The sequence below is a fragment of the Pogona vitticeps genome, chromosome 4 (assembly GCF_051106095.1).
Source record: "Pogona vitticeps strain Pit_001003342236 chromosome 4, PviZW2.1, whole genome shotgun sequence".
NCBI classification, from domain to species: Eukaryota; Metazoa; Chordata; class Lepidosauria; order Squamata; family Agamidae; genus Pogona; species Pogona vitticeps.
In genome coordinates, this window is record NC_135786.1 from 7,758,281 (window position 1) to 8,046,638 (window position 288,358).

Sequence of the window (288,358 nt, forward strand, 5' to 3'; positions counted from 1 at the left end):
TCCCTGCCACGGGACCGAGTGGAACACCTTGGAAAATTGCTCGACTCCTCCTGGACACCTGTGGGCTCAACAGTTTGAAAGATCCTACAACTGGGGAGCCCCGTGTTTGCTGCCAGGTGTCCCCCCCCCCCGGTGATCCAGGTGGGAGCAAGGCAGCAGAGCCAGTGCAGGGAAAAAAAATGACTTTACTCGGGGTGGTTTTAACTCCCTAGCAGTTCGAAAGCATGCAAAATGCAAAAATGCAAGTAGATAAACAGGTACAACCTCGGTGGGAAGGTAAACGGCGTTCCGTGTCTAGTCACGCTGGCCACGTGACCACGGAGGATTGTCTGCGGACAAAATACTAGCTGTATGGGTTGGAAACGGAGAGGAGCACTGCTACCTAGAGTCGGACATGACTAAACAAATTGTCAAGGGGAACCTTTACCTTTTATCTTTACTGTTAGTTGCAGAAGTTGCTAGAGAGAGAGACAACACAGGCAGCGGAAAGCATTAAGCAGAAAAACGGGTACATTGAGTTCTGCAGACAAGGGAGCCGTCTCTGGCCAAACTATTCTGGAGTTCCTTTTTTAAAAAATAAGGATAAAAGAACGCTGGTCAGATTTAATCACGACACAAGGTGTCCTTCACTATACACTTTTAAAATTTGCATCCAGGTATGTCAGAGTGGACATCACCCTGAAGAAACCTCCTCCTCCTTTCTGAACCGTCTCGTGTCTTCCTGCAAAAGTATGCTCTCCAAGTGACTGGAAGCTTCTGAACATGGAGAGTGCCTTCTGGCAAAGGGGAAAATAAATGTAAAATGGCATGGTAACTAGCACTCTTGAGTGGGTGATATTAAATGTTAACAGATTAGGGTAGAATTATTTACAGTCCCACCTTTCACTAACTCCTGGCTAGGAAATTCGTGTCTTCCACATCGGCAGCTTAGCCTCTAAGCATCCAAGATCTAACACATGAATGGAATGGATGCTCTTGATCATGGAAGCCTACTACCCAATTAAAGCTGAAACCTTCACGTCAGCTGTAGGTGAATCCTTGCCAAAGGAAACCCTTTGAGATCAAATGCTATGAAGCAATGCAATGTTTATAAAGTCTCTAAACGAGAGATGGGGGGGGGGACTAAGACTCCAGGGGAAAATCTGGCCCTCTGAAGATCCCAGTCCAGGCCTTTTGAGTGGTCCAGATAGTCATGCCCTATCTCACAATACCAGCTTTTGTTGGGTGTGGGTGTGTGTTCCTCATTCCAAATGGTTGAAATGCTTCTTTGAGGCCTAACTATTGGCAGTCATTGCCTTAAGCTAAAATATGCTGATATTTTTTTGGTCCCAACTGTTGCCCTTGGAACAGCCTGCCACTAGAAGGCACTCTCCTCCTTATGAAATTCAATGTTGAGCTCCTTCCGGAGGTTGAAACAGATTGATCCACCCTTGTCCTACAGGAGAGAAGCTATGCCAGGCCTTTGGGATCTTCCCCTCTTGCATGCTCTAGTTTATTGTGAGATGAAAGGCAGAAGGAAGAGCCATTAACGTTGTTAGGTAGCCAGTTGTTGCTTTGCGCAGCAATGCCCTGCCTAAAGGGACGGATGCCCGCTGATTCAAGGTGCCAGACACCGCTTTAACAGCAGGAGCAAATGAGGCTACGGCTTGTCTTCAGCCCCTTCTTGGCACAAAGCAGATTGGGCTTTCCTCATTCACGTATACACTGTTATATCTCTTATTTTTAAATCTCTTTTTACATACATTTTCACTTAGACTCATAGAATCATGAAGTTGGAAGGGGCCTCTAAAGCCATCAAATCCAACCCCCTGCTCAGTCCTGCGTCCTGTCTTCCATGTTCTTCTGCCAACATATTCTTCTCCTCCCTGCACTTCTTTTCCCATTATTTTCACCTTGAATAATCAGCTGAATCAATCTATAATTCTTGTTTTTCATTACATGAGCGAGCTATCCTCGCCCTCTGCGTTTTATCCGGTTCAGCCATCTTTATTCCTTCGCTTTTCCATTGCTTCACTGATTATTGCCTGGGTCCAAGAAATTCTTAACACAGAATCATAGAATAGTGATGTTGGGAGGGGGGCCTCTAAGGCCATCTAGTCCAACCCCCTGCTCAGTGCAGGAATCCCAAGTCAAAGCACATCTGACAGAGGGCAATCCAGTTTCCTCTTGATGGCCTCCAGTGCTGGAGTGCTCACCATCTCCCGAAGTCATTGGTTCCATTGTCATACTGCTCTAACAATTAAGAGGTTTTTCCTGATATACAACTGAAATCTGGCTTCCTTTAACTTGAGCCCTTTGTTTCATGTCCTGCACTCTGGGATGAGTGAGAACAGATCCTCCTCCTCTGTATGACAGCCTTTCAAATATTCGAAAAGTGCTATCCTATCACTCCTCGGTCTTGTTTTCTTCACCTTTCCCTCAAAGGGCTTGGTTTCCACCCCCTGATCATCCTTGTTGCTCTCCTCTGAACTTCTTCCAACTTGTTAGCATCCTTCCTGAAACGTGGTGTCCAGAACGTGACACAGGACTCAAGGTGAGGCCTAACCAGTGGTGGGATTCAAATAAATTAACAACCGGTTCTATGTCCTAATGATAAATAAATAAATAAATAAATAAATAAATAAATAAATAAATAAATAAATAAATAAATAAATAAATAAATAAATAAATGCATGCATGCATGCATGCAGAGGACAGTGGGATCTGATGAGGGCTTCTTCCATAGTGGTCTCCCTACTGCTTATTATCACAACTACCTCTCACATGATTAAGACATCTGGATAACTGTACTGTATCTCTTTGGGCATACCACTGCTGTTACCCTCACCATGGGCTTGTGCCAAAAACGCACACACAAACACACACACACCTCACAGTGAGTGCTTATGACCAAGTTTGACAGAGAACTGACACATCTTTCCTTTACCTCCAATTTCGCCCTATAGCTCACCAGTAAAAATTGCTTCCCTCCCCTTTCCTGCTCCTGAAATGACTGATAGCTCAGTTTGTTGTTAACTGGAGGCCACCTTTGCACACCTGCAGAAGTTGTTGCTGACAAATCCATTAAAGCTGTTAATCAAATTTCTATTCCAAAGAACTCGACCTCTCCATTTCCCCCCATATCAAAAATCAAGGAACTGTCATACCCTAGTGACGAACCCTGTCACATCTGCTCTGTGGATCTCTGTACTTCTACTGCAACACACAAAGGAATTTGACCAGAAATTTAAAACTTCAGAAGATTCCTGGTGAAAAGAATGTGAACAACTGCTCTTCCAGGTGTAGGGATTTACCTTACAAAATATCTACAGGGCCCTTTGGCATTACTGAGCATGCGCGCGCGCGCACACACACACACACAAAATAACTCTTTTTGAAAACCAGAATTAGAATTCTAGCCGCTTTGGGAAGAAGAAGGAGGTGGACTTTGCAACTTACAGACTTTGCGGCAAAAATTGAGACCAGGGGCAACAGACGTTGCTCACCCCTGCTGTACATAGATATTATATTTAAATTATTCAAGAGAATTATGTTTCTCATAAGTTTCCTTAAACTGCTGTTGTGCTACACAAAACTTTAATTTGCTAAAACCCAGTCTGTGTCTAAAATATAGAAAATTAGACACATTTTTCTCCCCATTTCTGCACACATGGGAAAATAGTAAAACCGCATAAGAACCTAAGAGGAGCCCTGCTGGATTAGGCCAAGGGCCCATCTCAGTCCAGCATCCTGGATCTCTCAGTGGCCCCATCAGATGCCTCTGGGAGCAAAGAGACAACTAGACGCCTGTCTCCTGATCCCCCTTCCCTGCATCTGGAATTTGAAGGGACCTTCCTTTTAAGCCTGGAGACTTCAGCAACCACTGCCTCAGGGTCAAGCCTGTAGTTATGCAGAGTGTGACAACTACCTCATGTCATGAAATGGCAGGAAATTATTAGTAACTTAGGGTTACTTGTTGTATTTTTACTGACAGGATTGGGGAGAGGTGCTTGCAGGATTTTCTGCTTCACACTACTTCACAAATTGTCTTTGGGTGGCCCTGAATGATTTCACATACCTTCATCAGTACATTATTATCTACTACAGCACTATCTAGTTATGGAAATATACAGATTGAACAAGGAACAAGACAGGGATGTAAAAACATGTTGACTCAGCAGTAGGCTGCCAGACACTTCCTCCCCCGCCCCCCACCCCCCAATTCACCAACAATGTGGTTGTCGAAGTTCCTCTGGCTTTTGTTCTCTTAACTGCAGTTTAACATTATCAATGACTTGTTTCCATAAATGTTTACTGGAAGCTACCTCTAGACTGATCCTATTTCATGCCCCAAAGCTACCACATTTGTAACGAAATTGTAGGCTGGTAGTATTAATGATGACAGTGAAGTAGAATTCTCTCCAGAGAAATTTTTCAAGAGAAATCAAATTTTTCACAGAGACAAAATAGGACATGCTTATATACTTGCAAATAATAACAACCTGCCTTTCACAACAACCCTTAACATTAAGTAATGCAATTCAGAGAGGGACAGACTGGGACTCCAGAGTCCTGCATTCGAATTCCCATTCAGGCATGGAAACTCATTGAGGGCGTGGAACTGGTAAAATGTAAAGCCACTCCTTAGATATCTCAAATATCTTTAAATATCTCACTTGCCTTGAAAGGCCCATTAGGGTCATCTTGAATGGCACATAACACACATGTAAAGCAAAGATGAACTTGAGAATAACTCTCAAATTTTCTGACCCCTTCTGAAGAAAAAGTTCTTACCACAAAGCAACAGTAACAAAGCTTTTACTGTAGCACAAGCAAGAGAGGGCTGCCACCCTGGGATTTGGAACTGGTCTCTGAACAACGTCACAATCATTTAATCCCTCCCCATTCCAGGTTCTGCAGAAAAGCTGGAGGCAACAGGAAAAGAGGAAAACCAAATGTGAGATGGATTGACACCATCAGAGAAACCACAGGGTTGAGTTTGCAGCAGCTGTGCAGGGCTGTTGAGGACAGCACAAAGGGGCAATGTTGATAGCATGTAACAACAACAGAAGCTTAAAACAGCTTGCTGACACAAAGAGGACTGTCCCAATTAACAAAATTACGATCATCTTTGCAGACACCCTTGGCCTGATCAGATCGTATGGCAGATACTCTGGACTGCCAAAAAAGATGAGTAAGTGGGTTCTCGATCCAATTAAGCCTAAATTATCTCCAGAGGCAAAAAGAAAAAAAAAACACAAACAAACAAACCTGAGGCTGTCCTACTTCGGGCACATCATGAGAAGGCAGGCATAGATTGAAAAAGACCATAATATTTGGAAAGGTGGAAGGCAGTAGGAAAAGAGGAAGGCTAAATGCAAGATAGACCTACTCCCTAAGGAAACCACAAGCTTGAGTTTGCAACAGATGGGCAGGGCTGTTGAGGCCAGGCTATGTTGGAGATTGCTCATTCCTGGGGTCACCCTAAGTAGAAACCACAGGCTTTGTATGGATTCCCTGCATCTAACTGCCAATTCCAAAAAAGTTGAAAGGTTATTCCCTTAATTGGTTGTTGTGAGTTTTTCGGGCTCTTTGGCCATGTTCTGAAGGTTGCTCTTCCCGAAAAACCCACAACAACCATCAGATCCCGGCCATGAAAGCCTTTGCAAATAAATGCCCTTACCAGCTTTTAAATATTTTAATCATCATCATAATAAAATATAATACCATCCCCTCCTCCTGACCAAGCCTGGTTCCCCATTAGTTTTTCCATAGATCCTAAATACTAGATTTCTGCATACCAATGAAAAAAGTGGCATGTTATGCCCTCCCTCCCTGAAAATCTAAACATAGTGGCCTATATCATAAATGTTCATTTTCCCTTGAAAGGACATCACTGGAGGGAGGCAAATTAACTTCATGTTAAAAAACATTAACTCATGGTGGCAAAATTTGGTTATGTTTCTTGGGGCACCTGATGAACACAATTAAACTTAAGCATGTGTTAATCACAAATACAGGAATAGTCTGGCATATTAGGACTCTGGAGACCAGGGTTCAAATCCTCACTCAGCCATGGAAATTCACTAGGAGTGGAAATTGTAAAATCACTCTTTAAAAACATATACTTTCTTTGAAAACCTAGTTGCTGTAAGTTAATTTTGCATAACTAATTAATCACCAACAGGCTTCTGACCTTTTTTCTCCAAAGTTCAGGTATTTATTTATTTCAAAAAATAGAAGTATCAAATTTTCTAAACTCAAACACAATAACAATTACATAAATGCTAAAAGGTCCTAAAGGGAATCCTGTTGAAATAATTTTCAAAATATATTTTACATGATAAAATATCATTTCATTTTCCTCCTTCCATTTCTCAAGACTGCATGGCAAACAGCTAAGGCAGGGAAATATTTAATAAAAAGCGGCTTTTTGCTCAGACATAGTCTGCTTTATGTATTATACTTACCTACTTACTTGAATAATCTTAAAAATGAAAGCTTGTGAAAGCCAGTTTGAACAGTTCTCTGAAGATGCTGGTCACAGAGACAAATGCAGCATGCATGCTTGAATTAACATGCTCTGTGTGCCCTTTCCTCCTCTTCCTCTCAGTCCCTCCAGCCCCCACCCCCACCCGCAGCCTGAAGGTCTGGATAGATCAGATTACCCTTTGATATGTTGATCTGCTCTGCTTTAACACTGGCCTGGTGGTAAATCTTACTAGTGTTAAAAAGCTGATAGCTGTCTTCCTGTTTTTGAGTGAGCGATCAATGTGTGCCATTTGTCTCCACAAATTGTCAGAGCAACAGCCTTAGTTACGTTTAACTTGGGAAAAACCACATAGCCCCCCTCCCCCCCGCTCCTCGCTGGTCACCTGGCCTTTAGGAAACGGTTCAGCGAACTATTATCAGATTTAGGAAACGGTTCCATGGAACCGGTGCGAACCTGCTGAATCCCACCTCTGCGGCCTAACTAGTGCCGAATAGAGGGGAACTAGCACCCTGCAGGATTTTGGTAACTATACTTCTGTTAATGCATCCTGAAATAGCATTAGCCTTTTTTGTAGCCGCATCACACTGTTCGCTCATATTTAGCTTGTGATCTACGACAATTCCAAGATCCTTCTCACTCGTAATATTGCTGAGCCAGGTATTGTAACTGTGTGTTTGGTTTCTTTTTCCTAGGTGCAGCACTTGGCACTTATCCCTGTTGAATTTCATTCAGTTGTTTTCAGTCCAGTGCTCAAGCATGGTGCATCACCTCTGATGATGTGTCAGGGGCCGTCCAATGCAGGATGGTGTTTCTATTTAAAGCAGGGCTGCCTCATTGTTTTAAAAGAGGGCATTGTTCTGCTGCTTAGCATCTTCTCCTTGCCACCATTATTGCCACTGCTTCCCAAACCCAGCAGTAAAAGCAGCTCTGTGGCAGTGCTAGAGGAGATCAAAGTGGCTTCCCATATCCCTGCACTCTGGGATCGTAGTAGGCGGAGTGTCTTTTCACCTCCCAGTTGCTAAAGTGAATGATAGGAATAGGCATCCTTCAGTCTCGAGAGACGATGGTCACGTGCTCTGGATGGAGGTCTTGGAACAGCGTCTAGTGTGGCTGAGAAGGCCAATTCGAGAGTGACCATCCCTTCCACACTGAAGAAAAATACAATCTGTCCCCTGTCCTGCTCCCTAATTTTGCTGATTTCGGGACTGCCTCTTCGCCTCGGCCTGCTGGACAAGGGTCTCTTCAAATTGGGAGAGGCCATGATGCACCGCCTGCCTCCAGGCTGTGGTCTCCCTCTGGGGCGATTTCCCTGCACTTATTCTCCATACAAGAGATCTTTTGGAATCTGACCATCAGCCATTTTCACGACATGCCCAAGCCAACGTAGATGTCGCTGTTTCAGTAATGTATACATGATAAAAATTCCAGCTCGTTCCTGGGTGACTCTATTTGGAACTTTGTCCTGCCAGGTGATCCCACAAATGCATCGGAGACAATGCCTATGGAAGGTGTTCAGCTTTGTGGGGTTGGGTGTGTGTGTTTGTGGCAAGGCTGAGCTCTGCCACATAGATCCTAATGTGTTGTATGAACCTCGTGGTCAGTGCATATATGCCAGCCTTTTCCGACCTTCTGCTACCTCAGTTTGTTAGATTACAAATCCCAGAATCTCTCAGAGAACACACTTTATAATAATCTTCTTAGAACTGTAGAGCTAGAAGGGACCCTGTGGGTCATCCAATCCAGCCCCTGTCAAAGGGGCACAATGAGGAATTGCCCTCTCAACCTCTGGCTCCTCAGCTCCGGAACCTTCTTTTGTCCAACACATCTACAAGTCACCAACTTGGAGACGACAGACATCCATGGTAAAACAAGCTTCAGAACTGCCTTGTTTGGGAGGAGAGAGGGCTAACTGCCTCATCATTAGCGATGGGCACAAACTTCAGTTTGCAGATTTATGCTGGTTCATGTGCAGGACTCCACAGGTGCTGGGTCTCCCACTCAGCAGCCAGCGTGTGCGCTTCTCCTCCTCCATCTCTTTGTCTGTTCAACCCATCCCTGGCAGGAGCACGGGGCTTCCCTTCCCTGCATCCTTGGCTGATCACCCACTCAGACGAGGAGGTGGGACAGGCAAACCCATGCGCTCCTGCTGCAGACCAGTTGGACAGCCGAAGAGGAGGAGGAGGAGGAGGAGGAGGAGCGGAGCATGCACTGGCTGGCGAGTGAGCCTTTGGCCAGGGGAGTGGGGGAAAAGAACCGTCACGAACCTCTGAACTGAGGTTCGTGCCCATCTCGACTCCTAACCCAGTGGTTGCCATACTTTTTTGGACCTGCGGCTCCCCTGGGCAGTGGCAGCAGAGCAGGAGGAGCGGCGAGAGGTGTGGGGCAGCTGTAGAGGTGAAGGAGCCAGAGCTGGGGCTTGAAGACCACCACCACCACCACCACTGCTGGCTTGGTGAAAATACAAAGGACAGTTTCCGCGTTGCTCCTGGCTGGCTTGGTGGCATCCCATGGAGTCGTGGGGAGCGGTTAGAGTGCACACACTGGGAACCCCTGTTACAAGCCTTCAGGGGTGGCACAGACATCACTTTCTGCAGATGCCACGGCTAAACATGGCTGGAAATCGGGCAGCTCCCTGGTGGGGAAGGGTCATACCAGGGCTTCCCCTCGGATCATAGAGTCCCCGGGAGAATGGAGAGCAGAGTATCTCCCATGAGGTTCCATCATGCTTTTAAGGAGTCCTTGGTACGGCTTTCTGTCATGGCCACCGTTTCAGTGACGTGGCTTGTGGTAGCTTATTTGGTGGCTGATGTGGTCTAAGAGTGCATGCAAAGAGGTTGAAGGTGTCCAGCATGCCCCATTTTGCCCATCCTTGCCGTCAGTGACATAAAATACCTGGGGAGAGGGTGGGAGAGAAAAAAGAAAATCTCACTAGAATGAAAAAAAAATGCAAAAATTTTGTAGGCATTGCATGAAATGTAAAAATTAAAATCTAATTTCTGGTTTTCATCGCCCAAGTTCCGGCAACTTCTACCTGATGGCCAGAAGCACAACAGCTATGTCCCATTGTTTTTATTTTTTATTTTTCATTCTAATTGTGGAGCAGCCCTCTTGGTTTCCTCCCCAGGACAGGCCTTGATCAAGCCTACAACAAGTGTCATCCAGAAACACAGCTTTGTTCCTCTTTTGAAATAACCAACAAAGCCGTGCAGGTAGTTACAGAGCAATTAACCTTGGATTTGCTGCACAAACCTGCAGTTTTTACTCTCCTGGGGGACTGTTATTTGCATGGGGTTATTTGCTCTGTGCTGTTTTAAGTTCCAATGTCAATGGGACTTTCTAAACTGCTAACACCGACTTTTCCACTGTACCAAATGCCCCCAATTATCAGGGATAAATAAGAGCTTGGTGATTGAGTAAGCCCTTTCCAAGGGTTGGAAAACTTTCTCTTTTTTTTACTACGAATCTCAGAATCTTCTAATCAGGCTGGCCATTAGCTGTGCTGGAACCTCTGGCCACACTGGCCCAAGGATTCTGGGAGTTGTATTCCAAATATAACTCTCCTAAATATTAACACTTACTAGCCTGTGTAGCCTTGGGCAAGCTGCACAGTCCCAGAGCACCCCAAAGGAAGTGACCGGTAAAACACTTTGGAGTACCCGCTATCTACTCCCCTTCCCATACCTTTAAAAGGTCACCTTTAGTCACAAGTAGCTTGATGGCATATACTTACTGTCAATAGATGATGTGTGCACAATCTCAGGTTTGCTTGTTAAAGGAGAGGAACTCACCACCGTTGTGATATAATAGACTGAGAGATTTCAGTTACCCTTCATGTGGAAGTCTCTCCTCCTATTAGGTTTCTTCCGAAAGACTAGGAACTGTGAAGGACCTAGGTGTTTTTTTTTTATTTTAAAAAAAGCCCATTTCCAGCTGCACAAAGGCCCTGCAGAATGACCCTTCGCCACCCCCCCCCCCCCAAAGCCAAACACAAAATTTCAGACAGAATAATGTGCTATAGGGTCTGCGACGCTGCAGTTAATGGGGTCTGGAGCTTTTCAATACCGCTAGAAGTGGACTGGGTCCAAAAGAAGGTGTTTTAAGAAGGTTTGGGCAAGGTGATTTCAATATGGAACCCAATCACTTTGTAACTAGAGATGGGCATGAATCTCTGGTTTGGCAGGTCGTTCTGGTTCGTTTTCTGGCCAAACAGGTGCTTGTTGGTTCCCAGCCCTTCCCTAGAGTGGGTATCCACTCAGAGGTAGTACCCTGACACTGCCTCTGAATGGACACCCACCAGAGGAAAAGGGGCTGGGACACACCAAACGTGGGTTTGGCCAAAAAGCAAGCTGGAATGAGCTGTTGAACTGGCTTTTCATGCCTGTCTCTGTGCAGTAGTCAACTACGATTGTCCATAGTTCCCAAACTTGGGTCCCTAGATGTCCTTGCACTACAACCCCCAGAAATCCTGGCTAGCATAGCTTGTGGTGTAAGCTTCTGGGAGTTTTGGCCCAAAAACTTCTGGAGACCCAAGGTTGGATCTCTACAGGCCTGGTAACTTCAGAAATATGTAGAGATGGGAACACCTGGGTCTCCCTGGGTGTCGATGGACTTCATGTCCTATTATCTCCATCCAGTGGTCAAGAATGATGTTCCAAAAAAAGTCTGATGGGCCACACATGCTCACCTTTGAGAGTTTCACCCCAGCCACTTCTGAAGCCTGACCTTGTATTAGAGTCTATATGTGTTTACTGATAAACGACCAGCAGACTGGGACAATTGGCTATATCCCAAGAAGACTAAAAAGGTCAACACTGACAGATGTCCATGGAAAGGCCAAGTGTGACCTGAAAACATTGGCAGTATTGCCCAACCAAGAGGAACCAACCAACCAACTGCTTGGGTGGATGGAATTACACTGGTGTCTGGGATCATAAACCAGCCTCCCTCAGCAGAGTACAGATTTGCAGGAGAGTATAGATTTGAAGGCACCCAGTTCCAGTCCTACAAATGTTCCCACTTCCACATCCATCTGTGCTTCTTTAGTTGGCAACAGGAAAGCCAGACCAGGGATCCTCTGCTGGCTGACTCCTTAAATTGTACCCTCACCCATTGAAATTTGCCAACAGTGGCTTACAATAAATTCCTAACCAACCATTGGCTAAAGCTTTACGACTCCGCCTTAGGGCAATGCCTAATTTGGCAAAAATAATCACACTAATAAATGATGCAAGCTTCCAGTATCCCAAAGCCTTGCATACATTTTGGAGGTACTGTTGTCCTCAAAAAGATATTACCGGTACCCAATATGACATTTGGGTTTTGGACTTTTACGGTCAACAAAGATGCCTCAACATGTTTTCTAAAACCTTTAACAGATTAATCAGAGCTGGTGGGGGAGGGAAATGAAATCCTTTAGGGATGCCTATGGGTCTCAAACTCTACCCTTCTTCTGCCCATCATATACAGCTGGCTGGAAGAACCTGAGACTTATACTCAAAAAAGGCAACCAGTTGAATGGAGTGGATATATTATACAAGTATCCAGATCACAAGCAAAAGATGGACTGGATGACCCCCGGAGTTCCCATCAACAATTCTACAATTCTGTGACTCTGCTGTGGACTCCCTCATTGAGTCTTGCTTGCCCCAAGTGCTTTTCTCCCTTCAGTTGTGAGAGCAGTGCCTGAGTCCCTCTTTCCTGCTCAACCTCCCCATCTAGTGATGCTTGTTCAATAATTTAAGATCCGTCTTACTGATCCCCCCCGCTCCCCATTGCCTGACTCAGCAAAAGGAACTCTGGATCTTCTTTTAAAAATTCAAAAGGCCCGTGGAAAGTGGGAGCTCTTTGCTGCCCGTGCTGAGCGGAGGCAATTTGATCCACCTACCGCCCTTCCATGGGTGAAGGCAGGTTGCATTGGCCCATGGACCAAATCCACCCTCACCAAACGGAGTGATTTTGAGAAGGAGCAGCTGCCTTGTGCCCAATGGCCAAGGAGGCTCTTCTGGACATACCTTCATCCAAATGGTTCCAACATCAATGAGTAAGGAGAATACCGGTAAGACAAAAACAAAAGAAGATCCTGGTGTTGTTAACAGCAAGGTGAAACACCATTTATTTACCTTTTGCTTCCATGTGGTATAGAATAATTTAAGCGAAAGAAGAGTAGGAGGAGGAGGAATAAGAAAAACAAAATCTCATGACGTGCCCCGTAGCTACTCTCCAAAGACGCATCCAAAAATGTAGGCACTTGCCTTAATCCCAAAGGAGTTCTAGCAGTTTCCACTTCCACAGGGAGTGGGTCTTTTGTAAAGCTAAGGGCTCTTAAATGCACATTCAAGATCAAATTGCCCCAAAATTGTTAGTATTATGACCTAGCACTGTTGCTGGAAAAAGATGGGTTCCCTCCCCCAATTACTGTACTATTAAGATTGCAGCTAACTTCAGAAACAAAATGGAAACTTGAAATAAGAGGCAGGCGATGTCACCATCTTTTTGAATCAATATGCCCCCAAATAGGATGATAGCCTCACTTTAGTTATTTTTGCTTCTAGTGAGAATTCACTTGATTTGATCTTGTCGTTGTCTAGTCGTTTAGTCGTTTCCGACTCTTCGTTACCCCATGGACCAGAGCATGCCAGGCCCTCATATCTTCCACTGCCTCCCGTAGTTGTGTCAAATTCATCTTGGTTGCTTCGATGACACTGTCCAACCATTTCATCCTCTGTCGTCCCCTTCTCGTCTTGCCTTCACACTTTCCCAACATCAAGGTCTTTTACAAGGAGTCTTCTCTTCTCATGAGATGGCCAAAGTATTGGAGCCTCAGCTTCAGGATCTGTCCTTCCAGTGAACACTCTGTTTGATTTCCTTTAGAATTGATAGGTTTGTTCTCCTTGCAGTCCAGGGGACTCTCAAGAGCCTCCTCCAGCACCACAATTCAAAGGCATCAATTCTTCAGCAGTCTGCTTTCTTTATCGTCCAGCTCTCACTTCCATACATCACGACAGGAAAAACCATAGCTTTGACTATTCGGACTTTTATTGGCAAGATGATGTCTCTGCTTTTTAAGATGCTGTCGAGGTTTGTCATCGCTTTCCTCCCAAGAAGCAGGCGTCTTTTAATTTAGTGGCTGCTGTCTCCATCTGCAGTGATCATAGAGCCCAAGAAAGTAAAATCTGTCACTGCCTCCATATCTTCCCCTTCTATTTGCCAGGAGGTGATGGGGCCAGTGGCCATGATCTTAGTTTTTTTGATGTTGAGTTTCAGACCGTTTTTTGCACTCTCCTCTTTCACCCTCATTACAAGGTTCTTTAATTCCTCCTCACTTTCTGCCATCAGAGTGGTATCATCTGCATATCGGAGGTTGTTGATATTTCTTCCGGCAATCTTAATTCCGGCTTGGGATTCCTCCAGTCCAGCCTTCCGCATGATGTATTCTATATATAAGTTAAAGAAGCAGAGAGACAATATACAGCCTTCTTGTACTCCTTTCCCTATTTTGAACCAATCAGTTGTTCCATATCCAGTTCTAACTGTTGCTTCCTGTCCCACATATAGGTTTCTCAGGAGATAGACAAGGTGGTCAGGCACTCCCATTTCTTTAAGGACTTGCCATAGTTTGCTGTGGTCCACACAGTCAAAGGCTTTTGCATAGTCAATATAATAAGACAAAGGAGGAGAGGGCAGATTATAGGGTCGCTTACAACTTATGGGTCTCAAACACCAGCACTGGCACTATAAACAATATCTATTTGCTGTGGAAATAGATGCATATTTTGCTGCATGCCCTCTGATGACCTCATTAGAATGCCCCAACAACACAAACAGGTACAGAACTGTGAAAGGTGTGTATATGTGTAAAAGAAAGTTGATAAAAATCAGCGTGCAACCTCCCCGAGGTTCTGAAAGCTGTGATGGAACTGGGGCAGGTGGTGGCGCAAAACCATCCAGGAAACCCCAGTTAGTGAGTCATGAGGGCCGATCCATGCTGACTGCTGACCAGGTTTTGATCCAATGGATTCAAAGTTGAAAAAATGTTATGTTTCACATCCCACCTTGGGTTCAGTATGTGCTTTGGCTAAGTGCCTAGGCATCATCCTCTTTGTTTCAACCCAGTGTGCAGTGGCACATTGTCTTGGCGCTTGCATAAAGAGGATTTATAGAATCATAGAATAATTAAGTTGGAAGGGGTCTATAAGATCATCAGATCCAATCTCCTTGGTCAATGCAGGGATCCAAATCAAAGTCTATCTGACAGGCGGCTGTACCATGTTCTCTTGAGTGACTCCGATGTTGCAGTGCTCACCACCTCCTGAGGTGATTGCTCCCATTGTCATACTGCTCTAACAGTTAAGAAGTTTTCCCCAATATTCCGCCGAAACCTGGCTTCCTGTAGCTTGAGCCCATTATTATGTGTCCTGCACTCTGAGATGATCGAGAACAGATCCTGTCCCTCCTTCTGTATCTTTGAAGTATTTGAAAATTACTATCTAACCCAGCGAATCTTAGAGAAAGCATCCTTAAAATGTTTCATAGATGTAATTTTACCCCTGTAAGATTGGCGAAAATGTCAGAAGGTAACAGTAATGTTTTTTGGAAGGGTAAAAAATAAATCCAGGGACTTACTATCATATGTGGTGGTCATGTGAAAAAGAAAAAAAAATGGATACAAGCATGGGAGATGGCAAAAGAAATTGTTCAACAAAAAATAAATTTTTAACCTGGAATGCTATTCTTGAATATAATGCCAGAAATTATTGACAAGAAAATAAAATATAGTCTACTATATATATTCACAGCAGCTAGGTTACACTACCAACATGGATTTGACCCAAATCCGTGTGGCAGTGGAAGACAGGAGGGCCTGGCATGCTCTGGTCCATGGGGTCATGAAGAGTCGGACACGATTTAACAACTAAACAACAAGAACAACAGGTTACTCTGAGCCCAAAAATGGAAGAATGAAAAGACACCAACGATGGATGAGCTCTTAAAGAAGCTACTGGACATTGCAGAACTAGACATGCTCTCAGAGACACTACGGGATCAACCAAGAGACGTTGTAAAGGAAAACTGGAAACTGATACATAATTGGGCCCAGAAAAAGACAGGAGCTTAGAGGGGAAAATTAGTCTATAGCGAACTCAGTGCTCACCAGAATCCTCTTGAAAACATTTGAGGTCCAGACGATGGTGAAATCTCTGATCCATAGGGGAAGAAAGGATGTTTAGTTGGTAGTTTTCCTTTTTGTCTGTTTGTTAGATTGTTAATGTTTGTAAGCTTGTCGTCAACAACAACAACAACAACAACAACAACAACAACAACAACAACAATAATAATAAAGAAAATTACTATCATAGTAATTAACCTTCTTTTCTCAAGGTTAAACATGCTCGGTCCTTTCTGTCTTTCTTCTTTCAGATTGGACAGCCATCTGTCAGATCTGCTTTGATTTGGATTCCTGCATTCATCGGGGGGGGGGGGGGCTAGACTCAATGGCCTTACAGGCCCCTTCCAGCTCAAGGATGCTATGATTCCATCCAATTCTATCCAGTCCCCCTAATTTGTCTGTAATATAACTGATGTTACATTTGTATTTTTAGTATTTTCAGTACGATGGTGGGTTTCTAGCTAGAAAACCCTGGGGAGGGTCATAATAGGTCAAGATCAGCTACACACAATTATTGTTCATTATTGCATGGGTGGGATGGGTGAGGTTGCTTTGCGCCTTGTTCCAGAAATTTTTCAGATTCTTTTTTTTCCCAGCCTTCAAAGGTTATGCTGAGCTTTCCAGAAATCTAGAAGCTACTGGGGAGCCAAAGCAGCAGGACTCCCAGTCTAGAAGACAGGTGCCCATCAAAAGGTCAACTGAGAAGCTTGTAAGTCAAGAGTGACTAAGGGAGCTAAATTTATATCTGTCTGGGAAAAGGAAGACTCAGGGGCAACGTGGCCACAATCTAAAAATACCTTCAAAGTAATGGTGTAAATGAAGGGAGAGAACTGTTCTCGGTCCCGGAGGAAGGAAGGGTGAAAAAGAAAGGCTGAGAGATAAAGAAGGGGATGTTTACACTGGAGAATTGTGAAAAGCAAGAAGAACATGACTGGAATATGACCAGAGATTTTTCCTTAAAAAATATATATATATATATAAGGACAGCTGATTCATCTTACAGAAAAGCAGAGTGGATATTCAAGGGCTATTCAATAAACAGCAATCTTGAAATGAGCTAAAGGAGTTTCAGATTGACATCTTCTTTTCTTAAATGAACCTGAAATATGACCCAGGAAATTATATCTCATTTCCGGAACAACACTCAGAGCCCAGGAATGATTATGTAGAAAGATGGGCGAGCAATGCTCAAACTCCTCTTGGATCAGCTTGGACACTGGCCGGGTTCTTCCCGGAAATATTGGAAGCATGCAGGCAATTTATCTGTGGTCCTCGAAGTATTTGAAATCTCTCACCAATCTCTCCCATCCTGCCCTGTGTCCTCAAAGGCTCATTTCTGATCACCTCACCTCGATGCGTTGTCTTTTCAGTTCTCTTTGATGGATGATGTTGGAGTTTTTGCAACCTCGCATGCTGTTTTTAGTAGGTTTGGCTGGGATCAACCTTTCTGGGCTGGACTAACTATCAATCTATCCAATCGTTCTTTCCCTGCCTCTGAATTCAAAGGCAGCCCTGCTCCTCTGCTCAGTGTTTTCCCCCCTCTGTGGTCTATTAGAAGTCTGTTGTTAAAAGCAGTCGCGTTTGTCAGTTTGCTATCTGATCTGTTCAACTGTAGGTAATGATAGCTTTTCATTTTTTTCTCCTACTAATGTCTCAGATTGAGACCGTAAGTGCCAGCTGATGAAAGAAAGGAATGGATTACTCTGGAGAACTGCAAGCTATTCCACTCTGTGGATCCCAGTGTTTATACTGCACAGCTAGAGACATTTAACCAGTATTCAAAACTCTGCAACAGAGGATGACTGGCAGCAGAACAGTATACAGTGAAATTTGGGTGGTTTTGCCAGCACTATTCCAATAGCTCATGATTTTTCTCACCATCCAGAGGTTTCTCCTAGCCCATCCTCCTGTAATTTAAGCCTCTAATCCATTTCATGTGGGTGTATAAATAAGTCTTTGTAGCTCCAGATCACATATGTAGGTGATAACTGGTTTTTATTGGGATTTCAATAAACTGGGAAGTACATTCTATTTATTCCATTTGCCTCAAGAAACATGACACACACAACCCCTTTAGCTCTGCACCTTCTCCCACATGCCATCTTAAGACGTCGTGACTTTGGGAATGAAATGACTTGGCATAAAGGTTGACATGTCGTTTCATGAGCGGCATGCCCCCTTCTTGTCTGGTTTTGTGACTCCCCTCAGTTCTCACTACTGCCTGATTTGTGATCATGCTCCTTAACTTTGTCACCTTGACAGCAACACACACACACCCTTCCAATTCAACTTTAAAACAAGGTTGCAGGGGGCGTGCACCTTGTTTAAAGTGAAACTCCACCCTTTTGGCACCCGTATGGAAACTAAGTATAGGGTTGGTTAAGGATGTGGCCAGTGGAACTCCTCCACCCTGGCATGGTCCACTCGTGATCTTTGCCTGTTCTGGGCTAATTATGGGATAGAAACCACTTTGGCTGTCTTAGTGGATGATTTCAAGGAATGTGTAAGACATGAAACAATAGATTCAAATTGCAAGGAGGGAGATTTCACCTAAATGTTAGGAAGACCTTCTTGACCGTAAGAGCTTTTGGACAATGGAATGGGCTGCCTTGGGAGTTGACAGCCTCTCTTTCTCTCTCTCTCTCTCTCTCTCTCTCTAAGTTTTTAATCTGAGGTTGGAGGGCCACCAGTAGGGCATGTGCTGGGTGTAGATTTCCCTCTTCCGTGAGAGGCAAGACATGATGATCCTTGAGAACCCCTTCCAGCTCCATAATTCGAATTTTTATTGGGCTCAAGTCATTAAAACCAAGGGGGGGGGAACCTAAGGCAGACAAAGAGACAACAAGAAGAAAAAAATACCCCACAGAAGTAGAAAAAGACTTGAAAAAGAAAAAAAAGGGGGGGTCATGAGAAGAAGAATGGTAATGACCGTTTCATGATGAATAAAAGAATGTAAGAAAAAGAAGAGATTTACTTGAAACGTTTGTTGCCCACTCTATATTGCAAGACCTCATGCTAGGTTAGGTAAACACAAAGGTTCCCCTTGACATTTAGTCCAGTCGTGTCTGACTCTAAGGGGCGGTGCTCATCCCCGTCTCCAAGCCGTAGAGCCAGCGTTTTGTCCGAAGACAATCTTCCGTGGTCACTTGGCCAGTGCGACTTAGACCCAGAACGCCGTGACCTTCCCACCGAGGTGGTCCCTATTTATCTATTCCCATTTTTACATGTTTTCGAACAGCTAGGTGGGCAGGAGCTGGGACAAGCAATGGGAGCTCACTCCGTCATGTGGATTCGATCTTATGACGGCTGATCTTCCGAACTTGCAGCACAGAGGCTTCTGCGGTTCAGTCAGCAGCGCCACCCACGTCCCTAACCTTTGCTAGGTTACAAAGCTGTAAAAAAACAATTTTCAGACGTAAGATATTTAAAACAATTTAGAAGCAAATTAAAAATGGAAACCTTTGAACATGAAAAGCGTGAAAGCCATTACACAAAACCTGCGCAGGCGTACGATCCTCAATCTAGCCATAGTAATACTGTAGTCCCAGAATGGGGGAAATATCAGCGCATAAATTTGATTAAAAATAACGCAATATCCAGATAGTGTGTCCCTGTGACGTCTCTATGCTGCACGTTCAAACACTGAAAGAATTACAGGGTTCTTAGTCTGTTGATCGATGGAAGTTGGACATTTGTCCTTCCCATGTTCTAGTATCAAATTGCTGGCCCACCATAAGGTTGAAGATAATCCATTTCCTTTGACCCACTGGCTAATTTTCAGAAGTAGATAGTTTAATGAACTATATGCATTTACAAAATTCAGTGATTGCTCCAGTACGAAGTTAATACACATAATAATGCTGCCCACAGGAAAACGTTAATGGATGTTTTATGAGCCGAGGTGCGTCCCTGTTGGCTTCTCTATCTCTCCCAGTCATTTTCCTCTGGATTTATTTACCTCAAGTTGCATCCTACTTTTCTCTCACCGACGGAACTCGACTTACAACAATGGTAGAGAAATATAATTCTAACACAAAATGAAGAAAAGGATCGGCAATATAAAACACAAACCGCACGAACGGATGAAAATAGAGCATCCAGCCAGTTGAATAATCCTTCTGTGGCAAGCAGAGTTCGTTGTCAAAGACCAGGCTGAGGAAAAGATTGTTCCTTGCTGATGAAAAGGAGACAAGAGGGAGTCAGCAGAACTTTTCTTGATAAGAAGCTCCAGAGCCTGGGAAAGGCCAACGAGAAAGCCCTCTCTTGCACCCGAACTGAGCCGATCTCCAATGATGGTGGGGGAGAAAATAAGGGCCTCTCCTGAAGAGACCTGGTCAGAAATATCGTCTGGGGTCATACAACAGCCTGGACAAAGTCGAAGAATCATGGGTGTCGATGCGTCCCTCCACCCCATCCTGATTTTGTTCATTCTTATCATAGCATCGCACAATTTAAAATTATGGACATATATACAATATAGGTAAGATCAAAAATAAATTAAATTAAAATGTTAAGATAACCAGAACATTTTTTGACCAGAAGGGGGCTCCTTCACTAACATTATTTCGACCGTCTGCTAGATCTTCTTTTGTACATGTGGTGGGGCATAAATTGCATGCATGGATTGAATTTCAACACAGTGACAGAAAACTGGTCCTGTATCAAAGCAGACCTATTTTACTGGATTATTCTCTGATATTCCTATTTCACTTCAAACACTATTAAATGACTTCCTGATGGTTCAGCTAGACGTCTTGTCCTGGTGGGAGACACTCTTCAGCATTCATCCATTTGACAAGGTGTTTTTATTTTTTAGCCTAGCCACTTGGGGTTTAATATTTGGAGCTTGAGACGTGTACCAAAATCTTTTCCTTGATTTTAGCTGCCATCTAGGGGGTTGGTGTCTATGAAGTGGAGGGGCCTGGGGCTGGATGAACTTATTTCATTCATTATCTGCTAGCATCTCTTGATGTACTTCTGGAGGGGCAACGCCAGCCAAATAATGGACTTTTTCAATGAGTGTAGGTTTCAGGAAACTAGTAATAATCCTGCATGATTCATTAAGAGCAACATCCACATAGACAAGAGACCAGCACATGCTATGTGCACAGATAATACTAATAAATCTCTCTGAAAATTTCCCCTCCATTACCCAGGAAAAAAAAATCCTGTAGATAGGCAGTCTAGCCTATGTGCTTCCTACATAAAATTCCTTCTTAGGGGCCTGTCTACTTTAGCATTTGGAGGCAGTGTTTTATGGTGGCTCTTGTCTTTTTTTGGAGGGGTGGGTTCAAAAGATGGCGCTCATGAAGTCTTCTTCAATGCTGATTTTGTTGCCTTGCGTTATCTCTCAAAGTTGCATCGTATCCTTCATGCTGTTCAAGGTCATTTGGAGTTTTGGGGGGGTCACAAAAGCAACCAGTTACACCGATGATGCTCAACTCTATCCCTGTTTTCCACTGAAATCTAAGAGAGCTGTTCTGGTTCCCATTTAGTAGCTGGTGGCAGTGATGGAACAGATGAAGGCAAACAAAAGGAAGATTAATCAAGATATGAGGATGGTGCTCCCATCCTGATGAAATGGAGGTGATGGAATCAACCTGTTCTGGTTCAAGGCTCCTCTTGAAGATGCAGGTTCAGAGTTGGGTTGTACCTCTGGGCTGTTAATGTGGTTGTTATGCGCCATCTGGTCACTTCTGACATACAGCAAGCCTATGAATTAGTGACCTCCAAAATATCCGGTCATTCATAGCTCTGCTCAGGACTTGCAAACTCAAGACTGTGGTCCTTGAGTGAATAAATCCATCTCCTGTTGAGTCTTCCTCTTCTCTGGCTTCTTCCCACTTTTCCCAATAGTACTGTCTTCTCCAGCGAGTTTTGTCTTCTTATAGTATGTCCAAGTTATGACAACCTCATTCCAGCGATTTAGCTTCTAATGAAAATTTAAGCTTGCTTTGATCTAGAACTTGCTTGTTTGACTTTTTGATCCATAGAGACGTAAGTCAGAAGCAACCTTATGGCACATCACATCAAAAGCTGCAACGATTCACACATCTACCTGAACTCTACCTGAATTCACACATCTATTATTCTACCTTCAATTCTACCTTCAGTTTTCAGCTCCTCTGCTCCTGCTATATATTACGAGGTCTTCCCTGCTTTCCAGATGGATGGCAATATGTTTTGGCTGGTTTCGAACCCTCTCCCCTCTGGGTTCATCCAGACCAGCAGGATCTTCAAAAATGTTTCATTAGCATGAAAACACAGTTCCCACCAGGGTTAAGACCCAGGTACTCAGAGATGTATTGCTTTTTTTCCAATGACAGCCAAGAAACACCGACCTCAAAGCAAGTGGAAAAATGGAAGATGCCAAGAAGCTGCCAACCATAGTTTTAATTGATTTTTTTTCCAGCCACCAATCATGGAAATAAAATCAATTATCTTTAGACCTTGATATCTGGTGGAACATCTCTCCCATAAAATAGCTACCTGTCCAAAATGGGTAGATGTTAAGAGTTCTAACACACAAGGAGGCCATAAAGGTCCACATGAGGAACAGATCTTTCTTAGTCATGGCCCCGTCCGTCCCTTTGGAATAAGCTTCCTACAGAGGTTTGCCAAGCAAGCATCATCTCAATCTGTTTTCAGGAAGCTAATTCTATAAAGGAGTCTGGCATCAATTGTCAGTATTGTCCTGAGATGTTCCAATGGGTTTCAATATGTTGATTTTTACTCAAAGGTAGTTTTTAACTCATGACCAGGTTTACTGTATTTTAGGGTATTTTTGTATTCATTCAAAAATATTTTTAAGATTTGATTGTATATTATATTAAAAGTTAACCCTTTTAAGGATGTTTGGGATGTATTTATAAATCATATCCTTGTGAAAAGGACAGGCCAAAGGCAAGATTAATTTTTTTTTGAGAGAGAAATGGGGTATGCTAATTAGAAAGAAAGAAAGAGCAAAAAGAAAAAATGGGGAAAGGGGGGAGGGAAAGAAAAAATGTAATCAATAAGTTAATATCCCAGTGGGGGTGGGAAGCACTGGATGATAGTTTGACATGATGGTTTGATTTTCCTTTTCTTTTTAAATTGGATTTAATGTATGTTATTGTGTTAAATGTATGTTGCTTTATTATTTAAACACTGAAAAAAAGATTTTACAGTATATTGTGAACTGCTGAGAGAGTGGCATCAGTAATACAGTATGGTGGTATGGAAACAAACGAATTGATGGAGAAGAACACATTCCACCGTCATAGAACACCTGTCAGTAGGACCATCCAACAAACCCTCAAATGGCCCGCCAGCTTTGGAGACCTCTGGATGTCTTCATTCAGGAAGAGCTTGCTCAAATGAAGTCTTACTTTGGGATTTTGATTTAAGGAGCGTTCCCCCCCCCCCCGCCAGTTCCACCTCATCCCCAGGGAGCGTCTTTGGCTAAGCAGGCATTTGAACCCAGATCCCCGAATTCCTAGTCCTTCCCTCTACCTCTCCCTCCGCCCCCCCTTTTCAGCCACTGGAAACCGTGGTTGTCCCTTGGCTGGCAGCCCCAGCTCCCCCCGACCCCCAGCCCCGGTGCCATCGGTGCCCAAAGCCCTTAGGGGCGGCTGCCTGCGGCGGCGGGGCAGCATGGAGGGGCGCGCGCGCAAGGGGTGGGGTGGGGGGGAATAGATGGAGGGGTCGTGACGCCCCCTCTCCCCCGGGAGGGGATCCTGGAGGGGAGGGGAGGGAGCTTTCCCTCCCTCTCCGCGGAGACTCGGGAATTGTCTTGTGCCTTCCTCCGCCCGCAATTGCCCGCAGAGCTGGAGAACGAGCCGGCGAGGGAAGAGTTAAGCAGCGAGGGAGGGGAGGGAGGGAGGGGAGGGAGAGGGGAGGTGGCTGGCGGGGGGGGGGGGGGAGAGGTTGACCGGGCGGAGCTGCGCCAAAAGCAGGCGGGGAGGAGCAGAGAGGGGGGGGACCAGCCCGGACGGATTGCAGCAGCAGCAGGAGCTGCTGCGCGCTTCCTTTGCGCCTCCCGCCCCCGATCCTTTGCCGAAGGCTGGGGGAGCGTTGGTCGCCGCCGCCACTCCGGGCCCCGATCCTCCCTCCCTCCCTCCTTCCCTCCCCCTCCGGCCAGCCGTGCCCGCTGCTCCTCCTCCACCCCCGGCCCCGGGCAAGCGGGTCCCCCCATCCCCATCCCCATCCCCGCCGGCGCTCGCTGCCCGGCCGCTGGAGGCGCGCCGGGGCCCCGCCGATGAGCGCTCCGCGGTGCGGCCCCCGCCGCCGCCGCCGCCGCCGCCGCCCGGCCGCGCCAGAAGAGCAGGGGGAGGAGGAGGATCGGGGCCCCGCCGGGGCTGAGGCCGGCGCCGGCGATTCAGGATGGTGCAGAAGTCGCGCAACGGCGGCGTCTACCCGGGCGGCTCCGGCGAGAAGAAGCTCAAGGTGGGCTTCGTGGGGCTGGACGCCGGCCCGCCGGACTCGACCCGCGACGGCGCCCTCCTCATCGCCGGCTCGGAAAGCGGCGGCGGCGGCGGTGGCGGGGGCAAGCGGGGCTCGATCCTCAGCAAGCCCCGCTCGGCCGTCTCCGGCAAGCCGCCCAAGCGCAACGCCTTCTACCGCAAGCTCCAGAATTTCCTCTACAACGTGCTCGAGCGGCCCCGGGGCTGGGCGTTCATCTACCACGCTTACGTGTGAGTAACGGGCGGGCGAGGGTGGTGGTGGTGGTGGTGGTGGTGGTGGGGACACACGTTCCGGGGCGATCCGGCTCCCTCCCTTCCTCCTGGGGAGCCCGGCCGCCCAGCCCCGGCTTGACACCGGTCCGGAGCGCCTGGCTGCGCGCCTCGTTCCTTTCGTGGATCCCGTGGCGCGCCCAGGGCCAAACCGGCTTGCTTCCCCGTGGATCCCCCCACGATCCTGCCACCATCCAGCCTGGCGAACTCTTCCTGCGCCGCGCCTTCCTCCCCCCTCGATCGGTCTCCATCGCTCGCTCCAGTCCCACCTTCTCCTGCCGAAGCGCCCCTGCCCTCCCGGCGCTGCCTTCAGGCTCCCCATCGCCATCGCTCCCGGACCCTGCCTTCCTCCGCCCGCCCAGATGCCCTCTCTTTGTGCCTGGGGAGCGGCCTCGATGGGTGACCATCCCTTTCTCTTTTGCATCCCTTCCAGTTGGTCAGTCGCTTGTCACAGGGCCTCCCTGCTTCCCCTTCTCATGCCACCATATTTCTCTTCTCTCTCTCTCTTTCTTGAAATAATGCCCGGAAGGACAGCTCCACAGCCGTCCTTTCTGCCAGCCACCAATTTTTGTTGTTGACTTGACACCTCCTCCTCCTCTCATTTTGCACCCCGCCGATTCCTTCCCGGATGCTGCTTTGCTGGACTCCTTCTTTCCCAAACAAGATCAGATCTTTTTTTTTGTCTGGGTTGCTAGCGCCAGACCCCCCTGGCTTGCAGGAAAAAAAAAGCGATATCTGTGTTGATTAGTCATGGATCTATAGCGGGTCGGAAACCAGAAAGGTGATAGGCAAGTGCCAGGCAGATGGCAGGGTGGGGACAGAGAGAATGACTCACTTCCTCATTAACATAAATTAAAACAAACCCCTGAGAGTCATCCATTGAAAGTGATAAATTACATATTTGAAATGATAACAACAGCAGGAAATTTTTATTTCGTGCAGCGCATCAATCACCCATGGAACTCACAGCCTCAGTATCTTAGGAAGACAGAGCACCAATAGGGCTAAATCTCTACAGGGTATTTAAATGCCAGCTGGAGTCAGTGCAAAGCAGCCCTTTTCATGGTCGGTAGTCCAGACTACCCTTAGCGAGGAAGGTGCTCCATGGATCCGAGTGGAATCTGTTTGTTTTTCAGAGAAACTGGGCTGTAGCTTCTCATTGTGGCTATGAGACATGGCGGGGCACAGCCCAGGTTCCCCGTTCAAGAATCATGGCAGGAATGGGTGACACAAGGCTGCACCGTTTTGGAAATCTCTCAGAAGGCATCTTTGGACTGGAAAAAAAATGACCCCAGCCGGTCATTGGTCTTATCTAGGATGGCAGTTCCTGCTTCTTCCAATGGCATGGCTTCCTTCTCTCTGTCCCGGCAAAATGGCAGCTACTACCAGCTGTCAGTCTTCCTCCACCTAGGAGGGTTTTCATTGCAAACATATGGAAGAATAAGATGAGAGGCAACCTGGGCCAGGCAGAAATTCGCCAGTAACTTCTCACTGCTCTCAAATAGCCCAGAACTCTCTCTGACCTCCATTGCACGTGGCACCTCTCCTTTGGTCAACATTAGACCCAATTCACAGAGGAGGAAAACCGAGAATCTAAGGTGCATTCCACTGGGTTTAGATCATCTCATGGAACTGCAGTCCAGAACACTTGCAGATGTTTGCCTGGTTTCCTTCTACCTGATCTGAATTTTTTTTAACATCTTCTCCTGCTTAGATTGGGGCAAAACCATGCATATTCTCTGTTCCAAATGGACTCAGGCTCTATTGGTGGGCTAGTATTGCAACCTCTTTTTTTCCCCCCACTGCTTCTGTGGCCTTGCTAGGTATCACCATGGCAATACGGCAAAGGGAATCAGCATAGAAACCCTTCCGGAACTAAAAGCTTGCTCATCTCTTCCACCTCTTCTCTCTGAGACTGTCTTTTGGCTGACAAACACCTCGCCTCTGTTTTTATTTGAGAGCTGGAAGCGGGAGCTACATCCCCAGAGCTAGATTTCTTACCCTGGGGGTCCCTCCCCACTCCCTACCCCCACCCTGCCAGTGCCCTCCTCGCACTGCAGATGCTGGCTGCTCCAGAGATCCGATCGCTCTCGAAAGAAACCTCAGGCCCGAGTCGGAGGGTTTTGCATCAAGAGCGGAGAAGGGAGAGCGACAGAAACAAAAGGCAGATGTTGACATTTCTGAGGCTTTCTTGAACAAAGAATGGTCGCGTTGCGCTGCTCATTTGAAACAAGCGGGTCTATGCACCTGTGTTTGGTGATATTATAAATAGACAGTGAGATGCATATAAACATGCAATGTTAATTTATAATAGGATACAGTTATTGCAGTAAAACAATCTGAATCAGGAGTACGCTGTGCTTACGTCATACCTGAGAGGTTTTCTCCTTATCTTACTCATGCAATGCACTCATTCTATCCCAATTCTGTTTGCATGTAAACAGTATTTTTGCTTTGTCAGATCATGTCATTGTGTATTTGTTTGTTTGTTTGTGTGTGTGTGTGTGTGGGGAATGAAACAAGGAGACTGTGTACCCCAAAGTATGCACACGAGTATCAGAACAGTCCTGCAGAGGCCTTCCTCTGGGTCCTACCACCCTCACAGGGGCACTCTGTGGGGACATGAGAGAGGGCCTTCTCTGTCGTGACTCCCAGACTCTGGAACTCCCTCCCACTGGAGGCCAGCCTGGCCCCATCTTTGCAGTCTTTCCACAAACAGACAAAGACCTTTCTCTTCAGACAGGCTTTCCCTTAATGACTGGCAGCCTGAAAGGGCGTTTTTTTAAAATGGATTGTTGTACTCTGTTGTTTTTACATCTGTTTTTAGTACTGATTTTATTGACTGTTTTAAATATAATACTTGTTTAATCCTTTTTTAATATTTGTGTACTCAGCGTTCTTTTAAGTATTATCTTTTAATTGTTGTAAGCCACCTTGGTTTTTTTTAAGGAAAAAGGCAGGGGAAAATGTTTTGATCAATCAATCAATCAGTCAGTCAGTCAGTCAATCAATCAATCAATCAATCAATCAATCAGTCAGTCAGTCAGTCAGTCAGTCAGTCAGTCAACCAACCAACCAACCAACCAACCAACCAACCAACCAACCAACCAACCAACCAAATAAATAAATAAATAAATAAATAAACAAATAAATAAATAAATAAATAAATAAATAAATAAATGCTTATTCAGACATAAACCCTTCAGTCTACATCAGCTTCCCCCTGCATACTTTTGAGCTTCTAACAGCTCCATCAAACAGTTTTTGCAGGTTGCAGTCAAAACCTGGAGGTCACACAAGGAATGTGTTTCCTGGATGCAAAGCTAAAGCTAAAGCGTTCTTTCTCTGCTTTTCCAAATAGGATTAAAAAATCTGCTGACTCAGGTCTCCTATATTTTTACGTAGAGTTTCATGTCTTCTGTTTGGAGCGGCATCAGAAACTGTGCTGGGACGTTGCATTTCAGAACTCTGCCATTTTGCAAAGTGGAGCATTCTGAAAAGACGTTTTATTAAGTAATCCCAAAGAGGTCATTATTCTGAAAGGAACCAGGATTTGGCAAAAGCTGAATCCAGCTGTGTATTTGTTTCTAATGGAATAAACAGAATTGCTTACAGTGGCTTTGAGTATTTGCCCCTTGAAATGTCTTTTATTAAGGGACAGAGTTGTAAGCGCTTGTCTGCTTTCCTAAACTCCCTTGGTTTTAGGAGATGCAACTTCGTGCTTCACACATTTGTGAGGGTAGGCGGTGTAGAGGAGATACAATTGAGAAGAGTCTTCGTTTTTATACATTTGCATTTTGCAAAAAGCAAAATACAACATTGTGGTCTGTGCCTCCTATCAGTGTATAGGAAATGTTTCCGTGGAGTATTTGAACATGGTTTGTAATGCTGTGTGGTCAGAACTTAGAAAACTAGGGGATTATCGGAGCTGTGGTCCAAAAAAATAAAATTTCCAGGAGAGTCTTACCTTTTTGTTATCTGTAAATGGACTCCAGCATGTTATTTTTTTTAAGGGGCATCATGCGCTCCATCCCCTTTGTACTGGCTTCAAAAGAAATCTCTTGCTAGATAGAGCATCATAGAATTGTACTTATTATTTATTTAAAATATTTTTACCTCAGTTTTCTCCTTAAGAAGGATCCAAGGAGGCTTACAGACAATATTTACAAGCTAAAAGCTCACAGACAATATTTACAAGCTAAAAGCAGTAAGTTTACAAATACTAAAAAGTTTCAAACAAGTACCACATTAGAAGTAGATAAACAAAGCAACACACCAAAACACACTCAAAGCAGTAAGGCACCATCATCCATTTAAAAACTCCCTTCAGGCAGCCAGTCATTAAGGGAAATCTTGCTTGAAGAGAAAGGTCTTTGCCTGCTTGTGGAAGGACAGCAAAGACGGGGCAAGGCTGGCCTCCTGTGGGAGGGAGTTCCAAAGTCTGGGAGCAGCCACAGAGAAGGCCCTCTTCTGTGTCCCCACCAAACGCCCCTGTGAGGGTGGTGGGACTAAGAAAAAGGCCTCTTTTTGTGATCTTAAAACTTGAGTGGGCTAATAAAGGGAGACTCAGTCGTTGAGACAGTTTGGACGCAAGCCATTTAGGGCTTTATAGATTTTGGAGACGAAGTGCCCCAAGTTAAACACTCACCGTCAGCATCGTCAGTTGCATGTTGAGTTTCACAATTCAGTGTGCAACTTATGACATCTGTGATGTTTTGTTAACTTAGGGCAATTTACTTCCAACAATTAGGCCATTTGCGCTACGCTGGGTGAGAGGATTTGGGCCAAAAGCTATTGTGTTGGAACCCTAGCTGGTCAGACAATTACAGTGTGAAAAGCAACTAAAATTAAAAAGAGAAAAAGGCTCACACAGCTTCTCAAAAGTATTCAGAAGTGGTTCTGATGCAGGACTATACCACATTAGTCTGTCAGAAGCTTCCTCCTCCCTTGAATCCTACACAAACCCCATGAAGTCGTTCAACTGGTCTAATGGTCAACCAGTAAATTTCATGGCTCTGACCTAGGTTTCCTGAATCCTATTCTAATGCTCTGACCACTACACCACACTGTCAGCCAAACAAACAGTCTGTTTTTCCATGACATTCCCATCTGGAGTGTGTGCGTGGCCTGCCGTGATATACGACTGCATTGTCGAATAAAGTAAGATTTGTTTCATTTTTAAAGTTGAAACGATGATTAATTATTGCACTTTATGGAACACGTAATATGTTGACTGCCAAAGTAGAAAATTAAACCTTTCTTAACAATTGCAGATTTCTGAGTGCCATCCTTGTGTGTGTGGGGTTTTCTTAATATGATTCTGGCTTCATAATTTTATTATTTATTTAAAATATTTCTGCCCCGCCTTTCTCCTTAAAAAGGACCCAAAGCAGCTTACAACAATAAAAACTAATATTTAAAGTTGAAAATAATGAGTATTACAATGGTAGTTAACATCATTAAAAAGCAATATTTAAAACTATGTTGTAGGCATCCTTCAGTCTTGAGAGACAATGGTAATGTGCTCTTAATAGTTGGTAGCTTTTGTTATGTGGAAGCTTTTGGGGATCCCCAGCATGGGAGGAAGTCTTTCATTTCCAAAAATTGCTGTCATTGATAAAATCGTTGGTGGAGATTTTTGGTGATGAAAGACTTCCTCCTCCTGTCCCACAGCTCCTAACAGCTTTCCCAGCATGGGAGGTAGTATTCCACAGGGGGCTTCTGATTTTTGAGAACCAGAAATGTTTTATTTCTGAAAAGTTGCTGTAGGTGATGACACCATCATCCTTACAGGTGCAAACAGGATTTCAGGTAAGACTTCTTGAAAGGTTCAAGTTCAAATGATTTTATGCCAGTTCAGAATGTGGCCCCTTAATTGTGCTGATTTGCAAATTGTGCTGATTAGCAAATTTTCTGGGCTAAATCATATGTAAATTTCCTTTGGTTCAGGGGCCTTTTCATTGGGACTAACCATTGCTGTCTGACTGTAATCAAGCAGGGCTTGTTTATAATGTATTAAAATTGTGGCTCAGTAATTCCAAGTCAGATGTAACCTTCATAAAGCATTTGTAGAACAAATAATTAATGGATGTCAAAATTAAGTGCTCTCTCTCTCTCTCTCTCTCTCTCTCTCTGTGTGTGTGTGTGTGTGTGTGTGTCTGTGTGTGTATGTATGTGTATGTGTGTATGTACATGTGTGTATGACAAAAGTCAACCCCAGCAGAGAAGAGGGCAAAGTGTGGACTTTGCTGATTCTATCTTTGAGTCAAGGAGATGAGTTTTCTTGACATATTTGACAGAACTTGGACATCGATATATAATTAGCAGTCAGCTAACTGCCTTCTCTAGGATTATAGCGGGATGTGAGTAAAAGCTAAGAGATCCATATTAGCAAGCTAATTTATTCCACCGATGAAGCAGGATTTAGGCTGTCAGTATTATGTATAAAACACAGTCGTGCAGTTAAGTGTCAAGGTGGTAATTGCACTGAATCCATTCCCTTTGTGGTAGCACTTTCTTGCTTTGAATTCTGATGCTTTTCATGAAGATCTACCTGTTTTATCTACAAAATTATAGGCCCTCCTGCGTCTGAGGCAGTGGAATTGATCCACAAAAGCTCACATTAAAATATGGCCACAATGTTTATGTCTTCTTTATTTTTTTCATTTTTCATTTTTCTTTTTTGCCTGATAAAATTGTAAACCACGTTGATTTTGGTGGAAAAAAAAGAAAAGTAGGATCTGGATGAAAAAAAATGGTACATGTGTATGTCACTCTGAATTCTTGTCTAGGTAGCATCAACCACGTAGCCTGTTCAGGAAGCAGCATGTAGATAATGTGACATCAGCACATTGGCCAAATGTGATTGACCGCACTGTCACTTTTTGATGTCATCATCTTTACTACATTATACTTGATCGGCTTTTGGAAGGACAAAGATGCCTTAAAGGGGCCAGGTGTTGTCTGAAATAATGTCTCTTAGACATCAAGGGAGGGCTGCAGGGGAGAAGTCTGGAAAAAGCTGTACGTATCTTGGAGTTGAGAGACTGAGAAGTATCTTGGAGGCCGGTGAACATGATTTTCACTCTCAGAACTAGAATGGGTGATTGTTTGATACCAGCTTTGAAAAAAATAATAATGAGATCCATGAGTTCCCAAAGTCAATCCATAGTAGCATCCTTCAGTCTCAAGAGACTATGGTTGTTGTTGTTTAGTCGTTAAGTCATGTCCGACTCTTCGTGACTCCATGGACCAGAACACAGCAGGTCCACATACTGTGAAGCCTGCCTTGGAGGATTTTGAGCATAATCTTGCTAGCGTGGGAAGTGAGTGCAATTGTCCAGTAGTTGGAGCATTCTTTGGCACTGCCCTTCTTTGGGATTGGGATGTAGACTGATCTTTTCCAGTCCTCTGACCACTGCTGAGTTTTCAAAACTTGCTGGCATATTGAGTGTAACACCTTAACAGTGTCATCTTTTAAGATTTTAAATAGTTCAACTGGAATGGCATCACCTCCACTGGCCACATGTTGTTTGCCGTGCTTTCTAAGGCCCACTTGACTTCACTCTCCAGGATGTCTGGCTCAAGATCAGCAACCACACTATCTAGGTTGTCTGAGACATCCAGATCTTTCTGGTATAATTCCTCTGTGTATTCTTGCCACCTCTTCTTGATTTCTTCTGCTTCTGTGAGGTCCCTACCATTTTTGTCCTTTATCATGTCCATATTTGCACAAAATGTCCCTTTAATGTCTCCAATTTTCTTGAACAGATCTCTGATTTTTCCAGAGTTGCAAGTCTTCATAGAATTGGTTAATTTCATCCTCTTCAGCGTTGGTGGTTGGTGCATAAAATTGGATTACTGTTGAAAGGTCTGCGTTAGATTTGTATTGAAATCATTCTATCATTTTTGAGATTGTATCCCAGGACAGTTTTTCCCACTCTTTTGTTGATGATGAGGGGTACTCCATTTCTTCTACGGGATTCTTGCCCACAGTAGTAGATATGATAATTGTCTAAACTGAATTTGCCCATTCCTGTCCATTTTAGTTCACTGATGCCCAGGATGTCAGTGTTTCTTCTTGCCATCTCCTGTTTGACCACATCCAGCTTACCAAGGTTCATAGATCTTACATTCCAGGTTCCTATGCAGTATTTTTCTTTCCAACATCAGACTTTCCTTTCACTTCCAGGCATGTCCGCAGCTGAGCGTCCTTTCCACTTTGGCCCAACAACTGCATTAGCTCTGGAGCTTCTTGTCCTTGTCTTCCTACTCTTCCTCAGTAGCATGTTGGATGCCTTCTGACCTGAGGGGGCTCATCTTCCAGAGTCATATCTTTTAGCCTTTTGTTTCTGTTCATGGGGTTTTCTTGGCAAAGATACTGGAGTGGCTTGCCCGTTCCTGCTTCAGGTGGATTGCGTTTAGTCAGAACTCTCCACTATGAACTGTCTGTCTTGGGTGTCCCTGCACGGCATAGCCCATAGCTTCTCTGAACTACTCAAGCCCCTTCACCACAACAAGGCAGCAATCCGTGAAGGGGAGAGACTATGGTAACGTGCTCTGAATAGAGGTCTTGGAACAGCGTCTAGTGTGGCTGAGAAGGCCAATTTGAGAGTGACCATCCCTTCCACACTGAAGACAAATACAATCTGTCCCCTGTCCAGCTTCCTGATTTTGCTGGTTTTGGGACTGCCTCTTTGCCTCAGCCTGCTGGACAAGGGTCTCTTCAAGTTGGGATAGGCCGTGATGCACCGCCTGCCTCCAGGCTGAACACTCAGACGTCAAGGTTTTCCATCTGTTGTGGTCTATTCCTAAGGCCTTCAGATCCTGCTTGCAGATATCCTTGTAGCCGATCCATGCCAGTTGTGCACAGCTGAAAAATTCTCCAGATCTAGTTTTGCTGTGGTGATGGGTGGAGAGGGAAGGCGGAGAAGAAAGTTTTGCTGAGACCACTATTTTGCTAGATTTAGTTTTTAGTTCCCTTGTTGCAAACACAGTTATGGAACAAAGCTATGTGACAAGTGGAGTTTTATAATGTTCATCATTTTGGGGGGTTTGAGAAGGTGCCAAGAATTCATTAGCATCTTCTCCTTCAATCTTATGGGAACAGACTGGAGTCTTTAAGGTGTCCAAGACTCTTGATTTCCCTTACAGAATGGTACTTTATTCATTATTTATTTATTTAAAATATTTCTACCCTGCTTTTCTCCTTAGAAAGCACGCAAAACTGCTGAAATCATTAAAAGATAATATTTAAAGCTCAAAACAACTATACAAGTATTATTAAAAAGGAACAAACAAATATCACTCTAAAAATCGTAAACAAATGCAATATTAAAAACACATTCCAATCAGTTTGAACAACAGTTCATTTAAGAATCCCACCCAGGCAGCTAGTCACTGAGAGAAAGCTTGCCTGAAGAGAAAGGTCTTTGCCTGCTTGTTGAAGAACAGCAAAGATGGGGCCCACCTGGCCTCCTGTGGGAGGGAGTTCCAGAGTCTGGGAGCAGTGACAGAGAAGACCAGCATATTTGCAGTGCAATTCAGTGCATGCCCATTAAGAAGCCAGTCTCGCTGGGTTCAGTGGGGCTTAGCCAGCTGCCTTGGGTCCCCCGATGGAGCAAAAGGTGGGGTTGAAGTGGAATGAAATGATAACATACTCTCAAGTAAGGAGCTGTAGGATCGCGGTACAATAGTGGCACTGCCTGCCGATCCTGTCTGCTTGCCTTTTAAATATCTTGATATTGATTGTACATACTCGGAGACCTGCAGCCAAAGCTCTGGCTTCCTTTTCTGAATCAATATCTGCAGTTCTTTTGTCAGCACTTGGCAACTGTGCTGTTGGAAGAGTAGGCCGTCACTTGCACTCCTAAGGTCTTGTCGGGGATGAGTAGAAGTTACATTTTCAACTATGTTATTGTTTTTATCTGCCATCAAGTTGCCTCTGATCTGTGGTGAATGCGTGACCGCCAGAATGGCCTGTCCTTAAGAGCTCTGCTGTGCTCTTGTTAACTCAGTGCTGTGGTTTCTTTAGGAAATCGGTCCATCTCATGTATGGTCTTCCTCTTTTCCTGTTACCTTCAACTTTTACCAGCCTTATTGTTTTTCCCCCCCAATAATCCTGCCTTCTCAGGAGGTGTCCAAAGTACAACAGCCTTTGTTAAGTCATTTATTTTTGCAGAGAAAGTTCAGGCTTGTTTGGTTCTAAGACCTCTTGTTTTCATTTACTCTAGGACCGCCTTGTTTGTCTTTCCGGCAGTCCAAAGCATCTGCAAAGCTGTCCTGCCGCATATTTGGCATGAATTCCCAGAGTCTCCCAGCGAGCGTTTTGGAAATAGTTTTCCAAAAAACCTGCATGGGTCCCGTGTGAGGTCTATTCTTAACTGTTCCTCATCTCTATACCTTTTCTTTCCTTTGACTTGTCATCCGCCCTTTCTCCTGGATTCATTCCCTCTTGCTTCCTGCAGCCTATGGGGTTTCTCCAACTTATATGGCAGAAACCGAGGCTTGTAGAGCGGACTTAGGTGAGTGGGGATACGAAAGACTGGACAGTTTGCCATTTCTAAAGTCCTGTGTAGAGGCAGAGGTGTGTGGGACTCTTTCCTATTGTTTTTTTTGGCCCTCTGACCAAGAGGCTTCAGTTCCAAGAGAAATTAAGTATGCCGTCATGTGGCCTGATCTTTGGTCCTCTTGTGAGGAATCAATAAATGCAAAGCCCATTCTGAAGCTACCACCAATGGAAAATTTCTCCAAACATTCTGAGGTCTTTGATAGATGATGCACTAATCCACTGGAGGAGTTTTGAATTATGCAGTGTCAAGTAATGTAGTTTCTTGTAACTAGTTGCTTTTGGTTAACAAGTAATGTTAACTAAGTTAAAAAGTTACTTTTTACATATAAAATCACATAGTTACTTTTTTGCATTGTTTGTTTTCAACTTTAATTTTTAAAGCATTTTGACCAGATTTGTGTCAGTGTTAATGCCATTTTCTTATCAGTCCTAAGTGGCAAGGCAAGTATTCTTAGGTTTGGCTTTTGTGTTTTAATAAATATTTCCAAGATGCAGTATCAGAATTGGGTACTAGAGGGAACCAGAGAGCATTTCTCTGAATTTTTCTGGCTTCTTGGCAAGGTCAGTGCAACATATTATCAATGCACTATTTTTTTAAAATGTAATTTTTAATGTAAGTACCCAGCTTGCTGGGGATGTGCGTGTAATGTGTAGCCTGCATAATTAAATGGTAAGGTGCCCAGAAACTACTTTAAGCTCTATGAGGTGGTATATAAGCAGCATATTTTGCTTTTTTTCCTCTTTAATGTCTATTTTTGATTTAGTTGGGTTGGCTTCTGCCCTGTATTCACCTCTGTTGGATGGCTATAAGATCATTAGGGTTACTGTGTGAATAAATTGTCAGGGATGAATGCTGATTAAATTCTGCTGACTCAAGCTTGCTTACAAAAATGGGAAATTGAGGCCAGAATCCAATTGCCAAATTACATTTGTGCAAGTGAAACAACAGTTGCATTCTGGCCTATATTCTTCTCTTTTATTTCATTTTAGTTTTTATAAGCTGCCCTATAGCTGTCTTCTCCGTTGTTGTTATTATGTACTGTCAAATCGAAACAGATTTATAGTGACTCCGACATGGCTTTGAAAGTAGGTATGATATTTAAGGAGTGCTTTTACAAGTTCTACTCTCCTAGTGAGTTTCCATGGCTAGGTGGCGAATGAAACCCTAATCTCTAGTCTTTATCCATTATTTTATCCGCTACCACACTGGGTACATGTTTGTAGGGGATGAGTTATATTTGTAACTCTCTCCCTATCTGCTGTAATGGGTCTTGTTGTTGGATTTAGGGATATTCTTCAAAACAATGGGTTTTAAGTGTACTGCATTTAGCAAACTGCTACAATCTTATATAATTATTCTGTACATAAAAACCATCAGTATGAGTGAAGAATTTGGGATGTTGGTGAGTTCTGAAGTTATTTTTAAAATCTAATTTTGACATTAATTTACTAGATTAACAGCAATATGTCTTTTCATATTCACTGTAAATATTCCTGAGTCTACATAATATGGTCAAGGCAGAAGGCTGGAAAGTTTAACCCCAAATCTCATCTCTGCCTCTTCAATTAAAATTCAAGATATTGGTAGAGTTCAGAATGATGGCTAATTGGTTGTGTGTATGGGGTGGTCTTGAGCCATCCTGGCATGAGACACGCATTACTTTTTTGCTTTGACACAGAAAGTGGAAGCAAAACCTGGCGCAGTTTAAGTGGTTTTAAAGTTCGTATTTTATAATTTTCTGTTAGAGCAACAAGAGGTGCAGTCAGTTTCTGATCTGATCTGGATCTGTATAATGGAATTATACCGGTGAAGATGATGCCAGAGATAAGTCACTAGTCCTGATTAAGCTGATTTTGTTTTAAAACCAACCTTTCTGTCAGTACTGGCATTTTTGAAAGGAAAGGTTGTGGGTTCAAGGGTGTTTTACTTTTAGAAGAAAATATTGTCATTCGTCTCAGCTTCTGAAGAAAATAACCAAACAGTGCTTTTGTCAGCAAGGTGATTATGTTGATGATGGGGTTCAAGCTACCTCAAGTACCATATCTATGCACCTGCCTGGTTGTTAATTTCATCTGGGAAGGTCTTTCTCTTGGTCCCACCACCCTCCCAGGTGTGTCTGATGGGGATACAGGAGAGGGCCTTCTCAGTGGCTGCTCCCAGACTGTGGAACTACCTCCCACAAATACATTTCCGTTCAGACTTTTTTTTAGTGATTGGCATTTTTAAAAGGAGTGTTGTGCCTTGTTGCTTTGAATCTGGTTTTGGTGTTGATTTTGTTTACCATTTTAGTGAGGTATTTGATTGTTTTTAATATTTGTATACTTACTGTCTAGCTTTTAAATATTGTCTTTTAATGATGTAAGCCATCTTGGGTCCTTTTAAAAAAGAAAGGTGGGATTGATTGGTTGGTTGGGGAATTGATAAAGTCATCCATCCATCCATCCATCCATCCATCCATCCATCCATCCATCCATCCATCCATCCATCCATCCATCCATCCATCCATCCATCCATCCATCCATCCATCCATCCATCCATCAGTTTCCAGAGCTAACAAAATAGGGTTTGGGACAGACCTTGGAGAAGTCATTTTGGGGGACTTAAATCTGATTGGTAGTCCCGGGTAGTCTAGGCCTATAAAAATCAATGGGATTTATAAAAATCTTCATTTATTATTCAGCAGTTGATTCAGTGATCCAACTCTAGGGTGGGATTACCAGCTGGGTTTAGGCATTTCTGGACGGAAATGATAAAAGAGGGACATGGTGGCACTGCAGGTTAAACTGCAGAAGCCTCTGTGCTGCAAGGTCAGAAGACCAGCCATCATAAGATCGAATCCACGTGTCGGAGGGAGCTCCCGTTGCTTGTCCCAGCTACTGCCAACCTAGCATTTCAAAAGCATGTAAAAATACGAATAGATAAATAGATACCACCTCGGTGGGAAGGTAATGGCATTCTGCATCTAGTCACACTGGCCACATGACCATGGAAACTGTCTTTGGACAAACACTGGCTCTATGGCTTGGAGACGGGGATGAGCACCGCGCCCTAGAGTCAGACATGACTGGACTAAATGTCAAGGGGAACCTTTACCTTTACCTTAGGCCTTGAAGCATTTATCCCATGACTCCAGCCCTGTTGCCCTCATGGCCAGCGGCCATGCAGGTTGAAGAGTTGGGGTAGATACGGTTAAAAAAAGTAACTTTTCCAAGCTCCGATTTGGGATGGCAGAATGAGGTGAAGTAGTGGATAATCTGTTACTTTTAGAGCTTTGCCAATTTATGTCAAGAAGTGCAGGAGAACATGTTCTGTGGAAAACACCATGAGAGATCTGGGTCTTTCAGATTCCGAATTGAAACCAGCGTGAAGGAAACCAGTTCTGTTTCAGAGAAATGAAAGGGCTTTGCATCCAGCAGATGCAAGGCCACCTCCAACCTGTCCTGAGATGTCTCTGGAAGAGGCCATATTTATACTTAAAATATTTGGAGCAATAAAACACTGGGTTGTTCCAGACAGATGGCATCTAACGCTATCACAGTCCAATGCCATTGGGCAGCTATTCTGCTTTCTTTCCTGAACATATTTTTTGTGGGAAGAGAGAAGGCAGAAAAAACTGGTCCCACTGTAACCATTTCTGTGAAAAAGCCTCTTTCAGAAACACCCATCCACACAGCAGGAGTTTAACCATATAAAGCATTACCATATAAAGTTAATTAAAAGGAGCCTAAAATAGAATATGAAAAACGCAGTGGTTGAAAAATTGTCTAGCGCACTCTGTGTGTTTGGTAAAAGCAGCCTGAAATGTGTAGCTCCTTCTAGGCCCTGTCTGAAAGAACGGAAAGCAAGGCCAGGGTTTTTGACTCGGGTTAATCCTTTTATACATACAGGTTGGCTTTTAAATAGGAGGAAAGATGCGGAGTCTAGCAGTCAGTCTGTATTACTGAGATTCTCTTCACTGATAGACAGTGGATCTGTTGGGTTTGAGATAGGAATTGTTCTGAGTCCCACCAGGAAATTCCAAGAATTGAATCTGAGACCTCTTGAGGGATTGTGAACCTCACAGAAGCCATCCAGACTGCAGACCTCTATAGTCAAAAATGGTTCAGAACCCTGGATAGCTCCCGTGAGGATAACTGTGCTGCTGTTTGGCATAAAATCCAAAATGGAATCACCACTCGTGATCTGGCAAGGTGTTCTGAAGAACATGATAGTTTGTACATTATGTAGCAATGTCCTGGTTGGTCCTAAGATTGCCCCATGGTAAATATAGAAGTCCTCCCACATGGGCTGCTATTTCTGCTTCCTCTATCCCACACAGGAAATGATGCTGTAAATGGGCCACTATTTCTGGGGACTGAAAGCTTTGGTTTATTGGCCACCTAATTTTTTTTTACTTGTTATTGGCTTTGTGTTAGTGTGTTGTCTTTTAGCATTGTGACTTTGCCAGTAACTGAGAAGTGCCAAAAATCTCAACAAAACAGAGCTTAGCCAGCTCATTTTAGTGTTTGTACTGCAACTGTAGTAAACCAATCACTGTAGAAAACAACACCAGGGGGAAGAAAAGATTCTGCTAACAACTGTCAGGCCCTATGAGGCTTAATCTTTCTCTCCCCCAATCCCTTTGTGGTCAGTTGTGTCCATAAATATGGCAGCATATAAGGGACATGAAGCAATCATGAGTTCCTTGAAGAAACCTTTCCTCCCTCCCCACTGGAATTATTCCTGTGAGTCTGGTAGGACATGAAAAACAAAGGTGAAACAAACTAGACAGGGTTGATTGCTATGCAGTTAAAGCAGGTGTCAGCAACTGTCAGCCTTAAGATGTTATTTTGGCCCATAACACCGAGCAGCCCTAGCCAGCAGTGCAGTGGTGAGGGATTATGAGGACTGCAGTCCACAAAGCTACTCTTGCCTGTGCCTCAAAGTATCACCTGGTCTGACCCTTAACAGCTTGTTTCTGCAGCTTAACAAGCTAAAAGATAAAACTGGAACTCCCTCTTATGTCCTTAACAAGTCAATGCCTGGGGTTCAACCACTGTATTCTAGAGCAGTGGTCCCCAACCTTGGGCCTCCAGATGTTCTTGGACTTCCAGAAATCCTGGCCAGCAGAGGTGGTGGTGAAGGCTTCTGGAAGCTGTAGTCCAAGAACATCTGGAGGCCCAAGGCTGGGGACCACTGTTCTAGAGATTTCTTTGAAACCTTTCGGATGGCTCTATCTGTGAAGATTCTCCATCATCCAGGCGAGGTTATCTGGAAGTTGAGTCATGGCGAGTGGACTTCAATCTTATTAGGTTGAAACGCTTCGCTACTCATCCATGTAGCTTCTTTGGGATGCATCTTCAATGAGAAGGTGAAATAGCAGTAATCCCCTGGGGGGGGGGAGGTTTTGCTAGTTTTTATGTCTCTTTTTCTTAGGGTGTTCTCTCTGCTTGAATGCTCATAGCAAACTCTGTAAAGTTGAGTAGACCCACATGGCGCCGGAGTCAGTAGTGACTATGCAGCCCTTGATCTCTAAGGGCATCACAACCAGTTTGGGGCGGGCGAATGGCAGTCGCCCTTCTGAGAAGCCCATCACTGAACTCTTGGGAGTCTCATAACTAATTAGGTCTTTTCTTTCAGCAGAAGGACACCAGAGAGGGGTCCATCCTGGTCCCCCATGGGGGGGGGAATTCCACCTTTTCTTCTTCTCAAATGTTATAAGGTTATGACAGTCCACAACGAGGAGAACGTCTTTGTTCATAAAAATACTGGCTGGTATTGGCGAAAGGCAGTTTATTCATGTTTCATCTGTGGGTGAATGACTCATTCTCAGCTTTGTAATCCGGTTGAGCTTAGGGCCAAGCAGCATAAACTCCTAAACACATGGATCAATGTTGTATGTATCTCATTTTTAGAAAAACTGGAGGAGGTAGAACAATGTGATAGAATCATGAAGTTGGAAGGGGCATATAAGGCCATCGAGTCCAGCCCCTCAGTGCAGGAATACAAATTAAAGGATATCTGCCAGGTGGTTGTCTAAATTTCTCCTGAATGCCTCCAGTGCTGGAACTTTCGCCACCTCTCGAGGTAATTGATTCCATTGCCATACTGCTTTAACAGTTAGGAAGTTTTTCCTGACATTCAACTGAAATCTGGCTTCCTGTAACTTGAGTCCATGGTGGCGTGTCCTGTAGGAATGTGGCTACAAAATGAGATCATATTCCTGATCTGATGCTGTGCCCACAAAAAATAAAATAAAATGCCATACTCAGGTTGTTGTCTGGAACAGGAGAGCCAGCGTAGTGTCATGGGTATTGGAGACACTCAAATTCAGATCTTCTCCAGTCTGGGAAAGTCATTGGTTGACTGTAGGCCAGTCAACAGCTCTCAGCTTCACCTGTTGATAAGGATGTTGTAAGGATAACATGCAGGGTGACGCATGTCTGCGTTCTTGAGTTTTGAAGCAAGGCAGGATATAAGTTCAATAAAAAGTGCATGGGCGGTGAGTAGATAGATGAACACACTCTCATTTTAAATAAGCGTTGTAAGAGCATGTCTAATTCCTGGAAATAGATTTGTCTGCTTTTTGCTGTCCTTCTGCATTGCTCAATTTAATATTTTGCCCATCCGGGGGGTGGGGGGAATCAATTCTAATTGTATCTCTCTGCCTGGATCCTTCCCCACATCTTCCTTCCGAGAGGTGTTTGGAGAGCACCCTGCTGATGATGCATTTTAGTAAAGCTGGCGAGCAACTTTGAGACGAGTTAGATTGTTCTGCCTTGCTCTGAGCATGTACTTCTCAGCAAAATGTCAGGTCTTATAAGATTTCCCTTCTTCTCTGGTGATGGTTGTCTCTCTGAGAACATCCGAAGGGCCCATCTCCTGCAAATGACACTAGCAACACTTTCAGTGGACACCTGCAGCCCTATGTGGCTAATGACTACATGCCCTTCAACATGTCCTATCATGAACTTAAAAGCGTTGTTGCCTTTTCATGCTTTCTTAATCCATATTTTCCATTTCTAAGGACTTTAGCTGAACTGGTTTTATGTGTCTTGAGAAACACTTGTGACTTTCTGAGAGTTTTTAAGGGCTTGTCTATATTGCTGGGCTGGCGTGGGCTTAATAGGGTCACTAGGATATCTCATATGTCATTTGGTGCAATCCTCAAATGCAAATGGCATGCAGATTTCAAGTGACCCTTCTTGGCCTATTGTCTATTTGCTAGTATCACAAGATGACTCAAGAAGAGAGCCACTTCAGGATACTGGCAAATTAAACACTTCCTTAGTTCATGGAGGGACTGCAATTTTTTAAAAAAGTGTACAGTATTAGGTATGTGTATTATGGGTTAGATATAGGAGTCATGGGCAAAACCAGTTCTCAATTATTTGCCTTCATCCCAAATTTTATAACATCTTTACCCGATGAAGAATCTGAGGAACTCTAAAACTAATTTTAATGTGTAGCTCTTGAGAGACCCAATAAAGGTATGGCTTGACCTCCAACGGTATTACCAAATTGGGCTATCAATAAATGAGTGATCTTCATGGCTACTAAGCTTATTTTGTTCTTTTTGTTTAGCCGTTAAGTCGTGTCCGACTCTTCATGTCCCATGGACCAGAGCATCCCAGGCCCTCCTGTCTTCCACTGCCTCCCAGAGTTTGGTCAAATTCATGTTGGTCGCTTCGCAGATACTGTCCAGCCATCTCATCCTCTGTCGTCCCCTTCTCTTGCCTTCACACTTTCCCAACATTAGGGTCTTATCCAGGGAGTCTTCTCTTCTCATGCGATGGCCAAAGTATTGGAGCCTCAGCTCCGGGATCCGTCCTTCCAGGGAGCACTCAGGGTTGATTTCCTTCAAATTAAATAGGTTTGTTGTCCTTGCAGTCCAGGGGACTCTCAAGACCCTCTTCCAGCACCACAATTCAAAAGCATCAATTCTTTGGTGGTCAGTTTTCTTTATGGTCCAGCTCTCACTTCCATACATCACTACTGGAAAAAACCATAGCTTTGATATAGTATACATAGTACATATACCTAATACACTACCTGCAGCCTAAAGCACCTACCTAATACACTTTTACCTTAAAGGTACAGTTGAGAGCCTACTTGTAGCCAAATCAGACAGCCTATGGGTAAGAGGTTTAAGAGAAAATCAAAGAAAAATCCCCTTTGTTAATCCATCCTGTCTCTTTCCGCTTCTGGGATGAAGTTTTGTCTTTTTTAAAAAATATATATGGATGCAGCATATTTTTGCTACCCTAGGGGCAGCAAAGGAAGTGTTTAATTTGCCAATATCCTGAAGTGGCTCTTTCATTAAGCCATTTCATGATATTGGTACATCAAGAGAGGCTTTTGGTTTGTTCTCAATGATAATACACACTGGAAACAAACCAGAAGAGAGCAATCCTACATGTACCAACAACTTAGAGGCCCTTGACAGGTCCAGAAAGTGCAGGCAGGATTGCTCTGGGGCTGGGCTAGTTCATTCCCGCTAAGATGTTGTCTGGTGGCCGTCTTTAGGAGCAAACCAGCCCATCCTTGCAGTGGCCAAAACTATGGTTTAAACGCCTGTGTAGTCAGCCTCTTGGTCTCCTCTTTGAGCCCTGAACCATCTCTGGAGACACTGTGCAGGGTATGATTATTCCTAGAGCTTAGAAAAGTTGCCATTTTGGTTTACAACCTTAGTAAAAATATTTTTTTTTTGGAGTACATTCCTAGAACCCCTTGCTAGCATGGGATTTTACCAAACCCTGATGTTTCCTTTCCTAACGGATTTTAAGTGGCAAGAAGAAAGATATGGAGAGCCCTGAGAGTTTACAACTGGAAGACAGCGTCCTCATGAAGCTGTACAAAATCCTGTGAATAGCACAGGATGCTTACAGAGTAAAAGCCTTACCTGGAAGCAGCACTTGCTGATGCTGGCCTTACAGAGAAATGGGTCTGAGCCAACAGAGCAAGAGCAATCTTAGGTTTTTGCTATGTGCTTTCTGTGTTTGTCGGCTGATGGTCGGATTCCAAAAGATCTCTTGTATGGAGAATTGGTGCAGGGAGATCACCCCAGAGGGAGACCACAGCTGCAATACAAGGAGATCTGCAAGCGGGATCTGAAGGCCTTAGGATTGGACCTCCACAGATGGGAAACCCTAACATCTGAGCATTCAACCTGGAGGCAGGCTATGCAGCATGGCCTCTCCCAATTTGCAGAGACCCTTGTCCAGCAGGCTGAGGCGAAGTGGCAGTCACAAAAGCAGCAAAATCAGGGAGCTGGACAGGGGACAGATTGCATTTGTCTTCAGTGTGGAAGGGACGGTCACTCTCGAATTGGCCTTCTCAGCCACACTAGACACTGATCCAAGTCCTCCATATAGAGCAAAAGCAAAAAAGCAAAGCGTGCTGCTGATATACCGCCCCATAGTGCTTCAAACACTCTCTGGGCGGTTTACAAGTTAATTATGCAGGCTAAACATTGCCCCCCCCCGGCAAGCTGGGTACTCATTTTACCGACCTCGGAAGGATAGAAGGCTGAGTCAACCTTGAGCCGGCTACCTGGGATTGAACCCCAGGTCATGAGCACAGTTTTGTCTGCAGTACAGCGGTTTAGCCACTGCGCCAGGAGACTGAAGGATGCCTAATCTAAAATCTGTGTTTGTGTGACTTGGTCTGCCAGGAACGTGTGGAAGAGTCCTGTATTGTGAGCGTATGTGCAGAGGTTTCCAGATTGGTGGTGAGGACATGAACTGCAAGCCCATTTCTCAAAAACCTTGCCAAATATTGTACCAGTCGTGCAGCAAGCAGTTTGGCATTTGCTTGTATTAAGTCCCCTCTAGAAGCTGCTCTTGACAAATTCCTGTTTCTCAGGACAGAACTTGTGTGTCCTTATTTGTGGTGTTGCCTTAAAATAGGAGACATCTTTGCTCCCACTTGCTTTGCTCTACAAGTTGCGTTAGCTCACTTCCATTTGTCACTGGGAGGTTAATATGGGCTTAATTTGCAGCGGGATGTGGATCTTTGAAGGAATTACATGTCTGGAGGAAAACATTGTAATAGCAAGGAAGAAGTATTCCCTCAACATGTGATTTGGTTTTGGTTTTCCCAGAAGGAGAAAGCTGCTTCTGGTTTCTCTTTTAGCAGAATAGTTCATACTTAAATGACAAGGATATTGCATGCCTTGCTGTTTCTAATCTTACATTTATCTATTGAGGTTATTCACCTGCCGGTTATGGGGAGAGAAGCTGTGGAATATTAGCTGGCAAAATACAGCAGGAAAGAGAGGAGCAGCTGACCGCTATTGGTTTTTGATACTCTTTTGTTTGAAATGTGATGCTAGAGGAGAGCTTTGCTGATACTGTACTCCGGACTGCCGGAAAGACAAACAAGTGGATCCTAGATGCAATCAAGCCTGAACTATCTCTGGAGGCAAAATGAGGCTGTCCTACTTTGGCATATCACAAAAAGGCAGGGTTTGCTGGAAAAGATAGTAACGCTGGGAAAGCTGGAAGGCAGCAGGAAAAGAGGAAGACCCAATACGAGATGGACTGAGTCCCTAAAGGAACCACAGGCTTGAGTTTGCAAGAGCTGAGCAGGGCAGCAGAGGACAGGACGTTTTGGGGAGTGCTCATTCATGGGGTCACCATAAATCAGAGGAGACTTGATAGCATATAACAACAGTTTTATGGATAATATAAATACCGCAATTTGATTTTATGGATTGCTTTGCATTGTATGCTTGATGATTTTTGTACGCTGCTTTGTGAAATCTTCCAATGTAAGTGGCTTGTAAACATCTGTAAATAAATAATAGCTTCCTCTTTCTCAGGGTAGCAAGCAGCCGGGAAGACATTCAAGCCTCCCCATTCTTCTCTGCCTGTACCGTATCTGCAGCAGCTTCCAGTTTTCTTGTACTGTACAAGCAGAGCTGGGCCGTGGGCCAAGGGAGCAATGTAATGAGTAGCTGAGTGCTTAATGTCCATACCTTATGTCTAAGAGTTGCCAGTTTAAAGGAAAACGTGGCCCGCAGTCACTGCAGCTAGCTCAGCAGGCTGGCAGCCTGGAAGGAAGGAAGAACGTGTGGCATGGTTCTCTGTGACAGCACCTTGCGTTTTCATGCAGAGTGCAATCTGTTTCTCTACGGTGTGTGTACTCTCTACAAAGCAGGTCAGCTTAATGCTGCAGACGAATGCCCATGGTTTATGTGAAAAAGCGTACATGGACCTCGTGTACTTGCCAGTTATTTGGTTCCCAAAATAGTTAGTCATAAGTTAGTCATAGAAGCCTTGTGGTGCAATTGTTAAACTGCAGTGCTGCAGCGAAGACTCTAGTTCATGATCTAAGCCCAACCCTGGGCTCCGGTCTACGGCTTGAGGTTGGCTCGGCCTCCCATCCTCTTTTGGACATTGGGTAAAACTGGAGTGGTGGTGAAACATATGTGTGTGTGTGTGTGTGTGTGTGTGTGTGTGTGTGTGTGTGTGTGTGTCATTAAGCTAGATGTAAAAGGACGTTTACTACTGTAGTTCCCAACCTTGGGTCCCCAGACATTTTTGGACTGCAACTCCCAAAATTCTTCACCACTAGCTGTGTTGGCTGGCAAGGATTTCTGGGAGCTGCCATCCAAGAACATATGATGCCCAAGGTTGAGAGCCAGTCATCTGCTGTATTCAAAAGTCACACAGTGAAACAGCAAGTGATACCTTGGAAGAAAGTGCTTATTCTCATATGCATTTACAGAGACTGGAAAAGTTACTCGTTTGGCCTACAGCTCCCAGAATATCCCAGACTGAACACTTTTTTGTAGACCATAATATAATATTTGTCATCTATTTATATTGTTTAATTTCTCATCACTCAGAACGCCTTTAGATACGTGATGATTTCATTGCCAAGAGACTAATTTGGCACATCAGTTTCTGATTTTTTTAAAAAAAAGAAACGTATTTTGGCAGAAAGAGAAATTTTGTCTCTTAAATCAAGAGCAATATGATATGCGAAAGACCAATTTTTCATTTGGTCTTGTGAGTTCTTATGTGGAAATAACAGGAATGGAGATTCAAGTTGTGAGACTTGTTGTCAAGTTGGACTTAAGTTTATTTATTTATTTATTTATTTATTTTATTTATATCCCGCCTATCTAGTCGCGAGGACTACTCTAGGCGGTTTACAACAACGTTAAAATACAATAAAAATAAACAACCAATACAAAAACAGGTAAAAGAGAAAAAAGACAATAAAGAGATAAGAAAATCAAAAAATAGTTTTATGAGAAGGCCTGCCGAAACATCCAGGTCTTTAATAGATTCTTGAAAGTGCCCAGCGAGGGAGCTCCGCGAATGTCAGGAGGTAAGTTATTCCACAGGCGAGGAGCCACCGCCGAGAAGGCCCTATTTCTTGTTTTCTCTTTCCGGGCCTCCCTCGGGGTTAGGCTCCTCAGCCTCACCTCCTGGCTCGCCCGTGTGACCCGGGTAGAACTTGGTGGGAGTAGGCGTTCCGCCAAGTATCGAGGCCCTAAACCGTTTAGGGCTTTATACGTAAGCATTAGCACTTTGAAGTCGATGCGGAACCTGATGGGCAGCCAATGCAATGCGGCCAGAGTGGGCGAAATATGTTGGAATTTTTTCACTCCACTAAGTAATCTGGCCGCCGCATTCTGCACCACCTGTAATTTCCGCAGCAGCCTCAAAGGAAGCCCCACGTAGAGCGCATTACAGTGGTCTAATCTTGAGATTACGAGCGCATGTACTAAGGTGGTGAGCGCCCCCACTTCCAGGTAGGGCCGCAGCTGGGCTATCCGCCTAAGGTGAAAAAAGGCGGTGCGGACCACCCATGCCACCTGTGACTCCATGGAGAGCACCGGGTCCAGATGGATCCCCAAGCTGCGTACCCCATCCCTAGCAGGGAGAGTCACCCCCCCAAAAGAGAGGGAGTTACCCAAATCCCCGACTGTGGGGGGGCCCACCCTCAGCACTTCCGTCTTGTCCGGGTTCAGCCTGAGCCCGTTCTCCTGCATCCATTCCAGTATAGTCCCCAGGCAGCGCTGGAGGCACAGGACAGCTTCTCCTGCGGTTGGCAAAAAGGAGATGTAGAGCTGCGTGTCGTCCGCATACTGGTGGCACGAAGCTCCACACCCCCTGATGACCCCACCCAGCGGCCTCATATAGATGTTAAATAGCATTGGGGAGATAATCGACCCCTGTGGAACCCCACAATTGAGGCTCCACGGGGCCGAGACCCTCTCCCCAAGCTGGACTCTCTGGGGGCGGTCCTCCAAGAAGGAACGGAGCCAGGACAATGCCAGGCCACCTATTCCCAACTCGGAGAGCCTCCCCAGGAGGATACCGTGGTCAATGGTATCAAAGGCCGCTGAGATGTCGAGGAGGACCAACAGGGACACTTTACCCCTGTCGGCCTCCCTCAGTAGGTCATCACACAGGGCGACCAAAGCCGTTTCTGTGCCGTGGCGCGGCCTGAAGCCCGACTGGAATGGATCCAGGGCATCTGTTTCTTCCAAGAGCGCCTGAAGCTGATCGGCCACCACCCTCTCGACTACCTTGCTAAGGAAGGAAACATTGGCGACGGGCCTGTAGTTGCCAATTTCGTCCGCCGCCAAACTAGGTTTCTTCCTAATGGGCCTAATGAGTGTGTCCTTCAGGGCAGATGGAAATCTGCCCTCAAGGAGAGACCCATTTATAATAGCCGTGGCCCACTCCGTTGTTAACGGCCTGGCCGCTTTGATTAGCCAGGCCGGGCAAGGGTCCAAAGAGGAGGTGGTGGCACGACAGCGATCAAGCGCCCTGGAGACAGTATCAGACGTAACAGGCTGAAAGGTGTCCAAAATCACCGGGCAAGACGGAGCGCTGGACATCTCAGCTCGACTCACTGTACTCAAAAAAGGAGAGAGGTCCCGGCGGATGGCCTCCACTTTTGATTTAAAAAATGCTGCAAATTGGTCCGGCGAAAAACTAGGGGGAGGCCCATCACCCGGACCAACTCCGGAAAGGTCGCGTACTATACGGAATAACTCCGCCTGCTGGTTGGACGCCTCGCTTATCCGGTTAGCGAGGTATGATCTACTAGCAGCCTTTACCTTAGCAAGATAAAGGTTAGTAGCGACCCTGACAGCTATCCTATTAAAATCCGTCGGGGCCCCTCTCCACCTGCGCTCTAGCCGTCTCCTGACCCGCTTCCTCGCCCGGAGGTCCCGGTTAAACCAGGGTGCCGGGCGGTCTCTGCGCCGGAGAGGGCGTTTAGGTGCGATCATGTCAGCAGCCCTAGTCGCGGCAGCAAACCAGCCATCCACCAGAGCCTCGACAGGAGCGCCAGCCAGGTCAGCCGTAACACCTCTCATGGCATCCTGGAATCCAACAGGATCCAGTAGCCTTCGAGGGCGGACCATAACAATAGATCCCTGCTCCCTGCAGGGGGGGAGAGCCATTTTAATGGTACACTTTATTAGGTGGTGATCCGACCATGACAAGGGTACCGACTCAAGGTCAGTCACCATCGGACCACTCTCGCTCCCATTGGTAGAAAAAACCAGGTCGAGTGTATGACCCCCCACGTGAGTGGGACCGTTGACATGTTGGGACATGTTCAAGAAGGCCATGGTCTCCAAGAACTCAAGAGCTGGACCAGATGTCTCCGCCCCCGCGCGCACGTTGAAATCCCCCAGCACCAATAGGTTCGGGGAACCCAACAGTGTCGCGGAGACGAAGTCCACCAGCTCCGGTAGGGAGGTGGCTGGGTCGCGGGGAGCACGGTAGCCCAGCAAGATCCCAATACCGTCCCTGGCCCCGACAGACACGTGGAGGGCCTCAAGACCCGGCTTTATCACCGAGGAGCGCCTAGTGACCTCCAAGCTGGACTTATGGACAATGGCTACTCCCCCCCCCGACCCTCCAGTCTGCCCTGGTGTTGGACAGCATAACCGGGCGGACAGATGAGAGCTAGAGGGGGACCCCCCTCTCCGCCGATCCAAGTTTCGGTTATGCAAGCCAGGTCTGTATCCTCCTCCAGAATAAGGTCTTGAATTACCTGGGCCTTATTGGACACAGACCTGGCATTCAACAACACCAGGCGTAGAGTGGAAGGTAGGCTGGTCTGGCTACCTCGATACTGGAGGCTGGTCTCCGTCTCAGAACAAGGAACAGCCTTTAAACATCTGTCCCTAGTTCTTCTAACACGAGCAGGGACGGAGCCAACGCCATATTTCCCCCTACCCGTAATCACAGAAATATTCTGGGGCCCCTCGCTGGGACGGCAGGCCTTCCAAACCATATCAAAAAAAAAAAAAAAAAAAAAAAAAAAAAAAAAGGACAGGTAAGTGCAAACAATCAAGTTAACCCAAAATAAATTACATATACAATTATAAAATATACAAAAGTAATCTAACAGAAAACAAAAAAAATTAACAATTTAAAAAAAAAAACAAAAAACACAATATGACTACAAAATTCCCCCAAAGGTTATCCCCCACATATAGCCGAGGGTTGTTTTTCTCTGACAGTTGATTTTGACCCTTTAGATAGAACTGGAGTCAATGGCGTTTCGTTAACACGGCCGGAGTCCCAGATCACAATAACGGGCTCAGAGGTCTCAGTATGGACACAGGGCAGGGTCACAAGCGCTAGTAAGCAAGCTGGAAAAAGCTTGGACCCTGCCATTTCCCCCCTTAAGGATCCAATTGGGGGGAGATCAAGTGGCAGCAAGCAGGCTGAGGCAGAGAAGCAGGCGAGGGAAGAAGGAGCTGGGGGGGGAATCTCCAACATGGCGCCGGCGTTCCCACGCTCCGGTGACCTCCCAGCTCCCGCTGATGCTGCAGGATCCTGGACCCTCTCAGCTACCCCCAAGTCCAGCAGTCCGTCCAGGCGCGTCCCCAAGGTCCCCAGTCTGCAAGAGATGCCCCGTTCCTCCGCCAACTCCACCAGGCAAGGCACTTAAGTTGGACTTAAGTTGCACCAGTGACTTGGCTTACAGTAGACTCGCCTTTTTAAAAGAAATTTTTCAATGAGTTATACTCAACTAATGATTTGGAACTTATCCACTCCTCTTTTTCCTGGGAAAAAATCCTTGGCTTTAATAGGGACCTTGGGACTTGGGATCAGACCCAAAGATATACCAACATCCCTGGGAAATACGAATCAAGCATTTGTCCACTAGCTGAATGGATCTTCTGTCTTTGTCTACAGTCTTTGGGTTTGCTCTGAAGTTGTACTCACTTATTAGAATTTGCTTGCAGAATTATTATTTTACATACGTTCTGATTTGCTTCTCAAGGAGATTCCATTACTGTATTGGTACGCTTTTTGATATATTGTTTTGGGAATGACAAGAAAATGCGCATGTACAAAGTAGTCATAGGTGTATAATAATGATACATATTATCTCAGTGCCAAAGTAGAGAGAAACCATGTGCTCTTATTTGTTCGAAAAGCAAGGAAATGGTGCCCAAATGGATCTTTGATGTTTTCCAAGCTTTGGCTGATTCTTCTGTATTATGGTTGCTGCTGGTCCTGGGTACCAGCTTTTTTCCACTACTGGTAGAAATTAAATTTTAGTACTTATTTGTGCAGCTATGAAGACAAAATAATTTTGTCTTCTGAAAATACAGGTGCATCGCTTGGGGTTCGCGCCTGGATTTGCCTTTGAGCCTGGATGCCCAGGTTTCAGTGATGTCAGGGAGTGCCTTTGCAAAATTAAAAATTGTGTACCAGCTGTGCCTCTTCCTGAAGTCTGATCTGGCCTTCGAAAACAAATGCCTTAGTTACATCCTGGTTGGATTACTGTAACACACTCAGTGTGGGACTGCCTTTGAAAGGTGTCTGGAAACTTTAGCAGATCCAAAACACGGCAGCCAGATTGCTAACTGGGACTGGTCACAGGGCTCATATAACCCTCCCTCTTACAACAGCTCCACCGGCTGCCAGTCCATTTCCAGGCACAATTCAAAGTGCTGGTTCTAACCTATAAAACCCCAAATGACTTGGGTACAAAGTATTTCAAGGACCGCATCTATGGGACTGCTTTAGTGTTAAGATCATGAGAAGAAGCCTTTCTCTCAGTCCCACCACCTTCACAGGTGTGTTTGGTGGGGTACATGGGAGAGGGCCTTCTCTGTGGCTGCTCCCAGACTCTGGAACTCCCTCCCACTGGAGGCCCGCCAGGCCCCGTCTTTGCTGTCCTTCCACAAGCAGGCAAAGACCTCTCTCTTCAGCCAAGCTTTCCCTCAGTGACTGGCTACCTGGGTGGGATTTCAGAATGGATTGTTGTGCCTTACTGCTTTGAATGTGTTTTTGTTGTTCCTTTGGTTTACCCCTTTTTTGTGTGGTATTTGTTTGACCCTTTTAAAGATTTGTATACTTTTTAGCTTTAAATATTGCTTCTTAATGATGTACACTGCATTGGGTTCCTTTAAGGAGAAAGGAGGGTGAAAATATTCTAAATAAATAAAAAAACAAACAAATACATTTATTTGAGCAGTGACTCCACAGAGATCTCAGGCAGCAGTAGCTCATTTTTCCTCAAGGGTTGCATTCTCTTAGGACGGGAAGGCATGGAGTAAATCCTTAGACCATGGAGTGAATCCAGTCAGACGCCATGGAGTAAATCCTTAGGCCATGGAGTGAATCCAGCCCTCTTGGCATCCCAGTCTGTCCACCTTGGGGTTCCTAGATCACCAGACCCATATCCCCATGATACCTCCACTGCTGAGTTGTTTTCCATCTTCTGTATGGACTCCCCTTCCTATAAATGGCTAAAGTGCTTCTCCTTCGGCTTAATGACCACCGATTTAAGCAAAGACACACTGGTGTTTTGGTCCCACAGCTTGACCCTTGGCCTTATTGCCCTGTCGCCACTTGGTCCTTAGTTTGATCATCGGAAGCTAGACCGAGGGTCACGTGTGACACCAAGGAGACCACCATTACTCCGAGGGTTGTGGAGGAGGCTGGCTTTTTCAACAGTGAACGTTTATCGTTGAACTGACTTCACAGGCAATTAGGCATTTGGTTCTGTGCCTGCAGGGAAGTCATCCCATTATGTCTTAAGACGGTATTGCTATTATGCTGTCAGGTTGGTACAGCAAGAGCCTCTAGGAATCGGCTGCACATTTGCTAGAGAACCGGGTTACTGCATATGGCCTTGTGGATGGAGATTAAGATACACATTGAGCTGTTTGAATGGGTTCACGTCCACCCTTAAGGAGTCAAAGATAGTGGTTGCTCGTCTGGAAAAGGAAGATTATTTTGTATTAATTCAGGCCTGTTCTATTGTGCTTCTGCTGCGTACCTCCCAGTCAAGCTGAAATTCACTTGAGAGTTAAATGGGGAGATTTTAATATTGAGAGGCTGTCAAAATCCTGCAAGGCAGAGTGCTTGAGTGTGTTCTGGAGTGGGTGGGTGCCAAATATATAGCACTCTAGCCTTGGTGAGTAGGTATGCTTGGGAAAGCCAATGGGTTACACTAGGGAACACCTCCCTCAATCTCAAGGCACATTTCCCTTCCATCCTTCTCATTACTTGTATTTACTGTTTGAGGCCCTCCTTGGCACAGCACCACAAAAGAAAACTTCTTGGTCAAACCCTGATGTTAAACTCAGGGTTTGACCAAGACATAAACTCATTTTTGTGTTTCTGGACAAAGTACCAAGGTGGGCACGCTTTCTGACTGGATGTAAGCAAACACACACACAGGAGAGTTAATGATTGGCAAGGGAATCCCTGACTCATGGGCAACTGGGAGCTTCTTAAACAGCCCTGTAGCTGATCCAGAAATGCACATATATATCGGTGCTCAGACTTGTTTGATCACTTTTCTCCAAAAGGTGGTGCACATTTCTAGTTCACACTAAAAGCTGGAGCAGATTCACTGCCCCTGGGGAACTGGAGTCACCTATTATTTTGAGATAATGAACCATAGGGGGGAGAATCAGGGTCCTTGAACTTGACCAAACACAGTGAAAACCTAGCCAACAGGTTCAGCGGGTGGGTAGGTTCCCTGGTCAGCGTCTTCTACACTTGGAGGACGTTTGTTGTAATTGTTTAAATTATAGAATCATAGAATCATGAAGTTGGGAGGGGCCTATGAGGCCACTGAGTCCAACCCCCTGCAGGGATACAGATCAAAGGATATCTGCCAGGTGGTTGTCTGAATTTCTCTAGAATGCCTCCAATGTTAAAGATGACTTATAAAAAGTCATATTTAGCATTGCTCCTGAATGTAGAAGCCGTCATAGGTAATTTTATGTGAATGAGTGTTTTCCTTTGCCCTCATTTTCAGTGATGTGTAAATGATTACCATACTAGGGATACAGGTACACACTAATGCTTCATACAAATTGAACAACTACCTGTCAGATCTGCTATTGCTGTATTTGGATTCCTGCCTTGAGCAAGGGGTTGGACTTGATGGCCTTAGAGGCCCCTTCCAGCTCCATCATTCTATGAAACCTCCTGATCTTCTCTCTGTTACTTTGATCCGCTTATTTTTCCAAAATCTATAGCTTTTGTTGTTTTACCTTCTTGTGCGGATTATATAAACTGTAGTTGTTGGTTTTTTTAAATGATGTTTTATTACAGGAAATCAGCTTTGATGCTGTTTTGTGGTGAAAATCAAAGAGAGAGGATTTTAGGTCAGTTAGCAAAAGGACCCATCTTTGCGAGAGATCCTTTTAACATACGATAGAAAAATATGGAATTGTCAGTCTGAATTATGGGAGAATGACTCTGTTTGTTAGTTCTCAAACTCAAACAGCACTTAACAACAGCACTGCGTGCTTTGATAGATCCCCACAGTGATTCTACCCTCCTTGGTGCTCTTTCTATCCCCTTCTCATTTTCCATCGTATTTATCTTATTTTCTATCTTATTGATTTATTTTCCTTCTCTTTTTCTGACTTGTCTTGCTCTCCACTCAACCCAGTGCATTGTTCAGCCTATACTAACTCTGCTGCAGTATAATTTTTTTCATCCCTGCCCTATGCTACTTTTTCTCCCCTTCCTATTGGTTATCCCTGCCTTTTCTTCCTTCTTGCTAGTCTTTCTCTCCCTCCACTCTGGTTCTTGTTCAGCCTCTTCTGGCTCTGCATGGGTTTGAAACCCCTTAGCCGTTCCATAGTTTTCCCCTTCCACTGTGTCCCTTCTCTGCTCCCCCCAACTCACTTTCTCTTCCTGCTCTTCCACTGCTCATAGGAATGTTCTGTTTCTCTATGCTGCCCTGTTGCTCTGCACGTGAAACTTTGGAAGAGTTTGAGGGCCTGGGAGAAGAAAGCGATGCATGAAGCTGCCTAGAGGCCCTGGAGAAATGAGTCTTCTAGCTATGTGTCTGCTTAAGGAAGATCTGGTGCATAGTGGCTCATGGCAGTATTACAGGCTGCAAACTGGTTTTATTTCACTAAAATTAATCAATGCATTTAACGGCAGAACAACCTTGAAAGGCACACCTCTGAGACCCTCCAAGGTCTTTGAGCAATGGTCTTTGAGCAATGCATGAATAAGCACACACATATCCACCTGCTGCTTATTATATATAAAACCCTCTTACTGCATTTTGGTTCTTATAGGGCAGCCTTATTTTACATCTTTGGTCTGCGAGAGCCAAGCAGCTGGTCAGTGTTTCTTAAACAAACAAACAAACAAACAAACAAACAAACAAACAAACAAACAAACAAACAAACAAACAAACAAACAAAACATTATTTCCAAATTTACCATATTTGTAGGCTTCTCCACCAAAGGTTATGAGTCAGCAAACCATGGCTGAAGATGCACTCAATTAAGCTTGGTGCCAGTTCAATTATTTCTCGTACTCTGGCTGTCCTCACACCAAATTAAATAGAGTTTAATTGAAGCTGTGTTTTCCCTGTATTTGCCCTTTCTTGGGGAAGAGGGATTAAATTAACTCAGGGCTGAGGAAACAAGCCTTCTGATTAGCACTCGAGAAATGGAATTTCTGGCTCATGGGAATGTGGAAGGGCATCGTGGTCCCTGTGGGAAATCACGCAGCAGCCAAAGATAGCTGTGTGAGCTTGAATGTGCTGCAGAGTGAAGGGTAGATGTGGTTTTTCAAAGCAAAGCTTTGCGGCTGCTTTACGAAAGATCATCCTGTACGTCAGTGGTCCCCAACATTGATGGACTGGTTTAGCCTGCGGGTATGTGTGGGGTGATCCGTGCATGGGTGGGCGGGGCACCTGTGCGTGTATGCATGCATGGGCGGGGCATCAGTGTGTGGGGGCGGGGCATCCATGTGTGCATGTGGGGGGCATGCATACATCTGTGCATGCGTGAACAGGGCACGTGACTGTGTGTGTCCAAGCGTGTATGGGGGGTTGTACATGCATACATGTGTGTGGGGTGTGCATGCGGGGGGGGGGGAGATCTGTCTCCATGGCCCAGGCCTGCCAAGACCACGGCTTGGTATTGGACCACGGACTGGGGGTTGGGGACCCCGGCTTTACATTGACTCTCCGTCTCTTGTACCTAATCTCAAGGGTTCTGACTTCCTTCCATCTTTTGTGGATGTTCTGCCTTCCTAAAGACCCACCCACTAAATCCCCACCCATCCATGATGGGGAAGTTATTTTTTTTATAGTTTGCGTTCCTGGCTGTGAAAGCATTCTGTGCTGCTGCTGGTGGTGGTGGTGAGAATCGTGTTATCCGTAGTTTGAGATAACAGGATTCTCCCACCCACAATCCCATACAGTAGGATTCCCACTTCATTAATGGGGAATATAAGCCAGGCGGGGAGAATCTTTCTGTTATCTCTGATCACAGACTGGTGATAACAGTGATATTTCTGCCAGTCCTGCTTCTAGTCTCTATTAGGAATTTGAGTATGACAGAGCAAAGAGGGACGTGGTGGCGCTGTGGGCTAAACCGCAGAAGCCTCTGTGCTGCAGAGTCAGAAGACCAAGCAGTCGTAAGATCGAATCCACGCGACGGAGTGAGCGCCCATCACTTGTCCCAGCTCCCGCCAACCTAGCGGTTCGAAAGCATGCAAATGCAAGGAGATCAATAGGGACCACTTCAGTGGGAAGGTAACAGCGTTCCGTGTCTAAGTCGCACTGGCCATGTGACCACGGAAGATTGTCTTCAGACAAAACACTGGCTCTATGGCTTGGAAACGGGGATGAGCACCGCCCCCTAGAGTCGAACACGACTGGACAAAAAAATTGTCAAGGGGAACCTTTACCTTTATGACAGAGCAAGGAAATTTAATGGAAAATAGCAAGGACATTTGGTGCTGGGTCTGGCCTAGCTGAACATTTGGTCAGAATCTTAACCTCCTGCCTGGTCTCTTTGCTTGAATTAAAAGAGAGCCGCAGACCTGTAGCTGGAAAAGCAAAGTCTCCTTGACAACCGGGGCTATGCGAAACATTGCAGATGGGAATCAGTGATCTTAATTAGGCTGTAGGAGTATCTGATGGCATCGTCTCAGACACTGAATTTTCTGAGAGATTCGCTTTACGGATAGGCAAATAAGCAACTGCTGCGTCCTTGCTTGATTCCATGTGGTAGGGACAGAGGTTAATTTTTTTTTAAAAAAATGTTTTAATTAGTGGGAGTTTGGTGTCTCTTTCAGGGACGATCAGGATGCAAATGAGATCTGTTCGTTTTATTTTATTTTGGGACAATCTCCACCTCTGGGTGCTTTGCAACAGGCCATTTATACTGTGTACCAATTAGCAGTGTCCAGCTATTGGCTGGTACGCCTTTACCTGGAACATTGTGCTTCCATCTGCTCAGGTAGTCGTTGCATTGGCGCAGATGGCAGCTCTTGCATGCTATAGCCCATTATGTGGTGGCCAATCATTTTGGTGGTTCGCCTTTCTGAGCTAGACTGATCACATAATGAGAGTCTCACAACTTGCTCTCGGGGCTGTTCTTGAGAGCTGAGCAGCATGGTAGAACCTCTTCAAGCTTGTATTCAACAGCTACGTCAACTCTAGCCCACAAAGTTATCAGTGCATTTCCATGTACAATTTCCACCCACAGTTCTGGTCCATGATCAGTTGAGTTTATTAATGCAAATCTATTCTTTATGTGAACTTTAAATTCATCAGGAATGTTAAGTTATATTTCAGTACCAGAACCTGCCTTTGACTGCCTCCTGTTTTAATACTGAGTGATTCCTTTTCCGAATATTCTTTCTTTTGCTAAATGACCTAAAAACAAGTAAACAAAACAACGCTAATGGAATGGTGCCGTTATTTTGTTAAAGGCTAATAAAATGCGAGAAGCAGCAGCAGCTTTAGGAGCAGAAGGGAGAGAAAAATCTCAGCCATTAAAAGAATCGAAAACCACAATTAGCCACATTTGCTCATCAGGCAGTTCATTTAATTTGCCGAGTTGAAGGCAAAATGAAATACTTTCCCCCCCGCCTCTAATGCACTACAGTTTCAGTAGCTGCCTCTGTGTAATTGTATTTGCTCTCAATTTGTTTAGCCTGTGAGTAAAATAAGCTTGCTCATTGGAAGGACAGATCCTGAAGCTGAGGCTCCAATACTTTGGCCATCTCATGAAAAGAGAAGACTCCCTGGAAAAGACCCTGATGTTGGGAAAGTGTGAGGGCAAGAGGAGAAGGGAACGACAGAGGATGAGATGGTTGGACAGGGTCATCCACATGAATTTGACCAAACTCTGGGAGGCAGTATAAGACAGGAGGGCCTGGCGTGCTCTGGTCCATTGGGTCACGAAGAGTCGGACAATGACTTAACGACTAAACAACAACAACAACAACAAAATAAGCTTAGTAGCCATGAAGATCACTCACTTATTGATAGCCCACTTTGGTAACTCCCCAACAGAAATTGGATTCTGCTTTAGAAATAGGCTTCATAGATTAAGTGACAAGTTATGTTAGCACCAGAAAATAGCCCCATGGTTCATTCATAGGAATACAGTTGGAGGTCAGGCCATACCTTTACTGGGTCTCTCAACAGCCCCACATTAAAATTAGCTTTGGAGTTCTTCAGATTCTTCATCGGGTAAAGATGTTATAAAATTTGGGACGAAGGCAAATAATTCAGGATTGGTTTTGCCCATGACTCCTTCAACGAGAAGGGAAAATGGAGTTTAAATTCTACATGAGGCATGGAGACTTCTGGAGAACTTGGAAATATTATTTGTAACATGTTCAGTAATCCAACAGAAACATCGCCCAACCTTGAACTGTGTTATAAACTGTCATGTCTTCTCAAGGATCTGGAAGAATCAAAGAGAGTGAAGAAAAGTAGCGCAGCTACATGAGGAATGAACAATGATGGGCCAAACCTTTGATTTTTCTCTCTGGAAAGCTTCGGTGGGCAAATATTTGGTCAGAATGTCTGCCAGATGTCTACATGTCAGCTCCTTGGGCATCCATGTTGACATCCAGACTACTACTACACACTGGTTGCAAGACTATGAAGGCTGTAGTAGAAAGAAGTAGACTACTGTAGGTCCTTGCTATGAAATTGATCAGAATCTAGAATGTTAAGGGTGGTTTTGGTAACTTTCTCCAAAGAAAGTAGATTGTTGTGATAAATGTTATATGTTACAAGCAGTTCATCTCTGGAATGGATGAAGAAATCTAAATTCAATTTCGTTTACAAAAACAAAACAAAACAAAAACAACAAACAAGATGACGATGTGCCAAAAGTGATTTGTAAACTATTAAAACAGTTTAAATGTCACTGGGTATGGAAACTCTTAAAAATTATTAGGATTTGTGTTTACTTAAATTGTTCTGTGTCTCTGCTCTTCATCAGCTCGTCAGCTGAGCCCTAAAAGGGGAACATGGCTTTTCACTAGAATTCTACAGATAGTGAAAACTGGAATTTATTTAATGAGTGGAATGTTTAATGACAGCTTTAAGCAAGGACTCAGCTGGCAGTGGTGATTAATTTCTGCCTTGTTGCTGAAAGAAATAAAACACTGGTGTTTTTTTAAAAAAAAACTGTATAGAAATTCAAGCAGCAAGAAATTCAAGAATCAAGGAGCTCTAAATGTAGTAAAAATTAATATACAATAAACCAAACACATGTAAATATGTCTCTGTGCCACTACATGAGATGTGTAAACACAAACATATTACTAAAAACTGGTAAGAATTCTTTAAATTTGGATATTGGGGGCGGAATGAAAAACAAATCTTGTTCTTTGTCCTTTTTATTTATTTCTGTTTTATTTTACCTTATATTTTACCTTGCACAGACTAACACGGCTACCTCTTCTAAAGCTACTACTTGAATTCGAATGAAGCCACTGTTGCTAGTAGTTGACACAATGGCAAGCAACAAACTCAAGGGTGTGTGTGTGGGGGAAGCCCTCTGTTTCTGTTAACTGAACAAATTTTGTGATTTTAGGCATTTCTACTGTACTGTAGCACCCCCATATTTGCTGGGGATTGGTTCCAAGCTCCCTGTGGATACTGAAAACCATGGATAATAGCAGACAGTATATAAAGGATGGTAAAAGGGGGGGGGGGGAGAAGGAAAAATAATTTTACATGCATTACCAGAAACGGAGACCGTGCTATGCATTCTTCACTAACTGGCTCCCTCTAGTGGCTGGTTCTGTTAATACATGTGAAAATAGTTTTTTCCCGGATTTTTTCTTTTTATATTTTTAATATTTTCAGACCGTGGATAAGTGAAACCATGAATACTAAGCCCGTGGATATGGGAGTCCTTCTGTAATTTTCTGTGATTTTGATACTTGTTTAGCAAAAGCATTAGAACAAGAGGAGATGGCCTGTATATGGGCCACCATAATCACTGCAGCTGTCAAAGGTTTCTGACTAAAACTTGGGAGTCTTTATTTATTGAACCCCCTCCCTCCAAATGCTAAAGCAAGATTTCTATAGGCTGTCTACAATGACTTGTACCAGCTTTTACTAGTGAGTTACAAGAATTTTGCATCTTATCAGGCGTACATCTGTTCTGCTGCTTCTGGAGCTACTGTTGTGGCCCCTTTAAAAAGAGACCCAGGGCCTTGTGGTTAGGTGGAAGAGGTGGTTTCAACAGACATAGTTTTCATGCTGAATTTCCCCCTTCAACAAACTATTAAAAGTCCAGGGGCTCCACACCTTAATAAGTGCTCTTTCCTTTTAAGATACAGTTCCCAGAATACTCCAGCCAGCCAGTTGCTGTTTCAGTAATGTATACATGCTAAAAAAAAATCCAGCTCGTTCTAGGACTACTCTATTTGGAACTTTGTCCTGTCAGGTGATACGAAAAACAAGACATTTTCATTAAAAGGGTATTAAAGCAAAACAATGTTAGAAACATCAACAGTGTAAACATTTAAAACGAATTTAAAATCCCTGATTCAGAACTCTGACAAAAACATGCTGCATCTCCTTCTAGAAAGCACAACACTGCAAGGTTATTTAGAGTTTAGAAGCCAACTCAAATCAAGGAAGGTTTTCGCCTGCTGGCAGACACAAGAACTACGACCCTTGACAGTGGTAGTTTCCCATCATGATTTACTCCATTTGACTTGGGCCAGTGTGCCTGATTTGTAGGATTATGGCCACTAAACCAGACCGTTGATCCCTCTCCAGCTGAATGTGCTCAAGTCTGATCCGTGTCAGTTCTCCAGAATTTCCAGGCAGCAGGTTTTCCTAGCTATGCCGACTAAGCATGCCAGTTCTGCTTCCCTTCCAAAATCTGACGAGATCAGGTGATGTTCAGGTTGGTTCCCCCCCCCCCCCCCTTCTGAGTTCTTGATGTGAGCTTCGCCATACGGCTGCTTCTGCCCAGACTGTCGGCCTCCCCCACAAACACTCCTGGAATTGTGCTGGAGATGCAGTCTTTCATCACAGGCAACATCAAAGCCTGGCGGGTGCAGCTGAAACCTAAGGCTGTCACTTCCTGCAGGCTTCTACTCCTCAGCCTCTGTAGGCTGGTACAGTTGGTGTGATGTTTATAAACAGGGCAGTCATTTCTATTTTTTTTAAAGTGCACACATTTCAGCAGCTAGAATATTAAAGATGATCACAAAGGTTCAGAGTGCTTAGATTTTTACTATTTGAAAAATGGCATCTGAGATTTACTTTAAGTTACAGTGATGCCTTGCAAGAGGAAAATAATTCATTCTGCAAGTCATTTCGTATTGCAAACATTTCATCTTGCAAAGTGCAGTTTCCCATAGGAATGCATTGAAATTTAATTAATGCATTCCAATTCGTCTTGCGAAGCATGGCCGTAGAAAAAAAATTATCTTGCGAGTCACCAAAAATTGCAAAACGCTTTCTTTTGCGAGTTATTCCTTGCGCGAGGCATTCGTCTCGCGAGGCATTACTGTATAAAGAATTCCATTACAAACTGTCCTATGGCTAGTTCATGGTGCTGGAAGCAACACTGAAGCCAACGGAATGACATCAATCTATTCCAGCTTCAGGGCTTCTCTTAAATGACTGGCTCTTTTCCGGGTTTTCCCTCCTCCCGGTGGCCAGCACACCTCCAGGACATTTCTGCTTCCATCTTTCTAACACTGGATTACAAAGGTTACAAACATTACTGTGGGACCTCAGAAGAGCCTGAGAGAAGATCTCCCCATCTGTCGTCAAACCGTAGAGAAAGGTTCTCTGACACCTCTGATAAAAAGGCTTCTTGGACAATGCATCACAGACTGGTCTGCAGTGAGCAGTTATGGAAGCAAGAAGTACAGTTTTGCAAACCTAGGGTGGATAAACCACTGCACCACATTTTTAGCTTCTATTTCAAAAATAAATGCAACGATTTGTTTTAATAAAAATGTATAGTTTTTAAATTAAGTATCCCCCAGGTTGGCAGCCCTACATGGGTCCATTATTTGTCTCCCCACCTGGTCATGGCACCGCGTATAAATACGACAGTCATATGGTTTCGCTCAAATGTCTGAAGAAGTGGACTTGATCCACAAAAGCTAACAGTGACCTGTTAAAACAATATTAAAATATGATATAGAGAAAATAAATTAAAATATAGCCATCAGTCTTTAAGGTGCTGTGATGTTTCTGTCTCTTGCAACTTTTTGTGTGTGTTCTGCTGATCCCACAGAGAAACTTCTTTGGAAGGACTCTTAAAAATGTTTAAGTATCTCACCCTGAAGTGTTCAGCAGTTGCTATGAACATGCAGTCCTAAGGCTGATTTTTGCAAAGAGGCAGGAACTTCTTGGGTGTGCTCAGCCATGAGCCATTTACAGTATATCACAGAAATGAGTACACCCCCCTCACATTCCATAAATATTTAAGTATATCTTTTCATGTGACAACGCTGAAGAAATGGCACTGTGCTACAAGGTAAAGCAGTGAGTATACAGCTTGTATAAATGTGTTGCCCCCTCGAAATCATGCAACACGCAGCCATTAATGTCTAAACCGCTGGCAACAAAAGTGAGTACACCCCTAAGTGACAATGCCCAAATTGGGCCCAAGTAGCCATTTTCCTTCCCTGGAGCCATGAGACCCGCTCAGTGTCACAAGTTGTGGCTGTATAGTTCTGCACAATGCAAGGCAGACATCAGGTTGTCTGCTGGATACCCACAAAATGCTTCCACTCTCTGAAGCTTTCATGAGGACAAACGATTTTAACTCAGTCATTGCTTATTCAGACCTGCCTATAAATGTCCAAAATATTGTTAAACGATGCTTGTAGCAGAAATGAACATTTGTGCTTGTGTTATAACTGCCTTCTTTCAACCAAAGATTTTTGCTGTATTCCACGAGTTATCAGCAGTCCGGCTGCTTTCAGTGTGACAGGAACCCTTTCCCTTTGGCAGAATGGTTACAGGGTGAGATGGTGGCATGTCTTGAGGACAACCCGCCTTGGGCCTTCCTTGTCTTTACTTATTCTGGTGTTTCTGTTGCATGGAACCATTGAATCTGATTTTCCCCCTTTACATTTCTTCTTAAGATTTCCCGTTTACTTCAAGTCAACTTGCCTCATTTTGCTGCCCTCCAGATGTGTTTGACTATAACTGAAATCATTGCACAGTCAATGTTTTATACGGACTGACAAAAATTATATGTGGCACATACTATCTAAAAAAAAAGGCACTGCCCTTTCTTCATACACAACTGAGAATCCCTCTTCTAACAAGCGCTGGCTACAACCTAGACATGCGCTACTTTAAAAAAGGTAAAAAAAACACATTGCATTACATCTAAGCAAAATCTCTGTTTATATTCCTTATGCCCTATCTTTTTTCTCTTTCCTTTAGGACGGATCACTGAAATCTAATCCTTTATGTACACAGTTGTTATAGTGGACCCTGTGTGGTGGGCGTAGTGGATAATGTGACAGACTAGGTCTCAGGAGACCTGGGTTTGAATCCCCACTCAGCCATGGAAACATATAGGAGTAGGTGCTGGCATCGGGGGAAAACACTCCTTAAATATCCCACTTCCCTGGATAATTCTATCAGGGTTGCTATAAGTCAGTTTTGACTTGATGACACAGATCATGCACAATATAGGGTTGTCCTTTGATTAAAGTACATTACAGTAATTGATCCTATTGCTTCTAATTGATGAAACACTTCAGTCTGCATTAACTCAATAATAAGCCTGTGCCAAGTCAATTCTGACCTCAGGTTTTTCCAGATAGAGAATACTCAGAAGGGGTTTCCCATTCCCTTCTTCTAGGGGTGCCCTGGGACTGTGTGGTTCCCCCAAGGCTACACAGGCTGGCTCTATTTGTAGGAGGCACAGTGGGGAATTGAACACCCAAACTCTGGCTCTTCAGCCAGATACCTAAACCATGGAGCTATCCAGGCGGCCTGCATAAACTGACTTTTTCCAAAATGGTAGTCTTCAAGAAAAGGGCATCTTGTCTTATGTGTGGATGGTGTGTTTGTATGTTGTAGCTGTCGTTGTCAAAAAAAGAGAGGGCATTCCATTTTGTGTGAAAGGGAAGGGGGAAAGCTTCCTCTAAGATTGGACTGCCATTTTAGATCTTTAAGGATAATATTGAAAGTCATGAACAAAAAGAAGTTCATCTGGAGTTCATAGGAGTGATTGCTGAGGGACCCCCTTCCTTGGGGAAGGACTGTTAAAACCACACATGGAAAATAACTGGTGCGAGGCATGGCTGTCTTGCTGGATGATCAATTTCTTTTAGACACAAGAATTAAACAATATAACAAGGGGTAAATGTGGCCTGTTTACAGAAGGTATTAGGCTGCCTCTTCACACATCCCCGCTTCAAAAGAAAGACAGAAATTGTTAGGTGTTTGAATTTATAAAAGCTTTCCTGACTGGTTGGTCACTTGGGGAATTTTTTTACTCACCGCAGGTGAGCGGCAGATTGTTAAGCCTGCTTTGGCTTGTAAGGCAGACAGATCAGTACCACTGCCCCCCCCCCCAAGTGCAGCCAAATGTAATTAGCCCATGGATCTTATCTGTCTTCTGATAGGTAACATATTGCCAGTGTGAAGCCTGGAAGCCTACGTTGGCGCTGCTTGAGAAGATTATACTCCTTGTTTTCATGGTTGTAAATGGAATTGGCTTCTCCCATAAATCTGCCTTTTAGGTATACTATAATACATCAGGTCTACTTACAATCTATTAACATAGGCCAGAGTACCTTATGCTAACAAAATGTGGAGTGTTTACATACATCTCTGGATTCACTACATTCATTAATTTGATCCTTGGCACACCTTGCTTGTCTGTTTTATTTTCTGGGCTATTTATCTGTTCTTCTCCCCTTTCCTGCCCTATCAAGAAGCATTTGTTTGGCTTCTGCCAGACATTTTGTTTTGAGTCTCTCAGTTTCTTTCCTCTCCTTCTTCGTTCAGGAGATATTTCACCACATTTATACAATTGAAGGCACACCATTGTCAGCTTATGTGCCGGTTCTCATTTTTACAATCACCCCTCATTGTGAGAACAATAAGTTAAATATTATTAGAGGCTTTTCACAAGTTGTGGCGCTGAACGAAATCTACTGTGTGTCAGTCCACAGTGAGATGTTTGTGTGTCTTTTTTTTTTTTTAAATTGAGAGCAGGTCTATGAATCTTTGGACCAATTCACATACGGTCAGGTTTTCTCCCCCGTGCAATTTTGTGTTGTTGCTTAGTGCCATGAAATCACTTCCAGCTTATCCTTGTGTGCCCTCAAGTCAGTTAGGCAGAGAATACACAGAAGTGGTTCACCCTTCCCTTCTTCTCTAGGCATCGTGGGATTGTGCAGCTGGCCCAAGGCTGCCCAGGCTGGCTCTTCTGGGAGGCACTGCGGGGGATTTGAACTCCCAGCCTCTGGCTCTGCAGCCAGATGCCAAACCCATTGAGCTACCCAGCCAGTCACTTCTATCTTAGGGGACAGTCTTTAGTCTTTTGTTTTGCATTTTTTCCCAAAAAGATATTACTATAGGGTCACTCCCAATTTAGAGGGGAGGCATAAACCCTTCAGGGGACGTGGTGGCACTGTGAGTTAAACTGCAGAAGCCTTTGTGCTGCAAGGTCAGAGGACCTGCAGTCGTAAGATCGAATCCACATGTCGGAGTGAGCCCCCGTCACTTGTTCCAGCTCCCGCTAACCTAGCGGTTCGAAAGCATGCAAAATGTGAGTAGATAAATAGGGACCACCTTGGTGGGAAGGTCACGGCATTCCGTCTCTAGTCATGCTGGCCACGTGACCACAGAAGATTGTCTTCAGACAAAATGCTAGCTCTATGGGTTGGAAATGGAGATGAGCATCGCCCCTAGAGTAGGACGTAAAGTCCAGTTGTGTCCAGCTCTAGGGGGTGGTGCCCATCCTGTTTTTCAAGCCGTAGAGCTAGCACTTGTCCGTTGCCACATGGCCAGCGTGACTAGGGAGCACTGTTTTACCTTCCCACCGATGCATGCTTTCGAACTGCTAGGTTGGCGAGGAGCTGGGACAAAGCGGGAGCTCACTCTGTTGCATGGATTCGATCTTATGACTGCTGGTCTTCTGACCCTGCAGCACAGGTTTCTGCGGTTTAGCCCACAGCGCCACCATGTCCCTTCCTAGAGTAGGACACAACTGGACAAATTGTCAATGGGAATCTTTACCTTTACCATAAACCCTTCTCCATAGCAAGACCCTTTCCCCTTGCTTTAGAGGGGGATGACTGCTCCTGGAGGTTTCCAGCATGGAAATGGCTTTCCATTTTCATCTGGCAGGGTCAACGAAGGACCCAAACCCTGCACAGCCTCCGTCAACCCATCCTTTTTCTGCTTATTTGTTTCCCGGCATGTGTGTCCCGTCTTTTCATTTGCATCCTCCTCACCTCTTTTAATGGGATGTGGTGGCGCTGCGGGCTAAATCGCAGAAGCCTGTGCTGCAGGGTCAGAAGACCAAGCAGTCGTAAGATCGAATCCACGCGACGGAGTGAGCTCCCGTCGCTTGTGCCAGCTCCCGCCAACCTAGCGGTTTGAAAGCATGCAAATGCAAGTAGATAAATAGGGACCACTTTGGTGGGAAGGTAACAGCGTTCCGTGTCTAAGTCGCACTGGCCATGTGACCACGGAAGATTGTCTTCGGACAAAAAAACGCTGGCTCCATGGCTTGGAAACGGGGATGAGCACCGCCCCCTAGAGTTGAACACGACTGGACAAAAATTGTCAAGGGGAACCTTTACCTTTACCTTTTACACCTCTTTTATCCCTGTTACATTCCTTCTTTTGTTGTTGGGGGCTTTCTGGGTCAGACAAGATTCGGTGACCCAAATTTCTATCTTTTCTTACCAGTACATGTAGCCTTGCTTCCGACATCTCCACAGGTTCTTGAGAAAAGCCTGTGTAAACAGAAGAAAGTCCAGAGGTAAACTGTCTAGCTTTACAGATAAAGAGCAGAATCTAGCAATTCTTATTTAAATACTTCGACGTGTTAGCTTTCAAGCCTAAGAACAGTGACATGGCTTTATTTCGCTTTCAATACACTCCTTTTACTAATATTTAGGTTTCAAGTGGTAATGCTGGAGAAGACTGCTTTTCCCCCAAGGCAAGGAAGTGTGTTACGGCTGAGCATAGAAAGCTGAGCAGTGATCGTGTCTAAGAAATTTCCTAGATGAGAAACATACCTGCGAATATTGTGAGAGGTTTTCAGACCCGAATCCTATTGGTGTTCATGTCAGGTTTGCATAATTTGCCACGGCTAATTGATGAGGGGCAGAGATGCATATTGGGTTTGGTGCCTGACTGGGAGACTTTGTCAGTTAGTTGCGATTTGCTATGCACCCAATTCTGGAATTGAGCGGAAAGTTATGCAAACATGTATAGGATTCAGGTCTCTGATACAGCATTTTATGGAGCATATGTATCGCTGGGGCCAAGACTTGTTGCATTAGTGGCCTAAAAGGCAATAAAGTTCAGCTATATACTAAAAAAAAAAGAGAGTAACTTTTCCAATCTCTGAAAGCTTCCCACCATCTGTCCACCCTAGTGTCTCTCAGAAGCCTTGAACGAAATTTAAAGGGTGGATTCAAGCCACTCAGGTGCTTCTGGCACATTGTAGACCTTGCCCATTGGGCTTTATGGGACGGCTGTGGCAGGGAAGGAGCTGAGCAGATGTGAGACAAGTCTTTTAAACCAGTTTGTTTTCAAAGATGAAAAGGAAGGGTGAGGTGTTGGCTTACGCCAGGATGAAAAAGGCTGGATGGGTGTTGGTTGTCCTGTCACTCTGGCGGTTTGGAATACAATGGTGTCAAGTTTTGAGACTCCGCAAAAACTTCGAGCTACTTTCTCTCTCTCTCTCTCTCTCTCTCTCTCTCTCTGTAAACCTCCCAGTATTTTAAGTTTGGTTTTTTTTTCAAGTTGGGGTTGTGCGCACCAATGAAGTCCTTCAAGGTTCTGCAAATTGATGATGCCTTGTTTCCTTTTAAGGAGAAAGGTGGGGTAAAAATATTTTAAATAATTTGAAAGAATGTTTATCCCCCTTAGACATCTGGAAATTGTTCACTATTGTTTTTGGTAGACAAACACATGAAGAATGAAATGGCCACGCTAGACGCTGTTCCAAGACCTCTATTCAGAGCATGTTACCATAGTCTCTCGAGACTGAAGGGTGCCTACATAGTAGGGGAAGAAGTTTAACAAATGTACAGTGGTACCTCGACTTACGAATGCCTCTACTTGCGAACGATTTGAGTTACGAATGGCTCAGTTTGCAAAATGTTGCTTTGACCTGCGAACGGAGCCTTGATTTATGAATGAAAAAAAAAAACCACCTTTCCTGCCCTTTTTTAGGATCTAAGTTCATTTAAGGTCAAAAGAAGAAAAACATTTAAAAATTTTCTCCCCCTAGTGGTAGAGTACGGATTAACTGGCTTTGCATTAGTTCATATGGGAACTAATGCCTCTACCTAAGAACAGCGCCTCGACATACGAACTAAAAACAGCCTGAACGGATTAAACAGTTTTCAATGCATTCCTATGGGAAATCTTGCCTCGACTTATGAATGTTTCGACTTACAAACCCGTCCCAGTACGGATTAAGTTCATAAGTTGAGGTACCACTGTATTTGTGCCATTTATGAAATCCAAGATAGAAGACATTGAGAAGATGTGTCAGGGTTTGGGTCTCTGCTTCTGAAAATATTCCGTTAATGTTTTCCGTGTTTGTCTTTCTGGATGGCACGGTGGTTTTGGCCAACTGTTCAAAGCGTATTGTAATTAAAATAGCCAACTTTGTGTTTCTTTAACTTGCCAGATCTTTGTAGAAGTTAAAATTTTGTTGTAGACAATGTCAAGGTGTAATTAGTGCACAAAACCACGAACAAACACAGAGTCTTCTTAATATTCAGAATTCAATTTGCAGTAATATATGGCGAGTCAGCGGGATAGATGATTTAATGCTTTTTTGCAAACTGTGAGGTATTTAGTTCATTTCAGATCAGTTGGCATGCTTTCTTGGACTCTTACTGCCATCCTTAGTAAATTAATCTATCTTGGCTCTTGTCTGACCTGCCATTCTTCACTGTCTGGTGATTTTTGACCTGAATGCTCGGTCATTATGAGAAAAGTGTGAGGTAGGAGTTTCTGTCACAGGATCAAAAATAAAAACAATCAACCCCTCTCCCTCCCCCCCCAACTGGAGACTTCATGGCATCAGAAGGCAAATGTCCTCAATATATATAAATTCCAAAGTGTTTTTAAAATGCTGGATAGAGGATTCTGGGAATTGTAGTGCCAAAAAAACAAAACAAAAACGAAACTTCTTCCATCTCTGATCTTTCCAACCTCTTCCCCTTTTGGTGCAGCTTCAGAAGGCTTAAATGGGTAATGCTGAATCTAATCTATCACATGGTTGAAATTCAGATCTACCTGGACACCTTACTTGAACCCTTCTCATTCATATTTCAGTGAATATGTGATGTTTCTGGAGAGAAGACTAAATGGTTGTGGAGAGACTAGGAAGAGGTTTTACTTTCCTTGAAATTTCACACTGTGCCTAAAAATTAGAAGCTGTAGTTTGAGCAGGAAAGGATGGGAGGCGTGTATTTTTAGGTAGCCATCTATTCTGTTTTGTAGAACACTGTCCTCTGTGTGTTAAGACCAACTCCATCTTTTCTTCTGTTTTGTTCGTTTTCCTCTGCCCCATGTTTGTCGGAAATAAAGTTGATGGGCAGTAAAATACAGTATTTATATTTGGGTAATGCTTTTATTCACATGTACTCATGCAGACTTAATAGAATGATATCCTAGCTAATATATATATGTTGGAAAAACAAATGGCTTGACATTGTGTGACTCTTTAACAGCAGCTGAGCTGGAAATGACTGCCATCTTCTGTTTCCATTCTTGGTTGGTGTTTCTGAGAAAGTGTTCCCTTTCCGTACATCTACCCATGAGACACTAGGTTCCACTTGGCCTTTGAATGAAGGATGATGGCTGGGTGCGTTAGGGGCTGAAGGAAACCAGATTACCTGTGCAGGAGGGGAAAACCCCCAGAGATTTGAAAGAAGCAAGGATAGTACAGCTGATAGAAAGACAAAGTGGGGCTAAAACTGAACATAAAATAAAGCTGAAGCTTTTTCTTGAAAGCCCTCCTATGCCTTTAAGTGGACCATGACTGGCAGGAATGTAGCTTTTCAAAACGTGTGTGCTCTTCCTCAGGTATTACTTGGAGTGAGGCTATGCACCTTGTGAAACAAACTAAACCGTTATTTGGCCTTTTGCAGCTTCATGTCTTAGACTTGCCTTGGTCTCCTCTGTGTGTGTGTGTGTTTTAAAGCCAAAAGATTGGGAACATTATCAGTTATTGATCCACAGCAATGATGACATCCCACAAGGTGCCTGATTAATATTCCCTTTTTCTTCTTTTTCTGTTTTGTCTTTTGCTTGTGCCATCTAGTTTTCTACTAGTTTTCTCCTGCTTGGTGCTGTCGGTCTTTTCAACCATCGACGAGTATGAAGAGAGTTCTGAAGGTGCCCTCTACATTCTGGTAAGCGAGGTGCAAAGTAACGTTGAAGTTGGGATAGGGCTTCGTTTTTTATTTTAGTGTATGTCTCTGTGTGTAGTATTTTGCTAATATCCCCCCTTAGGTCTTAGAATCTTAGCACTGTAGAGCTGGAAGGGATTCTATAAATCACCAAGTCTAACCCCTGTCAAAGAGACACAGTGGGGAACTGAACTCTCAACTTCTGGCTCCATGGCCTGACATCTAAACGACTGACTCAATGGATAGACTCCCTTTGACTCTTTCAGTAGCAGGCTTTTTCGCTCTCTCTCTCTCTTTTAGATTGTTGTAAGGAGAAGCCATCTATCCCTTACACTTGGTTTTTTAGACAATAGCTGTGATCATCATAGAATCATCATAGGGTTGGAAGGACCTTGGAGGTCTTCTTGTCCAACCCTCTGTCCAAGGCAGGAGACCTCATACCATCCCGGACAGATGGCTGTCCAATCTTTTCTTGAAAACCTCCAGCAGTGGGGCACCCACGACATCGGGAGGCAAGCTGTTCCATTGCTTAATGGTTCTCACTGTCAGGATATTCCTTGTTACTTCCAGTTTGGATCTCCTTCTAACTGGTTTCCACCCATTGGTTTTTGTCCTACCCTCAGGTGCAATGGAGAATAAATCAATGCCCTTTTCCCTGTGGCTACCCTTCAGATATTGGAAGACTCCTATCCTGTCTCCCCTCAGTCTTCTTTTCATTAAGCTAAACATACCTATTTTTTTAAAAAGCTAAACATACCTAGTTCATCATCATCTTAGAACTGCAAAGCCAAAAGGGACCTTATGGATCATAAAGTCCAGGAAGACTAGGAGGCACAGTGGGGAATTGAACTCCCAACCACTGGCTCTACAGCCAGAGACCAAAACCACTGAGCTGTCATTGTAAGCATCTTTCTATTCTAGTTGGGTCCAAATGGAGGTTCCAAATAGTCACTCATTTTTAATTTGTTTTTAAGTAAACCAGATCAATCCGATTTTGGCTTTGGGACATTATCTCTGAGGGTAAATTAAGTTAGTTCAGTGTGGCTGGGAGGGGCAGTGTCCTCTCTCTGAACTGGCTTAGCTTACCTTCAGTGAGGGCGCTGTAGTGACAAATCCGAGTAAGGGTATGATAAAGTCATTGTTAACAGGAAGAATAGTGTTTGTTTTTTTTTAATGTAGCTAATCGGGGCTGCAAAGAATAGGAAACTAACATAAAAGTGTAGGGGGCCATTATGGGTCATCTATGAAAAGATGATCCATCATTCACAGAAAATGTTCATCAAAGAGAATTAGGGGTGGACTCTAGTGTAGTATGTGAGAAGCAAGGAAAACTTGCCACATGCAGAAAACCTTTTAAGTGAAAATGTACATTTACCATATCCTTCCTGATATTTTGAAACCATCTCATTAATAGTTTGGAAACATCAGAAATGGATGTCAGAGGATTAAGATCTTCCAGTTATGTATGTGTTGGCTTTTCTCAGTGCCTAAACGGCTCTTGTTTTCCTCATGGGTCAGGGCAGCAAAAATGGTACAATTGCTAGTTTTGGTGTTATGTAAAAAGAAGTCTCCCAAGAAAACCTGGCTGTTCATGGTGACAGTTCTGGCCATACTGTCCTCAAAAACAAGTAAAGAAAAACATAGTTCTTTTCTTCTGCAATTAGCATCTTGCTGCTTGTTTGATCTGGTGCAGAACGGACTACTTTCACAGCTTTTGACAGCTTGACTGTCCTTCCCACTGACTGCTTGGCTTCTGGTTAGAAGCTGAAAGATAGCCAGGAGAACTCTTGCTGACACAGACACTTTAGATTTCTCCTGGAATGCTTCGCATCTCCTGATTTTTCCCCTTCTAGGAGATAAATTGATTAGTGGAATCTTCAGTAGGGTGTAGCGGATTGAGTGGCAGACTAGCGGATTCACTATCTTATCAAATATAGATTCCATTAGAACGCTGGAGAACAGACTTTGAATCCCCACTTGGCCATGGAAAGTCACCGGGGGAATGGAACTGGTAAAACCACTAACCTTGCAAACCCCGTTAGGGTGCTAGATGTCACTTCTGATGTGATGGAATATAACTAAAAATCTTCAGTAGAGGGATCATGGTGCTCTGCAGAAAAAGCTAGATGCTACTGACAAACTCACTTGTCTGGCCACAGAGGGAAGCTCAGGAGTAAAACTCCATGATGGCCATCCTCAAATATCTGAAAGGCTATCAGTCACGCAGAAGATAGAATAAGCCTGTTTTCTTCCACCCCAGAGGTAGGACCAAAAGCAGTGGATTCAAATTCCAAGAAAGGAGATTCCAGCTAAACATTAGCAAGAGGCTCCTGATGGTAACAGCCATTCAGTGATGGAATTGATTACACCGAGAGGGGGGAATGATTCTCTTTGGTTGGAGGTCTTTAAACAAAAGTTTAAAGTGTGGCTGGTCTTTAAACAGAAGTTTAAAGACCTCCATCTCTGAAGGGTGCTTTAGATATGGACTTCCTGTGCTAGGAGCAGATTGGCCCAACTCTAGAATTCTGTGATTCTGAGATGGCTGTGGTAGGCTTTAGGAATGTAATTATTGTGTGCCGAGAAGTCAATCCAGACTTATGGCAAGCCTTTCCAGGGTTTTCCAGAATACACAGAAATGGTTTGCCAGTTCCTTTTTCTGGGGGCACCCTGGGACTGGGCAGCTTGCCCAAAGCCACAAAGGCTGGCTCTACAGTGGTGCCTCGCTAAACGATGTTAATCCATTCCGTCAAAATCGCTATCTTGTGAAAACATCGTAATGCGTTCCAATGGGGAAAAATTGTCGTCATCCAGCGAAAATCGCCCATAGGGAAACCGTTTTACGAAGTGTGGATCAGCTGTCAAAATCACTGTCTTGCGAAAAATGGTCCCGAAAACTCCTGTTTTGTGAAGTGCGGATCAGCTGTCAAAATCGTAGTCTAGCGAAAAATGCCCCCCCCACTCTTGCGAATCACGGACCGAAACATCATCCAGCAAAATTCGCCCATAGGGAAAACTGTTTTGTGAGGTGCTATAGGGATCGCAAAAACTTATCGTCTAGCAAATAAACTGTTTAGTGAGGCAATCGTCTAGCGAGGTACCACTGTACTTGTAGGAAGCACAGTAGGGAATTGAACTGCCAACTTTTGACTGCAGCCAGATACCTAACTCACTGAGCTATCCAGTCCCCTTTAAAAATGTAGTGCTATTGAATACCGGAGGACCACCCATTCATTATTTTGGTAAGCTCCTAGATTTTTAGAGATCTTGGTAGGATCATGGCTCTCTGAGTACCTACAGTAAAGGCACACTTTGGTTTCTGACTTTTCTTCCATAAGAAACAAATGCTAATAGTTCTCAGAATGTCTTCTGCCACCTTCATAGCCAGCTCTAGTCCCTCTTATCTTTTAGTGCCCCCCCACTTGCTTCCACTGCATTTCACCTTGCACAGACTTTTCAAAACTCAGATGCATAATTCATAAGGTACAATGACCATTGAACTATATAAGTGGCAAACCTTAGGGATAATCCATTGAAAAGGTTCCCTTCTGGATTTTGTAAAACAAAGAGAAAGAGAGGTAGTTACATGTTGGGAGGGGACAGTTCTGAATTTTAATGTACAGAGGTGTTCTTGCTGGGATCATTCCAGAGGTGTATGTTGGTCTTTGAAATGGAGCACTGAAAAATACAAAGTTAAATGATTCAGAAGGACCGACCCTCTTGTTTTGCTGTATCGGATTTATTGTCCTGTCTCCTTTGCAGGAAATAGTCACCATCGTGGTCTTTGGCGTGGAGTATTTTGTTAGAATCTGGGCTGCCGGCTGCTGCTGCCGATACCGGGGTTGGAGAGGACGGTTAAAATTTGCCCGCAAACCTTTTTGCGTCATCGGTAAGAATTGCCCTATGATTCTGGCTGCAAAGCACCTTAACCTCTCTCTGCTTTAAGGGGATCATTTAAACTAGAGTCGAGGAGCCAGCATGCGGGTTGCACCCCCTTCTCACTCCCCCAGACCTTGGTGGGCCACTCTTGACCCTGTTCCAAAACCCAAAGTGTTTGGAAGTCCGATTTTTGGTCCCAGAAAATGCTGTTTGAATCCTATAGCAAGTCCACTCTCTTCTGAATAATCTTTAATGGTCTGATGTACTACTGATGTCTTCTGGAGATGTAATTTAGCCTTTCTTAGCCACAGTTATGGGGGGCAGGGGAAGCTTGGTGGATCTCCAGAAGGACCGTTCCAGATACATATGGACTGAAACCACATCACTTGCATAAAGTTGACCCTTATAAGCATTACAATTAAATATGCTAGCCCAGTGGTCATCTTTTGCTTCTCTCCGAATCGGTTTATGTATCATGTGTAGCCAAGTGATAAATAAGTCCGTGTTTTCCCAAAAATAAGATAGGGTCTTATATTGATGTTTGCTCCAAAAATGCATTAGGGCTTATTTTCAGGGGATGTTTTATTTTTTTCAGGTACAACAGTCTATATTTATTCAAATACAGTCATGCAATCTTCTTCTGGTTGCTGCACAATAGTGGAGGGCGGGATTTCACTTGCTTATATTATGGGCATCCTGAAAAATTATACTAGGGCTTTTTTATTTTTAGGTTAGGTCTTATTTTCAGGGAAACAGGGTAGTTATGTTTGTGTCTGAGTTCCAGATTTTCTCCCCAGTTCTAGAAGTCAGTTCTAGATTCCTGAGCATGTGGGGATTAAGAAAAGCTTCCTAGTTCAAGCATTCAGTTTGCAGATTGGTTTGAAGTCTTGGAGTTCTCCCTGTAGAAATTAAAATCTGAACAAAGCTGAATTGCATCTATTAGTCCTGTCTGGTAAGGTGGGTACCATTACCGGGCCCAGCTTAAGCTAGGTTGCTAGAAGGATAGTTCCAAATGGAGCCATTTGATTTTAAAAAATGAAGCGGTTGCCTGCGTGTATGTCAGGGCTAAAGGTGAACCCCACCTATGGAGAGGCAGAAAACGGATGCTTGAACTATCACTTTGCAGCGGTGTCTTATAATTTCAAAACCTTTGGCAAACTGCTTCATTTGGCTCAGCTATGGAATATTTTGAGAACCACGGTGGATGTTTTAGATGGTGCAATGCGTAACCGTCTTTGGCTTTCCAGATATCTTGGTTCACAGCTTGTCTAAGCCACACCCAACATGAAGGATGGGCTGGGAGTTGAATGAATGAATGAATGAATGAATGAATGAATGAATGAATGAATGAATGAATGAATGAATGAATACTGTAAAACAGGGAATGTTTGGAGTTGTAGTGTAAAATGTCTGGAGGGCCAGAGGTTATTCCTGCTGTAGTGCAAAAAAAGCAAAGCATAATGCTTATGTACAACCCCCATAGTGCTTAAAGCACTCTCTGGGCAGTCTACAACTTAATAATGAAGGCTACACGTTGCCCCCCCCCGACAAGCAACTAGGTACTTAATTTACTGACCATGGAAGAATGGAAGGTTGAGTGAACCTTGAGCCGGGATTGAACCCGGGCTGTGAGGAGAGTTTTGGCTGCAGGACTGCAGTTTAACCACTGTAACGTGACACTCCTGGTGATTCATTTGCCCTGGACTTCCTCTGGGCAGAATGAGAAAAGGGATACAGTGGTGCCCCGCATAGTGACGATAATCCGTGCAGCAAAAATCGTCGCTATATGGATTCGTTGCTATGCGAAATAAAAAAGCCCATAGGAATGCATTGAAACCCCTTCAATGTGTTCCTATGGGCTTAAAACTTACCTTTTAATCAAAAATCCTCCATACAGTGGCCATTTGAGCTGCCCGGTAAGCGAGGAATCCGTCCCTGTTTTAGCCGGCAGCGAAACAGCTTACCGATCATCGCAAAGCGATTTCCCCCCATAGGAAACATCGTTATGCGATCACAAAAGCAATCACAAAAACATTGTCGTTATGCGGATTCATTGTTAAACGGAGCACCCGTTATGCGAGGCACCACTGTATTTCTTTTGCCCGAAAATTGCAGGTGCAAGTAAAAAAATTTGGAAATGTCTCTCACATAACACAAATGTAAGAGTGGGTGATAATTAAACAAATTGCAAGCTGTGGTGGACAAAATTCCGCTTCTTCAGGAGAAGCATAACTCCTCTGTGGATAGTGCAGAAAAATTGTAAACAAAAGTTGAAAAATTAACAGCACATGTCCACGAGAGTCGATGCAGGTCCTGCTGTCCCGAGCAGCTTTGTAGTCTTGTTGGAATCATCATCCTCTGCTCTTTAGACCATAAGAACTTATATCCCCTTCCCTCCCGTCATCATCTAATCTATTTCTTGACATCTTGAATTATATTAATATTGTTGTTTTATTTTTACTGTTATTACTTTATGGATCGTTGTTAGCCACCTAGAGTAGACTGTGGTCTAGATGGCAGGGTATAAACAAACAAACAAAAAACAAACAATCACCTCTCACAGACATATGCCATTAATTTCTGGACTTTTGTCTTCCATTTTTCTGCACAGTCCATGGAGGAGATGTGCTAAGCCCAAAGAAGTGGAATTTTTGTCCACCCAAGCTTGCAAACTGTTTAGTTTATAGTGGTCCAATAAAAGGTATCACCACTCTTAGATGTATGTAATCTTGGGGATCTCATGAGAAGAAAAATCTCCCTGGAAAAGACCCTGATGTTGGGAAAGGGTGAAGGCAAGAGGAGAAGGGGACGACAGAGGACGAGGTGGCTGGACAGGGTCATCGAAGCGACCAATATGAATTCGACCCAACTCCGGGAGGCAGCGGAAGGCAGGAGGGCCTGGCGTGCTCTGGTCCATGGGGTCACGAAGAGTCGGGCATGACTTAACGACTAAACAACAAATCTTGGGGACCCCACAGCGTTTTCTTTGTTCTCGCATACCGTATCATAATAATTTGGAAACATGAGAGATGCAGGATGGAGTGAGCATTTAGCAGACCGCAAGGGGAGGTCGAGGGTGGGTGGGTATACAGAAGTAACTATGTTAAAACCATATATTTTTTCCATGTTTACAGACATCATGGTGTTAATAGCCTCCATTGCCGTGTTGGCGGCCGGTTCCCAGGGAAATGTCTTTGCCACCTCAGCACTCAGGAGTTTACGGTTTCTACAGATCTTGCGGATGATACGAATGGACCGCCGGGGAGGCACTTGGAAGCTTCTGGGGTCTGTGGTGTATGCCCATAGCAAGGTGAGCATTCAGGACCTGTGCCGTCAGCTCCTGAGGGCTTCTATGTTGCTAAGCGAATCAGTATTTGCAAAATTCGGCTGGCAAGGACTCCCTTGTTGGAGATCTTTGGAGGGGCTGTGTGTTGGGAAGGGTAAAGTGCAAAATCGCTTAGAGGGGGAAAATATGCAGCTACATGAATATGAGGAGATCCTGGGGAAAAAAAGAATTCTGTATTGTGAAATGGCTCTCTTCAGCCATTAATGGCTTCTTTTCAATTTATTTATTCATTTCATAGAATCATAGAATTATGGAGTTGGAGGGGGCCCATAAGGCTATTGAGTCTAACCCCCTTCTCAATGCAGGACTCCAAATCAAAGCAGGCTTGATTGTTGTCTGTCGGGATCTGCAGATGAAGCCTTGTTGTAGGGATCTGCAGATGAAGCCTTTCCCCCCTCTTGACCAGCAAGGAGAAAGAAAGAGGCGAGCACTCGAGTGTGTGTTTCAGGGCGGGATCCAGATGAACAAAACAGCATGCTGTGTAGCATGCTGTTCAGTGGGAAATCCTCCCTATCCGTTGCCGCACCCCCCTTTTATTGTTCTCTACTACCTTTGCACTAGTTAACCAGTGACCATTCTAAACACAGGCAGGTAATATCCTGAATACACAAGTATGGTAAACAGAGAGGCCGGTAAACAGAGGCACGTAAATCCTAAATACACAAGTAGCGTAAACATTCCTGAATACAGAGCAGGGTAAACATAGACAGATAACACCTTAACTACACAAGTAAGTTAATACAATTTACCCAAAGACAGGTAATTATCCTAGATACCAAAGCAGGTTAATGAATCATCCTTTAGGAAAGCTAGCACACTGTATATGTGATTTGCGCGCTTAGCACAATGTCTGCTATTGCCACAGATATATACATTGTAAAAGCATACAATTTCCCCACAGTTGTCCAAATTTTTCTTGAGTACCTCCAGCGCTGGAGTGCTCACCAGCTCTCTTGGGAATTGGTTCCATTGTCGTACTGCTCTAACAGTTACAAAGTTTTTCCTGATATTCAACTAAAATCTGGCTTCCTGTAACTTGAGCCTGTTGTTGCGTGTCTGGGAATGATCAAGGACACATCCTGCTCCTCTGGATGACATCCTTTCAAGTATTTGAAAAGTGCTATCCCATCTCCTCTCAGTCTTCTTTTCAATTATTTTTGCTCCTGAAAAGGGACCCAAGGTGGTTGACATCATTAAAAACACAACACTGAGAAACAAAAACAGTAACATATTCCAACAATCAAAGAAGAATTAATAGCATCTAAGAGTGTGACCAGATGATCAGGGAGGATCGTGTCTGATCACGCCAGAAAGGCTCGCTTCACTTCGAGCCATCTCGCTTAAAGCCAGCTTTCTGTCTGTGGAGAAATGGCTCCAGCCTGCCCCCAGAAGAGAGTACAGTGGTGCCTCGCTAGACAGTTACCCCGTGTGACAGTTTTTTCGCCAGACATTGACTTTTTGCGATCGCTATAGCGATTCACAAAACAGTGATTCCTATGGGGGAATTTCGCTGGACAATGTTTGGTCCCTGCTTCGCAAACCAATTTTTGCTAGACGACGATTTGCTTTTCGCTAGACAATGATTTCGCTAGACAGTGATTTCAGTGGAATGGATTATCATCGTCTAGTGAGGCACTACTGTAACCCTGTTGCTGGACTATGGATCAGGGGCTGGCAATCTCATACACGTCACGTGATTTTTTGGAAACACCTCGCCCCTGCCCATACCACCAGCAAACTGTTTTCCTGAGTCACTGCACCCTCATTCTCCACTAACCCCCCCCACTTGTTCTGTGGTCATTCACTCCCAAATTGTAAGCCAGTGTACTATAGTTGTGGAGCACACACTGTCCTCATTGAGCTGCCAGTTCCTCTTAGCTGTGGAGGGCAGAATATTCTTTAGATGCTTGTAACCATTCCTGAAACTTCTCTTGTGTTCAGATCAACATTCCGTACTCATTCTGTCTCTGCTTTAAAATCTGTGGCGATCTGACAGGTGAACATACTGAAGGGTTCCGTTCTACTCTCTTCCTTTCTAATTTTATTACAGGAGCTTATCACTGCCTGGTACATCGGTTTCCTATGTCTCATTTTAGCCTCTTTTCTGGTGTACTTGGCGGAGAAGGGAGAAAACACAGAATTTGACACCTACGCTGATGCGCTGTGGTGGGGCTTGGTGAGTATTCATTGGGTATCTGTTTCTTGCCCTCATAGTAAATTGATAATGGCTAGTAAAAATTAGGGACATGGTGGCAGTACGGGTTAAACTGCAGGAGCCTCTGTGCTGCAAGGTCGGAAGACCAGCCGTCGTAAGATCGAATCCACACGATGGAGGGAGCTCCGCTTGTCCCAGCTCCTGCCAACCTAGCTGTTCAAAAGCATGTAAAAATGTGAATAGATAAATAGGTACCACCTCAGTGGGAAGGTCATGGCGTTCCGTGTTTAGTCATGCTAGCCACGTGACCACGGAAACTGTCTTCAGACAAACGCTGGCTCTATGGCTTGGAGACGGGGATGAGCACAGTGCCCTAGAGTCGGACACGACTGGACTAAATGCCAAGGGGAACCTTTACTTAGTAGAAATTAGGGATTGAAAGAATACTCCCCCAATTAAAAGATAACATGGCCTCAGAAATCCTTAGATTCAGAATCTAATCAAGAAAATGTTGCAGAGTTTTGAATTTTGTCTAAAAACCTCTGGCTGCTCAGTAGAGGTGCAGAGAGTTACAGAGCAGAATTAGTTACAGGTCTCCCCAAAGGAGATCACCTCCTTATTTTCTCAACTGGCACTTACAATCTTGGTAACTCTGAGACACTGCTAAGTGAAAGAATAAAAAGGTTTCATTTACTCACAGTTGAATAGATAAAAACCAACATACTGTACAAAAATGACTGCCTATTACAACAGGCTTTAACAAACACACAGCATGCTTCTAGCAGACGCTTGCAGGTTACATTCTAATAGCACTAACTGCATACCTGTGTATTAACTGCTAGCAGGCTGAAAAGGGAGAGGAAAAGACACTGCAGCAGAGAGGCGTGGCTCTCTTTAAAATCAGTGACAGGGAAGGAATGATTGGTTACTGCTGGGCTGATTGACAGTCATCCCAGCCTAGAAAGATCCCTCCCAGCCAAACCTACTGAAGGCAGCATGCGAGGTAATAAAGCAGCATTTGTTTTTTAATTACACCTATTTTTTCTAGCAGGCAATTTGCAAAGAATTTCAAAACACAAATATTTAAATAGTCAAGAATATAATACATAGCAGTGCTGAACAATAAGAAAATATATTAATCCTTCCAAAGTACTAAGCAAAATCTCTCTGCAAACATTAAAAAGCATTTTGAAAGATTAAGAAAAAGACCTTCCTGCCGTTCTTGCTTTTTGTTTGCAAGAATTTATTTATTAAAAGCCTCCCCGGAAAGCAGGGACATGGGTGGCACTGCGGGTTAAACCGCAAAAGCCTCTGTGCTGCAAGGTCAGAAGACCAGCCGTCGTAAGATCAAATCCACGTGACGGAGTGAGCCCCCGTCGCTCGTCCCAGCTTCCACCAACCTAGCAGTTTGAAAGCATGCAAATGTAAGTAGATAAATAGGTACCACCTCGGTGGGAAGGTCACGGCATTCCGTGTCTAGTCACGCTGGCCACGTGACCATGGAAACTGTCTTCGGACAAACGCTGGCTCTATGGCTTGGAAACGGAGATGAGCACCACCCCCTAGAGTCGGACACCACTGGAGTAAATGTCAAGGGGAACCTTTACCTTTACCTGCTCGGAAAGGAAGGCCGTTGTGGGGGGGGGGGAATGTTTTAACTGGAACATTGTATTTTGTGGCCATGCCAGTTTTATCTCGTGCCAGACCTTGCGCTGCAGATGCGGGACCACAAAAGCGCAAGATGTGACCTTTGCTCTTTTTTTAAAATTTGCTTCAGTCGCTGGCTCGAACATGGTTTTGCCGCTTAATTATTTATAATGCCACTTCTTAATGCGTTCCTTAAAGTGCAATGAGTGCGCTTTGTAAAATTAATGAAGTCTTGGTCGAAGCGGCGCCCGGACACGAGGAAATCTTTGTATACAAGAGACGACTCTTTTGTTTAGCTCTTGTCTTTCATTGTGTGGATGATGGGATTAGAAGAGTGACAATTACTGGGCTTCTCCAACCAATTTAGTTATCCCTTTCTACTTTTTCTTCTTTTGATCCTCCTCCCCCAATCCTTCAGACAAGCAATTTTAGCTTTTACTGCAATGTAGGGAGGAAATCATAAATGGAATGACAAGTCAGATCCCGGCAGCTCCTCTGTTTGGAAGGGAAAATTAACTGGTGGGTCTGTGATGTTGACAGAATTAGGGTAGAGGGTGGGGAAACTAATCTGTCCTCAAAAGATTTCAAAGTTCAGTGAATTGCAGGGGGGAAATTTCTTAGAATCACAGAATCATGGAGTTGGAAGGGACCTATGAGAACCATCGAGTCCAATCTCCTGCTCAAGGCAGGACTCCAAATCAAAGCAGATCTGACAGATAGTTGTCTAAATTTCTCTTGAACACCTCCAGTTGTGGAGCACTTGCCGCTAGAGATGGGCATGAACTGCAAAATGTGTTGACTCGGTGCTCTTCGTGTTTTGCCACGAATCACTGTGAATCCCTTAAAATACGAACTGGTTTGCAGTTTGTTTTCCTGGTTCACGGCTGGGGAGGGGGACCTACCTGCTCCTGCCCTCTTCCCACTGCCCCTGTTGCCTCCCTCCCTGGTCTTCCTGCCACTGCCACCTCCATCCTAAGAGGCGGCAAGCCGCCTGTTTCCTTGCATGGGACCTGGGGCCGCTGCTTTTGCACACGACCTGCCCCCTAGCTGAAAAAAAAATTGGCCCTTCATTTCATTTTGGCAAAATGGGCTCCCTGTACTGGGTCACAAACTGAACCATGAACCAGCCCAGTTTCCCCCCCCCCCCCCGTCTGTAATTTGGTTCATTTTCGTTCCATTGTTGTACTGCTCTAACGGTCAGAAAGTTTTTCCCGATATTCAACCAAAAGCTGGCCTCCTTTAACTTGAGCCCATTGTTACGTGTCTTGCACTCTGGGATGATTAAGAACATATCCTGCCCCCTCCTCTGTACAACAGTCTTTCAAGTATTTGAAAAGTGCCACCATATCACTCCTCCATCTTCTTTTCAAAAGGCTAAAATGTGCCCGGTTCTTTCAGTCTTTCCTCCTAGGGCTTGATTTCCTGTCCCCTGTTGCCCTCTTATGAACTTGTTAGCGTGTGTGTGTGTGTGTGTGTGTTTAGTCGTTTAGTCGTGTCCGACTCTTCGTGACCCCATGGACCAGAGCACGCCAGGCCCTCCTGTCTTCTACTGCCTCCCGGAGTTGTGTCAGGTTCATGTTGGTTGCTTCGCAGACACTGTCCAGCCATCTCATCCTCGGTCGTCCCCTTCTCCTCTTGCCATCACACCTTCCTAACATCAAGGTTTTTTCCAAGGACCCTTTTCTTCTCATGAGATGGCCAAAGTACTGGAGCCTCAGCTTCAGTATCTGTCCTTCCAGTGAGCACTCAGGGTTGATTTCCTTTAGAACTGATAGGTTTGTTCTCCTTGCAGTCCAGGGGATTCTCAAGAGCCTCCTCCAGCACCACAATTCAAAGGCATCAATTCTTCGGCGGTCAGCTTTCTTTATGGTCCAGCTCTCACTTCCATACATCACGACAGGAAAAACCATAGCTTTGACTATTCGGACTTTTGTTGGCAAGGTGATGTCTCTGCTTTTCAAGATGCTGTCAAGATTTGTCATCGCTTTCCTCCCAAGAAGAAGGCGTCTTTTAATTTCAGGGCTACTGTCTCCATCTGCAGTGATCATGGAGCCCAGGAAGATAAAATTTGACACTGCCTCCATATCTTCCCCTTCTATTTCCCAGGAGGTGATGGGACCAGTGGCCGTGATCTTAGTTTTTTTGATGTTGAGTTTCAGACCGTTTTTTGCACTCTCCTCTTTCACTCTCATTACAAGGTTCTTTAATTCCTCCTCACTTTCTGCCATCAGAGTGGTATCATCTGCATATCGGAGGTTGTTGATATTTCTTCCGGCAATCTTAATTCCAGCTTGGGTTTCTTCCAAGAAACTGCTTCCAAGAAGCTGCTTGTTAGCAGCTTGTCTGAATCCTTTTGAAAGTTTGGTGCCCAGAACTGGACATGGTTCTTGGCACCTAACCAGTACTGAATGGAGGGAGGCTAGTTTGCAGAGCTGGATAAAAAGCAAAATGATTTCTTTCACTTATAGGGTCACTATTTAAAAATGGTCACTTTTCAATTGCCCTCAATTTTTAGGAAAGGTTTATATCACCTGTACTGTATTGAGCATCATGAAAACTGCTTGTACCTTAACAAAGTTTAAAATAGGAAAAAAATGTCATAAAATTTGTGGGGAGAGATTACTATTTCCTGTTTTCAAGGAAACAATGTCCACCATCCAGGAATTACTAATTATATGTATGTATTGTATAGAAGTACAAGCTGGATTCCGAAGGGGCAGAGGAACTCGAGACCAAATTGCTAACATGCTCTGGATTATGGAGAAAGCCAGAGAGTTCCAGAAAAATATTTACTTCTGCTTCATTGACTACGAAAAAGCCTTTTTTAACCTATATGCAGAATACATCATGCGGAAGGCTGGACTGGAGCAATCCCAAACCGGAATTAAGATTGCTGGAAGAAATATCAACAACCTCCGATATGCAGATGATACCACTCTGATGGCAGAAAGTGAAGAGGCATTAAAGAACCTTGTAATGAGGGTGAAAGAGGAGAGTGCAAAAAACAGTCTGAAGCTCAACATCAAGAAAACTAAGGTCATGGCCGCTGGTCCCATCACCTCCTGGGAATTGAAGGGGAAGATATGGAGGCAGTGACAGATTTTACTTTCTTGGGCTCCATGATCACTGCAGATGGAAACAGCAGCCATGAAATTAAAAGACGCCTGCTTCTTGGGAGGAAAGTGATGGCAAACCTTGACAGCATCTTAAAAAGCAGAGACATCACCTTGCCAACAAAAGTCCGAATAGTCAAAGCTATGGTTTTTCCAGTAGCTATGTATGGAAGTGAGAGCTGGACCATAAAGATAGCTGACCGCTGAAGAATTGATGCCTTTGATTTGTGGTGCTGGAGGAGGCTCTTGAGAGTCGCTTGGACTGCAAGGAGAACAAACCTATCCATTCTGAAGGAAATCAACCCTGAGTGCTCACTGGAAGGACAGATCCTGAAGCTGAGGCTCCAGTACTTTGGCCATCTCATGAGAAGAGAAGACTCCCTGAAAAAGACCTTAATGCTGGGAAAGTGTGAAGGCAAGAGGAGAGAAGGGGACAACAGAGGATGAGATGGCTGGACAGGGTCATCGAAGCGACCAACATGAATTTGACCCAACTGCGGGAGGCAGTGGAAGACAGGAGGGCCTGGCGTGCTCTGGTCCATGGGGTCACAAAGAGTCGGACACAACTAAACGACTAGACGACGATTGTATAGAAGAAATAGAAAACATCACATCTTTTTAATTACATCTCCTCAGATGCCCTGCTGACCATGCTAGCTGGGGCGTCCTGGAAGTCGTAGGCTAAAATTTAACGTCACATATCCCATTTCTGCTATATTCTGTACAGCATTCATTTGTGCCATTCATATGTTCCATGGAGGGACAAGAGATGCTACTACATTTGAAGGCTAGGAAAATGTGCCTGTGTTGAAAGAAGAAGCGTTTGCCTTGGGTGGATGCTTGGACCCTGTAAGATAGCTGAGTAAGCATGGCATCTTTCAAAAAGTGGTTGCCCCCCAAAACAGAGTATTTTGTAGCAAAGCAAGCTTGGAAAAGGAGGAGATCTGGCTTGCAAATTACCATGCAAAGGACCTAAGATCCTTAGTCAAATATGTCTTTTGTGTGTTTACATATATATATTTTTTGCCCATGAATACGATCTGCTTTGTAATCCATGGCTATGGAACTGTACATACAAAAGAAACCCTTTTTATATTTCAGTGACACTTGTGTTTTTCCTTTCAGCATGTTTTCACAATTGTACCTTTTCCCCCATTTGAATGACCACTCCTTCTAGAACTGGATTTCTCTGAATGAGTGTTTTCACCTTTATATTGGCTTTCTTAGCCCTTTCTTCAAGGGTTCTGGATCAGACACATGGTAGAGGTTCTTCTAGGCTTTTGTTATTTCAAATTGTAAGTGTGTGTGTGTGTGTGTGTGTGTGTGTGTGTGTGTGTGTGTGTGTGTGTGTGTGTGTGTGTGTGTGTGTGTGTGTGTGTGTGTGTGTGTGTGTGTGTGAGAGAGAGAGAGAGAGAGAGAGAGAGAGAGAGAGGAGAGAGAGAGAGAGAGAGAGAGAGAGAAACATCTTTGAATGGCACTACATTAAAAAGTCTACAGTGCATCCAAAATGATTGTCTACTGAAAAAGAAGTCTTAACATGCAGTTTTTGGATTGCACTGTGGCCATTATCTACTATGTTCCTTTTTAATAAGCAGTGATAAATACATGCAATATGGCGCCTTTTACCCAATTCAAGGCATCTTGCAGAAGCTGAGGCCTGTGTTTTCAAAATTTGATTCTGAGTTTTTGTTTTCTGGTTCATTATGATTTTCCCACCTATAACATGCTTAACGTTAGAAGGTATAGAACAAGACAAGTAAAATATTTAATATGATTTTCCCCCCTCTCTCTTTTTAATGATAAAGATTTAAAGTTTGGTGGTTTCGGACAGATCCTCACAGAACACATTCAGAAGTGAAGTTCCATATTTACGCGTATGTTGTTTAAATGCCTCCGGCATTGAGCCAACATGATCCTAATAGGTAATTCATGATGTAAATTTGTTTTTTCCCCCTCAGATTACTTTGACCACCATCGGCTATGGGGACAAGTGTCCGAAGACATGGAATGGACGCCTTCTTGCGGCAACATTCACCTTGATCGGTGTTTCCTTTTTCGCTCTCCCCGCTGTAAGTGGGTATTTTTCAATCCTAAGTTTTATTTGAAATAAACCAAAGAGGAGCAAGAGAAACAAATCATTTTTGGAGTACTGTTTTGGTTTCCTTCCCCCCCCCCCCATGTTGAAACTGACTGAAATGGCTACCTTTCTGAAAATGTGTGTCCAAGATCAGTGGTTCACAACGTGTGTGCCACAGTGCCCTGTTTTTACATCTAAACACCAACACAATGGCTGGAATCCTGTTCCTTACCATACTGAGTCCCACTAAATAGGCCCACCGAATCTGTGGGGATTTGGTGGGTCAACTGCTCCATAAATTCCATAGATTCAAATGCACCTATTCTCATTGCAACTTATTTCACTAAAGTAAGTTGCCGCAAGAGTAGGCCCACTGGAATTAACGAACCTACTAAATGTGCACTGACGCATTGGGTCTATTCTACTATGATTTACTATGCTAAGCAACAGCCAATGATTGTTAAATTTTTATGTTTTTAGTATGAGGGGTGGCATTTACTTGGTGCCCCTAAAGTACTGCTTTGGAAGGGGAAGATTTTGGCCGTTTTTAGCATGTATTTGTTAAAAAACTTCCAAAGCAACACATTGGTGATGCATTAGTGGCCTGTCATTTTCTTAACAATGAGTAATGAGCCTTGCTAATGAATCACCAAGCATTACATTGAAGTAAGTTAATTAAATTAAAAAGTAATGAGTAACAATTACCTAAAATGCATGGTGCACATTATTCCCAACTGTGGGTGTTCTTTCTTTGGTCGTAGAAGAAGAGAGAGAGAGAGAGAGAGAGAGAGAGAACCCTGATCAGGCAAGTTTGGGGGACAATTAAATGGTCCTTCAAACAATCCTGGCTGTGTTTTTGCACCTGCGTTAATTATGGTGCCTGAGAAGAATAATGTTCGTATATCACAGTACGTCCCACATGTGGTTTAATAGACCTGAAGTGCGTTAAGAAATGATGAACAAATGTTTAAAAAAGCCGTGTGGCCTTGGTACCGAATTCAAAGGCAAGGAAGGGGTGTGTGTGAAACCTCTATTAGACCACTAATAAATAATTTAAAAATTGAGGAGTTTGGGACAATTTCAATCAACATCGCCAGATGTGGAAGTGAAAATTAACATTTCTGGATTTACTTTACAGCCCTCGTTTTGAAACGGGCAGCTAGCCATGATTTTTGGAACTCTTGAATTTTCACTGCACTGTCTGTAGAGAAGTGTTGACCAATGAGGCTCCATGTGGCCCAAAAGCTAGCATTTGCTTGGGATTTTTTAGCTGTTTTATAGTGAGATCAGCCTCTCCTGGCCTTTGGATTCAGAAATAATTGTTCTTTTGAATTGTCCATAGTTAGGGCCAGATGGAATGGTTCATCTAAAGTCTGACTTGGATTTGCTCACTGGCCTACCTCCCGGTGCCAGACAATAGGCTGGGCCATCCGTGTGCGTGATCTTAGAAGTGTGCCGACGTATGTATATAGGGCAAGATTTGGGGATTTTATGATGAAAAATAAACCCCATCTAGGGAAGTCAATCTCCTCTTGGATGCTGAAGGTGTCCTTTCGTGTTGGCTGTGTGTACACGGCCAGGTAGGGTCTCAGAAATATTGTCTGAAATGTCCGTGGTCCCGCATGGCACACCTCTGTGTTAATTACTTCCACCTTCAGCTCAGTGGGTTGTCATGAATTTGGAGCTCAGGTCACTTTTCTAGAGGATGTGCTTGCAGAATTAAATTGAGATAAATCCGTGGTTGCTGTTGTGTGCTATCAAGTTGCCTCCAACTCATGGTGACCCTATGAAGGAGCCATCTCCAGAATGTTGTGTCCTCAACTGCCCTGGTCAGGTCTTGCAAACTCAAGCCTGTGGCTTCCTTTAGAGAACCAGTCCATCCCATTATGGCCTTCCTCTTTTCCTGCTGCCTTCCACCTTTCTCTGTAGGATTGTCTTTTCCAAAGAATCTTGCCTTCTCAGGATGTGTCCAAAGTCAAACAGCCTCCTTTTTGTTGATTTTGCCTCCATAGATAGTTCAGGCTTGATTTGCTCTAGGACCCGCTTGTTCATCTTTCTGGCAGTCCTGGGTATCTGCAAATAAATCTTAATGCTCCTGGTTAAGCTGCAGGCTTTTCATCAGTTTTCACTTGCCTTCTAAACATTTGGAGGAATGTAGCACTTTGTCTTCTCTTTATCATTCCAAAAAGGAAGCTGCTTCTTTTTCATCTGGATTAAGTGACAGGAAACCGAGACAGAGTGTCAATGCATGGGATTAAATGGAAATAATGTCACTTTTTGTTCCAGGGTATTCTAGGTTCTGGGTTTGCCCTGAAGGTTCAAGAGCAGCACCGTCAAAAGCATTTTGAGAAGAGGAGGAACCCTGCAGCTGGTCTGATTCAGGTGAGCAAGCAGGACCCATGGATGCTCGGTGCTGCGGGATCTGCAGTAGAAAGGGATCAGCCCGAATCAAGTGGTGAAGGAGCATTGATTCATGCAACCGAATCGCTGAGTGGGCTTCCACAGAACAGTGGAACACGTCTGCTGTCAAAAGCTTGGTGCCTTGTGCTGAGGATGAGGAACCGGGCCGTCCTCCAGATGTTGCTGGACTGCTCAGCATCAGCAGTGGTGAGGAATGATGGGGCTTGCAGTGCAACACTATTTTGAGGGTCATGTAGTGCTCGTCCCTGTTGCGCATGAAGCCAAATGTCTGGGAAGTGCTTCTTGATAGTGATGTTCTGCTGTTTGCATGTGTTCAAACGTCTTGGAAAATTTGTGTGTTCATAAATTTTCTTTCAGAACCTTCTTGAACTTCCCTGTTGGTTCTTAAAAACAAAGTCTTATTTTCATGCTGCTTTTTACGTTCCTTCCCATTTCCCCTTGTGTTTTAAGTGCCACAGCTGAGAAACATTTCTGGTTGGGACCACACTTCTCCAAATCTCTGGCCATGATGCCTTTGGCATTGTCTGTGTTGCAGTACATGGAACTTAATTTATATAGGCGCTGCTCAGAACCACCACTAAGACAGCTCCCAGGGTTCCAGTAGTCTCCCAACAAAAATTATTCAGGTACAGTGGTGCCTCGCTAAACAATGTTAATTCGTTCTGTGAAAATCGCTGTCTTGTGAAAACATCGTTTTGTGAAACGCAGTTCCCCATTGGAATGCATAGACATATACAGTATTTAATGCATTCCAATGGGGAAAAATTGTCATCTAGCGAAAAGCGTCCAAAGGAAACCATCGTTTTCTGAAGTGCGGTTCCCCATTGGAATGCACTGAAATCTATTCAATGCGTTCCAATGGGGAAAATCGTCGTCTAGCGAAAATCGTCCATAGGAAACCATTTTGCGAAGCGCAACAGCGATTGCAAAAACTCATCGTCTAGCAGATTAATCATCCCGCGAGGCAATCGTCTAGCGAGGCACCACTGTATTGGTTTTCATCCAACTTGGTATGTATCTAAAAGATCCCAGGGCTTTGATTTCCTGGCTGACAGATAACTTGACTTTTTCTCACTTCCTTCCTGCGTTCCTTTCTGGCTTCTGGTTCTCGGGATTTTAGAACAGGGACGTGGAAGAGAATGTCATTGCCATTTAGCTATATGGAATCTTCATGATCTGAGGAGGTTTGCCACTGAACATGAGCTGGTGCAGGGTTTGTTCTGTGTGGGCCAGATGGCTATCTTCCTATTCTGGATTTCCTGGATGGACGTGGTTTGCTCTTGTTGAAAAGAGGTCGCTGGGCCTGGTAGACCTTTGCACAGACCTGGTTGGGTGCTCCTCTCCTTTTGGGTGGTTCAGTTATGGTGGTAGATCTTTGCTTGCTTTGCTCTTGCAGGGAAAGCAACCAACCAAAGCAACTGAAATATATATATATATTTCATTCTTCCTTTTTGGTGAAAACTTAGTGGAAGAATTTTGTGTGTGCAAAAAACTGCATTGGTTGTACAGAAACTTGTGTTTTGTGCAGAAAATGTTCGGGTGGAAAAAAAACCCCAGCATGTTTTTCTCTCCCCTGCAGGTATGGGAGACAAAAATCTCACATCAGTTGCTAATTTTGATGCAGTCTGTCATGAGGTGCTGGGACACCTTTTTCTATCAAGGATGAGAAAATACGTATTTCTTATGCCCTGAATTACAGAGGTGCTAGGGTTTGCAAGGCAGAAGTTTTGGGATGTCCAGATTTGCTGGAATCCTGTTACTTGCCATCTCCAGATATGGGGAAGATTTCTCTTTTGGACGACATCTGCCCAAAAGCCTCAGCCAGCAAACACCTCTTTGGCAACCCCCTTCACACTTTCTTCCCCTCTCTGAACATAGCGGTGACCCTCACGATTCTGTGACTGTCACTTCACTGCTTTTTCACGGTCAGCTTTCACAGCGTTCGCTTATTTTCTTCTTGCAAGGGGTAAGAAAACATTTCAGAATTTCCTCACTGCTGGGTGAGATTGACGAACATTTTGGTGCACTTTCGTTTGTGCTGTATTTTGTATACAACCTGCCCCGAACACAAACTTTAAAAGCAGAAGATGAAAGATTTTGTATGCTCATGCTGTTGTTGATGAAAAAGGGCTGGTCTGTTTGCTCCCATGAAGGAGTCAAAGTCTGAGGGGACAGTTTTTTCCCCCAAATGGATGTCTTAGTGAGCCAAGACATTGCTTTTAACTGAAGATGAGAAGAAAAATGCAAGTATTTTTTACTTCCCAGATACTTCTGCATCTGTGTGTGTGCATGAGCATGTGCGCACATGTGTGCATGCACATGAGGGAGAGAGCAAGCGAGTGAGTGAGACAGCTTACTAAAAACATTGACACAAGAGGTGGGCAGGACTCTGGTCATCATGCCACAGGTGCCCCGTGGATCCCTCCCTTCCCCCCCCCGGCCGGCCAGCCCACTCATCAGGTGTCACATGTTGCCAGCATTCTCCTCTTTTTGGTGGTGCTCCAGTCTGGCCAGGAGCTCAGCTTGCCCTTCCCTGCCCCCTCCGGCAGCTGACCACTCATTGGCTGCACGGGGAGAAACCCTATCTGTCCTCCTTGTCAGAGTGGTCAGCTGCCGAAGGAGGCAGAGAAGGGCAGGCGTGCAATCCAAGATGAGTGGATCATGTTCATCTCTCATCTACACATATAAACAGGTGTAAACCAATACAGGTAAACATGGCTTCCTAACTTTGGGGATTCTCTTTGAGAATGTGGTTCCGGAACCTGCCATGATGAGTGCCTTCCCTTCAAAATGGATGCCTACACCAATGCTTATTCTATGCACTATCCTGGATGGGCTTGGTCTTCAGGCTTCCTCCGGGCCAGCCTTGCTACAACTTCTGGTCGGGTATTGCTTGTGGGTATTGCTTGGCAGACTTTGTAGCAAAACAAGGTCCCAGGGATGGCTTTCTGGGGGTGTGAGTGTGTGCTGGCACCAGTGTAATGGAGCAAAGGCTTCTAGGGTAGAAGTCTCTAAATTTACTGAATACTAGAGACTATAACATAATTTGCCAGGCTTCCCCATTCCCTCTGAGCTTAGCTGTAGTCCTCACCATGACTGGGAGAAAAATATTGTTGCAAAATAGTTGAGGTTAGGGGAGGTTTGGAATGGAACAAGCAAAAGCTTTTAATTTTTCCAAACACTTCTTTTGATGAAGGGATGGGGTTTCTCTGATAAGCAGCTGTACTTCCAAATTTACTGATCCACCACCCGTCATCCGGGAGGGTTTGCATTAGAGTTTTGCAAAATGTCCGCATTTTCAAAGGCAAAAGATCAGTGGAAATCTGCACATAAGGCACTGCCTTAGTTTTCAGGAGGTATCTTATCTCCATGAAGTGGATACATACATTTCCTAATAGCATGTCAGGTCAAATCCAAATAAAAACAAAACAATACCAAAAAAAGGGGGAGAGAGAAAAATATTTCTTCATAGCGTCGGAACATCAAGTGTTATGAAAGGCTTAGTAAAAAAGACAAATATAGTGCTGATTTCCTGTATCTGTGTCTCCGTCTTCCTCCTGAGGTTAAAAATAGTGCTCGGTGGTGGTTCCCCCACCTCTCTGTTTGGCAGAGTTATGCTTCAGGGACCCAGCAGAGGCAAGGAGAGACGCACCTTCTGGGAGGATCAATTCCCACTGGACACCAAGCCAGAATCCAGAGTGCCATTTGTTTTCCTGGGAGGGAGCGCATGCCAGCAAATAATTCCTCCTGATGAGCTATCTGACTGTGTTTAGAACTCCAGGATTTACAAAGTTTAAAAAAAATGGGCTTGGACGGTGGAGATCCAAATTCTATTTATACTCTGCATCAACAAATACCCAAATACTGTGCCAGGAAATGACTGTATTTGCAATCTATAGTGCAGGATTATGGTTGCTGTTTCTCAAAGAGGAGGATGATACAAATGGGGTTCTCTTGTTTGAACCCCACATCAACTGTGTTAGATTAGGACAAGCTGTAATATATAGAAGGGTAGTTTCAGGGTCTCCCAAGAACTGACTGCCGGGATACAGCACTATTGTGTGCCTCTCTTACAAGAATTCTTAATTAAAATAAACATATGTTCAGTCTGAGTCTTTTATCTACAGCATAGCATCCTAGTACTAGCTGGTTGGACAGCTCACGGAGCTGGGTCTCTGGCTGCAGAACGAGAGGCTTTGGTGCCTTGTACCAAAAGATCCAGCGCAGGCGATCACAGAACAAAGGAAGGCTAATTGCCTTAGAGAAAGAACAAAGGAGTCGACAACGGATATCCGAGCCAGCGGAGCCTACAAGCAACGCCCTGAGAGCTCTTTTATTTACTTAGCATGATTACATAGTTGTCGTTTAGTCGTGCCCGACTCTTCATGACCCTATGGACCATTGCACGCCAGGCCCTCACTATGTCCTGTCCGTCTTGGATGTCCCTGCACGGCATAGCCCATAGCTTCTCTGAGTTACTCAAGCCCCTTCACCACGACAAGGCAGCAATCCATGAAGGGGGATTACATAGTAGGTTGTTAGAATTCAGATAGGATACTAGTTACCTAATTGTAACCAGGACTGGCTGAAATAGCTCCATGATCTTATGCTCTATCTCTAAACAAAAGGGCAGAATAGGGGCTGACCACCGAAGAATTGATTCTTTTGAATTGTGGAGCTGAAGGAGACTCTTGAGAGTCCCCTGGACTGCAAGGAGAACAAACCTATCCATTTTGAAGGAAATCAACCCTGAGTGCTCATTGGAGGGACAGATCCTGAAGCTGAGGCTCTAATACTCTGGCCATCTCATGAGAAGAAAAGACTCCCTGGAAAAGACCCTGATGTTAGGAAAGTGTGAGGGCAAGACAAGAAGGGGACGACAGAGGATGAGATGGTTGGACAGCGTCATCGAAGCGACCAACATGAATTTGACCCAACTCCGGGAGGCAGTGGAAGACAGGAGGGCTTGGCATGCTCTGGTCCACGGGGTCACGAAGAGTTGGACACGACTTAACGACTAAACAACAACCGCCTGCTGGCAGCGGCCGCTTCCTGCCAGGAACGTATGCACACCACTGGAACAGAACACAGCTACAACCTTTAAGCAAGAGTTTCTCCAGACTACCTGGTTCCAGAGCACCCCACAAGGAGGGAATGGTAAAGGATGTCTGATCAATCTATATCTGGAGACTCTGGAAAAGGTAACCATGAATTGGAGCCAATGTCATGGCACATATTATGTGAGTACTGTTAGAATAAGGGAATCAGAGGGATGAAGTTTGAAGAGCAATGTTTAGGCAAGAAGAACCGCATTCAGGAGTAGCAATGGAGTGAAGGAAAGATGACATGGCAGAAATTCCTGGGTACTGGAGAATGGGCACATTTAAAAATCTGTTCTGCTGAAACAGGGATATAAAGGATCACCGGAATGTGAAACTCTGGAGCAAGTTATGATCCTCTACACAGTGGTTCCCAACTTGGAGTAACTCAGGTGTTCTTAGATTGCAACTCCCAGAAATTCTGGCCAGGACAGCGAGTGGTGAAGGATTCTGGGTGTTTTGATGCAAGAACTTGTGGGGACCCAAGGTTGGGGACCCGGCTCTATAGGGAGGAAGAAAACTCTGCCAACTTGTGTTCGGTAGGGATGGAAAAAGAACAAGCAGAGTAGCTCATTACATCTAAAGGGCCAACCTATTGACAACCGGAACCCTCCTATGTCCACCTTGGCTTTTGTAGCTTGAAGTGGCAACAGAGTTTGGAGTTTTTTGGGGGTGGGGTGGGGGCAGGAACAGATGGATAAATCTGTATCCTTTTAAAATCTTCACGTCACATTTTTTGTGCTAATCTTGGCATTGAGGGGAGGGGAGGGGAAAACAAAAGATTACTGCATAAATCAGCCAGGAAATGTGTGTCACGTTCAATAGCAAGGCCCTTGAGAGCGTGGGAGAGAAGAATCTGGAACTACGTTGAGTATCTCAAGCCAAGCTCAATGCGACATTGAGCGCAAGAGAAGCTGGAAGGGTATCTACCTTGATCAGAGCAGTGGAGAGAGAGAGAGAGAGAGAGAGAGAGAGAGAGAGAGAGAGAGAATGAGAATGAGAATGAGAATGAGCTGATGGGGAAAATGTTGCTTAATCATTTACTTTCCTTTCCAAGCATCTTTGCTGCAGAGGAAATGCTACTTTTTAGGCAGAGAAAAAGCTTGGGGAGGGCAATCTCCTGTGGATAAGTAGCCCCCCCCCAAAAGGATTAAGTACCCGAACCTTTGTCTGCTACTTTTCCTGTTGTTTTGTGGCTGTGTTTAAGTAGAACAACAATGACAATGACAAAGAGTCAACTCTCTTCAAAAAGTAAAGATGGATAATACCTTTATTGGGACACCATAATATGTATCATGGAAAAGGGTGGAGTAAATAGTGTGTGTGTGTTTGTGTTTTATTTTCAACTGTTCATTTTAGCTCCTTGGACTTAAAAGTGCACACACACTGGTTTGTGTGCACTTTACTGGAGAAACCCTGCTTGCAAATTCTCAAGAATTTTGCAAATTCCATCCTACGAGCACTTTTCTTGCAGTGAGCCTTGGGAGATACGAAAATAATTCTTTCTTTCATAACGGTCTGAGGCAATGAATTTTTTTTTTCTTTCTCTACTTGGCTAAACCCATGTCTTCTTGTTCCTTTTCCTTGTAATGTCTCCCATAACGCAACACGTGACGGAGCGTCATTGCTCTGCACATCCCCCACACCGTGCCTCATGTCAGTGTTGAGACATTCCTTAATAAAATGGCATCACATCATGCATCATGTTGTGGTAGAATGGAACCAACAGCCTGCAAAAAAAGGTCTGTCTCTTCAGGTTTTTTGGAGTTGCTCCTGTAAAAGAATGCGGGAAGGTGGCTTATACTGGATCTTAAGTACTGGTCTGTTTGGCTCAGAATTTCTTGTACTGATTGGTACTCAGGCCTTTCCAGATGTTACGTGGAGATCACTGAGGACCCAACCTGGGACCTTCTGTAGGTTTTGTGTCCACCTGATTTTGTGTAGAAAATCTGCATATGTAGACAGCCCTTGGCAGCTTGTGGACTGGGGCAGTTTCTCACTCCAGAATGCTGGATGAAGGCCACCCATCCTTGGTTTGCAAGCCCCCTTGTCAGAAGATCAAAAGAAATCTCTTCCTTTGGGCTTCTCCATCTCGTCCAAACGTATCTGGAATTAGGAAAACTGAAGCTGAAGGGCTATTGATCACTCCATCCCTTTTGCCAGTTACATTAAAGATAACTAACACCTTGGCTCCTGCAGGAGAATTGTAGAATGATAGAATAATGGAGTTGGAAGGGGCCTATAAGGCCATTGAGTCCAACCCTTTTCTCAATGCAGGACTCCAAATCAAAGCAGATCTGACAGATGGTTGTCCAATTTTCTCTCGAATGCCTCCAGCGTTGGAAGCCCTCACCACCTCCTGAGGTCGTTGGTTCCACTGTCGTACTGCTCTAACAGTTAGGAAGTTTTTCCTGATGTTCAGTCTAAATCTGGCTACCTGTCGCTTGACCCCATGGTTGAGAATGGATCCTGCTCCTCCGCTATATGACTACCTTTCAATAAATAAATGAACACATTCTCTTCAACTGACTCTTGAATCCTTGACTGTATGTACCTGAGAATTCAGTCATGAGGATTCCCCTTTCCCCAGTCACTAGAGCTTGTTAAATTTCCTTTTTTTTTCTCAAAAATTTCATAGCCACCTCTCATTTCTCCCCTTACAGGCTGCATGGAGATTTTACGCCACTAACCTCACCCGCACTGATTTACATTCCACCTGGAATTACTATGAGCGAACGGTCACCGTTCCCATGTACAGGTACGGGCTCCCTTGTATCCTCTCATTTCCTTTCTGTGGATACAACCGCACCATCCGACATGCTTATTTTTTTTTTTATTACGTCAAAGAATGCATTCTGCTTTCATCCTGTTGAGAAGCTCTCTGGGAACTTCTGTTATTCCATTGTTTATTTATTTATTGACTAAGTTTAATTTTCTTTTCTATTGAGATTTGCTTCCTCATTGTTTTCACGTCCATTGTATTAATTTGTTTTCTTTTCTTGTACGTGTTTTTTTTCTCCCTATGTATGTATGTCTGGTGTTGTTCCTCATCCTTTCCCCCCCTGAACCTGTTATCGGTGGTATTGTATTATCACAGTTTCCTGAGGATTTCCTGAAGACTTCCTACTTCCCCTGAAAAGTAGGTAAACAACAAACATACCCCTTTCTCCACAGTTGTCTATAATATGTCGTATTTTTTTTGGACTTCTTTTTTGTTAGTGTGCTTGGGATTTTGTGGTGCACCTAATTTCTGGTATATATTGACGATGCCCAAGAGCAATCTGGGGTAGTCTTTTAGTTCATTGGAGGTGAGCATGCCTTGTTTTTGCCTCCCCTCTTTATGTGAGGAATAAAGTTCTCGTAGCTCATTCATCTGGAGCTCTTGATTGCTCTGGCTCTGAAGGAGAGTCCGTGTTGCTTCTGATGCCTGATCAGGGATACCGGGAATCCTCTTTGCTAACCAGGAAGGGGTTGCAGAAGGTATTCTCGAAGGTTGCAGAAGGGCTTCTAGCAAATGTCACCTTGGCTTTTTGATTTCATTGAGTGACGAATCCACCCGATGACAGTTTCGGTCTCCAAAATACAATTTGGCCTTCAAATCCAACCTTTCGGGTAGTAACTAAAGTCAGACCTTAACATTCAAAATAGAAATTCCATAGTATGGCACTGGGAATGCTACCAGCAGCTAGATCTCACCAGACACTTGGTGGATAAAGCTCATGAGCCATGCTTAAGAGACAGCAAGGCAGATCTTTGGCTTTCGTCTTGCAAGAGAAGGAAAACAAAAAGCTAGAGATCCCCAAGCAGAGCCTGGGAAGTTCTTTTTTGAGGCTGTGACTCCCAGAATCCGTCACCTGCCCTTGCTACATGCCCAAGGTAGTGGTGGGATTTTGGGAGAGTGTGGTTCAAAAATTTATTTTTTCCAGGGTGCCTGCTTCAACGGTTGAATTCAAATTCTACCGGTGATAGACTTCCCAACCAGATAGCAAAGCACAACTTGGGAGATGGGTTCAACACAACGCGGACAACTAGGGGAATGCAGAAATGTGTATCACTGAGATTATTGGGAGTATGCATTGGCAGATTATGCATGTGTTACCTGTTATTTTTCCATTGGGCCCTTGAAATACCTAGTCTGTATAGGGCATTGGGCATATCACTACTCTAGCCCTCACTACTCTAGTCCATGTGCTCATAATCTCGAGATTAGACCATTGTAATGCACTCTACGTGGGGCTGCCCTTGAGGCTGTTGTGGAAACTTCAGATGGTCCAGAATGCAGCAGCCAGGCTTCTTAGTGGGGTGAGAAAATATCAGCACATATCCCCAACTCTGGCTGCACTGCACTGGTTACCTATTCGTTTCCACATCAACTTCAAAGTATTAATGATTACATATAAAGCCCTAAACGGTTTGGGACCTCAATATTTGGCAGATAGCCTCCTCCCGCCCAGATCTACCTGAATCACCTGACGTAGCCAGCAGGGACGGCTGAGGGGCCTGACGCTGAGAGAGGCCTGGAAGGAGAAAACTAGAAACCGGGCCTTCTCGGCAGTCGCCCCTTGGCTGTGGAACACATTCCCTACTGAAATCCGGCTGGCACCCTCGCTGGGTGTTTTCAAAAGCCAGTTAAAAACTTGGTTATTTAAACAGGCCTACCCCCCCCCCAGTCAATTAAGTGATTTTCTTTTTCTTTATCTTTTTTTTTCTTTTGTGTATCATCATCTTGGAAATCTGTTGCTTAGAACTAATAGTATAACTGCATTTTATGTTATTTTAACCTGTTTTAACTGATGTAAGCCGCCCCGAGTAGACGTTGTCTAGAGGGGCGGGGTAAAAATCAAATCAAATCAATCAGTCAATCAATCAGTCAATCAATCAGTCAATCAATCAATCAATCAATCAATCAATCAATCAATCAATCAATCAATCAATCAATCAATCAATCAATCAATCAATCAATCGCTGGAACACACGGGACCTTGATCCAGACTGTTTGGACTGGTCATATGATAAACTCTGTTGCAGACTCTGTTTCCTCAATAATATTCGGTTCTTTAGAAAATGCTGGTATGATTTAGCAGTGCCAGCATCAACCCTGGGCTTTTGGAGCATTCCACCTCCGTCAACACTGGCAGGTCCAACTTTTTATTTTTAACAGTGAACGTTGGACCTGATGGTATTCAACCTCTGGGTGAACAAGTTTGCCTCCGTGAGAGCAGGGGGGGAAATGGATGGGGAATCCAGGACCAACCCTGCTATTGGGCAGAATGAAATAGCTGCTTATGACATTTGAGTATCATAAAAGGGCAGTATTTACTTGGTTATTATTTGTTTTTGTTTCGCTTTCTTCTGTTTTGTTTTTTTACAAGGGATACTTATTTGATTTCCTACTTCAGGTGCCAAAATAACACACCTGACTTCAGGTAGTGCCCACTTTGACTGAGTGAAAGGGGGGCATTGCAGGACTAAAAAAGATTTTGAAAATTAAAAAAAAAATCCTGCAGGGGCTTTGGGAGATTTTTGACAGCTCTGTTCTTACATGCACAACATCTGTGGATAGTTTTGTTTCTTAAATTAAGACGTTGCACGAGTGTTTCCTGCAAAGCTTTGTCCGTTTCTTTCTTGATAGGTATCCTGTCTCCATGAAAGGAGACATAGGCCCTGCTTACACGTAGAGAATAGGGATGTTTGTCAATGTCCTCTGGTGACAATGAGATTCTCCATTTTTATCTTAAGTGGCATAATTAACACTCTTTCATACCCTAGAGCAAAAAAAAAAAATTTACGATGCATTGTCCGATATCTCCTACTCATTTATTCTTGACTGGCTGAATGCCAGTCAGAGAAGCAGGAGAATAAATCTGATTTTGTGAGGTTGAGTGGTGACTCTGTTGCTGATGGCCAGAGTGAGAGACGTCTGCTAGAAATCAAAACCAAGCTTGACTCAGCCTTAATTCCTGGCGTGGTCTATCCAGGCAGACAATCTGAACGTATTTTTGGTCATGGGGATTGGGGCCCTGGCTCAACTGTGCTGAAATACATACAGTACTGCCACAGACAGTGACCGTTGCTTTTATCAGTAATCTTGAGATTACTTTGTTCCACAGCTTGGAAGAGTTATGTTTTATTTATTTATTTATTTATTTATTTATTTATTTATTTATTTATTTATTTATTTATTTATTTATTTATTTATTTATTTATTTAAGGATAGGAGCTAGAATTTTCCAATCGCCGTGGCCAGTGGCTCTGTTGGCTGGGCAGTTTTAAGGCCAAAAGAAGTAACTTTTTTTCCCAGCTCTAGTGTTAGCTAATGGGTATGCCATGGGCTCTGCAGCATTCTAAAAGGGCTGATAGTTTGGAAGAGTTAGGGGAGATTATAGGAGAGAAGCAGTTGGTGAACAAGATAAGAAGTGTAGCTTCAAAGGTGGGTTGACTGGGCAGACATGAAGTCTGATGGGCACCAACTCATGGCAGTGTTATCCAACCTGCTCCCCTAATGTGTTTGACTACATTCACCTAATTTCCCAGTTACCTATGCTGTGCATTATGCACTTCATAGTCCCAGCACACCTGGAAAGCTAATCTATAATCTAGGAAGGCCTACAGACCGCAAGTGCTCATCCCCATCTTTTCACCATCTCTGAATTCATCATGGTTGTGATGGTGACAAACACTTTTAACACTCCGGCGAGGTGTGCAGGCACCTCATTATCTGATTTTGCAGAAGACGTCTCTTCCCTGAGGCTTCCAGGAGCATGAATCTACATTTAAAATGTGCTGTGCTGGGCCTAAATGGCCGTGTTCGTAGCTACACTTCTTTAAACTCCGAAGAAATTGTGATAATTGATGTGGAGGATTCAGTGGAAGTGTTAAATCATAGATCTAAAGTCCCCTGCCGATTCTGTTGAAGCAGGCTCACATTGCCTTTATATATAAGTGGGTGATACTAGGCAGAAATCTGGTTGACTAACCAGATGGTGTCTTAAAATCTGTTGCCCAGATTGAAGACTGAGTGTCCAGAGTTACTGTGAGCAAGGTCATCAACGTTGTGAGAGATGCAATGCCAGTCTTCCAGGTGGAGGTGAGGATGAAATGAGGGCGAATCCTTAGTTATTGTTATGAACATCTGAGGTACTTTCCCAGCCCGCTAGTGGTAGATCTGTCTCTGATTGAGAACTGGTGCCCTCCACTACTTCTTTTGTACGCCTGTTGGAAGAAACACATCTGGTCCGTTGGACCTGTGGTGCAGAAATGCAAGCCAGGAGCAACGGCAAGGGAAAAACAAAATAAAACAGACCTCTCTCAGTCTAGACCTTTTATACATGGTTTATTCATTAGGCTGTGTATATTTATATTCCCCCTTCCTTCTCCTGCACGCAAGGTGGCCTGCATTGTTCTCTCCCTTCTTGCTTTCTCCTTGTGTGTTGATTAGAGGGAACAGCCTTTTACGAATCCGTGCCGAAGCGAACCTTTGGCATCGCGGACCATCTAATCTCATTCTTCATTTTTTTTTGGCCGCTCCCTTAAGATGGGATGGTTTCCGCAGGGAGCGATGCAGCATTTGTGCCTCGCATGATGATACTGGCAGCTGGGTCCTTGGCCGGCGAAACACGTTTGCTCAGAGAGCGTGGAAGGAAATCCCGGGGAACCCCACCGTCATGCCTGGGGAGGGGAGTCTCCCAGAAGCAAGACTCCCATCCAGAAATCTCCCCAGCAGCAGGCTGTGTAATTTTCCTATAGGCAGATTACGCAATATGGCAATCCTGAGCTGAGGGAGGAGTGAGAGAAGGGGAGGGTATTTCCCTGCATGCTAAATCTGGCAGGCCATGACAGTTTCCACGTCCCTGGTTTTCACAACGCACAGTGTGTTCCCGGGGCCAGCGATGTGCAATGTGCAGGGTATTTTTAATTCTCAGTATGCTCGTGGGAAATGCTGCAAGATGCTTTATGGAAACAACATGAATCAACTGGCCGTGGCCATAGCTTGATCCAGTTTACACCAAGGGTATAATCAGTGCTAGATAGCTCAGTGGTTTAGGTCTTGGGCCACAGAGCCAGAGGTTGGGAGTTCTATCCCCCCTCCCTGCCGGACCTCCTTGACAGGGGCTGGACTTTGCGATCCGCAGGGTCCCTTCCAGCTCTGTAGTTCTGAGATTATTTCCTCAGAGGTTGTGCTAATCTCTGAGCTAGTATTCTAGGACGCTAGTTCTCAATGTTTGATATAATGGCCATAATCCAAGGGTGTCCTTCTGTTGGATCCCCCTTTTTGTACCAGGATCAAGATCTTCTCTCCAGCTTCCAGGCCCTGTATCCCATAATAAACTGCTAGGGAGGACAGGGAAGACTGTCTGAAACAAGGTCTTGATACCGTGCGGGGCTGCAACAAGAGTGGGAAGGGGAAGGAGGTCTCTGTTCTTCCGGTGTTGGATGCCTAGTGTATATACACTGTTGGATTATGGCCTTCGTATCTCATCTCTCACGCTGTGAAGAAGCCTATCATGATGGTAACAAAGGTCCTTTTTCCGAGAAAGACATTTAGAGGTCACTACTCAGCTGGTTGGGGACGTGGTGGCACTGTGGGTTAAACTGCAGAAGCCTCTGTGTGCTGCAAGGTCAGAAGACCAACCATCGTAAGATCGAATCCACACGATGGAATGAGCTCCCGTCGCTTGTCCCAGCTCCTGCCAACCTAGCAGTTCGAAAGCATGTAAAAATGTGAGTAGATAAATAGGGACCACCTCGGTGGGAAAGTAACAGCGTTTCATGTCTAGTTGTGCTGGCCACGTGATCACGGAAACTGTCTTCGGACAAAACATTGGCTCTGTGGCTTGGAAACGGGGATGAGCACTCCCTCCTAGAGTCAGAACCTTTAAGGGGAACCTTTACCTTTTACCTAAACAGCTGGTTTAGTTGAATGCTTTAGGAATCTGGCTGCTGAGCCAGAAGCCGGGAGTTTGATTCCCTACTGTGTCTCCTATGAGTAGAGCCAGCCTGGGTGGCCTTGGGCAAGCTGCACAGTCTTGGGGCATCCCCAGAAGAAGGGAATGGTGAACCATTCCTGAATATTCCCTACCTGGAAAACCCTGAAAAAAGAATTTCCATAAGTCAGAATTGACTTGCTGTTAGATGTTGTTGATGATTACCGTATTTTTCGCTCCATAAGACGCACCTCTCCATAAGACGCAACACATTTTTAGGAGAAGAAAACAGGAAAAAAATAATCTGGGAATTTTGGCCTGCTGGGCCAGCGGGGATGAGGGTGGGGGAAGCCTCCAAAGGGTCCGAGAGTGCCTTCCAGGACCCTTCATTTAAGATGACAGCATCAGAGCTGAACAAGAATATACTATCAAAGGGCATTAAATTAAATACAGTATATCCTCCTACAACTTCAACCAGAATTTCAGACCAACTGTTATTTAGTACAGCTCTCAAGTGGAGCAGAATAACAAATCACACAATTTGCTTTACCTTCTTTGAATGCCAAATGGAGACAGGTGATAAAGAAAGCACTCATGCACAAGCTATGAAGTTTCCCCCAGAAATTAATTCTATCCCCCAGATTCCTATCAGAAAAATTCCCCAAAATGGCACACAAATATGCCTCTGCTGGAGAGACTACTGGAGCTGTCCCAGCAAATACACTTATTACCAATATAGTACCAGACTCCTAAAGAAACAGAATTCTCTGGTGTGGTGGGAGAGGGCGGCTGGGGGCAGAGGGAGAAAGCACAACTGGTATTTATGTGTTGGCTTTTTTTTCCCCTCTACAATTCTGTGTGCAGGAAACCAGGATGTTGCTGAAGACATTATTAGTAATATACAAGTGCTTTTGCGGTCACTGGAGAGAAAAAAAAAGAATGTTGATAGATAAAAGGGAAGTAAAGGAATGCTAAACTCAGACTACAGTACTAGAAATTTCATCAAGATGATGTATTCCCATCATGAATATATCCAAATATAGCTGGAGGTGGAAAATGCAAGTTTATACTATGAACAAAGCACCAAGTATAGCATGAACAAAAGCAGCCTATTTGGATTTAAACCTATTTAGAAAATGAGACTGTATCAACTCAAATCCAAACACTTCACCAGAAGTGATATACAGACCATATTCTCCAATACCTATTGTCATGACAAACATACAGATTTACACTTCACTTTTACTTTGACACTGACATTTTCCTTTAAAAGCAAGATGTTACCATTTATCAGTAAAAAGCACTAACTACAATATTTCACACTCTCTAATAATCCATTCTACCATGTTTAGATGTATATTTTCTACATATTTCAAAAACCTCATTGGAAGATAGATTTTTCAGTCAGCTATACAGAAAAATCTATCTCACCCCTGGGGTACCCTGAGATACCAGAGAAGCCATACAAGCTTCTCTGCATAATGGCAATCCCCATGCCATACCCAACTGGTCTCTTTAACTTCTTCCTTGCCATTTTCACTCCCAATTTACCCTTCCACTTTCTTTTCTGCTGGACTCGCTAGGAATGAAGGGAAATGCTGAGCTTCAATTTTGCCTAGACTCACACACCTTGTGGTAACAAAGCTCTGCCTCTTAATTCTGTTTCTACAAAAACTAGTTGCAATCACCCAGAAAGTTCTTTGCACAGGCTCAGAGGGAACAGATTGACCAAGCTTTGGAGGTCCCTAACTTAAACTGACATCTCAGCTTTCCCTTTTTAAAAAGGCTACAGCTGACTTCCCTTAAAAACTCACATCTCTTTAAAAAGCTTTCACACCTTAACTCTGCCACTCAGTCTCATTGTTTCCCATGGCTCTTCCAGATGTGGTCACTTTCAATGGGCCAGGCATTAGTCTTCGTACCAACAGACTCATCACTAAAGATGCACTTTATTTTGACTCAGAGGAGAGCAGCAGACATGCCATCAGCCACAAAGTCCCCCAAGAGCCACACTAAAAGTGAAGGGATTGGAGCTGGGGGGTGGGGGAGAGAAGAGGGAAAGAGTGGAAGGATTTGGAAACTGAGAATGAACCCACTTCTCGTTTGTACTGTCAATGCAAACTCTTCTCCGGAGTACGAAGGAAGTCTTAAGGACGCCAACAACTAAGTTTAGAGGCTAATTCCCAATTACCAATTGTGAGTGGTTGCAACCGGCAGCCCCGAGGGGGGTGGAGGAGGGTTTAAAGGCACAGCGCTCTGCAATTGTTGCAGGGCTTCCACTCAACTTGCCCCAGCAGGCGCGACAAAGAGGCAAACGAGCTCCCTTCTCCTCTAGTTTTTGTCCTAGCAGCACGAGCCTTGCCAGCCCTTCCGGTAAGGCAGTGCTGGGCTCTCCCTGCTTGCCCATCTCCCTCTCCACACACTCGAGACCATCCAGCCAAAAAGCTGCCTCCCAGGAATTCCGCCTCACACCCCCTTCCCTCCAGCCCACCCCTTTTCTCCCGCCAACGTGCCCAGGCAAAACACGGACTCCTGCAACGTGGGGAGGTGCAGACCGGCCACCGCTGCTGCTGTTGAGGGAGCAGCCGAACAAGTGCGGTGTGTCTGCGCAGCAGGCGAAACTCCCGAGACCCAGCAGTGCAAACGGGTCTCTGAGTCTCTGCTAGCAAAGAGAATAGCTGCCGCCGTCTGCCGAGACCCAGCAGTGCGAGCGAGTCTCTGCTAGCAGAGAGGATAGTCGCCACCGGCTCTGCCAAGACCCAGCAATTCGAGTGAGTCTCTGAGTCTCTGCTAGCAGAGAGGATAGTCCCCGCCATCTTCAGAGACCCAGCAGTGCGAGCAAGTCTCTGCTAGCAGAGAGGATAGCCGCCGCCACCAACAACCCCTCCCTCCATTTTACCTTTTCCCGGTCATGGAATCCAACCAAACCAAAAGCCTAAAAAGCTGGCGATTTCACCCCCGCTGGCCCCGTTGGGGGTTGGGGGAGCCTCCCAAGAGTTCTGGAAGGCAGATTCGGACCCTTGGGAGGCTCCCCCCCACGGGGCCAGTGGGGGTGAAATCGCTGCCTTTGCTCCATAAGACGCAGAGACTTTCCCAGGCACGTTTTGGGAGATTAAAAGTGCGTCTTATGGTGCAAAAAATACGGTAATTTGTAGGGTCACCCTACGTCAATAGCCTGGATTGTCAGCTGCCTAGAGAGAGCTGTTATAGCGTGGCATATAAGCAGCACATTTTTCAATTTTCTTTTAGTGTCTTGAGGGCCCACAGCAAGGGGAACACAGAAATTGTGGTACGATCGTTGGGTGTAAAAAAAAAAATCCATTTTGTGAGTACAGTGGTGCCTCGCTTAACGAGTGCACCGTAGAACGACGAATCCGCATAGCGAGGATGTTCTAGCGATCGCAAATGCGATCGCATACCGATGGCCCCTATGGCCGAAAATCGCTTTGCGAAGATCGGTAAGCGTTTCGCTTACCGATCTTCGCAAAACGAAACCACGGATCAGCTGTTCAGTGGCTCCAAAATGGGCGCTGGAAGCCCCGAAATGGCCGCGCACAGCGTTTTCGCGCCCTCCCCTGCTAGGGCGCAAAAATGGCTGCCGGCTATAGGAAAACTTCGCTGAACGGTGAGTTTTGGAGCCTATTGGAACGCATTAAACTAAGTTTAATGCGTTCCAATGGCTTTCCCCGTCCCGTTCAGCGATGTTTTCACATAGCGAGGGTTAATCTGGAACAGATTAACCTCGCTATGCGAGGCACCACTGTAGTTGCAAATGGTAATAATATTTTGTGGTGAGTGTAAAATGGAGAGGGGTGGGGGGAATAAATCAGTGAAGAGTGCGGTCTAAACTAGTCCTGATAGCGAAGGACCAATTGTCCCTGGGACCTCGGAAACTGAGCTGAAACCAAGACCCTTCCAGACTGGGAATTTTGGAAATTAAGTCTGTCTCCTCTTGGCATAACTTTGCTCTGGTCTAATGTATATGTAGTTGATCTAGAGGTCATTTGGATTTGGCCTAATTTGCCTCTCTTGCCCTGCTCCTTCTTCACCCCTTTTAAGGCTGTCCTGCTGGCTGATTTGAGTTATGCCAGGAGACCCTTGTTCGGGTAGATTTCTGAGATCAGCCAACACAAGGAAGGGGTTTCCTGGCAGAAGGACCGTCCTACCAACCTAAGAGGCTTCTATTCATTCCAGACCCAGTTTAACCAGTCCATCTTTGTCCAGGACTGCACCATGAGCCAGGATTGGGCCGTGGACTTCATACCCCCCATCCCCCTTCAAAAAACTTTCAGGAAATCAGAAGTGGATTCCTTATCATTTCTATTTTCATTGGGGGAGGGGGGAGTCCCTGAAACAGATCCTGGGCATCTTGGTTTCCAGACCCTGAGATTCAAGCTACTTCTGATTTGAGCCGTTGTCCACTCCTCGGAAGAAAATCTGGATCCAAATTTGATAAATGAATAACAATTACTTCTGTTACTGGTACTGGATAAATCAGCGTGTTGTATGCAAGACCGTTAATATAAGTGTTTATGCTGACGTTCTTTCCCACTTCATCCTTTTTTCGTCTGCAAGAAAAAAATTTTAGCATTCTTTCTGATAACCATCTCTGCCTGTGGATCGTTTTCATAATACATTTCAGGGAACTGACGTTGCATCTCATTTAGAGGCCCTGCAGGATGAATTCAGCTGTAATCTCTCACATCTGATTTCGAACATGGACATTGCAGATCTGCTGATGCAGACACTTACCCCGTGTTGTCCTTCTGCCCAGTTCCACCTGATTTGATTTTTACGGGGTGGAGGGAATGCTAAATGTGCAAATTATTGAGGGTGGTATCAAAAAGGAATTTTTTTTTTAATCTGAATGGGCTGGAAATCTTATGGGCCATCCCTAGGATTTGAATGCAGACAAACAAAACCAAAAACCAGTATGGGAACTCAGGGTGGGAACCCTTCCTTCCTTCCTTCCTTCCTTCCTTCCTTCCTTCCTTCCTTCCTTCCTTCCTTCCTTCCTTCCTTCCTTCCTTCCTTCCTTCCTTCCTTCCTTCCTTCCTTCCTTCCTTCCTTCCTTCCTTCCTTCCTTCCTTGTTTTCTCCCTGTCCTTCCTTCCTTCCATTGATCCTATCTGGCCCAATTGTTGGGAGCAAGAGGTTGGGAGTTTGATTCCCTCACTGTGCCTCCTTGACAAGGACTGGACTCGATGATCAACAGGGGCCCTTCTAGCTCTGCAGTTCTATTATTGTTGTTGTTATTATTGGTGGCACATAATGACATTTTGCTGAAATACTCGCAGAACATGGGGATGCAGTTTTAATATTTCTCTATTAAAAACCAGTTTCTTGCTCATTGAAAATGACCATAGCAGATTTGAGTCTGACCCTTGTCCTGACATTCTAATTATCTTTTATGCAACGTTATTTATTTATTTATTTGGGTGTAGGGTAAAACATTTGATTGCATGAGCTTCTGCTTGCAATTGGAGGTGGTCCAATCCATATACAAATCCAGGTCCTATGTGGGTATATTAAGACACAGCAGAGCCAGAGTTCAGTCTCCCACTGTGCCTCCTGGGAGGAAAGCCAGCCTGTGTGGCCTTTGGCAAGCATCATGGCCCCAGGGCGGCCCCAGAAGAAGAAGGGGCTGGTAAACCACTTCTGAGTATTGTCTACTTGGAAAACCCTGAAAAGGTGCACCCCTAAGTCAGAATTGACTTGACAACATATGGTTATTTACGTATCCCAACATGTCAAGAGAGGGGACGTGGTGGCGCTGTGGGCTAAACCGCAGAAACCTCTGTGCTGCAGGGTCAGAAGACCAGCAGTCATAAGATCAAATCCACACAATGGGGTGAGCTCCCGTCGCTTGTCCCAGCTCCCGCCAACCTAGCGGTTCGAAAGCATGCAAATGCAAGTAGATAAATAGGGACCACCTCGGTGGGAAGGTAACAGCGTTCCGTGTCTAAGTCGCACTGGCCATGTGACCACGGAAGATTGTCTTCAGACAAACGCTGGCTGTATGGCTTGGAAACGGGGATGAGCACCGCCCCCTAGAGTCGAACACAACTGGACAAAAATTGTCAAGGGGAACCTTTACCTTTACCTAACATGTCAAGAATAAGGTACAGTGGTGCCTCGCTTAACAATTACCTCATTAAACGACGAATCTGTTTGATGAATAGTTTTTTGCAATCGCAAAACGATGTTCTAATGGGGAAAACCGCTTTACGATGATCGGTCCCCTGCTTCAGGAACCGATTTTCCGCTTTACCACAATCAAAACAGCTGATCGTCGGATTTCCAAAATGGCTGCCCGCTGTGCAAAATGGCTCCCTGCTGTTTTTAGGACAGATTTTTCGCTATACAGGGAGCAGAAAATGGCCGCTCTATGGAGGATCTTCGCTGGACAAGCAGGTATTTCACACATTGGAATGCATTGAACGGTTTTCAGTGCATTTCAATTGGCTTTTTTATTTCGCTTGATGACAATTTCGCTCTACAGTGATTTCGCTGGAACGGATTAACGTCGTCAAGCGAGGCACCACTGTACTTTATTCCATGTGATGCTTTTGTTGATCATGATTAATATCACCTAAACCTTGTGGTACATGATGAGCTCCACAGTCTAGCATGACAGTATGCATAATAAAACCTGTTGTGATGAAACATTGATGCAAAGTAGTTCGGTTGTTTTATATATGTGCATGTCAAATGATGTCTTAACAGAAAATAGGTCAGATCATCCCAGTGAGAGTCAAGAGTGGAGAACAGAAGGATTTGAATGTTGAAAGCAGTGTTTGTTTGACTGAAATCTTATTGAGGATATGTGAAGTTGAGAGGTATTGGTTTAAATTCATTACTGCTGCTCTTGCTTTGAGTCATGTTTGCGATATGCAGTAATTTTTTTTGTTCCCAGCAAATTAATTAAAGTTTGTCTCCTAGATTGTAAGTATATTCAGTTCTATAATTTTGGGTGTATGATTTGCAATTAGGTTTGGTCCCTTCTTACTGATTCTGGTTGAAGCCTTTATTGCTTGTAGGACTACAGCATTCATGCTACCCTGTTCTGTCATCAACCTTCAGACCATTCACACATTTAAGCTACGTACAAATGTGTGAAAACCCCTTTTTTGGTAGTAGGGGGAAATGCATGTGTTTTCTTGCATGTCCAGAGAATAACTATAAAGTTTTCTATAGTTCCAGATAGATGGATAACTTCTGGAAGACAGTCAGAGACGGCACGTACTTTACTGCCTGTTTCCAGAGTGGTCAGTGGGCTCTCTTTCTTTCTTTCTTTCTTTCTTTCTTTCTTTCTTTCTTTCTTTCTTTCTTTCTTTCTTTCTTTCTTTCTTTCTTTCTTTCTTTCTTTCTTTCTTTCTTTCTTTCTTTCTTTCTTTCTTTCTTTCTTTCTTTCTTTCTTTCTTTCTTTCTTTCTTTCTTTCTTGTTTTGATTTATATACTGCAAATTTAGATATTATATATTTGTTGTTTTGATCTATAGAGAGAGAGTGCGAGGAGCACTTCATCCCCCAGTGAGATGAGTAGTCATTTTACTGACCTTGGAAGGATGGAAGGCTGAGTCAACCTTGAGCCAGTGAGGTGAACCTGTCAGGATCTAACTCAGATTGCAAGCAGAAGCTTGACTGCAGTCTTGCAGCTTAACCACTGTGCCAGGGGGCTTGCTGTCTTATTTCCATCATAAGAGAAGAGTCTATACTAGATAATCTGATAGTATTACTCTGATCCTAAATGACTGTAAAATGGGGAGCTTCTGCCCTGTCTCGGTCTGTTGAGGGGAGGGAAAGTAACTTGAAGGTCTAAGCCTTCTCCTACACAGAGCTTGTTCATCAGTCTTACTTCTCTTGAAGGCAGTTGCTACAGCAGGAAAATATATATGTATATTTCGATTGTCCTGCCATTGGTCATTCCTCTCTTAATACATGTGTGGGCTAGGAATCCATAAGAGGAAATGACAGTTTTTTTCTCTGCACTGTGGTCCCTTGGATTTCCTCCTCGAAGTCAGCAGAGTGAAATCAATGCAAAGGTTATAAACACAATAGTATAAATACAGTGGTGCCCCGCTTGACGCTTACCTCGTTAGACGAGGAAATCGCTTAACGATGAAGTTTTTGCGCTCGCTTTTGCGATCGCAAAACGATGTATGAATGGTTTTTTTTCGCTTTGCGATGATCGGTTCCCTGCTTCGGGAACCAATTCTTCGCATTATGATGATCAAAACAGCTGATCATCTGGTTTCAAAATGGCAGCTGGGTGTACAAAATGGCTCCCCTCTGTGTTTATGAAGGCTTTTTTGCAAGATGGAGCTGAAAATGGCCACCCTATGGAGGATCTTCGCTGGACGGTGAGTTATTTAGCCCATTGGAACACATTGAATGGGTTTTCAATGCATTTCAATTGGATTTTTTATTTTGCTTGACGAGGATATTGCTTAACAGAGCTTTTGCTGGAACGGATTATCCTCGTCAAGTGAGGCACCACTGTACAAGCGAACTGGGTTTCACCGTTACTTTCTTGGGGTGATGGTGGTGGCAACCTAAGAAGGTCTTTGTAGGTAAGACTATGCCTCTAAGTTACTCTAACTGGTATTCTCGAAGGCTTTCACGGCCGGGATCCAATGGTTGTTGTGGGTTTTTCAGGCTGTCTGGCCGTGTTCTTGAGGTTTTTCTTCCTAGCATTTCCCTAACTGGGTCGTTTTTTGGTTGTTCTCGGTGTCTGAAGTGATGTTAGCAGCGCTGGTGGGGAGATTCTAGAAATTCTTATGTAAAAAATATTTTTTTCTGAGCTCTAGTCAACATGCTGATTTTTTCATTGTGACCTTAGGCAGGCAGCGGCTAGAACCAGCCCCCCCCCCAATATACCCTCAAACCTGGAAGCAGAATCTGGGCAGAATCTGGGCATCACATTGGTGGGCATCTGCCATGATGCAGGCCGTCCTGTCTACTCCTTAGGAACTCACTGATATTCACTTCCGCGTCTGCACTGCCCACCAGTGTGAGTTATTTAACACAGTTCCACTCTTGATCACCCTATATATATGCCTTTGGGGTAATCAGTGTGGAATAGGCAAAAAAAAATTCCTGCACACCTTTTATTCAAGGTGTGAATCAGGTGAGATGAGTCCAAAATTCTTATCTGGCCCTGAGGCGACAACCTATATTTACATTGGACCCATAGGGTGGGCAGGTGGGCTATTCGTTGGAAAAGAGAGGGCTGGTTGCTGGTGGGGGTGTGTGACTACCTTATAATGGCTCCTAGCTTTTCCCTCAGCCAGGAAACTCATAGATGTGCCCCCTTGCCCATCTCTCTCCGGAAGGGACGGGCAAAGTGCCCCTAACGCTGTGATGATGTGCCTTGCTGGGCCCTGCTGGAACTCTGCTGTGCAGACATCCCACCGTAACTAATATGTGGCTGAATGAATGTGTACCATTCCATTAAAGGATTGTCCTTATTTCTAGCCATTCACAAAATTGGTCTAGGATTATCAATGCACACATGGTCAGCTGTGGTGTAATAGTAAATTGGGAAGTAGTGGTATTCAGTGTGATAATTCCTCATTGGCACGACTGTCTTGCCACGAGTGGGGTCTAAATGCACTAGAACAGGTTCCTTCTGAAACACCCCTGTCCCCAAATAGTGGAAGAAGATGAAGCAAATTTGCTTGTCAGTTTGTCAAATTTGCTTGTCAAATTCGGTCAATGGACTAATGGATTTCCACTGATTGGCAAGCAGTCTTTTGAGGTGATCCGATGGAGGTTGGCTGTCCATTTTTGCCTAGCCATGTTGTGCTCTCAAGCTGTTCACAGTTATTTTCTTCCAGGGGTTTTCGCATCTCGATCTGAAACTCCCCTTGGCTCTTCTGTATTCGGAGCAAGTAATTTGCTTGATGTTCTTAACCATAGGCTGATTCATAAAAATAAGAATCGATTATCCAAGAGATCAGGTTTTAGAGGAGAACACGGAAGTTAGTTCTTACTGATTTATTTATTTACTTAAAATACGTGCACCTTTTTGTACCAACATTACCGAAATATAGATATTGTCTTTGTGCTAAATCCAGGCCTTGGAGGCCAACTTTCTGCTGAACCTTTTTCAGCATTTAAGTGTTCAATGTAATACAGTTAGCACATATGCTAATATTGTTCGTTTTTCTTTCTTTCTTTCCCACCTTCTTTTAATTTGGTTCTGTTTCTTTTTCCCTTTCTAATTCCTGCTCCCTACTTTTTTTTTCTTACCCCATCTTTTCCTTTTTCTCTCTCCCTCTTTTCTTTTTTGAAAACACTTGAAACTAAAAGCTCGCAAACGCAAACGTATGGTGCGTCCAGGTATGAAGTGCATGTGAACTGACTTTTCGGTGTGTTGTGGTGCTCTTCGGTTGTTGTTGTCCCCCCCACCCCTTTTCTTTTTCCCCTTACGGAATGACACATGCTAAGTTTTATTTTTTTTTTCTGAGGTGGGAGAAACGCAAGAGAAAAGCCTTCTGCAAAAATACAGTAACAAAGCCACATAGCCAGACACCCAAATATCGCTATACACTTCGTTCATTTGCATATACAAAAAAGGGTGATGATTGAGTTAAGAAGAGTCCTTTTAAATTAAGAAGAAAACTTGTGAATATCCAAAGTTGAATTGTGTATGTTTCCTATATTTGAAAATCGTGAATTAATATAGCTACCATTGGTGACTGGCTTTCAGGAAAATATAAAAGATTATTGGGTTTTTCCAACCAGCCTGGCCTATGGCTTCTTTCCGTGCTCAATTAGGAATGAGTAAGTGCAGCTTACAGCTAGCAGAGCAACCAAATTACTTTAAAATTTAGCACAGCGCTTTGTATTGGTCCTTTTAAATGTGTTTTATATTTTTATTGTCAATGGCTTTTGTATAGCTCTTCTGCTGAACCCTTCTCCTCTCTGCACATTCCTTTTTTTTTTTTTTACTAACACCAATGTACGTTGCAGTTAGAGCAGGCTTGTTTGAATCAGTAGGACTTATAAAATCCCCATTGATTCACTGGGCCTAGTTTAGTGTGATTTAATCTACTAATCCAACAGGGTTTGGGTCATAAACTAGGTGAAAATTCAGGTTTTAGTGGCTATCTAGGTTTATACTAGATAGAGACATGGTGGCGCTGTGGGTTAAACCACAGAAGCCTCTGTGCTGCAAGGTCAGAAGACCAGCAGTTGTAAGATCAAATCCAGGTGATAGATGGAGCTCCTGTCACTTGTCCCAGCTCCTGCCAACCTAGCAGTTCGAAAGCATGTAAATGCAAGTAGATAAATAGGGACCACCTCGGTGGGAAGGTAACAGCGTCCTGTGTCTAGTCGCGCTGGCCACATGACCACGGAAACTGTCTATGGACAAACGCTGGCTCTACGGCTTGGAGACGGGGATGAGCACCGCGCCCTAGAGTCGGACACGAATGGACTAAATGTCAAGGGGAACCTTTACCTTAGATTTATACTGAATATGCAAAACTATTCAGTTTTAGAAAATTCGGGAGACTATTTAGAAATGGAAGCTGCATAGGTATTTTATTGCAAGCCAAATATTGCATATGCCTACAGTAACAGCCTATGCTAGTCATAAGTTGATAATAAATTAATTAGTGGGCTATGAGTCTTCTTTTCTGAAACCACCTAAGACAGTGGGCTGGATCCAGCTTTAGCCCTGGGGTAGAAGTGGACCTGACTCCAGCCGATGACAACTTATATACATCCCTCTGCAAATGTTACATTGCTGTAAGGAATCATTGCCGTATGTTTAAGCTGGAAGAGGTCTCCCTCAAAGCAGGTTGAGGCATCTTTTGTAAGCAAAGCCCTTCTATCCATGGGGTATCCATCCAGCATCCGACCCAATCTTATTTTCTGTCCATCTAGAAATTTCTTTTTCCCTTTCTCTCCCTCTCTGATGCCTCCCCCTCACTCGTACTCTCTCTGTTCACTTTTTATCTTCTGATTCTCTTTGAATGAAGACAGATGTAATATTTGCAGAATACAGTAGGCTGTTCACCCAAAATGTAAATCTTGCTTTTTCAAAGGGCATAACAGATTGATGTTGCACAAGATGAACTCGGTATTGTTACTCTTACGTGGTGCTCTGGATCAGATAGGTTGCTCCCCCCTCACCCTTTAAGTAATATATGCATCTTTATTCAATTGGTCGCTACTTCACCTTGTTAAAAAAAGTCATAACTATGTTTTAAATTTGTAAAACTGTTTCAGGTTAGGTGGCAAGGGGAACGGTGTTCGTGACATCACGGGTACTGACCAGTAGGCATGATTGGCAGCTGGCACTGCAGAATGTTACATCTGTCTTCACTCTTTCTCCTTTTGTCTTCAAACCATATCAGCAACTTCACTAATACAACCCACCTTAGATAAGGTTGTAACTTGTGTCTCAAGAGTTCAGGATCAATGGATGATTTTGGCTGCTTGCATCTGCAACAAGCAGCCCTGATCCTTACTTCTTATTGTTCTCCCCCCTACTTTTAAAGGGGTAACTAACTAGCTGTGGTAGCCCCACATAATGTAACATATAGAATATGAAGCAGCTTCTTTTTTAATTCTGGACTTCAAAATATTTGCATCCAGCTGTAACAACCATATCTTCACTTTCAATTTCTTTTCCCAGACCAACTTCCCTGAGGTTGCTTCCCCCTCCTCACCCCTACTTGTTATCCTCTCCCCCCCCCTCACCTTGGAACTGCTTTATATGATGAACAAAATTAACCCTTTGTGGTGTGTGCACTTGTGCATTTTGTGAGAATGTGTATGTATTTCATACAGCCCATATTGTGTTTTTTGTGTATGGTTTTGTAACTGATCGCTTTGAGGCATGATCCAGCTATACTGACCTCGCCTTAATACGTGTGCTTCCCGGTAATTGGTCACCCATGTTTCTTTTGCTATGGGCACTTAAGCAATTGGCAGTAGTATATTTTATACTGCTATAGTAAGAACAGCAGATGGTTCTAATTAACAAAATTGTTTGATCGCTGTGAGTAATGTGCATAATAAAGCTAATGAACCATAGCAGGGATTCTGATATTCAGTTGCGCTGGGCCGCATGCACACTGTTTTTATTTTGGTGATTGTATAAATCCTTGTGCTTAACTCTTCAAATGAAGCGTGCTTTTTTCTGTTTCTGAAAATAGAAAGAATATGGTCATGTCAGATAGTTCAATCACTCAGATATAACTATGTAAACTAAATTAGCCATAGAAAATTCTTTGGCAGTTCTCAGTTCTCACAGTTTCTCTTTGAAGGGTGCAGTGAAATCAATTTTGTAAGTTTTCCTGTTGAATTCTGTGGCAATGTTAAACTGGACAATTTTAATCCCTTTCAGTTTCACTCAGTGAACGCACAAAATTATTAGTAGGCATACTGAATGTGGGGGCGGGGGTTTGACATGTAAACGCAACCTTGGGGAATCTCCTCTAACCTTGGAATTTATTTCAGGTCTAAAACGATGTATATCTACTAGATTAAATACCATGTGCACATTTAGCCCTTTTGCTAGCATTTGTTAGCGGTAGTAGACAAAGGCTTGTAGGATGCAGTACAGAAAAGATAAAATAGCAATAAGATGAATAACAAATGCTATGTTTGGGAGACACCCCACACCTTGTGCCTCCTGTCCTTTAATAGTCAGGTAGCTTTGGATGGAAATCAGGGGGATTTGATTTAAAGCAAGCTGGTTTAAATCACAATTTAAATAAAAAAAAATAGATTTGACAGTGTAAATTTAAAAAATTTAAATTTAAATTGTGATTTAAGCCGTGATTTAAATCATTTTGATTTTTAAACATCATTTCTATTTATCTACCATGATTGGAAACAGGTCAATGGCCAGTTTCACTAAATTCCATTCGATTCACGAAATTCCGCATTTTATTCTTGGAATTAAATTCATACAGAGGAATCAGCATTTCTGCTACCCCTACTCCCTTTTGCCTTCAATATTATTTTGTAGAATCCATTTTGTTGTGAATCTGATCCAGGATATGCACAGAAAAAGAGTGTGGGGGGGAGGGAAAGAGGTCTCCTTGAACCTAGAGAGCAAACGCTGGCCCTAAAATAAAGAGGCAGAATAGTGATCAAGAGACTCAGCCTACTATGTTGCTTAGCAGCCGGCGCTAGGCAAGGCCTCTAAACCAGTGGTCCCCAACCCTGGGCCTCCAGATGTTCTTGGACTTCAACGCCTAGAAATCCTGGCCAGTAGAGGTGGTGGTGAAGGCCTCTGGTAGTCCAAGAACATCTGGAGGCCCAAGGTTGGGGACCACTGGTCTAGAGAGCCCAGGATGTCCACTTTTGGGGCAGGAAGCATCCGAGAGCGACGACGGGGAAAGGGCAGCTAAACAATGGAAGCCACGTCTGGCTTGAGAGCACTGATCTTCTAGGAGTGTCACAGACTTTGAAGACTTGTTTGTGGGTTTCTACCCTAGCACCTTAATGCTGTATTCTCCAGAGGACAGAAAGGTTACTTTTTTGGACTGCAGAATGGAATCCTGGGACTTGCTGTCCAAAAAAAGTAGTTTCCAAGCTCTGAGGTTCTCCAGTTGAAACAGTTGCACTCCCCCCCCCCCCAGCATTGCTTTCAGTTTTTATGGCATTCGTTTTGCACTAAAGATGGTCATTTAGATATCTTTGTTCTCAGCCTTGAACTCCAAGGAAGAGATGATGTCTTTGGGGCGATGGTAATGTAAACAGAACACTTATAAAAACTGGGAGTAGAGGTGACAAGATTTTGTGTTTAGCCTTGTGATGCATCAATGGCTATACTGCTGGGCATTTTAAAAATCATTGCATTTTAAAAATAAAGCAGTTCCTTCTTTAAGAATTTGAAAATGAATGTACAGGGACGTTAAGTGCCCCCCCCCAGCTCCAGATTTTTCCTTCCTTATGGCTGCTCCTTGAGGGGGTTTCTAGAAGCTGCCTGAACAAGTGACCATTCTCAGCCCTGCATTTGCAAGGTTTAATATTTGCAAGGTCTCGCGCCATGTTGGGAGTGGCAGCGCTTTGTCTTTCTCATGATGTTTGAATATGACTTCCTCTCCTCTGATTTCTGCTCCTTCCAATATAGACTCATTCCTCCTTTGAATCAGCTGGAGCTTCTGAGGAACCTGAAGAGCAAATCTGGACTAACGTTCAGGTTAGTAATCGTTCTAAGAAGGGTTGCCTGAGTAGTAATGCAGAAAGAGGAGGCGAGGGTGAGAACCTAAAATAATGGAAGGAAAGAAAGAAAGAAAGGACAAATGAAAGAAAGAATGAATGAAAGAAAGAACAAAAGAATGAAAGTTTGGCAGGTGGAGCCACAAGAAATTTGTGCTCCCTGCCATCTGTGGTCCAGCCTGGCAAAAAATATTGAATTGAGTCAAGGGTTTCCCCAGTGTATTCCCTTTAGAACTTGCAAATTTTGCTTTTTTTGGTACAACAATTGTTTTAGAGCTGTGGTACAAGAAGGTAACAGCTCCAATGCTCTGATTGTCTTCAAGGGAAGTATATATAGATATATGACTTTTGCTCCGCATACATTTTTCTCTCGTGTCTCCTGCCTTCTCCCAGTGTGCGTGTCTGTGTGTTTTGAGAGCTGAGGTCTCAATAAGGGTGCAGACCGTCTTGAGGGAACCTTTTTCTGATTTGGTTAATAAGACCAATTCACGGACTGGTTAAGCTTCAATATGTTTAAGCTACCTCATTGTTCAGCCAGTCTAGTCAGCAACACGGTAGATTTTCTGCTCTTCCCGGTGGGTTCATTAGGAGACAAGGTGTGTAGTATCCTGTGTGGAAATTCAGGGAGCCTTGAAGGAATATGACTCTTAACGTAGGCCATAACCAAAGTAACTTTTCCCCACCTTTTTCCTTACATGAGAAGCAGGAAATTTTTGGCCCTCCAGTGTTCTGATTTACATCTCCCATCTTCATTTACCATTGGGTATATAATGCAGAGTTGGTGGGAATTGGAGATCAGAACATCTGGAGATGGTTGAAGGAGGTTGATGATGCAGAGTACTTCTTATTTTATGTGGTTGCTGTATCATGTAGGGTTCTGTGTGGACCTCTTGGCTTTCCTCCATATGGGCTTCATTTTCCTGCTATGTCATTGTGTTTTGTGGGTCATTGTCTGTCTTTTTTGTGTGTGTCTCAAAGTGTGTTATGTAGTGCGCCTTTCTCACCAGACTCCATTGATAATGTCCTTTTGCTTCTGTTTAAGGAAAGAGCAGCAACCCGAGCCGTCTCCAAGGTCTGTATGTTTTCAGAGAGTCCATTCTCATGCTTTCTCATGCCTTTCTCTCTCTCTCTCTCTCTCTCTCCTTCTTTTTCTAAGTTTGTGTTCCCGTGTGTCATGCGTGTGATGCTCGTGGCGACAAGGAGCTGAGAGCCATTCAAATAAACATTGTAAATTCTCAACTTGCTGGTCCCTCGCTGTGAAACCTATGTCCGCATGCCTTGCCCGTAACCGTCATGGTGGTCCTTCGATCATGTTTTCCTTCTTTCTAGTGGCAGTGTGGCCATTTAGCTGAGTGAGTCTCTGGAGTCGGGGCTGCGGCAGCATCAAAACCGAGGTTGAGATGTGGCATATGTACATTCGGTAATGGGTTTCAAAAGTCAGGTCGTGATTGCCTTGGGAAGACTGGGCGTAATCCCATACATGGAAAACGGAAGGGCCCAATAGAGTCCGGCATGACCCCTTTCGACTTGTGTTTCCCAAGTTGAGAGCCTAGAGTGTTTTAAAGATGTGGTCTTGGTCATTCTTTGCATTCCCTTCTTCCCTCACTTGTATTTCTGCCTTTCTTTTGGTCCCACGAACAATGAAAGAAAGGATCTCCATGTCCCACCCACATTTCTCACACACCATTGTTTTCCAGTACGCAGATCCTCATTGTGAGGCAGAGAACAAAAAAGGCATATCAGTCCCCCTTCCTAGGTCAGCTCTTTTGCACACCTCACAAAGGAATTATGGAACTCTTCGCTTCAAAATGCAGATTTTTGCAATACATAAAATCTGGCCTTGTCACATTTGCAGTAAGTTGCAGCTTTTTGTGGCAAGTATGGCTGAGGTTCGTCACAGTGCCTCCATGCCCTGTTCTTCAGGGTTAGTCGTATCTGAAGGAAACACGCCTATCGATTGTCTTCCTGCTGTCAACTTATTGGACTATGGACCCAGTGGAGAAGATGCAGTGGTGACCTTCATGCAGAGCTGAATGAGGATAATTCCTGTCTGTCAGACTTACAGAATTGCTTCAGTTACAGTGGCTTTGTTTCTGCAGTGAAGCTAAGGGTGATTTTGGGGCTCTGAGAACTGGCTATTTCAAATCTGTATCTTATTTCATTTGCTTTTGAACACTGTATTATATAAGCCTGATTCTTAAATTTTATAACTTACAGAATTCCATAAGGCTGTAGAGAGAGCTGGGATGATTTATCTTCTGGACCAGGGCTCACAGAATTCCCCACATAATATAATTCTGGCCAGGGTGCTTGGAGGATTTTGGGAATTGTAGTCAAAATTTTAACATTTCAAGACTCTGACCTTTATACCATCTTCAAAAATGATTTTAAAGCAGGAAGGCAAGTGAACAGCTACAGGCTAATAAGACTACAGTGGGGTCTTGACTTGAGAACTTAATCCGTATTGGAAGGCGGTTCTCAAGTCAAAAAGTTCTCAGGTCAAATCTGCATTTCCCATAGGATCGCATTGAAAACCATTTGATCCGTATCTGCTCTTTTCCGTCCATAGAAACTAATGGGAAGCTGCTATTCCGCCTTCGACCACTAGAGGGGGATATTTTGTTTCTTTTTTTCTTAGGTCAAGAAAGGTTCAGGGAAGGCAGGGAAAATACAGTCCAGGCAGTGCAGTACCAGGCAGTCTGAAGACTGTCTCCCAATCCACTCTCTAAACGCTGGGAGGAGTGAGGAAGCAGACAGGCACCCTTTTCACTGGCCAACAGTTAACTGAAAGTTCAAATTTTGCACTTTCCCTGCCTCCCACGTGGGTTTTTTTCAGTTCTTAACTCAAATCAAAGTATGTAAGTCAAGTCAATATTTTCCTATGAGAGTGGTTCTTGGGTCAAAATGTTCTTAACTCGAGCCATTCTTAAGTCAAGACCCCACTGTACATAATAAGTAAAAAATTAGTATACTGAGAAGCAAATGTTTTGTAGAGATCCTTTTCAGCTCAGAATTTCCATCAGCTATGCAGTAGGAGAAATACAGCATTGTTCTTCTCTACAAACACTGTTCTTTTCCGGAACTTGTAAAATAAGGGTGGGCAATCGCTACCCTGTTGATAAATATGCTTCATGGTGCATTTGGATTAAGCCTGAAATTATCCTTCCTTGGCCCTGAAGAAAAGAGAAGGAGAAGAGAAGAGAGAGACAGAAAGAGGGAGGGAGGGAGAGAAAAAGAAAGAGAGAGAGGTTGGAGTGAGAGAAGGAAAGGGGAAGGAGAGAGAGAGGAAGATGGAGACAGAAAAGAAAATTTGTGCTCCCTGCCATCTGTGATCCAGCCTGGCAAACAATGAGCCCTATCCACTGTTGACTCCAGCCTTGCCCATCTTGTTGTGTAGCCCACTCTAGAGGTTTTGCCCTTAACAATTTAGGACGTCAATACTTGTCGGAACGTCTCTCTACCCGTTTCACCCACTTCTCTCCATCCATGTTGCCAAACACGGAGGGAGGCCAAAATGGTGGTCAGCGGTGGTGTCTTGTGCTCAGATGTGTTTGTGTGTATGTAGCACAATTTCCAAGGAAGATGAAAGTTCTGGCTTCTTCCGCTGCTTTTCAGCCGTGTTGCTTTTGTCTTTTAATGTATCGCATTCTCTTGTGTTCATAGTGTGCTTATCCCACCTTGGCTTCAAGCAGTTCAGCTCCACCCCAGTTTCCCTCTGTTTCTTCACAAGAACCCTGTCTGGTGTGACTTAGAGTAATTGATTGGCCCAAGCGGCTGACCTAAGTGGCTTTTGAAGACTTCCTCCCGTCCAAAGGTGGCATTCTCTGCACCCCATCCTCGTTCTCCCTCTAGGTCTTAATTTTTGGAACGGAAACATCTTGCTCCTTCTTCATAATCCAGTCAGTGTAACAGAGATGTCAAAGTGCATTTGCTTCTTAATCTTAACATTTGACTAGGTTAGAGGCAAGGAGCACTGCACTTAAGAATGTGCACCAATTGGTTTTCCTGGGTGAGGGTATTTTGTTTTGTGTGTGTGTGTGTGTGTGTGTTTTGTATATTCACGGACTTCTACTTGATTTAGCATCTTCAGTGAGAATTAATTATTCCCTTCCACCACAACAAAAGGCCAGGCAAATGTTATGGGGCAGGTTTCTAGAAGTGTGTACTGAGCAGCAGCAGCAGTGGTTGCAGTAGGGAGAAGAAAGCCAATCCCTAGTTTCCGTTGGGATATTTCCACTGATATGGAACAGTTTCCACAAGTACTCGTAGGTCAGAATGTTCTGCACCCAGCTGATAGAATAGCCCAATTTTTGGACTCTTTCCTGGAGAGTAGAACTAGAAGGAGCTGCAGACAGACTGGCAATCTGGAAAATTTCCAGTCTGTTGTTGTTTAGTCGTTAAGTCGTGTCCGACTCTTTGTGACCCCATGGACTAGAGCACACCAGGCTCTCCTGTCTTTCACAAATTTCGAGATAGCTGTCATGTATTTGACTCTGTCTACAGGAGATTCATGGTATGCGTATGTGTGTGTCCATTGGCCTAGTGTTCAAAGAGGTAGACTGGCGCCCTGTATCATTTTATTTGGCATTGTCTATTCCCACAGCCAAAGACTACAGGTGCTTGCTGGGAAAATGAGTCCAGACGCCCTTGAGAATCAGAGGGTGGATTCCATTTGAACTTGTGGTGTAGGCTGCAAAGCAGAAGGAACTCTGCCCATCCCTTCTGCTACCAAAATGGAGGCTTCCACATGGCAAGTTCAAAGTACTGTATCTCTCCCCTGCAAACAAAGCACATTGCCCTTCTGCATTTTAAATGTGGCCGAGCATTTATAATACGTAGTAATAACAGTGATATGCCCTGCAATGTATCAGAAAAGCTTATTTGAAAAAAAAAAGGTGGTCTTCAAGCCAAACTGGACATCATAAGAGACATGGGATATTTATTATTATTTTCTGTCTTTCTCTCTGTTTCTGGAAGCAGTTCATACAAAGAAGAGGTGAACTGGCATCACGGTGGTTTCAGTCTCCCTGATCTTCCTCTCCACCTTGCAGCCTTCTCAAGATGCATACATACAGGCTTTGTTGTCTGTGCTACTAGAAGGAGCATGAAGGGAGCCAGAGAGGCATGAGTCACATAAGAGCTTCTTTGGTCCCATTTTGTGCTCAGCAAGGCTGTTCTCACCAACTTCTTTTTGTGTCATTCACTAATTTTAGGCTCTGTGCCTTTCACAAGCCTTTAACCATCTAATGCTAGAGGAAATATACCCTGTTTTCCCGAAAATAAGACCTTGCCTGAAAATAAGCCCTAGTAGGATTTTTCAGGATGCTCGTCATAGAAGCCCTACCCCAAAATAAGCCCCAGTGAAGTGAAGCCCCCGCCCTCCACCCTTGTGCAGCAACCAGAAGAAGATGACATGACTGCATTTGAATAAATGTAAATGGTGGTACATGAAAAAAAAATAAAACATCCCCTGAATATAAGCCCTAAAGCTTTTTTGGAGCAAAATTTAATATAAGACCCTGTCTTATTTTCAGGGAAACACAGTACCTGTATTTTCCAACACAACAAATGACAGTAATAAGCAAACGGAAATAGAATAACAGTGTCAAAGTCATTCAAGATTGAATGGAGTATATGACTAGGTTGAATAGATGGGGAAGAAGAAATGAATGAGTGAGATCAGAAAATGCCTCTGATTCATATCTGGAGGAGGAGGATGACTACATAGTTCAAACTGGGACAGGAATCAAGGCAGGATATGTAAATTAAATTATACGGAGACCACCGCACCCCCAACCCTACTCCCTATGTTGCATTGGAAGGTGGACGGTAAACATTTCTGAAAAATGCCAGTAATGATTATTATGCAGAGGTGAAAACAATTGCAAAGGAAACGTGCAAAATTATCTTGCGGGCATACCTTGTGCTTCTGATATACCATCCCATAGTGCTTGAAGTATTCTATGGGTAGTTTACAGTTTAATTATGCAGGCTACATATTCATTTGCAAGGGCTTCATAGGCTCTTAGTGATGTTCTCATTTCTAATGCAGAAGGGATGTACTACAAATGAATTAAATAACCTAGTTATTTGTAGTACAATGGGACCACCGTATCCGCAGGGGATTAGTGGCAAGCGACTGCCCCTCCCCATGGATGCTGGGAAAAAAAACGAGAAAGTATGGAACACTATACATTGTGTGACCTCTTGCTCTCTCTAGTGGCTTGTTCTGGTAAATACACCCTGGAAATACATATAGACATACATATGTGTTTCCTACTTATTTCTGAGGAGTTATTTAATATATTCAGGCAGCAGATAAATGAATCAGTGGATACCGATTCCATGGATACCGTGGTCCTTCTGTACTATTTTTTACTGCAAATCTTTCTACAAGCCCTGTTGTGATTGCGCTTTGCATAAGGTAGTAAAACCCCAACTCCAGTCTGAACTTTCCATAACGAATCTGGCCTTCCCCATTACTTTTTACGGTTGATCACAGATTCCTGTTTGGCTTGAGCCGTTTGGTCTAATTTTTCTACTCTCCCCTCATTTCCAGTAAAAGCAATCCGTGCAGAAAGTCACTTTGTGGATGCTGCTCAGGAAACTCTAGGTACCACAGGAATTTGCTTTGCACTGAACTAATCCAAAGCTGCACGGCTCATTCTCTCTCTCTCTCTCTCTCTCTCTCGATCTCTCTCTCTCTCTTTCCCTTGCTACCTTCTGTTCTGTTCACTCATCTGCTTAATAGAGGTGCTCAGTGAGCTAGGAAGTACCTCTGCGATGTCCTTTGATGCAAAACTGACCCTGAGAGCTTCCTTGCCTTCTGAATTAGACTAATCATGGACCCCATTGTAAGAGAAGGTATTTGGAAGTGTGTCATCTCACCACCATCTTCCATGGCAGGTTTGAGACCGGTGGTGATGACAGAAACCAAGTCTTCAAGTCCAACAACCACGTTTTTGGAAAATATGAATGCTGGAATCAATCCGATGTGAAAACTCCCAGTTTATTATCGATGCTAGAATTTTGAAGTACAGTGGTACCTCGACTTATGAACGTCCCTACTTGCAACCGATTTGAGTTATGAACGGCTCTGTTTGTAAAAACTTGCTTCGACCTGCGAACGGAGCCTCGACATAGGAACGGAAAACAGCAGATACGGATTAAATGGTTTTCAGTGCATTCCAGTGGGAAAGTTCGACTCAATTTATGAACTTTTCAATGTACGAACTTAATTCCAATACGGATTAAGTTCGTAAGTCGAGGTACCACTGGATTAGAATTCTGAAGTACATGGGTTGACTTCTGAACATCCACTGGATAATATGTCTCTAAATGTTGCTCAACAGGTGTGCATGGGTTCTGCATTGTGCACCTGTTCTAGGGGCATTTAAAAAGACAACCTGGCTCTTCCAGCACTTCTACTACGCAGCCACAGATAACTAATCTTTAGTCCATTTCTGCCACAGATTCCCCTTTTAGTGGATGTGTATATACTTCCAGTTACGATTGCTCGGGCACTCTTGATGAGTGGAAACAAAGTTATCTGAACTACAGATTCCAGTTCATGCAGCATCTCTTACCCAGCTGACTGTGACAGTTAGATGAGCCGCAAAGACTTGGCAATGATGTACGTTTCCTGACACAGCAGTCTGACATTCATATGGAACTGGCAGCCTGCTTAAATTTTAAGGCATCTAAAAGTGACTGTTCTTTTGTCTATGGCGAAGTCCCCTCTACTCTAACAAAAACTAAACTCTTATGTGGCTTTTGCATGCTGTATGTTTACTGAGTTCTTCCCTCTGCATCCTCTGAACAGTAGACCTATGGTTTGTTGGTTTGTTAACGATAGACTTGTCAGTGCAAGGCCAGATTGAAAACACCAAATGCTTGCAAAAATGTGATTGATGCATGTCAGTGTGTTGGAATCCAATTTAGCTCAAGTCATCCGTCTTTTATTTCAAAATGACAAGAGCACTGGCTTTCTTAATTTAGTGTCCCAACTATGTATATCTCTTTCCTTTTAAATTTGATTGAAAGTACTAGTAGCAAGGAAGATGCTAAATTATGAAGACAAGGTTGCGTTCACATTGCTCATAAATCTCATCATCTGTAAGTGGGAGAGGAGAAAATGACACATGTTCCAAGGTTTTGTTGTTGCATATTCTTTCCCTGGCTGGATCGGAAGCTGTGGAATGCTAGATTTTGATATGTGCTCATTCAAGGGCAAGCTTTCAGTGTTGAACCCTATTGACTCAAATTATACCTTGAGGTTCTTCTGACCTAGTTGGAATCCAGCATCTGGTTCCAACATGGGAATGTTTCTTTTCCAAGATGGTCGGCTTTTGGTTTCATAGTGTTTGTTATTCTAAGACATGAGTGAAATCACCCATAAGCATGATGACACAGTTTCAACTTAAAAGAGTAAAATAAAATCATTTTTGGACTTCTGGCACCTTATTCTGATCTCATAGACAACGAGAGAGGTTAAGGAAGGTGTTTCCAAAATAGAACTTAAAAATGTGCTAGATATGTTTCAACTTCAACACTCCTTTTCTGCTACATATTGGTTAAAGCGACTAACAGACATACATACTGATTGGAATCAAATTTCATTAGAGTAGGCCCATTGAACCAATGGGGATTTGGTAAGTCAACGCCTCCACACATTCCGTTGCTTCAAAGGTGTATACTCTAACTGTATTTTACTTTGTTTAGTAAATCACAGTTGGAGTAGGTCCGTTTGAATCAATGGAACTTACAAAGGAATTGACTTGCCAAATCCCCACTGATTTAATGGGCCTACTCTAGTGTGACTTGCTATAATAAGCAACAGGATTTCAGCCATTGTCTTTGGTGGTTTTTGTGGAATAGTTTCATCCTTAATAGCTAGTGGTACTGAGTTATAGCTGCTATGTTTTTTTTTTTCATTTGGGTCATAAATACAACCCATTTCTTCTTCTTCTTTCCTTGAAGATAAAATGACAACACTTTGTTCAAACTCAAAACAGCTATTCTCGACTGCTCCTGATCGGGCTTGGGCACCTCCACCTTCAAATAAATATGCCTCCCGTTTTGAAAGGAGAGGCACCCTCATTCATTCCAGTTATTTTGCTTCTATTCTGGACAATGCTGTTTCACAGTATATGAGCAAAGCATGGTGGAAATTTACATTTAGACTTAAACTCTTCTGGGCCTCTCCAGCTATTGATGGAACTGGAGTCCCGATTCAGCTGCAGGCGGCTGCAATTTTTGCCCTCCTCTGTTCACTTACTCTTCCCGGCTGCATTGCACCCTGCTTAAATCTGCCTGCAAGATCTACTTTCCAAGCTAATTTAACTTGGAAACCAGTAGTTTTGGCTGAAGAACTCTTAACATAGCTGCAAGCCTGACTGTATCATGAATGATTTAGTTGTTTTTTCTGTAATGCCAGGAGGTTTGGAAAGCATTCCACGTTCTCTTCATCCGGAATAATGGCTCTTCGAGGACTGCATCACAGTCCTCTAGTAGTTCCACCTAATTAACCTCGGATTTTATTTGGAAGATTTCTGCGTCATCTCCCAAGTGCAGCAGTACGACTTTGATAATCCTGATAGCCTAAAATGAACGAAACAATGGCACTAGATGCTGGCAGAGGGCTTCCCTCTAGGAAATGCCGCTTTTATTGTATTGAGAGTAGGGCTCTGCCCTGCTGATCTGTTACAGCATCTCAGCAGCAGACGGTTAGGGCTAGGCCACTATAAATGGATCTGTGCCGGCTCACCTTATTTAGGAAGGAATCAATTGTCTTTTCAGTCCTGTCCAATCTCTCAGTTTGGGATCAGAGTGTCTGTCCAGATATAAGCTTTCATATGGCACAACATGGGAGATCCTGCATGCCTTTGTAAATATCCTCCAAAGCAAAAGATTTTCTCTGCTGATCAGTGCAGTACAAGCCGTTACAACCGGCATATTCTTACAACTTCAGCCTTAAATAGTTCTCCATTTGTCTGCTTGCTTCCCCCATGTTCCTCTAGAAAACAAATGATTGCTTTCTTTTCTCCCAGCCCCTAGCCGGGAGGAGTAATCTTTATGTGTTTGGCCCTGGTATATGGTGAGTCTCCAGCAGTGAATATACTCAGGAGTTGTTTAGGAACCTTGGGAGAATAATTTCCTTCCTCCCCTATTGCTACAGGGTCTTGGAGACACTTTGTAAAGCTCTTTACTGGCCCAATTGCTCTCTTTCCAGATGGGTCTCTTTGACTTTAGTTAGGAAGCTTTGTCCAGGAGAGGGCATAACGCACTGAACATCTATATGCACAGTTCCACATTTTATCCATGGACTCATTGTTAGCAGAGTTAGGGAAAACTTTTTCTTGAGAACACACTCTTGAGATCGTCGTAATGAAATGAGTTACGATCAGAAATAATAGGAATCGGAGCCCCCTCCCCTCAAAAAAAGACTGGGAGAGCCACAGGTCCCCATTTATGGGACCTGTTGACCATTCTGTCGGAAGGAACCCTTCATATAAAATAAATGCCCAGTCAATGATTTAGGTCTTAGTAGACATCTCATGTGGGGTGAGAAGATCCTGATTATACAATCACAGGAAAATGCTTATGTGACCATTATCTAGTCTAACATTAGTTGCGTGATTAGCATCTCCTGCTATGTGATCTCTTTAGCTGGAGATGCCAGGGGTCGCTCTAGGGACTTGCACACAAACTGCCTGCCCTACTGTTGAATTTAGGACCGTTCTGTATTCTGGATGAGCAGATCAACGGGAGGAGCAATAACTGATAAAGCAGGTCTTAATAACTGGCCCGTCTTAGTGCTCCATCATAGGTTATGCAAAACCAAAGGATCTTTCCTGCCTAACCAAGTGCCCCTGTGTGTTAAATATCTAATGGCCGATGGTGCCTAGGTAGAGAGATTTAAAACTAGCCTTCTTTTAAAAACATCTATTACAAATATAGGCACACAATAGAGTCCTTATACCATATGCTTAAGAAAAGCAGCTTCCAGAATATGAAATCGGAAACAGAAAGCCTGCAGGATAGATACACCTTTTTTCTCTCTGATGTCAAATCCCCTCTTCTGCTTATTGTTTCTTCGTGTGGTACAAAATGTCCTTTTCACAGATTCACACATCCGGTGCAGGGTGGGAGGAGATGCAGTAGGGAGGGCAGAAAAAGATATGCTGTGGAAGCGAGCAGATATTAAACATGCCAGCACTTAAGGAAAAAGGTGCATTCATGCTGGACCAGAATAGTAGGCTTTGTAAGCCAGCCGTCTGTCCCTTGTCACTGGCTGTTTGTACACTACTGAGAAGTTCAGAATTAAAGGTTGAACCAAGAGCAGGAACCTCATGAGTTAACATGGAATCTCTGCATAGGCCCCAGAGCAGTAGGTGGGTAGCAAAGTCCAGACCTCCATGGAGAACAGGATTATAACTCTCCTCTGCCCCAGGCAGCAATGCCAGTGGTGAGGAATGCTGGTAACCCAACAGCACCTGATGGACCCACCCTTGACATAGATCTGCTCTTGAAGTATAAAATGCCGTACCTCCAATATGAGCATAGCACCAGTCCTGTGATTGACTTAGAGCACCTAGCCTTCGCATAACAAAAAAATAAATAATGGAAGCTGCTCTCCCACTTTTGTTTGGTCAATAGAGAAACACTCCCTTTCTGTTGCATTTAGGCTTGACTTATTGAATCCAAGCACCCTGTACTGGAGATCACTTTTTTCTAGACTTTTCTAGACCCTTTTCTAGTCCTACCCCATTCCCCAATTGATGATGACACGGTGTTGTCACCATCCTGCTAATTCTTGGCATCTGCTAGTATCTGAGCACAGCATCGAAGCAGGCATTAAGGGAGTTTGTATTCCTTGAGATGAACCCACCCTCCTCCTCCATTCTTCCAAGATATGTCCCTTGGTCAGAACCAGTGTCACGTGGTGAATCGAGTGTTAGACTAGAACTCAGGAGACCTGGTTCAAGTCCCTGCTCAGGCACGAAAACTCAGTAGGGAGTGGAAGTAAGAAAATATCTTCGTCAACATCTCACATACCTTGAAAATCCTATTAGGGTCACCAAAAGTCAGATATGTCTTGATGGTACATAATAGACACATGACCTCAGTAATTAGGTTTGCCAATTAAGCCTGTGTTTCCCTGATTTGACCAATTTCACACATACACACACAAAACATGCTAAATGTAAGTTCTGGAGACAAATAAAAGCCATGACAAGTATGTGTCTTCTACCACTTTGAGGACAGGGGGTTATTTTCGAAAATATGTGCCAAGAGCATTGTCTAGTTTGATCCCTAGATGGGTTGCTTTGGATGTCTTTCCTGGCAAGAAGCCACTAGTAAGTATATCCTGTATTCCCGTCCTTGTCAGAAGTTTTTTTTTAGAGTGATATGGTACATGACTGCAGCATTCATGCAATGAAAAGTGCCATCATCAAAGAAGCCTACAGCTTAATTATTAAGGAGAAGCTGTAATCCGGGCAATAAATATTCAGAAAGGAACTTGGGAAATCTGACTGATATAAACCCTAGGAAGAGCCATGTTTCATCACTCAAGTGGCTTTTTTTTGTGTGTGACAGAGAAATTAGGCAGATAGCCCTCCTTTTTGGTGTAGGAAAATGGATGTGGTAAGATGTATCAGAAGATAGTTGATGTTGGGGCAGGATGACAAAGCAGAACAGTTGGTGTAAAGGTTAGGGTTAAATGAAGTTTATGCTAAAAGCCTTCGATGGCAGTGTTTTGAAGAAAGCTTTTCAAATATTTTTAAATTCAACAGGGTCCTCTTGAATTGGGTAAGACTCTCAGTGTGTCTGTGAAATATGTTTTTTTTTTCAAAATGAATGACTCCGTCTTGACGGTGATACAGAACTTGATTAGCAAACCTTTTGGAAATTGGTTGATCCGAGCTCTTTAGGATAGTATATGGGAAAAGAATCATTTATGACAGGTTTGTTCGAGACATGCCTTTCCTGCTGTACTCACAGATGGAGAAGAATTCAGATTTCGAACCGTTCTTTATACCTATCTTCCCTTATACAGCTGTCCTGTTCTGGTACTTTATACCAAAATCCATCTGCCAGCCTTCCTATTCCCACTCAGCAATCTCTCTGATTCCACGGTCATTTTCTGTTGACATGTCCGTTCCTCATTTTCCTCCCTCCTCAATTAACGACCCCCCACCTCATCTTCATCCATCACCATGGAAACCTTTCCGGAGATGCCTTTTTTGGAACCAAGTTAGCGTTAAAGCCACATCTCACTGCCGCTGCTTCTATGCTGCTGCTTTGAAAGACAATTGAGTTTGAATGGCTGAAGGGGAGCCGCCATGGCCTTCTGGAGTGACTTCCCTTCCTTGCTTTTCTCTCCCTCCCTCCCTCCTTCCCTTCCTCCTCCTCCCTCCTTCTCTCTCTCTCTCTCTTTCTCTTTTTGGTCTTGTTCTCGATTGGTCTCTTGTGCACAGTCAAAAGGTCAGCTTGAAAGATCGTGTCTTCTCCAGCCCCAGAGGTACGGCCACGAAAGGTAAAGGTTCTCCTCAGGCCCCGGGTATCCGACGGTCCCCCAGCGCTGATCAGAGTATAGAAGAGAGCCCGAGCAAAGTTCCTAAGAGCTGGAGCTTTGGAGACCGAACCCGTGCCCGGCAAGCTTTCCGCATCAAGGGAGCCGCATCCCGCCAGAATTCGGAAGGTGAGGCAGTTCACAATGTGGAGGAGGTGGAGTGGAAGGACGCTGTTGAATTGGTTGCAATGTGCTTGGTTTTGGAAGTGCCCACTGTTGTTGGCCCTGTCAGTGTCAAATTATGAACCTCGGAAAGCTTATTCAGTTACTCTCTTCAGGAAGGTACAGTGGTCCTTCGCTTGACGACGTTAATTCGTTCCAGCGAAATCGCTGTAAAGCGAAAACGTCGTAAAGCGAAATAAAAAAGCCCTCTGAAATGCATTGAAAACCATTCAATGCTTTCCAATGGGCTGAAAACTCACTGTCCAGCGAAGATCCTCCGTAGAGGTGGCCATTTTCCATGCCTGTGCAGCAAGGAATCCGTCCCTAAGCAAGGTGGGGAGCCATTTTCTTCAGCTGGTGGCCATTTTGAAACCCGACGATGAGCTGTTTTGGTCGTCGTGAAGCAAAAATCGGTTCCTGAAGCAGGGATCCGATCATTGCAGAGCGAAAAACCCCCATTCAAACCATCGTTTTCTGATGGCAAAAGCGATCACAAAAACCTCACCGTCAAGCGGATTCGTCATTAAACGGGGTAATCGTAAAGCGGGGCATGACTGTACTAAAGGCGACTTTGTTTTTTCTGTTCGGACATTGAACAACTGTGTTTGTTTTCCATCTGAAAAAAACTGTGTTTTTCTCCTTTAAGATGGGGATGGTTCTCTTGGTACGTCTGTGGGTTTATTTATGTTGTTCTCGCAGTCCCTCCTTGAACGTCTGATATTTTCTGAAAATATCAGTTAAATAAATATGCTCTTAACCGAACACAGGAAGGAAAAGGGGGAAAATGTAGCCAATTGCACAGCGTTCCCTTTGCAATATTTCCTGAATGTTCATTTATTTATTTATTTTAAATATTTCACCCCTTAAAAGGACCAAAGGCAGCGTGCAGAGCTAAAAGGAAGCTAAAAACAGAAAGTGTAGAAATATTTAAACAGAATTAAACAAGTATTGCATTAAAAGCAGTAAATAAAATCAATACTAAAAACACATTTAAAAACAACAGAGCATAGCAATCCATTTTAAAAAAAAACCTTTCAGGCTGCCAGTTATTAAGAAAAACTTGCCTGAAGAGAATGGTCTTTGCCTGCTCGTGGAAGGACAGCAAAGATGGGGCTAGGCAGGCCTCCAGTGGGAGGGAGTTTACTTACGTTTTCTAATGCTTCCACATTTTTACACCTATGAATCTCATTAGTTCTTCTTTTGTCTTCCCCTCCCTCCCTCCCTCCCTCCCTCCCTTCCTTCCTTCCTTCCTTCCTTCCTTCCTTCCTTCCTTCCTTCCTTCCTTCCTTCCTTCCTTCCTTCCTTCCTTCCTTCCTTCCTTCCTTCCTTCCTTCCTTCCTTCCTTCCTTCCTCAGAAGCAAGCCTCCCTGGAGAAGATATGCCTGATCCTGATAACAAGACCTGCAATTGTGAATTTGTAACAGAAGATTTGACACCAGGCCTTAAAGTCAGCATCAGAGCAGTGTGGTAAGGGAAGACTATGCACCGGGGGGGGGGGGTGAGACCATAATAAATCGGAGCACTGCTGAGCAACACTGGAGAGTTCAGTGCTGTGGAGTGAGGTTCTCTCTCATCCTAAAAATATTGCTGGGTAGAGGAGAGATGTGTTTAGCTTCAGAACTGAAATTAGAATGGAGGAACAGCTTCTGTATTTTAGTATTGAGCACCAGTGCCAGCTTTTCATTTTGAATTGTTTCACCACAGAGTTTTCATGGTATGAAATATTCAGAAGTGACTTAACTTGCCTTCTTCTGAGCAGCACTAACGAGAGTTACAGTGCTGCTTCTGCTGTTTGTGAAAGATCCTCCATTAGTGTCACCTATTATGATTGCAGTGCAGTAGCTTCTCTTCCAGAGCTTCTCTGCCCCCTTTTGCCATTGAAACTATCTGCGGATGGGACTGTTTTCTAAAGAAGATGGACCCGTCTTCGTCTTGGGGTGGTGGTGGTCTCAGCTTTGACCATTCGACCTTAGATGACCCTGCCAAGACTCTTAATGGAGTCCACCCTCCTGACAGTAATGCTATCAGTTTCCATAGAATCAAAGAATCATAAAATAGCTGAGTTGGAAGAGGCCAACCCCCCTGCTTGATGCAGGAATCCGAATCAGAGCAGATCTGACAGATGTTGTTCCAATTTTCTCTTGCACTGGAGTACTCACCAACTCCCGAGGTAATTGGTTCCGTAGTCATACTCCTCTAACAGTTAAGAAGTTTTTCCTAATACATTCGAACCCTTTCACCACGTTCAGGTGTGTATCCAAGAAAGGGTCTTAATAAAGGTAGCCAAAGCCTTCAGTTTGCAAGACTTGGAGAAGGAGTGCTAATGATAAGACTTTTTTGGTGGTCATTAATTCACAGGATCTCAACACGATGTTATATAACAAAAGTGCCATCTTTACGATGGAAAGATACCCGTAGAGCTGGAATCCACACCCATATGCTGTATCTTCCACCCCTTAGGCTTATTTATGGCTTCCGTGATACCACCACCTCCACTTAGTAGAAAAAGAAAATAGGGTAGATCAGCTAAATTCTCTTTCCTTACCCATTAAAACTGCCCAAAGAAGGTTTTGATCCTCTTTCTCACACAGGGACCGCAAAACAGCCTTCCCATCACCCACCCCAGGGGTCTGAAGCAAGATGGGTGTGATGGAAGAAAGATTATAGCAAAAAACAGTGAGCCCCAACCTTGGAAGTTGTAATGACAGACTTCAGTCTGCATGACAGAAAATGCAGTTTGATTGATTGATTGATTGATTGATTGATTGATTGATTGATTGATTGATTGATTGATTGATTGATTGATTGATTGAGTGAGTGAGTGAGTGAGTGAGTGAGTGAGTGAGTGAGTGAGTGAGTGAGTGAGTGAGTGAGAGAGTGAGTGAGTGAGTGAGTGAGTGAGTGAGTGAGTGAACTTCTAAACCACCTGACATAGTAGGGGTGGTTTACATTATTAAGCAAAACCTACAAACTAAAATAAGCATGTACAAAACTTTTTGTAGTATTACTTACACATCCCAAAAGTCTTACAAAGCAACCGGTTGGGCTTTTGGAGTCCCATGTATGTCAGAGACACTAACAACCCACCCACCCTGGGACTTCTGAGTTTGGGCGTGATGTAGTTTCTTGAATTTCGGTCGGGAAATTTTGTTTGACGATCTGACAGCTATCAGCGTTACAAGTTTCCATTTGTCCTTCTCCTCCCTTCTCCTTCAGTGTTATGAAATTTCTGGTTTCCAAGCGGAAGTTCAAGGAGAGCTTGAGACCCTACGATGTCATGGATGTCATTGAGCAGTACTCAGCGGGACACCTGGATATGCTTTCCAGAATAAAAAACCTCCAGTCCAGGCAAGAGTTTTCCCCTTTCAGCCTTCTCCATTGTGCCATCTATAGAGCAAGTGTTACCATCTTTATTGGGCAAAGGATTCCTATGATTTTATTGATAGTCAGTCACCAGCTAATGTTTATAATTCCCCTCTCTCCATAAGAAAGCCACAGGGTTTAAGAAAGGCTCATTTATATCTGGGTTGCAAGTACAGTGGTGCCCCGCATAGCAATGATAATCCGTGCAGCAAAAATCATCGCTATCCAGATTCGTTGCTATGCGAAAATAAAAAGCCCATAGGAATGCATTAAAACCCGTTTAATGCGTTCCTGTGGGCAAAAACCTCACCTTTAAGTGAAAATCCTCCATATGGCCGCCATTTTCGCTACCCGGTAAGCGAGGAATCCGGGCAAAAACACAGAGGACAGCCATTTTTTTTACCTGGTGGCCATTTTGGAACCGCCGATCAGCTGTTGGGAAAACATCGTTATGCGAAAATCGGTAAGTGAAACAGCTTACCGATCATCGCAGAGCAATATTTTCCCATTAAAAACATCACAATGCAATTGCAAAAACTATCACAAAAAATTGTCACTATGCGGATTCGTCGTTAAACGGGGCACCCGTTAAGCGAGGCACCACTGTACCGGTTTTATAGTATGGAGCAAAGGGGTCACACATGCTTGGCTGAGTTTCATTCTTCTCAGTGGTTGAGATAAACATGGAGTGCCCTCTGCTCAGATCTTACAATACATGCCTGATCGTTTTCATGGCAGCGTTTGCTAGCGGGAAAATCCTTCGTAGTCTGATGATGTATAAAGACAATTTCTTTTTTAAAAAAGAGAAAGGAGGGATCTATTTTCATTGTAAATTCTGCCTGAAAAATTTAGAATCTGAAATATCTTGATCTGCATATGGGTAGAATCCACAAAATAGTTTGTTTGATCAGAAGCAACATTTTTAATTTACTAACAACCGCCAATTGTGTTTTAAAAAATTGTTAAGAAAATTTCAGTTTTTGGCTTCTGGAACCTAGAAAAGCCATTAAAACCGAGTTCTTAAAAATAATCAGTATTCTTTTCCTACTACTTCATAACTGTTGCTAATTTGTTCTTATCTCTGTTAATACACATCTCTCCTCTGGAGCAAAAGAAATTAACACTCTGCCGTTTTTGCGCTAAGCATATTCAAAAAGGACCATGTCTTTATCTCTTCCACTTTGACAGAAAAAAATTCATCTCCCAGGTGCCTAAGAAGCTGTACCTGAGATGATTTTAACTCAATTTTCATCAAACACACTTTTGCAAAATGTTTATTGTAAATAGTAAGGAGATGTAGTGAAGACCGTTTGACTCTTCAGTGGATAGACTCTACCTATTATAATAGGTTGCCTAAAAATGTTCACATTTTCATTCCATCTAAATGAGGATTTATGCACCGTTTTTAATGTGGTAGAGAGAAATGAAGAACTCTATATCAGAGGCAGTTTGAACTTGAACCTGCTTAACAGTCTTTCCGTTTCAGTCATCGGATGACAATTTGGAGAGTTGTCCGTATGCACTTCCTCCTTCCCCACTCATTATTTCCCTGTTGTTGCTTTTGTGAAGTGTATCATAACATGACGTCCCTGATGTACCTTGTTCCTGTCTCTTCTCTCATCCCATCCATGGGTGTGTTTGCCTCCTTCAAGGCTTTGTGTGTTCCCAAACCTGCTGAGAATGTGTTTCATGTATCGTGACAGTAAGGATTCTACATTCCCAATGGAATATTGTCCAAAAAATGTTCCAGCTTGGGTAGCATGTATTGCCTCTTCATTGCAGACCGCTGCCCTTTTGAACAGAATAAGGGCGATTCCATTGTTGCTTGGATTTCTGTGGCCTTTCAATTAGCAAGTGAAATTTGGTGTGCTCCCAAATGATCAAATGGTATGATGATTGCTTTCTGGTCTGAATATAATTTTTGAACGTTCTTCTCTTTCTTCTAGTTGTGTGATTTTTATCCCCGTTTCAGTTGGTCTTTCCTGTCTTTGCAACTTTTCCAACAAAACTTCTCTCCAACATGTTGCTTCATTATGCGTTTTGCTGGTGTCTGTTTTCTTCTCATTTTATTTTCGCCAGGATAGATATGATTGTGGGTCCCCCACCCCCTTCAACTCCCCGGCATAAGAAGTATTCAACTAAAGGATCCTCACCCCAATACTCGCCTAGGTTAGGATTTGCCAAAATGCCTCTTTCCTCCGAACCTTTCATTTGCTTTCTGTCAAACCCTTTTCATGCCACGTCAAATGAAGGCGTTTGTCACATGCTGCTGAATGCATATTGCACCGAATGGCTTGCTTTCCTGGATGTGCTTAAAATTTTTACTTTTAGAGACACCCAGAATGGACCCTTCACAGCAATGCAAACTTGGAAAGAGCTGAAAGATGCTTACTTTTCATTCAACGGAGCCATTCAATACTCTCTCATCCCTTTGTGCTTGCAGGGGTAAAAATCACGACATGGCACTGCGGAAGTTTAGATAGAACCGTTGTAACAGTGAGAGCCGCTTCGTCCTGATGGAGAGATCAAATCTTTGCTAGATTAAGTTTGCAATGATGTATAAAGTACCTGTGGTGGATTTTAACTAACCAAAGATCGAAAGTTTACTCACAGAGAGAGGCTAACATCCAGCAGCTAAAGGTCTGCATGGACTTCCATGAATATACGATCTCACGGAACTTATTCTCATTGTTTTCCATTGTGGAAAAGAACCACACTGTACACAAACCCTTTGGATCATGCTTATTATGGTTTTGCACCATCTCCCTGGTGCAGTTATTCTTCCTGTACATTAGGGTGGAACAGGGCGTTTCCATTTCACACCAAAAGCTTGCCAGAGGGCACCTAATCTTCCCTGAAAGAGAGTTTGATCGATCGATTGATTGATCAATTACATTTTTACACTCCACCCTCTAGCGGCCTTGCCACTGCGCCGGGTCATTTCCAGCAATAAAATCAACAGAAAGAAAACAAGCAAATCCCACCAAATCCCTAAATGAAAAATAAATAAAAGGGCAATAGCCCTAAAAATCAAGATGGCAGCAACGGTTCAGATACCGAAAAAATAAGACTCAAGTGGCCAACAATTATGAAGGGAGGATATCTTGAAATGCCTCCTGAAGAGCAAAGTTGCTTCCTGAATATTAGGGGGGAAGGAGCATGGTGGATCTCCTCGGAAAAGAGGAGTATCTCATTCCAGAAAGAGGTGGCCACCACCGAGAAGGCCTGGCTCCTACCGTGTTTCCCCGAAAATAAGACAGGGCCTTATATTAATTTTTGCTCCAAAAATGTATTAGGGCTTATTTTCAGGGGATGCTTTATTTTTTTTTCATGTACAACAATCTACATTTATCCAAATACAGTCACATCATCTTCTTCTGGTTGCTGCACAATGGTGTAGGGTGGGGTTTCACTTAACTGGGGCTTATTATGAGGTAGCGCTTATATTATGAGCATCCTGAAAAATCCTACTAAGGGCTTATTTTCAGGTCAGGTCTTATTTTTGGGGAAACAGGGTAGTTGTAGACTTCCTGGCTTGCCTCAGATCGGCCATCCACAACATCAACTCCTGAGAGGTGCAACCGGTACAGGAAGTTGACCTTAGGGAGATGTGTTCCGATAGGCAGTAAGGCTTTGGTGACCATTTCTAGTCATCCCCTACAACAGGGCTTCCCAAAGTTTTTTTGAGGTAATCTCTACATTTCAGGTGCTTGAGGCTGTTGGGTTGCAGCCACAAGATACCGTATTTTTCGCACCATAAGACACACTTTTCCCCCAGAAAACAGGGGGGTGGAAAGTCTGTGCGTCTTATGGAGCGAAGAAAACAGATTATATTTTCCTGTTTTCTTCTCCTAAAAATTGGTGCGTCTTATGGAAAGGTGCATCTTATGGAGCGAAAAATACGGTAATTGCTGGTTCTCTGTTCCCCATTCATAAAAGGTCACCACAGCAGACATGGAGGGTCATTTTCATTTTCTCAGTATTCAAGCTAAAGACACTCAAGATACAAGAACGACAACCGTATCCAGACAACAGGGCAGAGGTAGGATCTGAGCTTCAAATACCAAACCGCATACCCTGCCTACAGAAAAATACTGGCATCTGTAGTCACTGTGTTGAGAACTTTGGCTTACAATCTGGAGTTTTAGGGGGACATTGAGAGATTCTAGGGTGTGTTCTCTTTTAGCGTGGGGTAATGACTACTGGATAGCTCAGTGGTTTAGGTATCTGGCTGTGGAGCCAGGCGATGGGGGCTTGATTCCCCATGGTGCCTTTTTGACAGGGCTAGATTCAGTGATCCATGGGGTCCTTTCCAGTTCTGCAGCTGATGATAGGCTTCAATATTGCTGAATAGCATCTTATAAGAACTGCAGAAAACATAACCTTGCCTCCTTATACCACGCACATAGCAGTTTTTGACCAGCCAGCTCAGTTTGAAAATGAATCAAATCCACTATATAACAGGCTATATTTCTCCCTGAAATGCTCCCACATACAAGAGATGGAGCTAGTAATGTTGAGCTATTGCTAAGATTTGAGGTAGATATTCAGAAATATCTTATGGCAGAATCCACTTGCAGCTGCTTGGCTTCAAAATACAGGCAGAAAATAATTTCTTTTAATGTTCCCCTTTTAATGGGTGTGGGTGGGGCGGGAGGGGAGGAGAAAGCTCTTTCCATGGAATGTATTGGACTAAAGTAGACATAGGTTCAAAGCCCCGCTTAGCCACAAAGCCCAATAGGAGACCTTGAGTCTCATTCCCTTTCAGTCATTCTGACCTTTGTTGCCCAGTGGTGAATGTTCTGGGTCGAAAGGTGAGGAAATCCTGCCAGGCTGCAGTGGAAAGAGAAGATACAATTGCCATCCATTTAAAAAAAAGAGTAGACATTAAGCAAGAAGAGTTGTTTCAGTTCATCTCCGTTGTGGAAATGCCAGCTTTCTACTTGCAGGTGTTTTTTGTGAGTGATGTTCCTCCCCTCTGCCTTCTGACCAGTCCAAGGAAGGGATGGGATGTTTCCGAACCCGTGGTGTGGTTATTGTGAGGTCTCTGGAAGGGTAAGCTCTTCATGCCCCCCCCCACCATCAGTGGCCTTCACAATGCAAAGCAGCACCGTCCCAAAACATACCAGATGTACCAAGGAGCCTCTCATGTGACATGGATGACGGGGGTCGGCGCTTACCCCTCGACGGTGCTCAAAAGGCAGATTTTAGAACATAATTCCAAAAGCATTCATTTAAAGAATAACAGCACACATTTCTCTCTCTTTTCCTTCCTTCCTTCCTTCCATCTCCCCCGCGCCCCCATTGGAGCAGGCTTGATCTTTGCTGTCTGCTTTTTGGCCAGAGGGTGAACCTTCGGAAACACCTCTTTGCATGTTTCTGTAAGCATGGAGCATAATGAAGCATGTGAGAGAACTGCACCGTGGCTGAGCCAAAAAATTTTATATATATATGTCTGTGTAAATATATATACCTGTACTTTCCTTCCTTCTTCATTTCAAAGAAGGAAAATCACCACTACATATATTAGTCTATCCTAAGTTACAGTGAATGGGGACTGCAGGTAGATTATCACAGTTTTGTGGATACAGTTGTATCACTAGATAATTTTAGAAGCCGTTCCTAATGAAGATACATAATGTATTCTCAAAAGCTTTCACGGCCGGGATCCGATGGTTGTTGTAGGTTTTTCGGGCAGTCTGGCCGTGTGCTCAAGTACACGGCCAGACAGCCTGAAAAGCCTACAACAACCATACACGACTTAGTCCACATTTCTCTTCATTCGTGTAGATATGGCAAAAACCAACAGAGGTTGTCTTCAGCGTACATATCAAAAATGTAGTCCCTACCTGTCATTTCTTCCTTTTGGATTTTCCAGAAGCATTTGGTGGGTCCTTGTGGGGAAATATATGCTTCCCTAAATAGACCGTTGATCCAATTTAGTTCAGCTCTTCTTTTTCTCTTTAAATATATTATATTCCTATCTCATATACATTAGTTAATCTGTAACCTTTACGGAGTAGCGGCTGAATTATTCCTACTCAGAAGACTTTCCTCATTTAATACAGGCTGCGATCAGGAACACACTCGGGAGCAAAACCCTGTACATTCTGTTTCTGAGTTATTTCACTCATAGTAACAACGCAAGTTTGCTGTCAGATGTAACTCAGTAGGGGCTTGTAATCTGTCTTCTGATGAACTTGGATTTTAATATAAATTTGTGACATTCTTACTTTTTAAAAAATGTACACTTGCCCCATCTTTTTTGTGGATTTCTTTTTTTCAAAAAAACCCAGTTAATGTATTAATGGCCTCTGGGTTGGAACATGAACTTTCTTCATTGAAACAAATGTGGAGTTATTTAGAAATGAGCAAAGAAGCCAGAGACAACCCCCCCCCCCATTTCTGCATTTTTAGGTGATGTAGAGAGGCTTTCTGATGAGTAAAACATAATCCAGTGCACAGAGAGGACACCTGGTTGCAGAAAGGGCAATGTATTTTAAATTGAGAGAAGAATCCTATTCTGATGGGACTACACTTAAGTTCATAAAACAGATTTATAGAGCTGTTGAAAATGAATCAGCTTCTAAACAGCTCACCTCGTGGAGAGAAGTATTCCAACAAATCGAACATGCAGACCCATTTCTCCAGACAAAAGGAAATGAGTACTCTTCCAACTTGTTTCAAAGGACATCCAATGGTTTTGTGCTATTCCAAAGTAGGAGTGTTGGCTAGAGATTCTCTGCCAGCAAAGAACATTAACTGTGAGCCACGGAGTAGAGCTTAGCATTATAAAAAGCACTGGCCAGAATTCGGTTGTGCAACTCCGTCATTGCACTGGTGCTGAGATATAAGTGCTGTTCCCAAAGCACTTCCATTGCCATGATTGGCTGTGTTGAGGATGTGCCACTAATTGCTCAGTTCCATAGTGCCATAGTGCCATTCTGGGCATAACGCCCAGCACATTTCCCCTGGTATATTTTTACATTACGCTGGCCTGCATAGGACTTTTCCTGCATCTAAAATGCAGGCTGTTGACATGTGCAATAAAAACACAAGGGAAGTTGACAGTCCCTATTGATCGGATGAATGCCTTAAAACACAGAACTGCCTTTATCGCAGGTATTGTCCACATGCACAGATGTTATAACTGTGCACCTTCCCCAGATTTGTGTAGGATTTTCAGTCTCCAAGGTGATGCAACCTGCTGGGCCTCCTCCTGATGAGTGTAGGATGTTGATTTCCATGCTGATGCTCAGTCATGAGTAGCCCTTCCCTCCTTCAGAAAAGGGCTGTTGGCTGTAAGTCAGTAGATAATGCCAGCCCATAGGCTACATTAGATGTGTGGTGAAACAGTGGAGGGTGCAGCACTATACCCCATGATAAAGCCCAGGTTATGGTTTATGAACTGGGCACTTAATTCCTTTATGACTGCAGTCTCCGTGTTCTGAACAATCACCGTTAGTGTAGACACAGATTAAACTACAACCTTGTTTCTACCGGATTAAGGCAACTCGCGCGGCTGTATTGTTGGAAATGGCCTCTTGTCTTCCTCCTTTCCTTGGTTTTGTTACAACATGTACCCGAGAGAGCACTTTTAATTTTGCAAAGTGCTTTACGAAATCTTTCATCTTCTTAATCCTTCCCTTCCCTTCCTTTGTCTGCATTCGAACTCATGACTCTCATCTACCTCCTTGTGCATGGAACTCTTGCCTACACTGCAGAACTGCATAAGCGGCCTTGTTTTTTTGGTCCACTCCGGGCAACTGACTTGGTTTTGGACAAATGAAAGTACTTGTATTTTAAAATGTTAATGTTGTCTCGTTTTGTACATCACCCCGTGCACTTCTGGCATATTATGCAAAAGTAAAATTGTCCATGGTTAATGTTAATGCTTTAGGGTTAGAGCAGGTAGCCAGCTCTTGATGCAGAATGAAGAATACCTTCTGATTTATCATTTGGTGGTGACACAAGCTTTACTTAAATTGCTATACAGTGATGTGTACCCTTATCAGTATCTGCTGATTCATTTATCCATGGTCTGAAAATATTAAAAATATTAAAAGAAAAATCCTAGAAATATATAATTCTGAAGATGAAGTTACCAGAACTGGCCAATGATTGGTGTCAGAAATTAGATCAACACCCCCTTCTGGATTGTGTGAAATTTTGACATATTCTTTTAAGAACAAGCTGTTAATTTTACTGATTTGTCACATTCAGAGCGAACCGTGCCTCTAGAGAATTCAGGGCAGCTTAGGTGTGGTTTTCAGGCAGTCTTCCATCCACAACTCCTACAAGAACAGACCTGCTAGGGTTGAGTAAGAGATGGGCATTGTGTTGCCAGGTCACTGTCTGTACCATTAGCTTAGGGTGCACTGCACACTTTTACAAAATGACTCATTCGCCCGCCTTTCCTCAAGTGTAGGTATTAACATTTATTCATTATTTATGGAGGGGATTCGGAAAAAGTGGCTTTGCGATTTTTCTGCACTTGGCTCTTACGAGGCATGGAAGTTACTCTTTGGGCCAAGCAGTGGATTGGTGCTACTTAGATCATAATCACCTGTCGGCGTTGATGGCTTGCACATTTCCTATCCAGCCACATGCTACCAACACGGTTGCCCTAAAGATACGGATCCCTTTGCACTTCTTTTGAACTGTTCAAAAGTTTTAAACTGTCACGTCATCCGTCAAAGGACTTACAGTTCTGGAGGGAGACCTGCAGCCCCTAACCGAGAATCCACAGGTCAGAATTACGTACCGAAGATGCATTCTTACCAGGAGTCTATTGCAGTCAGATCATTATAGTACTGGTTGCAGATTGGTTCTTGGTATTTATCATCACACCAGTGTTGTCTGCCCAAAAGCAAACAACTAATTTTTGTTGAGGGCCCCTCTTCTAAAAAAGAAAGAGAAGTCAAGAAAGGTTAAGTTGGAGAAAATCAAAATGCATGGGAGGTCAGAGAAGTCATATGACAGGCAGTGTAGGAACATCGAAAAGAGAATTGTAGCATAAACATTGGTTTCTTTAGCCTGGTTTATTCAAAGCATCGTTTGTCAAAGTTGCCTTTTCTACATGATTTTTAAAAAGTTTTTTTAAAGGCCTCCTTTGTGACATCCTCCATATGGATACATTGAAGTTAGGGGTAGGAATTAAAAGTTCACTTCTTGTTGCAGATTGGAAATATAGCCGAGTCTTGATTCTCAAGAAAGCTGGTGATTGTTCTCAGACAAAATATGTCCCTATCCGAAAAATTTGCTTCTAAGATAATTTGTATGTACCAAATTAGCATACAAATGAACAGAGAAATATAATTTGAATATAAGCAGATATCGTATCAGGTAAATTTGACAGGAAAAAACATGCCCTTTTGAATAAAGCCACGATACAAGAATTTTAAAATTTAACCAACTTCTCCTGAAACTAGAATCAAATTACGATACAGTTGAAATTTTTAGTCTTATAGACAGAAACCTTTCATTCAAACGTTTGTACTCATGCCTACTTTGAAATAATCTCGTTTTATGTTACTTATTTCAGCTCTGGAGCATGTAGTGAAAGCAAGCAGAGTTGCAGGACCGTTAGGCACTGGCTAGGCGTGAATGATCAGAAATAACATTTAGATCCATCTTTTAATAAAAGGTTGCTAAAAGCAATGCTGCTTGGTATCAGCTTTTCTCCAAGGGGCAAATTTACTATGCGTAATGTGCCAGATTATGTCTCTACAAACTGAACCAGTGACTTAGGAGCAAATATACCACTTGCAGAAACAAAGAGGTGTGTTTGCTTCTGCGTTTACATTTAGCTGCCTTCTTTTATGTGTATGAATGGTTGGATGATATTCATCAGCGATGGGGAAGGCCTTAGCTCTTTTCTACGCAAAAGCAAGACTACGGTAGAATTCTAAGACCTTGATTATAGCTCATTGACATCATGGCTTTTTCCTGGGTGGGGCTTGTGCTCTTGTTAGAGTTGACCAAATCGTTGGGCGAGGGCCATCGATGACCGATAAGGACCGAACCAAAGGCCCGGCTGAAGGGGAGCTTCAGGAAGATCCAAGTATGATGGGAAGACTTGGGAAGGTGGAAAAACAGGTATGTCTGAGAATTCTTACGTTACGGAGTCTAGCCTCTTTTGATGTGATTTTTGAAAGCAAGATGTAGAGGAGGGAGAAGGATGTAGGATGGTCGGGCTGAGTGTCTGATGATACAGTCCATGATGGAAGAGTGGGGGCAAGCCACAGGTGACCTCCAAAGGAGCCAGCAAAAGAGGGCTTGGAGGCTCACTTCTCCTTTGATGTAGAAAGAGGAATGGGAAGTCCTTGGAGACAGCTATGGAAGAGTGGAGGCTAAAATGGCTATTGGTCTGACGATGCAAATCTTTCTGTCTCACACTGCTTTCCTTGCAGATATATAAATAGTCTGAGTTAGGCTTTGGATATTCATTGTATTCTGGATGAGTTGCTGCCACCGATTTGCAATGTTTCAGCCAGTGGTTCCCAACCTTGGGTCCCCAGATGTTCTTGGACTGCAACTCCCAGAAGCCTTCACCATCGGCTGTGCTGGCCAAGATTTTTGGGAGTTGTAGTCCAAGAAAATTTGGGGACCCCAGGTTGGGAACCACTGTTTTTAGCGGATCATTCAAGATCAGCTTTCAAGTTTCGGTTAGGGAAATCTCTTGATCTGTTTAATGATCAATCCTTGTTTCCAGATTTGGTGGGTTTGCTAACTACAGTCCTTCCTGATAATATTGGACTTTGCTGTGGTCAGTCAGACCCTCATAACCTGCAAACCACTCTACTGTAATGTACTTTATGTAAGTCTGACTTTTAACATATCCAGAGACCACAACCAGTTCCCTCTTTTAAAAATCATTGTACTCATGGCTGTGTGTTGAAGTCTTAGGAAAAAAGATACTCTATATGAAAAGCTGAATGTATTTTGATAGCATCTTCAGCAACAGCTTTTGCAATTCTTTAGCTCACCCTTCTACTCTCCAAAGCTGGAGGATGAGGTGGTTAATATTGGCACAAGCTTTAAAAGCAATGTTTGGTTTGTACGTTTGATTGTGTTTGTGCGTATGTTTCCTTTTGGCTCCCATCTCCATTTTGATTAATACAGGCAGATGGAGTTCCTGTGCCCTTCTACTTTATTTAAATAGGAATACAGACAGTGTGTTTAAGACAGCGAGGAGGGATTATTTGTGACTTTGGGATAGTTTACATTGCAAAATTTCATACCTCTTTCTTCCACGGTTTGGGTCTGCCAGTAGGAAAGAAGATGTCTCTTTTTTCATAGCTCAAAGAACACCTTGTCTTTAAGGTAGCCTTTAAGGAATGAAAAGGTGTTGGGGGGAGGGATGTAAAAAGTGACTCCATAAAGTTGTTTGGCAATAATTTCTTCAGGGCCATTAAGCAAGGGGATCTGTGTGGCATTTTCCAGGTGCAGTCCATGGAGAAGAAGCTGGACTTCCTAGTGAACATCTACATGCAGCGGATGGGAATTCCCCCAACAGAAACCGAAGCCTATTTTGGGTCCAAAGAACCTGACCCAGCGCCACCCTATCACAGCCCCGAAGACAGCCGGGAGCACATTGACAAAAATGGGTGCATCATCAAAATCATTCACTCTACCAGTTCAGTGGGGCAGAAGAATTTCTCTGCACCACCGGCCACCACGGTGCCAAACAACAACTGCCCTCCTTCCACCTCTTGGCATCCCTACCCACGGCAAAGCCGTGGCGCCTCCCCGGTGGGTGAGCCGGGCTCTTTGGTGAGAATCCCACCGCCCCCTTCCCATGAGCGCTCTTCGTCTGCGTACAGCGGCGGCAACCGGGCCAGCGCCGAGTACGCCAAGAACGAAGACGTGACTACTAAACACGCCGAGAGTGCCCTGAGGGACAGCGACACCTCTATTTCTATCCCGTCGGTTGACCACGAGGAACTGGAGCGCTCCTTCAGCGGATTTAGCATTTCCCAGTCCAAAGAGAACTTGGACATACTGAACAACGGTTGCTACACCGCTGTGGCCAAAATCAGACCTTATATTGCAGAGGGGGAATCGGATACAGATTCCGACCTCTGCACGCCATGTGGACCTCCACCAAGGTCAGCCACCGGCGAGGGGCCTTTCAGTGACATGGGGTGGTCAACGCCTAGACAGTGAAGCCAACGCCTAGACAGTGAAGCCTGAATATGGCATCAAGAGCCTGGGCCAGTGGTAACACCCGCCGACCAGACGTCTTCAGGAAATGGATTGCTCACGTTCTGTGATCCAAAAGCGGTGTGAGTTTGCTCAACAGCTTACTCTGGGTGTTGGGGAGCAGAGCCGGCTGTGCCTGTTCACAACCCAGGAGAGAGGGGCATCGTAGCAAATAATTTCACGCCTTGGGATGTCTGGATTTCTTTCTTACAGCCTTTCTAAAAATCGATAGCAAACTGTATTGTTGTACCCCAGGGTAGATCGTCCCGGCTCTTGGTCATCTTTGATGCCACGAGGCTACAGGCGTCGCTTGAGAGGGTGGTGGAGGAAATTGGTGAAAAACCGTTTTTACATCATTACCAAATAAGAGGTAATGGCACTGAGCTAGCAAATCACATAACACACAAATAGTATGGTGTTAACAAAAAGAATAAAACATATCACTCATTATGCCTTGAGGGAGGGGCAACAGGTCCATAAGGCATGTTGAAAACAGGGTGGTTCAATTACAGTTACAGACAGGTCAGTAGTAAGGTGTCAACAAGAGTTGTACAATAGATGGGTGATGTTTGAATGGCGAGTGAAGACTATAGTCTCTTAGCGGTGGAATTGGGGAACAGAGTTGCAGTTACAGTGGGAGTCCTTGAACTCAAAGAACAATGAAGTCTGCTGTAGTAAGCTCGGCTATTTTCACATGAACTGCTTCAGTCTTTTTTTTTTTTAATCCCCATCCATGGGATGGCATCAAACCAGCTCTTGACTTGCACGCTCTGACGTTTCAGTGTTTTTTAGCACTCTTTGGAATGCTGTTATGTAACGCAGGAGAGAATGTGCCTCCATGGGAGTAAAAGCCATGGGTTGGGACGAGGCTGGTGGTCAGACTTCAGGAACGCTCTTCTTCAAGGCTGTGCTGGTTCTCCACGACATGGGGCACTACAGTTATTCGGCACTCATTCACATTTTCATAGCCAGTTTCCCAGGGCCTGTTATTCAAGTTTAGAATGCTTATTTCACACCTTACATGTCATGATTACCATTCTGGAGAGTTCAGAAAGGAGGCGAAAAGAGATATTCTCAGCAGTACGCAGGAAGGACCCTTAGCGTGATCTTCTAGGTTCCTCACGGTGTGCAGCCCAACCAACACAGCCAGAACTTCCATAAGTTGTGTGCGAGGCGTCCCCATTGCTGAATGGGGCTTCTCTTAGATATAACGAATCAGAGGGGGAATTGACACTGAGCTCATAGTAGCTGGGCCTTGCCGCTGAGACGTTACCTCTGTTCTTTGTATTGTGCCTTGTTTCAGTACGCATCACGCTTTCTGTAAAGAAAATCCCTTCGGCCCTCTCAAGTCCGCCATGGTTTCTGGTTTAACCTCGAGTCACAACAGGCGGCTTGCTTTGATTTTGCCTGACTATCTCTCTCTATCAGCCTTTAGTCTGTATTTATGGCTGACGTCACTTATGAGTGTGCTGCTTGCCTTCTTCATTATTTCAGAAGTTGAGTTACGTTCAAATTGGAATGACTGGAGAGGTGTCCAAAGCTACTGAGGAAAATTTCCAGTGTCTGATTTTAGAATATAGGGGGAAAGTGGGGGACATGTTTTATCTATCTATCTATCTATCTATCTATCTATCTATCTATCTATCTATCTATCTATCTATCTATCTATCTATCTATCTATCTATCTATCTATCTATCTATCTATCTATCTATCTATCTATCTATCCATCTATCCATCTATCCATCCATCCACCCATCCACCCATCCACCCACCCATTCACCCATCCACCCATCCACCCATCCACCCATCCATCCATCCATCCATCCATCCATCCATCCATCCATCCATCCATCCATCCATCCATCCATCCATCCATCCATCTTTCTGTCTCTCTGTCTTCTTCAGTTCCTCAATCTTCAATTGACTTGCCCTTCATAGCTTTGACCTGGATCCTGATACACTTCCACTTCCATTTTTCACAGCACTGGTGAGAGAGCTTTTGTATCCAAGCATACACATTACAGACCCTGTTGTGAAAATGCAGTGTCCGTTTGGCAACTTCCAATAGGGTTGCCCTTTGCCTTTTCACCGTGCATTGCTGGAGGTGTCGGAAAAAAGCCCTCTACGGATATAGGCAGGGCTATTGGTTTGCTCTTTCCAATAGGACCACTCAATTCATTGTCGAAATCCGGAAGGATCTTGAAGTAAAAGGTCCCTGCAAGCAGATAGATGAACCCTTGGGAATGTCTTTAGTCTTTATCTGACAGGATGTGAAGGACAATGGGGAGCAGAACGTGTCTGTTGTTTTAGAACATTTGAAAGCTAATAAATATTTTGTTGCATGAGCTTGAGGAGGCAAGAGGCCAGGGCTGTAGTGCAATTACAGAAACCTTTCTCATTTAATCCTATGGGCTCTGCTTGATTAACTCTCGATAAATTTGCATATTAAAAAAAGTCCCAATGAAAACAAATGCTTTCAAGGGATGCATGCATGTATTATGGTGGCCACCATCCCAGAAAACATGTCCCATCTTTAGTGATATGGATGGGGGGAAAATCCTTGTTGCCTGCTGGCCATAGGTTTGATCATTAGATTAAAAAAAGAATTAAAAGGTTTGCATAAATATTAGGAATGTCTTTTACTCAAGTGAAATTTCCAGTTAATTGGGAACGTCTTTTACTCAAGTGAAATTTCTTTAAATTAAATAATGAAAAGTGAAGCAATCATCAGACTTTGTGGCCCTTATTTATAGTTACATACTAAACATATATACATGCATGCAGGAGGAAAGAGGTGTTTTTTAAAATGAAATTTTATAATAACTATATCCGGAAAGCACGTGAAAATAAACTGAAGCAGAAGACATTTATTCACAAGCTCGTAGATGTATTTTTGTCTAGGAACATCTGAGACGAGGAAGCTGGGGTTGAATTTTCACAAAAAAATGGCCATGGTAATGAGCCTCCCACTAACGTGGTTGTGTTGGCATATCTGATGGCTGATCTATGTCTAATCATTGATAAAATGTGGACGGAGTATCAGGGGCATTGCTCACAGGTGATGACACTAGAGAAATAGGCAGGTGTATCAACTGCTGATGCTGAGTACATGATATACAGTCTTGCAATCCTGTTGCTCTACTTAGATGGACGGCCTGTACAGGATTTGATTCCTGCATCTGTGGCCCAGTGTTGGGGGTAAGCTGCTGTTTCTGTGTAAGGGACATTTCTGCAAGAAAGTCAGTGTGGGGAAGTATTTTCTCTCTCTCTCTCTCTCTCTCTCTCTCTCTCTCTCTTGCAGATTCACTGCAGATCATTTGAGAAATTTTAACTGGGAGCAGCAGATTAGGTTATGATGATTAATGTCTTGGGCCTCTCCTGTCTTCTAGCCCTAGGAAAATGTGACACAACCCATTCCTCATTACTGTAGCCCCCCACGTCATCCTCACGACAACCCTGTGAAGTAGAAAAATGTAATTTGCCTGTGAACTGAAGGGAGCTGAGTTGAGGATTCAATCCCCACTCTTTGCAGTCCGGACGCAACACTTCTTCCCATAGATCAGATTGGCTCTCTCTTAAAATGATCAACTTTTAAGCAAGAGAACGTTCAATAGCCATGCCCAAAGCCAAAGTTTCCCTTTTCCAAGAATACGAGCCTATATACTCACAGTAGAAGATACAGTCACATAAAACACATGGTTTCAGCTATCATCCTTCTGCATCCTGCACCTTAGCAGGATGGTGTTACGTCATATCCTTCATGCTTCATGTCTCTATCCAGTTGTAAGGAGCCTTCTTTCCGTTGGCTCTTCACTGCCAAGAGTTATGAGATCTGCTTTTTTGCAACTCGAAACTGGAATCACGCCTAAATCAAGTCTGGTGCAAATATGTACCAGGATTTTCCTCCCTCCACACTGCATTTTCTAAGTCATTGTTGTTCATTAATCCTCTTTAGATCATTGAGAGATGAAATAAGGTATAGGCAATGATTTCTGGTGTGTGGCTAAGCACGAAAGGCACAATGATGGTGTTATAAGATTGATGGAATTCTAAGTGAGATCCAGCCTCAGCCATATGCTTTAGGAATATGGTTCCATTAGGGATCTTGAAAAAGGAACTCTCAAATCTGCGGTCTGGTAGTTTCATTATTTCATTGCTGAGCAGATCATGGTAACTAAATACGTAGGTGAGGACATGCTTTATGGTCAGAATTAACACTGAATGTAAAGACACTGGGGCATTGTACTTAGGGTATGCTGGCATGCTGTTGGCACAATATTTTTGCATCCTACTACGTGTCTAAAGGAAGACAAACACTTTCATCTGAGGTGAATCATAACCCCCTCCCTACAGAAAAGCCCTTTAAATATTGTGTTACAGTGCATAAGTGTGAGCTTAGACTAACTTTCACAAAGGGCTGTTCCTTTGCATGCAGATGCATGCCAGATGAGACCAGTAGAGACCAATATTACTGGGCCTCCATTTGCGCATCACGAAGGTTGCAGAGAGAGGATTGCAAAATCACGTATCAATGCGTAAATGCTAGTGAGATAAATCAGTCACACGAGGGGAGAGACGTGTGCTAGCGTCTCAGTAGAAGTGGCAAGCCATCTTGATAGACTAGCGGTCTATGTTATATATTTAAAAGTCCTGTCTTCAGCACCAAAACATGTGGATATTTTAGTTCTATTAACAGTAGTCTTGCAGGCACAATTGAAACATCTAATATCTAATGAATAATAGGGGTGTGTAGCATTCATGGAGCATTTAAGAATGTTCAAAGTTTTTTGCCTACAGTCACAATAGGCCTCACAATAACCGTATAAGTCAGGCTGTTATTTCCATGTCAGAATGATGGCCAAGGCCGAAAGGTAAGTTAGCTTTTATCAGTGGGGTGACTCCAGGATTTAAGCCAGAGACTATGAAGCGTAGCATTCTGCCCACAGCAGCTCATGGAACAGAAAATCAAGAGAGGTAGCAAAAGGAGGGTTTGGTTGTCAAGCAATGGCTCCTTATCCATGAATAGGATTGTCAACTATTGACTTATATCAGTGGTTCTTCTTTTAAAGAGACACAGGGCAGAGAAATACTCTGAATTGAAGGGCGTATTTTCTTCCCTCAGGCTGGCCTGTTTTGGAGGCATTTGTAACGTAACTGCAAAGCAGTTCTGAAAAAGTGACTTTGTGGTTTTATTTATTTAAAGTCTTTTTCACTCCGCCTTTCCCCTTAAAAAAAGGAATCAAGGCAGGATGACTCCTTCACATCATGCCTTCACATCGTTGCCACCGGATGTGAAGGGCCGGAAATGGCAATACAGATGCAGGACCAGATAGCTCCATCCAGAAAAATCTCTTGTCACAGTTTAGCGTTTTCCTTTTAAATCTAGAAGCTAAGGTCTTGCAACATCTCCCTTACCTAAATTCCAGTAGCATTCTTCAGGGAACATAATAACAGTTTGGGGTTTGTACAATAAATAAGCAGACAAAAAAGCCACCTCCCATCGGAAGGTATTTCGTGCTTGCAAAGATAAAATGGCTGCCTCTTATCTCCCAAGTGTATTGTTACAGAAAATAAACCTGCATTTAAATTTGTTCATAGCCACCATTAAGTATATGGTATTGAAATACTATTCCTATGTATGATTAGGTCAAATAACTGGTCAGACAAAAAGACATATTTCCTTTTGTCATCGTTATGAGGAATGCTTCATTTGAATGCTTTGATATACTTGCATAAGAACCATATCTTACCATAAAACAAAAAAATAGATGAGGCCGTTTTGCCCGTACTGTAATTAATTTTTTTAATGGTAGGAGAACAAAGCATAATGATAACTTCAACGAGGCCTGCTTGTCAATACTGTATTTCTGTCTATTTACTGTTGTTTCTCATCAGAACTGTGAACTGTGTGCAGAATAAAATTTGTGTACATTTTCATGCATTTCAAGAGAACAGGGAACAAAACCATCAGGGAAATTAGCCATGGAACAGTGATTAAAAAAAAACCCCACAACCTCCTCTTGCCATACATGGCAATCAATGTGTGCAGAGCAGGGCTTGCAGAAAGCTGTTTTGGTGGACTATAACTTTCAGAATCATCAATCATGCTGGTTGGAGAAGCTGGGAGCAGTAGTTTATAAAAGTAACCTTTCTCATGCGCTGGTGCAGACATGTGATTGTCTTAAGAGATGGAGATGTTCTCCATGATGTGCAGGTCCCAGGCCACAAAGGGCTTTCAAGGTTAACGCCTTGACTTGGGTCTGGAAAGGTGCTTTGCAATGTTATGGGATTTTGGCAGCATCCTAAACAACTCCCAGTGGTTTTCTATGGGAGGTTTTGTGTGCCATGTCTTCCCCTGTGTGCCCAAGGAGAACAGAATTAGGGCTACCAAAAGATTCATGTCGTACCATCTGTATAGATCTATGTATGCAGCTTGTGCATGGAAACACAGAGTCCTGTTCTAACTAAGAGAGTAAACCTATGTCTGATGTATACTACTCAAGACTATAAGGTTCATGGTGCAAGTCAGTGGTATAGTTTTAATCCCACCGAAAAGTAGGCATTAGGAAGAAGGGTTGAATGCTAGGCATCTTTCCGCCATGCAAGTTTGTCATGAGCTCGGATTGCTTTCTTGGGAAGAGATTATGACAAGCTGCAAATCTTCGCTTGCAGTTGCTGGAAGAAAGAGACCTGAAACAGCTTGATCTGCTTGGTGAGAACCACGCTTAAGGAGAGCGGTGAAAATATAAAACAGACAGTGTGGGGAATCCTGGAAAATCGGGGGGAAAAAAGCAATACGAAATTCGAGGAGGGTGTTGTGTTAAACTGTGAAGTAAAGGGGCTGCATGTCTTGGTCCAATGCAGTCTCCCATGTTGCTTTTTGAAGGAACAAATAAAGGCCCCAGCACTTTAGAAGCACAATTGACAAGGTCATAGGCTTCTGACACTACGTGAAATCCATTTATTAGTTGGTGGAAATGAAGCCGACATCTGTGGACTGGAGGAAGCTGCCTTATATTGAGGCAGATGGTTGGTCCATCCAAATCAGTCTTCTTTGTCCTGATTGGCTGGCGTTCCAGGCCATTCCCAGTTTTTGAGATTATTAGGGGCTGGCTGAGTCTTCTGCGTGCGTGACATGCACTCAAACATGGAGAGCTGGCCCTTTATCTAGGTTCAGTGTCTGGAACAAGATTGGGTTGCAAGAGGTGTAGATGAGTGCAGATAACCCACAGGAACCATGACATGGGAATAGGATAGAGGAAGAGAAACACATCTTTTTCCCAGGAAAGTCCTGAAAAATAACTGCTTTTTTTCTCTCTCTCGGAAATAGACCTGCAAGTTACTTTTCCTGTGCTGGATTTGCACAGCTTAAACCAGGAATTAGAAATTTGTTTTCAAAGTGGGACTCATCATCGTTGTGGACTAGGATGTCAGAGTATTTAGAGATATATTATGATCAGACCTTGGGAAGGATAGTTTCTTATTTGGACTAGTGTCCCAAGAATGGCCCAACAGCCATGTTCAGTGGCCATGTAGTTAAACAAAATACCAACATATCCTTTGACGTCTTTATGGCTAATGCCCTTTGTTTGGCATTGACATTTATGGACTGCAGTATGCTTCTTCAGATTCCTCTGAAGAAGGATTTTGGAGCCACCCCAAAAACCTGTGCCAAATAAGATTTGTTCATTATTTAAGTGGCCACAGGACTCTGTTGGTTTTGCTGAAGCACACACTACAAACTAACATAGCTACTGCTCCAGAAGTAGTCACAGAAGTGTATTTTCCAAGCTCTAGTTGCTACATAAATCGGCCTTGACCGGCAAGATAGGTTTTAGCACATAAGGAGACTCCCACGTGCATTGCTCATTGTGCATGTGGCTGTTGCATCATAATGATCATCCAAGCCATACAAGGGAAATGGGGGTATACAACTGCTACCAGCAGTTGGGGTGAATTGTTGTGCATCCAGAACTGTAGCATGGTGAGGGTCTGTCTCCAAGCAGAGAAGATGATCAGAATGGCCCTTCCCTCTTTTAACTTTTTCAACAGTCTGATGTGATCAGAAACAGGAGTGAAAAGCGGAAGGATTAGCCATAACGGCTTGATAGACTATATATTTTTCATAGCACCATCCAACTGTGATACCATCCTGTGGATGAAACAAGAGCGAGATGGGTCTACGGTTGGTATGTTTGGGATTACTCTGTTCTATTGATTGTAGTGGATTTTGAGGCCGGAGAAAGTGGTTATGTTAGGTTTGCCCACCCGGGGGTTGTCCTCAGCCCTCTCTTCTGCACGCTGTTCACCGCACACACTCAAGCAACTATCAGATCTGAAGCCGTCTTTTCGATAGCCAAGATGGCACCTCTGCTTTTTTTTTCTGTTTGTTTGTCCGTTAGCTCTGTTGCCTTGGCTTTCTTGCACATTGGTTCCTGCTCCAAAGAATATTTCATAATGCCTTTGGTACTGATGTACAATTTTAAGACATTTTTTGTAAAGTTATCGAATGGGACACACTTTGTCTTGTATCATAGCAACTGGAACTTTATTATTTTCCCCTTGTCGAATGTGTAACTTTTACTGTAAATGTCAAAAAAAATGAAAGAAAAAAAAGGAAAAACTATTATTGACTACTTGTTTCCATTTATCTTACGTCTTACCAGTTTGTGAATCATTCTGAGAGGAGGGAGTGATGCAATAAAATAGAACATCAAATTAACAATCGTTCTGTACCCTTTAAACCTTTGCCATAGGTATCAACTCAGACAAGAAAGCCTTCGGGCTGTGCACAGCTGAACATTACAGAGTTGTGAATCCCATAGATATGGGGGTCCAACTGTAGTACATGCAGCTTACTGCTAGGAAAGTGTGTATAAATATTCGTTTTTTGAGTATGACAAGACATTGCACACACAACAAATTGAAAAGCCCCGTCAGCAAGAAATGGAAATCCTGCAAAATTAAGAGAGACACATCATCAGCTAAGTTGACTGGTATCTAGAGATCCACCAAGGTACAACATGCGTTGAAACTGGACCTCTTCCTTCCCAGGTTCATTGATTTTTCTGCAGGCTTCTGATATTGGTACAGTGGTGCCTCGCTTAACGGCGATAATCTGTTCCAGGAAAATCGCCATAAAGCAAAAATAAAAAGCCCATTGAAACGCATTGAAAAATTTTCAATGCATTCCAGTGGGCGTAAAACTCACAGTCCAGTGAAGATCCTCCATATGGCAGCCATTTTCACTGCCTATATAGTGAGGAATCTGTTCCTAAACACAGCAGGGAGCCATTTTATTTACCCAGTGGCCATTTTGAAACAGCTAATCAGCTGTTGAAAAATCATCGTTTTGCGAAGAATCGGTTCCCAAAGCAGGGAACTGATCATCGCAAAGCGAAATTCCTCCATTTAGACCATCGTTTTGCGATCGCAAAAAGATCGTCGTGAAGTGGATTCGTAATAATGCAGGACAATCGTAAAGTGAGGCACCACTGTAATCAGGTCTAAATAATTTCTCTCTGTTTGTGGTGCTGGGATCAATGTTTGAGTTTGGGAACGATGAAGTTTTGGACTAGAGTTTCATGAATACCTGCCTGGCCTTTGTCATTAAAAAAAAAATAACTTCTCTAAGCTCTGCATCCCATCCCCTCCCTCCTTTGGTTGAATTTCTTATCAAGCAAGGATCACTGGCTGGAAGGCCTCGATAAACAAAGGGGCGTAAATCCGGGGGGAAAAACCTAATTAAAGCAATGATGGAATAAGCAATGATGGATATAATAACACAAACTTAAAATACAGTGGATATTTTCAGTATCACAACTGATATTTTCAATCAGACCAGGGCCAAAATCCTGTTCCTTAGTGTTGTAAGTCACAGCCGGAGTAGGCTCAATTGAATCCATGAAATTTACAGAGACGGTGACTTCCAGATTCCCACTGACTCAATGGGCTTATTTTAGTATGAGCTGCAACGCTAAGCAACACAATTTCAGTGTTTATATACAGTGGTGCCTTGCTAGACTGAAATTGCTGTTTAGCAAAATCATTGTCTAGCGAAAAGCATTTCCCCATTGGAATGCACTGAAACCTGTTTAATGCGTTTCAATGGGGAAGAATTGTCGTTGTCTAGTGAAGATTGGCCATAGGAAAGCTGGTTTGCGAACCACCAATCAGCTGTTTAAATCGCTGTCTTGCGAAGCTTAGGTCCCGAAAACACTTATTTTGCAAGCACAGAGGGAGCTGTCAAAATTGTCCTCTAGCGAAAATTGGTTTGCGAAGCAAGGAACTAACATTGTACAGCGAAATTCCCCCATAGGAATCACTGTTTTGCGAATTGCTATAGTGATCGCAAAAAGTTAATGTCCAGCGAAAAAACTGTCATGCGGGTAACTGTCTAGCAAGGCACCACTGTATTTACAGTGCATTTCCTGTTTTATTGTGTGTGGTCAGTGTTCTGTTTTATTTTGTTCAAATCAATCTGCGGGGACTATTGGATTAAATTTGGATTTCCGTCTTGTGTTATTGCATCCCGATTCGTGTATAGTCTGGGAGACCCAATGCTGTTGTTCATCTTAAAGGCTTAGGGTGGAAACAGGAAATCGTTGCCCTCCAGATACCGCTGGGCACCGAAGTCCCAGTTTGTTGGCTCTGATGGGAATTATTCTTCATTCATTTCAGAAGCAATGCAGTAGTGCTTCTGAAGGGGAAGAATCAGCTGACATGGTGTGGCCATTGCCAAGAAGATGCCTGAATGTGTTCAGAGTCCTCACAATCTTTGGGTGTGTGTGTATTTCCCCTTGACATCTAGAAGACTCTATATTTCCCATCCATGGTCTCAGGGAAAGACCAATGTAGAGCCCAATTTAGACCACAATTTTGCCCAGGGAGTGGGGAGGGCCCATTTCCTCCCCGTCCACGTGATGCTTATTTCTGGAACCAAAGTCATAAATGTGGGACGGCATGCTATCGTGTCAGAGAGAGAGGGTTACTCTGCTTCCTCATCCACATGTTTTCCTCATCCACGGTTTCCCTCATCCATGTGTTCCTCTTGTTTCTTAAACTGTTTCCCAGCAAAAATGCACTGGTTTTGCTTTTTTAAACGAATCAGATCTGCCGCTCTTGAATTGTCTCTCTTTGACACTGGGCAAGCGCAAGTGTCCAGTGCTTTCTGGCACAGCTGTGACTTCAAGGTCAGTTAAAGTAGGCTGGTTTGTTCTATTAATACACACAGCTATAACCCCCTTTGGCCTGTTCCATGTCTCAAAATACTGGCAAGAGAGCTGTCCCTTGCTTCACATTTGAGGGCTTTGGAGCGGGGTGGTGGAACCCCTGGCCAATGCACTGTGTATGTTCCCACCCCCAATGCCTGATATATTGATATATGGCCTTCTCTCTCTCTGTCTGTCTGTCTGTCTGTCTGTCTGTCTGTCTGTCTGTCTGTCTGTCTGTCTCTCTCTCTCTCTCTCTCTCTCTCTGTGTGTGTGTGTGTGTGTGTTGGGCTGAAAAGTTTGTGCACCCCTACAATAAAGCAAACAGAAAGGATTACTCCCCCTCCCACTTCCCTTTATGCCCTGGAACACATGAAGTGCAAAACAACCACCGTGAAAAATGCTTGAAATACATAATATTTCTGTATTTGGATTTCTAATGTGCCTGGAGCATAATGCTGAGCAGAAGCTGCAGATCAAATCGGACAGAAATTTAAAAAAAGGCACACAAGATATGATCAGTGTTTAGATGCAGATTAGAATGGGGACAATAGCAATGCCACCACTCTGAAAAGGGAATTCAGTTAAATAAACTGGTAGGCTAAAACAAAGACACATACAGTATTAGAATCTGGAGTTTGTTCCAAGTGTCAAAGGCCAACAACATCAGCTCTTGCTAAATTATATAGCAGAAGTCCACTACATCAAGCAGGACCCCCTTATCTGTGGGATCCACAGTCTGGAAATATTAAAAAAATCCTAGAAAATCATATTTCTAAAGGTGAAGTTACTAGAACTGGCCACAAGAGGAAGCCAGAGACCATGCTACGTACAGGGTTTATTATTAAAGTAGCATTTATTAAAATCCACCCTTTTCAGCATACATGGGTGTGTGTGTGTTGGAACCAATCCCCTGTGGATATGGAGGTCCTCCTGTAATGCAGCTTTCTATAATACCTTATGAGTGTGAAATAGTTATCTCCCTTGACAGATTCTGATCTCAGCGGCATAACAAGGGGACACGTGGGCCACCTGTGGGGGTCCTGGGACATTCGAAAAGGGTCACAGACTGGAAAGAATTATCCATGCATCTCTTTATAAGGTTTGTGATGCAATTTATACAAGCCTAATCTTTCTTTCATACTGTGTTTATGGCCACAGGAAAAAAAGAAAAAGAAAGTAGAGATTGGCTGCCATAAACATTTTTTAAAAATTCTTATAACATGCGAGTCTACTTCTTGTATCCCCCAGGCGAGGATATGCTAGTTAGCAGCCTGATAGTCTCATTCCTGCATTAAGGAATATTTGCCTTTTTGGGTGGGGCAAAGCTATGGAGTTATCCCAGGCTGGATTGGGCTCAGCAGCAGTCTGAGGTTTAGAATGCAAGGATTGAGGATGGGGTGTGTATGTCAGGACAGGAAGCGGCCGCACAAACTCAGGGTAGCCCCCCTTTTTTAGCCTGTGCATCTCTCTTGGGGAAAGCTACAATTTCCCCCCATTTATTATTACATAAGTAACATGTAATTTCATTGGCTTGCCACTGAAATGAAATAATACTGGATTGTAGGAAGGAAGGAAGGAAGGAAGGAAGGAAGGAAGGAAGGAAGGAAGGAAGGAAGGAAGGAAGGAAGGAAGGAAGGAAGGAAGGAAGGAAGGGAGGGAGGGAGGGAGGGAGGGAGGGAGGGATTCCTCACCCCTTGTTTTGCTCCTCCACTGGGATTAAGGAAAGCTGAATTTCATTTTTTTTTCATGTTTTCATTTATTGGCAAGTGACATACTACTTCATCAGTGTCCCACAAATGTGAAACAGCGATGGATTGCAAAGATAAAAATAAAAACACATTTGCCCTTCACCAACCCTCCTGTCACCCATTCTGTGGGAAGTAGGAAAAACCTGGTTATTTCTTTGTTTTTCATTTATTCAGGGTCTCTTGTATGTCATGTGGGTTGTTGGAAAATGAACTGAACCAGTCTGTCCCCAAAGCAGTCCAAAGCATAAGATGAAATGCCATGTGATTCTGCTTCCATCTATCATCTGTAGGCTGAAGAAGTGGATTTTGATCCACAAAAGCTAACAAAGTACTACAGTATTTAACCTTTTTTTTCCAGTTACTCACTGCGAATAAAATAGCATTCCAGACGGACTGATTTAGAATTTGTTTTCATGACTAATTCATAATGCGTTTTGATGACAGTTTGAGATTTGCCGCCTTCCTTCCATCTGGTAACATATTACACTTCTAAGAAGCCTTTTACTTCCCTGTTGCTACGTGAAGCTCGGGCAAAGCTATTTGGCTCCTACGTTACAGGACTTTTATCAACAGAGCCAGAAGCAAAGCCGGTCTTGAATGGCAGCTGAACAGAGGGCATAATGATTAGAAGTAAAGACTAAAATGCAACTTCTAAAACTTATGGATTAAACATTCTATATCACACTTTGAACACAGCATGGGGATTCATAGAATTGCACCTGAAACTCACCATGTTGCAACTAAGAAATGCTTTGATAAAACATACAGTACTATTTTTTGTGGAATGCTGCCACATTGCCCCTTGACATAGGATGACCCCAGTGACCTTCACAATATCCTGTGTTCAGAAACCCTGCTCAGCTCTTGCAGACTCAAACCTGTGGCTTCCTTTAGGGGGTCAGTCCATCTTGTGTTGGGTCTTCCTCTTCTCCTGCTGCCTTCCACCTTTCCCAGCATTTCTGTCTCTTCCAGGAGATCCTGCCTTCTCACGAGGTGCCCAATGGAGGACAGCCTCCGTTTCCTCATGTTTCCCCTCTAGAGATAGTTCAGGCTTGGTTCGATCTCAGACCCAGTTATTCGTCTTTTTTGGCAGTCCAGACCAGTTTTCCTCCACCGCCACATTTCAAATGAATCAATGAAAACTTGATTTGTTTGAAATAAATAATGAGTTAATTGCAATCTTTCTCATTGTTTTCTGACTGTGAATTAACAGGACTGGTCAGCCAGTCCTCCTTTCTGGTGATGCTCTGGGAGTCTGCAGCTTGCCCAAAGCCACACAAAAGCGGTAGGACACTTAATGCAATCAGCTACGCACACTCTGGGCAATCTCAGCTGGCCCCTCTCCTGGCACAGTGGCTAAACTTCAGCACTACCATCAAAGACTCTCTTCATGACCTGAAATCAATGCAATGGGCTCAGGTAGCTGGTTCAGGGTTGACTCAGTCGGCCATACCTCCAAGATGGGTAAATTGAGTACCCAGTTTGCTGGGGGTGGAGGGGCAATATGTAGCTTGCATAATAAAATTATAAAGCACCTGGAGAGTGCTTTAAATGCTACGGGGCAATATATAAGCAGCACACATGGCTTTGCAACGCTCTGGATTTGCAGACAAGCGCTCCAAACTTCCACGGCATATCAACATTTTGATAAATAACTTTAGCCAAGGAAACTCATTGCAGCAGGAGGGGGGGGTTAGCACTGGTAATAGCTCATATACCTAGGAAACCCAACTAGGGTTGCTAGAAGACAGAACCGACTTGATGGCACATAACACACAACCATAGATATGTCTTTCTACTTATGGCCACAAGGTGGCACAAGCATGTCGAAACTTCATGATAGGCTGTTTGGGATTGAAAGAATTCACACGCTGCATGGTGAATTGATTCAGTTTGTTTGCACACAGTGACGTGATAGACACCAACTCAAGAAGCCCTGGGCTGCCGTAGTTAAACCTTACAGGAGCCAGGTTTGTTGTCTCTGCCAGTGTGCCTGCCTACCAGGGTGATCTGCTGGAGGTCCGGCACAAGCATGCCGGCAGGGACCATGCCACCATTGCTGACATGGTGATGGTGCTGGCGCAGAAGGGGGAAGTTAGTTCCCCCCCCCCGGGCACGAACCGAAAATCGAACTGCCTTGCAGTGCGGTTTTTCCGCTAAGTTTGTGGTGATTTGTGGCTCGTGGCTAACCGCAAACCATGAATGATCATTTTTCAGATTCGTGTCCATCTCTGAAGAAGACACAGTACTGGATCTTCCTCACCAAGAGCGCGCGCGCACACAGACACAGACACAGACACACACACACACACACACAGAGAGAGAGAGAGAGAGAGAGAGAGACAGACAGACAGACAGACAGACAGACAGACAGACAGACAGAGAGATATGTCTTGGAGGAAGTGCAAGCTCAGATGGTCCGCTCCCAATTTTCTTGGAAATTTCCACATTGCTGCCCTTCCTGATGCAAAGGGAAGGTACGAAGGGATGTGGGTAAAGGCTCTGACAGGGATGCATTAAGAAAGGCATTGGATATGCCCTTAACATGTGGAGAAATCTATGCTCAGCCAGACAGCTGCTCAGGCAAACAGAAAGACAGAAATGTGGAAAGCTACTTTAATGAATAATAAGCGATCTCTTCCTTCACTTCTGTCCTGTCAACATTAGCCTGATAGGAGTTAGAATACCTTGGAGATTCTGATGTCACAGCTTCTCACCATCAGGATTTAAATTGCTTTTCTTTGCTTTACCCTAGTGACAGAAATACATCAGATGCATCCTTTCCAGGATGCTGTCATGTCCCCTTGATTCTCAGTCATTTGTCCTTCATTGCACAGTGAAGCTAACTGGGAACACATTGGATCAAGTGAGAGAGACAAATTGCTGTGTGGCCGTGGTGGTAGAGAGGGAGGGCATAACCCAGATGCATGGGAAAATTCCTTGACTCAGATAAAACAGCAGCTTCTATGCTGACATATCAAAAAGTCATCAGATTGTGGTTTCTTTGCTGGTGACCTTGACAGGTCAGTAGAAAAAGAAAAAGCTGACTATATACCACCCCACAGTTCTTAAAGCACTCTTTGAGTGGTTTACAATTTAATTGTGCAGGCTACACCTTGCCCCACCCCCAATGAGCTGGGTACTCAATTTAATGTCCTTGGAAGGATGGAAGGCTGAGTAAACCTTGAGTTGGCTGCCGAGAATTGAGCTCGGGTTGTGAGTGCTTCTTAGCTGCAGTACTGCAGTTTAACCACTGCAGGAAGGCAGGCAGGCAGGAAGGAAGGAAGGAACGAACGAAGGAACGAACGAACATCAGGGTGACACAATACTTCCATGTGAAGGTGCAGGGGCGCCTGTGGCCCATAACTACCCCTACTTTCTCTGTGCAACTTGTCTGAACTGGGAGATGTCTAGACCTTGAGGGATATATCTGGGGCTCTTAAGGATAGATGGGCCCAACTCTTGTGCTTTCCCAGTGTCACAGGCAAAGATTAAATTACAGTAGCAACTAACTAAGCAAGTAGTGTTGGTTTCTACAGATAAGTATTTTTTTTTTCACTTAGAGAAATTAAGAGATGAGACAGAAGCCAAATTGTACAGGAGTTACAGGATAAAGACCCTTCTTTTGGAAAAGCAGACACCAGGAGAAAATGAGAAAGTTTAATATTACAAAGTACTCATCAGATAGCATGGATCTCATAGTAATAATAGTTAGAAACCAGGAAAATGGATAACTTCAGTGATGACGAGCATCAGGTCTCAAGGTGTTGGGTGAAGTCTTAGGCGATTACTGTGCTTGTGTGTGAGATGGCTTGAAAGCTTGGCCACCCATCTCTGCCATTCCCAGCTGGTACCAGGGCTCATTCATTGGGAAGATGTTTCCATGTTGGATTTACTTGAAGACCATTGGCATACCAAGAAGCCGAGAAGTCAGAAGAAGGCGCTTGGAGGAAGTTGGTGGTGGTGGCAGGCACTGGGTTCATCGTGGCATTGGGTGGAGAAAGGGAACTGAGAGCGGGGTCCCTCTTTCCACAGCCAGCTGACAGCACTCCTTCAACATTTGAAGGGGTGTCACATCGTACAAAGTCTTCTCTACTGCCCCTGAGGTCAGACTTAATCTTATGGGTCTGGATTACAGGAGGATAGATTTTGGTTGAACTTCCAGAGAAATATCTTGATGGTAAGAACAGTTTGTCTGTAGAACTCGTTATCGAGAAGGGTGATGGGGTTTCCTCTTTAAACAAATACTGGGCATCCATCTGTTGACGAGGTGGTAACATATTTCATGCCTTGAGCAGAGTTTAAGGCTGGACATCCTACACGGTTTCCTCTAGGTCAATGGCTCTATGAAGACACCACCAATATTGAATTGTTGAAGAACCAAGAAACCATGAAAGCAGTCCTATCTTCATGGACACAGAGACATGAGCTTCTGAAAACCACTTTCAGCTATGTTTACCATGATTATTATGAAACTCTTTTTTAGCTGTGTTCTCCATGATTATTAGGTGATTGCTGCTCGCTTAACGATGTTAATTGGTTCCCCCAAAAAAACATCGCTATAGGAAAACATCGCTAAGCGAAACACCATTTCCCATAGGAATGCATTGAAAACCGGTTAATCCGTTCCAATGGGAACGGATTACCGTCCTTAAGCGAAAATCGCCATAGGAAACATCACTAAGTGAAACAATGTTTCCCCCATTGGAATGCATTGAAGCATATTCAATGCATTCCAATGGTTTTGCGATGTCCGTTTTCACTATTTTTAAAGTGTCTTAAAATGTTCAATGCATTCCAGAGGGGGAGAAAAAAAATTCACCAAAAATTAACGAAGAGTCAGAACAAAGCCAAATTAAGTTTGCAAAGGTTTTACATGGTGCACTAATGATCCCAAGCATTTAAAACAGTTTTTGAACCTTTTAAGACGCTTTTAAAATAGCAAAAACGGACATCGTTAAGCGAAACAGGGGGACCTAAACTGTCATCGCTAAGCGAGGCAAGGTCCCGAACATCGCTATGTGAAATTTCCCCATAGGGAACATCGCTAAACGGAGCGCAAAATTGCTCCAAAAACCTCATTGCTAAATGAATGCATCGTTAAACGAGGCAATCGCTAAGCGAGGCACCACTGTATTCTTTTTGTATCCTATTGCACAAATGGTCTACATCAGGGTTTCCCAACCTTGGGTCACCAGATGGACTACAACTCCCAGAAATCCTGCCCAGCACCGATAGTGGTGAAGGCTTCTGGGAGTTTTAGTCCAAGAACATCTAGGGACACAAGGTTGGGAACCACTGGTTTAGATGAAGTTGCATTAAGCGTACACTCTTTTTGAAAGCTCCTTTACTGATTGTTGAAGCTATATTCTTGGACAGAGATGGGCATGAATTGATTCAGTTCAGGTTGGCAAAATTTGTCAGTATGGGACTACAGATGCCCTCTGCCCGTCCTCTGGCTGGCTGCCTCATTCACAATATACCATGCCCCGCCGAGATCCTCCTTCTCTGGAGGTGCTCAATCTGGACATGAGCTCAGGCTGCCTTTCCCTGCCTCCTCTGGCAGCTGACCACTCAGGTTCTTTGCCACACAGCCATTGAGTGGTCGGTTGTCAGAGGAGGCGAGCTCCTGCCTGGACTTGGAGCACTGCTGGAGAAGGAGTACCCAGGTGGTGCTTGCTGAATTGTGACTGGGGCAGCCCGGGGGAACATGCAACAACTGTGGTGTTGCACTCACAAATTTTGCCAAACTGGGCCGAATCGATTCATGCCCGTCTCTGTTCTTGGAAAACTCCTTAACTGATGGTTGCCTTTGGAGAACATGAGTTGGCCACCCCCAAATCCATTCTGCCAGCACACCACAGTAAATGAGTGACAGCTAGGGTCAGGGGCTGCATTTTTATATTTTTTTATATTTTATATTATTCAATAATAATAAAAGGGGAAAACAGAAAGAAGACAAAAATGTTGTAGCACCTTAAAGACTAAATGCTATACATTTGAAAGTGCACTTTCATGGACAAATCTACTTCCTCAGAAAAGAGGGTAGACACTTCCTCAGACATATGAGTCATGTCTGAGGAAGTGGACTTGTCCATTAATGCTCGCTTCAAAATACAGCCGTTATTCTTTAAGACAACATTTTTGTCTTTATTTTTTATTCTCCTTTTGTTTTTGCCTGATACGCTAGCACAGACGGATATGGCTACCTCCTTTAGAACTTTTAAGTATTGTTGTCTAATTAACCTGTAAGAGGCTTAAGTGTTGTGAGAAAGAGGGGATGGAAATCCACCAAACAGATAAATAATTTACAGTGGCCTGATCCACTTTGGCTTTTGGCTGACTCTAGAAGCGATATCTTCGCAGTCAAATATGACTAGTGGTGCAAGCTGGTGGCATTGTTTCATCTGCTGATTTAGCAACCATTGTCTTCCCTCTCGGCTGATCTTCTGGGACATCCCTGAAATCAACAACTAAGCAGACTTATGTAGATATGCAAATGTTGTGGTTCCAGAAAAGTGAACAGAGCAGTCTGGGCTAAAGTCATATTGATGCTGCCACCACCCAGAGAAAAAGAGCAGTTCAGAGGATAGGGAAGAAATGGAAGAAGACACATGAGATGTGTTTTTTGGGGAAAATTTCTATCCCACATGGATAGTGGTGGGGCTGCGGGTTAAACCGCAGAATCCGCTGTGCTGCAAGGTCAGAAGACCAGCAATCGTAAGATCGAATCCATGCAACGCAGTGAGTCCCCGTCACATGTCCCAGCTCCCACCAACCTAGCCGTTTGAAAGCATGTAAAAATGCGAGTAGATAAAATAGATACCACCTTGGTGGGAAGGTCACGGCATTCCGTGTCTAGTCGCAGTGGCCATGTGACCACAGAAACTGTCTACGGACAAACACTGGCTCTACGGCTTGGAAACAGGGATGAGCACCACCCACTAGAGTCGGACACAACTGGACAAATGCTAACGCCGGGAGGGGCCCCGAAGGGATCCCTCAGGAGGTGTTGACTTTGCCAGCCTCCCGGAGGCCATGTGCGGCTACAAGGCTCGCCCGAGAACAGACAAGGGCCATGGGCTGAGCAGGGCATATTTAAGTGGGTGGCCACATTGGTTGCCCCTCTTTTTTTGTTGTGAGCAGTATCCCACCGACCCGCCCTATAGTGGTCGCCCTTTGTTGGGGGCCGGATAGGAATTTTTGACCCGCTTCCTGATTGGCAGATGGAGGTGGGGATTTTTTGCCTATCCCGCACTGGATTAGGAGCATTGGCTTTAGTAAGGGTGGTATTAGAATTCGGTCACGTGGGGCGGGTAGTGAGGATTTGAATGGCATTGGAACTTGGATTATATATTAATGACAGAAAATGGCGGCATGTCTCAACTCACAGTCGGCCCAGAGAGAGGGAAAGAGGGTCCGGGGAAATGGAGGCCGATAGTTATCCCATGGTAAAGATGAAGGGGATGACTGAGGCCGGAGCGCAGCCGGCTGGCTGTTAAATGGTCACATGATAATCAAGAGCTAACCTGAATCCGCACTACAGCAGGATTCCTTTTGCCAAAGGAGTGGCAATGTTTATGAAAATGGAATGGACTTCAATAAAGTGTGGCCCATGTTTTACCCACATACTTGGACTCGTGTGGTTATTCCGGGTAGGAGGGCAATTGTCAAGGGGAACCTTTACCTTTACCTTTCGTTCCCACCAATATGGAACTGCAAAATATTTCACTGGAGGCCTAATCTGTAGTTTGTCCCATAGTAGCTGTTGCCTTTGAACTTTGCAAAGTCTTTCTTTCTCTTCCCATAATGTACCTCTTTCTGGTGAAACCTGAGATGGGAAAAGTCATGAGGTTCCGGATTTGGTGATTAAAGGATTTCACCTCCGATATGGCAGGGCCAAGGATTTCACCTCCGATATGGCAGGGCCAAGCCAAACAGCATTCCCTAAGCCACTGCTGAGACGAGAGGGTCGTCCACACAAAATGTTATAACTTTTGAATAGGTTCTTGAATCAGGACCACGTCAGGCAGTGATTTTCCACATTATGGGCTTGTTGTTGTTGTTTAGTCATTTAGTCATGTCTGACTCTTCGTGACTCCATGGGCCAGAGCACGCCAGGCCCTCCTGTCTTCCACTGCCTCCTGGAGTTTGGTCAAATTCATGTTGGTCGCTTCAGTGACATTGTCGAACCATCCCGTCCTCTGCCGTCCCCTTTTCCTTTTGCCCTCACTCTTTCCCAGCATCAGGGTCTTTTCCAGGGAGTCTTCTCTTCTCATGAGATGGCCAGAGTATTGAAGCCTCAGCTTCAGGATCTGTCCTTCCAGTGAGCGCTCAGGGTTGATTTCCTTCAGAACGGATAGGTTTGATCCCCTTGCAGTCCAAGGGACTCCCAAGAATCTCCTCCAGCACCACAATTCAAAAGCACCAATTCTTCAGCGGTCAGCTTTCTTTATGGTCCAGCTCTGTGCCAAATTTGAAGATGATTGGAGATGTACTTTTAAAGATCTGGTTCAAAAACCATGCTGTTTTGGGGGTTTGCTAGCCTTTTTTGACGTCACATAGCAAGTTCGCTAGTTATTTTTCACATGTCTACCACGGTTCCCTCAAAAGGGAATTATCCCTGCTAAAAGCATGTTTTTATTTGAACAGGACCCATCCTGTAAGTAAGAAGATAAAGGTAAATGTAAAGATTACCCTTGAGAGTTAAGTCCAGTCGTGTCCGACTCTAGGGGTCACTAAGCTGAAGAGCCGACGTTTGTCCATAGACACTTTCCATGGTCATGTGGCCGGCATGGGTCATGTGGCCGGCATGACTAGACATGGAAAGCCATTTCCTTACCATCAAGGTAATACCTATTCATCAACTTGAATTTGCATGCTTTTGAAATGCTAAGTGGGCAGAAGCTGGGACAAGCCATGGGAGCGCACTCCATTGCGTGGACATGAACCGCTGACCTTTCGATCATCAGCCCGGTGGCTCAGTGGTTAAACCCACAATGCCACCACACTCCCCATTAAGAAGATACAGGACCTTGAAAGAGGTTTATTTACACAGATTCCCCCCCCCCCCATAAAGTCTAGATGCACATGGTTACTGAAGTATTCGGTAACGATTGTCCTCTCGCCAGTAATTCAGGAAGATGACAAGTCTCACTGAAGCGAATGGGGCCGGATGGTAGGTTGGGTCCTCTGCTTTACCACAGTCATAAATATCTTTGAATAAACACACGCAGAGTAGCCACGGGGTGGAGAGAACAGGACAGTAAGAGAAGAATGATGGAAAGAGAAAGGGGAGGTAAGGAGAAAGAGAGATAAAGAGAAAAGAGGTTGACACGGAGACTAAGAGAGACTGAGAGTGCGGGAGAAGCCACAGAAGGAATAGGCATTAATGAACTTCTGGATAGCTCAGTGGTTGAGGCATCGAGCTGTGCAACCAGAGGTTGGGAGTTCGATTCCCCAGTTGTGCCTCCTTGAGAGGGGCTGGACTTGATGATCCATTGGGTCCCTTCCAGCTGAACAGTTCATCATCATTAAGTATACCTTTCCCCTTTATCCTTCATTGATTGTATGAGGACAGGGAAGAAGAACTGGACGTTGGGGTCTTTTGATCCCTAAAAGGCCAGGCACAGCTTGAAAAAGGCTCTGGGGCATCTTCTGAAAAAGCCAGCTGGCGACCCAGTTGACAGACGTGTGGAGGGGCTGCTCGATAGTGGCATAATGGCATGGGATTGATATCTGGCTTACCCCTCTGGTAAGAAGAGAGAGAGAGAGAGAGAGAGAGAGAGAGAGAGAGAGGAGAGAAGCAGGAAAGGGGGATAAAAAACCCAACAACAATAACAAAGAGGCAAAATAAAGACCAATATGAATTGGATTATTTTGGGAAAGGAAGAAAGGAGTGGCATGGGGAGAAGGACAAGAGGTTTCCTGTAAACAGTTGGCCTAAGTTTACAGAAAGCACAGATGGGCAAACCTCAAGTTTGCAGAACCTGTCCTGTCTATCTTTCTACCTTATCTTCTTCTTTTTCTCTGTCTCCACACTCAGCTGATGAGTGACTGCCTGGGGAGGCAGGGAATTGCTGGCTGGGCTCCTTTTGCAACTGGTATAATTAATGACAACGATGGAGCTGAGCACCGCATGCCAAGTGGTAAGCGGACCGACCAGTTCTGGGGGGAGGGAATGAACCTCTGTAGCACCTGTGGTGCCACTATTTGTATTCGTATCCTAATGGATACTAGTACAAATAGCCCGTGTCTAATGTGTATGTATTCATGGAGCATCTGATGGACTCAGTTTGACTTTAGTTAAAATCCCATGGATTCCGGTTCTCACCCCAGTTCTCTCTATCTTCTCTCCACACTTACTTCTTTCTTTCATACGGTTCTCTCTCTCTCTCTCTCTCTCTCTCCATCTTGCTACTCCCTGAACTTATTCAAGGGATACAGCTCTCAGAATGCTCCATCCAGCAGCATGGCTTCTGTCTAATGAACATTTGGAGCCTCCCGGTCAGAAAACGTCATGATGTCATTCAAAACACGTAAAATTTCTGAATTCATCCAACTTTTTAAAAGGATGTGTTGCACCTGTGTAAGCAGCACAAAACAATTGGGCCTCAAAGTGATTTTCATGGGTGGCATGTAGCATCTATTTCAAACCAGGCCACCCCAAATTTAGTGATTTTGCAAGATGTGGTAGCCACAAATACTGTAAATGGACAGCTGTGCGGAAACTTCGCTCTTATTTATACAGCTGTAGTCCCCCAAAGCACCTCAAGGTGGTGGCATTGCCACATGAGAGACGTGTTCTTTTTCTCTCTCCTATTCATGAGCAGGAGAAAGATGCATTTCCTAGTGGTACTTCTGAGACCAACTGATTAAACAAATGCACCTATTGTGTTTTATTTCTGTAGTTGCTTATTTTTTTTGCATTTCCTGCAGGCAATCAAATCAAGTCATCCTTGTGAGTGTCAGAGACGAAGGCTGTCTGCCCCTGGGATTTTCCTTTAAGCTCGTAGATGGTTTAAATTTGAGATACCATTCAAGACAAGCAGCGACACTGCTTGAATGCAGATTGCGAACTTGGATCCAGAAGGGCCATTATCTGTTAAATGCCACCCCTGTGTGTTGGAATTCAATTCCCGGACAGGCCAAAGGGGACTCCACTGGATAAAGTTTTCTTCTTTCAAAATTAAGAAGAGCAGTTCCCTGCAGAGATCAAGATGAGATCATAAAGCAGATGATTACTTCTGAAGCCATACCTCCGTGTGGGTTTTTCCTAATCAGCAGAAACTTGATTTGAGCTGGAAGAGGGTTTGGCTCCAGAACCAAAGCCCAGACAAATTCCTTTTAAAAACAAACTACAGTGCCCAGAATCCCCTAGTGAGCCCTGCTGCTATCTTGTCGGGGGGGGGGGGGGGAGAGAATTCTGGAAATTGTAGTAAAAAGAACTTAAATTCTGCCTAGATGTGTGGCCTAGAAGCTAGGTTGAAAATCAGAGCTCAGGCCTGTCCTTTACGACATAACTGTGAAAGGACTGCCATAGAGCATATGCAGAATGCCTTTCCCCTTACACTCCACTTGTGATTAGGGAGCAGAGTTTCCCAGGCCTGCCTGGGGCTCCAAGGATTGTCTGCCTTGCTTGAGTTTCCTCACATTGACATAGAAACCCAGATAGAGTGACAGACTAGGGCTCAGGGAATGTGGGTTCAAATCTCCACTCTACCATAAAAACTCAACTGGGCTTATTGTGGAATCGATAAAATCACTCCTTAAATGTCTCACCTTGAAAGCCCTATTAGGGTCACGATAAGTTGGTTCTGACTTGATGGCACATCACAGAGCAAAAACATGCAACAGCATACTCTCAACCACCATTCACCTCTCCTTTTATTTCATTTTATTTAGTTTAAAATATTTTAAAATATATTTATATAGAGGAAACAAACAAATGCCAACCCTAAGAAATGGGAAACAGAAGCAATACTGAAAACACAGTCAAAGCAGTGATGCATATGATTAGGCATCCTTCAGTCTTGAGAGACGATGGTAATGTGCTCTGAATGGAGGTCTTGGAACAGTGTTTAGTGTGGCTGAGAAGGCCAATTCGAGAGTGACAGTCCCTTCCACACTGAAGACAAATCCAATCTGTCCCCTGTCCACCTCCCTGGTTTTGTTGGTTTCAGGACGGCCTCTTTGCCTTGGCCTGCTGGACAAGGGTCTCTTCAAATTGGGAGAGGTTGTGATGCACTGCCTGCCTCCAGGCTGAGCACTCAGAGGTCAAGGTTTCCCGTCTGTTGAGGTCCATTCCCAAGGCATTCAGATCCCACTTGCAGATCTCCTTGTATCACAGCTGTAGTCTTCCTCTGGGGCGATTTCCCTGCACTAATTCTCCATACAGGAGATCTTTTGGAACAATCTAAAAATATCATGCTCAGGCAGACAGTCTCTGAGGGAAAGTTTGCCTGAAGAGAAAGGTTTTTGCCTCCTTGCGGAAGGGCAGTAAAGATGGAGCCAGACTGGCCTCTGGTTGGAGGGATTTCCAAAGTCTGGAAGCAGCCACAGAGAAGATGCTAGAGGATTTGGAGAACCGTAATCCAACGTAAGGCAGAGACACACTAGGTTGAGGACAATGGCGCTTGGATTCAGTGCCAGCTCTCTGTCGTTACTGGCGAAATCTATCATGGTTTTCCCTTATCCTGATCCCTCTACATTTTTATAGCCATTCACTGGAGAGAGATTGAGAAATATTGTTTGCATAATAAATATTATAACCTGTAATAAGTAGAGCACTCTTTCTGAATGCTAACTATTAAGAAGTCATTGCGACATCATCATCATAACTACATGCTGTCGATTCTGATTTATGCTCATCTTTTCCAGGATTTTCAAGTCTGAGGGCATTCTGAGACTATGTGGCTGGCCCAAGGCCAATCAGCCTGGCCCTTCCTCTAGGAGGCAAACCATCATCATAATGGCATGCTGTGGATTCTGATTTATGGCCACCCAGGCTGGGTCCTCCTCCCTGGATGCACGGTGGGGAATCAAACTCTGGCTCCAGAGCTGGAGACCTTGGATATTGGGCTATCCAGCCAGCCAATTAGGACATAGAAAGCTGCTTTTTACCAGTTCAGACGCCGAATCCTTCTAGGTCAGCAGCTGACGCCCAGTTTCAAACAGAAGGAATTTCCCCTCCTTGTTCAGAAATTTAATGTGAGAGTGCAAATCCTCTCCCTGAACTATGGTCTCTTCCTTGAAGTGAAGAAGAGAACATCACACAAGGGTCCAGGGAAGCAGTTTCTGACATAAAGAGCAAGGAGGAGCAAGAGTTTTCAGGCAGAGGAAGTAGATGGCTCCTATTTTGGAGTCAAGCTAAAATTCGGAGTGGATTCACTACCCGTTGATGCTAAAAGTTCATGAAAGGATCCTGTGGCGATCGCCCATGTCACTCATGCCATTCATATTCATGAGCTGATTTGCATGAGCCTATGAGAGGACTGGAGAGGCGGAGTCAGCAGCTACATGAGGTTTGGCGGGAGAAGGAGGAGTCGGATAGGGCTGGTTAGTCAGAGAGAGAGAGGGAACAGATACTGAGAGAGAGAAAGCTGGTTAATAAAATAGGTAGAGAAGGTGGTAATGATATAGCAAGAGAAAAGAAGTATATACTGAGAGAACTGTTTATGATTTGCTCATGTATAATGTGTATCTGAGAAACTTCTATTATTATTCAATCTGCTTCACTCCAATAAATAAGTTCTGTTCTGTTCACAAGACAAGTGTTTAGACAAACGCCATTTATATTGTGGATTGAGGTAATCCACTGGTGGCAGCAAGATGAAAACGCTACGTGAGCCTTTGTGAGGGAAAGACAAGCAGGGGCTGCAAGGGCAAATGCCACAGACCCAAACTCCAGAACCAACAAAATAGTTATAGCAGCCTCGAGGGCGCCCGGACACAATGTAGATGCTTTTGCTTGTATTAAAACTGGAAAACATCCATTTGCGGCATTTTTACTGAACAAGCAATTGTCCAAAATGGACTTTAGCACTAAACCTTTTAGAAGGATTTATAAGAAAGATGGGGGACATTCAGGCCTCCCAGTGTTGTCAGACTACAACTCCCATGAACCCTAGTAAATGGCAGGGGAGTTATACTCTGACAATATCTGGAGAGCCATGCATTCTCCAGCCTTGGTATAAACGTAAGGTGTGTAGCTTGTAGAACCTATGACCCAAAGATGCATTGGTGAGGAAGGACCAGCTTAGATGGCTTCTTTTTTTAAAAAAAGCAAAACAGTATAAGAACAAGCAACTAGAGGGTGATTGGATGAAATAACTGCTTTTCATTATTTATTTAAAATAGTTTTACCCTGTCTTTCTCCATAAAAGGACCCGAGGCGGGTTGCCTCCTTAAAAGAGATTGGTAAGAACAACAAACTATGCTAATATTAAGAAAGAATTAAATATACATTATATGAAAGCTGTATAAAGAAAAGCATTACTGTCAGGATAGCTGCATTCCATAGTAAGAGATGAGACCGTTCTCAGCACCAAATGCTGGAGATAAACGGGTTGCTACCAGCATCTTCAAGGGACATGGTGGCGCTGTGGGTTAAACCACAGAAGCCTCTGTGCTGCAAGGTCAGAAGACCAGCCGTCATAAGATTGAATCCATGCGACTGAGTGAGCTCCTGTTGCTTGTCCCAGCTCCTGCTAACCTAGCTGTTCGAAAGCATGTAAATGTGAGTAGATAAACAGGTACCACCTCGGTGGGAAGGTCACGGCGTTCTGTGTCTAGTCACGCTGGCCACGTGACCATGGAAACGGTCTACGGACAAACGCTGGCTCTACAGCTTGGAGATGGGGATGAGCACCACATCCTAGAGTTGGACATGACTGAACTAAAGTGCCAAGGGGGACCTTCACCTTTACCTTTACCAGCATCTTCATAATGAATTTGTGATTCCCCCACCCTGCAGTCCACAGTGGATGACAGAATCCTGGCCCAACAATCTGATAGAATATGAAGTTTTGTACAATGCTAAGCCCAAAGACCACTTGGGGTCTTGTGAGTGGGCCCTCAGAGTTACAAATTCTTTTCTCATCCTTCGTGTGGAGGGGAATAAACACACGAAGAAGGCATGACCTACAATTGAAACAGAGTAGGCAGGCAGAGAGAAGATGGTGTCAATTTAAAATGAATGAAAGAATGAAAGAATAAATAAATAATAATGTACCTGTGACCCACTGCGGCTCCTTCCATCCTTAAAGGGCATCACAGGACAAGCTTACTTGGGCTTCTTTGTTTCCTGTGGGTTCCTCTCCAATCCTCCAGGTGGACTTGCCTGACCTTGTTCCCTTCAAGTCAACAGCAAGTGGGAAGCAAACATCATTTTGCTCTTATTCAATCATTTATTTATCAGCCATGCTCTATTATTTAAAACTCCATTCTGAAGGCGGTTCTGACTGCTTAGAACACAAGCACCACGAAGAAAACAGAAGAAGGCACCAATCCTTAGCTAGCCTTCTTAACGCAGGCCCGTTTGAGTAGGAGAGGTTTATCCAGTCTTTTTATAGATCTAAATAGATCAGCCATGCATTTATCTTATGGATTACATAAATAGTGCATAGCACTATTAAGCTGTGCAGGAAAAGGTTAGTTTGAAAGCCTGGGCGGGGAGAGGGTTCTCTAACCCACTTCCTTCCTGCAGAGTTCTGTACGTAGGGGGAAACCAAAAATGCACAGTTACACGTCGGGGGATGCTTGGCTCAGTAATAGTACTACTCTATATGAGAAGGATCTTGGAATTGCTGTAGATCAAATGCTGAATATGAGTCAACAGTGTGATGTGGCTGCAAAAAAAAGGAAAAGGAAAAGGGAAAAAAAAGCTATTTTAGGATGCAATAACAGAAGTATAATCTCCAAATCCGCTGAGGTAATAGTTCCTCTCTACTCAGCGCACTGGTTTAACCTCCTCTAGAGGACTGTGTCCGGTTCTGGACACCACACTTTAGGATGTATATCAGCAAACTGGAGCAAGTTCAGATGAGGGCAACATGGATGATCAGGGGGATGGAAACTAAACCCTACAAGGAAAGACTGAAAGAACTGGGCATGTTTACCCTTGAGGAAAGAAGACTGAGGGGAGATAGGATAGCACTTTTCAAATACTTGAAAGTTAGTGATACAGAGGAGGAGCAGGATCTGTTCTCAATCAACCCAGATCATGTAATAACTGGCTCAAGCTACAGGAAGACATATTTAGGCTCAATATCAGACAAAACTTCTTACCTGTTAGAGCAGTACGACAATGGAACCAATCACCTTGGGAGGTGGTGAGCGATCCCACACTGGAAGCATTCAAGAGAAAATTGGACAACCATCTCTCAGATCTGCTTCAATTTGGATTCCTTTTACAAATATGTAGGAAGGACTCCCTATAACCCAATGACCCTGTCCAAACCAGTTTGCCCCAGACGGTCCAATGGTTCAAAGGACAGCTATAAAAATGCTGTGTTTGATTCTCCCCATATTTTACAACCAGTACACAATTAATTATCTGTTGCACACTTTTTAAATGGCATTTTGTATATTTTAATTATATAATATGTTTTATGAACTGGCTGCACATTTTAAAACTCCATTTTGTATATTTTAGCCACATAATATGTTTTATGAGCTGGTCACCCGACCGTAATATAGAAATTCAATCCAGATTTTGATTCCTGCATCGAGCATGGGGTTGGACTCAACGGCTTCACAGGGCCCTTCTAACTCCATGATTCTGTGATTCCCCTGTCTGACTCTGAAATCAAAAGTTTCTGCCACGTGTGGAATTTTTTTTGTATGAATGTGTATGACACTCCATCTAGTCAGTTCTGACCTATGGTGATGTATGTATGTATGCATGCATTCATTCACTCATTCATTCATTGGAGTTTTATACTACCCATCTAATGGCAGGCCACTGCTCTGCGTGGTTTACAACATAATAATAAACATGAAGATGTTTATTATTATGACCCCCAATGAAATAAAAGCAACCCCCAGAAAGAACGATAGTGGCAAAGACAAACCCCCAAGCACAATTAATGTGTGAGATAAACACAACAAAATTAAAGGGGGAGGATATCTCAAAATGCTTCTCCGAATATTGTCTTTCTACAATATTTGTAGAATACAGAATTCCTACATTTCTATGTGGCTGCTAACTCAGGTGAGAGGTGCACCATGTGGCTTTGGCATTCAGTAAATCTGATTTTATTTTACATTTTTTAAAAAAAGTTTATTTAATCAGGACATCAGGAAGCAAAACTTTCTTCTAAAGCTGCTTTGGAAGGTATCCTTTGCTTTCCCCATTTTTTTTTGACTTCTGGTTCCTTTGGATAGTTGTTGCATCAAATCTTAGTATAAGGCAAGCCCAAACATGTTTGCTTCTTCTAGGGCCTCTCAAGACATGGTGTGTGACCAAATGTGTAACCAAATGGTGACATTTCTGGGCACAGAACTTAGGGCCATCGGTGGCTACTCATCAGAATGGTGATGCTGATTCTGGGACCTTTCCCTTATGCTCATTCATTATTGACTGCTGGTCTCTGATCTTGAGAGTGATCCTGTTGCCATCGTTGTTTTCTTTGTTCAAACATCCAGAGTCACTGACATTTTCCAGGGCTGGGAGGTTCTTGATTTATCTCCCAGAGATGAATCTGCTCCCTGGGGCTTCAGGATCTTCTCTGGCCTTGGTCTACACCTGCTAAGACAGGTTGTCCTCAGGACATGGCCAGGTAGGGTGTGGCAACAGGAAGCTGGTTTTCACAATTCAACAAAGCCTCCAGCAACAGGGGAATCTTCCATACCTTCTTTCAGCATTTTTTTAAGAGGAGGGCCCATGCAAATCATTTCATCTTTCACAGATGCTTCTGGGTTGGGGCTTCCCTCCAAATCACATCATTTTGCACACATTATCCCAACATGGCTTGCGAAGGACTGGTTTAAGCACTGATTTACCTGCCTGATCCTATGTTGTCGCTTTTCCTTGGTGCATTTTTCATGCAGCCTTCCTTCCGGCTGTGAAGCAATGGCACCAATATATCCCCTTCCTATAAAATCTTGCTTAGGAGTAAATCTCACCGGATTAAATGGGACAGACTCGTGAATGGGTGTGCCTTGAATTTTGTTGTCAGCTGCTTATAGTAACAGTGGAACTCCTTTCCCTGTGAGATTCAACATAACTGAAGCCTGACAGTAAAATGCTATGCATGTTTTTCTAGAATTAAATCCAATTAAAATCAGTTAGACATCCCACCCAGTAAGCATGCTTTGGACTGCAGCTTGAGCCTCTTTAAAGAGGATTTCAAGATTTTTCTATCTAAGATGTCAAGGCTAAGCTTTTAATAAGGGTTCTGCTTTTAGCTCATTCTTCGTGTGATGTCTATATAGGAAATTTGTTGATGGGAGATGGGACATGTTACTTTTCTTAACAGTTCAGCTAGGGTGTCTGCATGATCCTATACCTTTAAGGGGAAATTGCAGATGACAGAGTTTGCAAGACAAACTACACCTACATTTTTTCTCCTCTTCCACGTCACTATTAAAAAGCACAGGGGCCCTGTTATCCTTTCCATGTGGCTGGCCATTCTAACTGAAGCTTCCAGAATCCCACTGGCTAAATTCTGAGGGCTGTCATTCAAACAGAGTAATAATTCCCCTTTCTGATTATGCATCTGCATACCACAATTCTGATTTCTGGGAGCAATTATGGACTAAACTTTCCTATCTATATATTTGTTTATCTATGAATGAATGATGAAGCACAGTCAGATCTAGCTGACCTGACAATGAACTTAATGAAATATCACCTTTTTGGGTGTGTGTGTGTAATTTTTGAACTCTGCTGGTGGGTACTCTCTAGAGTGCTCAATCTCAAACTTTTTTTCGGCCACAGTCCTTTTAGAAATGCTTCTTAGGTTCCAGGTTCCCATCAAACAAGGAATCTTTTGGTTGTGTGGAAACGACGATACAATATGAATGTGTGGCCACCTTCAAAGCCCCCTCCGAGGGGCTATGTGCACCCTATTGAGAATGGTTGTTCTAGAGTAGCCATTCTTAACCTTTTGTTGGCCATGGCCACGAATGCAATATGAAAGGAATATAGGTCAAATCAGGATTGTATGTTGCATAACGAACCTTATGAAGTGGTGTGTGAAGAATGGTTTCCAGTCAGTGGCCCCCTTCAACTGTGCCAGCCTGGAGAACTGTTGCATTCTCAACAGGCATTCCATACGGCCAATGCAAAGTCTAGCCAAGTCTGAAGCATGATGAGATGCCAGTTGCCTTGTCAAGTCATCATCTTAGAGCTGACACCTGCCGCTCCTGTTCTTCTGCCTTGCTGGAAAAAGGACATTCACAGCCAGCGTTGTAGACATCAAGGGAGACATTGGAAGGCAAACCTATTTATGACTCCATGGGCTTCGTAGAGCAGCCTGGTAGTTTTCATGGCACTGTTCGATTTTTAGAAGGGGGGGGGGAAAGAAACCAAGAATGAATTTTGGCTTGACTGTTATTGTCATTGTTATCTTGCAGTGGCATGGTGGGGGGGGGGTGTCAGTGCCACTCCCTCCCTTCTCTATTGGTTGTCTAGGGTCCTTTCCTCCCAAGAATTTCAAAAATTATTAAAACAAAAAAAGAGCCATTACTCATCAATTCAACCCGTCTACCAGACATATCTCCCATGCTGGGGTTTAGTAAAGGTAAAGGTAAAGGTTCCCCTTGACAATTTTTGTCCAGTCGTGTTCGACTCTAGGGGGCGGTGCTCATCCCCGTTTCCAAGCCACAGAGCCAGCGTTTGTCCGAAGACAATCTTCCGTGGTCACATGGCCAGTGCGACTTAGACACGGAACGCTGTTACCTTCCCACCGAGGTGGTCCCTATTTATCTACTTGCATTTGCATGCTTTCGAACCGCTAGGTTGGTGGGAGCCAGGACAAGCGACGGGAGCTCACTCCGTCGCGTGGATTTGATCTTACGACTGCTTGGTCTTCTGACCCTGCAGCACAGGCTTCTGCGGTTTAGCCCACAGCGCCACCACGTCCCTTGCTGGGGTTTAGGCAAGGATAGAAAAGGACTTTGGATCCTGCTGGTGAAGGCTAGTTCCTTAAGGCAAGTTGGCCAACCCACCCCTCCCTTCTTGTTGTTGTTATGCCCTGTCAAGTGGCCCCGAATTATGGTGACCCTATGAATGAGCACTCTCCAAAATGTTCCGCCTTGACAGCCTGTTCAGCTCTTGTAAACTTAAGCCTGTGCCTTCTTTTAGGGAGTCAGCCTATCCCATATTTGGTCTTCTTCTTTTCCCGTGGCCTCCTACCATTCCCAGAACGATTGCCTTTTACAGGAAATCCTGGAATGTGCCTGTCACATACAGCACTGATGGTACCTGTCTGTCATGGGTTTGGAGGGAAAGTTCCATCCTATGGGGAGTGGAAGGTGGGACATCAGGGGGGAGGAGCTGTACTGTATATATATTTGGAGCTGGTGTGGAGAAGAGGAGTTGGAGTCTGTGTGTCAGACTGGGTACAACTGTTTGTCAGTTAGTACATACCTGATAGGTTCAGGTTTCTATCTAGGTAGCCAGAACTGATAGGTTCAGGGTCTGTGCGTTACCTTAAAGTGTTCCGGGGGGAACCAATCTGTTGTATGTATATGATTGGGATTATGCCATGTTCCAGTATCCTGTTTACCTGATCCTTTTATTTACCCTGTTTGTTGTTTCAATAAACCTTGTTCTTTTGTTTATTAAAATCCATTCCTGGTCTGTGTGACTCCTTATAGGGAATGGTTGGTGGCAGCATAACTACATGGTGGGATACTCCAGTAGGTCTGGGGTTGTCACATTGATTGGTGTCCAGCGGGTGGGATACGACTGGTCCAGTTGTACAGTGGTCCAGCAAAGCCTTGGCAAGTGTGCCCAGAGCAAGGGGGGTCTAGTCAGGGAAAATCTGAGGGCGCGTAGGTAATCTTCTAGGCTTACCTCACGGGGAGGTAGGCCAGTGGAAGAACGTGCAAACTCGGATTGGGGGGACTAGATTAGGGAGCTCTGAGGCAACCCGTTTTGGCGGGAAAGGGCTGAGGCAAAGCTGCGTGAAGTAACAGTGATCTAGCCTGTCTGCTGAGAGGCCTAGCAGAGGGGGTGGATTCTGCCTGGCAACAGTTGCAAGTTGGTGCTGGAGGGACAGCAGCAGTCTATAGAAGGCTGTTTCTGAGGCAAAAGGAAAAAAGTCGTCGTTTTATTTTGAGGCGTGACTTTTGAAGGCAGCCTGTTCTGGGGGGATTATGCCCTTGACTCGAAGCCAAATGGCAGAAATGGGGGAAGTGAGAGAACCACAGGGAGAACAAGGTTCTGAGGAGGAATTTGGCTCAGTGCAGGATGAGAGCACGGGAGAACTGACCTCAGAACTCAGAAGAATGCTCCTAGCCCAACAGCATGAGCTGAGGGTGAGGGAAATGGAGGAAAGGGAAAGAGAGAAACAAAGACAATTTGAAATGGCAAGGGAAGAGAAACAGGAAAGGGAAAGGGAGAAACAAAGACAATTTGAGTTAGAAAAAATGGCGTTTGAGCTGAAGAAGATGGAAGTAATGAGTAGAAATCGGAATAACAATAATAATGAGGGGAACCCAGGGAATGGGGAAGGCAGCCTGTCTAAAACTGACCTGAAGAAATTCCCTGTGTACAACAAGGGAGATTGCCCTGAGGTGTTCTTTTCCCTCGTGGAAAGAGCGTTTGTGGACTTCTCAGTAAGGGAAACTGAGAAGATGACCATCATGCGATCTTTAATCAGTGGCAGCCTGGCAGAAGTCTATGCAGAGATGCCAGTGGAACTGCTGAAGGACTTCGCTGAGTTTAAAAAACTGGTGTTTGCCCGGCATGGGATAAATGCTGAACAGCTGAGGCAAAAATTCAGGTCACTCACAAAGAAACCAGAGCAGACTTTTACCCAAGTGGGGGCCCAACTGGTGAGGTTGCTAGAGAAATGGCTGTCTCAGGAGGGGACAGAGACCTTCCAGCAGCTCAAAGACCTGATAGCGCTGGAACAGTTTTATTCAGTCCTGAATGGGGAACTAAAGTTCCATGTGAGGGAGAGGAAACCGAAATCGGTGGCAGAAGCGGCAGAGATCGCAGATTTTATTTACCAAATAAGGAAGCCCTTAGTTGCTGAGGGGAAATCTGTGGGTAAGCCCAAAGAAACCTACAGCAGGTACTCTCAGGGACCAGGGAAAAACCAGCAAGGGGGAGGGGCCCATGTTGAAGGGAAGCCCTCAGACATGAAACCACAAAGACCTCAGATTTTGGAGGGAAAACCAAAACCAGAGGAGAAAGACTCCAAGTACAGCAGAAAATGTTATTTCTGTCAAGGAAAGGGCCATCTAATCTCAGAGTGTGAGAAATTAAAGCAGCTAAAGGGAAATTTGCCTCATGAGTTGAGTGGAACCAAGCCAAAAGCTGTGTTCTGTGTCCAGACAGAGCAAAGCTCCTTGCCACTGAGGGAGCCTGTTACCATGGCTACTCAATCTGGACCAGTTACATCTGCTGATCAGGCTGGGGAAAATGGTCCTCTTGTGGAGGTCAAGCGCTGCTTACTAGTTAGGACAAATTCGCAATTGTTTGAGACCGCAGGGGTGGACGTAGGAATACTTGACCATCAGTATAGGGGGCTAAGGGATACTTGTTCCCAGGTGACCCTGTGCCATCCAGACATTATTCCTAGGAAGTATATAATCCCAAATGAGAGCCTGAAGGTGGCAGGGATTGAGGGGCAGGTGATCTCACTGCCAGTAGGTGAGGTACCTGTGAGCTTTCAAGGCTGGAGGGGAGTTTGGCGGCTAGCGATTTCATCGACTCTGCCAGCAGCCGTGCTCGTGGGAAATGACCTGGCTGAACATGTGAAATGGGTGTTAGTGATTACACGCTCACAAGCTACCACGGGGACAGTTCAGGGGGGTACTGAAGAGCCCGAGGCTGAAGCAGATGAGGGTAGTCCCGAAGCTGTGGCAGAAACCTTAACCACAGACAGCAAATTTGGCCAAGAGCAAAAGGCAGACGCCACTCTCCGAAAGTGTTTTGAAAAGGTGACAGACACCCAGCTAACACCTGAAACCCCAGCGAGATTTCGCGAAAAAAAGGGAATTTTATATAGAGAGACCCTGATGAATATCTCAAAAGGGGGAGATGGGATCAGAAGTCAGCTAGTGGTACCTGAAAAGTATCGCCCCATGATCTTACAAAGGGGACACTCTGACATGTTTGCTGCGCACTTAGGGGTGAACAAAACACAGCAGAGAATCACACAAAATTTTTACTGGCCTGAAATAGGGAAGCAGATCAAGGAGTTCTGTAAACAATGTGATGTGTGTCAGAGGCAGGGGAATAACCGTGACAGGACCAAAGCGAAGTTGTGCCCTTTGCCTGTGATTGACACCCCGTTCAAATGTATAGGAGTGGATATTGTGGGACCTTTGCCCAAGGCCACAAAGAGGGGGAACCGGTTCATTCTCACCATTGTGGACCATGCCACGAGGTACCCCGAAGCCATTCCCTTGACTAACATCGAAACTAACACAGTGGCAGATGCCTTGGTGGGGTATATGTCCAGGATGGGATTTGCCTCAGAAATAATCACAGATTTGGGCACATCGTTTACATCGAAGCTCATGAAACGGTTATGGCAAATCTGTGGAATTAAACACAAGGAAACCACTGCCTATCACCCCGAAAGTAATGGGTTAACGGAGAAGTTCAATGGGACTCTGATGCGCATGATTAGGGCTTACTTGGCAGAGAATCCAAACAATTGGGACCAGAAGCTGCAATCCTTTTTGTTTGCTTATCTATCAGTGCCCCAAGCCAGTACCGGGTTCAGTCCGTTTGAACTTTTGTTTGGGAGAAAAGTGAAAGGTCCACTTGATTTAATCAAACAAAATTGGGAGCAGATCACCCAGGATGACCCACAAGATGTTGTGACGTATATAGACACTTTAATGAATGACCTGAAGAGAAACCTAGAGCTAGCAGCAGAAAACCTGCAAGCTCAGAAGGTCAGACAGAAAACCTGGTATGACCAGAAAGCCAGGGAGAGGCACTTTAACCCAGGGGAGGAAGTGCTTTGGCTTAGGCCCTGCAAAGAGAACAAACTGCAGCTCCAATGGGCAGGACCATACAGGGTCATTTCCAAGATGTCGGATTTGAACTACCTTATAGAACAGGAGGAACACCAAGCACGGACGGTGGTACATGTGAATGCCCTGAAACCCTACTACAGAGGGGAACAGAGGGTTTTATTTGCCATAAAAGCAGCTGAGAGTGAGGAAGCTGAATTACCCTTCTGGGAGGGTAGAGGGGAAGTGAAATACAACCCAGATGAGGTGAAGATCAGTCCTGCACTCACCCAAGACCAGCAGCAAGAACTAAAAGTGCTGCTCACTAAATATCATAAGGTTTTTTCAAATAAGCCGGGGATAGTGAAGGGAGTGATGCATCGGATTCACACAGGGGATGCAACCCCGCAAGCAGTATCCCCATACCGAGTGACGGGACCCTATAGGGACAAGGTGCGGAAGGAGCTGGACGAGATGCTTAGGGAGAACATAATCGTCCCCTCTTCTAGTCCTTGGTCCTCTCCGATAGTCCTGGTGGACAAGCCTGATGGGAGCATTAGATTTTGTGTAGATTACCGGAAATTAAACCGCGTAACCACTCCTGATGCCTACCCAATGCCCAGGCTAGACAACCTGATTGAGACCATAGGGGGTTGTCGGTTCATTTCATCGTTGGACCTAGTAAAGGGTTACTGGCAATTAAGGATCGATCCCAGGGATCAGGAAAAGACCGCATTTTGCAGCCCTTTCGGTCTATATGAGTTTAGAGTCCTTAGTTTTGGTCTCAGAAATGCACCAGCCACATTCCAAAGGCTGATGGACCAGACCTTAGCAGGGCTCAGTGACTTTACTGTGGCCTACATTGACGATATAGGGATCTTCAGCAATACCTGGGAAGATCACCTGAAACACCTGGAGATAGTGCTGCAGAGGTTAAGTGCAGCAGGGCTAACAGTAAAGGCAAGCAAGTGTCAGCTGGGTAGCCCAGAAATAAAATACTTGGGTCACATAGTAGGGGGAGGAGTGATCAAACCCCTAGAGGCCAAGATAGAAGCCGTTCGTGATTGGCCCAGACCCAACACCAAGAAAAAAGTCAAATCATTTCTTGGGTTGGTGGGCTACTACAGAAAGTTCATCCCGAGGTTTAGCGAGATGGCGACTCCGCTGACCGATCTGACGCGGAAGAAGACTGATGACCGCATCCCGTGGACCAGCGACTGTGAGGAGGCGTTCCGGAGGGTGAAGGAGGCGCTCATCCATTATCCAGTGCTGCGTGCTCCCGACTTCGATCGGGAGTTCATCATCTACACCGATGTGTCTAACAGCGGGGTAGGAGCAGTTCTTTGCCAGGAGGATGAAAATGGTGACCAGCATCCAGTGTCCTACCTGAGTAGGAAACTCCAGAAAGGTGAGAGACATTTGGCAACCGTGGAAAAGGAGTGCCTGGCCATAGTATACGCGATTCAGAAGGCCAAACCTTACATCTGGGGAAGACATTTTGTTCTGTGCACTGACCACTCACCACTGCAGTGGTTAAAGACAATGAAAACCCATAATAGTAAACTTATGAGGTGGGCTTTAAACCTGCAAGATTTTGACTTTGAAGTGAAGGTGGTCAGAGGGTCAATGAACTGTGTTGCTGACGCCTTGTCAAGAAGACCCGACGAGTGAAGACGGCGAAGAAACCATGGACTATGTATATTTTGGTGACCAAAAGTTAAATGTACCTGTTTATTGAACTGGCTTGGTTTGTATTAATAAAGGTAACTTAATGTATTGTAAATATTAATGTTTAAATGCATAAGTGATATGTTTGACCTAGAGTGAGTAAGTATGGGTTATGGGATTGTGTTATAATGTATAACTGTTTTTGTGTTTTGATCCTGGTTGTTTTTTTGGAGAAAAGCACTTTAGCTTTTCCCCCGCAAAACAACTTATAAAGAGGGGAGGTGTCACATACAGCACTGATGGTACCTGTCTGTCATGGGTTTGGAGGGAAAGTTCCATCCTATGGGGAGTGGAAGGCGGGACATCAGGGGGGAGGAGCTGTACTGTATATATATTTGGAGCTGGTGTGGAGAAGAGGAGTTGGAGTCTGTGTGTCAGACTGGGTACAACTGTTTGTCAGTTAGTACATACCTGATAGGTTCAGGTTTCTATCTAGGTAGCCAGAACTGATAGGTTCAGGGTCTGTGCGTTACCTTAAAGTGTTCCGGGGGGAACCAATCTGTTGTATGTATATGATTGGGATTATGCCATGTTCCAGTATCCTGTTTACCTGATCCTTTTATTTACCCTGTTTGTTGTTTCAATAAACCTTGTTCTTTTGTTTATTAAAATCCATTCCTGGTCTGTGTGACTCCTTATAGGGAATGGTTGGTGGCAGCATAACTACATGGTGGGATACTCCAGTAGGTCTGGGGTTGTCACAGTGCCCAAAGTACGACAGACTCGGTTTCAACATTTCTGCCTCCAAAGATAGTTCAGGCATGATTTGATCCAGGACCTGCTTGTTTGTCTTTCTAGCAGTCCCGGGTATATATGCAAAGCTGTCCTCCAACCAACCATGGTTCAAACAAATCAACTTTTTTTTTCCTACCAGCTTTCTTAACTGTTCAGTTAAGTTTCACACCCATAGATGGTGATCTGGAGTACAAAAGCATGGATGATCTTGGTTGTGGCTTGCAGTGACACATCCTTACACTTTTGTACTTCATTCTTTGCAGCCTTTCCTGGTCTCAGTCTTCTTCTGATATCTAGACTGCAGCCTCCCTTTGGATTGAAGGTATACGTAGTCGTCGTTTAGTCGTTTAGTCGTGTCCGACTCTTCGTGACCCCATGGACCAGACCACGCCAGGCCCTCCTGTCTTCCACTGCCTCCCGGAGTTGTGTCAAATTCATGTTGGTTGCTTCGCGGACACTGTCCAGCCATCTCATCCTCGGTCGTCCCCTTCTCCTCTTGCCGTCACACTTTCCTAACATCAAGGTTTTTTCTAAGGAGTCTTCTCTTCTCATGAGATGGCCAAATTACTGGAGCCTCAGCTTCAGGATCTGTCCTTCCAGTGAGCACTCAGGGTTGATTTCCTGCAGAATTGATAGGTTTGTTCTCCTTGCAGTCCAGGGGATTCTCAAGAGTCTCCTCCAAACCCACAATTCAAAGGCATCCATTCTTCAGCGGTCTGCTTTCTTTATGGTCCAGCTCTCACTTCCATACATCACGACAGGGAAAACCATAGCTTTGACTATTCGGACTTTTGTTGGCAAGGTGATGTCTCTGCTTTTTAAGATGCTGTCAAGATTTGTCATTGCTTTCCTCCCAAGAAGCAGGCATCTTTTAATTTCGTGGCTGCTGTCTCCATCTGCAGTGATCATGGAGCCCAGGAAAATAAAATTTGTCACTGCCTCCATATCTTCCCATTCTATTTCCCAGGAGGTGATGGGACCAGTGGCCATGATCTTAGTTTTTTTGATGTTGAGTTTCAGACCATTTTTTGCACTCTCCTCTTTCACTCTCATTACAAGGTTCTTTAATTCCTCCTCACTTTCTGCCATCAGAGTGGTATCATCTGCATATCGGAGGTTGTTGATATTTCTTCCAGCAATCTTAATTCCAGCTTGGGATTCCTCCAGTCCAGCCTTCCGCTTGATGTATTCTGCATATAAGTTAAATAAGCTGGGGGACAATATACAGCCTTGTCGTACTCCTTTCCCAATTTTGAACCAATCAGTTGTTCCATGACCAGTTCTAACTGTTGCCTCCTGTCCCACATATAGGTTTCTCAGAAGATAGATAAGGTGGTCAGGCACTCCCATTTCTTTAAGGACTTGCCATAGTTTGCTGTGGTCCACACAGTCAAAGGCTTTTGCATAGTCAATGAAGCAGAAGTAGATGTTTTTCTAGAACTCTCTGGCTTTTTCCATAATCCAGCGCAAGTTAGCAATTTGAAGGTATACACAATCTCATAACCTATTGATGGAGTTGCTCAATCTTGCTGTGGCTTCTGTCATTTGTTACTCATCTTCAGCCTTGCTTTTATGGAATTCAGTAGGCAGGAGTGGTGGCTCATGAGTAGCATTTGCTTCTCTCCCCATCAGAGAAGCAAGGACAGCAGCGTAGAAATGCACTGAACTGAAATCGGAGACCATTCTTCCTTTCAGTTAGATTTTAAATGTTAATGAGCTGAGCTGCACTGCAGAGTTTATTTTCTTATTTCTTTAAAATATTCTTTCCCCCATCATTTTCCTAAAAAATGATTCAAGATAGTTTACATCATTAAAGCACAACATTAAAACGTAAAAACTGTAAAGTATTCAAATCTTAAAGAAGAATGAATAATATGATATTAAAAACGTTCGGTAAAAAGCATTGGGAAAAACAGATTTAGAAGCAACAAAATATAAACCATCCCGTTTGTTTCGAGCCTGGACAGTCTGTCACTAAAGGAAAGCCTGCCTGAAGAGAAAAGTCTTTGCCTGGAATGAGGGGACCAGTCTGGCCTCCTGTGGGAGGGAGTTCCAAAGTCTGGGGGTTGGCTGGTGACTCTGGGTTTCCACAAAATGAATCGACACTGGGATTTTGGAGGTGAATTTAACAGAACTCTCATGGTGTTGCAGCCATTTTCTAACTCAGGAGATTGGATAACCCTGGTAAAGTTCACTCTGAAACTCTGATTGGTTTCGCCAGTCCTACATACCCAGAGTCGTCGTCTGACCATGTTGCAGCAAGAAAAGAGGAAGTGGAACCGTTCCCGGATTGGTTAGTGCCACCATCTTCCTTTCGGCGTCCTCTTCCATTGGCCATTTGGCCTTGCCAGTCTTGATGGGTGTGAGTCACCCATGAACAGCGTGGTCTTATCTTTCTCTACACATGCCACAATGCCCCATTTTTCAGCTTACAATTTGGAGAGCGAAGGGACACAAAAAGATGTGTGAAAGCAAGAGAAAGAATCCCTGAACTTCTAGTCTCATTTGTTTTTCCTTCTTAGCTGCTCTTTCTTGCTTTTTGAAGGCAACCTTCTTCAAGGACAAGCTTTCTTGGGTCATCTCCCCTTCTACTTGATGGACTCATGTCCCATATTGTCTCTCGGAGGGGTGCAAAATGCCAGCTTCAAAGCACATAGAAAATAGCTGTGATCCTGTCACCATGAACATGATTGTTCAAAAGGCCTTGCTGTTGTTTTCAGCTTTTTAAAGGTCACAACATTATCCTCTCGCAAGGAGAACGTGAAACTTTCATTGAAGTTGAGCAATTTCATTCCAGAGATCCCTGGTGCCACTTTTGAGTGTCTGTGTGTGTGTATATTCGTTTCCTTGTTTTGTTGCGAGAGGACGTGGGGCCCCCTCAGAGTGATGCATGAGAAAATGTTGAACAAAGTCAAGTTCAACAATTCCAGGCTCTAAAATGTGCAGAGTGCTGACTGCCAGTCGGAACAAGCCAGAAAAAAGTATGTGATCTCAACTAGGCCAGAGCCAAGTTATAGAACATCATCTAATGATCATGTTGCAGAGTTCTGAATTCCCTTTTTGCTACACAGTAGAAGTACTTCAAAATTTCCAGAGTTTGCCCCTTTCTCATTCACTGGCACTTAAAGTCTCAATTATTTCCTCTGAGACATTTGTAAGAGAAAGTATTTTTAAAAGGTTCTTCACTTACAGTTGTTTGAATTTACAGACCTGTGCATACTGCTGTCTTTACTGTGTACATACTAGCAACCAACCAAATGAACAGATCAACAGCAACAAAACCACTGCCTCCACTGCCACAGAGAGGAATCGAACACTCAGCAGAGAGGCGGAGCTCTCTTTGAATTTCAAAAACCGGGAGGAATGATTGGTAAGTGTTAGATTAGACAGGCAATCACCCCAGCCCAAATAAGTCCCGCCCAGTCACTCAAACTACAGACAGCATGCGAGGTTGTCAATAAAACGTTCACAGATTTATGGGTCATACGCATACTCGAAATGTAGCAGAGCTCAAGGTCCAGTTCCAGAATAGCACGGCTTATTCAAGCGATTCTACAGCCCAGTGCTGTGAACATGCTTAACTTGCCCACACTTTCATGGTTGTGCTAATCTCAGTTTCAAGGCTTGATCACAAGAAGAGAGATCCCTGTTCATGCAAAATGCAGCCCTCCAGATGTTGCTGAACTGCAACTCCCATAATTCCTAGCCCACACAGCCAATAGTAAGGAGATTTGGGCCTAGCCCACACAGTGAGGAATGTTGGGATTTGCAGTTCAGGAACATCTGGAGGGCCGCACTTTGCCCAGGTTTGTTGTAAAGGGAGGTGGTGGCGCTGCGGGTTAAACCACAGAAGCCTCTGTGCTGCAGGGTCAGAAGACCAAAAGTCGTAAGATCAAATCCATGTGATGAAGTAAACTCCTGTCGCTTGTCCCAGGTCCTGGCAGCCTAGCCGTTTGAAAGCAAGTAAAAATGCAAGCAGATAAATAGGGACCACCTTGGTGGGAAGGTCACAGCATTCTGTGTCTAGTCGTGCTGGCCACGTGACCACAGAAACTGTCTTTGGACAAATGCTGGCTCTACGGCTTGGAGACGGGGATGAGCACTGCACCCTAGAGTCTCCCACATTTTTTAGCATTATAAAGATTCTAATAAAGATCAGAAGATTAGAAGCACCAATGGGAATACCGGGCTTTCTGTGTAAAGAAGCTCCTCCTTCTGTTTTTGTTGCCAGCATGTCTCGCTGATTGGAGACACGTGTGTGGCATCCAGTGGGTTTACCTTTGCCTTCTGCTTGCTGTTGTTTGCCTCATTGCCTCCTCCTTTCCTCCTTTGATATACTTTTGGGGCTCATCCAGACAGAGTCTTATTTACCTATACCTCTGCCCAAAGAATACGAAAAACAATCTTGAACTCTACCTGACCCCATCATTAAAAAAAAGTATGGGTAATCTATTATATCAATTTATACAGTTTTAGCAATTTTGAAATGTTTTAATTGCTTCCATTTATTTTAAATATCACAAGTATGTATTTTAATGGGTTAGAGACCACAAAATAAAGATTGATTAATTGTATATAATGTTAATATTTAAAAGTATGGATAATCTATCTTATTAATTTATACTGTTTTAACTGTCTTGAAATGTTTTAATTGCTTCCATTTATTTTAAATATTACATGTATGTATTTTAAAGGGTCAGAGACTGCAAATAAAGATCGATTGACTATTTACCTGCACCACTGTAAGTCAAGTGGTATAAATCTCAGGGGTGAATCACCTCTAGTTGTCAGTGCTTGAATTCCTCACCATGCACCCATTTTTGGACTCAGTCCATGAATAGGAATACAAAGCTCAACTCCTTACCTAGCAGCAATTTGCCCCTGTGCTTTATGCTGTTTGACTTCTGTTTGAACACATACTGTAAGTAACAGGATTCTAGACATCATTTCTGTCGGGGCACTTCTCTAAAGTTATGCAGGAATGTGATGAAGAGCTAGTCAAGTCTGGATATATATCCAAGTATGTCCCGTGCTCCTTTGGGGGAGAACAGGGGCAAGCCAGGGAAAAGCGACGTAACTTTTCCCCTGTCTGGATAGGTGCTTGTACAGTGGTGCCTTGCTAGACGATGATAATCCGTTCCACTGAAATCACTGTTTAGCTAAATCATTGTCTAGCGAAAAGCATTTCCCCATTGGAATGCATTGAAACTTGTTTAATGCGTTCCAATGGGGAAGAATTGTCGTTGTCTAGCGAAGATCGGCCGTAGGAAAGCCACTTTGCGAACCGATGATCAGCTGTTTAAATCGCTGTCTTGCGAATCTTAGGTTCCCAAAAACACCTGTTTTGCGAGTGCTGAGGGAGCTGTCAAAATCGTTGTCTAGCGAAAATTGGTTTGCGAAGCAGGGACCAAACATTGTCCAGTGAAATTCCCCCATAGGAATCACTGTTTTGCGGATCGCTATAGCAATCGCAAAAAGTCGATGTCTAGCGAAAAAACTGTCATGCGGGGTAACTGTCTAGCGAGGCACCACTGTATAGGCTCATGAACTTCCTCTCCTCTTGTATGTGGTTCCATTTGTCTCCCATGTCGTAATGCACGGCGTTATCAGACGGCTTTATGAAAGTTTGCTTGAGATTTTCTGTCAAGTCCTTCTTACTTAGCTTTGCAATTATTATTTTTAAATTTTGGCAATCCCAGCCTACAGTTTCCTCTCTAAGAAGAAGCAAATGTCTTGAGGCACCGACTCAACATGCCTTTTCTTCTGCCAACGTGAATGATTTGTTTAAGTGTCACTTGAAAATGAGACATATCTAGCAAATCACCAGTTGCTGGGAGGAAGTGCATAAACATGTGCTTTACCGTAAGCATCCGTTTCCTTTCAAAACAGCACTTTTATCATTATTTTTCTCTTTTAAATCATTCCTTTTTGGAGGTAGGCGAGAAAGAAATAAACGTTGATGAAGCTACAGAGCATAAATTGCCCACTAAAACTGGAATTCCTGGATGCTGATGAGAACACAAAGGCTAATCTTAATTCCATTGTACTGGATGGGAGTTTTGCTGTATAAAACATAGTTATATACTATTTTAGCTGGCTGGACAGCTCAGTGGTTTAGAAATGTGGCTGCAGAGTTAGAAGTTGGGAGTTCAATTCCCCCACTGTGTCTCCTGGGAGAAGAGCCAGCCTGTGTAGCCTTGGGCAAGCTGCATCGTCCCAGGCTGCCCCCTAGTGGAAGGGAAGAGTAAACCACTTCTCAGTATTCCCAACCTGGAAAAGCCTGAAAAGAGTCACCTTAAGTCAAAACTGACAGCACATGCTTATTATTACTATTTCAGCCATTTCATGGATATCATGACAAGAAGGGAAACTATGAAGTACGTATCTTGTATTTACAATACTGTTGCTCTAAGAGCTGCTGATCTCAGCAAGCTATCCCAGTTTGAGTAGCCCTTCTGCTGTAGGAGAGAGGATGTGTGACATCTGTGTGTCAAACTGTTTAATAGGGATCATGCCCAACTGGGCTCTCAGTAAAAGACTCCCCCCCCCCCAAATGCATGGCAGCATTGATGTATTTCTTTCCACTATATTTGTCATGTTGCCTCCCTGTCAACCATATCTAGACAATAGAGTACCAGTGGCATTGTGTCTTCATCAAGACTCAAAGAATGGAAGTTCACTGGTTTTTCTTGCTGGTTCAAAACTGACCGGGAGCCCTTCTGCCCACCTCTGAGTGCAGAGAGGAAGTTGTCCCGATCTTGCAACACAGCCTTCCAGGATTATTGCAAAAGAGGAAACACGGCCTTTGGAACTGCAGGAAAGATGCCCTGCAGTGGGGTTCTTTAAATGTACACCTTTTCCTAAGCTTAAAACATCCCTTTTAAAACATATTAAGAAACACTCTGCTCAAGCTACAAGCCATTATCATTACTGTTCATGACCCAGAGAAATAGTGAGTGACTTTTGAAACTGGAATGTAGAAAGGGTGTTATTTGGTCGAAAATAAAATATGCAAAAGGAAATGATCAAGAGTACAATTACATCTGGTTTACAGCTTGCAAGATGTCCTGAAATTCATTCTAACTCTGCTTTCTTGACTGAGAGTGAATCGAAAACAGCAGAAGGCCAGGTAGGAGAAGACTTTGGAGGATGGTGTCTCGAATAACCAGCCTCGATCTTTTCCAAAACAGCAAGCCAGAAATAGAAGCTCTGCCCACATTTGGAAACAGCGCTCAATAGAAACAGATGCAGTTATGTTCTTTGCCATTCAGAGGTACTCATTCTTAATGCAAACGGTTGTCTTGGCATTTCATTTGCAAATTTCTTCCCGCTACCATCGTTTCTAGTGTATCCAGGATCTTTTCAAATAAAATAGTATGCAAAAAGACTAACTTTTTAATCTTCTGGAACCTGTCTCTGCAACTCTCTGGGTTGAAGGGGCAGAGGGTTTGATTATATTTAATCAACTCTGTATCCTTCCCTTCTTTGCTTTGCAGTTATTTAAAATTAAATTACAAAACCATGGGTAATCAAAAATAAACATACATTGGTTTTATAAAGGAATGATGGTGATGTGGCTCTTGCATCTCATATATTAAGTAAATAAAACTCTTGGCAAAGTTAGGGCTGCTAATTACTCTTCTTTTCACATGGCTGATGCTTTGACCAGTTCTCTAAACCTTTGACTTCATTAAAAAAAATTGTATGCATGTAACTTTTAACGAACATCTTTCCAGATTCAAAAATGATGTTCGAGGAGTGGGGACACTCCCCATCTCCATAAGCTGTATTTTCTAAGAATGTAAAATAAAAGGTTAACAAGTTTCTGTAAATTTAGCCCTCTCATTTATACCTCCGGCCACTGAGTTTATGCTCATGCCTTCTTGACATTCCGATGCACCATATTCTGTTGATCCAACAGTACAGTTTTGTTACCATTTAAAAACAGTGATAATAAATGTTGGAGCACATATGCACTATTACATGCCATCCAACATTCCCTCTAAGAGGTGCGCATATGCAGAGCTTCATCACGGCTGCTCATGGACAGCCAGCAGCTGGTGGGGTGAGGCTCCTGTGCAGAGGGAATGAAAATTAGAGGGAACATTGATGTCATCCTGCTATCTTTGTTATAGATCAAATGGTCTTTCCCCACTGTGTGTTTGCTCAGAGGGCAGTCTAGCCACGTAATGCCTGTGGAGCAAGGTTAAACTGCAGTCATGCAATCAAGCCTCCGCTCACAACCTGAGTTTGATTCCAGCATCCTCAGGTAGCTGGCTTGAGGTTGGCTCAGCTTTCCATCCTTCCATCATCAGTAAACTGAGTACAGTGGGGTCTCTACTTAAGAACTTAATCCGTATTGGAAGGTGGTTCTCAAGTTGAAAAGTTCTTATGTTGAATCTGCATTTCCCATAGGAATGCATTGAAAACCATTTAATCCGTATCTGCTCTTTTCTGTCCATAGAAACTACAGTGGAACCTCTACTTAAGAACTTAACCCGTTTTGGAATGGTGTTCTTAAGTTGAAACGTTCTTAAGTTGAAGCAAAATTTCCCATAGGAATGGACTGAAAACCAATTAATCCGTTCTGGCTGTTTTTTTTTTTTTTTGTTGTTGTTGTTATGTAGAGGTGCGTTTGTACATTGAAGCATTAGTTCCCATAGGAACTAATGCAAAGCTGGTTAATACGTACTCTACCACTAGGGGGATAATTTTTTTTAACCTAAGATGACCTTAAAAAAAGAGCAGGAAAGGTTTTTTTTTCCTGTTCTTATCTTGGATTTCTGTTCTCAAGTAGAAGCAAAATTTAGCAAATGGAGCTGTTCTTAAGATGGATTGTTCTTAAGTAGAGACGTTCTTAAGTAGAGACCCCACTGTACTAGAGAGGGTTATTTGTATTCATATCCCTGGGGATACAAATATGAACAGCAGCACCACAAATGCCATGCAGGTCCATTTTCTACCCCCAGAATCAACTGTGCAGTGTGCACAAGGTTACATAGGTTAGCTCTCCCCCCTAGGAGGCACAGCCGAGGAATCAAACTCCCAACCTCTGGCTGCTCAGTCAGGTACCTAGACCACTGAGATATCCAGCCAGATACCTAAATCACTGAACCAGCTTCAATATAACTGGAGTGTTGCTTGTTTTGCTAGGGAGCAGGGCTTGCAAAAGTTACCTTTTTGCGTGATAGCTCATAGAATCACTCCAGCAAGCCAGGTCAATTCCTAGAGGAACTTTCCCAAAGTCTAGTATTGGACATTTAAAAGCGTTTTAATTATTTTGTTGATTTTTTTTATAAAGTCAATTTGTGTATTTCTTTCCTTGGAGAGAGACATATGCACCCATAATGTAAAACTATGAGTAAGAAGCCTGCTGAACATAGCTGGATTTACACCCGAAGAGTAAATATATATACAAAAATGGATTGGAGTTAATGAAATATGTATTAAATAGAACAGATGGAAATTTTTTAGCATTATTATTTAAAGGTTAGATTTATCATGCCAGGAAATAATGGCCTGCAATGGTAGTGTGATAGGAAGGAAGGAAGGAAGGAAGGAAGGAAGGAAGGAAGGAAGGAAGGAAGGAAGGAAGGAAGGAAGGAAGGAAGGAAGGAAGGAAGGAAGGAAGGAAGGAAGGAAGGAAGGAAGGAAGGAAGGAAGGAAGGAAGGAAGGAAGGAAAAAGAGGGAGATGTGGTGGACGAAGGTTCTTGGAGTTCCATCTAGCAGAACTACTCCTACAGACACCTAAATTTCACTCATCTGAAGAAAGGTCTAGCCTTTCATGGCCTAGCTTCAGCCTAGCTTCCTTTTTTAACAGGAAGTCCTGTTAATTTCACAGGTCTGTTCTATTCAAATAGAGACCACAGCCTTCATTGCTTCATAGTTCCTTCAAGTCTTAGCCAGAAGAAGACTAAGGTTTGGAAGAACAGCAATGAAGGAACTAAAAAAGATCATCAAGTATATGGATGCCTCACTGGAGACCAAGATCATTCGCACTCTAGTATTTCCAGTCACCATGGATAGTTGTGAAAGCTAGACAGTTAAGAAAGGTGACAGAGGAAAAAAAAGATTGAAATGTGGTGCTGGAGGAGAGCTTTGCAAATACCCTGCATTGCCAGAGAGACAGAGAAGTGGGCCCTAGATGAAATCCAGCAAAAAATGTTGAAAATGAGGCTGTCCTACTTTAGTCACATCATGAGAAGGCAGGATTCTCCGGGGGGGGGGGGGAACAGAAATGCTGGGAAAGGTAGAAAGCAGCAGGAAAAGAGGAAGACCAAATGTGTGATGGACTGACTCAGTAAAAGAGCCCAGGAACTTCAGTCCACAAGAGCTGAGCGGTTTGGCTGAGGACAGAACGTTTTGGGGATGGCTCCTTCATAAGGTTGCCATGAGTCAGAGGTGGGTTGACAGCAACAACATTTTAGCTGGCAGTAAGAACTTGGATTTATCCCATTAGGTACGACTTCACATTAAAAACCCCACTGAAACACATTGAAACCCATTCAATGCATTCCAATGGGGTAAAAACTCACCATCCAGCAAAGATCCTCCATATGGCGGTCATTTTTGCTGCCTGTATAGCGAGGAATCTGTCCCTAAACACAGCGGGGAGCCATTTTAAGCACCCGGTGGCCATTTTGAAACTGCCGATCAGCTTCTTAAAAAAGCATTGTTTTGCGAAGAATCGGTTCCCGAAGCAGGGAACCGATCACTGCAAAGTGAAAAAGCCCTATTTAGACCATCATTTTGCAATCGCAATTGCGATCGCAAAAGATCGTTGTACAGTGATTTTGTCATAATGCGGGGCAATTGTTAAGCAAGGCACCACTGTAACTTGAAGTTATTCTGCTCTGTGATTCCCTGCACTTCTGCACAGCCAAAGGAATTCAACCCAAATTCAAAACTCTGCAACATCTGCCGCATCAGGAGCCCTCCAACTGTGTTGCAATACAATTCCCTTTGTTCTTAGCCAGCATGGACGCACTGACTATGGACAATGGGAACTATGATTCTGGAGACGAGCCCCATCTAGAGGACAACAAGTTAAGGAAAGGTCATGACAACTTTTAAGCGGCTAATTTGTTCATCGGTTAGAAACTTTTTCAACAATCTGAAACCGTATTAATAATGAATCAGGCAACACATCTTTAAAAGGTTCATTTAAAATAAATAGAAACTTACAGCATTTCTTTTAGCAAAGAGGTAATTCCTTCGTTGCTTTCTCCTGCAGTGGGACAGCTTGTCTAATTTGGTGCTTGCTACAATATGAACATACACACTTACTGTCAAAATAATTATTGCCCCCACATGGAATTGAACAGAGCGATACATGGTCCTGGTTGGAGTTTGGAACCTAGTTCCTAGTCCAAACGAGTTATGTTTCCGAATTCTGGTACTGCTGTTGTTCTTAATGTGACAAACCCAGACCTACTGGGATCTGCCACACGTTAACTAAGCTGCCACCAACCATTCCCTATAAGAAGTCACACAGACCAGGGATGGATTTTCAACCAATAAAAGAATAAGGTTTATTTAAAACAACACACAGGCAAAATAAAATGATCAGGTGAATAAGATAAAGTAACGTGGCTTAGTTTCACTCATACATACACACAGTTTGGTTCACACAGAACCCTTAACTTGAAGCACAGACCCTGAACCTATCAGTTCTGGCTAACCAACAGACACCTGAACCTATCAGGTTGGTACTCTGACACACAGTAGTACCCTGTCTGACACACAGACTCCCACACCAGCTTCTTCTTCCCAGCTGCTGCTTCGTCACATCCCAGCGTCTCCTGAACTTCACCACACAGGCTTCACATATATATACAGTACAGCCCCTCCTCCTGATGTCCCGCCTTCCACTCCCCATAGGATGGAACTTTCCCTCCAAACCCATGACAGACAGGTAACATCAGTGCTGTATGTAACACCTCCCCTCTTTATAAGTTGTTTTGTAGGGGGAAAGCTAAGGTGCTTTTCACCAAAAAACAACCTGGATAAAACACACAACAACAGTTATACATACCATATCATACTTACTTATACTTACATTCTAAGTTAACCATAGTAATTAGGCATTTAAACATTTACCATATACATTACATCAATTTACCTTTATTCATACAAACCAAGTTCAAAAAACAGGTACATTTAACTTTTTGTCATCAATATATATACATAGTCCATGTTTCTTTCGCCGTCTTCATTCTTCAGGTCTTCTTGACAAGGCGTCAGCAACACAGTTCACTGACCCTCTGACCACCTTCACTTCAAAGTCATAGTCCTGCAGGTTTAAAGCCCACCTCATAAGTTTGCTATTGTGGGTTTTCATTGTCTTTAACCATTGCAGTGGTGAATGGTCAGTGCACAGAACAAAATGTCTTCCCCAGATGTAAGGCTTGGCCTTCTGGATCGCGTAGACTATGGCCAAACACTCCTTCTCCACGGTTGCCAAATGTCTCTCACCTTTTTGAAGTTTCCTACTCAGGTAGGACACTGGATGCTGGTCACCATTCTCATCCTCCTGGCACAGAACTGCTCCTACTCCGCTGTTAGACGCATCGGTGTAGACGATGAACTCCCGGTCGAAGTCTGGAGCACGCAGCACTGGATACTGGACGAGCGCCTCCTTCAACCTCTGGAACGCCGCCTCATAGTCGCTGGTCCACGGGATGCAGTCATCAGTCTTCTTCCTCGTCAGATCGGTCAGCGGAGCCGCAATCTCGCTAAACCTCGGGATGAACTTTCTGTAGTAGCCCACCAACCCAAGAAATGATTTGACTTTTTTCTTGGTGTTGGGTCTAGGCCAATCACGAACTGCTTCTATTTTGGCCTCTAGGGGTTTTATCACTCCTCCCCCTACTATGTGACCCAAGCACTTTACTTCTGGGCTACCCAGCTGCAGTTTGTTTTCTTTGCAGGGCCTGGGCCAAAGCACTTCCTCCCCTGGGTCAAAGTGCCTCTCTCTAGCTTTGTGGTCATACCATGTTTTCTGTCTGACCTTCTGAGCTTGCAGGTTTTCTGCTGCCAGCTCTAGATTTCTCTTTAGGTCATTCATCAGGGTGTCTATGTATGTCACAACGTCTTGTGGGTCATCCTGGGTGATCTGCTCCCAATTTTGTTTGATCAAATCAAGGGGCCCTTTCACCCTTCTCCCAAATAAAAGTTCAAATGGACTGAACCCGGTACTGGCTTGTGGCACTGATCGATAAGCAAACAAAAGGGATTGCAGCTTCTGGTCCCAATTGTTTGGATTCTCTGCCAAGTAAGCCCTAATCATGCGCATTAGAGTCCCATTGAACTTCTCAGTTAACCCATTACTTTCAGGATGATAAGCAGTGGTTTCCTTGTGCTTAATTCCACAGATTTGCCATAAGCGTTTCATGAGCTTTGATGTGAATGATGCTCCCAAATCTGTGATTATTTCTGAGGCAAATCCCATCCTGGACATATACCCCACCAAGGCATCTGCCACTGTGTTAGTTTCAATGTTAGTCAAGGGTATGGCTTCAGGGTACCTCGTGGCATGGTCCACAATGGTGAGAATGAACCTGTTCCCCCTCTTTGTGGCCTTGGGCAAAGGTCCCACAATATCCACCCCTATGCATTTGAACGGAGTGTCAATCACAGGCAAAGGGCACAACTTTGCTTTGGTCCTGTCGCGGCTATTCCCCTGCCTTTGACACACATCACATTGTTTACAGAACTCCCTGATCTGCTTCCCTATGTCAGGCCAGTAGAAATTCTGTGTGATTCTCTGCTGTGTTTTGTTCACCCCTAAGTGCGCAGCAAACACGTCAGAGTGCCCCCTTTGTAAGATCATGGGGCGATACTTTTCAGGTACCACCAGCTGACTTCTGATCCCATCTCCCCCTTTTGAGATATTCCTCAGGGTCTCTCTATATAAAATCCCCTTTTTCTCCAGAAATCTCACTGGGGTTTCAGGTGTTAGCTGGGCGTCAGTCACTTGTTCAAAACACTTTTGGAGAGTGGCGTCTGCCTTTTGCTCCTGTCCAAATCTGCTGTCTGTGGTTAAGGTTTCCACCACAGCTTCTGAACTCCCCTCTGCTTCCGTCTCTGGCTCATCATTACCCCCTTGAACTGTCCCCGTGGTGGCTTGTGAACGTGTAATCACTAGCACCCGTTTCACATGTTCAGCCAGGTCATTTCCCACGAGCACGGCTGCTGGCAGAGTCGATGAAATCGCTAGCCGCCAAACTCCCCTCCAGCCTTGAAAGTTGACAGGTACCTCCGCGACTGGGAGTGAGATTATCTGCCCCTCAATCCCTGCTACCTTTATGCTCTCATTCGGGATTATATATTCCCTAGGAATAATATCTGGATGGCACAGGGTCACCTGAGAACAAGTGTCCCGCAGCCCCCGATACTGACGGCCAAGTATTCCTACGTCCACCCCTGCTGTCTCAAACAACTGAGAATCTGTTCTCACGAGCAAGCATCGCTTGACCTCCACAAGAGGACCACCTTCCTCAGCCTGATCAGCAGATACAGCCGTTCCAGACTGAGCAGCCATGGCAACAGGCTCCCTCAGTGACAATGAGCCTTGCTCTCTCTGGACACAGAACACAGCTTTTGGCTTGGTTCCACTAGAATCCTGAGGCACCATTCCTTTTAGCTGCTTTAATTTCTCACACTCTGAGATTAGATGGCCCTTTCCCTGACAGAAATAACATTTTCTGGTGTATTTTGATTCTCTCTCATCTTGTTTTGGTTTTCCCTCCAAAATCTGAGGTCTTGGTTTCATGTCTGAGGGCTTCCCTTCACCATGGGCCCCTCCCCCTTGCTGGCTTTTCCCTGGTCCCTGAGAGTACTTGCTGTAGGTTTCTTTGGGTTTACCTACAGATTTCCCCTCACCCAAGGGCTTTCTTATTTGCGAAATAAAATCTGCGATCTCGGCTGCTTCTACCACAGATTTTGGTTTCCTTTCCCTCACCTGGAATTTCAATTCCCCATGCAGGACTGAATAGAACTGTTCCAGTGCTATCAAATCTTTAAGCTGCTCGTAGGTCTCTGTCCCCTCCTGAGATAGCCATTTCTCAAGCAGCCTCACCAATTGGGCCCCCACTTGGGTAAAAGTCTGTTCTGGCTTCTTGGTGATTGACCTAAATCTTTGCCTCAGCTGTTCCGCATTTATCCCATGTCTTGCAAACACCAGTTTTTTAAACTCTGCAAAATCTTTCATCAGTTCCTCAGGCATCTCGGCATAGACCTCAGCCAGGCTACCACTGATTAAAGATCGCATGATGGTCATCTTCTCAGTTTCCCTCACTGAGAAGTCCACAAACGCTCTTTCCACTAGGGAAAAGAACACCTCAGGACAATCTCCCTTGTGGTACACAGGGAATTTCTTCAGGTCAGCTTTAGACAATTGGCCTCCCTCAGAATCCCTATTGTTATTATTGTTCTGGTTCATCATTTCCAGTTTTCTTAATTCAAACGCCATTTTCTCTCTCTCCAATCTTTCTGCTCTTTCCATTCTCTCTATTTCAAATTGCCTTTGTTTCTCTCTTTCCCTTTCCTCCATTTCCCTCACCCTCAGTTCATGCTGTTGGGCTAGGAGCAATTTTCTGAGTTCTGGGTTCTGTTCTCCCGTGCTGTCACCTTGCACTGAGCCAAATTCATCCTCAGAACCTTGGTCAACCTGGGGGTCTTTCACTTCACCCATTTCTGCCATCTGGCTTCGAGTCAAGGGCATAATCCCCCCTCAGAACAGGCTGCTTTAAAAAGTCAAGCCTCAAAATAAAACGACCACTTTTTTTTTTCCTTTTGCCTCAGAACCAGCTTTCCATAGATTGCTGCTGTTCTTCAGCACTTAACTTGCAACAGTTGCGAGCCAGAGCCTACCCCCCTCTGCTAGGCCTCTCAGCAGTCAGGCTAAATCACTGCTACTACACAGTTTTGCCTCAGCTTTTTTCCCGCCAAAAACAGGCTGCCTCAGAGCACCCTAATCTAGTCTTCCCACTTGGCACGTTCTTCCACTAGCGCACCTCCCCGTGAGGTACACCTAGAAGATTACCTACGCGCCTCAGATTGTCCCTGACTAGACCCCCCTTGCTCTGGGCACACTTGCCAAGGCTTTGCTGGACCGCTGGACAACTGGACCAGTCGTATCCCACACGCTGGACACCAATCAATGTGACAAACCCAGACCTACTGGGATCTGCCACACGTTAACTAAGCTGCCACCAACCATTCCCTATAAGAAGTCACACAGACCAGGGATGGATTTTCAACCAATAAAAGAATAAGGTTTATTTAAAACAACACACAGGCAAAATAAAATGATCAGGTGAATAAGATAAAGTAACGTGGCTTAGTTTCACTCATACATACACACAGTTTGGTTCACACAGAACCCTTAACTTGAAGCACAGACCCTGAACCTATCAGTTCTGGCTAACCAACAGACACCTGAACCTATCAGGTTGGTACTCTGACACACAGTAGTACCCTGTCTGACACACAGACTCCCACACCAGCTTCTTCTTCCCAGCTGCTGCTTCGTCACATCCCAGCGTCTCCTGAACTTCACCACACAGGCTTCACATATATATACAGTACAGCCCCTCCTCCTGATGTCCCGCCTTCCACTCCCCATAGGATGGAACTTTCCCTCCAAACCCATGACAGACAGGTAACATCAGTGCTGTATGTAACACTTAACACTTGATTCTGCTGTGTCCAGTGAAGCTTAAGACCGAGTAACACCATTCAGGACCGCTGCCTTGATGAGTTAAGATGCTTTTCAATGAATGAGAAGGGAACATTTCCTCGATGTGGTCGGCAAAGAAAACAGCAAAGCAAAAAATGCAAGTAGACACACACACACACACACACACACACACACACACACACACAAAAGTGTCATAGCCGAAACATCTGGAGTGGGAATTCTGAGGAGCCCAGTCCTTGACGTCACGGCTGCCTTTTGTTTCTAGAACTGCGTTAAGTTGGTTACATGACTGTGGAGCCTCTATATTTATCCACTAAGCCCTGACTCGTCACGCAACTTAATCTTAGCAGCACAGCCAAGATCAGCCACCGGCGAGCATCATGGGAAGGTGAGAGCGCTGGCTCCCTTTCAGGCATCCTTTCCCCTCTGCAGGCGAAAAAAAGAAAAGAAAGAAAGAACGAAGAAAAACTGCCTGGAAAAATACCTCTTCTTCTTTTTAATTACAACTTCCAGAATCTCCAGAATGCTGTCAGGGGGATTCTGGGAGTTGTAGTTTTCAAAAAGTAACATTTCTATGCTCAGGTGGAAAGACTTCAGTTTCTGGATAGAGCTGTTTTGAGTGACAGCACTCATCCGCATGATGGTCACTGTGTTTTTCTGCTCTTGATGCCTGGCAGCTCATTGTGAGTGAGAAGGAATTCCCATGTCTTGCCATTTCCCAGGAGAGCAAGGCTCGCTCAAGATAATTTGCTACCCGAGGCAGGATGTAACCCCACCCCAACGTACAGAAACCAACTGGACTGGGAGTTCAATGTTTCAATACTATTCAGTGGACAGCATTTGCCATTGCACCCCACAGCTAGCACAGGCGAGCATCGTCTGCAGAGACCATGTATGGCTTGGGAAAGTGACTTTTTTTTGGACAACGCCTTTCAATATCCTCTCAGCCTGTAGGACCAGAAAGGCATGGGATTTTTGGAATTCATGGACTAAAGCCCCCAGAAATCTTCTACATCTCCCCCAGATGGACGCCTTAACAAAACCAAAAAACAAACTCCAGTCCTTTCAAGTGTCTGTAATCACTTTCAGCTGAGAAATAATGGATTCATGATGAAGACGGAGGAAGTGGATAGGCAGGGCTACGTTCTATGGAAATGGCAAGGCATTAGGGGTCCGGTAGTCTCTCTGCCTGTTATGTTCCATTTCAGGTGCTTCTCAAGGAGCTTCCAGACCCATAATGCCTTGAAGTTTCCTATATGTCTGACTGGAGGAAATGTATTCAAACTTCTGGGAGCTATAGTACCAATAAAAAAATAAAAAAATAATAATAAAAAAAGGAAAATCCCATGCCTAAAGCCAGTTCTGTGAGCTGTGGTGCTACTTGACTGGGTTGGGCAGAAGATGATGAGTCCAAAGCAGTGCTTCCCAACCTTGGATGATCCAGATGTTCTTGGACTGCAGTTCCCAGAAGCCTTCACTACCAGCTACGCTGGCTGGGGTTTCTGGGAGTTTCAGTTCAAAAACACCTGGGTTACCCAAGGTTGGGAGCCACCGGTCTAAAGCATCACTGAGCAAAATGCAGCTTTCCTGATATGGCAGGATCGGAATTCCTATCAGCACTTACTATTGCCTTCGCGAGTTAGGACGGGTGGGAGTTGTAGTCCAAACCTATCTGGAGGTCTGTTCTTTCCCTGCCCCGGTGCGGAGGGCTAATGGATTCATTGGACCATGCCTTCCGAGGAGTTGTCTGGCTCTGCTCTAGTCTGTCATTTAAATTATATTCATTTATTTCCAAAATTTCACATTGATACATATGAATTAGCAGGTGCAAATTGTATGCAATTTTGCTCCTCTTTTGTCCCTTTTCTTGGAAGGGGACAATCTCCTTGCGCAAAACAAAACAACAAACAAAACGGGCCCCTCTCTCGTCTGTTTGAAATAGATTAAAAATAAGGAGGCCCATGTGGCCTGTCCTACAGATGTCACCAAAGCGGCACCAGCAACACGGAACTAATTGCCCCGCTGCTCGAATCACGAACCGAGAGCAGCTGTTCCAGTTTTCACCCAATGCATCGTCCCTCGTTAGTGTCATCCACGCAACACCAGTGCGGCATGACTACAGCTCCTAATTCGTGTTCTCTGTCCCCCGCCTTCTCATTCTCCAAGACACCTGAATGTTCTCATTGTCATACAGACGTGTCCCTTTATCCCTTCTTCTGTCCCCTGGAAAAAATAATAATAATATAAAAAAGCTTGATGAGAAAAGCTGATTTGAATTTACAATACTGTTTTAAAACTCTTAGCACGTTCAGTGCCATTAAAACCAAATGGCATTTTGCTCAGATCCTGCCAGAGAGGAGAGATCTCGAGCTGATTTGAATTATCGGGTCCTGCTTTTGCAGAATATATACTGTATAACAAAGAAAGATCCAGTTGATTACTATAAGAGTTTTGCTAGTTGGGCAAGGCTATATTTTTTTCCATCCTTTTGTCTTAGCCATCAATACCATAATTAGTCATTTGTTCATCCCAGGCAGGTTGTTGATTTTCTGCCCAGACCCATAAACCAGCATAGAATGACCGTGGAGCTTTAGAGACAAAGCTAGGACACAGCTATTGTGAATCCTACCTTACTGGATAGCTCACTGGTTTAGATATCTGGGTGTGGAGCCAGAGATTAGGCTTTCAATTTCTCATTGTGCTTCCTGGGAGTAGAGCCAGCCTGGGTGGCCTTGGGCCAGCTGTACAGTCCCAGGGCGCCCCCTGGAGGAAGGGAATGGTGAACCACTTCTGAGCACTCTCTACCCGGAAAACCCTGAAAAAGGTTGACATATGTCAGAACTGACTTGACGGCACATAATGATGATGATGGTGATGATGATGATGATGATGATGATGATGATGATGATGATGATGATGATGATGATGATGATGATGATGATGATGGTGGTGGTGGTGGTGGCGGCGGTGGTGGTGGTGGTGGTGGTGATGGTGATGATGGTGATGGTGATGATGGTGATGGTGATGACGACAACGACGAAGATAACAATGATTGTTAATTCAAGTTCTTCCCGCTCAGATGGACTTCTCCTGCTTGGAAGCAAATGTTGATGTCCAGTCTCTTGATTCAGATGTTCTCTTTCATTCTTGTACTATGGAGTGGCTGAAGACACTTTATTATCTTAGCTGTAAGCTAAGGATCAAGGGATAGCTGCACCTATGTCACTTGATCTGGCCTACTGCCTTCCTTGAGCCTCTCAGGAAACAGGAATCATGTTTTTCCTGTACACTACCTTTCTGAAAAAAGTCCTTATTCCATTCTGCAAGGAACATGCCATAACAGAATGTTAATTTTTATAATTAATCAGTATATTGAATTTTGATGCACATTTTCTGGCATTCTCCAGGTTAAATCCAGGGAAGCACCCCTGACACTCATTCGGTTTATTTATTTTACTTTAAAAAAATTAAACATCTCATCTTTTGATTCCCAATTATTGTCATCCTAGCTAAGCGGTTATTAGCTTATTAAATCACAGTCAGTAAATTATGCAGAATAAAAACTAGACCCAAGCTGAACATTCGCTTCAAAATTTTGTTGGCTCAGAGTGAAGGCTGTGGAAAGGGAGGAAGTTTATATCAAACTCATGTTGTTGAATTAAAGGAAGCCAGATTTCAGTTGAATATCAGGAAAAACTTCTCAAGTGTTAGAACAGTACAACAGTGGAAACAGTTACCTCGGGAGTTGGTGAGTGCTCTAACAATGGAGGCATTCAAGAAAAAACTTAGATAATCACCTGGCAGATATACTTTGATTGTATTCCTGCATTGAGTGGGAGGTTGGACTTGATGGTCTTGTAGGCCCCTTCCAGCTTCACTTTTCTATGATTTCTATGATTCTATGAGGCAGAATAGAATCTACCTCTATGGGAGGCAGTGGAAGACAGGAGGGCCTGGCGTGCTCTGGTCCATGGGGTCACGAAGAGTCGGAAACAACTTAATGACTAAACAACAAATGAATCTTTTGTTTCAACTGCTGTAAGCTGCCTTGCTTGGGTCCCCTGTGGGGAGAAAGGGGACAGATGAATGGGCGGGCGGACGGACGGGCGGACGGACGGACGGACGGACGGACGGACGGGCAGGCGGGCGGGCGGGCGGGCGGGCGGACGGACGGACGGACGGACGGACGGACGGACGGACGGACGGACGGACGGACGGACGGACGGACGGACGGACAGACAGACAGACAGACAGACAGACAGACAGATAGATAGATAGATAGATAGATAGATAGATAGATAGATAGATAGATAGATAGATAGATAGATAGATAGATAGATAGATAGATAGATAGATAGATAGAGCAAATGGTCTAGTTGGATGTCCTTCCAGGTAACCTGGAGTTTTTGAGATACCTGCTTTTTTCTCATATGGAAGGCACCTATAGAAGGAACCTCTTGGAAGAATGTGGACATATCAGGACATTCTATGGTCAATGACAGACCCTGCCGCTCCACATTCCAGAAGCACCTATGTGCGGTGGAATGAACATCCTTGGAAGAGGTTTGACAATATATAGCACTATTCCTTGTTTATGAGATGACCTCAACATTCTTTATGAATGCACATTGTGGGTTTATGAAAAATGATGGCAGAAGGCTTGGAAATAAAATGTGGAAGAAGTACATCTCCGGTGGCGTTGCTTGATAGAATCACGTCTGGTTCATTTAAGGCTAGAACTCATTTTTATTTCCCCTAAACTTCCCAGTTGATTGATATCGCTCCTTCAGAAGTGAGCCACTGAACACCTGCTCTGGTAGGATTTCATTTCTGGAACCAAATGACAAAAGTATTCATCTATACGTTGGCAGCCTTGGTTTCTTGGATCAGGTTTTAAGAATCTGCTTCTCAGTTCCTGGTTTAAGAGATTGATAAACGTGTGGAAGGGAAAGATTATGTTTGCCGAGCCCATGAAAAGTGGAGGAACGATTTCAAGTGGTTCATTTCGTTTAGTCGCTTAGTCGTGTCCAACTCTTCGTGACCCTATGGACCAGAGCACACCAGGCCCTCCTGTCTTCCATTGCCTCCCGGAGTTTGGTCAAATTCATGTTGGTTGCTTCGATGACACTGTCCAACCACTCGTCCTCTGTCGTCCCCTTCTCCTCTTGCCGTCGCACTTTCCTAACATCAAGGTCTTTTTCAGGGAGTCTTCTCTTCTCATGAGATGGCCAAAGTACTGGAGCCTCAGCTTCAGGATCTGTCTTTCCAGTGAGCACTCAGGGTTGATTTCCTTTAGAATTGATAGGTTTGTTCTCTTTGCAGTCCAGGGGATTCTCAAGAGCCTCCTCCAGCACCACAATTCAAAGGCATCAATTCTTCGGCGGTCTGTTTTCTTTATGGTCCAGCTCTCACTTCCATACATCACAACAGGAAAAACCATAGCTTTGACTATTCTGACTTTTGTCGGCAAGGTGATGTCTCTGCTTTTTAAGATGCTGTCAAGATTTGTCATCACTTTCCTCCCAAGAAGCAGGCATCTTTTAATTTCGTCGCTGCTGTCTCCATCTGCAGTGATCATGGAGACCAGGAAGATAAAATCTGACACTGCCTCCATATCTTCCCCTTCTATTTCCCAGGAGGTGATGGGACCAGTGGCCATGATCTTAGTTTTTTTGATGTTGAGTTTCAGGCCGTTTTTTTGCACTCTCCTCTTTCACCCTCATTACAAGGTTCTTTAATTCCTCCTCACTTTCCTTGCTTCCCTAGTCAAGCCTCTAAGCCTACACAACTGTGATTAAAAAGCACACCTGAACAAGGACTGCCAATGAGATTGACATCTGTCACTACCCTCTAATTCACAACTCTGAAGTTTATTGGTTTATGCAAAGGGATTTATTTGCTTTACTCATATCTGAGCTGAAAAATGGCCAAGGCTATGTCTCAGAAAGCTCCTCATAGATATAAATTCAGGCCTAGCAAACTGTTGCCGTAGAGCAAACCCTATGGGAAGACATAGGAAACGGCTGATAAATTGGAGGAGACAGGATGGTCTTAGGTTTCTTCCTCAGGTTTCTTCCCCAGAAAAAAATGAGATGAAATCAGAATGACTGGCATTACTTCTGTGTTGATTCTTTGTGGGTATACGTGTGTCTCTGTGTGTACGTACATGTGTTTGTACATTTAAAAAAACCAAACTTAGGCAATGCCATCCTCACTGTTGGAAAACTACTTTTTTTTCCGTCGCTGAAGGTGAGAGACACTCCAAAGGAAAGTCCTTGAAAATACTTCTCTCTGTTGCATTGTTTAGCTTTTCTTCTTGAAGGCATTATTCCCTTCACCCTTCCTATGAATAACTCATGTTGTTTTCACCTTCCCATTGCCTGAGTCATCTCGAAACTTACACAATTCAGGCTGGCTCATCTTGTGTTTGGTTGCAATGAGGCAAAGAGGCTAGAACTCATTTTTATTTCCCCTAAACTTTTAAATTTTAGGGGAATAATTTTTTATTTCCCCATTCCCTATGTCTTCCCATAGGGTTTGCTCTATGGCAACAGTTTGCTAGGCCTGAATTTATATCTGTGAGGAGCTTTCTGAGACATAGCCCAATGAGGCAAAGAGGAGACCAAGTTTTGCTTGGTAGAAATATCTAGAGTGGTCGTAAAGGTGCTCCATGCAGAATAATACAGCCATATATAGAAGAGGGGAGGACTTTCCTGATTGAAGTCGATTTCTCCTGCTTTATATATACAGATTTATTTATTACTTTTAATAGTTATTGCTATCCCACTGTGGAGGCTACGAATCTTTCAAAGGGTAGCTACAAGTAGCAAGAAACATTTTTAAAATCACATGAAATCACGGGCGAGCCATTTCTAGAGATTCAGAGGCCATATCTTCTCCTCCAAGGATCATAAATCCATTCCTGTTTCCCACCCAGTTTTTTTCTTACAAATATATAAATATATTAACTGAAGAATAACCTTTTTCCCTCTAGTGGCCGTGAGTTCCTCTTCTAGGTGCTTGCCCCTCCTTGAGGACTTTGTGAAAAAGGGATGGGGATGGGGGAGGGAATGTGTTCTGGAAGTTGGTTGCTGTGGGTTTTTCAGGCTCTTTGGCCATGTTCTGAAGGTTGTTTTTCCTGACGTTTCGCCAGTCTCTGTGGCCGGCATCTTCAGAGGACTGGAGTAGGAACTCTGTCCATGCTGCTGTTTGTTGGATAGTTGAGTATTTATAGCTGTGGGAACATCATTTGTCCTTTTCAGGAGATGGGTGATCAGTGTGTTTTTGTTGTGATAAGGGGGAGAGATTATCTGTCACTGTGATTGATGGATGTTGTTAGCTGGTTTAGCTGCTCACTCCTTTTTGTAAGGATTATGAAAAGAGTTTATAGTGGAGGAGGTGCTGGAATTTTGCTGTCTCTTGCCTCATAGTTTTGGGACTAACTAGGCAAATGTATTCCTCTCTGACAGATATAAAGGAGACTCTGACACTGGGAGGGGGGGGAGAAAAAGAGAGATTCTTAAGAGAGAGGAAGTGGGGTGTCAGACAGAACCCAAGACAGAGAGGGAACTGAAGAGGGAAGCAGAAAAGTGTCCCAGAGAGCTGGAGGGAAAAGGCCTGGTGATTGGAGTTAGAGACAGAGAACAACCAAAAAAGGACCTTGAGGAAGAGACCTGGGGTGCCTCCCAGGAAAAATGGGTGGGGACCTATTGAGAGAGGATTCCCTAGAAGAAGAGATTGGACTCATAGGAGTGTGGGGATAGATTTATAAGGAAGATCCCTGGTGGGCGGTTGTAGTGCAACAGTAGGGTCCTCCAAGAAGAGGGCGAACAGCACATTCATTCATTCATTCATTCATTCATTCATTCATTCATTCATTCATTCATTCATTGGATTTCTATCCCGCCCATCTAGACCAAAGGTCTACTCTGGGTTGTTTACAAATTTAAAAAACCATATATCTATGAGGAGCTTTCTGAGACATAGCCTTGGCCATTTTTCAGCTCAAATACGAGTAAAGCAAATAAATCCCTTTGCATAAACCAATAAACCACAAACGCCAAGTCCTGATGCTTGTAAAGCTTACTCGTTTTGGATTTGCAACACCCACAATCCTGTCAAGGGGGCATATATAGCTCCTGCACAACATGGCTGGATGGCTGTGGAGCAGCAAAACGGGCTCTTCTAAGCTTTATTCTAGTCTTGGTTCTCAGTGTTGCCTCAGTCGAACATTTTGGGAGTTCTCTTGATTTCAGGGCAACAGCTCCGTTGAGCTGCAAAACCTTTCCAGCCGCCAGTGGCTTTGATCCTGCCTGCCCACCTGACAGCCTGATACACACCAGTCTTGTCAGCGTTTGGCAGGTGAAACTTGGCAAAGCGGCCCTTGAAGGGTAAACACAACTCTTTTCGAATGATCCCTTTGCCACAGGTTCACTGACTGTTTGAGCTACAGCCTCCAGTCTCAGCAGGTGGAGGAGTAAGGTGGTGGAGACAGACGGAGAGAACACACACACATGCCAAACATGGGCTTTTAATTTTAGAGACATACATGTTACAAATTCAGACAACACTCCCTGGTTACTTAACCCTCAAAAAAGTTTTGAATATTGTTAACAGCCAACTGTGTTACAGACAATGGATCTCCATCTTACTGTGGGAACTGGCATATTTTTGGGGTGTGTGTGTAAATTTAGACCAAGTCGAGGAAAATGATGCTACAAAGGTCTGTTGTGGACAAGCTGTTGATTTAATCCGTTGCTTATGTATCTTGTCTTTTCCTCCATTGAACTCAAGGCCCCATGCACAGAACCAGATGAGCGGGATATAAATCAAATAAATAAATAAATAAATAAATAAATTTGTCTTTTAGTCATACTACAACTTGCAAGCTAGGGCAGGCTGAGAGACAGTGAATTTCACTGGGCAAACTTGAACATAGCTTTCCTGAGGCACTTGACTTTTCCAGCCCCATGGAGTATCTGGAATAGGGATGTAAATCTTTGCTTGTGTTATTCCTGCATGTGAGAGTGAGAAGTTCCTCCACGATGGTATTGCAAAGTATTTTTGGGTGTTTGTGACCACAGTTTTTGTGCAAACTGCATACCATTAGAACAGGTGCTGCCTTATAGCATGGATCTTTAAAAAATGGAAGCATCAAATGAGTTAATTGTATCACATCCTTCTATGCTTGCTATGTGTGTATATGTGAAAATACGTAAGTTTTGTGCAAAGATATTTTGTGCAAAATGTAGAAACCTGGCTGAAAATGGCTCCTTGTCTTCCTCTTGCACTGGAGGCAGGAGAGCTCATGGGATTTAATGAGTGTACTAGGGCTTCTTCACATGCCTGATCTGGAATCTTGGAGTTACAGACACAATATCATTCACACTTCTCCAGCAATCTGGCCTGCTTAGCCTGAAGAACCACCACCATCAGGTCTTCCAAAGAGAATTCAAACATGCATGGGTTAGGACTGGTCTGGATCAGCAAATGAGGAGCATATCTTTTGTAAAGCTCACGACTCTTGATTGCTCGTCCAAGACCATACCACCCTCAAATACTTTGTACGACAACAGGGAGAATCTATTGCATCTTGAGAAAATCTATTTATCCCCCAGCTTAGCCTGATGAAGTGGAATTTTTCCACGAAAGCTTGCAATTTGTTTGATTTTTTTAATGGTCCAATAAAAGGTATCACCCACTTTTACAATTTGTGTAATCTTAAGGACCATGCTGCCTTTTCCTTGCTGTTAATTGCTCAGGTGGTCTTTTTGGTTTTTAATGGATTTATGCTTGTTTTTCCCTCCATTTTATACACAAGCATTCTTATTTTTCTATCCCTTATTTTATAGCTTCAAATGCTTTTATTTTTAAACATGCTGTTAAATGATGGTTGTTGATTTTCCCACTTTTGTCTTTAGTGTTTTAATTTTTTAAAAAAATTGTAATTAGCAATTATTATTATTTTAAATACAGCACTTTTTGTGCTTGAGAATGAAGCAATGCAAATACCTGATCTTAAATACAGTGGTGCCTCGCTTAATGAGGATAATCCGTTCCAGCGAAATTGCTATAGAGAGAAATCCTTGTTAAGCGAAATAAAAAAGCCCATTGAAACACATTGAAAACCCTTCAATGCGTTCCAATGGGCTGAAAACTCACAGTCCAGTGAAGATCCTCCATAGGGGCGGCCATTTTCAGTGCCTGTAAAGTGAGGAATCTGTCCTAGAAAACAGCAGAGGGCCATTTTGTACACCCAGTGGCCATTTTGAAACCCGACGATCAACTATAATTAGATCATCGTAATGTGAAAATCGGTTCCCAAGGCAGGGAACCAATCATCGTGAAGCAGATTTTTCCCATTTAAACCATCGTTTTGCGATTGCTTTTGCAATCGCAAAAACCTAATCGTCAAGCGATTTCCTCGTTAAGTGAGGCAATCGTTAAGCGAGGCACCACTGTAACCGAAACATTCTTATCTGTCATTCCAGCACCAATTTTGGTGTTGAACTCAAGAAATCTAACTAGCAATGTTGAAGGCTTAAGCTACCGCATCTCCTTCTTCTTTCCATCTCTAAAAGATTTAATGCATTAACCTGCCAGTTAAAAAGAAAAGAAAAGTGACTTAAAGAGCCCAGGATTGACCAAGCCACTGATGAGAAAAAAAACTCTTCGTCTGGGGAGCACAAAATTGGATTAAGATGTTGGGCTGGAAATTCTATCCACTGCAGTGCATGAAATGCCGTTTCTAGAGCAAGCGAGCTGTGACAGCTGCAGGACTGGACTGCATCCGTTGATGTTGGTTAACAAAAGTGCAGGGAGGAGGAGGGCCAGGGGGGAGGGAAGACCAGCATGCATCCTCAAAGGAAGCGACAGGGAGCATGAGAGGGGGTGGGAGAGAGGGACCTGAACTGGAAATATTTTGTATGTGTTTATTAATTTTTGATTGCTTGTGCCCAGAAAGGGAAAGTTAATAATGCATTGCTGCCACCGGCAAGGCCCACTCTGGAGAAGATGACATCGGAATGACTAAAGCAGTGGAGCATGAAATGTGAACACCAAGGAGGAAGGACGCGAGCTAGTAAGTTTCCATCGCATGAGTTAAAATCAAAACTAAATGCCGTGGCTGGTGACAAGTCCCTCTTTTTCCTGAATACATACCCAGTTTGAGGAATCTCTACAAAACTCTTCCTGCAGTGCCTTGGACATCGTGACACAGAAGGACAAAGCAGAGATTAAGAGGAAGGCGCATGCCCTGCAATTCACCCATTTCCTCTCACACAAAGAACTTTCTTGAGAAACATTTGAAGAGCAAAGGTTGCAAATTCAGCCCATGCTCACCTTTCAGTGACTAAACAGTTCATGTGACTGAAACAATAGATAGGAAGTGAAAGATGCATAGGTGAGGAAAACCATGTGATATGACAAACAGACATTTTTCACCACCTGAGGGAGCACTTTTTCTAAAAACATGCTAAGTATATTCACTGTGGTGTAGTAGACGGTGTCAGACTAAGATTCAGGAGACCTGGATCCAAATCCCTGCTCTGCAATGAAAACTCACTGGAGGGTGCCAAGAGTAAACTAATTATCAAACATCTTACATACCTTGAAGATCTTATTAGGGTTGCCACAGGACAGGAATGACTAGGAGGCATATAACAACAACAGACCTTGGAACTTCAATAAGGAAGAGTAGATTTGAACTAGATACTTAGCTGTCCTCACCTTTGTTACTGAATTCAATCAGACATCAAGAAATTTGATCAATGATTTAAACATTCAGTAGGATAACCTAGAAGCTCAGTGAACAGGACCAAGGCAGGACTTTGAAGGGATCCAGAACCCCTTTAAATTACACCAGCTTTAAACAAACTATAGAAAGTCAAGGATGTTGGCAAGGCTTTGGGTCTTAGTCCCAAGTCTGAGCCCGAATCTTTGGGACCAAGTCTCAAGTCTGAGTCTTTGGGACCGAGTCTCAAGTCTGAGTCTTTGGGACCGAGTCTCAAGTCTGAGTCTTTGGGACCGAGTCTCAAGTCTGAGTCTTTGGGACCGAGTCTCAAGTCTGAGTCTTTGGGACCGAGTCTGAGTCTTTGGGACCAAGTCTCAAGTCTGAGTCTTTGGGACCAAGTCTCAAGTCTGAGTCTTTGGGACCAAGTCTCAAGTCTGAGTCTTTGGGACCAAGTCTCAAGTCTGAGTTTTTGGGACCAAGTCTCAAGTCTGAGTCTTTGGGACCGAGTCTCAAGTCTGAGTCTTTGGGACCAAGTCTCAAGTCTGAGTCTTTGGGACCGAGTCTCAAGTCTGAGTCTTTGGGACCAAGTCTCAAGTCTGAGTCTTTGGGACCAAGTCTCAAGTCTGTGTCTTTGGGGCCAATTCTGAGTCTTTGGGACCAAGTCTCAAGTCTGAGTCTTTGGGACCAAGTCTCAAGTCTGAGTCTTTGGGACCGAGTCTCAAGTCTGAGTCTTTGGGACCGAGTCTCAAGTCTGAGTCTTTGGGACCAAGCTTTTTTCCCGTGGAAAAAAAAAGGAGGAGTGGGTTCTGAGTTGCAAGTCAAATCTGAGCCATTGAAAAAAACCACCCTGAGACAAGTTGAGCCCCTATCCCTGCAGAAGGCAGGCAGGCTTAATCATCAAACGTGCAGAACATACAATGACAGACAAAATTATATTCTAACTGTTAAATTTACCCTAACCATCCCCAAAAAAACACCAGCCAGGGGTATTTTGCAGAGGGCGGCTCAAGCCTTTTAAGAGCTCTGCCAGGGAGCCCGACCTTACCTGCATCAGGGTATGGCAGAAGGGGTGTCATGGCAGTGAGTAAGATCATTGGGATGTGAGCCTTGGTCACTTCGCCATGTACTCTTAATTCAAGTTTTTGAAGAGAGGTTGATGGGAATCTGGGTCAGGGATGGTCAGGGATGTTCCAGCCATGGACACCTTGGATCAGAGGTGGAGCTGGGCCACATGATCCTTCAGGTGCCATCTAGCTGTAGAGGTCTACGATTCTCTGTTGAGTGCATTGCAGCCAAGGTCAGACTTACCTTTCTGTAAGCATGGCCATTTAGCCAGCCACTTCTCATCTGTCTATGACACCAGGAACTTCTCTCTGTTTTGCAAAGACTTGGGCGGCCTGTCTCCTGCCCAAGACATGTGTAGTTGAATATGACTCAGCATTAAAGCCACATTTGCATTCCTGAGCCAACCTTTTATGAAACTGCCAATTCTGCTGAACCACCGGAAGCTTACAGAACCTTGATTTAGGTCATCCTTGGGCATTGCAGTTCACATGGCCGGACAATATCGATCGAGATCCACAAACAACAGTTTAGACTCTCCTTAGCAAATGAATGGAAGAGGACTTCAGCCGTGCAGTCAAGAAGAAAGGCTGCAGGTAGTCCCTGATTCAGCACAAACACAGAAGATAATAACATGGTATGAAGCGTGAAAGCTTCCTAAAAATCTTCCATTCTTAAATTAACAGGTTCCTAGTCCATATGCTTCAAAAGCTCCATATGAAACCAGAGAGTCCAAAGGAGTGGCCAAATAGGTGGCATTTACTAGATAGATGGTATCTACTCTCACAAAGAGAGTAAGAAACTGACATCATATATCAATATCCAGGTCTATAGAGCCTGTGTCCTGAGCACACTCATGCACTACAGTGAGTCCTGGGCCCTTTGTGCATAGCAAGAGAGGAAGCTGAACACCTTCCATATGCATTGTCTCTGATGCATTTTTAATTCACCTGGTAGGACAAAGTTCCAAACAGAATAGTCCTAGAATGAGCTGGAATTTTTAGCATGTATACATTACTGAAAGAGTGACGTCTACGTTGGCTTGGGCATGTTGTGAGAGTGACTGATGGTTGGATTCCAAAGGATCTTCTTCATAGAGAATTAGTGCAGGGATAGCACCCCAGAGGGAGACCACAGCTGTGATACAAGGAGATCTACAAGTGGGATCTGAAGGCCTTGGAAATGGACCTCAACATATGGGAAACCTTGACCTCTGGGCATTCTGGCTGGAGGCAGGTGGTGCATCACAGCCTCTCCCAATTTGAAGAGACCCTTATCCAGCAGGCCAAGTCTTGAAACCAGCACAATCAGGGAGCTGGACAGGGGACAGATTGGATTTGTCTTCAGTGTGGAAGGGATGGTCACTCTTGAATTGGCCTTCTCAGCCACACTAGATGCTGTTCTAAGATCTCTATTCAGAGCATGTTACCATCATCTCTCATGACTGAAGGATGCCTACAGTGGTATGTACTAGAGATACCCAGTGTGGTGTAGTGGGTAGGGTGACAGACTAGGACTCAGGAAGCCTGGGTTTCAATCCCTGTGCAGCCGTCAAAGCTCACTAGGTGCATGGAACTGACAAAACCATTCTTTAAATACCTCACTTACCTTGCTTGACAATACCGAATAACAACTACACTAGTTAGGGATTTCAGCACCCTGTCCTTCATCTCCATGCCAAGCAGAGCCACACCCTGAACAGCGCTATAGTGGGATACGGATTCTTTTAAAGAGGTTATTGTCTCCTGAAAGTCATTGGCAATGATGCCAGCAGATTCTTCTCCTCCCCAGCCAGACTGGCAGAGCCTCTGGTCAATCCTATTAGGAGAAGCAATCTGGAAGTATTTGAAATTGTTATTCTTCCAGGATGAAAAGGAAAAGAGGCAGATCAAAGATGCATAATGCCGGCTAAAAGCTCTTCAATTCCATCCACTCATAATTAAGATTAGAGTATAATCTCCATGAAGGGGGTTGTTCTGCAAACCCTCGAGAAAGGAAACCTGGTGAATTGGAGGCCAAGACATTTGCGGGGGGGGGGAGGGGGGAGGGAAATTGCTTAATTTTATTTTTTAAAAAATGTAGCTGCCACACACCATGAAATGGACAAATTACTCCTTGAAGCCAAAAGTGGAATTGGGGAGCTGAGTGAGACAACAGTGTGAGAGACAAGAATTAGATGGGAAATTACCAAATGAATAGACCAACATAAGCATTTTCTCTCTCTCCCTACTCCCCTTTGCTAAGTGTTTAATACCAATTCTTGTTAGTTTTATTGAAGGCTACTGTTATCACAGCCACTCAGCTTTCTATGAGGTTTAATTTTTTTTCTTGGTTGGTCTTGTTTCTTAAACACCCACACATCTATACATTTCTAAAGGATAATTAAAGTATTTAATGCAAGTTTACTTCAGCTTGTTGACCCCAAAGAATGTTCAGAGATAACAGCCTGTTACTTAATGGTGCTTCTTGATTCTTTGCCTAATTAGTAGTAGAGTAAATTTAGTGCTGGGTGGGGAGACTTGTGATAATTAATTGAGGGCTTTTGTTTTACCTTTGGGTTTGTTTGTTTTGTTTTTTGTTTTATCAGGATAAGCAACGACAAAGCGGCCGATCTCCTGAAGCAGCTACATGAGCTGAACAACTGAACAAGACAAATCTGGTTCTACATCCAGCATCTTCCAAAAACACCCACAGTTGACTTCAATCATCTAAACTACCTTCCCCCATCTTAAGCAAAAATAAAATAAAGATAAAATATAAATAAGACAAAAAAATGTGGCACCTTAAAGACTAGCTGCTATATTTCAATGTGAGCTTTCATGGAAAAGCCAGCTTCCTCAGGCATAAGGTAGGGACTAGGTTGTCGTACTGCTCTAACAGTTAAGAGGTTTTTCCCTGATATTCAGCATAAATTTGGCTTCCTGTAGCTTGAGCCCATTATTACATGTCCTGCAACCTAAGATGATCGAGAACAGATCCTGCCCCTCCTCTGTATGACTACCTTTCAAGTATTATGTCTGAGGAAGTGGACTTGACCAGGAAAGCTCATATTAAAATATACCAGTTAGTTTTTAAGGTGCCATAATGGTTTTGTCTTCTTGATTTTTTATTTTTATTTTATTTTTGTGTGAAATGCTAGCACAGACTGGCATAGCTACCTTCCCCCCATCTAAACATCTTCCTGAGGAGTTAGGCCTCACCTACAACCATAGGAAATCAACCCTGAGTGCTCACTGGAATGATAGATCTTGAAGCTGAGGCTCTAAGACTTTGGCCATCTCATGAGAAGAGGAGACTCCCTGGAAAAGACCCCAATGTTGGGAAAGTGGAAAGGCAAGAGGAGAAGGGGAGGACAGAGGACGAGATGGTTGGACAGGGTCATCGAAGCGACCAACACGAATTTGACCCAACTCTGGGAGGCAGTGGAAGGCAGGAGGGCCTGCCGTGCTCTGGTCCATGGGGTCACGTAGAGATGGACAAGACTAAACGACTAAACAACAACCATAGGGGTTCCGGGGTATAGTCAGGAAGTACCACATTCTGGTAGGTTGCTGTAAACAGAAAGTGAGTTCCATTGAAAGCAGATACGCCAGCTTTGCAAATGCACTTCTGCATATGTTGTCATAAACTTTTCTGCTGCTTGAGGAAGAGAAAAGAGACAGAATCTTATAGCAAAGCAGTCAGCTGGAATCTGAGATGTATCCCTCTGTGCCTTTAAAAATGCATCTCCAGCATTGTTCTTTTCTTGTGTCCTGTGCATATCTCTTTAAACATCCAGGCCTTTAAAAAAAACTTTCAGAAAGGGTTTGGGGTGGCAGCTGGGTCATCTTGCTGGAACCAGAGACGGATTGCAATGGGGCGGGCTGGGCAGGGGGAAGACTGATAATCAACCTCCGATATGGTGAAGGGGCAGAATTATCTTAATCCTTAAAAAAAAAAAACTGGATAAAAATACCATAAGTAGAGATTATCTATTTCCACAGCCATGTCCGGGGCTATACATTAAATACAAAAACATACTCCTCCCCCCACCAGTATATTAAAATGAAAGGTCAAGAAGATTTGAGATAAGCTGGTGAAAAACGGCAATTCCGAGTGACAGCCCCCTGAACTTCTCCTATTATGTTTAGAAACTGTTCGTGGAGGGGAAAACATCCCAATAAACATGGGATTATGGAGTCAGCGGGGTTCCTTCGGAATCTTTTCTATTCCTGACCTCCACCTTCTTGAGCTAGCTTTTCTGTGCAACGGTAGCATTTCCCCCTTCCAGTCTGTTTCATCCGTGTTGTTTGGGAGAAACCTTGTGCGCTTATTCATTTAATTATGATTAATTAATTCAGCTTCCTATCTGTAAGTATGGGTGAATGTTCCCGGCTCATGCTGGACATCCTTCTTACTCAGCCAAAGGTGGATTCATGTACGTATATGAAGTAGGGATATGAATCTCACAGCCTCTCACATTTTGAGAAAAACCAAAATATTCCCCCCTTTTCTTTTCTATAGCAGGATTTCACTGTGTGAGATTCTCCTCCTTTCCTCCAAAGAAATCTTGCCACATAGCTTGTTTTGGGGTAATCTCTTTTTTTTCTGGAGAAAACACCAATCTGTGCATAATTATTATACAGTGGTGCCTCACTTAACAACGATAATCCATTCCAGGAAAATCGCCGTTGAGTGAAAACATTGTAAAGCGAAATTTAAAACCCCTTTGAAATGCATTGAAACCCGTTCAATGCGTTCCAGTGGGGTAAACACTCACCGTCCAGCGAAGATCCTCCATACGGCGGCCATTTTCACTGCCTGTATAGCGAGGAATCCGTCCCTAAACACAGCAGGGAGCCATTTTAAGCACCCGGTGGCTATTTTGAAAACCCGACAATCAGCTGTTTTTGATCGTCGTAAAGCGAAAATTGGTTCCCGAAGCAGGGAACTGATCATCGCTAAGCGAAATCCCCCCATTTAGACAAACCCTAGACCCATCTTTTCCCATAAGACAGGCTATGAACTTCCAAACACATTGGAAGTACAAGTGGTGGGGGACAGGATTGCACCTGGAGATAGATAAACAAATAGTTAAGGAATACCTTACCACCTTGAACGAGTTCAGATTTCCAGGGCCGGATGAACTGCATCCGAGAGTACAGAAGGAGCTGGCTGCATTAATAGAAGTATAGTTTCCAAATCCTGTGAGGTGCTAGTTCCCCTCTATTTAGCACTGGTTAGGCCTCACTTTGAGTATTGTGTCCAGACACCATATTTCAAGAAGGATGCTAACAAATTACAACAAGTTCAGAGGAGGGTGACAAGGATGATCAGGAGGCTGGAAACCAAGTCTTAGGAGGAAAGGCTGAAAGAATTGGGCATGTTGAGCCTTGAGAAAAGAAGACTGAGGGATGATATGATAGCACTTTTCAAATATTTGAAAGGCTGTCATGGAGGGGCAGGATCTGTTCTCGATCATCTCAGTTTGCAGGACACGCAACAATGGGCTCAAGTTAAAGGAAGCCAGGTTTCGGTTGAATTTCAGGAAAAACTTCCTAACTGTTAGAGCAGTACGACAGTGGAACCAGTTACCTCAGGAGTTGGTGAATGCTCCAACATTGGAGGCATCCAAGAAAAACTTAGATAATCACCTGGGAGATATGCTTTGATTGTATTCCTGCACTGAGCAGGGGATTGGACTTGATGGCATTGTAGGCCCCTTCCAACTTCACTTTTCTATGATTCTATGATTCTAAGCCTCTAGATGATGGGGGCTCATGGTTGAGTCAGCAGAAGAGGTGGGATCCTTCCTTCAGAAGCTAGAAGGAACAGTTGGTTAGTTCTGGATAGACTGAAAACCACCCGAGTCCAAAAAAGTCCCTCCCCCAGTCAAACAAATGACAGACAGCATGCAAGATTGCAAAAAAGCAAGACAAAACAAGACAAAGCCTCAAGGAGAACTTAAGTGGTTCATAAAAGCCTAGCTTTGTAGAGAAACTGCTCTTTCTAAATTGCCTGTAATTCTTCTCTGGTTTGGATCAAATTCCAAGCTGAAGAACAAAAGCTGGAAAAAGTTCGTTTCTTTGGAATATAACTCCCAGAATCTCTCATCCATCGGGGCCCTGACTTTATTGGCTGGGGGAATTCTGGGATTTGGAGTCACAAAAAAGGAACCTCCCTCTGAAGCTTTGGGCAATATCTAAAACTTGCAAATGCAGGCTAGACGTGTTGCACCGGAAACTGCCTTGTTATCCATTTCATGTTATTTCTTTGTATGTCCCAGTATTGACAGGGATTTCCCTCTCCACGTTACTTTACCTTCTCCTGCTGCTGGGTCTTTTAGAAACGGGAAGTGCCAAGGGAAAAACCTAGGTTCTACTACAGTTGTGACTTATTTCCGTAGCACAACATATTTTGACCTCTGTGTCTGTGTGTGTGTGTGTGTTTGTGCGCGCATGCACGTGTGTGTGTGTGGTGGGAGACACAGAATGAATCGTTTGGGGACTGGAACTCATTTTACTCTCCATGAGTAAAAGGACAACTTGGGACCTGGAGAAAATGTAGGGCTTTATGAGCTCCACAGGGGGAGGAGAAGAAGGAGAGGAAAGAGGCTTCTTGTATTACTGGGAGATCTTCAGCCCAAGGCAAGAGGAAGATAAACAGATTGCAGATCAAGAAGCAGTTACTGCTGGGTTTCAGATGCACAATGAAGAGGCTATTTCAAAACTCCCTGGAAACAATCATGGCTTGCCCATATTTCCCAAACCTGCAGCAGTGGGGTCATTATCCATTTAGGACATGTGCTTGGCTGCCTATAATTATTGCCTTTTCTTCTTTTCGAGGTGAAAGTCCTTCAGGCAGAATTTGTAGCAGTGAAACAATCTTTTCTACCAGTTTGTCTCGTCTCCCCGCTCTCTACGCAAAGGAGTGGGTCATTTATCTTTCGAATCAGTCTTTTATTGATGCACGCTGGAGTACAGAATAGAGCAGAGCTTGAAATGTGGTGGGGGGCAAGGAAGAAGGTGCCTACAGGGAAGGTTGCTGCCCTAAATGAGTGCCCTAATACAAATTTTGCTGACAGCTATATGGCAGCCGTGGCTGGATAATGGGTAGTGAAATAATTTTCAAGACATGCTTTCTCAGCATAGGATGGCACTGAGATTGCTGGGCCATTGAACGTGAGGATGCTCATGCGTGACTGACATCCTTTCTTGAGAAGGCAGAGGCTCTTCTTCATTCATGTTGATGGACCTGTCACAAGCTAAGTTGTGGCAGGAGACCCTAACAAGAAAAGGAGGTCAAGATGGGTGGGAATTTCTAAAGAAGGAAATCCTAAAGGCACAACGACAAGCAATCCCAACAAGAAAAAACAGATGGAAGACAGCAAAAACAACCCATGTGGCTACACAATAAGCTCAGAGAGTTAAATCATGTCCGATTTTTTGTGACCCCATGGATGAGAGCACGCCAGGCCCTCCTGTCTTCCACTGCCTCCCAGAGTTGGGTCAAATTCATATTGGTCGCTTCGATGACACTGTCCAACCATCTCATCCTCTGTCGTCCCTTTCTCCTCTTGCCTTCACACTTTCCCAACATCAGCGTCTTTTCCTAGGAGTCTTCTCTTCTCATGAGATGGCCACAATATTGGAGCCTCAGCTTCAGGATCTGTCCTTCCAGTGAGCACTCAGGGCTGATTTCCTTCAGAACGGATAGGTTTGTTCTTTTTGCAGACTAGGGGATTCTCAAGAGTCTCCTCCAAACCCACAATTCAAAGGCATCCATTCTTCAGCGGTCTGCTTTCTTTATGGTCCAGCTCTCACTTCCATACATCACGACAGGGAAAACCATAGCTTTGACTATTCGGAGTTTTGTTGGCAAGGTGATGTCTCTGCTTTTTAAGATGTTGTCACGGTTTATCATTGCTTTCCTCCTGAGAAGCAGGCGTCTTTTAATTTCGTGGCTGCTGTCTCCATCTGCAGTGATCATGGAGCCCAAGAAAGTAAAATCTGTCACTGCCTCCATATCTTTCCCTTCTATTTTCCAGGAGGTGATGGGACCAGTGGCCATGATCTTAGTTTTTTTGATGTTGAGCTTCAGACCAATTTTTGTGCTCTCCACTTTCACCTTCATTAGGAGGATCTTTAATTCCTCACCACTTTCTGCCATCAGAGTGGTATCATCTGCATATCTGAGATTGTTGATATTTCTTCTGGCAATCTTAATTCCGGTTTGGGATCCATCCAGTCGAGCCTTTTGCATGACGTATTCCGCATATAAGTTAAATAAGCAGGGAGACAATATACAGCCTTGTCGTACTCCTTTCCCAATTTTGAACCAATCAGTTGTCCATATCCAGTTCCAACTGTTGCTTCCTGTCTCACATATAGATTTCTCAGGAGATGGATAAGGTGGTCAGGTGCTCCCATTTCTTTAAAACCTTGCCAAAATTTGCTGTGGTCCACACAGTCAAAGGCTTTTGCATAGTAAATGAAGCAGAAGTAGATGTTTTTCTGGAACTCTCTGGATTTCTCCATAATCCAGCGCATGTTAGCAATTTGGTCTGTAGTTCCTCTGCCCCTTCGAAAACCAGCTTGTACTTCTGCGAGTTCTTGGTCCATATACTGCTGAAGTCAACCTTGTAGGATTTTGAGCATAACCCTGCTAGTGTGGGAAATAAGTGGACCTGAAAACAAAAAAGGACACATCTGGGAGATGAAAGGAAGGCCAGAACACGAATGAAGAGTAGAGACAAGTAGCAAAGAACTGCAAGAATGGAGTTAGGAAGGCAAAAGCTGAGAATGAGTGGAGGTTAGCAAGAGACACTAAAAGCAACAAAAAAGTATTCTTTAGGTATGTGTATAGCGAATGACAGAGAAAAGAAATAGTGCCTCAGCTACTTAGTGGGGATGGCAAAATGATTACACAAGAAGAGCAAAAGAAGGCAAAAGTGATCAATTCCTACTTTAGCTTGGATTTCTCCCAAAACAGAGTCTATGACCATCCTGGCAAATGCAAAGTACAAATGGAGAGGGCAGAGTTGCAGTTTGTGATTGATAAGCAAATAATCAAGGAATACCTCATTACTTTGAATGAGTTCAAATCTTCAGGCTCTGATGACCTGCACTGAAAAGTATTAAAGGAACTAGCTGAAGGACTCTCAGAACCACAGTCACTTATTATTTTTAAAATCATGGTGGATGAAGTGCCAGATAATTGGAGGAGGGCCAATGTTGTCCCTATCTTCAAAAAGGGCAAAAAGGAGGAACCTGGGAAATACAGACCAGTCAGCCAGACATCAATCCCAGGGAAAATTCTGGAGCAGATTATAAAGGGGTGGTGTCAGAGCATCTTGAAAGCAATGCAGTAATAACTAGAAGACAACATGGATTTGTCAAGAACCAATCCTTCCAGGCTAATCTTATCTTATTTTTTGATTGGGTAAACTCCCTGGTAAGTGTTGGGTACTTTTGATCAAGTACCCCATGATATTCTGATTACCCAGGTAGCTAGGTGTGGGCTTAATAGAATAACTGCCAGGTAGATACACGGTTACAGAATTGTATCTTGAGAGTGTTTATCAACCTTCTCAAACTGAGAGAGGTAAAAAGTAGAGTACCACTAGCTGAAGTCCTGGGCCCACTGCTCTTCAACATATTTATTAATGACTTGGATGATGAGACGCAGGGAATCCTTATCAGATTTGAGGATGGCAGAAAATTGGGCTCCTTCCTGGTTTCTCATGGAATGTAAGAAGTACGAATAAAAGGGAGCTCAACATTGCAAAATAAGAAATGAAATGATTAAATGCTGTGCTACTTTGTGTGAGTGAACTAGAATGGACAGAGGAATTGGGCATTTTCAATTAGATCGTTACAAAGCGGAGCCAAAACTCAGAAGAAACTGTCTGGCTCTAATAGTGAGACAAGACATAGCATAAGGAGTTAGTTGTTATAGTACAAAATCTAATATCAACTAGATTTCTTGGAAAGCCTGTCAATATACTCCTCATCCAGGTTTCTCCTCCAGCTACAGATACTGAAGAAATGAACAAGCTTTTATTCAAATATTTGGGAGGAAATTGACTACACACCAAAACAAAAGTGATATCAACAGTATAAGGTAGCTTCCTATTTTGCTGTAGCCCTTTTCTTTAAACATTTGTTCACTCCCTCTTTGAAACCACTGAGGTTGGGGGCCGTTGATTGGAACTGGGTGGCGGGAGGTGCAGGATTGATAAAAGAATTTACACATCACCTAGTTAAACCATGACATCTGATACTCCAAGAAGTAGTGATGGCACAAACATGAATGCCTTCGGTGTGTGTGTGTGATGTCCATCGTTTTCCTTTCCTTGTTACTGGTGAGCAATATTTTAACTGGGGTATGGGTCCTTTTCCTCTTCTCTCTTTGTATTCCAGAGGAGAATTATTTTCTCCTGCTGACTCCCCATCTTTGAATAGATACTCTCCTTCCTCTTAGCAGGGCTGACTCATTACTTTGTCATTAGGAACAGTCTGTGCTGCAGGAACCCGAGCAACTCCTTTCAGAGGGGTGATCTTGACATCTTATCAAACACAGGGTTCATGTAGACATGATTTAGAACAGAACAAGGGCAAACACCATCCCAATGGCCAGGTGGAAAAGACGGGGATGAATGCTTTCATACCAGCAAACATTTATCATGATCTGGAAAGGGGATGGCTGGAGTGTAGATCTGGGTTACAGCAAATGCAGAGGGAGAAGGGAGCAAAGTGGAAGGAAATGAAGCCCAGGTTTTTCTCAATTTCCTGTGCAGGAAGGGAGGTAATCCTCCGTGCCGAGTTAGACCTTGACAACTTGGTTGTGCACTGTCTTAAACCAAAACCTAGATTAATAATCAATTCGGCCTGATTCTGACTAATTTGGTTGAAGTCTGCACCAAAATGGGATGGCCAGATTCAGTTCTGGCACCAAGCAAACTGAAGTTATAAATCGGCTTGGATCTGAGACACCGATTTAACTGGACAGGAGCCAGTTTCCCCTGGAACAAATCAGGATACATTCTGAAGACCCAGATTTGCCCCCAAATCAAATCAGAGGATCTATGGATAGCCCTCTTGGAAAAGTTTAAATTTGGGAGGCCAAGCTAGGGGATTCAAAGAGTTGTGGTCCAAACAAAACAAAAAAACAAAACAAAACAAAACAAAACAAACAAAAAAACCCCAAGAAAACAAAAAAAAACTCACAAAAAGACTTGAAGCTGTGCTTAAACTGGACTGCCAAGAAGACATAATTCAGCCCCATCCTTTCTGTCCTCAGCTGTAAAAGCAAAGGAAGGCATGCTGCTTCTATACTCTCCCATCGGGCTTAGAGCACACTCTGAACCAAGCTATCTGGGTTTGAACTCAGGTCTTGAGCAGAGTTTTGGTTGCAGTACTGCAGTTTAATCACTGCATCAGAAGTGGTTAAAGTGCAAGGTAACTGGAAGGGGGGAGAAACTGAACCAGAGGCTTTAAAATTCCTCCTGTGTCTCCAGATTGAGCCCATCAGAGGCAAGGCATCTGTTTCAGGTCAGTGTAAATGAAGAATACTGTATCACAGTTAAATATTTTTGAGAAAACCACACTGAAATTGGCCATGGTTGGTTTGGGAGGAACAGGGAAAGGAGAGCCCCAGTCTGGGACATGGTCCTAATGCTGTTTATATCCCCATTCCAGTTTCATGGTGAACACCACTCTCCCTGCTTCTTTTTGTTTTGCCCTAAAAGGACGTACGTGGTGGCACTGCGGGCTAAACCACAGAAGCCTGTGCTGCAGGGTCAGAAGTCCAAGGAGTCGTAAGATCGAATCCACGCGACGGAGTGAGCGCCCGTCACTTGTCCCAGCTCCTGCCAATCTAGCTGTTTGAAAGCATGTAAAAAATGCAAGTAGATAAATAGGTACCACCTCGGTGGGAAGGTAACAACGTTCCATGTGTAAGTCGCACTGGCCACGTGACCACGGAAGATTGTCTTTGGACAAAACGCTGGCTCTATGACTTGGAAACAGGGATGAGCACCGCCCCCTAGAGTCGAACACAACTAGACAAAAATTGTCAAGGGGAACCTTTACCTTTACCTTAAAGATGCTGTAAACAAGCGAATGAGGGCAGGAGGTTCAGCAGAAAAGGGATGTACAGTGGTGCCTCGCTTAGCGAATGCCTCGTTTAACGAAGAATTCGCATAGCGAGGGGGTTTCTGGGGGAAATTACAGCATCGTATAGCGAGGCTGTCTATGGAGGAAACTCGCATAGCGATGTTTCCCCCATAGGCCCCCGGCGGGCGCTTCGGAGCAGACCTCTCCCGCGGCCGCTCCGAAGCGCCTGCCCCGAGAATGCCGGCCGGCTGGCCGGCTCTTCGGAGCAGCCGCGGGAGAGGTCTCCCCGCGGCCGCTCCGAAGCGCCGGCCAGCCTGCAGGCATTCTCTGGGCGGGAGCTTCGGAGCGGCCGCGGGGAGACCTCTCCCGCGGCCGCTCCGAAGCGCCCGCCCCGAGAATGCCGGCTGGCTGGCCGGCGCTTCGGAGCGGCCGCGGGGAGACCTCTCCCCGCGGCCCCTCCGAAGCGTCAGCCAGCCCCAGCTGGTAGCCTGCCCGGGCCGCCTACCCGAGCCGTTCTCGGACGCCTGGACGTCCGAGAACGGCTCGGGTAGGCGGCCCGGGCAGGCTACCAGCAGCGGGGACAGAGGGGGGGTATCCGGAAGGTTTCCAGGTGAAAGCCTGGAAACCTTCCGGATACCCCCCCCCCTCTGTCCCCGCTGCTGGTAGCCTGCCCGGGCCGCCTACCCGAGCCGTTCTCGGACGTCCAGGCGTCCGAGAACGGCTCGGGTAGGCGGCCCGGGCAGGCTACCAGCAGCGGGGACAGAGGGGGGGTATCCGGAAGGTTTCCAGGTGAAAGCCTGGAAACCTTCCGGACACCCCCCCACCCTGCAGCTGCCGCTTGAAGCCTGCCCAGGCTGCCTACCCGAGCCGTTCTCGGACGCCTGGACGTCCAAGAACGGCTCGGGTAGGCGGCCCGGGCAGGCTACCAGCAGCGGGGACAGAGGGGGTTATCCGGAAGGTTTCCAGGTGAAAGCCTGGAAACCTTCCGGACACCCCCCCCACCCTGCAGCCGCCGCTTGAAGCCTGCCCAGGCTGCCTACCCGAGCCGTTCTCGGACGCCTGGACGTCCAAGAACGGCTCGGGTAGGCGGCCCGGGCAGGCTACCAGCAGCGGGGACAGAGGGGGGGGGGTATCCGGAAGGTTTCCAGGTGAAAGCCTGGAAACCTTCCGGACACCCCCCCACCCTGCAGCCGCCGCTTGAAGCCTGCCCAGGCCGCCTACCCGAGCCGTTCTCGGACGCCTGGACGTCCGAGAATGGCTGGGGAAAGCAGCGCGGGGAGGCTTCAAGCCGCGGCTGCAGGGAGGGGGGTGTCCGCTCCCAGCGACCCCCCACGGCTTGGATCCAAGCTGTGGGGGCAGGCTGAGAGGGTGGTGGGATTGGGATGCCTTTCAGGCATCCCGGGTTTGGATCCCACCCGCCGCCGGTTACCCTAACCGGCGGCGGGTGGGATCCAAGCCCGGGATGCCTGAAAGGCATTCCAATCCCACCACCCTCCCCCCGCGGCTTGGATCCGAGCCACGGCGGCTACCCCAGCCATGGCCGGACTCTAGGGAGTCAAGCCATGGCTGAGTTAGCCGCCGTGGGTCAGATCCAAGCCACGGGGGGAGGGAGAAAACCGGATAATCCATTCGTATTGGAACGGATTAACCGGTTTCCAATGCATGCCTATGGGAAATGGTGCTTCACATAACGATGTTTTCACATAACGATGTTTTGTTTGGAACCAATTAACATCGTTATGTGAGGCACCACTGTACTTCCCGATGTGGGTGAGGGACACTTCCAGACTAGGATCTTGGAACTTCATTTTCAGCAGAATAAAAATGAATGGCTTAAACAGACTTTTTTTTAAAAGCACATTTATTGTAATATGTGATTTGCTCTAGAAACAATGAGAGCTTTGCATCGCTTTACACCTTTCATGCTTCAGCAATTCCCCTGTAGATTCATCCCACTGCTTAAGATTCATCCCACTGCTTCATCCTTCCAGTAACACTAAGGACACTGATTGGTGAGTATGGTCACCCCCACCCTTCTTTAGTGAGGTCCCCTCAGATGAAGAATCTGCAGGACGCATAGCAATGAACTCAAGCTACAAGAAGCCAGATCTAGGCTGAATATCAGGAAAAACTTCCTAACTGTTAGAGCAGTATGACAATGAAAGCAATGACCTGGGGAGGTGGTGAGCACTCCAATGCTGAAGGCGTTCAAGAGAAAATTGGACAACCGTCTGTCAAATCTGCTTTGATTCCTGCATTGAGTGGAGTTTGTGTGAGGGGTTGGACTTGTTGGCCTTATACAGTGGGGTCTCTACTTAAGAACTTAATCCGTATTGGAAGGTGGTTCTCAAGTTGAAAAGTTCTTATGTTGAATCTGCATTTCCCATAGGAATGCATTGAAAACTATTTAATCCGTATCTGCTCTTTTCCGTCCATAGAAACTACAGTGGAACCTCTACTTAAGAACTTAATCCGTTTTGGAATGGTGTTCTTAAGTTGAAACATTCTTAAGTTGAAGCAAAATTTCCCATAGGAATGGACTGAAAACCAATTAATTCGTTCTGGCTGTTTTTTTGTTATGTAGAGGTGCGTTCGTACATTGAAGCATTAGTTCCCATAGGAACTAGTGCAAAGCTGGTTAATACGTACTCTACCACTAGGGGGAGATTTTTTTTAACCTAAGATGACCTAAGGTTAAAAAAAGAGCAGGAAAGGTTTTTTTTCCCTGTTCTTATCTTGGATTTCTGTTCTCAAGTAGAAGCAAAATTTAGCAAATGGAGCTGTTCTTAAGTTGGATTGTTCTTAAGTAGAGACGGTCTTAAGTAGAGACCCCACTGTAAGCCCCTTCCAACTCGATTATTCTATAATTCTATGAAAGGAAAAGAGTGAATCTGCACCTCTCTGCCCTCTCCCTCTGAGAGCTACTGCACATTGATGCACTGCCTGGAAGATGTCATTATCTCCAAGCGCAGGCACCAGGGGACCTCCATGTCAGCAGATAACGCCTGGCCCATCTGTGCTCTCTGTCAGATGGGCAGAGAAGCACAGTACAATAGTTTTGTTTGTGATACTGTGTGGTGTGGCTGAATCATCCTTTCTGGATTTGCTGATGGTGCACCCCTCTCACTTTGCTTCACCCAATCTCTGCTTGTAACTTCCTCTACTCCCCTTTATGGCTGTCAATTTTACATGTGTTTGCATGTCTCTGTGTACACCAGATCCTTCTTAGGCCTATTCTTTCAGTCTGCTACAAGGTTGTGATTCTAGAACAGTCTCCCGAAATCAACTGCGTCCTGAACTACAAATACAGTGGTGCCCCGCATAGCGAGGTTAATCTGTTCCGGATTAACCTTCGCTATGGGAAAACATCGCTATACGGATCAAAAAACCCCATTATTTAATGTGTTCCAAATGGGCCCAAAACTCACCGTTCTGCGATGTTTTCCCATGATCCGGCGGCCATTTTGGGTGTTCCGGCGGCCATTTTGGGTGGTTCTGGTGGCCATTTTGGGTGTTCCGGCCACCGCCAAACAGCTGTTCCCCTCGCAATGTGAAGAAACATCGGCATGCGATCGCATTAGCGATTGCAAAATCTGCATCGGTATGCGGATTCATCGTTAAACGGTGTGCTCGTTATGCGAGGCACCACTGTACAGTCATTCTTATGGCCATGGTGGCTGGGAACAATGGATGTTACTGTCCAGGACTCTGAAGGAGCACCAAGTTGGCTCCCACTAAGTGAGAGCTGGACCATAAAGAAAGCTGACTGCTGAAGAATTGATACTTTTGAATTGTGGTGCTGGAGGAGGCTCATGAGAGTCCCCTGGACTGCAAGAAGAACAAACCTATCCATTCTGAAGGAAATCAACCCTGAGTGCTCACTGGAAGGACAGATCCTGAAGCTGAGGCTCCAATCCTTTGGCCATCTCATGAGAAGAGAAGACTCCCTGGAAAAGACCCTGATGCTGGGAAAGAGTGAAGGCAAGAGGAGAACGGGACGACAGAGGATGAGATGGCTGGACAGTGTCATCGAAGCGACCAACATGAATTTGACCCAACTCCGGGAGCCAGTGGAAGACAGGAGGGCCTGGCGTGCTCTGGTCCATGGGGTCACAAAGAGTCGGACATGACTAAACGACTAAACAACAACAAAAGCTGTGTTGTGGTTTGATCTTTCAGCACCATGGACAGCACACCACCTTTTCAGCACCCAAGGTCCTTCAAACAGCCAACCTGGAAAATCCAGTGTCAAAGACTTACATTTCTTAAACTTTTTTGCGGGGGTTGATTTCTGCTCCCCCCCCCCCGGTGAGTCAGACTTCACACTTAGCAGCCTCTTCAGGACACCTTTCCAGTCAAAAGGCTGATGTTTTTGCCCTGCAGTGCCTGCTCTTTTTAGATCATCACCTCCGGTGCTCCAAAGGCATAAATTATTACTAAGTGACACCCTGGAGCATGTGTGGAGGTTTATGTTCCTCCTTAGGTGGTCTTTGAGATGCTGCAGAATCTGCCTTTTCCCTTTCCCCCTAAGGTAACAAAAATAGTTACTTTTAGTTACTTAAAAGTGTCTGGATGCTGCAGGATGCTTTCCTGCCATTGAAAAGCACACTCACCCCACTGCCACTTCACTGTTGCCTCAGCATTTACCAAAGATCTACCCATAAGGACAGCTGAATTCTGCATTGCTCCGAGTCGAAGCTTGAAAATGGGATACATGTAGCAGTACATAAATTTCTTATTTTCCCCACTGCTATTTTAACTTTAGAGGGTAGGAGTGAGAAACATATACATATATGTGAGAGAGGGGGACAGACAAAACCTCAAACATTGGCAGAACAAACTAACAACCTGACATGATAACCTCTAGAGCTAGAGATGGCCATGAACTGCTGGATTGGTGTTTTGTGCTGGTTTGTTTTTCAGCTGGACAGGTGTTCGGTGGCTGTGGTCATGGCACCGAAATGTCCCAATGTGGTTACATGACTTTTAATTACCTTCCTGTCGTGCTTGAAGGTCATGTGGCATTTATTCCAGGATGTGCATTCCAACGTGTTTTTGAGTTGCCGAGTCATTTCCTTCCAATTCAATAAGTGCTTAGAGCTTCTTGTTGACTCTGTTTGACAGACGTTAACTGACAGAAACACCCTGGAAATTTTTTTAAAAAAAACATTAAAAAAAGACACACACCTCATAACAGTAGTTCAAAAAAGTTGCAATAAGATTGTTCACACCAGCAGGAACACAACTGTTCTTTAAAAGATCCAGAATTTAAAAAAAAAACACGTTGGGGCTTTTGGCTGAGTGAGAAATGATCCACAGTGAGCACAATGATTTGTTAATGGCCATCTGTCATGTGACCACAAATTTAAACTGCAAAATCAAAGGGGGAGAACTGGAAAACATTATGTTAGTCTAATTATGGCCACACTCTTTCATTTCAGTCGCCTGATATAGATCTTATTTTCCATGCTGTATCAGGCTACCTCATGTGCAAAAAAAGAGAACTGCCCCAGTGGTTCCTGGGTGGTCTACGTTGTTGTGGGATATGCAACCTTGCTTCCCATTAGGCTCTATATAACCCCCCCCCCCCCGAAACATGGGACACTTTCCTTTTTTGTGCAAGAAATAGTGTGTTTTGTTTCCAGGTGGAACTGCAACCGAGGGTGTCTATCTCCGGACTAGACCAGATGGAAAGCTCTTTAATCTCTCTAGATTGAGAGTGAAGACCAAAGTCCAACTGAAATGCATGCGGGACTTCCTCTTCGCAGATGATGCAGCCATTGTTGCCCACTCTGCTGAAGACCTCCAACAACTCATGAATCATTTCAGCAAGGCCTGTCAAGACTTTGGACTAACAATCAGCCTGAAGAAAACACAAGTCATGGGCCAGGGCGTGGACTCACCTCGTTCTATTACCATCTCCACACAAGAATTGGAGGTTGTTCATGACTGAAGGCCTTAAGAATAGACCTCAACAGATGGGAAACCCTGACATCTGAGCGTTCAGCCTGGAGGCAGGCACTGCATCATGGCCTCTCCCAATTTGAAGAGACCCTTGTCCAGCAGGCCGAGGCAAAGAGGAAGTCACAAAAGCAGCAAAACCAGGGAGCTGGACAGGGGACAGATTGGACTTGTCTTCAGTGTGGAAGGGATTGTCACTCTTGAATTGGCCTCCTCAGCCACGCTAGACGCTGCATCAAGTCCCCCATACAGAGCACGTTACCATAGTCTTTCGAGACTGAAGGATGCCTAACTAAGTTTCCAGGTGAGTGAAATGTATATGTGCGTCTGTAGGCAGAAAATCTGGTAATTCTGTTTAGGAAATTTTTGGACAATTCAGGAACTTGGGAGTTCAAAAATCCAAACCAAACAAATGACATAACCTTAGTGATTGGTACTTAAAAATCAGGCAGGAATAAGGGGCAAGTGACTGATTTGTGCATTTACAACATCCCCTCACCATGATCATAACACAGTGGCTGTTCAATGAATGTCTCCATTATGTTAGTAGACTATTGTATTGTATTGTTAACTAAGGGATTATACAGTCTGAGTTGTTCCACCTCCTCAAAGTAATTCTGCATTTAGACAAACTGGATATTTTACATGGCCAAAATGCAGAGATTGAAGAAATTCGGTTCTTGGTCTATGGCTACCTGAAATGCTCAGCCATCATCCACAAAATAATTTTCTAAGTTGTGCTAGGATGGAAATCTTTGGTGTTTTTTTTTAATGACTTGGCGAATGCTGTTCTTTAACTGTTTATCTATGGGCCCCATGGAAAGAAAGAGGATTGTATAACATCTGAACCTGGAAATTTTGTCTCTTAGTGCTCATCCTCGCCACCCTCTCCAGGTAAAAGCTAATCCATTTGGGTTTTAATGGCTTTTAAAAAATGCTGTCTAGCATATAAGATAATCTCTAGGTATTCTTGAAGGCTTCCAGACAAAGTTCTAGCTCCTGTCCTCTGAAGATGCCGGCCACAGAGACTGGCAAAACGTTAGGAAGAAAAACCTCCAGAACACGGCCAAACAGCCCGAGAAACCTACAACAACACAATCTCTAGGCTGGTTCAAAGAAGACTAGTTAGTTTTTCTCTGTTTTTCACTAACTGAGGAGCTGGTATATTTCCCTCATTTCCTTCTGGCCCACCATTGGCGTCCTTCAGAACTGGAAGGCTGGTGGGAACTGAAAATAAAATCCTGTCTCCTTATCCTTTGGCCCATTGCATCTGGCAAGGCACAAACTATTTTAAGGACTGACAGTAACAGCAGGAAGAATGCCTTGCAGCTGATGCTTGTGGCTGGCCAGAGAACAAACGTCTAACCTGCCCAATATAAGGGCCAAGTTTAAGTCATTATGTCAAAAATCCTATCTTGATTCAAACAACATCTGCATGCTTGGAATCAAGTGGTTCAGTACACATTTGCTGTGGCTCATTTTGGCTATAAAACACATTTGCTCTCTTATGAAAAATGGCAAAGAACTAATTCTGGGAATGTCTGCTAAATTGTCTTCTGTGAACCAGGAGCTATTTTATTGTTCACCACATATTTTCTACAGGTAAGTCAAAGAGCATGGATGACTAAAATCATGACACTAATAATAAAATATGATTCTCCAATGAATTTTAGTAACATTCCTGATTCATACCTATGATTCAGTGTTAGCTTTTAATAGTTGGCTTTGAATGTGTTATTATGTCTTAGCGTTGCTCTTCCTATAAAATAGCAAAAAATTAAGCCTGACCTTTAGGTGTTATTATATGGAACAAATATATGATGACATCTCCACTGGATCAGACCTCAGATGGCTCCCAGAAAGCTCACTAGTCCAGTTTGAAAGCAATAACCAGGATTCTTTAAAGCAGATTTTCCAGTTGCATATATGCCCCGTCTGACCCTCAGCTGGAAAGAAAGGAAAAGAAGGGTGAAAAAAAAAATGCTTTAATTCTTGCTTACATTATCTATCAACACTGGTCACTCCAAAAGTGTTTCTGATGGACTATGGAGTGACATTTCCTCTATCCATCTGCCTTAGTTCAGTAACAAATGTATCTCCTTAAATTTGTACCTCTCAGATATGTTCCTTATCGTCACTAAGGATCACAATAACCATGAAGGCCTTCAAGGGGCTACAGGTCACCCAGAGGGGAGATCTGCCCGATGCAGTACAGGTAGCCCTGGTTCCAGGTCTGCTGGAGACCCTGCACACCTTGAGGTACATTGGGCCCCTGTTGAGTACCACCAGCATGAATGGCCAGACCAGCAGTCCATGGTTGATTATAGAGTCTGCAATTCCAAAACCTTCCCCTGAACAAAGGAGACCTTTTAAAAAGAAGAAAGAAAGATTCCCAGCACTGGGAAGGGGATTTCGGGGACCTTATGACATGGGAGCATCTCATGAGAAGACTCCCTGGAAAAGAGTGAAGGCAAGAGGAGAAGGGGATGACAGAGGACGAGATGGTTGGACAGTGTCACCGAAGCGACCAACATGAATTTGACCCAACTCTGGGAGGCAGTGGAAGACAGAACGGCCTGGCGCGCTCTGATCCATGGGGTCACGATGAGTCAGACACGACTTACAATACTACACAACAACAACATGATATGGGAGAGAAGATTGGCTGCTGCTTGTGTGTGGGATGTCTGATATGGGGAAGAAAGGGAAAAGCTGTGTGTTTCTAATTGTTTGAGAAGGGAAGGGTATGTATACAGTCCTATCCACCATGGCTATACCCTTTCTCTAGGAGCAATCTACCTACTCCAACATCATCTGAGAGCTGCTTCTTTACTGGTGCTGGAAGAAGGGGAAGAAACCAGATACAGTAAATGATACAGCTGTGAAAATTAGGGGAAGAAAACCTCCTGCAGGGAAGTCAGATTTTACTGTAGGTTCAAAAAAAAAAAAAAAAAAAAAGACTGGAAATAGCATGGAACATATTGAGACTAGTTTGACCTTGGAGAAATTTATTGAAATTTGCCATTTTTCCAGGGTTCTTGGAGTTATCACGTCCCATGGCCTTACTTGGCAAATGTTGTGTTTGTTGGCTTGCTTTCTCAGGGGTTTCTCAGCCATTTAGCTTATCTGATCCTGTTTTGGCTTGATGGATTTCCTTGATGCGTTGCCCAGGATGATTCTATTCTTTCTTAATCAAATTATTGTAGAAAGAGAGGAAATTAAAAGGACCTGTTAACCTATCAAGAGACCTGAACAGCAAATTATGCTTTACAATCCAAGATCTTCAAGGTGAACAATGACGTGTAATGATTGCCTTGACCACGGGGGCAAATCATCAAGACTCTAATACTGGCAGAAGGGAATGTACGTTTGCAAAAGGCTTATTGATGTTCTTTCCTTTCTCTTCAATTAACCAATAGGGATTCCCTTCCATGAGATGTAGTTGCTGCCACACAAGCTGACTTGTCAAATGATGATTGCTCAGTAATCCCTACCAGTGTGACCCTGAGTAGGCAAGGAAGTTGACCAACATTCTGCTCCCGGTATTGGATTTAGCCATAATGAATCATATCCTCCAAGGACAGGCAATGCCATCTGTGCATAAAATGAGTTGGAAACAGAGACTCTGCTATCCCACCAGGAACACTGCCATTTTGTTTGTATCCTGGATCCTTCAGGAGTGATAGAAGAGTCTGGAAGAAAGAGATCCTTGGGGGATCTACCGGGAATGAGCTGTAGCTTGGTGGTGGAGTGTGGGATTTCAGTGCACAACATTGTGGGGGTAGTTGGTGCCATGTGCAGTAGGGTTAGGAAAGCAGCTTCCTGGAGACCCACTGATGGTTATGGATCAGCCTCAGTTTTAGGTAAAGGTAAAGGTTTCCCTTGACATTTAGTCCAGTCGTGTCCAACTCTAGGGTGCGGTGCTCATCCTGGTTTCCAAGCCATAGAGCCAGCGTTTGTCCATAGACCATTTCCATGGTCACGTGGCCAGTGTGACTAGACACGGAACGCCGTTACCTTCTCACCGAGGTGGTACCTATTTATCTACTCGCATTATCTACATGCTTTTGAACTGCTAGGTTGGCAGGAGCTGGGACAAGTGACGGCAGCTCACTCCATCGCATCGATTCGATCTTACAACTGCTGGTCTTCTGACCTTGCAGCACAGAGGCTTCTGCGGTTTAATCCGCAGCACCACCATGTCCTCAGTTTTAGACACACCCTTATATTCCTATATTTCCATTCAAACTGTGTGCTATTAAGTCAGTTCTGACTTACGGTAACCCTCTTCAGTTTTTTGGTTGGTTGGTTGGTTTTAAGGTAGAGAGTACTCAAAAGTGGTTTACCAGTCCCTTCTTCTGGGGACATCCTACAATTGTGCAGCTTGTCCAAGGCCACACAGACTCTACTTTCAGGAGGCACAGTGAGGAACCGAAAACCTTGAAAAGGGTCACCGTAAGTCAGAATTGACTTGACAGCACATGATTATAATGCCATTCAAGGGGATGTCATATAGGTGAGCTAAAATAATTTTGCTTTGGTGATCATGCAGTTGGGGTGGAGATGTTTCCATGGTAACTAATTTTACTTCCAAACATTTGGCGGTGGCAGGAAAGGAATCCATCCGGTTCACATTTCTGTGGGAAAATATCCATTTCATACCTTCTGAGGCTGGTAGCAGTGTGAAACCCAGCTTTCCTCAGACATCTGAACATTTTTGAGGCTTGTGTTCCACTTTGGCAAAGAAAGAAAAAGAAAAGATTGGCAACATCATTTGTTTGTTTGAAGACTAAAATGCATTTTTGAAAAATGTATACAAACATGTTTATTCCGTGGGAGAATGAGCGGAGAGGGGAAAAAAAGGAATAGATTTGTATAAAGGCATGCAAAAATGTGTACATCTTTTTGTGGGGGGAAAAGTACCTACCAAAATATGCATGAGTTTCTGGGCAGGAAGAAAAACCTTAAAATCTGCTACAGAAGCCGGATGAGATGAGAATGCCAATGGGATTCTGAAAAATGCAGCAAACTGACAGATTTTTCACATCTTTAGTGAAAACATGTTTTAAAGAGAATTAATCATTCTCCTTTCCATTCCTGTTTCTTCTGCACCCCATACGGTTTCATAAGCTTTAGTTTTCTCCCTCATCAGTTGCCTTTCTCTTGAATCGAAAGAGTCTGATCTTCTTAGGGTCTTCCTTTCTCATTAGGAGGAATCATCTCCCCAGTCTTCATCTCTTGTCTAATTTATCCCAGAGAGTCCTCTGACTTCCACATTTCCTCGCCTCCCCCTCCTCTGTCAACAGAAGCCACGCTGGCATAATTTGCGCACATTCCTTATGGGAAAGAGCCGATCCACAGTGTAAAGGCAAAGGAAGAGCCAGTGATACCAGCCGACTGCTGAATGGCTTTTATCTCACTTTAAGAATTAGACCTGACAAGGAATCATTACACCTTAAGAAAACAGAGCTGGGGCGCTAAGAGACTGTCAGGAAATGTGCTGCAATTTGGGACTTCATTTTTGAAGGTGCCACTCAACCGTGGGCTGATCTGTCATCACAAAAGAATGTAAAAAGGCCAGTGTTCCAACATGCATTTTAGAACTGTCTATGAAAAAGGCTCAAGACAAGACCTTTCTTTAAAAAAAAGGCTTCAGCCAACAAATCCATTCTTACCTCTCTCTCTCTCTCCCAGGGTGTTCTACCTCATCCATTGTCTCTGAATTCTAGAAATTTCTTAGTTTTGTCCTTTCGGATATGACCTTGTTGCAGATCAGAGCTGAAATCCAGTTGTAGAGTTACGCAAAAAGGTGTGACCTTCAGGGGGGCAGATTGCCATAAGTTAAGAAATCTCTGCAGACATTCTCTGTGGTGGCTGAGTTGTGTGACTGGGTGTTTAACAGATGATGTCAGTGGAGATATCTTGGTTTTTTGGAATTCACTTCTAAAAGTTGTATCTTTCGCATAACAAGATTTTAGCCAGTATGTCTTCTGAGGGGATAGAAAAGCCACTCCTTTCTCATCCACTGATCAGAGGAAAGGCTTGTTACTCAACCAAAATGGAAAACGAGTAGACCAACAAGAAAAAGAGTAGACCTTTGGTCTAGATGGGTGGGATAGAAATCCAATAAACACACAAACACACAAACACACAAACACACAAACAAACAAACAAATAAACAAATAAATAAATAAATAAATAAATAAAACAAAAGTAGAGCTGTGATTTAATATTTTCTTGGAATTTTCTGCTCCATTTGCAGCAAGAAAAGTCAGATGGGGTTTCTCCTGGTGGAGATAAAATATCTCATCATAGACCCCTAAAATAGCAATTGCAGCTTATTTTCCTTAGCAACTGGTGGTTTTGAGAGGGCCTTTTTTTAACAGATTGCTGTGCTCTGTTGCTTTTAAAGGTGTTTTCAGTATTGATTTTATTTACCATTTTAAATACAATACTTGTTCAATTCTGTTTTAACGTCTGTATATTTACTGTTCTTACTTTTAAATATTGTCTTTCTAATGACATAAGGTGCCTTGAGTCCTTTTAAGGAGAAAGATGGGGTAAGAATATTATAAATGAATAAATAATGCATTTTGAAAATTAAGCAGGTATAATTGTACCACTCTCTGAGTACAGTGGGGGTATTTTTTTAAAAATGTGAACTCATATTTCCTGTGTCTGTCTTGCACAAATATATTAAGTTCTATTCCTAAACCAAGGTGATAAGGGGAATAGCAGCTCCCATCCTCTCCAGCTATCCCTCTCAACATATTTTGAACCACAGCCTCTACCTAAGATTTTCCCACCCATTGGACTGAAACAATTAGTCTGTAAAGGCTACACAGGCCTGGACGTAACTGGATGGAAAGGCCACCAAGAAGCACCTGGGAACTCCAGGTGGAGCTGGCAAAGAATTCTGCTTGAAATCCAGGAGCTCCAGCGATGTCTACATTGGCTTGGGCATGTTGTGAGAATGGCTGACAGTTGGATTCCAAAAGATCTCCTGTATGGAGAATTAGTGCAGGTAAATCACCCCAGAGGGAGACCACAGCTGTGATACAAGGAGATCTTCAAGTGGGATTTGAAGGCCTTAGGAATGGACCTCAAGAGATTGGAAACCCTGACATCTGAGCGTTCAGCCTGGAGGCAGGCGGTGCATGATGGCCTCTCCCAATTTGAAGAGTCCTTTGTCCAGCAAGCCAAGGCCAAGAGGCAGTCCCGGAAGTAGCAAAATCAGGGAGCTGGACAGGGGACAGATTGTATTTGTCTTCAGTGTGGAAGGGATGGTCACTCTCGCATAGGCCTTCTCAGCCACACTAGATGCTGTTCGAAGACCTCTATTCAGAGCATGTGACCATAGTCTCTTGAAACTGAAGGATGCCTACTAATGGCCTGATTCAGTATGAGCCAGCTTTCTACTCCCTACCCCTTTTAGCCCATGACTTTGTTAAACCCCCCCTTTAAAGCCATCTAGGTTGGGAGCCATCCACCATATCTGGATGTTGGAAGACGCAGGCTAGACATAAAAATTTACACAGTCAGTCATTAGACCTTTGCTGCCACAACACATACCGATAGGCATGTCTTTAAAGGGGGGGCTCCATCCTGGACATTAGAAAGAAAGATCTCCTAACTAACCTTCTTTGTTTAAGGGAAGAGAAAAATAAGAAAATCATCCTAAATGGTGCCTTCAGAGCAATGTTAGCTCAACGCTAGTGAACGCTTCTTCTGAGTCAAAAGGTATTTCAGTCCTGGCTCTATGTGGGCTTAAGCCTTCCATCATGTTAGCAGAAGGATGCAGATGGGAGTAGGGGCCAAGCAAGTGTATTTCAAAGGCACTAAGTGGAGTGACCTTTGAGAAAATATCTCTAGGGACCAATGCCACCTTATCATCGCATTCACCGCTGGGGGAAATTACAAGGATAAATCATCTCTCCCCACCGGTGTGATGGAATAGATTGACAGCTTCTCCCCAAACTGGCAAAAGGTTCATTTGCAATTTTTATAGATCAAGGCTGGTGTTTCAGCTTTATTCATCTTTTTTATTTCCACAGGATTATCATGCTATGTATGAAATCACTTGTATAATTTAACTCCTCCTCCCTGATCTGTGACATTTCAGTCGTAGGATTTCAAAGTGACGGTGCATCTGTTGTTTGTTTGTTTGTATGTATGTATGTATGTATGTATGTATGTATGTACGTATGTATGTATGTACGTATGTACGTATGTACGTATGTACGTATGTATGTATGCCTCACTTAATGAGGATAATCCATTCCAGTGAAATTGCTGTAGAACGAAAACCTCCTTAAGCGAAATAAAAAAGCCAATTGAAATGCACTGAAAACCCTTCAGTGCGTTCCAATGGGCTGAAAACTCACTGTTCAGCGAAGATCCTCCATAGGGGCAACCATTTTTGCTGCCTGTAAAGTGAGGAATCCATCCTAGAAAACAGCGGGGGGCCATTTTGTACACCCGACGGCCATTTTGAAACCTGACAATTAGCTGTTTTTAGATCATCGTAATGCGAAAATCAGTTCCCGAAGCAGGGAACTGATCATCGTGAAGTGGATTTTTCCCATTTAAATCATCGTTTTGCCGCCCAGAGTGGTGATATACCAGATGGGTGGGATATAAATCAAATAAACAAACAAACAAACAAACAAACAAACAAACCTAATCATCAAGCGATTTCCTCGTTAAGCGAGGCAATCATTAAGCGAGGCACCATTGTATGTATGTATGTATGTATGTATGTATGTACGTACGTACGTACGGACGGACGGACGGACGGACGGACGGACGGACGGACGGACGGACGGATGGATGGATGGATGGATGGATGTATGTGCTGCTTTTCTCCTAAAAAGGTGGCTAATTGGAGTTAAGGGCCAAATCAGTTTAGAGGGGAAATATAAGAGAGGCCTGGAAAATGAAGTCATTGCCCCTAGATATGAACCTGGTTGGATTTATCTTAGATAGGTAAAAAGGACACATATGGAATAAACATAGCTTGAAATGGGCCATAAATCTTTCTTTCTTTCTTTTTTAGCATTCTGGATTTTTAAAGATATAGCCGTTGGCTTTCACTACAGCAGGTGGCAAAATGCCTTGTTGAACATACCACGGCGATGACTCAGTCAAAGCTGTTTTCACTACAGTTGGTTTCTATCGTGGAATTAAGCGTGTGTTTTTAGCACATTCTCATTTAAATCAATGGAATGGAGAAGTGCTTATTGTAGAAGAATCAGGAGGACAGATAAAAGAAAGTACTGCTTCAGATGGCCCATAAGGAGACTGTGGAATTCACTGCCCCAATATATTGTGGTGGCTGCCAACATGGGTTTCTTTAAAAGGGGACTAGTTAAATTTATAGAGGTTGCAGCCACTGGTGGCTAAGGTGGGCTAAGCATCACCTCCAGTAAAAGAGGCAGTATATAAAATTATTATTACAGTTGGCACTTTGATGGAAGCTGAAATCACATGTGCCTTCCACGGATGTGATCCTGGCACACCCTCATGTCTGAGAAATCACACTTGCAAATAAAATATCCCTTAATGACCAATTGCAAATGAGGGTGAAAGAGGAGAGTGCAAAAAATGGTCCGAAGCTCAACATAAAAAAAAAAAGATCATGGCCACTGGTCCCATTACCTCCTGGCAAACAGAAGGGGAAGATATGGAGGCAGTGACAGATTTTACTTTCTTGGCCTCCATGATCACTGCAGATGGAGACAGCAGCCACGAAATTAAAAGACGCCTGCTTCTGGGGAGGAAAGCGATGACAAACCTTGACAGCATCTTAAAAAGCAGAGACATCACCTTGCTGACAAAGGTTTGCATAGTCAAAGGTATGGTTTTTCCAGTAGTGATGTATGGAAGTGAGAGCTGGACCATAAAGAAAGCTGACCGCTGAAAAATTGATGCCTTTGAATTCTGGTGCTGGAGGAGACTCTTGAGAGTCCCCTGGACTGCGAGGAAAACAAACCTATTCGTTTTGAAGGAAATCAACCCTGAGTGCTCACTGGAAGGACAGATCCTGAAGCTGAGGCTCCAATCCTTTGGCCATCTCATAAGAAGAGAAGACTCCCTGGAAAAGACCCTGATGTTGGGAAAGTGTGAAGGAAGAAAGAGAAGGGGCTGACAGAGGATGAGATGGTTGGGCAATGTCACTGAAACGACCAACATGACTTTGACCCAACTCCAGGAGGCAGTGGAAGACAGGAGGGCCTGGCGTGCTCTGGTCCATGGGGTCACAAAGAGTTGGACACGACATAACAACTAAACAACAACAACGACAACAACATTTTACTTTGAAATGCAATGCTAAATAAGGCAAAATATGTGCCGGGAGTAAGAAGTCAAACCAATGCTGTTGATAAATCTAAATATAGGGTGCCCATCAGTTATAAATCATTAAATAAACAAAACAAAACAGAGAAAAAGAGAAAGACAGAGAGAGATTGCACCCATTTATATAGTGATAGCATTTATACAGTTTTGAAATTACTGCTGTAGCTTCAGTGAAAATAACATGCCTCTCACCATAAACCTGTGACCAAGCTACCCTCAACTCAGAATTCCAGTTCTTGATCTTCATTTAGGCTTAGATTAGGCAGTTCTTTAAAGACACTGGCTGTATAGCTCAGTGAGTTAGGAACCTGGCTGCGGAGCCAGAGTTTGGAAGTTCAATTCCCCGCTGTGCACAGCCTGTGTGACATTGGGAAAACTGCAGAATCCCAGCATGCCCCCAGAGGAAGGGAATGGGAGTACTCCGACTCGAGGGTGCAGTGATCATCCCCATTTTTCAAGCCGTAGAGCCAGCATTTGTCCATAGACCGTTTCCGTGGTCACGTGGCCAGCGCGACTAGACACGGAATGCCATTACTTTCCCACCGTGGTTGTACCTATTGATCTACTCGCATTTTTACATGCTTTCAAATGGCTAGGTTGGCAGGAGCTGGGACAAGCGATGGGAGCTCAGTCCGTCGTGTGGATTTGATCTTACGATGGCTGGTCTTCTGACCCTGCAGCATAGAGGCTTCTGCGCTTCAATGCACAGCGTCACCACATCCCCTCTCTACCTAGAAAGCCCTGCAAATGATTGCTATAGATCAGAATTGGCTTAAAGGCAGACAATTATTATTATTGTTATTCAAACACACACTTCAAATTGAAATCCGTAGATGCCAATTTGACTCCTATAGAAAAATCACTGGACGTCAAATGTTGATGAATAGCAGATGCTTTAAAAACATTTGCTAAAGATTCAAGCAATTAAATTGCTGTCAGATTCTGCAGAACAGAAAGGAAGCAGAAGGAAAGAAAGGACGGGCAAGCACTGTGTGGTTTTGTGCAATCTTTTTTTGTGTGTGAAAAAAAACAAGGATCAAAATTCTACTGGTCTTTTCATGAGCCTGGCCCTTGCAAAGCTATATGTGTGTAAAGGTAAAGGTAAAGTTTCCTCTTGACAATTTTTGTCCAGTCGTGTTCTACTCTAGGGGGCGGTGCTCATCCCCGTTTCCAAGCCATAGAGCCAGCGTTTTGTCCGAAGACAATCTTCCGTGGTCACATGGCCAGTGCGACTTAGACACGGAACGCTGTTACCTTCCCACCGAGGTGGTCCCTATTTATCTACTTGCATTTGCATGCTTTTGAACCGCTAGGTTGGCGGGAGCTGGGACAAGCGATGGGAGCTCACTCCGTTGCGTGGATTCGATCTTACGACTGCTTGGTCTTCTGACCCTGCAGCACAGGCTTCTGCGGTTTAGCCCGCAGCGCCACCACATCCCTAATATGTGTGTAAAACCAGATGTAAATAGGACCACTTTGCATATGACTTGCAATTAACCTGTTTTCTTTCTCAGGATGGGATTTGTTCAGAGATGTGTGCTCCAGCAACCAGACCTGAAAATTAAGACTGTGCTTGTGATCAGATGGCTTTAAAGGCATGCATCTGATTGCAGTGAAAGGGCTCCCTTAAAGAACAGCTGGATAGCTCAAGGGTGTAGGTCTCTGGCTGCAGATCCAGTGGTTGGGGGTTCAATTCCCCACTGTGCCTCCTTGACAGGGGCTGGACTTGATAATCCATACTGTCCCTTCCAGCTCTGTAGTTCTAAGATGATGAAAATGATCCTTCCATCTGCTGGGGAATCATTCCATTCTAACACCACCACCCCCAAATTAGTAGCCCTACATGTGAAGGAAAAATGTCCAGCTTGGGTATGGATTGAGGCTGGGCTGGAAAGCCCTCGACTGCTCCACAAGTAGTTTGAAATTGTGATCCATTTCCCCATGTGATCACCCACCCTGTGCTTACAGGGATAAAACAGTAAACAAATCACACTAAATGCAAGATGGAAAGGTTAAGAAAACCACATACTCGTAGAACAGTGGTTCCCAACCTTGGGTCTCCATATACTCTTGGACTAAAACTCCCAGAAGCCTTCACCACTAGCTGTGCTGGCCAGGATTTCTTGGGGGTTGTAGCCCAAGAACACTTAGGGGGCCAAGGTTGGGAACCACTGAGCTAAAAAGAGGAGGCATCTTTAATCTGGTGAGAATATTCTTCCAGAGACATGCTAAGCATGCCCTCTGCTTTGTCCCACAAACTGCCATATTTTGCAATGCTTTGGATTCCTGTCAATTTCTGGTTAATGTTTGTTTGCTTTTAAAAGGCTAGATCTGTTACAGAAAGGGTGCTGCCCGATTTCCCAGCTGGGAAATCTTTCCCTGTTTTCTAGTCTGGTTATTTTATTAGCCCAAATGATGGCTCATAGACTGTCTGCAGCCACTCTCTCTCTCCAAAACTTTTCCTTGCTTTCAGTTCCTCATGCCAGTTTGGAAGCCATCGTCTGCCCCTCTTCTGCTTGCTGGCTCACCGGCAGTTCTCCCAGAGAGAGAGAGAGAGAGAGAGAGAGAGAGAGAGAGAGAGAGAGAGAGAGAGAGAGAGAGAGATGGATGCCCAGAGGCAGGGACAACAGCTGCGTGACTTGCAGAAATTCGACAACCGAGCCTTTTCCCCATCGCAGTTGTCTTCTGCCAGAAAAAGCTTTTCCTGTTGCATTTCTGCTGCTCAACAAAGCTGTTAAGAGACACATGAGCGCTCCTAGGAGTTTGAGAATAATAGGAAACCAAAACGAATGTCTTTTCAGATTTTAATTCTCTGACAATGCATGAAAATCTGTCTGTCCATCTGTCTGCAATGGAACGTGTTGCTTGTTGGCAATCTTAACCCTTTCTTTTCTGCATCTTCTGGATATGTACTTTTTCTGCGGTCTTATCGAAAGAGATTCTGTAAAGTGCTTAATGAGATAAATGTTACCTCCTCGGATTCTGAAGCTGCATATGACCCCAGAACATATCTCTTGAGATATTTCACAGGTCCTCAAACTTGAATTCGTAACTTGATGATTAATGATGGCATAAAAATACCATTTTTGTCTGTGAGACCCTGAGGCAGTTGCATCTTTTGCAGAACTAATTACCATAGGTTAAGTAGGAATATCATGTATGGCACAGCCAAGTCTGAATTGCAGCATTCTGATTTAATCTGTATTATTATGGCAGAGCAAAACAAGATGACTGCTTGAGATAGGCTGGCTAAAATATCTTTTTGTAAACATAAGAGTGCTAAGTTTCAAGGTCAGATACAGCCGTATGCAAGGTTTCTTCTTTTCATAAACTGTGCAGAAATTTGTATCACAGATCTGTGTGTCTTCTGGATAACAGTCAAATAAATAAAAATGCAAACCAACCATGACAAGCATTTTATTCCTTTTTAAAAGATGGAAGCCCAGTGCCTTAAGTCTATAGGGAACCCTCTGCTGACAAGACAAGACCATGATCGAGTGGCTACGGAAGCCAGAGACCGGTTCAACTTGACAGTGGGGAAATGGACAGGGGAGAGAAAGAGGAACCAGCAGATACTTTCAGATGGGGTGGGAAGAGCAACAGCCTTTTTAGCATTCTACAGAGGCACCAGATCCTTCAGCAAGGAGCAGTGACTGAAACAAATCAGAACAGAAAGGGGATTTTTTAAAAAAAGCAAATGGCTCAAATGACAGAGAAAAGGGAGGATAGTGGAAATACCTCTCAAGAAAGAGTTAATTTTATGCAGGCAGATTGGTCATTTTAGGAAGAAGGCCTCTTTTCTAGGACAATTCCCTTTCCCTTTGATCATGATGATGATGATGATGATGATGATGATGACGACGACGACAATGATAATAATAATGATAATGATAATGATAATGATGATAATCATGATGATGATGATGATGATGATGATGATGATGATAATAATAATAATAATAATAATAATAATAATAATAATAATAATAATAATAATAATAATAATAATAATAGAATTGGGAGGAAGAAAGACGTCCCCGGTGAATGGGGATTTCTCTGTAGCTCTCCAAATCATCTGGAAGAAATAAAAATGTCTTCTAGCTGAAAAAAAAAGTGGGAAAAAGCCATGTTTTCAGGGTCTACCACTTCTTAAAAATTAGAAGTGGTGGGTTCGTCAACTCCGATCCAGTCAAAGACGATGGATTTGGACAAAGAGACACCTCGTAGAAAAGCAGAGCTGAGGGAAAGTCCTTTTTGGAGGTTCAGTTCCCAGAATTCCAAAAACAGAGCTGGGAAAAGCTTCCCCACTACCACCTCAGAGAGCTTAGCCAACAGTCTGAAAACTGTACTCCAAGCAAATCAACATGTGGCTGTTTCACACCAAGGGTGTGTTTGCAATATTAGAGCTCCGCTTGCAAGTCTTTCATGTAGAAATCCAACCATCTTGCCAGACAGTTTCTGAAGTTCTTGGTAGCTGTTAATAGTTATGAAACCCCCTTTGGAATATTAAGCCTTGCCCCCTTTCCTGATGTCCTTCCACCAGACCAGCAAGCACAGAGGTTCCATTTAAACAGAGTTTCAGCCCATTTTGGATTGATGAAGAAGGGCCTTTCAATGGCGGTTCTCCACCTCCTTGATGCATTGAAATGGTTTTAAAATGGCAGCACACATGCAGGAGCAGGCGATGCCTTTATTGGACCATTCATAAAATAAAACAAAAAAACCTCAAAAATAAAGTGAGCTTTCAATGATAATTCATCCCTCTCAGGCTATGCATCAAGTTCTCGTGGATAGCTCAAAAATTATATTTGTATTTATTTTATTTATTTTATTTATTGGACTTATATACCGCCCCATAGTGCTACAAGCACTCTCCGGGCGGTTTACAATTTTAATTATACAGGCTACACATTGCCCCCCCAGCAAGCTGGGTACTCATTTTACCGACCTCGGAAGGATGGAAGGCTGAGTCAACCTTGAGCCGGCTACCTGGGATTTGAACCCCAGGTCGTGAGCACAGTTTTAGCTGCAGTACAGCGTTTTAACCACTGCGCCACGAGGCTCTTTATATTGTGGTCCCAAAGTTTCATGGCAGCTTTTTTGGGGGGGGAGGGGGAACAGCTTCTTAGATGGAAATAACTGTAGTCTGCAAGACACTTGTGGGGGAAGGTTAACAGTACATTAATGATGGTTAAAATTTTCATTGAAAATGGATTCATTTTTTAATGACCAGTTTGCTATTGCAGGTCCCAACTAGAGTAGAGTACCACTCCCAGGGCAGGGAGACTATCAGTCCCATAAAGCACCATTACAGCTTCCGTTCTTGGACATACCCAATAGGAAGCAAGGCTAGAACTAGGCCCTTCTCCACGTCAGCAAAATGTAGGCATGCTCTGCTGTGGCTGTAGATACAAACTGCCTGAATTCTGTTTGAGTAATTTTCGCCTTGGAGTCTAAAACAAATTCCAAATGATGTACCTTTATATATCTCTTTTCATTGTTGTTGAAGGAAGAACGTCCACAAAAAGGAACATTTTTTTGGGGGGGGGGGAGGTTGTCTATGAATTTGTTTGGTGGGTCATGGTTAACTGCCATTATGTGGTTTGTGTTATTTCTCTGTTTTCCTATGAATGTGACACAAGTTTCCCAACATGCAAAGTCAGCACTAAGCCAAGAGGACAGCCAGAACTTCGCCTCTTTGTGGACACATTGATGTATATACTTTAATGTCAATTGCTTATTCTCAGCTCAATTATTCTTGATTGCTGTGGAGCTATGTGAATTACAAAGCTAATTGCTTTGTCGGCACATTATGTGGAGTTTTTAAAATGTTTTAATGCTTACACTTAATGAAAATCTCCTTGATTGCCATGAACTGTAGAAACAGGTCGGCCAATTAAACAACCCTTTGTTTGGTGGATATTTCCTTTATTTGGGTCACTTACCAAGTTGCAGCTCCATTAGGCAAGGCCCAATACCACAGGCTCAGTTTGGGGGAAGGGATTCTGGGGGTTGTAGATCAATAAAGTAATGCCTCCAGACTCTCAGATCCATCCCCTGCATGTACAGTATTTGCAGTACTGGGAGCTGTATAGTGGTGTACTTTTCTATCATAGGACAAGAACAGGTTAATCCAAAGTAAACAGTGTGTTTATGTGCATGCATGTAAAACAATTACTGGCAAGAATGCTAATGCTAATTAGGCTAATGCTAATGCTAACCAGGCAACAGGATAATACTATGAATCAGTAACAAATTCTTGGAAAAAAGGTTGAGTTTTAAAAAAGCTAATTCACAGAGTTGTTATCTGCAGAAAGGGGACAGAAATCCTGGATGGCCATCAGTTCACTCAAAACTAAACACCTAGTGTATATGAACCATCACTTTCAGTCATTTTTGTGCCAGTCTCTATAGGAGATCCTATATTTTAAAATCTTTCATTAAAAATGAGATTGGGCTGGAGGGCAGATTTTTTAAAAAATGAATGAAATACATTGAAACCCTTACAGTTTGTGCACATATTTTTATTCCTGACCATAATTTCCCTGTTCTTTCAGGAATTTTTGATGTTTTTCATGAAAGTTTTCACTAATTCATTGGACCTGTCCTTTCTTACCCTCATTGATGGCATCTGCTAGACCAGTGTTCCCCAACCTTGGGCCTCCAGATGTTCTTGGACTTCAACTCCCAGAAATCATGGCCAGCAGAGGTGGTAGTAAAGGCTTCTGGGAGTTGTAGTCCAAGAATATCTGGAGGCCCAAGGTTGGGGACCACTGTGCTAGACAAATCAGATAGGCTGTGTTGTATTGTGACTGCATCTTGTTCATTGCAGGATTTCTGATCAGGTGAAATCTAGGAAAGAAAAATAAATTCTATCTAGGAAAAAATGGCAGTGAAAGGACACCATCCAAATTGTGTCAAACTGGATCAAACCTTCTTGGTATCCAAAGCGTCATTACCTCCAGGAGAAAAATATTTCTACTAAAATCAGAAGAGTTTTGAGATGAAAACAGAAATGGCACATTTTTGTTGCATATTCAAAATACACAAACAATCTTTTGGCACCTTGAAGATGTTTAGGTTTTATTTGGTGTAAGCTTTCATGGTTTGATTGCCTGGGTGTGGAGCAGAAAACTGGGGATTTGATTCTGCATTGTGTCTCCTGGGAGAAGAGCCAGCCTGTGTGGCCTTGGGCAAGCTGCGCAGTGCCAGAACTATACCCCAAAGAAGGAACAAGGTAAACCACTTTTGAGTCCTCTCAATGCCTAGGAAAACCTGGAAAGGATCTTAATAGGTTGGAATTGACTTGAAGGCATGTAATTATTATTGTTGTTCATGAATAGGAACTCTCTTCATTAGATGCAAGAAGGCTGCAAGTTGGTTGCCTTCCATGAAAACTTAATCTAAATAAACCTGCTGGTCTTTAACATGCCATGAGACTTTGGAAATGTGTACAGTGGAGTAATTTTTCATAGGATCTACCAGTCTTGAAGTGGTTCAGGAAAAAGACCCTAAAAAGGGAAAGCAATATTAGAATTAAATGGGGGGGGTGTGAATCATAGATTTGTAAATAATTTGTTGTTGTTGTTGTTTAGTTGTTAAGTCATGTCCGACTCTTTGTGACCCCATGGACCAGAGCATGCCAGGCCCTCCTGTCTTTTACTGCCTCCCGGGTGAAATTCATGTTGTAAATAATGGAGATGCCTAAATCAGTTTAAGAATCCCCTGCAAAATAAACCTTTCTGTTGCTTTAAGCCTGAAAGAGGGGAGCATATTTTAGTTGAACACATTTATATAAAAAAAATTCCTAGGCAATTTTAAAGTGGAAAGGGAAAAGTGGGGGCGCTGTAATGAGGAAATAATATTTTGTACCCAAATATGTATGATTCATACCCAAGCACTTTGCTCCCCCATCCCCCACCACCCACACAAGCAATGTTACTTAAAAGATTTGGCACTCAAGAGGATATATATATATATACCTCAGCACTAATTGATGAGGGGAGAAAGTCCTTGGTACCTGGATTCTCTGAAGAATGTGAAACAGCAGCCCCCAGTGGTATTGATCGGCGGGAGAGAATCTTCTACATATCCTACAGCGTGTTACTGTTGATCAAATAGAAAGACAAAGCCACAATTCTAAACAGAGCCTCAGAAACAGCTTTCCTGGTTGACCTTGAGGAGATGTTTCCCCCTCTTTCCCAGGAAGGTATTTCAGATGAGACAGCAGCTGAGGTAAAAGGTAAGGGATTTTAAATGAGGGACAGAAGGAAGTCGCACCTCGTCATCATCTAACTTCGCTGAAGGTTGACTGTAGCGACCTTCGAGATTCAAAACTTGACTGAATTTGGCCAACTTTAAAACGGCTTTCTGTATTCCGAAGGCTGTTGGTTTCACAGGTCTGCTGGTAGACAGAAATTCAGGACGACAGCCACTCTTAAATGCCTCTACTCATTCCTCATTGCCCCACCATTGCCCTGAAATGTCCTTCTCTCCGATCACTTTTCTATCATGTTTTTCCTCGTAACGGGTGCCACTCGAACGGCTGAGTCGCAAGTCCACCCCTGTCTTTGAACCAGATGTAGACTATACACAACATCTTTTGAGTACATTCTTGGGAGGAGGAGTAGGGAGGGATATTTATCTATTGGGTCTTCCCTTCTTGCACTGCCTGAGCTGAGTTCGAACCCGAGTGCAGGACACTCATCAAGGGTAATCTTTGCCATCCCTGCCTATACTGGTTGAGTAGCTTCTTGACTGGTTCTGAACTTAGCACTCATAATTTTGTTTGCGTAGATTTATGGAAGAGGAAGAGTCTTCCTAAATCATTCAGAGCCCCTCTCCCCAGCCCTTTGAAGACCAATAAATCAGAAAAGAAACAGCAGCCTTGTAATATTCCTAAATAACTGAGTAACGCTAATCTTCGCCTCAACCAATTGTTCTCCAGCTAACCATAAATCACCCCTAATAAAAATGCTTCTTCAGCAAACCTCTTTTCTTTTATTATACCTTTTGGCTTTTAATTTTCCTCTGAAGGTCAGTGGGCTTGAGTTATAGAAACCAGGGAGCTAGTTGCGTGTGTGTGTGTGTGTGTGTGTGTGTGTGTGTGTGTGTGTGTGTGTGCGCTTTCTTCTTGTTTCCCATTTAAACTAGCAACAACGAAGAGGTTAATGAGCAGGGAGAACCAAGAGCAGGCCTAACAATGGGCTAATTGGTTTGCTTTGCTTTAAAAGGCTGACTAAAAGAAACATCTCTGGAGTTGTCTCTACACCTCTGCTTGACAGTGATTTCGGGAAGACCATCAATGTGATACATCAAGCAAAGTAAGTTGTGTTGGTCTGGGGAAAAAAAACCCTAAATCTACAGTCACTCTTTATAAATCTAAACTAAATATCTGTATTTGTCTCCAGTCTTAGTCACCATTCAGTTTACTTGGTTAGCAGAAAGTAGAAGTAACGGAGAGGTCTTTTAGATTCCCATCAATGACCTTAAAGATTGACTTTGGATTCTTTATGCCCCCAAAGATGGGCTGATTTTCCGATGCTTATGTGGCTGCTGTCCTCTTGTCTTCTATGTTTTCGTTGGTCTTGCTTCCATTCCTCCTTTTATCATGATGGTTCTTTATGGCTGCCGCTACTGCAGTTGTTGATCTAAGTGGGATTAGGACTCGGAGACTATAAACCTCACCTCTTCTTTGCTAGGAGTATATTACAAATTGCTGAAGTTCTCATTCCAAGGAATTACAAAACATCAACAATATCTCTGCTGATGGCTACATGTCTTTCCATTGACTCCTCGGGTTTATTTATTCGTTCTGTTCTCTAGCCCAGCCTCTATAGAAAGTAGACAAATTCAGTACTGCCAAATCATTATTTCTTTTTCTGTCTAAATATACAGTCGAGCTGTCTTCATAGGGAAGACAAGGTTCTCCACTGGAACCAGCCGCCACTGCTCCACAGACATCATCTGGCCCTGACCTCAGCCATCTGAGCCAAAACTAGCTGTTGCTGCTACGACTTCACTAATCACACATCTGAGGTTAGCTTCATGCCGGTTTGCACAAGGCAGAGGGCGCAGAACGATGATGAAAAGCTGCTGTGATTCTAAGCACATTCATTCAGAGAAGAGCACTCTTGAATGCTGCAAAAAATATCGCTGAGTAACTACGGTCGGGATAGCATTAAGGTTGCTGGCTTGCAACCCGGAGATTCAAGCTGTGATTTTTTAAAAGCAGCTGCTGATTAAGAAGCAGGAACAACAGCTGCCATTTCTCCAGTCTGCTTCTTCTGTGGTTCTGCTGTCCGTTCTTCTTCTGCACTTGCAGGCTGATGCATATGGCACTTTACAATGAGTCAGTATTCTTTCTCAGCAGCAGGAGATCCCAAAGGGAACTCCAGATAGAGATGCTGGGAACTGAACTTGAGATGTTTTGCACGGAGAGCTCGTGCTTTACTGTTGCATTACAGCATCTGGAACCTTAGTTGTTACCGGATTCCTGTAATAAAGGCAGAACACCAGAAGCAGGATGTGTTTTCTTAAGTGAACAATTTTACTTTCAGTTGCTGTCCGCCATAATTTGAAAAACTAACTTTTTAAGAGACAGTATACTTCTGAGTCTCAGGAAATGAGTAACAATTTATTCTCTGTGCTCACTGGAAAGACAGATCCTGAAGCTGAGGCTCCAATCCTTTGGCCATCTCATGAGAAGAGAGAACTCCCTGGAAAAGACTCTGATGTTGGGAAAGTGTGAAGGCAAGAGGAGAAGGGGATGACAGAGGATGAGATGGCTGGACAGGGTCATCGAAGCTACCAACATGACTTCAACTCAACTCCGGGAGGTAGTGGAAGACAGGAGGGCCTGGCGTACTCTGGTCCATGGGGTCACGAAGAGTCGGACATGACTAAATGACTAAACAACAACAACAAAACTTCCTAGGGATATTTTCACTGGCTCATTGAGGCCATACGAGGAGGTACGGAGTACTCACTAGATGCCACTAGCAATTTATGTGTTGCTAATTTCTTAGGTTCTTTCGGCTATAGAAATGAACCCAAATCAGCACCGGTATTGTTTGCGCTTTTGTGACTTATTAGCACAATTCAGGTAAAAATATTTGTTAGTCTGCAGAATGAAGAGAAGAAAAAAAGTGAGCAGAACAGGAGGAAAATATATACCCTTTTAAAACTTGCTAGAGAACAGAGCATGGAAAGAAAATGGACCTTCTGCAAGTCCTTTAGATAAACAAATCAGGAATGATAAAGAACTCCCAATTAGGCAGATATCCTGAAAAAAAAGAAAGGAAAATACCTCTTTCTCTCTATGGATCTTTACCTGTCTGTGTCTGCCTTGCACATGTTTGATTTTGTCTGATCTGGGAAGTTAAGTAGATGCAGCTCTGATTGCTAATATTTGGATGGAAGACTATCAGGGAATACTCTGTGTTAAAAGGGAGTGTGGCTCAATGGTTAAGCATCTGCATTTCTTGAAGAAGCTTGTCCATTCAATCTTCAAAAAGATCAAGACTATGTAAGGAAAGAATCCTGCCTGAAAACCTGGAGAAACATGATTGCCAGTCAGATTTTCAGGGGCTGGTTACATTGGCAAGTAATACTGGAATCGCTCCAGGATTGGGATGGTCAAATTCATGTTATTTTCTGTTGCTCACACAACATACAAGTCAATGGGAGTCAGCCCAGAATTTTTTTGTCTCCCTAATCCATTTTTCCCCTCTGTCACTTTTGTATTTCATTTTTTCTCAGTGAATACATCCATATTGCCTCAGAGGGTGGGATTGCTTGTGTCGATGCATAAACTTTGATCCTTCTATAGTGGGGTTTGCAGCTATTCCACTTCAAGCCATTCCACCCAGCTACAGATGCAGGGAGGCAGGGTAGCAGATCTATTCCAATGAGAAACTAGCTGCCATTTGAATCCTCTCCTCCCCAAACCTGGTGCCTGCATCTGCTCATTTGCCCCTTCCTATTCCATTCCATTCAATCAATGTCCTGGATCCATTCCAATCCAGCTTCAGGCCGTGTCATGGTATGGAAACAGCCTTGGTCGCTCTGCTGGATGACCTACCAAGGGAGGCCAATAGGGGCAAAATGTCCTTGTTGGTTCCCCTTGATATCTCAGCTGTCTTTGATACCGTCAACCATGGTATATTCTTGGGGAGGCTTTCCGAGTTGGGGATTGGTGGCCTGGCTCTTGCCTGGCTCCAGTCCTTCTTGGGGGACCGTTCCCAGAGAGTTCAGCTTGGAGAGAGTGTATTGGCCCCCTGGCTCCTCAATTGTAGGGTGCCGCAGGGCTCAATCATCTCTCCAATGCTATTTCATATCTGTATGAGGCCGCTGGGAGGGGTCATCTGGGTGGGTGGGGTTCTGTGTCATCAGTATGCTGATGACACACAGCTCTACATGTCCTTTTTTCCAACAGCAGTGGATGCGGTTGTGTCCCTTGAGCGCTGCCTGTGGGTTTTTCTGCAAGGGATGCAAGAGAACGGACTGAGGCTGAACCCAGACAAGACGGAGGTCTTGAGAGTGGGCGCCCTCCTATCAGTGGTTTGGGAAGCTCCCTCTCTTTTGGAGGGGGGCGACTCTCACCACAAAGAGTGTGGTCCACAGTTTGGGAGTCTATTGTGACCCAGCGCTTACCATGGAGTCCCAGGTAGCGTCTGTGGTCTGTACCACCCATCTACATCTTCGGCGGATTGCCCATCTGCGCTCCTATCTTGATGTTGGGGTGCTTACCACTCTGGTTCATGTACTCGTAGTCTCGAGATTAGACTACTGTAATGTGCTCTACATGGGGCTGTCCATGAGATTGATGCGGAAACTACAAATGATCTGGAACATGGCCACCAGACTATTAACTGGGGTGAGAAAATATTGTCACATTTCCCTTACCCTGGTGGCCTTACACTGGTGGCCCATTCATTTCTGCATTGGCTTCAAGTTATTAATGCTTACATGTAAAGCCCTAAACAGTTTAGGACCTCGATATCTGGCAGAGTGCCTGCTCCCACCTAGCTCTACATGTGTCACTCGATCTAGCCAGGCTGGGAGGCTGAGAGGCCTGGAAGGAGAGAACTAGAAACCGGGCCTTCTTGGTGGTGGCCACTCACCTCTGGAACATCTTGCCCCCTGAGATTTGCCTGGCACCCTCACTGGGACTTTTTAAGAACAAGCTGAAGACCTGGGTCTTCAGGCAGGCCTTCCCCCCTTCCATCACTTAGTTCCCTGTGTTTTCCCATCTTGGACTTTGCTGACTTCTCTCTTTTGTTTGGATATTGTCTGTTTTAATTCTTGTTTTATATTGCTCGGCCTGTAAGTCACCCAGAGTAGATTTGTATGAATCTAGATGGGCGGGGTAAAAGCCAAATAAATAAAATAATAATAAATAATAATAATCCCATCCCATCCCATCCCATCCCACCCCATCCCACCCCATCCCATCCCATCCCTTCCTCCCTCCCTCCCTCCCTCCCTCCCTTCCTTCCTTCCTTCCTTCGCTTGGTGTTGCTATGCAAGAGCACCTACTAGACCAAAACTGGGGGGAAGTGAGGAGGTGAATTTGCTTTAGCTAACCATACAGGAATCAGCAGGGAAAGAGGAGGAAAAGGGCAGTCAGCACATGTTTTCAGCTGGTTAAAGTAGCTGTGCTGTAGCCATGTCTCTTGCAAATCTGGATGGCCACAGCACAGCTACCTTACAAGTTACAAACAAATGCTGATTGCCAATTTCCTCCTCTTTCCCTGCTGACTCCTGTGTGGTCAGCTAAAGCAAATGTTCCCGGAGGAACTGACTTCCTAGGTGTGACTTAACACCAGATCTATCTGCATTTCCCCCCACTGTGTAGTCACACTGTTATACAATCCTGGGCTAGATGAATCAATTCTCTGACCTGGTACAAAGCAGATTCCTCTATTTGAACACATGTTGGGAGAGTGTGCAGCCAAACACACAGACCGTGGGAGGAAGAGAGGGGGAGAAGAAGAGAGGTTGACTTGCATCAACCCGTTGTCTTTAAAGAGATTTTGCTTCATTGTGCAGAATAAAAAGCAGTAGGACTGACCTATAACATAGTATTTGAAGATTTCTTTGTAGGCTGGTGGTGCTAATCATCTACTCCGAACTCTGTGTTTAATGCAGTTCTTTAAGCTTGCCATAGAAGCAGTTCTGCTTTTTGCGATCGTTCTTAGATGTGTGATGGAACATTCATGAGCAAAAAAATGAGATGCAAAAGAGGAGAGCAGTAATCAAATGCTTCTCCTCGGGCTCAGTTTCCCTTCATGAAAGAAAATCAGATCAAATGTGGTTGCAAATGGAAGTTGCCCTCCAACTAATTTGAGTCGGTTGAGCTAAGGCCATAGCACGCAGTGTCTGAAACAGGCAAACTGCAAGGAAGACTCAAGAAAACAATGGGAGGGGATTTAGACCAGACTCTGGGTGACTGAAATTGCCTCCGGAATTGTGGATCCAGAGTTCAATCCTGACTCTTCCCTTCCCTCTACAAGGTCAAAATTGTCCACCGTGACTAGGAAGGGTCAAGACAGGCCAGCATCCAAGATTCAATCTACTCCCCAACAGGATTTGCACTTTATCAAAGATTCTGAAGGAGCATTTCTACTTTTGAGCACAGCGTGAGGGCCCCATTCCAAGATCATAAAATTCTATTTCTGAGGCTAGCATGCCTTCTTTTCCCTGAAGGAAATGTTCCTCTGGAAACAGTGCAGGACTGTGGACATACGGTCAGCAAAGCACAGGAGATGCAACAGTCTGGCGGCTTGTTTTGCACTAGCTGCACATTCCGAACAGTCTTCAAGGGTGGTTCCATAGGAATTCATTAATGACATGTCTGCATGGCTTCCCACTGCAGAAAAAGCAGTCTCAAAGCAACCCATAGAGAACGGCAATACAAAAATAGACTTAAGACTTTGGTCTAGATGGGTGGGATATAAATTGGATGGATGGATGGATGGATGGATGGATGGATGGATGGATGGATGGATGGATGGATGGATGGATGGATGGATGGATGGATGGATGGATGGACGGATGGATGGATGAGCTTCTTTGCAAAGGGAAGATAAGAATATCACAGACCTACTGCCCTCTGAGATTGCTTTGTACAGGATACACAGAAAAGGTTCTCTGATGTCAATTTTATTGTATGTTCATCTGCTAAAAGGTGATCTTTAAGATATGGGCATCCTGAGCCACTATAGGTGAAAAAGAGCATTCTGAAGACAGCCCAGAAACAAACTGGCAACATGTGCATAATATGCAGTACTGGATGTATAATTTCACATAATTTCATCATTAGGACAGTTGGTTTGATGGGCCAGCCTCCTAAAAGTACCTAAGCCAATCGCTGCTCAGCAAAGAAGCAACCAGTCAGGAGAGACTGGGAAATTCAGAGGTCACATGGTGGTCATAGACTCTGGCCCTTAACATCATCCAAATGCTTCTGTAGGTCAACTAAAACACACATCCTGGTGTGCACACCCTGATAAGAGCAACACACCATGCAGACGGTGAACATCAGCAGCACAGAGGAAAGTTTCTTATTGGGGGGGACTATAATTCCCATATCCCACACCTGGCATGGCTACCACCCTGTCAGGGCAAGCAAATAATATTTCCACGTCCCAGCTATCAGCATGTTCTTATGTTGAACACGCACAGTAAAATCAACATAGCTAAGGAGTTGAGATACTATGTGGGATTTGTTGTAAATCCACACTAAAGAATCAACCTGTGTGGAGCAAATAGCTCTTAGAAGAAGCTAAAGGTTGGGTGGTTGTGAAGGACGGGCTTTAATGAGTCATGAAATGAGGAGAAAAAGTGAAATCATTCCCCCCCCCCAACTTTTGGCTTCAATTATGGGTTTTTCTTGGTCTTCCGACTTCAGGAAGATTGCCTTCACCGGCTGGCACACAGCGAATTGTTTGACTGATGTGAAGGGAATTGGGACTGGAGGGAATTTGCAGAGGGAAATAATAATAAAAAGATGACAAATAGAAAGTTTGAATTAGGAAGGTATATGCAGAAGGGACAATTTGTAAGCCTAATTAGAGATAATTAGAAATACTCAGAAGTAATCCACCAAAGCCCAGGAAAAAGTCAGGAACCAAGGCACAGGTGCCCACACATTGAATCGGCTTTGGCAGGAGTCGGTTTTAGAAATACTGTAATGACTTGAACAATTATTGTATTTAATTCATCCCCTCCCAATATGGTGCCACGTGTTGCAATTGCTAGCATTAAAAGCACCCGTTCAATGTCTAAATAGAAGGAAATCAAACTGCAGAAGAAGCAAAATTTGTAACTGACGAATAGGTATAGATTAGATGTGTTAATCATCATCATCTTAGAATTGCAGAACTGGAAGGGACCCCATAGATCATCAAGTCCATCCCCTCTCAAAGAGGCACGGTGGGGAATCAAACTCCCAACCTCTGGCTCTGCAGCAAAGGGAAATACTTACCCTAAAAAAAAGGCAGCATTCATTTATAAAAAGATGCATGCAGAAGGAGATCAAGAACAGCATCTTTCTTATGTTGTAAACCCTTGGAAGCATGGTTTAATTATATTGGATTGGGTGGTGCACTGTGGAAGTAACTAGTTACAAATAACTTGTTGCTTGTAACTAAGTTTCTTCCCCAAATGTAAACTATAAGAAACCTACTTCATAACTGTAAAGTAATAAAAGATAACTGGCAGATAAACGTGCCAGTTTTCAAATGGATAACATCAGGGACATGTGTGCTGAGAATGTTTGAATTTGTATCCCACCCAATTCGACTTGTGCTCCAGAAAGAATTTCATTTGTAAATTCAATTTGCAGATTCAGTCTGGACAATCCACTTTGTTCTGGACCTCATACAGATGGGTTCAAAGTGATTTGATGCAGTTCAGAATTTGCGAATGGTCCAAACTAGATGTACAGATCTAAGATTTCTTCTGACTGGTGGCCAAGATAGCTGGGGAATTCTGGCCCTTGTCATTTCAAAAAGTTACTTCCCAGGACTCTGATTAAAATTTAATAAGTTAAAGGTAAAGGTTCCCCTTGACATTAAATCCAGTCGTGTCCGACTCTAGGGCGCGGTGCTCATCCCCGTCTCCAAGCCGTAGAGCTAGCGTTTGTCCGAAGACAGTTTCCATGGTCACGTGGCCAGCGCGACTAGACACAGAGCGCTGTTACCTTCCCACCGAGGTGGTCCCTATTTATCTATTTGCATGTTTACATACTTTCGAACGGCTAGGTTGGCAGGAGCTGGGACAAGCGATGGGAGCTCACTCCGTTGCATGGATTCGATCTTACGACGGCTGGTCTTCTGACCTTGCAGCACAGAGGCTTCTGCGGTTTAACCTGCAGCGCCACCACGTCCCTTAATATTTAATAGGGTACACCAAAATGTGAAAACGTAGCTGAGGCTTGAGCAAATGTTTCCAACAGTGTTTTCAGTTCTTCTAACCCACGCCAGAAATGCTTCATCGTGGTCTCTCCTGTGTAGCTTCCTGGGCCAGAACGCCGTGATTCAAGTGTACAGCCTCATTGTGCGTCTTGGCTGTTGATCTGCCATGATCAACAACAGTTGGGCAAGACCTCCTCTTGGAAACAGGTGGCATGCTGCCATATTGATTATGTGACTTGCAGCCTGGGAGATGGGAAGGTTGGAAGGGGAAAAAGAATTGGCTAGTGTTAATTGCAGCTAAACGTCATTTGCAGTCTGGCTTGGCAGATGGGGGAAAAGCCAAGATGTAAAAGATCCTTGAGTTTCCTTTTTTTCCATTCTCTTCTTCAGCTGTGAAATCAGGCTGGGTCAGAGGCTCTGTCTTTCACAGGTGGTCCTTCAAGATAGGCAAGCTCTTCCGTTTGCTGGGAGGTGATGTACCCAACCATTTTCCTGCAGCTGCTTCCTTCCAGACATCAAAGCAGGATGAGAACTCAGGCTTGCCTTAAGTATTCCAGGATTTCACAATGACAGGGTAACTCTTCCGACATCTCCAAGGACCAGAGCCTTATGGTTCAAAAACACAACATAGCAGAAGGACATGGCTTTTGGGCATGACGATGGACTTGGGAAAAATTGGAAGCTTGGGTGCCGAGGTGCCAATTCGCTTGTGACTTTAATCCGACTTTGAGAACCTCGATCCAGCTTCTGAGTCATTTCAGCAGTGTAGCTGCAACTCTAAGTTGCTCAGAAGTAATGAGTAACGTGAATAGTTCTTTCTTTAAAAAGTAACTCACCAAGCTCCGATTTGAAAATTCTCACATGGACGGTCATGTTATTTTGAAAAAGTATCGTGATAGATGTGTGTGATTATGGCCATTTTTTCAATAATGTGCATTCTTAGACAAGCAGATTTTTCAAAAGTATGCATAGGTTTTGTGCTGGGTTTTTTCCTTTGTCAAAATGCATCACTATCCTTGGAATGGTGTAGTTTGCCAGACGGCTGCCTGTCTCGAGAGGAGTGAAATGGATATGTTTGTAGGGCAATACAAAACCAGTGAATTTAATTTTGAACTTAAACTTCACTTAATGAAAATGAAATGGGTGGAATCCACCCTTCTGGAGGTCTTCCCAGTTAAGTGAGCCCAGAAGAGGGGGGGGGGTGCAGACAACACCGTTGACTGCAAAAGGAGGCTCCAAATCAACAGCGAAACCCATGAATTGTATGCATAAAGATTTTCTCATCTCCAGTGAAAGGCCTGACTTATAGAATTCCAGGTTGTCTTCACATAAGTAGCCGCCTAGAGTGGTCTATCGACTAGATAGGCGGGATATAAGTAAAATAAATAAATAATAAATAATAATAATATTTGCACATATAGGCCATTCATTTAGTCTCATGTGAAAGCTATTGTGGGGGAGGGGAAATCCTTTGTTGGGTACTTCGAACAGCATGGGCACGTACCAGCTGCTGTATTTTGGGGTGTCCAGGATAAAACAGAGGGGATCTGTGACTATTTAGACAGCCTTCAGTCTCATGATACTATGGTAACATGCTCTGTGTAGAGGACTTGGAACAGTGTCTAATGTGGCTGAGAAGGCCAATTCGAGAGTGACCATCCCTTTCACCCTGAAGTCAAATACAATCTGTCCAGCTCCCTCATTTTGCTGGTTTCGGGACTGCCTCTTTGCCTCAGCCTGCTGGACAAGGGTCTCATCAAAATGGGAGAGGCCGTGAAGCACCGCCTGCCTCCAGGCTGAATACTCAGAGGTCAAGGTTTCCCATCTGTTGAGGTCCATTCCTAAGGCCTTCAGATCCCACTTGCAGATGTCCTTGTATTGCAGCTGTAGTCTCCCTCTTGGGCGATTTCCCTGCACTAATTCTCCATACAGGAGATCTTTTGGAATCCAACTGTCAGCCATTCTCACGATATGCCCAAGCCAATGTAGACATTGCTCTTTCAGTAATGTATACATGCTAAAAATTCCAGCTCATTCTAGGACTATTCTATTTGGAACTTTGTCCTGCCAGTTGATACCGAAAACATGTCGGAGACAACACATATTATAGAACAGTATATACACTATAATTTTAAATATTTTTACCCTGCCTTTCTCCTTGAAAAGGGCCCAAGGCAGATTACAACATTGAAAGACAATATTTAAAGTTGAAAACAATGAGTATGCAATGGTGGTTAACACCATTAAAAGACAATATTTAAAGCTAAGAACAATGAGACTAAAGAGGCAGCTTGCCTCATTAAAGGGCAATAGAGTGGTCCATTGGTCCAGATAGGCGGGGTACAAATCAAATCAATCAATCAATCAATCAATCAATCAATCAATCATCATCATCATAAAGCTAAAAAGAAAAGTATACAAATACTAAAAAGATTTAAAAAAATAAACACCACAGTAAAGTCGGGATAAGGAAAAATGGGTATAAGGATGAAGCTGAGGTCTTTCAAAGAGGTGTGAATAGCAAGCAGGAACCAGTGTAAAGACTTCAAAAGGAGAAGCCTGATCAAAAGGATCAGAGGGAAAAATTAATTTGGCTGTGACTTTCCGATTTGATTGAAAATTAAGCGGCATATGGGAATATGCAAAACTTATGCTCATTAAGGTCCATCGATGTGGATCTCAGAGCATGTTCTGATTAGGGTATATAATGGGTTGAGTTGTTTTGCTTTTGCATGGAAATCCATCCCTATTTTGTGTGCCTTTTTCAAAAGGATGCATTTTCACTATGTACATTTTTTAAAAAACATATGTGTTTATCAAGCATTTCTCTGGTGCACCCGCCTGAAAAGGCACGGATATTTTCCTCCCATGTTCTGATTTTGGTAAAGTCCTTTCTGACCCATTTTTGAACACATTTGCATATGTTGGTATGCAATGCTCTTAAGTGAGAGTTAGCAAGGAGCGCGGCTGCAGGGTTAAATCATTTGAGACATGGAAAAACAGGTACCTGTTTTGCACAGTCACGGAAATGGAGATGTAACCTCAAAAACAGACTGTAACAGAAGATCCAGGATCTCTCTCCATCACACATTCCTGATGCCAGCCCTTTCATAATGTACCTGGAGTATAGTATCTAGTTCTTGGTACCACAGTTTAAGGAAGATACAGGCAGCTTAAGAATGAAAACCAAGCCAAGACTCTTGTTTTCTTAACTGATGCAAGAGTAATTCCCTGGGTTTCCTAGATGTAAAGGTCTCAAGCAGTTCCTCCTTTTGGTGGTGCCGAGGGGCCGTGTAGGTTGTCTAAGGCTGCATAAGTAGCAGAGCATGTAAGCCCATACAAAACACACACTCTGGGTGATCTTGGCTGGCCACTTTTCAGGATGCACAATGGGAATCCACCTCCAGGCCCTTGGCTTTGTAGCCAGATGCTCCAACCCAATGAGCTAAACCACCTTTTTGAGGCCATAACCTCCTTGAAATTCTCCAATCCCTTTCTAAATCCAAGAAAGGTGCATTCTCCATTTTAACTATGCCTCCATAGGCAAAAATGTTGAAACGGAGGCTGCCCTACTTTGGGCACCTTCTAAGGAGGCAGGATTCTCTGGAAAAGACAGTAATGCCAGGAAAGGTTGAAGAGAGCAGGAAAATAAGAAGACCCATTCCTTGATGGGATGACTCCCTAAAAGCAGCAACAGGCTCGAGTCTACAAATGTTGAGCAGAGCTGTTGAGGACAGGAGATTCTGGAGATCACTCATTCATGAGGATCGCCATAAGTCAGGCCCAACTTGACACAAGAACAACAACAACAACAACAACAACAACAACAACAAACATTCTTGCAAAGAGGTAAAGATATAATTCTTATTTGCGATGACGACAATGATTATTATTGGTCTTATTTAACAAAAAAAAAAAACACAATAATATTATTAGTCATCACTGCAGTTGCAAGCAATATTGCCTTTACCATTACCATGTTGTGAAATCACTACTATAATTTCAGGCTGGGGAAAAAAATCATCAGCAAGCAGAGAGTTTGGCTATTTCACTTCCCTCGCTCGTTGGATTGCTTTCCAGTTGATTCTGTGCTGACAGCACTTTTATGAGCATCTTAGGATACCTTTGTGTTGAGAGTAGCAAGGGGCCCTCCTCTCTGGCTAATTGCTGTTAAGTGGCGAATTTGTTTCGACATGGCACCTGTGCCAAACCTGGGGTAGAATTTGTGTTTGCCTTTTTGTTGTTGTTTCGCTTCCTGTAGCATCACAGCAGCCCGAACTGGTTTGCACTGTCTTGAAAACCTCTTCTGTTGACAAGACATTGCATCGACATGAAGAGTCAAGTCCTCTATTCAAATTTCCTTTGATTCCCACCTCTTCAACCTTGCAGACAACTTTGCCGACCAGCGGGAAGTCTGAAAACACCACCTCTGGGTCCAGGTTATGTTTCATGCCTTCTGGAAGATTTGGAGTGCTTTCAAAGGCAGACGGCTGGAGCTGTTTAGGATGCGCTACCAATCTTGGAAATACAGGTCTCGCTGTTTACCGACAAAATGCGGAGATAATGATGATGTGAGATGAAAGAGAGAGAGAGTCTGGAGGCAGCATGCTCTTCATTTCTCAGCCTGAAGTGTTAAAATCTTGCTTCAATGATGTGAGACAGCCTTTGTAATGTAGGCACCGAGCAGAACTTTGTTTACTCTTCTTCTCTTTCCCCATATGAGGAGGTTATTTAACGAAAAGGTTGTTCAGTGAAGTTTTCTGAAATATTTGTTTCTGACTTTCACCTGGCTGGCAGTAGATTAGAAGGGGAAAAAAATCCACTTCTTGCGCCTCAACAATGTTGTGATTTGCTGAAATTAGCTGCTAAAGTTTGCCTTGCCATGGTGATAAATCAAACTGTGTAAAACATATTTATTTATTTATTTGATTTATATCCCGCCCATCTGGTCTGGTCGACCACTCTGGGCGGCTTCCAATAAAAGAATATACAATAAACCATAAAGATTTTACAAACAAACTGTGACACATGCAGTAATAAAACAAAAAATAAATGAAAGGAAAAAGAAGAAATTAAGTATTGACAGGAGGGAAGGCCTGAACGTACAACCATGTTTTTAGTTGGCTCTTAAATGTGCCCAGCATAGGGGCCGCACGAATCACCGGAGGAAGGTTATTCCAGAGGCGAGGAGCCACCGCCGAGAAGGCCCGATTTCGTGTCCTTTCCTTCTGGGCCTCCCTCGGCGTTAGGCTCCTCAGCCTCACTTCCTGGTGAAACATATGTTTCCAACCACAGCTCCTATAATCCACCAGCCAGCATGGGCACTACAGCTGCCTTTGTCAAGCTGCATGCTGCATAAAGAGCCCACAATGCACCTTACTGTGTGTCTAGTCCTCATGAAGAGAAGCAGACTCAAAACACAACTCCCTTGGGCCACTACAAGTTCGCTAAATAGCTCTGTGAGTTTAGCTTTCAAGGTAAGTGAGATTTTTGAAGTTCCAGATCCCTAATGAGCTTCCATGGCTGAGTGGGGATTTGAATTCGGGTCTCTTGAGTCCTAGTCTGTCACTCTATCCACTGCATCACACCGACCATCCCTAAGAGTCTGTACAAACACCAGGTATGGAGGAGACCTGGGTTCAGATCCTTGCTCAGTGATGGAGATTCACTGGAGGGGTACAAGAACCTGCGTCGACAACAAGAGTCAGATCCTCTGTTCAATGCGAAACAACCTCTTTAACATCTCACATTTAACAAAAACCTTATTATGGTTGTCATAACTCAAAAGCAAACACAAGTCATGGCCCAGGGTGTGGACTCACCTCCCTCTATTGCCATCTCCACGCAAGAATTGGAGGTTGTTTATGACTTTGTGTATCTTGGCTCAACGGTCTCTGACACTCTCTCTCTAGATGTCGAGCTGGATAAATGTATTGGCAAAGCAGCTACCATGTTCTCTAGACTCACAAAGAGAGTATGGCTCAGTAAGAAGCTGACGACACATACCAAGATCCAGGTCTATAGAGCCTGTGTCCTGAGCACATCTCTGTCCTGCAGTGAGTCTTGGACCCTTTGTGCACGGCAGGAGAGGAAGCTGAACACCTTCCATATGTGTTGCATCTGACACATTTTTGGTATCACCTGGCAGGACAAAGTTCCAAATAGGGTAGTACTAGAATGAGCTGGAATTTTTAGCATATATACATTACTGAAACAGTGATGTCTGCGTTGGCTTGAGCATGTTGTGAGAATAGCTGATGGTTGGATTCCAAAAGATCTCCTGTATGGAAAATTAGTGTAGGGGAATCGCCCCAGAGGGAGACCACAGCTGTGATACAAGGAGATCTGCAAGCGGGATCTGAAGGCCTTAGGAATGGACCTCAACAGATGGGAAACCCTGACATCTGAGCGTTCAGCCTGGAGGCAGGTGATGCAGTATGGCCTTTCCCAATTTGAAGAGACCCTTGTCCAGCAGGATAAGGCAAAGAGGCAGTCCTGAAAGCAGCAAAATCAGGGAGCTGAACAGGGGACAGATTGGATTTGTCTTCAGTGTGGAAAGGATGGTCACTCTCGAATTGGCCTCCTCAGACACACTAGACACTGTTCCAAGCCCTCCATACAGAGCACGCTACCAATGTGTTTCGAGACTGAAGGATGCCTAATGAATGAATAATGATGAACTCAAAAGCAACTTAACAGCACATAACACCCCTGAGCACAATGGGGAGATACGAGAATGATCAACTCCAAAGATTGTTCTGAGATACAATCTTTGCTCCAGTTTCCTAGTAAAGGCCCCCTTGGACTCCAGCTTTGATTCCTAATAGAAATAACCAGCATTATCAGACTCATGCCTGCTCAGACAGTGTCTGCTCTGTTGAATGATCTCCCTATGTCCTTTCCTGTATGCTGATGGCTTGCTTCGGGGGATCTCATTTCATAGTGCCAAGCAATTTATACTGTGCTGGAATGACCAGAATATTAAAATAATGTCATTTTTTGGACAGTGGGCATGATTGGAATTTTGAATACGCAACTGCCCTGGCATGGCAGTAGGTAAAGATGTTCAGTGAAAGTTCATCCAAACTAAATATTGAATTCCCCAAGGCTGTATAAACACTGCTTTGATCTTGTCTTCCAGTCTGTAATCTAGTGAATGTGTGTGTCTTGGCACAAAGCTTCAAGTGACAATTAAGTTAAACAAATATCAATTTTAATTAATAAAGAGCAGCATGATTTCAGTAAACTAGGATTTATTTTCTTTCCTTTTTAAAAAGAGTCTTGCAATAAAGGAAACCAAAAGCCTACGAATCCTCAGAATGGCTGGCTAAACCACAAATCGGTTAACACCTGAATTGCTGGGTTAATATCAGTTTGCAAATTAGACATACACAGAGTTTAGAAGTGTTTCCCTTTGGAGTTCAACTTCTGCAATTCCTCAGCCAACATAGCATAAGGATTCCAGTCCCTGGAATATATACAGATTCCCTCCATATTCTGATTTTCCTGGGCTATTTGCATTTACCTCTGGGATGTCTTCCTTTCCTCAAAGAGAATGTCCATTTCCATTTATCCAAGCAGGCCCTGGAATCTCCAAAAATTCAACTTGGAATTTGTCTTTGCACAAAAACTGGGAGCTGCTTAGTGGTTACAGAAACACAGAATGATATGGATTAGTATAGTATGAACGCTAAGCAGCCTGCAAAGCTACAAGGAACTGAGTGATTTTGAAAAGGAAAACAGCTTGCGTGCAGACTTAATCCTTCCTGTTAACCCATACTTTTCTCCTGGTTTAGGTTGGGCCAGAGGTTGGGCGTTCGATGCCTCACTGGGCTTCCTGGGAGAAGAGCCAGCCTGGGTAGTGTTGGGCAAGCTGCCCGGTCCCATGGGACCCCCAGAAGAAGGGAATGGCGAACTATCTAGAAAACCTTGGAAAAGGGTCGCATACTGTAAATCAGAATTGACGTGACAACACACAATTCTTATTAAAGTCCTACCACCCACCAGTTTTCCCCCCACTTCCTTAGCTGGTCTTCAGGTTGCATGTTTAATCTGTCTCAGAAAGTTCTGGATTTAAAAAAGAGATGATAGGTCCCCTATTCATCCACCCACCCATTATTTCTCCATTATTTCTCTCAGTCTCCCTGGTGCTTCATAACTGTTTGTCAGAGGCTTACGTTCCAGGCTTGCCGATGAACTGGCCTTAGACGACGCGAGTGGCATCAAAGAATTAGACACTTCTTTCTGAGCAAACGACACATCTATAAAAATCCATGCATTATTAAAGAGACTGTTATGTTCTCTCTCTCTCTCTTTTTTTTTTTAAATAAGAATAACGGGAGCTATTCTAGTCTTTTAAGTGCATTATCGTTTTACCTGCTGAGAAAACCGGCACAGAAGAGCTTTTTGGATCGCAATACTTTTGTTGTGAGCAGTTTCCAAACTCACAAGAAAGGATCATTGATTCCCCTTCCTTGCTTCTTAAACGGCAGATTTTGTAATTCCGCCAGCTTCGTTATCATGGCACGGCTTCCATGGGGCTAATGTGAGAAATAATTGAAGTTAACATAAGCCTTCCTGCTAACAGTGGACATTATTTTTCCGCTGTTTGTACAATGCCATTATCTGCTTGCAGTGTTAGAAGGGGCAGCTCATAGGGTCATTTCTCCCATCTTTCCCTCCCCGACATTGAAAAATATGTAGCCTTCTTTAAGGCTAAGAAGGGCCATTGCCTAAACATAAATTAAGAATTTTCAGAGAGGGAGATGTGTTAATCTGGGGCAGCAAAGGAAGAATCCCCTGCCACTCAGAAATGGATATATTTATTTATTTAAAATATTTATACAGTATCCCGCCTTTCTCTGAAAAGGACCCAAGGAGATTTTGCATCATTGAAAAGAACCAATATTAAAATGCTAAAAAATATAGATTATTATGATATTTTAAAAAGAATTAAAGAAACATCATATTAAAACAGTAAATAAAAACAATACTAAAGACACATTTTAAAGAAACACATTTAAAAGCAGTGAGGCCGATGTATGATACAAGCTTCTGTGAACTATGTCTTTTCCCCTATTGCTGAGAAAAGTAAAAGAGGGATCAAAATCTAAAGAGAAGACAGAATTTCATTTTCCCTTACAGAACAAACAGGGGGACCGAAGTGGTTATTCTTCTCCGCGTGTTGTGTATAGTTCTTGGTTGAACAATTGCGTGCAAGAATGCGTATATTAAGGAAAGTTGCATACAGAAGTAGGTGTGTAAGGAAAAGGTGCCGCTTTGAAAATTGGCTTGAAAATTGATGAATTTTTAAATAGATGGTCTGAATGTATTAAAAAGTGAGATGATACAGAGTGATTCATCCATTCTTATGCAAATCCGTGTGTTTGGAGCAGGGCCCAGGCAAATAGGCAGGAAGAATAGCTACATTTTCCCTAAATCTGGCTACTCAAGAAATCTGCTTCATTTTGCAAGTCTACAGGTTTAATACTAGATCTGGAGCTGGATAAGGCCTGTTAAAACCATGGAATCTAACCCCCTGCTCAATGCAGGGATCCTAGTCAGAGTACAGACTGTTTATGTAAACTTATCCACGTGTACCCATCTATTTATGGATTCAAGATCTTATGCGCCATCAGGACAGTCAGAACAAGTCATGTATGAATAGCCAGGACCTTAGGATCAGTTCAACTCTGATTTAAATGTAAACAATAAACGTCAAACTAAGCTAAACCGGGGGCTCCTCCATATGGAGAGTTTCTTGTCCAGTAAGTACATACCATCTTGCCCACTGATGATGATGGATTTCTTCCTCTAGTGCAGAAGATGTTAGACTTGCCTTGGTACCAGCCGTAAACAAAGAGCGACAAAGCGTGATTTTTGTGCTTTTTAAATGTTTTGCTTTATAACAAAGGGCAAAGTTCAGCCAGAATTTCTCAGGTGAGATGCTTCCAGTTTAACATTAACTTGCCACTAAACATGAGAAGGAAAAGGCAGAAAAGTTCATTTTAAAAGGGTTCCTAAAGGGTTTACACCCCCCTCTCTCTTTGTGTGTGTGTGTGTGCATGCGGGGGGTCTAACAACCCAAGACTCCAATCAGAAGCTTCATCACTATCATGTTAGTGCTAATCTAAACTATAAACAAACAAACAAAAGAGAACGTTTCAAAAAAGATCAATGGCAAAGAGTCCCTCTAGATTTTAAAATAGATTCCCCCCCCCATGAAATACAGACCAAAAGTGGATTAGCAGTGGACATCCTGAGTCTGCAGTATGGATGCACTCAGTTTTAAGTGGTAACCCAACACTATGCAAGCAAACAAAAAAAAAAATTCAGTGAAGTTCATTTAAATGGGTTTCTTCAAGCTGTTTTGAAATATTTATGAATGATTTCTTATGGAGATACGGGTCTCCGAAAGAGAAGAGAAGGGAGTTTTTAAAAGTCTACGTGAGCAGAAGCCCTGTAAGTTCTGCACTCATTTGCTACTGAGCTGCACTGAGAGACATGAAGGAGAGGAACAAATGCTGTCTCCGAAGGAGCCCTGATTCAGGTGTGTAGATACCAATTGCGTCCATTGGACCTTTCTGGTGAAGGCTAATTGTGGGCCAAACAAACTTTTCTTGGGATCATGTTTGTCATGGGTGACTCCCAGATTTTTGGCAGCACTTCATTGCTTAGGGAACGAAGTGCCAAACGTTAAAGAATCGCAGAACCATAGAATAATTGAGTGGCCCATAAGGCCATTGAGTCCAACCTCCTGCTCAATGCAGGAATACAAATTACAGCAGATCTGACAGAGGGTTGCCCAATTTTCTCTTGAATGCCTCCAGTGGTGGAACACTCACTGCTAGAGATGCCCACCTCTCGAGGTAATTGGTTTCTTTGTTGTACTGCTCTAACAGTCAAGAAGTTTTTCCTGATATTCAGCCTAAATCTGGCTTCCTGATGCTTGAGCCCATTATTATGTATTCTGTACGCTGGGGTGGTTGAGAAAGATCCTGCCCCTCCTCTGTATGACTACCTTTCAAATAATTGAAAAGTGCTGTCCTATCTCCCCGGAGTCTTATTTTCTCAAGGCTAACCATGCCCAGTTCTTTCAGCCTTTCCTCCCAGGGCTTGGCTTCATTGTTTACGAAAATGTCCCCACAACTGGTAAAATAGTAAAGACCCAGACTTGTTGATAGCTATGCAGATAAATCAGGTATGTAAAACCGTTTTCAACTTTGAGGACTTTTGGGGGTGACAGCAGACAGTCCAGGGTGTTCTCTGCTGATCTTCTGGGTTATGGAGAAAGTAGATGGAGTTTCATTTGCTTCAAGGAAAATGACCAAGGGAGGTTGGGCCCTATGGAAGGGATTGTCACTCTCGAATTGGCCTTCTCAGCCACACTAGACGCTGTTCCAAGACCTTTATTCAGAGCACGTGACCATAGTCTCTCGAGACTGAAGGATGCCTAATCTAATCTAAAGGTTTGGTCCTGAAATACAAATGTATCCAAAACTTGGAATCTGATAGCATGGCACACTTAAAAAATTGATATCCAGTGGCTTCCAACATTTACCTGTGGAAGCTTGGCATAAAGGAATACTTTTCAAAAAGTTAATAAATCTTACTAAACCCTGCTGATGAATTTTAAGCAATTATATGGAGTCATCATTGTCTCAAATTCATTGTTTTTACATCTTGATTTTATTCCTCCTTTCACTAACATTAAGAAACAAACAAATATATAACCCAACAACATCCATAGTTACTGGTAACAAATCACCAAGAGAACACTGCGAAGAAAAATGAGAAGAGTAATAAAAGGAATTATGAATACATTTGATTTGTAAGATTTTTGTCCAGATTGTTCCACACCTCCTACAAATTTATTCTAGATCCATTGATAGTTTTACATAAAGTAGGGATAGCCCATGATAAGGCATCATGGCAGCAATGGTCTACATGTTGTCCTTTGCCTGTGATAAAAATAGAGATGTGAAAGTTTTGTTTACTTGACTACAACTCTCAGAATTCTTCAGTTGCTACATTGGCTGTGGAATTATGGATCTGTAGTCCAACGCACCAATATCTCCCATCTCTGCATAATGATGTTCCTTTTCCTGCAGAAGTATGAAATGGCTTTCTAAGGGACAGAAGGAGAATTCGGTGGCATGCCACTTTCTTGAAATGGCAAACTGAAAATAATGAGTTAAGAAGCAACTTCAGCCCCATTAAATGGCCAGCACTATGTGCCACTTGCCCAAAAGGTGGGTGGGCCCAGTGAAATAATTATACCATCAGAAAAAACATGGAAGAGACAAGCAGATGGCAAACAATCTCCTTGTACTAATTATTTACCAGCAGCCAGAACATGAACCAGTGGGAGGATGATTTAAGACCCAAGGTTTCAACAACACAGACAGGAAAAAAAACACATCATAAATGGGAAACACCAGATGCCACCTTCCTCAGCTCTGTCAGTAAAAAAAAAAAATCTTCTAAAGTTGGGAAGACAGCAGCCATATATCCACAAGAGATTTAATCGACTCCCTTCTTGCTCTCTTCACAAAGAGAGTGATGATCCAAAGAGGCAACTCTCCTGTCTACGAGGAGCCTGTCAGTGTAAGGAGGATCTCTGATTTTTCAGGGACCACAATCATAAGGAGAAACTCCAGTCAATGCAGATGCTTTTATGCTCCACAAGAACTGGGGTGGTGTTGGTGTTAAGGTTAGCCCTCTCCCCTCCTCACACCATCGGATTAACATTCCGTGAAACCTTGAATAGAACAAACACCTGCCCCTTGACAGGTCTCAAGTCAACCTTTAGGAATTGTTCGTTGCAATTCAGTAGATAAGTTATAACAGGATCAGAATTTAGTGAGCAACATGTACCAAAGTAATACAGCTGGTTTAATTAAGACAGCTGTGGGACAACCAAGTTGATTGGAGCAACCAAGAATAAAGCTAGCTAAGCTAGCAGACCCATGTTGTTGGGTAGTTGGTAGTTGTGTAGTTGAGAGCTGTTTATTTGATTGATTGTGAAAGAAATTTATGCTGCATCGCTGGATGAAGACTTGCTACATTGCAAGAGGAAGGTCCTGGAGGAAGACTATCTCCGTGGTGAGAGGAGAAGACTTCGTGGATGCTGGACTATTTATATTGGTAACAATCTTTGGATACTGAACCTGTAATTTACTATTGCAAACTGAAGAACTACTGTGAAAGACCAGGACTGTGTAAAGACCAAGAGAAGTTGTATCTTGTACCTGTATATATGAACTTTAATGTAAATAATTCTATCAACACTACAACAGTGTCTGTTTGGTTTCATCTCTGAGCAGTTCATTTCACCATAGCGCCCCCTGGTGTAGTCTGGTAACGCCGCACCTCTGTCACCCCTAGAACAATTTCCAGAGAATTAGCTGTGGTTGTGTGTTTTCCAACAAAAAACCCCAAGAAACTTGTAATACTTTAAAGAAAATAAGGGTGGTATTAAATATATGGGCATCTCCTTCTCCTCCTCTTCTTAACGGCTGAGTAATGTTCTGATCAGGGTTGTGTTCTTTCAGGGGGAATTGATCAGGGCACCAGGGTGCTTCTTGCAAGAGCCAACCCAGTGGTGGGGCAGGCCAAAGCCAAAAATGACTCCGGCCACCTTTTTTCTCTTTATGCCACTACATTGCTTTATCTCTCTGCCTTAGTTTCTTTCTCCCATTTCCTTCTCTCTCTTTCTCTATCTTATTCTTTTTGCCCTCTTTCCCATTCTCTCTTTCTGCCTGATTCTGCCACTCCTTTTCTCTCTTTCTAGGTCTTGCCACCTCTCTCTCCTTTCCAAGACATTCAGCTGCCAGGAGAGGGCCAGATCACTCTAAACAGGGCTTTTGAAGTTAGGTTAAGGGGTTGCAAACTGTATACACTGATTTGTCATTACAAGTAATCGAAGAAGAACATATTTTGAGGAAGACAAAAGCATACAGTCCCACAATGGTTCCAGTTTACTAGATATGCTACTGAAGCTCACGACTAAAAAAAGGCCTCAGCACCTGAGATTTTCTCTTGTGTGGTGTCTCTTTGTGAATGGTGGTGAGCACAAGAGGGGATCCTGTAGACCATCTTGACTGCTGCCATTGGTGCCATCAACATTTAGGCTGTTCTTTGATATGTAAAGTTTAGCATCCTTTTTCCTGCTGGCAATGCAGGTACAATATTGGGCCATTTCCTGGCATTTTGAATCATGAATACAGAAGCACAACATCCTCCCCTCTTTTTTTTAAAAAAAGAATTGAATACTCTATGCATGTATGCCAAAATGGCTTACATGCTCAGGAATAGGGCTATGTGCTGGACTTAGACAAATCCTAAACACTGAACCAAATTGTCCTAATTCATCTTAAATTATATGAGGTCTGGTTCAGAGCCGAAAGGCCATATTCAATTCCAAGATGAAGTATAGTAAATTTTACAAGTTTGTTTGTGGAGCATGACACAAATTTAGCTTAAATCTTTTCCTCTCAACTCTTCTTGTTTCTTTCCTCTCCTTTTCTTCTTATTTACCTTTTATCTTTTGAGAGAGAGAGAAATTTAAAGGTGATTAGCACAACTCCCCTCGTCCTGAAGCTAACTGTCTGAAATTTGGCAAGTTTTGCCATCTACAGGATATATCCAAATTCCGCATACATCAGTGCACAGACTAAAATGTTATTGCCATTTTGGTTTCTCAATGTAAATCAACAGGGCACTTACAAATCAGCCCATATCAAGGGCATAAATCAAACTGAATGAGACACAAGTCTCTCCAGACTAAATCAGAATACCAACGTGGCCTTCAAATGAGCCCTGCTCTTGAAAGCCTTTTGGAGTTCAAGAGATCTCTAGTGAACCTCTGCTCACTGAATCTGAACATCCAGAAAGATACAGGTGTGGTTTTTTTTCCCTGCTAGCATTCCCCCAAGCTTCTCTGGAAACATGAACATAAGTCAAGTAATACTTGGTGTTACCATTTTTCTGGACAGATAAACAGATGAACACATCCCAAAATTAGATGAGACAGGAGGGTACCATCAATTGCTACTGATTTCTGTTCTCCCAGCTTCTATGTTGATGAGGAAGCCTTTAGAAATCTCAAAAGGTCTGGGACAGCTTTTACTGATGGGAGTGTTACTGTTAGTTTGGTCTGAACTCTAATCTTGATCATCAGCGTCTCCATAGCACTGCACTGATTTCAGAGATCCGGTTTCATGTCTCCATTCAACATGGTTTAGTAATTTGGGGACAAGTCTCCTCTTTCTTTCTCTGCCTCATTCAGCAGAGGTTCGTGATTCTGATTTCAGATTTTAGTCGGAACAAGAGAGGGGCACGAACTTCAGTTTGGAGGTTCATGCCGGTTTGTACACACGGCACCAATCAAGGTGCAATCCTCTCCTTCTCGTCTTTGGCTGCTCAACCAATCCCCAGCAGGACGATGGGTTTGCTTGTCCTGTCTCTTTGTCTGAGAGGGTGATCAGCCAAGGAGGAGGAGCAGGGAAGCCTGTGCTCCTCGTGGAGACTGATCCCACAGCCGAACAGGAGGAGTGCCGGACTTATTTTTGGGATGGTCCAACTCCTTAGTAGTACATGCAAAGTTCAGACTATAAGACAGATAGATTTATTTGTTGTTGTTGTTTAGTTGTTTAATCGTGTCTGACTCTTTGTGACCCAATGGACCAGAGCACGCCAGGCCCTCCTGTCTTCCACTGCCTCCCGGAGTTGGGTCAAATTCATGTTGGTCGCTTCGATGATACTGTCCAACCATCTCATCCTCGGTTGTCCCCTTCTCCTCTTGCCTTCACACTTTCCCAACATCAGGGTCATTTCCAGGGAGTCTTCTCTTCTCATGAGATGGCCAAAGGATTGGAGCCTCAGCTTCAGGATCTGTTCTTCCAGTGAACACTCAGGGTTGATTTCTTTCAAAATGGATAGGTTTGTTCTCTTTGCAGTCCAGAGGACTCTCAAGAGTCTCCTCCTGCACCATAGTGGAGAATTCTGACTAAACGCGATCCACGTGGAGCAGGAACTGGCAAGCCACTCCAGTATCTTTGCCAAAAAAAACCCATGAACAGAAACAAAAGACGGATTTATGGACCCTGTGAAATCAGAATCGGCAGCCTGATTCCTTGGCCTGATCTACCTCATAGGGTTTGTTGAGAAGGTGAGGTGGGAAGCCAGAGAGTTAATTACATTGGCTTGGAGTCATTAGAAGAAAGGGGGGGTGATAAATATGATGTCATAAACACATGAACGAACCAACAAACAAGCAAGCAAATCTTGATAAAGGTGTGGCAGCTTTTTTACCTTTGTGGAAAGGGGCCAACGTTTTGTCATTCCTCCCGTTCCTCTCTTCTGCGAGTAAACTGGGAAGCATCTGTCCTTTGGTGAGGAAAAGGGCATGAGCTGAATTTAGCTCTTGAAAGCTGTGCAGTGAAACTGAAGCTATCCTTGGAGAATAAAACTGTCTAAAGGGACATGCTTCTTTTCGCTCATTTAAAATCCATCTGCTTGAATCTTCAGGGAAAAGAGTCTGCTGGTGTCTCTCTGGTTTCCTCCCCATCCTTTCGTAATCGCTGGCATTTACAAACTAGACGCTGGAATCATTTGTAATATTAAGTCTCTAATTGCCTGGGGGAAATGGGGTCCTTTAATGAATCTGCCATTTGCCTTTTGACATCCAACTTCTTGCAACAGTTGTGGTTTCCCCCTGCCCCCCGCCTCCTTTCTCTCTGTTTCTCAAATACGATCATTATGGACACCAAATTGCACAATGACCTTATCTGTCATCTGATTCCTTAGCAAGGCAAACACAGACAAAAAATGTGACAAGGTAAGTTAATGAGCAAAAAGAAGGGATGGAGAACTACTGAGAGGCAGCATGGCACATAGTATCGATCAAGAATGGGTAACCCATGGGCCCCAGCCTTCTCTTCTGAAACCTCTGAAAGATATAGAATCATAGTATAATTGAGCTAGAAGGGGCCTCTAAGGCCATCATCTCCAACCCTCTGCTCAATGCAGGAATTCAAGTCAAAACAGATCTGACAGATAGTTGTCCAATTTTCTCTTGAATGCCTCCACCATTGGAGCGCTCACCATCTCCTGAGGTAATTGGTTTCATTGTCACACTGCTCTAAAAGTTAGAAAGTTTTTCCTCATATTCACCCTAAATCTGGCCTTCTCTAGCTTGAGCCCATTGTGATATGTCCTGCACTCTGGGATGATCGAGAACAGATCCTTCCCCTCCTCCGGATGACTACCTTCCAAATATATCAGCTCAGTTCTCTAAAGGAGAAAACAGTTTTTGAGGCACATTGCCTGGTGAGGAGGAAAAGAGAAGGACCAACAAAGTGGAAGGGAGGGGAAGAATAGAAAGCTCTGGCTCAACCCATCAATAGCTTCAGTTCCCAGAGTTTTCCAAGTAGAGAGTACCCAGAAAAGGTTTCCCATTCCTTTCTTTTGGGGCCCATCCTGGAGGACTTTGCAGCTCACCCAAGGTGACATAGGCTGACTCTACTTGCAGAAGGCACCGTGGGGATTCGAACTCCCAACCTCTGGCTCCACAACCAGTTGTCTAAAGCACTGAACTATCCAGCCAGCTGGGATGAATACAAAAGCTATCTCTAGAAGAACCTTCTACTAGGTATTTCTAAGCTCTACTTCTGGCTCGCCATGTTTGGCTCCATGCCTCGGTCATGATAAAGGCAGCCATCTTAATCCCAGTCACAGAAGGAGTAAAGGTATACAACCGCTCTGTCTAAGGAGTAGTTTAATTAGGGGGGAAAGGACCTGGACAATTGTCAAAGCCTCTTCTCTCAAAAACGCTTTTAAGTATATTAAAATTGTCAAAGTGTATCCAGCTGGGTTGGAGAGAGATGATAGCTTTTCAGGCACGATATTGCAGAGCTGTCACTGCCCCGAATAGGCAAGTTCATTTATTCCTCTGCCCTGCCATTCTTTTGAACTGATTCTAGTTGCTAGAGCTGCAACTTTAAAAGCAGCGTCATTGAACCATGGCTAACCATGCCAGAGAATGGATGGGGATGTGCATTCAAGGACATATTTGACACTGCATCCCATCGAAAGCAATGGCGGTCATAAAGATAGTATCCACACAGGTTTGTACCTTCTAATGTGCCTTTGGACTGTGTGTGTAGAACACATTTATTTATTTATTTATTTATTTATTTATTTGTTTGTTTGTTTGTTTGTTTGTTTGTTTGTTTGTTTGTTTGGTACAACTCCTTATGTGCTAAAACCATAATATCTCTATGTTCTGCATTTGGAGCACCCCTTGTTTATCCGGGAAATGAGATGTACACAGAAGCCCTGCTTCCAGGTTGAGGGAGAAGCTGACAAAGCATGATTTTTGGGGGGCTCTTGCAGTCGTAAATGGGCCCTTTGAGACTCATCCTTGACATGGAGGCTTCAACAGACTTCAATCAACATTTCCCACAATGCTTCCAAACAACATACTGTGAGGCCATGCCATTGGGCTGAGGCCCCACCAGCTGCCTAAAGGTCCTCACAGTTAATGCCAAACAGGTAGGCAAGCATCGTACCTCCAAGTGTGGCCACACGGATCCCTCTGATAAATCCATTCTTTAAATAAAGGCAATAGTTCCAGAAACTGGAATCGAGTGGTGCACCGGCTCTAAACAAGGAAGTTCTACTTCAGCTGATGATCAGAGCTTCAAAATAAGGTGATTGGGTTATCACCTACTACAATACCTACTACTCTGGCTTTAAACAAGAGGACAAGCAAACAGATGCATCTAGTTTTCTAAAATTAGCTTTTCGAACGAGCCATTAAAGCATCGGAATCAAAATGCTGCCAATTCATATCATTGCAAAAGAGTCACAAGTACATGAGAAGCTTAAAAAGAGACTGTTGCCAGTGGTCTGCCGCTGGTGGTGGAATCCCTGCCTATTCTGCAGGCAGAGCTATGCAACAGGATACTTGCTGTTACTTATAAAAGATTAGAAGTATCAGTTAGCTTGTCCTTATGTTTAATGCATAGCTCAGGAGTTTAGGTCTTTGACTGCGGAGCCAGAGGTTGGGAGTTTGATTCCTCACTGTTCCTCTTTGACAGGAGCTGGACTCAATGATCCATAGGGTCCCTTTCAGCTCAGCAGTTCTAAGATGATGATGACGAGGATGAAAAATGATGATTCTAATTAGAAATGGCCGTGAACCTGTGTTTGGAGATTTGTGCTCCTTCATACATGCAGCACCACAGACACCACACATTCCCTCCCCCTGCCTCCCTGGCCAATGACCCCACTCACCAGCTGGCACACTCTCCTCTTCTCCAGCTGTTCAACCCATCCTGGGCAGGAATACAAGTTTGCTTCACCCACCTCCTTGTCTGAGTGGGCGATCAGCCGGAGAGGTGGGGCAGGGAAGGTGGGGACCGGTCAAGCAGCCAAAGAGGAGGAAGAGAGGAGTGAGCGCCAGCTGGTGCGTGGAGGGATCCAGCCGGGGAGGTGGGGGAATGGAACGCATAGCACCTATAGTGCCACATGTACGAACTGGCATGAAACTGTGAACCAAGGTTCGTGCCCACCTCAAATTCTAATGTTATGCGTTACTGTTAGCTTGTTACTCCCAAGCACTGTTGACCATAAATTATTAAGAACAAACCCTTCAGGGTAATCTTAGTCTTGGTGCTGTTGGGACTTCCATCTATTTTTTTTTACTGTCCTTTTTTGCACATTGCCTTGCATGAGTTTTTATCCTGCCTGCCACTGTGGAAATTTACCTGTATTTTGGCAGGTAGTTTCCCTAATGCCCACACTTTGAAACTCATTTTTTTCCTTAATATTTATGTTTCTATGGATTTTCTTGTTTATTAACCATGCTTGTCTGCAACGTTCAGGCAGAAGCCTATTGAGTGGAGTCCATTTATCTGCCTAAGAAAAATTGTTAAGGAAAGGGAAAAATCGAAGAATCGGTCATTTGGACTTTCTTCCTGATGACAGGAAATTGAAAGATGATTATGAAGAATTATACTCATATCCATCTAGTGGCAAACCATTACTTTGAGCGGCTTATGAAGGAGCATATAAGAAATTTAAAAGATTATATTGAATACAAAAATGCATAAAAATAAAAGCAACGTATGCAAAATAAGAAAAAGAACATCATGTTGTTGTTGTTTAGTCATTGTCATGTCCAGCTCTTTGTGACCCCATAGACCAGAGCATGCCAGGCGCTCCTGTCATCCACTACCTCCCAGAGTTGGGTCAAAGTCATGTTGGTCACTTCAATGACACTGTCCAACCCTCCCGTCCTCTGTTGTCCCCTTTTCCTCTTTCCTTCACACTTTCCCAACATCAGGGCCTTTTCCAGGGAGTCTTCTCTTCTCATGAGATGGCCAGAGTATTGGAGCCTCAGCTTCAGGATCTGTCCTTCCAGTGAGCACTCAAGGTTGATTTCCTTCAAAATGGATAGGTTTGCTCTCTTTGCAGTCCAGGGGACAAAAAAAATATCATAAGCTTAAACTAATACCAAATATACTCACACTTTCACAAATAGTCTAACAGACAAAAAAGTTAATTGAAATTAAAACATATTTCTTTTTCATCTCTGTATAATGACTAGCAGTATCCTTGAGGGAAAGTCAGTGTGGTATAGTGAATGGAGTGAGAGACTGGGACTTAAAAGACCTGGGTTCAAATCCCTGCATAGCCAAGGAAACTCACTGGGTAGTAACCCTGCCAAACCTCTCCTAGAACATCTCATGTACCTTGACCAACCCTATTTAGGTCATTGCACATTTGTGGTACACAACAACAGCATCTTCAAGATGGTGTTGGACACAAGTCATGTCATATCTTGTGATATCTATATCAAGAAAGAACACTACGTTTTGTTTTCTTTATAAAAGCTGAATTGGCTCTTCGGAACCACTGTGTTGCTTTTCCATTGGGGTCTTATCATTGAACTGCATTTGTTTATTTTTATCCGCTGCAGTTGCCTCTCCGATGCAAAAGGTAATGGAGATCACTGCACTGCGGTGGGTTAATGCACGAAAATTCATTACCAGCAATTTTGCTGGGAAGTGACCCCCTGCCTCACCTCAAGAAGACTGGTTACCGAGCGATTGTGCCTTAACGCTAGAACAAACATTTCTCCAGCCAGCAGATCTGTCTAATATTTCATTATTAGCCTTCTTCCCTTGAGTGGATTTGCTGCACCAAGCAGGTCCTCTTTGGTGCATTGGCAGAGTTGCTTTGGGGGGGTGGGGGGGGGAAGGAAGCTAGTTGGGTGCCAGTGTTTCGCTCAGCCATGGCCTGCTCCTCAGCTGTGAGATTCACAGTTTTGCCAGCATCCAAAGCCATTAAATTAACACCTGCATCACCATGGGAAGTCTGGCACGAATAGGGCTGCTCTAAAAATAGAAGCCGACAAGAGGTAAAGATGGCCTAGAAAGCAAACTCTTCGAGCTTTCATAGCCCAGAAAGAACAAGGAAAAGGCCATGGGGTCCCCACAAATGCAAGAGCGGGAGATACCTTGAACCACTAAAAAAAAATTAAACTTCATAACTGTTAGAGCAGTACAACAATGGAACCAATACTTGAAAGGTAGTCATACAGAGGAAGGGAAGATTTAGTCACTGTCTTAGGGGACTCTTATGGGGATTAGATAAATTCAAGCTTTCAGTATCTGCTAGTTGTGATAGCTCTGGGCTTCCTTCAGGATCAGAGGCATTGTGTTTTGGTATACCAGTTGCTAGGGAAGAAGAATAGGGGGTCACTGATCCCTCAGGTCCTACTTATGTCTAAAATCCAGGAGTAAGTTACAATTAGAGTAGACCCATTCAATCAATGGAGCTTAAGAGAAGTTGTCTCATCAAATATGATTTCTGATTCAGTCAACCTACTCTAGTTGTGACCTCTTCCTGGATTTCAGGTATTGCCTTTCTGTCCAGCAGGGCTCCCAGAGTGAGTAACAATAAATTAAAAGGGTTAGAAACTGATTCAAGCTATTTCTTTAAAAATTCAATGAGCCTCGTGGTGCAGTGGTTAAAACGCTGTACTGCAGCTAAAACTGTGCTCACGACCTGGGGTTCAAATCCCAGGTAGCCAGCTCAAGGTTGACTCAGCCTTCCATCCTTCCGAGGTCGGTAAAATGAGTACCCAGCTTGCTGGGGGGGGGGGGCAAGGTGTAGCCTGTATAATTAAATTGTAAACCGCCCGGAGAGTGCTTGTAGCACTATGGGGCGGTATATAAGTCCAATAAATAAATAAATAAATAAAAGCAGATCCCCACATTCCTTTTATTTAAGGAAATGCTAAAACTCAGCGAACAACTCTTCAGAAAATAACAGTCGTAGCTGCTATTGAAAGCTGAACCAAGATGATATCAAACTAATGGCCTTGAGGGATAAGGAAGGTACTGCTAAAGATGAAGTTCGGACTCGTATACCTATCAGGCTGGCCTCATGGGATGGTGGAATGTGCCATCGGGGTCCTTCTCAGGATCCCAAAATCTGGGTGCATTTAGATTAGGTATCCTTCAGTCTCGAGAGACTATGGTAACGTTCTCTGAATAGAGGTCTTGGAACAGCATCTAGTGTGGCTAAGAAGGCCAATTCGAGAGTGACAATCCCTTCCACACTGAAGACAAATCCAGTCTGTCCCCTGTCCAGCTCCCTGCTTTTGCTGCTTTTGTGACTTCCTCTGTGCCTCGGCCTGCTGGACAAGGGTCTCTTCAAACTGGGAGAGGCCGTGATGCACCGCCTGCCTCCAAGCTGCCCAGAGTGGTCGACCAGACCAGATGGGCGGGATATAAATCAAATAAATAAATAAATAAATAAATAAACAGGCTGAATGTGCAGATGTCAAGGTTTCCCATCTGTTGAGATCCATTTCCAAGGCCTTCAGATCCCACTTGCAGATCTCCTTGTATCGTGGCTGTGGTCTCCCTCTGGGGTGATTTCCCTGCGCTAATTCTCCAGACAGGAGATCTTTCAACATCCGACCATCAGCCATTCTCACGATATGCCCAAGCCAACATAGACATTGCTGTTTCAGTAATGTATACATGCTAAAAATTCCAGCTCGATCTAGGACTACTCTATTTTGAACTTTGTCCTGCCAGGTGATACCAAAAATCCAGTGCAAATTGTTGGGGTATAGTGCCAGTCATCTGCCACCAGTAAGGCTGAGGATGACTGCCCCCAAATATCTGGAAATATGGGATTAGAAAAGTCTGATCTAGAAGACTCTAGCAGACTGCGACACTTCCGGTTCTGGATGTTTGTGCTAGAACAGGCCTGTGTGTAATCACAAATCAAGATTTTCAGACACGATACCCATTTTAGACAAGATTTCTCCTTGCTCAATTTATGAGCCTGAATGTTTCTTCTAACTGCTTCTGTTGAAAGTCGAGTGAGGGAATGGCAGAGAGGAAATACAATTTGGGGAACAATAAGAGAATGCTCCGGGGATGTAAGAGGGACATCACGGAACACTCTGAGGAGTGGATTTGCTGCTTATCTCTCAGTCTGCTATAGATTAGCAATGAGTTCTGTATTCCGTCAAAGGTTGAAACATACTAACCGAATCAGGGCAGCTGTACAAAGGGCTCAGAGGCACTTATGGGATGGAGCAGCACTACCCTTCATCTCCTTTATGTGAAATCCAGTATTCATGGGCTTAGAAATGTTAAAATCAAGGAAACCGGATGCAGTTAACAATGAGGGAAATGGAACGGAAAGGATCAGTTCCTCAAAAGGAGAATGCTGAATCAGCACCAAAAGTGGAGACTAATAAGAGTTTATACCAAGTGAACACCAAGACCACTGGATACATCCTAGTCTCTGAGGGCCTCTGAGGGAGGTCAACCGGCTGTGACAACTACCCGGTTTTTAAAATAACCTACCCAGCAGTTAAGATCTAGCCAGGGGGCCCTTTTGAAAGAGCCATCCCTCAAGGAGGTAAGAGGGACGGCTTGTAGAGAAAGGGCCTTTTTGGCAGCTGCCCCCAGACTATGGAAGACCCTCTTGAGGGAGATTCGTCTGGCACCGACGCTGATGACATTTCAGTGCCAGGTCAAAACCTTCCTGTTCCAGAAGGCGTTTAATTGAAATAATATCAGCTGTGGGTCCTGATGGCAATTTTTAGGGTATATATTTTAATTGCATTTTAATTGCTTTGCCTTTTTATTATATTTTAAATGTTGTGAGCCACCCAGAGATGCCCAGGGCGGCATATAAGTTAAATACATAAAATAAATAAATAAACTGCGCTATATGCATTTTTTTAAAGATTCAGGGCAAAAGTGCAGGAGTTTGATATATGGCTTGTGCTTTGTGTTCTTCAGAGATCAAGTATCTCTCTCTCTCCCTCTCACTCACTCTGCATGTGTGTACAAATGAATGCCTGCATTCCATCCTGTATTGATTTCAAGTAGTTTAATTTAAGATGGTAAACTCTGTTGGGTTTCCCCCCCCCCCCCATCCTTTGGTTTCTTTGTTCTAACTGATGCTATGGTGTCAGTGCTAAAGGTCATTATCATAATGGCTGTCTTCCTTTTCTTCTCTTCTTTGGCCTGGAGATGAGCAAATAATTCTGCCTGAAATCATTCCAGTGGCATAGTAGTAGGTATGGTGATGTGCTCTGTATGGAGGACTTGGAACAACGTTTAGTGTGGCTGAAGAGGCCAATTCGAGAGTGACCGTCCCTTCCACACTGAAGACAAATACAGTCTGTTCCCTGTCCAGCTCCCTGGTTTTGCTGCTTTTGTGACTTCCTCTTCGCCTCGGCCTGCTGGACAAGGGTCCCTTCAAATTGGGAGAGGCCGTGATGCACCGCCTGCCTCCAGGCTGAACGATCAGATGTCAGGGTTTCCCATCTGTTGAGGTCTATTCCTAAGGCCTTCAGGTCCCGCTTGCAGATATCCTTGTATCGCAGTTGTGGTCTCCCTCTGGGGCCATTTCCCTGCAGTAATTCTCCATACAGGAGATCCTATGGAATCCGACCATCAGCCATTCTCACGACATGCCCAAGCCAATGTAGACGTTGCTGTTTC

General features: G+C 44.0%; 1 protein-coding gene across 12 annotated transcripts; it reads left to right on the forward strand.

The window, feature by feature from the left end:
* The first annotated feature begins 23,926 nt into the window (after positions 1-23,926).
* On the forward strand, positions 23,927-151,287 carry KCNQ2 (potassium voltage-gated channel subfamily Q member 2). 12 transcript variants are annotated; one of them, XM_072996737.2, is made up of 17 exons: positions 23,927-24,310; positions 71,175-71,265; positions 75,022-75,148; positions 78,273-78,448; positions 80,535-80,660; positions 87,358-87,468; positions 89,763-89,858; positions 97,660-97,754; positions 114,233-114,262; positions 119,019-119,087; positions 120,150-120,179; positions 132,589-132,812; positions 134,201-134,312; positions 136,062-136,193; positions 138,288-138,377; positions 146,183-146,306; positions 147,654-151,287. In XM_072996737.2, the coding sequence occupies exons 1-17, from the start codon at positions 24,000-24,002 to the stop codon at positions 148,374-148,376; spliced, it is 2,667 nt and encodes an 888-aa protein (XP_072852838.2). In that variant the 5' UTR covers positions 23,927-23,999; the 3' UTR covers positions 148,377-151,287. The 12 variants fall into 12 exon arrangements, 11 of the variants coding, with proteins under 11 accessions (XP_072852838.2, XP_072852832.2, XP_078248121.1 ...); XM_072996731.2 differs by lacking the exon at positions 138,288-138,377; XM_078391995.1 differs by lacking the exon at positions 138,288-138,377 and having other exon boundaries at positions 134,204-134,312.
* The last annotated feature ends 137,071 nt before the right edge of the window (positions 151,288-288,358 follow it).

Excerpts from the sequence above, each read along its gene's own strand:
- KCNQ2 (XM_072996737.2), top strand. The coding sequence starts at position 24,000 with ATGGTGCAGAAGTCGCGCAACGGCGGCGTCTACCCGGGCGGCTCCGGC. Across the intron at positions 78,449-80,534 it reads TGGTGTATGCCCATAGCAAG|GAGCTTATCACTGCCTGGTA; the intron begins GTGAGCATTCAG and ends ATTTTATTACAG. Across the intron at positions 89,859-97,659 it reads CTGCAGCTGGTCTGATTCAG|GCTGCATGGAGATTTTACGC; the intron begins GTGAGCAAGCAG and ends CTCCCCTTACAG.